Source organism: Erythrolamprus reginae, chromosome 1, assembly GCF_031021105.1.
Source record: "Erythrolamprus reginae isolate rEryReg1 chromosome 1, rEryReg1.hap1, whole genome shotgun sequence".
NCBI lineage: Eukaryota > Metazoa > Chordata > Lepidosauria > Squamata > Dipsadidae > Erythrolamprus > Erythrolamprus reginae.
In genome coordinates, this window is record NC_091950.1 from 59,203,393 (window position 1) to 59,491,750 (window position 288,358).

A 288,358-nucleotide genomic window follows, 5' to 3' on the forward strand; every position below is an offset into this window, starting at 1 on the left:
ATTGTACAAATTTGGATCCTCTTATGAATGGCTTGATGCTTTTCTTTTGATTTTTTGGCAAGACTCATGATCATCATGTTAAATTCTACCAATCTTCCAACCAATACAGTGACTACTCTTGCATGAGCAAAATCCATGACCAAACACGAGTCTTCTTCAGCTATTTCCAAATGAAGCATAAAGGGGCTAGCTCGGAAGAATAGAGGCTCAGAATAGTCAGTCTGTTGCCCTGTAGCTGATCCTATAATGGAGCAGTACACAAATCCATTAATGCTCCTTCTCTCTGAAGATTTTTATAGTGGTGAGCATGGCACAAAGAAGTTGGAGGATGAGTTTCTATTTCACATTTTTAAACCTGCATTAGTTTGCACTGCTAATTTTTTCATTTGGAACTAGACTGAAAGAGTGACAGTTGTTAGGATTTCAAGCCAATTATGAGTTCAGCAAAATGTGATCTTTGTTGTTGAAGAAACAGGGTCATCGGCAGTGCAGCATTGTAATATAGTGAATAATAAAATGATCTTGGAAATTGCTGTCATTGAGGAGAAGTACTGGAAGTAATGAAACCTGACAAATTTAAATTTAATAGACCTTCTTTGAGATTAGCCTGTTCCATTAGATTTGCACTCTGTCTTTCTCATAGCCTTGTAAAGTTAAGGGCTTTTTAAAAACCAACAAATTTAATAACAAATGGTATTAGGGCCTCCAGTTGAGGGCCCCATCTCTGTAAAATGAGAGGAAATGATCTTGATTTATCTAATTTCCAGGAAGTAAGACCAAATAGGTATAGTATGACTTGAAATTGTGCTGAGATTCCTTTTCTTGTGCCTACTCATCTCAGTTTAAATACTGGAAAAATGGAAGAAGTAGGTGCTGATACCAAAGCTAGTTCTATATCTCATTACTTGGACTATCGCTTGTGTTATTAGGTCTTTAGCTTCCTTTATTAATTAGAATTATATAAAGGAAACAAATGCACCACATCCTGACTGCCACCCCCACTCCCCTACTGTTCAGTAGGACAAAATCATAAAAAAGTGAAAGTTGGAATATTTTGAACATGTGATGTGACACCCAGAAACATACAGCATCCTTCACTTAATCCCCTAGGGAAAATTTGAAGCCAAATGAAGTCCAGACAGAAGAAGAATATCATGGCTTCAATATCTAAGGAACTGGTTTTGACAAAACTCAGCAGCACTTTTTCATGCAGCTGTTGATAATAATTGGATCACCAACTTGATCACCAACGTCAGATGACAGATATGGCACAAGAAAAAGTGCAGAAGGAAGATTGCTGTATTCATATAGATAGGTGATAATTTAGGGAAGGGAATTATAGAGACGCACATGTTGAGCAAATTTTGTGCTGCATATGGTTGCCATTTAATCCATGGGTGATGTAAGGATCATCAGTTCCAACAGAAGAGGAATGCTATGCTATCTGTGAGATGGGCAGCATATAAATTTTGTTAAATAAATAAAGGAATCCAGTCTGCAAGGGAGGTATACTTGATAAGTCCCAGGAGGTCTGCTTTTTTTGTTAATCTTATGGAAACCCTCTCCTGCCTCCCACAGAAAGTGAGAGCGACTCAATTCCTCTAAGTTTCTAGAAGTCCCTCAAAATTTGGTTATGCTATCAAGCCCAGTGGCCCCAGTGGGTGAGTGAGATACAGATGTGACTCTATGTTGTTGAAATTTGCTACCCTTTCCTAGCTTTTAAACACAGTTTTTGATTTTTAATGAATTTTCCTTTATGTATGTATGTATGTATGTATGTATGTATGTATGTATGTATGTATGTATGTATGTATTCATTCAATTTTTATGCTGCCCTTCTCTTTAGACTCAGGGCAGCTTACAACATGTTAGCAATAGCATTTTTTAGCAGAGCCAGCCTATTGCCCCCACAATCCAGGTCCTCATTTTACCCACTTCGGAAGGATGGAAGGCTGAGTCAACCTTGAGCCGGTGATGAGATTTGAACCGCTGACCTACAGATCTATAGTCCGCTTCAGTGGCCTGCAGTACAACACTCTACCTGCTGCGCCACCCTGCCTCTTCTTTCATAGTCCTGTTGTATGCTACCCAGAGTCACTTGTTTGTAAGATGGGTAGCCATATAAATTTTATGAATAAATAACTGATCACAGAAAACGGAGTTACTGACTTGGAACTTATACATGCTGTCCATTTTCACCATTGTCAAAGTAGGCCAGCAACCATGATATGTAAAGATTTTAAAAAGTCCCCTAGCATTCACACTCTAATTACCAGGGAAGTGATCTCTAGGTGTGCTTTCTATTGTACCACTTTCCATTTATTGAGCATGCCTGTCAATTTGGGTTGGAACACTTTATTTCCTTACAGGCTAACTCCAGCAGTTCATTGGCTATTTCACAGAAGAAAGAACATCTCTTAACTGATAGTTGGCCTGATCTCTAATATCTTCCAGGGTCTGCTTTTAACAGAAGTGTTAAAAATAGAATAGCAGTTATGACTTTTACTTGCCAAATAAAACTCTTACTGGTTTGAACTCTGGCAGATTTCTACTTTTTAAAAATATTAAATTCTGATATTTTTCTTTAAGTCCAGGGATGCATTGTTTCATCATTTCTCCATTGAAATACAATACAATCAACAAGATGATTTAAAAACACCAAACACCTCAAAAGTTGAGAGGTAATGGGAAATAAAATTAAATACCAAACGAGTGGTATAAGTTTTAATAAAAAGCTGCTGTTTCCTCATATCTACATTGTTGTAAAATCTAGGGATGTCAAACTGACAGCCCATGGGCTGGATGGCGCAGCAGGCGCAGCTGTATGGCAAGGCGCTGAAGCTGACTGTAGATCAAGAGTACTGAAAGAGTAGTAGATCCTTGGAACAAACTTCCAGCAGACGTGGTTGGTAAATCCACAGTAACTGAATTTAAACATGCCTGGGATAAACATATATCCATTGTAAGATAAAATACAGGAAATAGTATAAGGGCAGACTAGATGGACCATGAGGTCTTTTTCTGCCGTCAGTCTTCTATGTTTCTATGTTTCTAGATCTGTAGGTCAGCGGTTCAAATCTCATCACCGGCTCAAGGTTGACTCAGCCTTCCATCCTTCCGAGGTGGGTAAAATGAGGACCCAGATTGTGGGGGCAATAGGCTGGCTCTGTGAAAAAGTGCTATTGCTAACATGTTGTAAGCCGCCCTGAGTCTAAGGAGAAGGGCGGCATAAAAATCGAATAAATAATAATAATAATGTATCATGTGCAGGTCACATCCATCCCAGCTCCATGAATGGGGAAAATGTCATGAAACATCACATTACAGCAATGTGACAACTGTGCTGTAGATAAGTAAACATTTTGGGCTGAGAGTTGTGTTTAAACTGTTTTGGAGAACTGCAAATTGAGTAGGAGGGACAATGGTGCAAAATCAGTATGTCAAGAGAAAGATAACTTGTTGATTATTTAAAAGTTCAGCCAAGTCATCTGTAGTTATTTAATTATGTCTTGTTCACATTTGACATTATTCATATGGTGCTACAAACTGTGGAAATATTTTCTGCTGGTAAATGTTCCTGTTTTCAAAAGATACAGAAAACTACTGCTTTCTGGTTATACAGCTAATACATACATACCTTCCACCTTGATTAACTTCAAACATGCAGAACATTCCAGTGCAGGTGAACTGAAAAAATAAAGTTGATATAATTAATACTCTTTCCCCTCTTTGTACCTCAATGTAAATATTTTAGGGCAGATCTGTTGTTGGTGCAACTGCAGTTGACTTTCAGCACTTTGGATCAAGGACAGCTTTGAATCTTGGCTTTTTATTTTGACTTGGTCTAGGAATGACATAATTAAACATAGCCAGTGGTATCTAAGTTTGCAATGTAGAAAAACCAAAGCAGGAGTGAGTGTTATTCTTTACTTTCATTAAAGGGAGACCGTCTAAGTATTTATGTCTGTCTGTGCCTTTGTATATGCACATTTACCTTTACATATAATGTGTGTTTTTTTGTGTTTCTGAGGTTACTAAAATTTAAGATAAGTGCTAAACTTTATTTCATGTTGCCCAAACAACTTATTCTGTGATATGGTTGATATCAGCACATTGCCATATTTACACGGAGCTGCCCAAAGAGGTTAAACAAGCTTTTCTCTACCTTTGCACTTTACAAGAATTGCAAGTGAGATTTCATTTCCTTTGGATGTGCTACTTGCTTATTCATCAGAAATCTCTGGAAAAGAGTTGCATGACTAAATGAAACCATACTTGATAAAATTCACCAGAGAGAGACAGTGAGAGAAAAATGTTTCTTTGCCAATACCATTAACTGGAGTTTAGGAATTTTTAAAAATGCCTTCATGTATGCAAAGAGAATACTGCATTAGCAGTTAGAATGTTATTTTTTTAAAAGGTGGGTTATCCCAGGGTCCCTTGGCAGAGTTCTAGATCCAACACAAAACAGCTCAGCACCTAATTCAGCCTAAACTTAATACCTATGTTTAATTAGAGTGGTAATTGAATATAGGTTTAAATGTCAGCCATCACCTGCAGCATTTCCATGGGACTGTTTTTGCCTTCATTATGTCTGATGAAGAATTTTAGAAGAATTTCACACCTGGGCATTAGTTGAGTTGATCTATAAAAGTGATGCACAGTTATACTTTTTGCCATTTTTTATTTCTTTGGTCGGTATAATAATCTTTCCTTTAATGAAATTCAGCAATTATCCTCCAACATTAATCATAGTTGTGACTTTTTAAATTTTCTGATCCCACGTTAAAGTGATGGGGGGAGAAACACTTTATTTTTATTATTAGAATAGTGAGATGGATTCTTCCTAAGCACTCAGAATATGTTGTATTACTGTATTCTGAAATATGTATCTTTAGTTCTAGGTCTCTTTTAAAAAATATAATTTCATCGCCATTGAAGTAGCAGCAAGAGTTGCTGCTTTGTCCTCTGTTGGAATTACACAGTGTGCTATTTCATAGATGTATATAGATATATGGCCCTTCAGCATTTTTCACAATGGACCTGGCTGGCTAGATTGCTTGGAATTATAGTAGTATTATAAGGAGGATTACAGATTCAACATATGGTATATTTATGGAACAGCATGGTAACTCCTGGCCCCCTAAAAAAGGCCACTCTGGATCATTGTGGGCAACTCAGACATTTACTGGGTAATTTGGGGGTAAATTCAGGGGGAAGATTTAACTCAAGTTAAAGATATACCGTAGTAGAAAAATATATAAATAAACTGACATGAAATACCTCTGAAGTTGCAATTTATATAAACCACCTTGTGCATTGGTGTACTAATTAAGACTTATACATTATTACAGTAAACTCATGATCTATCTGTACTCAGTTAAGAGATCAAATGCTATGCGCCCTAGGAAGGGGTTTACATACTGAAACAGAAAATATGAGGGTTGCAATCCAGAATAAGAATACTGCTATTGTAAAGACAATGAGACAAATGTGCTAATTGAGAACAAAATGGTGACTGATCATATTACTTGCAGAAGTAACACATATCACTTTTGCAGATATAGAAAACCAAAAAATGGCTGGCACAAAGGAGCATCATGAATAATTGAAACTAATTTTCACCTGTTAAATAAACTAGACAAGTGCATTGAGAGATACATTATTCATGCTGCTAAGTTGTGTGCTTAGGTCTACCCTTGTAAAGTATGTCTGTAGTCTTTATTTATTTGTGTGTGTGTGTGTGTGTGTGTTTGTGTGTGTGTTTAGACTCTGTGTAGCACTTTCATCTTCCATTTTTCCCTGCAGCCAAGGAAAACAGGTTGGCTGAAAGAGAAACTGACTGGATCAAGTTCCTCCCATGAATTTCCTTGTTTTTATGATAGTCTTTATTCAACTTCAGTATATTTTGGGCAGCAAAATATACTGCATTTCTGGTAATGACAACAATTTTACTGTTGCAGCAAAATGGCAAAAATCAGTGCTCATGCTACTAAGTTCATTATTAATTAATTTTGTTGTATACATGATGTACAATTACAATAAAGGCTATTATTGTTGTTGTTGCTCTTATCTGAACTGCCTTCTTAACTTTATCAATGTAGTGGCTAGTATGCTGATGGCTGTGGTATCTCCTTCCTTACTTTCGACCAACCCTATTTGGACAGGGAATCATTGCTCACAGTTACTCATGCCCTCATCACCTCGAGGTTCGATTACTGCAACGCTCTCTACATGGGGCTACCTTTGAAAAGTGTTCGGAAACTTCAGATCATGCAGAATGCGGCCGCGAGAGCCATCGTGGGGCTTCCTAGATTCACCCACGTTTCTGCAACACTCCAAGGCCTGCACTGGCTGCCGACCGGTTTCCGGTCACAATTCAAAGTGTTGGTAATGACCTTTAAAGCCCTACATGGCATTGGGCCAGAATACATCCGGAACCGCCTTCTACCGCACAAATCCCAGTGGCCGATAAGGTCCCACAGAGTTGGCCTTCTCCAGGTCCCGTAGACCAAACAATGTCGTTTGGCGGGCCCCAGGGGAAGAGCCTTCTCTGTGGCAGCCCCGGCCCTCTGGAATCAACTCCTCCCAGAGATTAGAATGGCCCCCACCCTCCTTGTCTTTCACAAATTACTCAAGACCCACCTTTGTCGCCAGGCATGGGGGAGTTAGGATATTCCTTCCCCTAGGCCATTACAAGTTATGTATGGTATGTTTGTGTGTATGTTTGGTTTTTATAATAAGGGTTTTTAGTTGTTTTATTAAATTGGATTGTTACATGTTCTTTTTTTATCATTGTTGTTAGCCGCCCCGAGTCTGCGGAGAGGGGCAGCATACAAATCCAATAAGTAATAATAATAGTAATAATAATCTTTCCTATCCTAAACAATGAGATATGGATGCTTCTGGTCTTCAGCTCATATTGGTGGTGGTCCTTAAACTGGCAGTAATTTGAGAATATGGAGGGGGTATATTAAACAATTTAAAATTCTTTGAAATTGCAAGGATTCCGTTTGAGGATGTCAAGATACTTGTAAAGAACAACAGAGTCCTTTTGTGTGTCTCTGTGAGGGTAAAAGAATCAGTTTAAGTACAACTTAAGGGTGACTTCTGGTTTTCTTCACTGCCGGTTCCCTCAGGGACACCCTGCATAGATGTATGCACAGTGCTAAAACAAAACTTCCGCACATGGGCGGAAGCAAGAAACAAGATGGTGGTGCCTATGGCGCAGCCAAGAGAACCGTCTCAGGGGCATGCCAGGCATGGGTTGCTGCCAGTTCCAACAACCCAGGCTGCCAAGTTGCTACCAGTTCTACAGAACCAGTCCAAGCCAGGAGGAACCCACCTCTGGTACCACTGTTCTAGATAAAAATATAGCTATATGAGGTTGCAATCTGTAACCTAATTAGCATGATTTGAATAAACTCCCTATGAAGAGTATTGTGTTGAACAGGGCCGTAAATTGAATGTAGAAACTTAGATAAACAGATAGTATTCACCTTATGATCATTCATGTAATGACCTTTCAAATTATAATAGTGCTTTTAAAGAGTGACTTACAACTTGTCCTTGTGCCTAAGACCTTTGCAACCTCCCCACAATCATGTGATCAAACTTTGGGCTCTTAGCAATCAGCATGTATTTACAATGCAGTCATGTGGTTCCTGTTTACAACCTGTTAATGGGGCTTTCAACAAGGAAAGTCAAGGGGAAAAGGCAGATCTGCTTAATAATGGTATGATTCTGTTAATGTCAGTGGCAAAAAAAGTCATAAAAGCAGGCATGGCTCACTAAACGGCATTGCTTAGTGAGGGAAGTTTAGTTGTTAAGTCAAGGATTATTTATAGTAACAGATGTACTCAATTATTTGATCATGGTCAAGATGAATAATGTAATATGTATCTATATTTATACATAGACATCTCTTGTACTTTAAATGCAGAAAGTACATAAATTGCATTTAGGAAAATAGGCAGTCCTAGGAGTTACTATTACGTGTCTTGTTCTGAAATTTGGCTGCCTAGACTGATTAAGCATGATCTATTTAATATTGAATATTGAGCAATATTTTCATAGGAAGTGTCTGCACAGAACATTTCTCTTCAGAAGAAAAGTGAAAAATTCCAAGGAGTAAGGAATCGTGTCAGTGAGTAGATGTATGTGTGAAATACGAGTAGTCCTCAACTTACAACAGTTCATTTTGAGACCATTGGAAGTTACAACAGCACTGAAAAAAGTGACCTAAAACCTTTTTTCATACTTACAACCATTGCAGAATCCCCATGGTCATGTGATCAAAATTCAGAAATTTAACAGCTCACTTATATTTATGATGATTGCAATGTCCTGGTGTCATGTGATCCCCTTTTGCAACCTTCTGACAAAGTCAATAAGGAAGTCAAATTCACTTAACAATTGTGTTACTAACTTAATAACTGCAGTGATTCACTTAACAATTATGGCAAAAAAAAAGTTGTAAAATGGGGCAAAACATTCTTCTACATTTTCTTTTGTTCATATTCTGTTCATTCTTTTGAAAGATTAATCTATTTTATCATGTTTTCCATATAAGATTTTTCCTTTGCTCCTACAATTGTTGCATTGTCATTCTCATATTAATCTGCTTTTCTTCCATATCTGTTTTTAATAATTATTAGATTTGTATGTCGCTCCTCTCCTAAGACTTGGGGCGCGATTTTTCCCAAGATTTTCCCCAAGATTTACTCTTGATCCTACCAACATGGTTTGCCCCACATTCAAAATCTCTCAATATCATCATATTCTTTACTCTTCATATTCTTTTATCATTTTATCATATATCAGATCCCTATTCATTCCTTTACCACAGGGGCATATGAATATATTGGTATCTTTATCCATTTACGTAACATCCAACATTCTCATTCATTCTCGGGTTTCTGAAGGAACCAATCGCTGTTTCTGTACTCTATCATCTCATTCCCATCAGCCATTCATGTCATCTGGCAGATACATTTTCCCCACTGAACTGCATTCATTTAAAATATTGTATTTTTCCCATAAAACTCATTTCCGGTTGTTCCATTGTCAATGTTCACTGGAATATAAAATACAACCATGACCAGGCTATGATTTTTAATTTTATACAAATATACAACCTAGATGAAGCCAATTAATATTTCTAAGACATTTTAACCTTTTGATTCATAATTACTGTAAACCATGTATCCTAATTTAATTGCATCCCCACTCCAGAAGATGTAACTTCTATATATTTTCCTCCATTTTCCCATAAACACAAGATATCAAATTTTATTTCATTAATTACTTTGTTAATTTATATTATTTATAGGTTACTCCTTCTATAATCCAAATTACAATTCACCATATGTTATGGTAATCAGGAAATAGATTATGGTTTGGGTCAAATCATTTTAGCAAAATAGAGATGGTGTGGCCTAGATTACTAGACTTACAGATGCTAACACTATATGCAACATTCACAACTAAATATAAAAACAAAGCATAATTTAAATAGTGTGCATTAAACACATTGGAAAAATGAAGTTTATTCCTTTTATAGTATTGTATGCAAACTAGGATCTCTAGATTAGACTAGAGAGATTAATTGTTGTCAAGATATGAATTTTAATCATACTAGTATAATTAACTGATTAAATTTATATTAAATGTAAATGAAATCAAACCAAATTTATTTTTATCTTGACCCTACACATTACTTTTTGGACTGTGGCCCCTGGTATAGAGCTATGAGTTCCTCAACTTGAGAAGCTTTTACCCTTCTGTCCTATAGAAATTCAGAGAGAAGTTCCAATAGATTGAAGTTATTAGAAATCTAAGCTGTATCCTTCAGTTTAACACTCACAAGCCCTATTTACAATAAAAAATCTGATGATAAAACATTGTTATTCATGGCAATTAGAAACATAGAAGATTGACGGCAGAAAAATACCTCATGGTCCATCTAGTCTGCCCTTATATTATTTCCTGTATTTTATCTTAGGATGGATATATGTTTATCTCATGCATGTTTAAATTAAGTTACTGTGGATTTACCAACGAGTAAAATAATATTTTCTCATGTTACTTCTGATCTTTCCCCCAACTAACCTCAGATTGTGCCCCCTTGTTCATGTGTTCACTTTCCTATTAAAAACACTTCCCTCCTGAACCTTATTTAACCCTTTAGCATATTTAAATGTTTTGATCATGTCCCCCCTTTCCCTTCTGTCCTCCAATTGACTATTGAAATCCATTAAACACTTATAATTGACATCAGAAAAAGCAAGCCCCTTTCATTAGTCATTACGTTTTCTCTTAATGTCATCATTCAGTTGTACATGACTTAGATCTATAGTTGTGCTGTATCTACTGCTCGCAGGATTCCTAACCTTGTCATTATTCTGGAACTTATTACCTCTACATGGGGCTACCTTTGAAAAGTGTTCGGAAACTTCAGGTCGTGCAGAATGCAGCTGCAAGAGCAATCATGGGCTTTCCCAAATATGCCCATGTTACACCAACACTCCGCAGTCTGCACTGGTTGCCGATCAGTTTCCGGTCACAATTCAAAGTTTGGTTATGACCTATAAAGCCCTTCATGGCACCGGACCAGACTATCTCAGGGACCGCCTTCTGCTGCACGAATCCCAGCGACCAGTTAGGTCCCACAGAGTGGGTGTTCTCCGGGTCCCGTCAACTAAACAATGCCGCTTGGCGGGACCCAGGGGAAGAGCCTTCATGTGGCGGCCCCGACCCTCTGGAACCAACTCCCCCCCAGAGATTAGAATTGCTCCCACCCTCCTTGCCTTTCGTAAGCTTCTTAAAATCCACCTCTGCCACCAGGCATGGGGGAATTGAGATACTCTTTCCCCCTAGGCCTTTACAATTTTATGCATGGTATGTCTGTATGTATGTTGGTTTTACAATAGGGGTTTTTAACTGTTTATATTGGATTGTCATATGCTGTTTACTACTGTTGTTAGCCGCCCCAAGTCTACGGAGAGGGGCGGCATACAAATCCAATCCAATCCAATCCAATCAAATCAAATCAATGCATCTAGAAAGCCTCTTGGATTAGGATGGCCCACAAAATGGGAAGAGGAACTGACATTCTTTAGATAACATCACAATGCCTAAAATTCATAACAGGTGGCCACACCTAGCTGACTATTATGGCTCTTCAAAAGCTAAGCAGTGTTAGGTCTAGCTGGGATTTAAATGCGAGAATATCAGGGAATCCTAAACCAACCAAGGAAGCAAAACAATCCTGAAACAAGGCAAAATTAAGTAACTGTCATATTGAATCGAATGAATGTAGAGATATAATTGTGAAGTCACCAGGACTTCAGCTTATGTTGACATAGACTTTCCGTTTCCTTACAGCCCTAATGACCGTTAATTTATTTTCAGTAAATGATACCTGGCATTTATTAACCAGAGGAAAGCCTTTAAAATACTTGTCCCATTTAAAAATGAAATGTATTCAGATCAGGGGTGAAATTCAGCAGATTCTGACAAGTTCTGGAGAACCTGCAGTGGAAATTTTGAGTAATTCAGAGAATACAATGAGAAAATAATACAATGTATTATTTTCAGAAAGTGCAATCCTTACATATTCTTGCACAAGAATAAGAATACTTTCATAAGAATTTGCACAGGTCAGAGATCAACTATGTAGCCTTACACTCTCATATAATAATCTAACTTGGCAATTCAGTGCATTTACTTCCAGCTGAGCTGAACTATGGAGTTCATTTTCAGATAAAAATATTGGAAGTTGGTAGAACACGAGTGGAGGATATTTCCTCATTACTTCATTCCTTGATGTAACTTTTGGACTTTAACTGCCCTAGTAAGTTTTGTAAGGTAAAAGCTAACTTGAAAAATCTATATTTCCCCACCAATGGCCCAGATGAAGTAAACAGGGTAAAACAAAAATTCTGTGAGTTTCTCTCTTCTGTTTAATTAAGTCACTTGCAAAGCTTCAGGCTGCCTGGATATTTTCCTCTTTCTCTTTCAGTTGGCGTGGGAGATTTTTCTTTCTCCAAGATTGCAATAACTCTCTCTCTTTCTCTCCCTCCCTTCTTTCCTTCCTTCATACAGCAGAAAATACTGCATATTTTATGTAACAGAGAATTACAGGTATATATTTCCTAAAGAGTGTTTATCACTCATTAGTCCACAAATTCAATTTTATTACTTTTATCTGAAAGAAACTCATGTCACATTTGACTTGTCTCATTTTATTTTGTCCTCTGGCTTTTCAGGAAAAAATATTTGACGCAAATAAATGAATTCAGAGTCAGTGATTCTAGCAATGGCTCATCTATCTCAGGTGCTTCATCCTTATACTGAACTTTTAGGCTGTTGCAGAGCAAGTTGAGTTGTGTATCTGGTTGCATCTTCACCAGCAAAATTGAAGTGTTCTACCTCTTACCAACTTATTTTTTTGCTCACTCATGCGTTGACTATTTTGAAAAGAATACAATCCATATATACAGGCCTGCAAACACAGAAACACACATACTGTATATCCATAGTATAGAAATAGTTCTGATACAATATTAAAATATTGAATGAAAATATGCATTTGGCACTAATGTGTTTTTTTTATGATTATTCACGGTTAATATGCACATAATTTGCTTGATCCAATTCTTATTTATTTATTTATTTTGTCCAATACACAATGAGGGTTTTAGTGGGTATATGTATATGTATGTATGTATGTATGTATGTATGTATGTATGTATGTATATATATTTGTTTTCGTAGATTTTCACTGGTACAGGTATGACGGTCTTGGTATATTCGGGTTTCTTCCCATGTAGGATTTGGAAATTTCTGGCAACGTTTCGACGAGGCCCCACTCGTCATCTTCAGGCTGGTGTCTCTGTCCTTATTCTAGGGTGAACACACCCTAGAACAAGGACAGAGACACCAGCCTGAAGATGACGAGTGGGACCTCATCGAAACATCGCCAGAAATTTCCAAATCCTACACGGGAAGAAACTCGAATATACCAAGACCGTGATATATATATATCGCCTTAGAACAAGGACAGAAACACCAGCCTGAAGATGACGAGTGAGACCTCATCGAAATGTCGCCAGATATTTCCAAATCCTACATGGGAAGAAACCCGAATATACCAAGACCATCATACCTGTACCCGTGAAAATCTACGAAAACATATATATATATGTATATCACATGTTTTTTTTCCTGAATTTGAAAATTAAGGGAGACTAGGATAGATCTATTTTGGCCTTATTTTGGCCTCATCAACTAGCCATACCCACTGGGACTTGAACCTGCAAGCTATATATATATATACATACATACACATATATATATACATACACACACACGCATAGTAAAATACATGATGGAGGTTATATAGGAGATACTCATAGTAAAATAGGAATAAAACATATCAATGAAAGAATAGAAGAAGAGATATAGGAATAGAAGAAAGGTATAGGAGATATAGGAGAGCAACAGGACAGGGGACGGAAGGCACTCTAGTGCACTTGTACTCGCCCCTTACTGACCTCTTAGGAATCTGGATAGGTCAACCGTAGATAATCTAAGGGTAAAGTGTTGAGGGTTTGGGGATGACACTATGGAGTCCCGTAATGAGTTCCACACTTCGACAACTCGGTTACTGAAGTCATATTTTTTACAGTCAAGTTTGGAGCGGTTAATATTAAGTTTAAATCTGTTGTTTGCTCTTGTGTTGTTGTGGTTGAAGCTGAAGTAGTCGCCGACAGGCAGAACTTTGCAGCATATGATCTTGTGGGCAATACTTAGATCTTGTTTAAGGTGTATTAGTTCTAAGCTTTCTAGGCCCAGGATTGAAAGTCTAGTCTCGTAGGGTATTCTATTCTATCTCTTGGTTAGTACAACCATAAACTAACCATATAGACTTCACTCCAATTGCACCTACATTTTTATAAAATACATCAAGTATTGGAACGGATTCAATCTTCTCCTCACTGATCCCCTGTATGACCCCATATCTACTTTAGAGGAGCAATATATGGAAATGGGAGCAGACTTCTTCTCTGTCAGAAATATATTGAGATGTGTAACATTGGAAGGATTGGTTCTGAACTGATATTTCAGAGTATAAAATTTTAAAATAGTTTATAAAACATATAAAGATCTTTTCTCAACTATCACTGAGTGATTGTATAATTAGCATCTACTTAGTAAGTCATTAATTTTTAAATAAGGCTGTTGGTCTATCTAGAACTTTATATTTCTTACCAGAATGACCAATCAGTTGTTTCTGCACCATGTGTCTGGCAGATAATCATGTAAGCAAAAATATTAAAAGTATTAAATAGTGTTTAGCTATTAGTGGCAAAAACTGAAGTAGGTTCATTTATTTATTAAATTTATATACTATCCATCTCACTATCTGTTGTGTTTGGGCCTGGGCCAGCCGTTGCTTCCACAGATGGGAGAGACGCGGCACAAAGTGAATGTGAAAGCCAGGCTGACAGCCAGGAAGATGTGGCAGACAGCCAGGAAGATGTGGCAGACAGCCAGAAGGATTCAGCAGACAGCCCAGGGGATTTGGCCTCCAGTCCCTCAGACAGTCTGTCCTCGCTCAGTTCGTCTGCAGATCAATACATTGATTTACGTAGCCAAAGACCTTTGCAAAGAAGAGATCACTTTAAGGAGTACAGTATTACAAATCATTATAGGAGCGCCTGGGTTGGGTGTGGTTCCCTTAATGAAGGCTAAAGGGATAAAAAAAGGGAACAAGGGACAAGGCAAACTGTGGCTGTTTATCTGTGTTGTTTTGTGGTTCCTGCTTCGAAGTTTCTGTGCCGTTAGAGTTTTCAACCCAGCTTTGTCAGACAAGTGGGAGGTGAAAACTCTGGGACTTGCTGTGTGCTTCAAAGATTCAAAAGGACTCCTGAAACGTCTTTGCTCATTCCAGATTGTCTTTGTTTGTTTTTCCCTGTGTTTTTTGTATGCGGCTGGAGTAAGCCTTGCATTGTTTTCAGACATTAAGAACTGTTTTTTGAGTAAGCTATTTTTGTTTACCTAATACAAATTTGCTGATTAGCAGAGCACGTGTGTGTTTGATTTCTTTTCACTGGACTATTACGCATTGCCGAGCCAGTCAGGCAGAACACTATCAAGGAACTCTATTGCATGAATATAATCCAATATTAAATTGAAAATAATGAGACGGTACCGTACTTCAACAGGCATCAAATTTAATTGTATTAAACCTGTTTTAAATTTACACTTCAACTTTCCTGTATTTTGCTGCCTCGGGGTTCAGTGAGGGAGGCATCATGGACCCTGCCAGGAAGGTGTGACAAAATGCACTCCTGAAGTTATAGATTGCCTTTTCCTACTACAGGATTTAGGATAGTATGCATTTGTTCATTTGTTCTGGTATTATACATAGAACATTTGTCTTGGTCCTTCCTATTCCAGCAGCCTCCTAAAACATAAATATCTGACATACTTTTCTGAGGTGCTACAGCACTTTATGTTCATTTGGCTATGATAGTGATATTTCATATTCTTATATTCTTCAGGTTATCTGTTTTTCTAGGGATACTAAAATGTGCAGAGAGAAGCAAATTATATCTTCTTATATTCTTTGTATCTTGCAAAGAATGCTGATTTGGTTTGCATTATAATAAGCTGCTTCAAATAATACTTCTGGAAACAAATGCACTTAAGTAATTTGATGGGTGTGTTCTTATTTCCTATGTTTTTGTCTCCAAACATGCTCCATGTTTGGAGACAAAATATTGTCTATGTAATGTCATTGACTGTTTGATGGTCAGGTTTTGTTTTAGGTTGAAATATTAAACCCATAAATTAGTAAATAACCCTATTACCAATTTTTGTACATTATACACAATTCATAAAAGTCTAAATATCACATAAATCAATTAGGACTTGAATAGGTGTTTGCTTTATATAAAGTTTTAAAAATGCAAATGCAAAGCTTATTTCTTGGATAATACTCCAGAAAATAATGGGACTGTATTTAGAGAAAAGGGCACTCAGGGACTATGCTACAAAATAGAACACACGACCAGATTCCAAAAAGAATACCCTTTGTTTAATCTCACCCTTCTTTCCATTTTTATCAAAACAAGAACTATTTTCTTGTAGCTCTTATATTTTTCATAATTATAATTATACAATTTCATAATTATATAATTTCATAATTCTAATTTTAAACTATGATATATTATGTAACAGTATGACTTAGATGTCCAGATCTTTTAGACAACAACTCCCACAATTCTTAATCAGCAAGTTTAGGGTTAGGACCAGTGGTGGGTTCCTACTGGTTCGGCTCGGTTCAGGAGAACCAATAGCAGTGGTGGCAGGAGGCTCTGCCCGCCCAGAAGAACATCATCACAGAGCTTCTGCGCATGTGCAGAAGTGGCACACACATGAAGTCCACTGCCATTCCCGAAGTAGTAGCAAAGGTAAGTAAAACCCATCACTGGTTAGGATAGTGGTCAGGGAAGAATTAGTCTGCATTATTGTCCAACTGTTAGAGATCCAAATTATCAATTACTTGGTTACATATAGAATTTTGAACTAATATGGTCTTCCTTTCTTCTCCTGGACAGAATGGTGATAATAGACATTTCCATTATTTCCCATATAGGATTTCTCACTGTGTCCAAATGTGGATGGAATGTGGTTGTTATTAACCAAGATTTGGACAGAGAAACAAGATGCCTTAATTAACTAACGTGGCTTGTTCCTCTTAATTTATCTAAACTGGTGCAAATATTATATTATAACTCTAATTCCTGGTTTAACCAAACAAGGACAGGGGATGCATCACTCTGTACTTAATCTCATGGTGCTATGCCAAATTGAGCATTACAATGTAGTCCTTATATTGATTAGAAGGGTAATCCAACATATCTCAAAGATACCAAGCTGGGGGAGGCTGAGTGGTAGATGATTTTGTTCTTAAAGCATGCTAGGATCAGTGTAGGTGACGTTTTTTAGATTTAGCCAAACAAACCCATAAATGTAATCAGTCATATTGTTAAAATATTAAAATCCTGTCAATTTCTATGCCCTCCAGGGAAATCAACTGGAAAGAAATACTGAAAAAGCAAGTTCCTCCATTACAATATTATTTGCAGCACAGAACAAATCTCACAAACAATGATTACATTTAGTGTCCAATGGAGATAGGCTTAGTAAAGTAATGAAATCATGCCAGTATTCTCCATGTGCTTATGATAGGGGCAACTGACTTGCTGGAGTTCTGAATTCATAAAAGTTGTGGCTTTTTGCTCACTTATTTGGATTGTGTGATCCCAGATTGTGTGATGCCAATACTGGTGAGTAGGTAATTGAAATGCGGATGTTGTGGAAATGAGAATAGTATTTATTTAACTATTTAACTATGTTTAACTTGTTTAACTATAAGGTTGAGAAATTGCACTTAGATCTCTCTCCTTCATTGCTCTGTCTATCATACAGACTGCATAGTGAGAGTACAGGTGTATCACGTTTGAGCTTATACTGCTCCAGAAATAGGCAAAAAGTAAGTACAAACAAAAGAAGAGTTTTGTATAATAAGTACAGTACTAACAATGGTGACTGGTTTGAGTAATGCAGAGTTGAGTAGTCAGGAGAGACCAAATTGAAGAGTTGAAACATAGAAAAGAAGAGTTTGAAGTAAAGCAAAGAATATCAACATGAAAACATAAAAAATGATCCAGTTTTTAGTTATGCTGCTGGTGCATTTAGCTTTGCTAAATGATTGGCAACAGCTTTATTGGTTTTAGTCCAGGCACAGATTGAACTGTAGACAAGTAATGGTCTACTTATGAGCTACAGTTTTTCCCAGATTCTTTGAGGAGTACAGAAAATAGTAATTACAGTTCAATTATCCAACTAAGATAGATTTTGGAAAATGTACTATGTTGAATGAATGAATTTGCATGAATCAATTTTGTATCATAAATGCATTGAAATTACTGTACTTTTCATAGTATGAGATGCGCTGAAATTTGCAGCGCATCTTATACACCGAATGTTGCCAAAGTCCCACCCACCCACCAGATGTCTCAGATCGGTGGTAGCGAATATCTGTGATGGAAGCTTCTGGTTACAATTCAAGGTGCTGATTGTCATCTATAAGAGTTTTTGTGGTACAGGGGCAAATTATTTGCTAGACTACCTCTTCCACTCATTTTTAATCTATCTCATTAAACATGATGCAGGTCCTGACATTTTGCAGAACCCAAGAAGTCAGCCTTTTCATTTGGTGCTACTGCCTTATGGAAGGTGTTCCCCTGAGATTAGATTGGTCCCACCTGTATGTTGCATGTGATTTAAGACAAGATTTGATCCTGGGCATAGGAATTAGTGTATACTGAGAATCTGCGATGTTCATAGCCTGTTCTGAAACCAGCTTGAATGTTTTCAAGATAGTCTACTTCTTCCAGTAGCAACTGCAATGAGAAGCTACCAGCCCTTTAATCATTTTATTAATCTTGATTAATCTGTCCTATAATATTTTTGACCACCATTTCTATAATGTTGCCATTTTTAGTACATATATTTTTACTTCAATAGCTTCCTCAGCAGACAAAACCTCAGGAGCGAGGTTTTGCTCATAATTTCAACAATCCATGCTTGTCTTAAAAAATACAGATTGGGGAAAAATGACAAACCTAGATATGGAACATATTAAAGCTCCATGTCAGAATATAAAAAGTGAAGCCATGTAGAATAGGCCAGCTACAGAGACAGAAAGTTGCAGCTTCCTTATATTGTCATTTCTCAGCATCTGATTACAGAAGACTGCCTATGACACATTAAGTAATATGCAGTCATTATAAAGAATAGCCACTGGTAGCCTGACAACTCATGGAACTGTTTCAATGGGTGGCCATTATCATATCTAATGACAGTAAATTTCAGTTTAATGTTTTAATTTGCTTTACAATAGTATTTGGTTATGCTTCTTGGTGGTATAATGTTCTGTGGATGATAGATTCATAAAGTTGATGTTTTGAAAACGTGATAATTGTGGTATAGTATAAGAAAATTGAATGAGGAAATGAGATATAGAAAGCAAGGAGCTAAATATTTTCTAGATGTAGAACTGAAGTCTGATTTCTATTCTTCCCATTGAAAATTCAACTGAAGGACCTTTCTTATACCCTTCTTTTATACCATTAACTTTTAAATATTTATTTCATTGGTCTATTGCTAAATCTTCCAGCGGTTTATAATCATAAATCAATTAAAACATTGGCAGAGGCCATAGGATTAATTGCTTTTACATTGGTGCAAAATCCACAAAACCTATTTGGCAAAGGTAGAAGAATTTATATATACAAATGGTGATGCCTCCTCAAACTACCTTTAACTAAATGGCAATGTTTACGGGATTCCCATATTCATCATCAACTGAGTAGGCTTAGTTAACCAAATTTTATGGATTTGCTCAACATATTGACCCATTAATTAAGCAGACAAGCTTGGTCATGCACAACACTAGGCTTAAAATATGGTTGGCTAATTTATGTTATATTAGACAAAACACAGCCAGTGTAAAATATTATCATCTCTTCAATGAAACATGCTGCAGTTAAAAGCGTAGGACCAGAATCAGTAGAAATTAACAGCACAGTAATTAAAAAAAAGAAGAGAAATATGATACCTTGCTCTGGGGAAGTAACGTTTTCTTGTAGTGAATCTTATTTTCTTTTCTTTTAAAGGTATGCAGCACAATCTTATGCATGTCTACTCAGAAGTAAGTCCCACTATGTTAAATGGTGTTTACTCACAGGTAAGTGTGCATAGGATTGCAGCCTTAGAAAAAACAGATTTTATATGATTTTTGTCTTTATTATGTTATGGCTATATATAGTAGGCGTCCCTCAGGCCAACTCATTGGAAACCACCGGGCCACGCAAGCAGCAGGTGACTGCGTGAGCACACAAATCTCTCTTTGTACAAGCAATGGGCATGTGCACAAAACCATCCTCTCTCCTCTACCACTGCCAATTTGCAGAGCCAGAAAGATTGGGGACCACTACTACAGTATATAGGGTAAAGAAATCCCACGTTCTATTGTCATTGACCAGGCTGCCTGGGGCTGAAAGGAACCCAAACTTCTGGAGGGCCCTGGGGCAGTTGTGAAATCCATTTTTACTACCGGTTCTGTGGGCATGGCCTGGTGGGTGTGGCGGGAGAAATTTCCATTCCCACCCCACTTCAGGGAATGGATACCCAAAATCCCCATTTATTCCCCCTTCCTGGGGTAGGATATTGCAAATTCTCCATTCCCACCCACTCTGGGGCCAGCCAGAGGTGGTATTTGCTGGTTCTCCGAATTACTCAAAACATCCGTTAGCAGTTCTCCAGAACCTGTTAGAGCATGCTGTCAACCCGATGTAGAAGTTGGTGATAAATTAACCGCTTGCTACACTATCTATAGAAGGCCTGATGTTTATGGGAACCTGGGAGGGGTGATTTTCATGAGGGAACAGATGCAGCCACAAACCATTCTTTCGAGTGGTTCAAGGCCATCCTATGCCCACCTACCTGGGCAGAAGCAAAGGAAGGACTTGCCACACTGGCACAATCTGAGTGGGTAACATTACAAGTTTATAAGTGGGGGATAAGGGATGTGAACTTTCAACTGGGTGGAAAACTCAGATTCAAGTTTCCCAGTGTAGGTGCCAGGATGGCTCAGGCAATAAATTGGAACTTTGAGGAGTACTTTGACTTGACTCTGATTTAGCTTAGATGCTACCTGGAACCTTGACACCTACTGGATTTCACCCTGTCCTGGGGCTATGTACAGGGTGCATTCCAAAAGTAATACAAATATTTTTAAAAAGTAATTTATTGAACAGATTTGCACAAACACTTAAAATTCTTCAAAGGACAGTACTTTGAAGAATTTTAAGTGTTTGTGCAAATCTGTTCAATAAATTACTCTAAAAAAGAACGCACCCTGTACTGTCCTTGGGCCTCTACACATTTTTTCCAGCGGCTCTGCCATGACCAGTACTCGCCCTGGAAGGAACTTCGGGGACCTCTTGCAAGGTCTTCATCACGGCTGATTGGATCTCTTCTATGGATGAAAAACGGGTTCCTTTCAGGGCTGCCTTAATCCGAGGGAACAAAAAGAAGTCTGCTGGGGCGACGTCAGTTCTATAGGGGTGGGATGGGGCAGCGTTGGCACCTGGTGTTTGGCCAGGAACTCGCAGACTCATAGCGCGTTGTGGCAAGGTGCGTTTTTTGTCCATAGAAGAGATCCAATCAGCCGGGATGTAGACCTTGCGAGAGGTCCCCGAAGACGCCTTCCAGGGTGCGTACCAGTCATGGCAGAGTCATTGAAAAAAATGTGTAGAGGTCCAAGGACAGTACTTTGAAGAATTTTAAGTATTTGTGCAAATCTGTTCAGTAAATTACTTTTAAAAATTGCATTACTTTTGGAACGCACCTTGTATGATATATTGACAGTTCTTATCGACCTTCTATTTCTTTGTGGTATGATTTCCCTTCCCATATTACATTTAGCAGAGCAATGAAACAAACATTTTGTTTTCTTTGGGCATCCTACTTCCTGTGCCTTATTCATTGTTTTGTACATTTTTATCTATCTCATGACTTAAGGCAGTAGTGACATCATTTGCCATTAGGTAAATGAAGAAGCAGTTATGGAAAGAGGAGGGTGCTTTTCAGTTCCTCTCCCATGAACTGAGAGGTGAACTCTGCTAGTCAAACTGGTTACTGAGACAAAGAATGTGATACAGTTTCAGAGCAATTTTGCCAACACCCTTCAATACATGACTCATCAGACGGAAAGCCTTTGATAAGTTAAGACTTGTAGATACCTTCAGAGGTTGCACAATAATTGGCTGCTATTATCCTTCCTTCATCCCAGCTTTTCTCCCTTTTACCAATTGCGAGGACAGGAATCCTGTTTTTGTGCCACTCAAAAACTGAATGAATAAAATTATATTGCAAATTCTGGCCCTGTTTGGTGACCATGTCTTTAAATTTCAAGTGTGCTTCCTTTACATATTATATTTCTGCTCAGATGAGCACTATAGGATGGCTGCTTTTATAACAGCAAAATCACAATGCTACAATATTAAATTATGCAACTGGATTAACCTGCTGATTTCTTCTCATATACCAGTTACTTCTTATTTTTTAAGTGTCACTTGATGCCAAGAGTACATCAAGTACCATAGCTTTATGGCATTTGAGGATGGATTTTGATCCATTGATTCATTATTCAATTTTGCATTCTGCGCATTAACTAATACAAGGTTTTAATGGTAACTTCTAAAGGCACATAAGTTGTTTATATAAATTAGTAAAAATCACTTGAAACTGCTTTGGTTATGTAAAGCCCCAATCAAACAGCTATGTTACAATAAATGTTTCTATGTCATTTGCTACAGTTGGATGAGTTGTAAAGGATATAGACAGCTTCTTTGAGATTAACAAAGGGATCAATGTATCTGTTTGTAAATAAGGAAGTTGGAAATACTGGTTCTGGAGGAAATGGGGATATTCTCATTTATTTTTAATAGTTCTCCTTTTAGTTTTTTTTTTTTTTTTGTAAACCAGGGGTGGGTTCCTCCCAGTTTGGATCGGTTCGCCCGAACTGGTAACAACCCGTGGGTGATGTCACAATAACATTCAGTTCAGTCAGTGCTGGACTCTGGGGACCACCATTTTTTTTAAAAAAATTGTTTTCATTTTTATTAATTTTTTAAAAAATGTCTTCTGAGCATGTGCAGAGGCTGAGTTTCCAGCACTGTGCATGCAGTCGCCATCTTGTTTTTGGCTTTTTTTCTCCCTGGTTTTTTGGCACTGTTCATGTGTACGTGCGCAAAGCGCACACATGCCCACAAAGTTCGCCTAAGTGGCATGGGAGGAAGTAAACCAGCAGCAAAGTAAGTAAGAACCCACCCCTGTTGTAAATTATGAAAAACATGTCACCAGTCCAGGTAGGATGGCATTTCCATATGGTAACCTTTTCTCTTCACCAGATATTTCCAGCTGAGCTGAAGCAAATGTAAAATAGGGTAATCAAGAGTTAAAATAATTGCAAGCAACTGTCGCCTTGTCCTTTTCCTCCTAGTTGTGGTGCTTCTATTTCATGAGGTGTACATATATGATACTTTTGTGTTTCATTTTTAAGGCCACTCATGCCATTTTGCAGAACACAATTTAATGCATTTTATACAGTTTTACGGTTGCCTATAATACCTAATAGGAAGAGGAGGAAGAAGATCCATTTTTCTTTAACAGAGGAATAAATGTGCAACAGCTGGGCCTACTTTAACTTAATTAAAGACACTAAAGAAAAGGTACACATAAGAATGATTCCAGATAAAAGAGCAGAAGTGGGCTTAGAATCTGTTTTATTGAAAACTATTTTGCAAACCTAAGTTCAGTTCCTCAGAGCACCCTACTCCACCCTGATTCCTTAGTTTAAAGTTTACTTTGCAGTTTGTCTTCAGTGGGGTCAGTATTGTAGTGAATAATTTATAGGCAGGATGAATGAGCTCATTAGTCACCTTTTCAAAGTTTAAATGAGTTTGGTGCTTGTCATTACATGGGCCTTCTGTTCAGCCACATGGCAAAATGACAGTTTGGCAGTTAGCTTGTTTGTAGTAGAGTAGACTGTCTCATTTTGGAGCTGCCTTTCTTTCAGCCTTCTCCCTTCTATTTGTCTCATCCAGTGCTGGTCCAGTAATTCTAATGCTGCTTGGATTTTTTTTTAAGGAAAATAATTGGTAGCTATTGCTGACATTCTAGGGATCTGTTGTGAGCCGCCCCGAGTCTTCGGAGAGGGGCGGCATACAAATCTAATAAATTATTATTATTATTATTATTATTATTATTATTATTATTATTATTATTATCCTGAGACTTCTTTTCCATCACAAGACTCTTCTATTCTCCTTCTACATTATCTGCCATTTTCATTTACTTAGCAGGAAAAGGAACCAAGGAATATATACTGCTCAAAAAAATAAAATAAAGGGAACACTCAAATAACACATCCTAGATCCGAATGAATGAAATATTCTCATTGGATACTTTGTTCTATACAAAGTTGAATGTACACAACAGCATGTGAAATTGATTGTCAATCAGTATTGCTTCCTAAGGGGACAGTTTGATTTCACAGAAATTTGATTTACTTGGAGTTATATTGTGTTGCTTAAGTGTTTTCTTTATTTTTTTGAGCAGTATAGGAAGAGCAAATGATGTTTTTTAACATGAGTAAAAAAAAATCCTTGCACAAGATGGAAGCATCAGAAAGCTCAGGTCCACTCAAACATCTGCAAAAAATATAAATGCATTTATTAATCACATAGCCTCCCATGTCACCAAAAAGAAATATGACTGGCGTGCAACAATCAATAGAATAGCAAATAAAAATATTTAAAAATCAATTAAAATTTTTAATTTTTTAAAAAAAACTTTAAAATATACAGTACAAAACACAAACAGAGTAAAAGGATAAACTATGAAGGAGCCATCTAAAATATCTCCAGCTTCCTGGAGATAAAGTTTTCGGGGACTTTAGGAATGATTGTAGGAGTGGAGCTAACCTGATTTGGGAGCAACAGGAAGAATGTTTCATAGACAGATGCCATGGCAGAGAACGCTCTCCTCCTGGAACCCCCCAAATGTAGACTCCTGATGGTACCTGTACAACATGTCTTTTCTGCCAGATCTAATGGAATAGGCAGTTGTGATTGAGAAGAGGGGTCCCTCTGATAAGCTGGTCCCATGCTATGACATTATTTAAAGATTAAAACCATCAGCTTGAACTGAACCAGAAAGCAAACTGACAATCAATGCAGCTCACACAGCAGATATGTAACAGGTGTGCTTTTGGGAGCATATCTAATACCTGTGCTGCTGTATTCCGCATGAGCTGAAATTTCTGGATACAATTCATTCATTCATTCATTCATTCATTCATTCATTCATTCATTCGTTTGTCAAAAAGTATAGGATTGTAGTTTGTATAAGAATAGCATAAGTAGAAAATAATGATAAAAGAAGAAATTAGGACTGTAGGACAGGGACGGTAGGCACTTTGGTGCACTTATGCACGCCCTTTACACACCTCTTAGAAAAGGGTAGCGGTCAACTATAGACAATCTTGAGGTTAAAGATTTTGGGGTTTGGGGAAGAAACCACAGAGTCAAGTAATAAATTCCAAGCCGGGGTGGCCTACTGCCTGGACGGGGGGGGGGGGGGAGGGGGGGGAGGGACAGAGTGAGGTAGCAAAAATGGAGCTCCAACCCAGAGCACCCAATTTGCACTGAAGGATGTTGAAAGAAAATGCAGGGCATTCTGCATAAGCCACAGCCACAGAGTGGTAGTAAAAATTTTGGTAGCCCTTCACTGATTCTAGGCATTGATCATTCTATTGCTGAAGTCGTATTTTCTGCAAACTAGTTTGGAGCGGCTTACGTTAAGTTTGAATCTGTTACGTGCTCGTGTGTTGTGGCAGCTGAAAGTTAAGTAGTCACTAACAGGAAGGACATTTTGGTATATGCTTTTATGAAAAACTGTTCGATCAGATCGGAGGCGACGTAGTTGTATTGTCTAATTGCAGTGGAGTAAGGTATTTTGTTGCGCTATGAGGAGTGTAGGACTATTCTTGAGAAATATTTCTGGACTCTCTTGATTGTATTTATGTCTGACATGCAATGCGGGTTCCATACAGGGTAGCTGTATTCTAGAATTGGTTTAAGTTTTAAGTTTAAGAGCAGCTCTGTGTAAAACACATTATGATAGTCTAAAAACACTTTAGAAAAAAATATTTATGTATCTGACCTTAATTCTCCCAAATATAGGCTACTGTACTGGAGATTAATGTATTTTTGAAGCATGGAAAATGGGTTAACTTTTAAATGGATTCAAACCAACTAAGAGAATGGGTAAAATCTCAAACGAAAGGATAGTGTTTGCTGATTAGAATCCTGCCCAAAGCCACTTCCAATCATTATAGTCCATGAACCTTTCATAATTCTCAATAAACTTTACTATGTGGTAGCTAAAAGTTAGCATCAATTAGATCATCACCTATTTTATAACAGACCACAGACCATTACAGAATAAGAGAATATGATCTTACCATTAAATGAACATAATCTGTACCAATGATGGTGTTGAGATGGCTCCACTCAGTATTTAAGAATAGTAAAACTCAGAGTCCAATTTTGAACTTTAAAAGTTATTCAAATCAGAAATGGATGCATCAGAAGCAAAGCAAAGTCTGAAGAAAAATGCACGATAGTTGCCCATATCAAAGTATCCCACTTGCCCCCCTTTGGGAAATAGCCAATCCCCATTGGCCATCTCTGTCAAGTGGATGCATCTTCACCGTCGTGTCATGCTTATAGAATGCAGCTTCTAACGGACCTCTTTCTCACCTCTTCTCAAGGAGAATCGAAACTTATTCTGGCCTTCGCCAGAGAACCAAAAGTTATCAGGGGCCCCCCAGAACCTTCCCCTCCCAAGTCCCCCATATCCCTACCACCTCCCCCCGTTACTTATGACATCCGAAGCATAGTGGAAAGATGAAACATGGCGAGGCTGACAGATGGCGAATCTTTTTTCCCTCGGGTGCCAAAAGCATGCATGTGTACACTATTACACATGTGTGAGTGCCCACACCCATAATCCAATGCCCTTTGCCCCCTGTGCATGTTTAAGAGATCTCCTGTGCTGTCCCCATTCATGCGCACACAATCCCCCTGCTTCCTCCTTTTATGACTTTGGGTAGGCCCAGTAGGCCTATTTTTTGCCCTCCCCAGGCTCCAGAGGTTTTCTTGGAGCCTGGGGAGGGTGAAAATGACTTCCCCAGTCCCCCTGGAGGTCCTCCAGAAGACTAAAATACCCTCCCAGAGCCTCCGTGCAAGCCAAAAATCAGCTGGCTGGTGTGTACATGCACACTGGAGCTGAGTTAGGGCAATGGATTGTGTGTCGGCAGATATGGCTCCGCATGCCACCTGTTGTAAAATGGCTTTTCCTGATTGCTATGGGTTCTATGGATTGCTAACAGTTCTACCTAGAGGATTGCTAACAGCTCTACCTAGAAGATTTCTCCAAGCTGGGAGTAAATACTGAAAGTGCATGGATGATATTAAAAGTAGAATGATCCCACTGAATCAGAGCCAGAATCTGCAAGTAACAGAATCTGTCTCTTATATATAGCCTTATATACAATCTTGTGTATTGTATATGAACTCAACATTCCATTGCTCAAACTCTGTGTCTGACCACAGTGATGTCAAAATGATGAAATGTGACATCATGATGCAAGCTCTGCATTTTGGTGACATTATATGTCATTACATGTCTCATCCTGCTTCTGTAGACATCTATGTCAAAGGGTTACAATTTAAAAACTGAAACTGGAGAAAGCCTAAGAAAATGATAATGTCTTCCTTTTATTACTGAAGCATACACAGACAGAAAAACACAGATGGTGTATAACTGAACAAAGGCTCCCATTAAGGTTGAATGTACATTAAGTATAAGCTGATTAAGAAAAGATGTTATAAGCATTCTTGATTTGGACTAAACTTTTTTATAGATTAAAATTCAGTTCACTTTTTTTCCCTCTATCATCCTCAGGTTTCAACTATACTGAAGACAGGGGTTTTTTTTTTGCTAGTAATTGTACTCCTAGTTAATAAGAATTAATGTAAACAACTTCAGTGGATAGAATAACTTAAGAAACACATGTATGCATTTATTTATTTAACTAGGCTTACATGTCATTCCAATCATCAATCAATCTTTAGAGGTTTACAGCCTTGCCATATGGAAACAAGATTAGATATGGTAACCACAATACCCAACAATAAACAATTACATACTAAAACATTCCTGTGCCAAGAAATCATGCTCATATAGTTGTATATCCTGTATAGGAGGAATGTCTCTTAAATCATTGCTTTATCAAAGCCTTGTTCGAATTAATTTTTAGCTGCTTCCCAAATTTTCAGAAATGTTGAAATAGTTGTATATCCTATTGTTCTGTCGGGCTCTCTGGTAGAATCCTCCCAAAAATTCACAGGTACAAATTTCAGACATACACACATTTGAAAATTCAAAACAATGTTCTTTATAATGAAAATTCACTTAAACTAAGCCCTCTTTTGGTATAGCAAAGAGCACTGGTCTCCAAACAAACTGGTAATTTATACAAGTCCCTTATCAGTTCTGTGATACTTAGCTTGAAGCTGTGAGGCAATTCACAGTCCTTCTTTCACAAAGTGAAACACACTTTGCCCTGGTTTAGTTTCAAAGCAGGGAAAAATCAGCACACACAAAAAGTCAAAGTCAGTAAAGCAGTCACGAAACACAACGATCAGATAATCCTCCACAATGGCCAAACCCACAGGCTGCTATTTATAGCAGCCTCACTAATTACCACAGCCCACCCACCCAACCACAGGTGGACTCATTTTCTTTGATAATAATCTCTCAGTTGTTGTTGCCTATGCATCGCTCTCCGCATGCGTGGCTGTATCATTAACTCTTGTTCTGAATCCAAGGAGGAGCTAGATAATTGATCTCCTTCTGAGCTGTCTGCCACACTCTCCTCCTCCCTGTCACTCATGTCTTCTTGGTCAGAGGAGCCTTCATCAGCAGATTCCACCGGGGGGGGGCAAAACAGGCCTGCAGCATGTGGATGTCTCCCCCACATCCTCAGTCTTTGGGGCAGGAGCTGGGCCAGAGCTAACCACAACATCCTATATAGGAGGAATGTCTTTAAATAATTGCTTTTTCAAAGCTTGGTTTGAATTAATTTTTAGCTGCTTCCCAAATTTTCAGAAATGTTGAAGGAGATGGGTTGTTTTTAAATATGACAAACAAATAAATAAAGTTGAATACTCCAAGGGTATAAAAACCTAAGAAGTGTCCTGCTGGATCAGACCCAAGGACATCTAGTCTAGAATCAGCTCTCACAGTGCCGAACAACTGCAGAAAAAAGCCCACTAGACTCCCAGCAAATGACCTCCAGAGGCAGCCACACTGACATCACACTGACATCACTACAATCCTCATGACTTATATAATTTGATACAACCTTTTTTTTAAATCTAATCAGGCTGGTAGCCAACACTATTTCTCCTAAAGCATCACAATGCTGTTTCAGAGAAGGAGGCAGCAATAGAAAAGGATATTTTTCCATAGAATAATTCTTTACATGGCATTAAAGAGGGAGCCTGAAGGGAACTATCTTTTCCTGGACTAATTGCACTGTAGCAATCAAAGAAGGCCACTGTATAGATTATGTTCACTTAATGGTGAACACACATCTTATTTTAACCTTGTTCAAATAAACCAATTTTATGAGGGGTCCTTGGTGCTCTCTGAGCTTGCTTGTTTTCTTGCGGACCTTTCATTACCTTAACTAGCGCTAATGATATTACCTAGTTAGAGTAATGAAAGCCTGCAAGAAAACAAGCGCAGAACCAAGGACGCCCTCATTTCACCCCTGAGCTACAAGTATTCTGATTTATTGGAATCAGTTTTATATTCCTTCCTTTTACTTCTGAAAATATGAATCTTCAGTTCATTCAAATACTGTCAGAATATTTGATTTCTCTTCAGTTTTTCTTTGTCCTGTTGACTTTAACAGACCTCTTTTGTAAAAACAAAACAAAACAATTGTATATAACAGTGATGGTGAACCTATGGCATGGGTGCCACAGGTGGCACGTGGAGCCATTTCTTCTGGCATGCAAGCTGTTGTCCTAGCTCAGCTTCAACATGTATGTGTGTGTCCACCAGATGATTTTTGGCTGGCGTCGAGGCTCTGGGGAGAACGTTTTTGGCTTCCAGAGAGCCTCTGGGGTGATGGGGGAGGGTGGGGTTACCCTCCCTTGGCTCCAGGGAAGCCTTTGGAACCTGCGGAGGGTGAAACACGAGCCTACTGGGCCCACCAGAAATTGGGAAACAGGACCTTTCCAGCCTCCCCAGGCATTGAATTATGAGTGTGGGCACTTGCGCAGGTGCAATAGCGCATGTACACGCTCTTTTGGCACCCAAGAAAAAAAAGGTTCGCCGTCACTGGTATATAACTTCTATGGGCTGCTTTAGCAATGCAGTTGAAGTTCCCATGACTTGGGGTATAGATGAGAATAAATAGCTAAAGCTAAGCAAGATGGAATTACTCCATTTTTTTTTCAGGGAGATTCTTTGTTAGCGCCCGTTTTCTCTCTTGAAGGAACTGAACTGCTCTTAGATTGTGATGGCAAACCTATGGCACAGGTGGCACGCGGAGCCATATCTGCCAGCACGCAAGCTGTTGCACTAGCTCAGTTCCAGTGTATATATGCACACTGGCCAGCTGATTTTTGGCTCAAATGGAGGCTTTGGGAAGATGTTTTTGGCCTCCGGAGAGTCTCTGAGGGGCAGGACAAAGCATTTCGCCCTCCCTAAGCAGCAAGAAAGCCACTGGAACTGGGGAAGGTGAAAAATAGGTCCATCAGGACCACCTGAAATCGGGAAATGGGGACTGGGGGGGGGGTGTTCTGCATGCATGCATGGGGGGCATTGAATTATGGGTGTGGGCATTTTTGGCACCCAAGGAAAAAAAGGTTCGTCATCACTGCTCTAAGAAGTCCTCCCAGATTCATATCAATTGTTGGTTTGGCAGGTGGAAGCAATGACTATGAAAGCCTTGGCATAAATCTGGTATACCATCTGGTGGTGGTTCAACTCCAAGTGATGGTATACCACCTGGAGAGAGCAGACATTGTAAGAATAATTCATGTATTCATCTACTGGCTAAACTACTCCAAATGTCAGACATTCAAGGTACATTATATCAGACTGGTTTCCAGGGTCACCTAGATTAGAATTACTATTGTAAAGTTATAGTAATCTTGTGAATTTGGATGCACTTTGCTCCTCTATCTTTGTGAGGACTCGGGAGGGGCTTCTCCAAGACATTAATTTAATTTAATTTAAATCTGTTTTTAACCTTGAAGTACTATATGCCTTGATACTGAGGTACCTTCAGAACTATATGCTTCAACTAGAATTTATGAATTATCTGAATAAAAATTACTTGTCCCAAAAGGGGTGGGTTCCTCTTACTTTCGCCACCGGTTCACATGTGTGCAAGTCCCCATGTGCAATTTCTCTTCTGCGCATGCTCAGTAGCTGGAATCGGCCCAAAACAGAGCTGAGGAGCTGATCAGCTATGCTTTGGGAAAAGGAATAAAGGTCAGTTTAAACTCGGGGTGGGTGGGTGAGCCCTTTTACAAGCAGCAGAACAGGAAAGACCTTCAAAACAGTAAAATTCCCCAAAAATTCCCCCCAAAAAGATTGTGGTGCCCATGGACCAGCATTAACCGAACTGTATCTGTCTGTTGTAGTTAGCTCTGGCCCTGCTCCTGCCCCAAGGACTGTGGATGTGGGGGAGACATCCACATGCTGCAGGCCTGTTTTGCTCCCGGTGGAATCTGCTGATGAAGGCTCCTCTGACCAAGAAGACATGAGGGAGGAGGAGAGTGGGGCAGACAGCTCAGAAGGAGATCAATTATCTAGCTCCTCCTTGGATTCAGAACAAAGTTAATGATACAGCCACGCATGCGGAGAGCGATGCATAGGCAACAACAACTGAGAGATTATTATCAAAGAAAATGAGTCCACCTGTGGTTGGGTGGGGCTGTGGTAATTAGTGAGGCTGCTATAAATAGCAGCCTGTGGGTTTGGCCATTGTGGAGGATTATCTGATCGTTGTGTTTCGTGACTGCTTTATTGACTTGGACCTTTTGTGTGCTGATTTCCCCCCCGCTTTGAAACTAAACCAGGGCAAAGTGTGTTCCACTTTGTGAAAAAAGAAGGACTGTAAATTGCCTCACAGCTGCAAGCTAAGTATCCCAGAACTGATAAGGGACTTGTACAAATTACCAGTTTGTTTGGAGACAAGTGCTCTTTGCTATACCAAAAGAGGGCTTGATTTAAGTTAATTTTCATTATAAAGAACATTGCTTTGAATTTTCAAACGTGTGTGTGTCTGAAATTGTATCTGTGCATTTTTGGGAGGATTCTACCAGAGAACTCAACAGAACACTGTCGCACCATCGTCACATCACCACTGGGTCACTAACGCTTCAGGCAATCTGGTCCAAACTGAGAGGAACCCACCCCTGGTCCCAACTATCACGAAATTAGGGTGCTGAAGCCAGGAGAAAGTGGCCATTATTCTCTGGGCGGTCAGATTAAGCCTAGAGTTATTCTTCTAGAAACAACTTTAAAAAATTCTAATACAGGGCAATGTCAGCCTTCCCTGCTACACCAGCAAGGAAACCAGACTAGATGAGCTAAATTTACTTTATTGTAAAGCTACATTAACATAATCTTGCAAGTCTGAAAATACAAATTTCCTACCCTTCACTTTTAAAATCCTTGCTCCAATAGGATGGTCCTTCTTTAGTTTCCTTCTCTCGCCGTTTTGACTGCAAGTTTATGTCCCTCCTGTCTGATTGTTTTCTAGTCAGCATCTCTTTTCCCCTTTCCTCAAGGTCGTCCATGCATTCCTTTATATCTGAGACCACACCAAATTGACAGGTTTTTAAATTTTATTTTCAGCACCCAAAATCACCTAGGGTGATATAGAAATGTAATAAATAAATGAAATGCTTGTATTCCTCCAATTAGATTACTTATTCTATTTTTTTTTATTACATTGTGATGATTACGCTGATAATTTGACGTTCATGTTTGCAATCATTCTTGTATATCACTGAGTTGTACAATGGCGGTGGTTTAGAAATCTATTAATATATCACAAATTAAAGATGAGAGGGGTAATTTTTCTTTCAGGCCAGCACTTAAGTCAAGAGAGTGAATCACATGTAGTCCTTGAATCAATTTCTTGTATCCTTCAAGCTAATTTCAAAATTTCTCTGCAAAAGATCCATTTAGATCTTTCATAAGTGTCTTCTCCTTATTCCCTGCTCCTTAAAAGGAAAAGTAGTCATCTGGGGGGAGGGAGAGATGGGGGAGAGAAAGGGGGGGTGTTTCCAGGGGTGAAATACTCCCAATTCGGGCATGCCTGCCAGCTGCCATTGATCCGGAAGAGATTGCAGTGTGAAGCTTCACCCACCTGCCTGGATGCCGCCATTTGGGTTCTTTTACGCTCTGTGCATGCACAAAGCATTCTGTGCTTACGCAGAGGATAAAAGAACCCAAATGGCGATATCCAGGCAGGTGGGCAAAATCTCATGCTGCAATCGCTTCTGGCTCTATGATGATCAGCAGGCACACCCAAACCGGGAGCATTTCCCCCCCGGGCGGGGGCTCCTACCAACTTTGGCATGATGCAAGCAAGACTCTTGTGCATCTCAAGATGGTTTGCAAATATTTAAGTACAGCAAAATCTGCCTAAAATCCAAAAGTGTTAAGAGAGGTCTAGTCCTATCCCCAATAGGGAATAACCTCAAGTGCAGTAGATGTGACTGTGTGTATGTATTTTATATATTGGGGATTTTTTTCTTTTTTTTTCTTTTTAGACTTTTTAATGTAAAACTGTTTTTTTAGATTTTAATTATTAGATTTGTTACCATGTATTGTTTTTATCAGTGTTGTGAGCTGCCCCGAGTCTACGGAGAGGGGCGGCATACAAATCTAATAAATAATAATAATAATAACCTCTGATCATGACCATAATTTGTTCCATAACTTTGGTTGCAACCTAATTTGGTCATGAACTGAACCTAATTTTTGAAATTTGGCGCTTAGAAAAAAAATTGGTGTAGAAGGGAAAATCGGCTGCAGGGGGAAAGATGTGAATTTTTTGGTCGTGGTCAGAAGCATTAATGGCCAGAGGTTCTGCTGTACCCAGTTTTTTCTGTAGTCCTCCTGTGGCTCTCTCAAATACTTCCAAAAATATTGTATTTATCTGTAACAAAACGTGATGAGATTTAGTGATATGAACAAGGCTCTCGCCTCCCCGATACAGATTATCCTTTGGGGGTGACTAAATATGTTCAGATTGGGACTAAATCCTGTCTGGAAAAGATCTTTATGATAATCTTTGGGCCTACTACCTTATCCATACAGCAACCCAAATAGATTATCCCTGAGGGAAAATAGTGCTAGAGAGAAAAAAAGGTTGTTCCGTTTTGGGATGAATGTACCTGTAACACAGCTGGAGGAATTGCAAATCTGACTATTGAATAATTTATGGTCATACTGGATCACTCCCATTTCATTATTGCTTCTTACATTTCCTTTAGGCTGCCTTCCCTATATAAAGAATCACAAAGGTGATATTTTTGGCAAATGCAGCTGTTACTCAGAGACACGAGCAAATTACTGTATGCAGAATTCATACTGAAACCAAAAGCATTGTAATTCTGAAAAAAAGTAAGAGGTACTAAAAAGGTTCACAGTATGCCTTGCACATTCCTATGGCCACAGTATTGTCTCTTTACTTTTAATCCAATATTTGTCTGAGACGATATATCAATGATTTGAGATAAATAATTGTCATGTGATACAGGAAGTATGTTTGAAGATGAGCATTTCCTGCCAATTAATCTCTTCCCTTCTAAAGTGCTAAGAATGAACTTCTCCCTATCCTAGTTCACATTGACTATCTTTTTTTGGAGGGGGGGTTGTTTGTTTGTTTCAATGTGTTTGTTGGTTTCAATGTTTGTTATAATGGGAAGGTGCCCCTTTTCCATTACAGCCAGCTTCAGACACACTTTGTCGATCGTCATTTATGTGACAGAAACCACTCTTATAAGGAAATTTAAATAGATCAGGTTTTACCAGAAATGTACTAAACTCTTGATTATCTCAAATAATTGTCATAAATATATACAGCCAATGGAAAATATCATACGAATGAAATGACAGATTAGAATGTATATCAAGTGATTCCAGAAATAGATATCATAGATCTATATACTTATTCCATATTTGGAACAAATTATACAAGGCTTAAGTGCTAGTCACAGTACTTTTGCTTCAACAGGCTGTGTCAACAAAAGATTAAATTCTAATTTTTGTTAGTAAAAAATAAACAAAATATTTCATAAATCAGCTTAGGAAAGAGACTGGTTTCTGGCTGCACATTCATATATATTTATATGTGTGTTTGTGTGTGTGTGTATCATGTTTTTGCTGAATTTTTTTTTTTAAATTAAGGGAGTCTAGGATAGCGCTATTTCAGCTTTATTCTGGCCTCATCAGCTAGCCATACCCATACTGGGATTTGATCCTGGGGCCTCTGCCTTGTAAGGCAGAGAATTAACCTCTAGGCCACCAGATCTAATCCCTTCAGCTTTGTACCATGGAGGGGCTATATGTTTTTTCTGTTGGTCACCCTGGTATATTGAAGGAACGTCAGACATGTGCTTATATATATATGTGCTTATATATGCTGTATATATATTCTTATATATGTGTGAATATATGTATATTCAGCCAAACAATACGAATCCTCACTGTGTTAAAATATTCAAGTTTGCCTCCAATTGTGTTCATTCACTAGTGAATGGCAGAACAGGCTACCTCTTTTTCCCTCTACTATTCACATTTCCCAAAGCAATGCTAGAAGGTTTACACCCTAGCACTGGATTCACCAATATAGTATTCATAAGAATGCTAGAATATGCTCCTGGATGTCTTCTTAATATTCAGCTGGTTCCTTGCCTATTTGTATTTTTATAGGTAAGTAAAACTTCGTAACTAAAAAAAGAAGGAAAAAACTGTCATTCTATAAAACAAAGGAGTGGCCTCCATCACCATCATCCTTACTTCCAAGACTCAGGATATTAATTATAGTTCATAGGTTTTGCCAAACAGTGAAAGTGATCAATGGCTGCAGCACAACATCTTCATTTAGAAATGTGACCCCCATCAATAAGCTACATATGGACAGTAAGAATGACTGCCAAGTTTCCATTCAACCTGTATCTAGATCAGGTTGGGGTCAACTACCAAGGGGATGATTTTACTGGGTTATTTCATTGAATATTTTTAATATATCAGTCCAGTATTATTTTATTTGATATGGTCATTATTCTAATAATCAATTAATAGTCAATAATCACTTGAAAATGTGCTGTCCAGAAAAAAGGACAGAGTATGCTTTAGCAAGACTTTTGCAAAGATAATGGATTCCAAAATAATATATTAAGATATGATTTCATTGAAGATATGTTTATCTTGTTTATCTTTAAGATGAAAGTGTGTGTGTGTGTGTGTGTGTGTGTGTTTGCCATAGTGGAATAATATGGCTACCTGTCTGCATTAAGAAAAGAGACATTTCTCCACACAAAATAATTTATCAAAATTCAATCTAGTTTGTTTGCCAGTGCACCTGAATCAGGTGGCTGATATTCCATATGTTTCAGAGGAAATGACAAAGTGAGAACTTGTTCATAATTGAATTCTTGGCAAAATCTCCATGTAGGCAAATGTTGTGTCATAAATCTGTGTGATTTGGCTGTTATTGTTGTTGCTGTTTTGCCTTTTCCACTTTGCTACTATTTGTATTTTCCCCATCATTCACAAGTCAATATATTCTTGATTGGGTCTGTAATGTTTACTGACAGTCTGCCACAAGTATGTAATTTTAGGGCAAAGAGTAGAGCTTTTTAGTCTAAGTGGAAAGACATGTAACTAGACTAGCAATATTCATCTAAGTAGGTTGTAGGAGACCATTATAGAAAACACTTCACAGCTTCTTTACTGCATGAAAATCATTTTATAATGTACAAACTGCAGACGTATAATTTGTTTTTTATTATAGTTGGTAACCTTGTGTGTGCTAGCTAAGGATCTGCTATGATATTCCCCCCCCCTCCATAAATTTAAGTCTTTGTAAATTTTGCTTGCATTATCTTGTGTAAATGATAAATCAAATGAACCTTCAAAAAAAGCATTAAGGTGATTGAATAATTTTGGTTATATGCTATACATCAGACACTGAAGGTATAATTGCAAATAATTCTTTCTATAAAGAAAAAATGAAGTCCTGTGTGGATACAGGATTGACTGATAATGTGCCATCAAGTAATTGTAAAAACTCAGCAACCACATCCACGTTTTTTCTCCAGAACAATCTGTCCTTGAGCTGGTTTTTCAGGTTTTCCAGTGGTGCATTCATTACCACTATAAGTGACTCCATCCACCTTGTTGCTGATCATCCTTTTCTTTTCTTTCTTTCTGCTTTCCCCAATATTAGAAGCTTTTCCAGGTAGCTGGATCTTTGTACAATATGTCTGAAGTAGGATAAATTGGAGTGTGGTCATTTGTCCCTTGAGTGATAATTCTTGATTTGTTCAATGATCCATTGGTTTGTTTTCTTGGCTCTTTACAGTACTCTCAAGAATCATCAACACCAATCTTCAGAAATGTCAATAGTTTTCCTACTCTGCTTCTTGAAAGTTTTAACTTTTACTTCCATTGATTGTCACTAATCATGCCTTGCATAATTCTGACATTTGCAAATATAGATACATCACAACACTTGAATATCTTTTCCAATGACTTTATAGCTTCTCAACTAAGTGCTAGTCTGCAGCATATTTGTTGACTGCTTGTTTCTTTTCTGTTGGTGGTTGATTCTAAAAGGGAGAAGCTATCCACCATTTTTATATCTTCATTTATAATGTGTTTGGTTGTTCTTTATATTTGATTTTAGTTCCAGTTTTTTCAGTGTGCTCTGTGACTTTTAGTACTAGGGCTTATACATTCTCAGCTATCATGATATTGTAATTAGTATTTTACAGGTTATTCTCCAGTTTTAAAACCATGCTCATCTTTTTCCAATCCCCTCCTCTTAATATATATTCAGAATATATTGAATACATTGTCTCTTTTACCAACCTGGAGCTAGTTTGTTTTGCTATGTACTGTATATACTATGATTTCCTGACCTCTATATCTGTATAGTCTGGAGGACAGAAGAAAAAGCGGGGGACATAATCGAAACATTTAAATATGTTAAAGGGTTAAATAAGGTTCAGGAGGGAAGTGTTTTTAATAGGAAAGTGAACACAAGAACAAGGGGACACAATCTGAAGTTAGTTGGGGGAAAGATCAAAGGCAACATGAGAAAATATTATTTTACTGAAAGGGTAGTAGATCCTTGGAACAAACTTCCAGCAGACGTGGTTGGTAAATCCACAGTAACTGAATTTAAACATGCCTGGGATAAACATATATCCATTGTAAGATAAAATACAGGAAATAGTATAAGGGCAGACTAGATGGACCATGAGGTCTTTTTCTGCCGTCACTCTTCTATGTTTTTATGTTTCTATATCAATTCCTCATGAGGACAATGAGATTTGCCAGCATAGCTTGGTTATGTTTCTTCTTCTATTCCTGTTTCTTTCCTATTTTCTGTTCCTTTGCTGTTTCTTCTTCTATTGCTTGTCATTATTCAGTGGGTATTCCATCAGTTCCTATAATCTTCCAACTTGTTAATGATCAGAATATTGGTATAACTTCAATCTGATATGAAAAAAAAAGAATGTGAAGGTTAATATGTGTTTCATATTGCTGCTTACAGTAATGCAATTGTATATTCCAGAAATTTTGCAATCAAATTATCTTTCAGGTTCTATCCTTTATCAACTAGTGATATAAATGGCACAAAAATGCATCAATACACATCTAAGTATTTTGACAGAAAGTATTCCTGAGAAAAGTTGTGTTAAGCATCATTTAAACGAATGCTTCAATGGATTATGTAGTGTAAAAATATATATTATGTCTTCTGGGAGGAAAAAAATCTCTATTTGTATACATGAAGAAAAATTGATAAGGGCTGAAAGGACAGGATGAAATCAGATTACGATATCCAAAGACAATTGCTTTAGATCAGATTTCCAGCTTTGCAGATCAGCGAGGGGGGAGCAAGGAGGTAGTTCCATGTGAGCGGCCAGAAAGCATGTGTGCAGCTCCATTTAGGTCAGTGACATGTATGTGTACATGCCACTCATTTATGGAGCATGTGTGGACATGCATACCCTCATGGCCCTTGTAAGCTGCCCTGAGTCACCTCAAGAAGGGCAGCATAGAAATCTAATTAATAAATAATAAATAAATAAGTGAGGATGTGCATGTGGCCTTGCCAGCTGTTTCTGTGGCCCAACTGTGGCCCACAAAATGGCCCATTAGTAGGCAGTGACCCAGAGGTTGGAGAACCCTGCTTTGGATAATCAATTATGAACATGGGACTAATGTCAGCAATTGGAATACTGAGGATGTCATTCTTAATCATAATTTACTACATATGCCTTATTGAATCTAGTTCACACATAATTCTAAGCTGTGGTGTCTTTAATCATTTACCTGAATTATCCAGAATTGACTGTGCTATCAACAAATTGAAAGAAAACCAAACAAACCACAAGAGGGCTTTGCATGATATGCAAAATAATTTACTGTGACATAACTTCCAAGTAATCATTCTTAGATTCTGCACTACTGTTTGCAGTACTATTTATCTTCTCATCGTTCCCATCATCTATCTCCTCCCACTAATGACTGAATGACTGTAACTTTGTTGCTTGTATCCTTACGATTTATATTGACTGGTTCCTAATATGATTTGATTGCTTATTTGTACACGGACTATCATTAAGTGTTGTACCTTATGATTGTACACTGAGAACATATGCACCAAGACAAATTCCTTGTTTGTCCAATTACACTTGGCCAATAAAAAAATCTATTCTATTCTATTCTATTCATGTGACTCATAACTCATATAGGACTCTTTCTGCTGTTGCTTTATTTAGCTTTAGAACTTTCTTCTCATCTCATTAAAATTAAATATCAATTTTGCCTTGAACATCAAATGGTATAAAACCTTACTTACCATAAGAACATGTCACTTTTAACTCTTCAAGCTAAACCTTTTTTTAAAAAATACATCCAAACCTCCCTGAAGAGTTCCTGTTTATAGCCACTGAAAACACTGGTTGTTACATTGACCTACATGTGTGTGTGTGTGTGTGTGTGTGTGTGTGTGTTTTAGACACTTGACTTTTGACATCAGTGGCAAATAAAGGGAGAATGTCTTCTCTCTTGTTGACTTACCTACTTATCTCATTCTAAAAGACCTCTCAGAATGCTTTGAGTATATGTGATTCTTTGGATTGGGTTAGCATTTGGTAATTTGGGTTGTATTTTAAAAACAGCAAGATGGCCATGAGATAAGCATTGTTTGACTTAATAATTCAAGGTCTGCTTTAGTTTTAGATAAACAAGCATGTTTGCAGGGCAAGCAAGGGTAAAGAAACAATGGCATTTTGCTTTATAAGGGCCATAGTTTTAATTACTCATTCCTTTCATGAGTAGGTTACAAGGATTGGCTGGATATATTGACTTGGCTTTGGGTAGTTCTTATATCAATAATTCAGTTCAGCCACTGTGCTAGACATATACACCATGTGATTCATAGGCAGTTCCATCTTAACGTTGTTAGTCGTACAACTGAGAAGGAAAGCAAATGATATTTATTGTATACACACAGACCTATTCAGCCTTGTTTAAAAAGGATTCCAAAAGGAAGATACTGTCTCTGGATTACCATGATTGCTATCATATGTTACTGTTTACTTGGGTAATTTAGAAACTTAAATGCTGCAATGATTTTAAATGTGGTGATTCATTTTAACAATGAAATGTATTAGTTACATCCATTTATGCAAAAGCCTCTGAAAAATAATGATTTGCAGAAGCATGTTTGTACAAAAGTTTGTTTCTATGAAGAAACAAAAACGCATGGATCCAATGGGAAGCCTAGCTAATTCAGCAATCTATGGCACAGGGGGAAACCAGATGCCTTCTGGAAGTCTCTAAACTGGACCCGAAGAACAGCACTCTACTGATTTGTTTGCCAAGCAAATCATATCCATAAACTCATCTGATATATATAACAATCTTTGCTCCCTTAGATAAACCTTGAAAACCTTTTCAGATGTTGTCCCGGAAACATAGACTAGTTGATAAGGCATTACATTGTGTGTGCCTACTTTTGTCTTAATGCATTAGGTGAACTCAGATTATTATGGTTTATAATTGAAGTAGTATACTATAAGAAATAGCTAGTTGTATTTTAGTCAATAAAACATGATCATATGAAGCATGTATAGTTTGCAGCACTGTGTGAACACAGACATTAAGCACATGTGTGTTTAATTCAGATATATGAACCTTTGAACCAAGTAGACATATTGAAATAAGCATTCCAAGACTGCAGCCCTCCTCATTTCGTTAAATTTCAATATAATTATATTGTTTCTTATTTGCTCTGTGGTTGGCAAACTTCAGTCCATATGAGTTTCGTGAACCATTTTTCATAACCTATAAAATATTCTTTTTCCAATATGAAAACGCATTCTTAATTTGGGAGTAAAGGTGAAACTGTCTCTAAGAATCACATCAAAAGTTGTATTTTGCTCATATACTTTAGAATGGACCTCCGGATAGCATTCACCTGAAAAAAACTTTTTTCCCCCAATGACAATCTGTCACAAGATCTATTTGCCCTTGCATTTACATGAAGCCACCGTGAGTGCCTTCTTGATTTCATAGCTTTCATTTTCAGTGATGAGGGATTCTGAAAACTAAAGACCAAACCAATTTGAACCATGTGGCCATTTCTAGTTTATGGTAGCACCTGAGTTCATAAATTGTGTTGAACCCAAATGAAACAAACCATGCTACAGTCTGAAGAGATTGTGATTCTGACTTTTTGATCTTTCAACTGGTTACTTTATACACCTAATGCAGAAACTGCAGTAAAGTGCCATAGTGTCTCACACTGGCTTTGTTTAATGTGCACATGGAGCACCACCAACCAGCCAGCTACATTTTAATCCGACTGTGCAAACTTTACGATTCTCTATTTCAATCAATGTCGACATTGGGTAAATATTTTTACACCAACCAAGGGTAAGACTGTCAGACAGGCAGGCAGGCAGAGCAATTGTGTTCGGATACAGCTTGTTCCCAGTTCAATTCCTAGAATTATTGCCTGTTGTATCCCTATTACTTAATTAGGAGTGAGATCTAGTGAATTCGCGTCACTTCAGAATCGAATTGACCCTTAAGGAAGCGTTCTCTTTTAAGATCCCCCCCCCCCGCTTCTCCCTACGCGCGTCTTTTCGTTAAGCGGGGGCGAGCAGGTGCTATCTCGTAGTTGCAGTTTTTGGAAAGGCGAAACTGTCCATATTTTTTTAAATTTTTTTTAACGCGGAAGGGTGGCGCGCTCTCACTCTCTCACAGACACACACACACATCCTGGAGTGACTTTCAGGCTCTACCCACATACCACGTAGGCCGGCGGGGAGGGGAAAAGCAAAAGGGAGAAGCCAGTCAGAACAACCGGAGGAGGAGGGCATGTGCAGCGTTCGGGACTCTCCAAGTGGTGGGAAGGAAGAGGCCGAAGGAGGCGGTAGCCGGAGAATTTCTGAGGGCTCGCAGGCCTCTCTCTCGGCTGGGCAGCGGGGAGAAAGCGCGCGCGCGCGGGTGGAAACGCCAACCTAACCCTGCGCTTGTCTCGCAATTAGGGTCGGGGAGCCATAAAGCCCCTCCTCTTTTCTTCTAACCCCCCCCCCTCACTCACCCACCCACCCACCTCCGCTAGCCCTGCCTTCTCCTTCCCTCCGTGGCGGCTAGTCACTGCTGGCCCTGCCCACGTTTTCCTCTTTCCCTCCCTCCTCTCCCCCCCAGCGGTCATGTGTTGCCTTTTTTTTGTTGTTTGCAGTGGAAACAATTTCGCCTCCTTCTAGCACCTCCGACCCAAACCGCTACTCGCTCAGACTGGGGGTGGGGTGGGAGTCGGGGGTGGGTGGGAAAGGGGGACAGCGAGGAAAGGGGGGACGACGACGACGACGGCCGGGGCGTCGAGGCGAAACACAAGAGGGGCCAGCGGGGAGGCGTGAAAACTGCAGCGGGGGTCCCATGCTCGCCTCGGGTTTCCTTTTCGGCTCCGGGCTCCCCTTGGGCCACATTGTCGGCTCCAGGCTGGGGGAGGAAGCGATGCCTTGTTCAATCGGATGAAAAGTTTGCATAATGCTCCAGGGAAAGGCGGCGGGGAAGAAAATCTAGAACTCACCCAGGACAGGTAAGTTTTAGATTTTTTTGGGGAGGGGGGGAGAAGCATACGTGTGTGTGTGTTGTGCTTGTGTGTGCGTGCGCGCGCGCGTTTCGTATACGGTCAGGGCGGGTTTTTTTTTTTTTGGTCTTCTGCTTTCTTGTGTAGATTGTCTTTTTTATTTTCAAACCGTAATTCCTTCGCTGGGAAGATTGCGTAAGATTCTCTGCATTGGAATCGAAAGAAGCCCCCCCCCCCCCCCAAAAAAAAAAGCCCCACAAGGGAGACGAGAAAAAAAGGTGAACTGGGCGCAAAGACGCAGTATAAAATCAGTTCGGAATGTCTCCAAACAACTTCCTGTTCGTCTTGGACATAAGGGGATGCACATTCTCTCGGTGTTGTCAGGTGAAGCGGGTCGAGCCGAGTTTGCAGGCACGAATGTGAATTTTGTTATCGGAACTGAAGCGGCAGATAAGACCTTGGACGGAGTTGGGGTTGTATTTTAAAGTTGGGGGGGGGGAGTTTGAGGACGAACTCCACCTTTGCAACATTTGCAATTTTTTTTTTTTTTTGCGACAGTGATTGCTTCCTGTAGTTTTTTGGGGGGAGCATTTTTCTCTCTCAAGTTTTAAAATCCCATCGTTGGTTTTTTTTTTAACTAGTAAGTAGAATGAGCTTTAGCGCTAAGACAGCACGTTTTCGAAACTATTTTTTACAGAAATAGGTCGTAATCTCTTTTTTTGAGGGGGTGGGGGCGCGTATATATGATAGCGTGGTGTAGAAGAAGATAGGCCGATGCAAGGTTTAAGGTATCTGGCCAGCATTGAAGGTATGTTCTCTGCAAATGGCACTGTATAGACATAAGTGCAGTTTTCTAGTCGCCTAGCAACGCTATTGATTGATTTGAATCCCAACCAATCAGCGGCCTCCTTCTCCCCTTCAAATGTTTTTGACAAGTACAGTAGGGAGTGTAGGCAAAGTGCAGTCTCTCCCTGACTGCTCTCTTCTTCACTTAAAAAAAAAATTGGCCAGTTTTATTATTTCTTTAAATAGATATCCTTTCAAATATATGTCACTGCATAGATGTAAGTTATTTGGAGAAGCAATGGTCACTAGTAATTCTTTCTTTTTGTGCATTGTGTCAGTTTACAACTCTAAATATTAAAAAACAACAACAGTTGCTCTGTTCAGCCAGCAGTAACATTCATTTTACACACACTGGTGTCAAATTCTGAGGGCGTCTTGATAAAGTTACCTCTTTACAAAATATTTGTTGCTAATTTGTATGTACAATTGTTTTGTTAGAATTCTTCAGCCCCCATGTATTTTGTTAATTAGAAATGGCAGGCAAGTTATTCCTTTGAGCTGGAGTTCAGCTGAGGAAAACTCAGCTGTGTTTCTAAAACTTACTTTGCTGTGCGCTTTTTGTCCTTCATGCACATCTAAATTAGAATTTCTCTTTTCCATAATTCATCTTAGGTTATGAAATTGTCTGCTGTTTTTCAACTGAAATGCTGCAAACTTGTTCTCGGAACTGTACAGTTAAGTCTAGGAACACTAGAAATGCTTCAACATTTATTTTGCATCATTCTGGAAACTTATCCTTGTGCACACCAAAGAGGCGCTTCCTGTAGTTTCCAAGCTGTTGATGTTGAAATGTGCATGGTATAATGCACATTAAAAAAACCCTTTCCTTCAGCCATGCACAGCATTTCTCAGTTATTTATATTTTTCAATTATTATTATTAGAATCCATGAAACATTTGCAGTATGAGCCAAGGTCTGCCCTGTAGTATTCATGGCTTTTATTCTACATAAATATAAATAAAATCACATGCTTAAAGCATGTAGTAAAGTAGTTGTGGCTATTATTCCAAACATAAATTTCTTTGGTGGATTATAATTTTAATTAACTCAGAGCATGTTGAAAACCATGAAGTTGACCCCCGTATCTATACAATTGGAAAGAGTTGCCAGTCTAACATAAGCTCTTAGAAAGAAGTCCCTAGTTTTTGTGTGAAAATTGATGGTATTATATAGTCCTTCGGGAGAATGCTGGCAAGTAAGCAAATTAAACTGAAAGAGAGCAGCATGTTGTCATAGCAACAGAGCAATTAAATTATGTTGTCAGCCATGATATAATTTTCCTATTTAAAAGCTTGCTCATGGGATATAAGTTCTCTGTACTGAATGCATTTGGCTACATTGCTTTCAACTAAAGGCGGTGAGATTAACGTTTTAGGGATACGTTGCAGTAATCTCCCTTACTTCCTCAGTACTTCCATGTTTCAATGTACTAACAGTGCCTTCACTAGCATTTCTTCACACTGAAACAGCATTGTGAAGAAAAACAGCATTGATCAATGTTTACGGTATTCTCACTACTCCCCACTCTTTCAAATGAGGCATATGTAGTTTCCAATTTTGTCATTTTAAAGGACATCTTAGTCACATTTTTGTTCTTAATTATTGAACTTTGTTTTAAGTGTTATCAATACATTTTCTCATCAGTAGCAGTGGTATGATATAGATTGATTTCACTTTTTTCAACTATTGTACATTTTACTTCCGCCTCAGCTTCATTTTTATTCAACTTTTATCTCCAAGAGTCTTTCTTTCTTTTTCTTCAACTCACCTTAATGGCCTCTTATGTAATTATAATTTTTTAATGTTTTGAAATATCTTAACAACATCAAGCCTTTTACATAGGTTTTTGACATGTCATATTAAATTATTGTGAATTTTTTACATTGAAGATGCTTCTAATAATTTTGCATATATATATTTTAAATAAATTCAATTGCTGTGTTGTTTAAGCTCAAAATCTTCCCCAAAGAGTATCTCCTAAGAAGTTTTAGAAGTGGCATATGCTAAAGGCATTACATTGAAGAAAGCCTGGTTATATGTTTGATGAGTTTTATATTAAAATGTTGAACTGTATAGGGGCTAACCATTTAAATCTTCATGCAATGCATTAATACTACACTAATAAAATAGGCTGATCATAATTGTAATTGATATAAAGAAAAATATATTCTAGAAAAGTTCCACAAAGGTAAAACCTTTGAAACTAATTGATAACTCTTTTGTCAATAATACAGAAATGTTTTCACATTGCTTCTCTAGATTGATTTTTCCCATGTCCATATTAATATGCAACTTTAGGTTTTTTAGTTGGTCTCCTATCCAAGAACTAATCAGGATACATACTGTTTTTTTAATTTCCGTCATATGGCTAAAATGTTCATTAAACAAATATAGACTACCTCTGTAAAGAATTACATTACAGTGTATTATAATTTACAGATCCCAGTTTTATAGTGAAGTGTGAACATCCTTGAACTTTTGATTATATTTGTGGCATATTTGTCGAACTGCCAAAGGAGACTAGTGTCATGGAATTTTGCATGTGGCATAAATACAACTAACACAAGCAACTTAGCCTATACTTTCTCCATTTTACTACAAACCAGTATGTAAAAGACTTGATTGGCCAAAACCAATAACCTAGAGTGGTTGTCAGTATCTTGGGCATGACAATAACATATGGATTACTGATTGAAGATAGATAAAATAATGAATCATTATTAACTTTTTCAGATAAAGAGTAAACAGCTTAAGATGTGGCTTTGATTGCTTAATCTTGGTAGCAAAATTCAGGTTTAATTAATGTTTGTAATACTTTATCAAATATTTTCCTAACAAATATCAGGCTATTTGTTTGTACACATTTTCTAGCTTTGGTAACGTTTGCTTTTTAAAATGTAATACTGTATAGCGTAGCCCAATCCATTTTTGCATACTATTCTGTGAGCCCAGTATAGCAACAACAGTATCTACTGTGTATGACATCACTGTTCATCCTTTCTTCTAAGTCACGCTTGTCACATTCATTGTTTACTGTAATTTCAGCTAAATTTGTCATTGTGGGGCTGAATTCTCTCTCTATATATGCATATTTTCTCTGCTTCTCTAACTTGTATTTAGAGCACTAAAACTTAATTCTGAATGCATACCACAAATAGTGTTGCAATTTCTTTGGGAAATGGAGTGAATGCTTGATTCTAAATATGTGTGTCTGTGTGTGTGTGTGTAAACATGGAGTTTTGCCTGTTTGTGTGTTTAGCCAAAGTTACAGAGGCTATAATTACAATGTGGCTGTGCTCACATAAAGTGAAACAGCTGAAATGAACATGAGGCAACTGGTCCTAAGCTCTCAATTTTGTATGCTTATGACAAACAGCAACTGTTATTATGACCAGTGATACTGAAGTTCATATGATATGCTACGTAGTTCAAGAGAAAGTACAATTGATGGAATTTGCTTATTACTCAAGTTAATGGATAAAGCATTAGGGCCTTGGTTTAAGAGGATATCTATCTATTTTTGTTGTTTATAGGCAGAAAAATTAATGTATTTCAAAAAATAGTTATTGCAAAAATTAAAATTCCATTGTTGTCTTATTATCTGAATATTGCTTGTATTGTGTGTGTGAGAGAGTACATAGCCACTAGAGAAAGGGATCCACAAACTTGGCAACTTTAAGACTTGTGGACTTCAACTCCCAAAATTCTGGGAGTTGAAGTCCACAAGTGTTAAAGTTGCCAAATTTGAAGACGTCTGCACTAGACTTCATAAAAGGTGGTAATACATGCGAGGAAAAGTTGTTTGAATGTTGTTTTCTTTTATCTACCTAACCTATTTTTTGTCACACTTGGATTTATTTTATTAGGAGCCTCCGACTAAATGGGTCCAGTTATGCCTCCTAGTAAGAAGCCAGAGGGCTCGGGAATTACCATTTCCAGTGGACTGAGCCAGTGTTATACAGATGGTGACCTATCAAAAACTCTACAGGATGAGGAGGACTTAGACTTTTCTTTGCCTACTCTTCGACTGGAAAAAGATCCCATAGAAGATGAGGAACTTACCAATTTGAACTGGTTACATGAGAGTAAGAACTTGCTGAAAAGTTTTGGGGACACGGTCTTAAGAAGTGTTAGCCCAGTTCAAGACCTGGATGATGATACCCCTCCATCTCCTGCTCATGCTGACATGCCCTATGATGCCAAGCAGAACCCTAATTGTAAACCACCATATTCATTTAGCTGCCTCATATTTATGGCCATTGAGGACTCTCCAAACAAGCGGCTTCCCGTGAAGGATATATACAACTGGATTTTGGAACACTTCCCTTATTTTGCAAATGCTCCTACTGGATGGAAAAATTCTGTGAGGCATAATCTGTCATTAAATAAATGTTTTAAGAAAGTGGACAAAGACAGAAGTCAGGTGAGACTGGAATAATGTCTGTAAAATCCATTTAGTCTTCTAATCTTTATTACTACTTTGGGTTTTGGGATGTGTGTGTGTTTTTGTTGTAGTTAAAATGGATCAAGCAGTCCTATATTTTCTCTTTCCTCTCTCAGTATTGTTCCATACATTTGAAGAAATAGTATTTGATCTCAAGTGGTTCATTCATAAAACATTGCATTTTTTTTGTCTAGACAGCTGTAAGGTATTGTTTGTATTAATATGTAGTATGCATTTTAAAATTCCATATTATATATATCTCTACGATACCAATATAGGCTATTTTATTTTGCTGATGGTTTTTAGACATACAAGGTGCACGTAATCACATAGAAGAAGTTGAATACTATGCTTGGCTTCATATTTGTCTGTAGTTTTTGCTTCCCCCACTTTAACTGAGTGTGAAGAAATTGATTTCTTACATCTAGTGTTGCATGCACAGACCTTGGCAATCCTGCAGTTTTCTGTTTATTACTAAACAGTAATTTTACTGTATTTATATTAACATTTTATATTAATATTTCATTTATAATCTTCTGTAACTTTGGTTTATTTTGGGTTGCTTCCATGCAAGGAATTGGTGAGATTTGTATCATAAGTTCAGTAAAATTCACAGATAGACCCATGGGAAAAAATCTAGGAATGAAAGAATATGGTTTTGGCTTGGGTTTTTACTTGCTTAAATTTGTATAATGTATTTGAACTGAGAAGTGAAAGTCTAAGTTTTGCAACAACAAGAAAAAGCACTGTGAGTTAAGAGAAATAGATTATATACCGATTTTCCATCCAGGATTGCATTTTATAGAAGGTGCTTCCGTGTACTAAGATAAAATACAGAAAATAGTATAAGGGCAGACTAGATGGACCATGAGGTCTTTTTCTGCCGTCAGACTTCTATGTTTCTATGTTTCTAGTCTTTCCGGTCAGTATTTTATCACTGGCAGCAGATCTGCAGGTTTAAGCACCTGCTGCCTAATTGTTTGCACTAAAAATTGAATATAGGACCATCTTTATACCAAGCTTGTTCTCACTGATTGGGGAATGATCTCTTGCCATTGCTTTAGTTGTTGAATTATATCATCCAGCCTTTATTGAATCAGTTATGATGTAAATCTTGTAGCTGCTTCTGAGACAAACCAGTATTTCTATTAGATGGTATCTCTCGTTGGTAAAATGTGAAAGCTGAGATTAAGAGTGATTTTAGGAATGTTTGTATCTTGCACAGCTATGGTAGAAGAAACACATGAATGATATTTGTGCAATACACATGGTTTTGCTATGATTGATGCTTCCTTTCTATCAAATCTAATGTATTTTTGACTTTTTGTGACACACAACAGTTAAAAGTCTGAAAGTACATTGCATTAAGATAAATAACATTTGCTTGAAATCAAAAGCAGTTTATATGTGTGTGTGTGTGTGTGTGTGACACATGTTTTTTGCTGAATTTGAAAATTAAGGGAGACTAGGATAGATCTATTTCGGCCTTATTTTGGCCTCATCAGCTAGCCATACCCTCACTGGGACTTGAACCTGCAATCTTTGCCTTGTAAGGCAGAGAATTAACCTCTAGGCTACAGTATCCAATCCCTTCAGCTACACATATATATGTGTGTGTGTGTATGTGTAAAGAATTGATAAAGAAATAGAGGGAGACCAGGATCAATCTATTTGAGCTTTTTAGCTCTCGTCAGCTAGCCATACCCTCATAGGATTCAAACCTGGGTTAAAGGTTCTATTCATTTTTATCAGTTGAGCCAGGGGAAATTTATTTGGATCTGCCGGATGGCTTGACAGGAAAACATATACATACATACATACAGTACATACATACAGTACATACATACAGTACATACATAAAATTTGTACACGTTTTTCTTTCTCCAAAATGTTAGATGTAAATAACCTACTGAGTTATTTGGTAACCCTTGTTTGAGGAAAAGACATTTGATATTCAACAGGCTGAAGCAAATGTAGATTATTTTGAGCATTCTTTGGTGTTGGATTTGTGTGTGTGTGTGTGTAAATATCAGAAGAAAGGAATAATGCAAGTATAACACATTACTTTTCAGATGTTTTTTTTTCTTTCAATCATTTTGCTATTGACTTTCTGTATTTTTGTCCCACTTTCCTTTGGGATCAAGCAACCAGATACTCTTATTTCTGTTGAGTTAACATCTCTTCCAGCTGTTTGTAGTCTCCTACTGAGAGACTGAAGAAGGTTTTTAAAACGTGTTATTAAGTGGAGCCAAAAATCAAGATGATTTAGTCATGATATGAATGGTTAGGAAAAATAAAGAATACTGTACCTTTAAATCAAGATTCTAGTTTGCACTTTCAATATTTCTTTTAAAAGATTCATTGCAGTTGCTAGCTCTGATTTTGGTTACGGTATGTTAACATGTTACACTGAAGTACAGTGTTCCCTCGCTTTTCACGGGGGATGCGTTCCGAGACCGCCCGCGAAAGTTGAATTTCCGCGAAGTAGAGATGCGGAAGTAAATATGCTATTTTTGGCTATGAACAGTATCACAAGCCTCCCCTTAACACTTTAAACCCCTAAATTGCAATTTTCCATTCCCTTAGCAACCATTCAGATTGTTACTCATCATGTTTATTTATTAAAGTTTATTAAAAAAATATTTATTAAAGGCAGACGAAAGTTTGGCGATGACATATGACGTCATTGGGTGGGAAAAACCGTGGTATAGGGAAAAAACCCGCAAAGTATTTTTTAATTAATATTTTTGAAAAACCGTGGTTTAGCTTTTCCGCGAAGTTCGAACCCGCGAAAATCGAGGGAACACTGTACACTGAACCAAAAACTAATCAACCATATTTTAGCCTAATATGCAGAAATAGGACAAATTCATGTGTTTAGATGAATCCCGCATATACAATGGGTGCTTTTTGTCATTTTCTGCTAGAAAATGGCAAAAAGTCTCAAATTATATCACATGACTGTTGGATGCTGCTGTAAATGTATACCATTGCTAAGCACCTAAAATCCAGTCATGTGACTGATGTGTGTGTGTCTGATAGTCGCTTTCAAGGATAGCGATAAGTAGTTGCTTTGAAATCTAACATAACTTTGAATGGTCATGATGCAATTATAAGTTGAGGACAATCTATCCGTACAACACATTCCACATAGATAGTGTTATCTAGGCCATGAGAGGATAGGGATGATTGGACTACAAGTTCTATGATTCTCAGCAACATTGTCTATGTTAAGTGGGATGTGAGTTTGTAAAAGGTACTGGCTTGGGAACATTATGTTACACTTAAGTTATCGCAATAAAGGATGTATTCATTTTTAGGCCAAGCATCTAGATTTTCTTTCTTTATGCTATTAGTTACAACAATGCTAAGGTGCTAGTAACCCCAGTTTATCAATTGAAAACAAACAAATTGCACAGCTCAGTTAATTAGCATTCATAAAATAAGAATATATGGCCTCAGTGATACGTGCATTAATAATTTTGGGATCAAACTTGGAACTTGGTGCATTACCAATGTCTTTGTTTTCACTAAGCTTTGAAAAATACTTTCCCATACCTGGAATAAAAGAATTTTTTTTGTATTTTTTTGTACTTAACAGGTAAGTTTACAAATCTGATAATTTTAACTGCACTTTACTGTAAAATACCAAAATACTGTTGAACTTGGTTCATGGACTCCATTTGAAGAGATGATTAGGGATAGCTTTACTTCTGTCCAGAACTATCAATCTTGTTTGCTTAACTCATCAGATGGTAGACAGAATAGAAATATAGTAAATAAATTGGTTTTATGAATTTAAAATCATGTTTAAATATATATATATACAGTGATCCCTCGAGTTTCGCGTCCTCGAGCATCGCGAAAGGGCTATATCGCGAGTTTTCAACCCGGAAGTAAACTCCACCATCTGCGCATGCGTGCCCTTCCACGCATGCGTAGATGGTGGAGTTTCCCCGCCGGGCAGAGGCTTCCCTGGGTCTTCCCCCTCTTGCCCCGGTAAGACCCCAGCGGCGGCGCGAGCAACGGCGTGGGCTGGCGGGCGGCACACGCGCGGGAAACCCCAGCTCCGCTTCCCAGCTGGGAAGCGGAGCCGGCAACAGCGTGGGCGGGCGGGCAGCGCGCGCGAGCTTGGGGACACCCCACCTCCGCCTCCCAGCTGGGAAGCGGAGCTAGGGTGTCCCCACCGCGCGCGCGTTGCTGGGGAAAGCGCGCGCGCTTGGAGACACCCCACCTCCGCCTCCCAGCTGAGAAGCGGAGCTAGGGTGTCCCCACGCGCGCGCGCGTTGCTGGGGAAAGCGCGCGCGCTTGGGGACACCCCACCTCCGCCTCCCAGCTGGGAAGCGGAGCTAGGGTGTCCCCACCGCGCGCGCGTTGCTGGGGAAAGCGCGCGCGCTTGGAGACACCCCACCTCCGCCTCCCAGCTGGGAAGCGGAGCTAGGGTGTCCCCACGCGCGCGCGCGTTGCTGGGGAAAGCGCGCGCGCTTGGGGACACCCCACCTCCGCCTCCCAGCTGGGAAGCGGAGCTAGGGTGTCCCCACCGCGCGCGCGTTGCTGGGGAAAGCGCGCGCGCTTGGAGACACCCCACCTCCGCCTCCCAGCTGGGAAGCGGAGCTAGGGTGTCCCCACGCGCGCGCGCGTTGCTGGGGAAAGCGGGCGCGCTTGGGGACACCCCACCTCCGCCTCCCAGCTGGGAAGCGGAGCTAGGGTGTCCCCACCGCACGCGCGTTGCTGGGGAAAGCGCGCGCGCTTGGAGACACCCCACCTCCGCCTCCCAGCTGGGAAGCGGAGCTAGGGTGTCCCCACGCGCGCGCGCGTTGCTGGGGAAAGCGCGCGCGCTTGGGGACACCCCACCTCCGCCTCCCAGCTGGGAAGCGGAGCTAGGGTGTCCCCACCGCGCGCACGTTGCTGGGGAAAGCGCGCGCGCTTGGAGACACCCCACCTCCGCCTCCCAGCTGGGAAGCGGAGCTAGGGTGTCCCCACCGCGCGCGCGTTGCTGGGGAAAGCGTGCACGCTTGGGGACACCCCACCTCCGCCTCCCAGCTGGGAAGCGGAGCTGGGGTGTCCCCAAGCGCACGCGCACCCCAGGCGCGAGCAACGGGGTGGGCGGGCGAAGGGCGGGCGGCAGTGGAAGTAAAAACACCATCTGCGCATGCGCAGATGGTGTTTTTACTTCCGTACCGCTACTTCGCTAAAAATCGATCATCGCGTGGGGTCCTGGAACGGAACCCTCGCGATGATCGAGGGATCACTGTAATGTGGAATACCATATGGGTATCCCTCAATTTACAAAAATGCACTCCCAGAACTTCTGCGAGCCAAAAATCAGCTGGCTGGCACCCATGTGCACATTGGAGCTGAGCTAGGGCAATGGCTTGTGTGCCAGCAGATATGGCTCCGCGTGCCACCTGTGGCGCCTGTGCTATAGGTTCGCCATCACTTATGTAAGGTGTTAGGCAACCTTATGTTATGTATTTAAGTTGTCTTTGAATATCTTCCTGTTAGTCTAATGAAACAAGGTAATTGAGAAAAAATAAAAAGTAACAATTTTATGAAGTCTTTGCCTTATGAGTAAAGTTTACATGCAAGCAACAAACACCACTGGATTTTACATTGGATTTTCCTTTAGTTCTTTATATACTAGTTGACTTTTGTATAACATTTGTAGTGGTGAAATGGTTAAAAATATTTTTTCCAAAGTTAGTTCCCTAACTGCTTTGCTTTATTTTGTTACAAAATGTAATTGTAATTTGAAAAGTGGTTTAACTTTATTCAGAATTTGAGCCACGTAATTCCTAAAATAGAAGCTTATAATTTGATTTCAGCATGTCTAAAGATTTTTTTAAACATGCAACTCAAAACTTTTCTAAAAAATAAAAAGCAAAATTTAGCCAGGATTAAGTTTTACATAATACCTAAAATCTCTCTAGCATTTGAGTTAATGGTTTTTTCTTTTCTTTTTTTTTTTGTCTTAAGCTTTTTATTCTTTTGGCAGTTCAGACTCAGTTTTTTTCAGTAATTTAGTGTTCTGTTGAAATTCATTAGACCTTTCTGTTTCAGAAAGAGAGCAAATTGAGGTACGCAAAAATTAAATGGAAAACAAATCCTCATTTAATTTAGACTTCTCCGTACTGAAGGAGCGGGTCCAGCAGTCACATGGGTTGCTCATGTCCAATCCGGTGGAACTGAGCCTAGTATTAAAAAAGCTTGCCGGATCCGCCCCTTCCCCAGAATTCGCTCAGTTCGCATATCCTGCGGTTGTATTGTGATAGCTCGTTCAACATTCTAACACCTTCCCTTCGATCTTTCCTTCAAAAAAAGTAGTAAGATTTATTGTCTTTATTTAATTACTTGCACTAATTGCGCCAGCCGTTTAAAAGGAAAAAAGAAAAAAAGCGGCTCGGCTTTTTTCCTTGGGAGAAGTTGCGGTTTCGTTTTCCCCCGGCGGTTTTGCCGGTTACGATTCCTGCGGCCGCTTGTGGATTCTTCTAATCCCTTGGCCTGGAGGTTCTGGTGCAAGTATTTATTATTGAATTATTGTTTATTTATTGTATATAAGGGCTTATAAAATACCTCCTGCGGAGTGAGACGCCTTCTAGTCTCCTGGACTTAGTCGATCGCTTTTCCCTTAAGAAATTCTACGGAGCGATTTTTTCGGCGCGAAGGCATTCGCGCCCTTTTTTAAAAAATCTAGGCCTCTCGTGTTGGCCTTTTGCCAGCCGCGTAGGCCTCAGTCCACCGCGTGGATCCGGGAGCGGGCCTTGGGGGTCCCAGGCTAAATTCTCCACCGGCTAAGCCTCCAACCAGAGTGCCTTGGTTTAACTTAATTGCAAAGTTTAGGGAGGCTGGCCCCGCTGGATTTGGGGGCACGAACTCTGGGTTTGCCCAGATTGTCCTCACGTTTCAGCAGCTTCGAGGCCTCGAAGCAGGATCCATTCCTCTTGGGAAGTCCTTGAAATCTTCTCCTTATAATTTAGTTATTGGCTCAGCCTTGTCTTCTGTTAATTGTCAGACTATGGCTACTTTTCCCAAGAGAGGCACAACTAAAGGTCCCAGAGAGGCCAGGCCTACAGGCGATGAGATTACTAGTATCCCACAGGCCTCTTCCTCCTCTTCTCCAGGGGCCCGCCCCTCGACCAAGGTCACCAGGGCCGAGAAGAGAAGGGACCTAGCCCTACAAAAAATTCATGACAAATCAGCAAAACGTTTGAAAGTGCAGGCCCAAGTAATCAGTAGTCAAGACCCACCAGAGGCCTCTAGTCTGCCTCCTTCTGGGGTCCCTGTGTTATCTCTGGATGAGCCAAACCTAGACAGACCCCAACCTAACCTATGGGGCATAGGTCCAGAGGAACCAGATATTATTGAAGATTCCCCCCAGCCAGGATCCTCCCAGGCCTTTAGGGATTCTTCTGCCATTTCTGCTGATATTTCCAGTTTACCTCCTGAGTTCCAATCTATGTTTGCTGTGTTGTCCAAAGCCATTGATGCCAAACTCTCCTCCATCAATGAGCTCCCTTTACCTCTTCCTCCTTCTCGTTCCTCCCGCCCCTTGGGTTCTTCCCCAGCGGTCAGAGCTCCTATTCAGGATGATTCAGAATCCTCCCAGGATGAATATGAGGATGTAGAGGAGGATGAAGACCCTTTTCAGGGCTTATCAGAGGATGAGGAATCCCAAATAAAGGTCCCTCCTCCAATTACTATTTTTCCTTCTCAACTATTCAAATCTCTCCTCCTCAAAGCTAGAATTTCTACGGGATTAGCAGCCCAGGAGAAACAAGCCTCCACTTCCACTGATCCCCCGGAGGAGAATTTACCTTACTTCACAGAGGAACAGGAGGATAACGAGGTAATTCCTATGCCTAAATTGTTTAAAGATGCCTTACTCAAACAGTGGGATTTTCCAGCCTCTGGCCTTAATCCCTCCACCAAGGACAGAAAGTTGTATAAACTCTCCTCTTCCTATGAAGAGCTTCTATCTTTCCCCAAACCAGATGAACCTGTCAAGATTCTTCACTCGGCAGCGGCTGTGCCAGGCGAGGCGGAGGAAGTCCTCCGTCCAGAGGACAAGCGCATCGAGCAAATGCTCAAAAGAGGATTCTCCGCTGATTCCTGGGCCATTAAAGGTTCTGCAGCGGCCTCCTTCTTCTCCAGAGCCATGCTGCTGTGGCTTCGCCAACTTCAACAGCACATTCCTCCCGATGACTTGAGAGGTCAACAAGACTTCAACAAGGTCTTTGCAGCTGCCCAGTACGTGGCTGATGCCACCTTGCAATCTACTAGATTTTCTGCTAAGTCTATTGCAGCTTCTACAACGGCAAGAAGACTCCTATGGATTCGCCCTTGGCAAGCGGGAGTTCGCCAAAAGTGGCAGTTATCCCAGGGCCCCTTAAAGCGCGACCTTCTCTTCGGTGACCTTCTGGATCCACTCCTCACGGAGACCACGGATAAGAAGAAGGTTTTGGGCCCAACCACGAAAAAGGTTACCAAAACGCAGTCCTTTCGTCGCCCAGGGCGCCAGCAAGATCAAGCGGCTTCCTATCAGAGATCTCCAGGTCAGTATTCCCCCCGCTTTCGTTCCCAAGGTAGGAACTCCAGGGGTAGAGGTTTTCGTTTCCAAAGGGGAGCTTCCTCTAACAGGGCTTCAAAAAAACCTAGATGGTAATCTTTCCTCCATTCCCATAGGGGGTCGCCTAGCTCATTTCGCTTCAAATTGGCGTCTCTCCTCCAAGGACCCTTGGGTCATTGACACTGTTCAAACAGGTCTTCTTTTAGAATTTATTTCTCCTCCCCCTAAACGTTTTATTTCCTGCCCTTCTCCCAGGTCATCCTCAGATTGTAACCGTATGGAGGAGGCCATTTCTCATCTATTGTCCATTAGAGCCATTCAACCGGTCCCTTCCGGTCAGAAGGGCCTAGGTTTTTACTCCATTCTATTTATGGTTCCAAAGTCCTCCGGAGGTTGGAGAGCCATTTTGGATTTAAAGAAACTAAACCTATTCATCAAATATAGGAAGTTTAAGATGCACTCCTTGTCTTCTATTTTGGCCGCCATTCACTCGGGAGATTTCATGGTCTCCTTAGACCTCACTGAGGCCTACCTTCACATTCCTATAGCCAAATGCCACAGAAAATTTTTACGTTTTTCCTTTCAAGGCAGGCATTTCCAGTATAGGGCGATGCCATTTGGCCTTTCCTCGGCCCCTCGGGTCTTTACAAAGCTCTTGGGGTCCCTGGCGGCCTATATCCGGGCGTCTCCCATCCACATTTTATGTTATCTTGATGATATTTTAATTCATGGGAACTCCCTAGAGAGAGTGAAATCAGACCTTTCTGTCACCATGTCAGTCCTTCAGGACCATGGGTTTTCCATCAACTTTGAAAAAAGCCACCTCCAACCTTCCACTTCCATTCCGCACCTGGGATCCATTATTGATTCAAAATCTTCCCAGGTTTTTCTCTCTCCCGAGAGAAAACTCAGTATAGTGGAGTTAATTTCTAACATTTTATCTAATCCTTCAGTATCCATAGTTACTCTATCTTCCCTTTTGGGGAAGATGGTGTCATGCATAGGCATCATTCCCTGGGCTCGCCTTCATGCTAGGGAACTCCAGTGGCTTCTGTTGCCTTTTCAGAGATCGGGGCACAGCAACTCAAATCGACGCATTGTCATCCCACTGAGTGTTCGCAGATCCTTCAAGTGGTGGAAGTCTCCGGCCATGGACAAAGGATCCCCGTTCAGGTGCCCGGATCAATTTGTCATCACCACAGATGCCAGTCTATCGGGATGGGGCGCCCACGCCCAGGGGAGGATAGCCCAGGGCACGTGGTCCCCGGAGGAAGCTTCCAGGCCAATCAATTGGCTAGAGTTAAGAGCCGTTTCCCTGGCTCTGAAGCATTTCTCTCCTCGCATTCCCAACCGGCACGTTCTCATTCTCACCGACAACATTGCCACAAAAAGCCATATCTGCAGACAGGGAGGCACGAGATCCAAGGCTCTCATGAGGGAGGCCCTCAAGTTGGGCCTTTGGGCGGAAAAACATCTCCAGTCGCTCCTAGCCGATCACATCTCGGGGAGTCTCAACGTCCAGGCGGATTGGCTATCCCGAGCAACGATAGACCCAGGAGAGTGGAACCTCCATCAAGACCTGTTCCATCAAATCACCCTCAGATTCGGCCTACCAGTTCTGGATCTCTTCGCGACCAATGCGAACGCCCAACTCCCTCGCTTCTATTCCAGATTTCCATCCCCGGGAGCGGAAGCAATCAATGCCCTCCGGAGTCCATGGCCTCCAGGCCTACTCTACGCATTTCCTCCAATTCCAATCCTCCCGGACGTGATTCACAAGGTCCTCACCGAGAGGGCCCGAGTAATCTTAATCGCCCCTCATTGGCCCCGCCGGCCCTGGTTCGCGGATCTCCAACAGCTGTCCGTCCAGGACCCTTGGCGACTCCCCGTTTCGGGGGATATGCTGCGGCAGGGGGCCTCTTTCCATCCAGACCCGGAGTGGTTCCACCTCACCGCTTGGCTGTTATCAGGAGAGATTTAGAACTGCGTGGGCATGACCCCGATTCAGTGGAGGTCATTTTAAAGGCCAGAAGGGGCTCAACCAATCGAATCTACGACCACACGTGGTCCAAGTTTCACCAGTGGTGTCTTCAGGAAGGTCTCTCCCCTCTGTGCATCCCCATTCACAGAATCATTTCCTTCCTTATGCAAGGCTTCCATAAAGGACTGTCCACCAGCACCCTCCGGCGTCATCTGGCAGCCATTTCATCTGTCCTAGGGGGTCCCCGCAGACAGCCTCTCCGATCCCTCCCTGAAGTTCAGGAATTCCTCAAGGGCATAGCCAACCTCAGACCTTCCAAGGTCCACAGGTATCCATCCTGGGATTTGCCACGGGTTCTCCATTCCCTCACGCAGGCACCATACGAACCCCTAAAATCGGCGTCCCTCAGGTACCTATCCTTTAAGGTAGCCTTCCTGGTGGCTATTACCTCTGCCCGACGCATTTCGGAGCTGGCTGCCCTCTCAATCAGGCAGGACCTTTGCCAATTCCATCAGGACAAGGTAGTCTTGCGACTGGACCCCACCTTCTTACCCAAGGTCAGTTCCATGTTCCACAGATCTCAGGATATTGTCCTACCTTCCTTCTGCCTCCAACGAGACCATCCCTTGGCAATTAGATGGCACACCCTGGATCTCACCAGAGCGCTGAGAATATATATCCAACGCACAGGACCCTTTCGGAGGTCAGAAGCACTTTTTGTAGCCTATCATCCCAGAGTTATGGGGGCCAAAGTGTCTTCAACAGTAATAGGCCGTTGGATCAGAGGGACTATATCTAAGGCCTACGAGTCGGCCTCCCTCTCAGTTCCAAGGAACATCACTGCGCATTCCACCAGGAGCGCAGCCACCTCGGCCGCTTGGGCGACTCAAGCCCCGTTGGAGGAGGTCTGCAAAGCAGCCACTTGGGCCTCGCCAAATTCCTTCATCAGGCACTACAAAATTGATTCTTATGCTTCAGCGGACGCTGCCTTCGGCAGAAGGGTACTCCAATCCGTTATCTCTCACGATAGCAAGCTAATCCCACCCTAGGGACCATCTATTGGGTATGTCCCATGTGACTGCTGGACCCGCTCCTTCAGTACGGAGAATAGGCGTTGATTGCTTACCTGAACGCCTCTTCTCGTACGGTGAGCGGGTACAGCAGTCACTTCCCGCCCTTGTATGTGTCTTCTTTACCTTTCTATACCTTTCTTCCTCTAACAATGAGAGTTGAACACTACAGAGCTTCACAACTGAGCCTAGTCTATGGATTCGCGAATTCTGGGGAAGGGGCGGATCCGGCAAGCTTTTTTAATACTAGGCTCAGTTCCACCGGATTGGACATGAGCAACCCATGTGACTGCTGTACCCGCTCACCGTACGAGAAGAGGCGTTCAGGTAAGCAATCAACGCCTATTCTGTTTATAATTTGTCTTATTATTCTGAGTATCGTTTCTGTATTCCTATTGGCTTTGATAGCTATTAAACATTTGCAATGCTGCAAGAACTGGGGCAGCAAGGAGTTTCTTTTTTTAAAGCGAACTCTAGAAAATGGTTTGCATTAACTTTGATTTTCAGAGAATAGGATGTTTCTGCTTGTGTTTTTCATGTTAGATCTGTTCCAAAGAGTTTAGAGATGTTTCCAGTGGAACAGAGGTGGGAGGCAAGCTATAGCAGAAAGGAAGAAATTCTAGAAACCAAGAATACCTCCCATTTCCCTTCTTCAAGCATCTTTTATTTATCCTTTGTTAATCCTGATGTTTGATGTTTTAAGGAACTCTAAGAATATTAGGTTGCCCTTTTGATATATTTGAATGCAACAAGTTATATAAAACCCCGCTGTACGGGAATAGGCAGAATATTGTTAAAGTGAACAGACTACAAGAGTTATTAAATTGAATATAGATTCAAACAGCAAGAAAAAAATCTTACAAAACTCATCTGGAAGGGGAAAAACAGATTGAATAGAAAAAGTTACAAAAGAAAAGTAAGTGGATAAGCATATGGATAAGTTTGGTCTACTGTGAATTAAGCCAGAGATTTTTGCTACAACCAATTACACAGCTGTTGTCTCATACCTTTCTGATAGTTACCTTTAAAGAAAAGAAAGTTGCTATCATTGCTTGAAGTGTTGCTTGTTTCTCTCTAGTGGAGTTTTTCATTGGAAAACATTTCATAACTGATAGTCTGTTGCCAATTAACAGATTTGGCTTAATTGAGAATAATAGCAATATTTTGGCTTTCATGTTGGACAATTTCATTAAATGAGCAAATGTGTTTCTAAATTCTTTCAGTGTTTCTATTGAAAGCTTGGATTTTAATCTGTAGTTTTTATTACTGTCCTAAAGAAGGCTGCGTGGCCAATGACAAACAGGTAGTCCTCGATTTACAACAGTTCGTTTAGGGACTATCAGCATTACAGTGGCTCTGAAAAAGTGACTTAATGACCATTTCCCACACATATAAATATAGTATTGAATTGAATTGAATTCTTTATTGGCCAAATGTGATTGGACACACAAGGAATTTGTCTTTGGGGCGGGCATATGCTTTCAGTGTACATAAAAGAAAATATACATTTGTGAAGAATCATGAAGTACAACACTCATAGGAGTTAAATAAGCAATGAGGAAACAATCAATATTAATAAAAATCTTAAGGATACTGTCATAAGTGGGAGGAAATGGGTGATAAGAATGATGAGAAAAAACTAGTAGCAATAGTAGTGCAGACTTAGTAAATAATTTGACAGTGTTGAGGGAATTATTTGTTTAGCAAAGTGATGGCGTTCGGGAAAAAACTGTTCTTGTGTCCAGTTGTCTTGGTTAGAGGTATGCACTGTATTAAGTCATAAGACCTAGGGTTACAGAACATGCTTGGTGAAAACTTAAACTGTATCATGACTTGGTCTATTAAACAAATCTAACAAATCTCATGAAAAATGTTTCACTCAGTTTAAAACCTATATTTACTTGCTGGAAGACAACTTTTTTCGAGCTGCAACTTTCTCTAGTTTAATGCCTGTATTTTGAGGACTAATGTTTCCACTGTAATAAGAGTCTTAGGATTATTTATTTTGACAAGATAGTTTGGAAAAGTTTAAGTGGTACAATTTTAAAGGATCCCCTGTATTTAAACATTTTCAAAATGTATTTATTTAAAGCATTTTTAGTTTTCAGTTAATAAAATACATGAATTATGAAAAGCAGTAACATAATAGACCTAGTCAAAAATAAACTTAAAAACACACAGAGAGCAAGGTTGGAAAGGGATGGTAAAATGAAGAAAATTGAAGCTCAAGCGATAATTCCTAATATTAAAGCATAAGTAGAACCCATCCAGATCAGATCAAAGGCTTATCCACTTCAGCACTCTCTTCCCACATAATAGAAGTATGTGAGCTGGAATAGAGACAATTCAGGTAGCATTATGAAAGGGGGCCATTAGGTAACACTTCTTGAATGGCCAAGCTCTCGTTAATTATCAGTGGAATTGCCCAGCCTCTCTTCTTTAACTACATTATACTGTTTGGTGGAATCACTTACCTTAAAATAGTGCAGGGAATAACTGTGTTTTCAAACTATGAAAATTCTATTATGGCATTGCATATATTAGTAGCTTGCAAAAATTGACCAGTCTCCTAAGCTTAACAAAGAAAAACAAAAACAAATGCATTTTTTTTCTGCTAAGCATGAAAAAGGGACCATCTGTATCTCTGGAAAAGGGATACGGTATTCTTCCTTCTGTGTGCTTAGATGCAATTTCTGGTTGCCTGTGGCTACCACCAGTCTAGTACTTAAATATAAGGCTATGGGGAATACTCATTGACTTGTAAACTGCAGCATAGATATAGAGATGTGGGATTGTTTTTAACAACATGTTTGAGATCAGAGGTCTGAATCCCAAATGTTGCTTAAGTATCTAATGTGTTGGGTGCTGTGCACCTCTAAAGGAGAACAAGCATGTCAAAGATAAAAGTAATAGAAGAGGCGTTGACATACCTGATATGATTCTTCTCATTGGGAGGAGCCAGCAGTCAGGATGGGTGTTGTCACCCGTCAGCTTCAAGGACCAAGTCTTATTTTTTTGTAAGAACAGGATCCGCATATTGGACTCCCAGTTCTGACAGATCCAATGCGAAGACTCAATGTGGAGAAACTATTAAAAGCTCCAATGAAAAAAATTCATCCCAACTGAACCTAACCTGGTTCTCGGAGAAGTTCCATGGACCAGAAGAGTCCATGGGGCCAAATCAGTATATGAACAAGATAAGTCACACTGACCTACCAACAGGTGCATGCAGATGAGAGAAAGCTAAGGTACAATCTGCAGAACATGCCCAGAACCCACAAACCAGAGAGGGTACTGACTGCTGGCTTCTCCCAATGAGAAGAAGCGTATTATATAGGCCAACACCTCTTCTCCATCGTGGGAGGAGCCAGCAGTCAGGATGGGACATATCAAAGCTACGTTCCCAATGGGCAGGTTCTAATGACTCTCATCCACCACTCTGCAGCATTGTTGGCCAAAGGGTGCGTCTGCTGATGCATACTTGTTGATCTTATGATGGGGTTGGTCTGATGAATGGGGTTGGAGAAGCCCAAGTAGCGGCCTGGCACAGGTCTTCCAGTGGATATTGAGTTGACCAAGAGGTAGTGGGGCTGTAGGTTGATTGCACCATGATGCCATTGGGGCATGGGAGTGAGGCCAATTTGTAGGCCTTAGCAATGGTTCCCCTGATCCAACAATCCATAAGAAAGATAGAAGTTCAGACACTTAAGGTCCAGAATTGCTCCGCAACCTGCTGAAGTCTTTGGTACCATGAACAGAATGGAATAAAATCCCTGTGAATGTTGATCAGGGGGCACCTGCTGGAATGGCTCGAATGTCCAGCAGGTGCTGAACTGCCTAATACATGAGAGCCCTTGAGGCTACCCTGGGAATGGTACAAGAACTATAGAATGTTAGGAGGGGATAGAGAGAAATTCTAGGGTCAAGCCATGCCGATTGGTAGAGAAGATGAGTTATCTAAACTACCACCTCCCTCTCCTAGTGGGACATCCCCCTACTGCCTCCCAGAAGGGCCTCCAAAATTTCTTCCACCTACTGGCCCTGTCCAGATTGGCACGGGGTCAGCAGCCATACTGACTTGGGCCTCAGGGAAAGTTGGAGGCCTGGTCAGTGTGGCGAAAGGGCCACCAAAAGTATGGTGACTGATGCGGGAGTCCTTTGCAAGATAAGGATAGCAAAATCTTTTTCTTGTCTCGGGATTCTTACTAAGATAGGCTCAAGCGAGTCGCTGAAGAGATATTTGCCTTTAATTAACCCTGCGGCCAGCCTCCATTTATGGCCGGTCTCCACCAGTTACTGTTTCAATCAGTGTATGTATCTGGCTACTGTAGCCGATGCTAATGATTTGGCGGTGAATCTGGAGGCATATAAGGTAGAATTAACAGAAACTGGCAAGTGGCAAAAACCTTGTTCAGATCTTGACAAATGTATCTTTTTCTTTTATGTACGTTGAGAGCACATGTCCAATCCCACTTGGCCAATAAAATTCTATTCTATTCTACTCTACTCTATTCTATTCTGTGTTTCACCGCTGCAGCTATCCGTTGCTGGATGCAGGCTTGGTCAAATGCCAGTGAGGGGGCAGATGGAAGCCCCTGTATCTCCAAAGAGGGCCCAGGCATGGGACCAGTTTGCGGTTGATCGGTGGATGAGGGTAAAATGTATGGATTTTGTTGGGTGGCAAAACTAGGGGCAGGGTGCCCTGGTCCTGAGAAGTGCCCTTGTTACCCAAACCTGCGGGTCCCCACAAGTTGGTGGAAATGGGTAAGGGGCTTGGTGTGTCCAGAGTTAAGGGACTAAGCAGGCCTGAAAAAGAGTCTGCTTAGAGGAATGAGACTTTTCTACTTTTTGTTTTAGATCTTTTGCAGGGCTCGATCCCTGCATTTTTCCATTTTACTAGTAGCCCTAGAGCTTGTGTTGGGATCCCTGTTGGAAGGGCCTGTTAATTCATCATCAAGGGTGGGTCTGTTTGTTTTTTGTGAGCATTTACCTCCCTGGCTTGGTGGAAGGGGGATCAGCATTGTCCGCCATTTTGAGATTTGTGAAGTGCTGTTCTTGGAGAACTGAGAGGAGAGCTGAGGCTGGCAGGCAACCTTGTAAGAGTTTGTAGAGAATTGATTGAAAAATTCTACTATTAGTACCCTCTCTACTATTAGCTGGAAGAGAGGCTGACAGAAATACAAAAATGTTGGGGCCTTACCTCGAATCGACAGACTGGGCTGTCAATGTGTCAATGTCACTCTGCTAGCCAAGTTTTTGGAGAGAATGGGAGAAAGGTTGAAAGGAACTTCGCAAAGCACTCACAAATCTGGAGCAAGGTAGTTCTGAAGAAAGGAACCCGCAGTTGAAAGAGGCTACATCCTACATTCACTACATCCTACTACACTGAGGACCAAGTCAGAACTGGGAGTCCAGTCGGCGGATCCTGGTTTTATAAAAAATAATAGACTGTCCTTGAAGCTGATGGGCGACAACACCCCTCCTGACTGCTGGCTCCTCCCATGGTGGAGAATAAATAGGTGGTGAAATACAACTTTTAGGAGTACTATATAAACTACACTAAGATTCAATTGAGTATTCTCTTGAAAATTCCTAGGCTAAAACTGCCAAAGTGTGGGTGCTATCATTCATATAACAATTTGAAGAAATGTGTTTGGCCCTATTGTTTTTAATCTCAAGAATAAAAGCTTGGTGTACTGGATAGGAGGGACTGATTTTACATTATCAGTTGCCAAAAGATATTGTGCCTCCTTTCCTTCAGTATTCTTCATATTAGCACAGGTTTAGAGTGGTTTGTGTTATTAAGTTCAAAATCATGCTCCCAAAATTCAATATCTTAAGAGGATATCAATTTGGGAAAGGGTGGTGGTCCATATTTCCACATATAATATTTCTATTTCATTGAGCAGCCTAATGTCTAAGACTTATAGTTAAATCGTCCATTTTAAAATATCCATATCCTCTGTTACCAATTGTGATTGGACCAGGAACTCTGTTGCTAAATGATGCAATTATTGGGCACATAATATGAATGTACTGACTTTGGAAAACAGTTCTGACAGTTCTGGTTCCCATTGTTAGGGAAATCTTGTGTGTTTACAGTAATCAGTAGTGATGTGTAGTGATGTGATCACCATTTGCAACCTCCAGACTGCTACTCCATTGACTTTGCTTGTTGGAAACTGACAGTGAAATTTGTGAATGACAGTCATGTGATTGTAGGATACCTCAACATAATTATAAGCTTGTCACCAAATGTCCAATCGTGATTACTTGACCATAGATATACTGTGACAGCCAGAACTATGAGAATCTATCCTAAGTAATCTATTTAAGTGCTATTGTAACTTTGGATAGTTGCTGAACAAGTGGATATTAAATTAAGAATAACTGTATATATGCTTTTAGATTATATCATTAACAATTTACTGTTCCCATATTGAAAATTCTTAAAACACATGATATAAACCATAAAGAAAAAAAAATAAAGAAAGTAAAATTTAGCATTGAAATTGAGAAGAAACATATTTGATTGGAATGCTGTATAAAAGGACTACATAAATATTTGGTATCAGTTCTTTTTTACGCTATAAATTAATTATGTCAGTTTTTTCCTCTCCAACTTTCTCAAAAAGTGAAGATAATGTAATTGTAATTGATAATGTAAATGAAATATTGATGTTTTCTTATATGTGTAAATTTTGCAGCCTCAAGTCTGCAGCTTTAATGATGGTGAGAGAAGAATGCTTAATATGTTTACAAATGTAGATGGCAAAAAAGATAATAGGAGGCAACATTTTTTGATTTGCTTAATAATGCTTAGTTTGGTCATTGAATTCTCAATTCTTGCTGATAGAATGTAATTTCCAAAATTAAACTTATTCAAAGTAGTCAATTTAGCCATCTGCTTTGATTAAAGAAAAGAACACAATTAATTTTGTTTCTACTTGGAAATCGCTTCTGGACTTTGTGCTTTGAGGTGAAAAAATGAAAATTTAATTTGAGTTTTGCTGATTAGATACATTTGTTGTTATAGGATTATAGGCTAATATATATTATCATATAAAGGTAAAAAACTGGGGGTTTACCTTATTCTACTGCACCAAAAGTTCTGAAGTCAATGATTTCCTTTTCACTTTTCCCCTACGTTACTCTTCTCTATTTCTCCCTTATTTTAACATTATTTTCATTTTCCTTTGTGCTTTTGTATTTTATATTTTGATAAACTACCATATAATTTTGGAGTATAAGATGCACCAGAGTATACGACACACCTTAGTTTTGGGAGAGAAAAACAAGGAAAAAAGGCCTCTACCTCCCAGCAATTTGCCAAAGAGCAAATAGCAAACAACACAGATGATATACACTGTTTGTTGTGTATTTCTGTGCATGTGCGTCTGACCCATAGAAATAGCAAAGAATTGGAGAAATGTACATTATGGCAGTATATTAATCCCAGAAAGTTTTGTTAAATGTTAAATCACACTAACTCCTCCCAATTATTTAAATAGATCTACTCCAAACATGACTAAGTGAGGGTTTAACTCAGCTGCCTTATACTTTTACAGATCTTTAAAATTGATGTGGCTTTCTGGAAGTATTTTCTGCTATTTAAAAGAAGATACAATAGCACTGTCTGGGTCTCTTCAGATCAAGCATTTATTTTAAAAAGCTTCTTTATTTATTAAATTTATTTTATTTATTAAATTTGTATGCTGCCCCTCTTCGCAGACTTCTTCATTTTATTAAGTTAATAATAAAGCAGTCTTTAAAAAAATAAGTTATAATTTTTACATTCTATAGGCATTTATAGTTATTGACTTACCTTCTTGCAGCAAAAAACAAACAGCCAATTTCAGCACAATGTGATTCCTCCAGCAATTTGCCTCCGTGCAACTTTAGTTTCACTTTCATTTTAGCACATAGGCTTGTGGGGAATTTCAGACAATTGTCTGAGTTTCGGGAGGCAGATAATCAAATGGCTTATGCCAAACAGGCTCTGCTACTGTTTGCTGCAAGGAGGTCAATTGCTGACAGGCAGAGACCAAAGAGTGGGGGTGGATGGGTGGGACTACATCCGGTGTATAAAATGCACCCAGGTTTTCACCCTCTTTTGGGGGTGGTGGTAAAAAGGTGCATATTACACCCTGTAAAATATGGTAATAAAATACTAAAAAAAAACTTCTTACAAATCTAAATCAAGTTACAGGAAGGACATTTGTTTGCCTAAAATCTGAATGGATGATTTAGTTCTGTAACTTAAGTCTTGCAGGCATGTATTTTTTCTGTGAGTGAAAAAATGTGGGGTATTTCTTGTACCCCCGTTAACACAGGACATGTTAGATTGAGCAAGGGGTTTTTTTGGCTAACAGAACAGTCCTGCCACGCTTGTAGAAATATGTATTCCTTAATTTCTAAGCTTTTTGGGACTTATTGAGGTTGGTTTCCACTCTTTTGTGTATCTCCAATAGGAGGGAATTAAGTATTCTAGCTTTTGAACTGGCATATGTTATCTTTATGCTTTAGAAATGATTGGAATAACACAAATCTGGAAGGCTAGCAATCCTGCACTGCATATAATATACTTTTGATTGTACTCAAAGTACTCTGTTTTCATTCAGCATATCCAGCAACTGCCAGGTATTGCTTTAAGTCACTGCCTAGTTTTGCTGCTAGACTGGTAAACTCTTTACTGTATAGGTAAATTTTATATATAATTTCTTTTATTTCTTATGAAGCTGCCCAGAACATGTTATTGGGTGACTTGGGTAAGTAAGTACATATATACTTCATTTTTATTTACAGATTTTAGAATAATCTGTTTTAAATGCATGCATATTATAGTCTAAGTCTGAATCCAATAGTTAAGTGCTACTTAAAATAAACAGTAGCTATTTCTATTTAATAAGGATTTAAACGTCTCATTAATTTTTATAAGGATTTTTATCTTGCCTTTGTTTTTGATTTCCCCATAAAGTAAATGTGAAACAACTCACAGGGTTATATATTAGATAAAAACACATCCTCAACAAGTTTCTAATCATAAAATATCCTCAAAAAATAATTGAGATAGCTATTTTTATAAATGTAACAGATAATAAACAAGGAAACGAATCAATGTTTTGCCCAATGAGTGAAAGAGTCAAGAAGTGTGATATAATTTGTCCTTTCCTAAATTCCACTGTTTACAAAGGAGCTTCTAGGAAAATCACATGAATTCCTAATAACGATATTGCCTACTAACATTTTCTTCTGTTTTATGGAATAGGCTAGGAGTTGGCAAACATTGTGTATTTACTATAAAAAAAGATAGTTAAATACTGGGACTTCTCTTGATTGCTGAGCAACTCTCCCTCTTGTTGTTAAATAATGTTAGATTTATGCTGCGTGCACTGGATTTTTGTTGTAAAATGTCTTCAAAATGCACCTTCGAGTTTTCTTTATTTGGTAAAGTGTGCATTGACTATTGTGTACTAAAAAGACCGATGTTAAAGTTGTTTTAGATAGAAGTGGGGTATGGGGATGGCTGGTTAAAAACATTAGTGTCATTCCAAAGGTCTTTGTCAGTAAAATCAGCTTGTATTATGTACAAGCCTGAAGTGTTCATGATGGCATTGTAACTGTGATATGGGAGGTTTCTCCCCTTTTCTTCCTTTTTACTAATAAAATTCCATATCCATTTGCTTTTGTTTCCATCACTTGAATACACTAGGATGTTACCCGTTTAGTGTGGTCCCTTTAGTCTGTGCCTTTCCTAGCTTTACTGCCATCTGGTCTTTGGCTATAGAGAGGAATTTTTCTTGTATATGTGACTCTGTAACAATGAGCATGCGGTTGATATGGAAAGTAAGCAGTTGCCTTAGCAACAGAGTTACTGATGTGGCAGTTCCTCTGCTTGCAGGCAAAGGATCGTGTTTAGTTCAAACACATTATGCGGTTCTGCTATATTATGGTTGTGACCATTAGTGCTGTTGCAGGTAAGAAGTCTGCAAGCATCTTGGTTTGCAGCAGGTAAAATGTCCCTGTCCCCCCCAGCTAGCCTTCAGACAGTAAGGATTTGTCTGCCAACTTTATGCTGTGATGAATTTTATAAAATTTAAACCAATTTTTTATACCAAGAATATTTCATCTCAGCCCATGGTTTATAGATGGGAGCCCTCTTGTTAATGCAGAGGCCACTAATTATATATTTTACAGTGCCATTTCTAGTTGCGTCTATCTTCCTCACAACTATTTTTCCTATGGCTTCTTTGAGCTTTGAGAAGTCCTTGTCTCTGAAATGACATTCTCCATAGTAGGTGGAGCTGGCCTCCAAGAATTTAATTTAATTTAATTTAAACCTCTATTTAAGAACGCCTCTACCTAAGAACTTTTCTAGATAAGAACCAGGTGTTCAAGATTTTTTTGCCTCTTCTCAAGAACCATTTTCTACTTAAGAACCCAAAATTTCCCAGGAAATTTGAGAGCGGCACGAAGGCCCGGCCAGTTTCCTGCCATTCCCCCTTTAATCTCAGCCATCTTGGGCTTTTCTGGGCTGCCAGAGGAGCCTTTCAGTGGCGCTTAAGGAGGCTTTCGCAGTCCAGAGTGAACAAAGCATTTTCCTTTTTCTAGGCGCTTGGAGAGGGAATGCCGCACGAATACCAGCGACCGATTAGGTCCCACAGAGTGGGCCTTCTCCGGGTCCCGTCAACTAAACAATGTCGGTTGGCGGGCCCCAGGGGAAGAGCCTCTTCTGTGGTGGCCCCGACCCTCTGGAACCAACTCCCCCCGGAGATTAGAACTGCCCCTACTCTCCTTGCCTTTCGTAAGCTCCTTAAGACCCACCTTTGTCGTCAGGCATGGGGGAACTGAGACATTTTCCCCGGGCATATACAATTTATGAATGGTATGTCTGTCTGTATGTTTGTTTAGAAAATGGGGTTTTTAAAATATTTTTAAACTGTAATTTAGATTTGTTGTAAACTGTTTTCACTTGTTGTGAGCCACCCCGAGTCTGCGGAGAGGGGCGGCATACAAATCTAAATAATAAATAAATAAATAAATAAATAAACCTCTGCCAGTGCCCAGAAAAAAGAAACGCTTCCTTCTTTCTGGGAAGCAACTGTCCTCCTCCTCTTCTTCCTCCTCCCACCCAAATTCCGAGCTTTTATTTCTTTCCTAATGGATTTGCACGCATTATTTGCTTTTACATTGATTCCTATGGGAAAAATTGCTTCTACTTACAAACTGATGGGACCTGGAGAAGGTCGACCCTGTGGGCTCTAGTCGGTCGCTGGGAGGCATGTGGCAGAAGACTATCTCTGGATGGGATGACACCGCCCTTAGCCAATCAGGACTAAGTCTGAAAACGGTATAAATGGCACTGTTGTGCCTCAGTTCCCCCTCTTTTGACTCAGTCCTGAGCACCTGGAACACTCCTCTCATCTCTTTACTAGTGAGGAAGATGCATGTTAATCACCAATATATTAATCTTATACATATAAGGTACAATCTCTTCAACCTCTAAGTAATTTCCCCATTCAAAGTTCACTAACATTTAGAAACCCCCTTGCTTACTGGTACAGGACGAGGAACAAAAGTAACAGACAATAATGTCGCAAGTAAGGAGATTAACATATGGCATTAAGGTTCATTAAAGTATATTTTCCTATTTAGGACGTGATTTATTTGCATACTTTTCTTTTTTCTTTATAAGGACATGTTATCAACTATAATTTGTTATTGACAGATTGATGATACGCCTTGGCCATGCTAGCATTGTGTAAGGTATAAGACTACTGTGTTGGGTGTAACCCAAGATTCAGACTTCATCATGAGAATGCTCTGAACCTGTATGCACCATTAAACTTGTGTTGCTCCATCCCTTTGGGGTCTTCATTTTCAAAACTGGTGAACTCATTAAGCTGCAACACTAGCATATTAATTGATAACTTGTGAGTTTCTGCTCCCTGAATGAGCCCCCCCCCCAAGCTCGGCGCTTGAGTTGAAGGCACCCTCCTCGCCTTCCACAAGAGTTTGAAGCCTCTTCTATGGCACCAGGCTTGGGGATATTAGACTCTAGGCCCCTGACCGATGAATACTATGTATAATTGTTGTTTGAGTGGGAAATGACTGACTTTTAATGTAACTGGGGATTTTAGATTAGATTAGTTAGTCTAAATTAATTGGATTTAGGACCCTTGTATTGTATTGTTTTTTCTTTTATATGTTGTAAGCTGCCCCAAGTCCTCGGAGAGGGTTAGTATATAAATAAATAAGTAAGTAAGTAAGTAAGTAAGTAAGTAAATAAATAAATAAATAAATAAATGTAATTAATTAATTAATTAATTAATTAATTAATTAATTAATTAATTAAATAGACTACTGTGTTCAACAGGAACAGAAAGAATTTTCTGAGGAAAGTTGCCAAGGATTGTGTATGACTCTAGCACAGTGATGGCGAACCTTTTTTGGTTTGCATGCCAAAAGGGTGTCTGTGCGTGTGTTAGCACACACACACACGTGCCCACACCCATTCCCTCCCCCCCTATGTATGCGCACAACCCCCCTATCCCTGTGCATGCGCACAGGCCTCACTGAAACCTGGGACAGTGAAAAAAAAACACCCAATGGGAAAACCGAAAGTTTGGAAAAATGAACTTCCGGTTTGCCCGTTGTGCTGTTTTTTGCACTCTGGGGCCTCAGCAAAGCTTCCCTGAATCCTCCAGAGGACAAAACGGCCTTCCCCAAGGCCAAAAATCAGCTGGCTAGTGCGTGCATGTGTGCTGGAGCTGTCAAAAGGCAAGGCCTCGCGTATCTTCCGATATGGTTCTAAGTACTACCTTTGGCACGTGTGCCATAGGTTCACCATCACAGTTGTAGCAGGTTGCTTGCATGATTGTTAGTTGAAAGAGGTTAGATTTTTCCACTTTGATGTCTTCTTATGTATTGGAGTTACAGCTCTGATAAGGTCGAAGAGCATCAGATCAGGTAGGCTTATGTATACTGTGGTAGGTCTTAGTCTTAATTATTTAGGAACCCATAGCTTGCTTAGCTCATATTCCAATAATTTTTCTTTCCTTTTCCCAGTTCTAGGTCCAAGTCTGATGGAAAGCATAGCAGAAAGGAATGTTACTGGGTAATGGAAACTGTATAATCAATAAAAAAAGCTTTCAATAGAAATACCATATTTTAAATTTCACAGAAATTTATTTATTTGGACAGGTGCTTAAAAAAATTGAAGAATACCTATAAAAACAGTAGCCATTATTTTGTGACTATTTTCAAGTACCCAGAGCATGTATAACTTTCTAAAATCTTCTTCTAACCAGTAAATATTACATTGCACTATACAATTTAAATTAATTAAATTTTCTTTCCCAGGAAATAGAATGTAATATATGATCTCAGTGATAACTGTACTATATAGCTAAGATAATCAATACTTGATATATTCTGGTTCTTTCAGATTGCTGTTTTTCATAAAATATTCCTAAATTGATCTAACCCAAGAAACACCTTTCAAAAGATGCTAAGCAATCTAAATGAATTTATTCAGAACTTGTTTGAGTTTATTAAATAAATCCTAGGATGTCCCTAAATTTGAGGCTTTTAATCTTTAGAAGGGTCATTTAAGGTACATAAGAGTTATTAAGCTTCACAGGAGTGTATAATATCCCTGTTATTGTCTGTTACTTCTTTTGTATGTCGTGAAAAGGAAAGCACACTTAAACTTCAATTAAAACTAAGCGTTTTATGAAGTGGAACAATACTTGAAATATTTTATATCTCAGCCTTAAAGGAGGATGAAGCGTCTGTAATGAAAACAAAAGAAGTAGAAACTCAACAGTCTTGTTCTGACTAATTTTGGTTTCTACTCCGGGCAATATTTTTACACACGCAATACTCATTTTTGCTATTTTCAGCCCTTTCACACATATGTGTGTGTGCTCACTAAAAATAAATGCTCTTTTCCAACTAGAAGTGGCAAGTGCGGTTCTTTAAATAAAGCTGAATGGTTTTATCATTCTATTTTTTACCACTCAACTGCCATCACAGCTTTTTAAAAAAGAGATTCTTCTTTTTGTAAAAAGAAAAAAATGATATTTTGAAAATAGCTAATGTCTCCTTCAGTTCAAATACATACATACATACATACATACATACATACATACATACATACATACATGTTGTGGTTAGCTCTGGCCCAGCTCATGCCCCAAGGACTGTGGATGTGGAGGAGACATCCACATGCCGTAGGCCTGATTTGCTCCCGGTGGAATCTGCTGATGAAGGCTCCTCTGACCAAGAAGACATGAGTGACAGGGAGGAAGAGAGTGTGGCAAACAGCTCAGAAGGAGATCAATTATCTAGCGCCTCCTTGGATTCGGAACAAGAGTTAATAATACAGCCACGCATGCGGAGAGCGATGCATAGGCAGCAACAATTGAGGGATTATTATCAAAGAAAATGAGGCCACCTGTGGTTGGGTGGGGCTGTGGTAATTAGTGAGGCTGCTATAAATAGCAGCCTGTGGGTTTGGACATTGTGGAGGATTATCTGATCATTGTGTTTCGTGCCTGCCTTGCTGACTTCGACCTTTGTGTACTGATTTTCCCCCGCTTTGAAACTAAACCAGAGCAAAGTGTGTTTCACTTTGTGAAAGAAGAAGGACTGTGAATTGCCTCACAGCTGCAAGCTAAGTATCTCAGAACTGATAAGGGACTTGTACAAATTACCAGTTTGTTTGGAGACGAGTGCTCTTTGCTATACAAAAAGAGTGCTTAGTTTATTTGGATTTTCGGTATAAAGAACATTGTTTTGAATTTTCAAACTTGTGTGTGTCTAAAATTTGTATCTGTGAATGTTCGGGAGGATTCTACCAGAGACCTCGACAGAACACATACATATGCATATGAAGGTCTTGGCATATCCGGGTTTCTTCCCATGTAAGTTTCAGAGATTTCTGGCCAGAAATCTCTGAAACTCACACGGGAAGAAACCCGAATATACCAAGACCTTCATACCTGTACCCGTGAAAATCTACGAAAACATAGCTGTTTTTGTTCTAGCTGTTGTTCATCTGCCTTGCAAGGGTGCGATTATGATATTAATCCTTTTGGATATGAAATGTTATGTTGTGCAGTTTAAAGGTTGATATTTATTTAGCAAGTACATTTCTTAAATTTGTTTTAAATTGATTTTGGGATAATTCATTTGTGAAACAGTTAGTTATGTGTAGATTTAATAGTTCTGATTGTTTCATTATTGTTTAGTTGTTAAACAGCATTGCAAGAAGAATGACAGTGACACACAAAAAAAGTAAAGAAAGTCCTTGATTTAGGACCGTTTGAACTTAGATCCTGAAGTATGGCTATTTCAATGTCCCCGCAATCAAAATTTGGGTGCTTGCAGCTTGCCTGAATTTATGATTGCAGAGGCACTTCAGCTCCCCTAACCTCCTACCTTCTCTCCATCTATGCCTTTTGACACCCCCCCCCCCCCCCCCATTACACAGCCCTTGCCATCCTAGCTGTTGTTCACTGTCTTCTTGCTCCCATTGATGACCAGCTGCCCACCTGATCCTTCACAGGCAGTTACTGGCTGCATGGGGCTTCTTTGCAAGACCTGGAGAAAATAGCTTACATGGTCAGGATCTGCCTCACGAAGTTCCAGGACAAGCAGATCTCATTAGCAGGAAAATTGCGGAAGATGTGCTTACACTAGGAGTGCATTATGTTGAGAATGACTGTGACTGTGGCTCAGTAGGGTCTTCCTGGAGCATCGATGCTTGGCACAACTGATGGGTTGTCTTGGGCTTTGCATCACACTGTGGAGCTACTGAGCCTTCTAGAGGTGGCCATAATCTCAATCTGACATTCTTAAAGAGGGCGGCATAATTCTCTCTATATATATCACTTCCTACATTTCAATGTCTGTTGAATTATTTTCCTTAGAATGTTGTTGCAACAATATATTTTCTTATTGAAAGTAAAATACTATGGAACTAACTAATGTACATTAGTTTTTAAATTGTATTAATTGATGGATATTTATTTATTTGTGAACTTTATTCATTGGGTGAATCCTAAGGGACTGCCAGTGGTTTACAGAATTTGCAAAACAGAATACAGTAATACCTTGTCTTATGAACTTAATTGGTTCCGGGACGAGCTTTGTAAGGTGAAAAGTTCGTAAGATGAAACAATGTTTCCCATAGGAATCAATGGAAAAGTGAATAATGTGTGTAAGCCTGTTAGGAAAATCCAAAACATTAAGTCTTAAAAAAAAAAAAAGTGGGGGGGCAGATGAAGCTAAGGCAGATGGAGTGGGGGGAGGGACAGCGAGAGGTGGCAAGAGGTGGCAGTCCCAACGAAGCAAGGCGAAAAGAGCCTCTCTTGAGCTCTGTGAGTCTTTGCTTCCCATTTCTGTCCCCCCCCCCCCACTTTGGTCATCTCCCCCACACCTTTCTCCTCTCTTGAGCTCCATGAGTCTTTGCCTCCCATTTTCCCCCCCCACTGTGCTCATCTCCCCCACACCTTTCTCCTCTCTTGAGCTCCATGAGTCTTTGCCTCCCGTTTTTGTCCCCCCTACTCTGGTCATCTCCCCCACACCTTTCTCCTCTCTTGAGCTCCATGAGTCTTTGCCTCCCGTTTTTGTCCCCCCTACTCTGGTCATCTCCCCCACACCTTTCTCCTCTCTTGAGCTCCATGAGTCTTTGCCTCCCATTTTTGTCCCCCCTACTCTGCTCATCTCCCCCACACCTTTCTCCTCTCTTGAGCTCCATGAGTCTTTGCCTCCCGTTTTTGTCCCCCCCACTGTGCTCATCTCCCCCACACCTTTCTCCTCTCTTGAGCTCCATGAGTCTTTGCCTCCCATTTTTGTCCCCCCCACTGTGCTCATCTCCCCCACACCTTTCTCCTCTCTTGAGCTCCATGAGTCTTTGCCTCCCGTTTTTGTCCCCCCTACTCTGGTCATCTCCCCCACACCTTTCTCCTCTCTTGAGCTCCATGAGTCTTTGCCTCCCATTTTTGTCCCCCACCCCTCTGCTCATTTCCCCCATGCAGTTTGGAAGGGGGGAGTTTGTCGCTGGGATTCAAAGCAGCGCTGGTAAAAATGAAGGGAATCCCAGCGAGGGGAGCCTCAGGGAAATCCCAGCAATGCAAGAACGGGCACTTTGGCTGGCAACAGATGTTCGGAGGCGGGGATTCCCAGGGAAATCCCAGCATTTTGGGGCATCCCAGCGGCGGCAGCTCAGGTTCGTAAGGTGAAAATAGTTCGGAAGAAGAGGCAAAAAAATCTTAAACACCGGGTTCGTATCATGAAAAGTTCGTATGAAGAGGGGTTCGTAAGATGAGGTATCACTGTACTGTGCAAACATCAATATTATAATTAATTTAAAAAATAAAATCCAAAATTTATTTTCTCTACAACTAAGGAGTTATCATTTGCTTGGCATGGTGATACTCCTTATTTATATAATCTCTGAAGGTGTTTGAGAAGTGTGTTCGAGCCCTACATGGTATTGGACCAGATTATTTACGGGACTGTCTTCTGCCTTACATATCCCAGTGACTGGTTACAGTACATAGTCGGCCTCCTCTGGGCTTCATCAGCCAAACAATGCTGACTGGCAGGTCCACGGGGGAGAGCCTTCTCTGTTGTGGCTCCGGCCCTCTGGAACTAATTTCCCTGGAGATCCACACCGCCTCCACTCTCCATGCCTTTTGAAAAGCATTAAAAAAACACCTATGCTGGCAGGCCTGGGGACCCTGAACGAAAGCTTTGCTCGGGTCACTTGTATGAAAGAGGATTGATTGTCTGTTTTTATTATGGGTTTTTAGTATTTTTTAACGTTTTAGTAGTATTTATTGTCATTGTATCTATTTATCCTTGTGAGCAACCACCGTGAGTCCGCGAGAAGGGTGGCCTATAAATCAAATAAATACATAAATAATAAGAGGCAGATGTACATGGATCTGGAAGGACATAAGGGTGGAGGCCAGCCTTGCTTCGGGGGACATTCTACTCTAAAAAAAGACTATCTGTTATAAAGTTATCTGAAATATGTTTTAGAGTTTCATAACCAAGTATTTAATTTTTTCATTAATTTGTGGTTGACATATTGTGTGCAATGAGATACTGTGTTTCATCACTCAGTTAGCCTCACAAAGTCTTTTATCTCATTTAGTTTTCTTTCAAGGTAAAATTAGTGCAAAGGCTAGATGCTAGACGAGACCCCTGTCTATGTTTGAAAGGTGTTACTATTTGTGATGCAGATATGCATGTTGACCCTGCAATTTGCACCAATTTATTTTTTATTAATAAGTGTTTTACCTGTTGGAAAAGTTAATGCAAATTTTGTACATTCAGTTTGGTCAGGATGGTTTGATTTTAATTATATTATCAGTAGTTCTTTAAATACTGCATTTGCATTTGAGTGTTTCCTCTTTGAGTTGCAGGATAATTGGAAACTGTTGTACAGGTATTCCTTGATTCAATCAGTTGTTTAAAACTGTTCACAGTTATAACAGCCCATATGGCTCATAAAGAACTTCTGATCATCATAAAAAGTCATGCTATCACAAAAACAATTTGGGTGCTTCAGAACCTGCTCACATTTATAACGGGCTGCCAAGTGCCCTCTGATTGTGTGGTTTCCATTTGCCATCTTCACTCTGACTTTCCCAAAAAGTCAATGGGGAAGCCGCTAGGGAACATTTCAAATGGAGGGGATGTTGGACATGAGGTGTCTGAAATCCTCCCACATACTGGAAGAATGGACCTCAAATCTGGCAAAAATACTAGTGAACACCAGCATTCTGAGCCTTTCAAAACATTGGCTTTCATTAGCATTTTCTCCTCCCCTTTGTGGGGTAAAGGCTCAGAATACTGGCATTTGCTAGCATCTTTGTCACTATCCAGAAGACTCAGAAAGGCTCCTGAAGAGAGGGCAAAATGCTAGCTCAGAATGCTGATGTTTCTGTTCCTCTAGAGGGGAAATCCCTTGACACATTAGAGGAATAGACTTTAAATCTGGCAAAAAAGATGACCAAATACCAGAATTCTTATGACTGATTCCCACCATGCCATGGGAGGCCCAGCCATCTCCCCAGTGGTCCTCTTAACAACCTGCGTAATTGCTTCACAACCATACCTGCGAGAGCTGCGTTTGCAGTTGTTGAGCATGATGGCAAACCTATAGCATGTGTGCCACAGGTGGCAGACAGAGCCCTTTCTGCAGGCATGCGAGCTGTCGCCCCAGCTCTGCTCTACCACACATCTCCCATTGTGCACCTCCTACTGACCAACTAGTTTCTGGGTCTCTGCTGCATAGGAGTGGGGGGCATGCAGGAGACATGTGTGCATGTTCAGGGGTTACACATGCCCCTCTGCATGTGCGGGGGTCATGTATGCATGTGCGGGGCTGTGCATGCATGATTGGTGCTGTACAGACAAATGGGTGGAATGCATGCACATTCAAAGGTGTGTGTGGGGAGTGCGGGTGATCCTTGTGTGAATGTGCAAGGACGGGGTACAATGTGGTGGATCTCATACATGCACAGGGATTCAGAGGGTGCATCACATGCGCACTGCCTTATGGGTGTGTGCGCGTGCTTTTGGCACATGGTGACAAAAATGTTAGCCATCACTGGTCTAGCCAGTACTATCTGGTGACTGAGAACAGTGAAAGCTCACTATTCATTTCAGTGAAAGCTTTTTTCCCCTTTAGCAACCTCTTTTTTTCTCCAGAGCATAAGCTTTTTCCTCATTTTAGAAGACAGTTTGTAACTCTAAAACCCTCTGTTCTTTAAAAAAAAAAAAAGATTACCTATCCAGAATACAAAAGACAACTGAAATTAATTTTTTTATCAAGGCCCTTTGAAGACAATCTCTTCTCTTTTTTTGTCAGATTGTGCCCACACTCTTTATTTTTGGTTTTTAATCTTTTGAAATGGAAGCACCATGTGCCAGGGACTCAACCTGCAGCCTTTTACTTGTAAAATACATTCCGTGACACTTAGCAATGGTTGCTGGTCTATGTTTCCTGGCTATTTATTTGCCAAGCATGTGAAATATAGAAGTGGGTTTCTAAAATCTTCCCCTTTGTTCTCTAACCGAAAGGTTAAAATGTGGTTGTCATTTTATTATCCCTGTCTAGCAAATGACATTTAGAGGACTTGGAGGAACAGTTGGATACGCCATCACTCAGAAGGCCTGTGTGCTTTCCCCAATGGTCTAGCTGTTACTCCTTTTCTTTGCATTTTTTTCTTTTGAGGTTAGATGCAGAAAGCTGGCGCTATAGGGATTTCATTTTGCTCCAATTATTTTAGTTTCAACCCTCTCTCTTTATAGGCTTATAGTGTAGAAGGCCTGGGTATCATTGCCAGTTAGTGTTTACTAGTGTATCACTAGCACTAGATGCTAGTTTTCAATCAGTCATCTAAAACTAAGTGATAAAACTACATTTTTCACACTTCAGTAAAACAGGTCTATTGCCTGTCAGTTTAGAAACCTTGCTCCTGGCTACCAAGAAAATTTTGCCTCCAGCTACTTACATTTAAGCATTTTTTTGTCTTCAAGCTATAGTTGAGTACTTAATTTTAGTTTTTATTTATAAGGTGAAACCATTTGCAGCCTGGGCATAAGAAATCCCAAAGTGTATTTTTTAACGCCAGAAATTATTTCCCATTTTTCTTGCAAGGAGATCAAAGCTAGCCATATAAACTCTCTGTCACTTCGGCTTAGTAGTTCTAGAGTTTGGCTGGCACAAGGGATCACCCAAGTGAGCTCTCTGGTTGAATGGGAATTTAAATCTGAGCTAGTTTAGGCTTAGCTAAACTGTAATCATAGCAGCTCATTGGCTCTTCTTAGCAAACTATTTTAGACAATATCAATTTTAAATAAAGTTTTAAAATAAATTAGGAATTCCTGGGCCATGTGGCACTCTATGAATATAAAGGTATGCAAGCGTTTTGACTGTTAATTCCTGCTTTAGGTTCCCAAATATGTATGAACTAAGTCATAGTCAGTGGTGAGGGTCAACTTTTAAAAAATGTTCTTTTAATCTTAAATAGATGGCATCAAGCAGAGAAAAATAATAATATGTTGATTTCATAGCCTTGTCTCTTAAATATTATTTGAAATATTTGTATTACATAATACAGATAAACTGTCCCAGATAATCAACTACAGTATATGTGGGCCTCTATGGGACCTGCTTTATGGCCAGAGTCCAATTTGTAGTAAATCTGAGTGATTTTATTCAGCAAATAATATATACCTCAGAGTGGCCTGCAGCTGAACCGCCATCTCAACATTTCCTACAGGAGACCATGTCACTTTAAACAGAGTTGCTTGATAGCTTTCTCTATAAGCAATAAGAGTAGAGAAATATTGGCATTTACCCATTGTCTAGTACCATTTTTAATAGTGGCTGTAGCTCCTCAGTTGGGTTCATCCCTTTTTGTTCTCCATTCTTCACTCATTTTACCTCTCCCAATTCTTTAAAAAACCAAGAGAACTCTGGCAGCCATAAGGAAAGATAGAGTGCATAGGTGTGTTCCCTCTTTCCAGGTGATGCCTAAATTGGAGCATGCACTAAACTTTCAGCTCTCTCTGAAACCCAGTAGAGTTCATCAGTTGCTTGTGATAGATCAAATCAAATAAATCTTGCCTTCCTCTTACAGGGAGTAGCACCAAAGCATTCCAAAATAATCTGACCATGATACGCAGGTGATGGTAATCTCCAAATTCAGATCACATCCTGACAAACTAAATCCAGCATGTGACACAATTGTGTGTTGACCTAGATTGGGTTAATGGCTGCTACAATGGCCATAAATTCTTGAGTTACCTTAGATTTTGTTTCCAGAGAAGGGAGGTTGAACTTCTCCAAAACGATAAACTATAAATTGTCTTTGGAGCACCATCTCTGAACACCATCAGTTTACTGAAAATGGTCATGTTTCAGCTTAATATGGAACCATTTTAATATAGTTTTCCTGATAACATAGAACAAGAGTGATAAATGTGTATTCCTCTGGATATTGTTCCACTGACTCTCAGTGATGACTATATTGACTGGATAAAATGAGAGCTCGGCTTCAGTGATGACTGGAAAGCTATTTTGCAGTGAATGTAGCTGGTGTATTGCCTTTTCTATTGGAATTTTGTTATAAATCTGTACCTGATACAGCATGAGAAATGCTATATTGCCTGAAAAGTCCTGATTCACTTCCTGAGAATTTTTTGGAAAATTGTTACTGGTGTTGGAATTTACAGTAGACTTCAGTTCCTTGTTTATAAGCTTAGGTACTTTAATATTTCAGAATGACAAAGGATGAAATTCTTCTACAGGATCTCATATCATAGGGTTAGGTACAGCCTTATAAAAGCCAGAATTTAGGAGTAGAGATGATGGGCAGTGTCCATTGTGTTTCTTGCTGGTGTTCTACACTCCCCCATGCTGGTAGCTTTTTCTAGTGCTCATTAGAAGGTTAATGTTAGCTGGGCCCTTATGGATAAGTCTTGTTTCTGTTTCCATACAGTGGCATGGGTTGCATTGTTGGGGTAAAGGTTTTTAACTGCACTGCTTATAACTAGAGTGTTGCTTTAATTTAGCATATTACAGTATACAGCGTTCTAATGAGGTGTTTCATAAATTTAAGTATCTCTTCAAAATGTTAAAGCAGTGGTAGTCTTGCATGCCTACTTTGATTTCTGTCCTTGGTTGTTTGCTTATGTATATGCATACATAGACAAGTTGCTTCACTTGTGGCCTTAACAGAATTGTTGCTTATGCATACATATGTACTGGAATTTATTAAGAAAGAATTGAAAGTAAGTCATTTAACTAAAGAGTTTACTCACTAATGTTTAGAAGGCCACTTGATGTGGTTTTCTTTCTTTTATAAGATGTTGTGAATTCCTCAAAAAAGAATAGGAGAAGGCAGTATGAGGCCAATCAAACATTTTACACAAGCATTACAGCTCTGCTTGTATTTTACTAGTATCGGGAGTTATGGAATTTACTATAACAAAATGACTGAAAGGTTTGTTAATTGTGATCTATATAGCATCTACATTATGCTTTGAATAATTAGGATACTTGCAATTGTGGCTTTCTTTCTAATGATCTTTGTGATGTTTTCTGTCTTATCCATTTATATTTATCCAAATTCTGACCTGTACTTCATTAGAGGGCAAAGAAACTTTATGGATGATATAGATAAGCAAATTTGTAAATTCTAGTTATTCTCAGATTGATTTTTGTAAATGTGTCAAGTTTGCTTTTTTTCTGAATTTTTCAATTTCTGAATATATTAGTTTTGCGTGCTCACTATTTTTTAGAAACACAATTCTATTTTTTATGGATTTTCATGTACATTTCAAATGCATATATAGGTGTTGGGTTTGGGTTTTTTTGCAACATATCAAATATATTTCATTTTATAGAACAGTTTTCCCTAACATAATATAACTTTGTGCAGGTAGTCCTTGTTATAAGTTTTAGCAGTGCTGAAAAAATAACTTTACGACTCATTTATGACTTTCACAGAGTCAGTCATGTCATTGCCATTTTAGTCAGCGGGCATTGTACTATGCTGGCCTGTGTTTTTTCTTTTCTCCGTACTGAAGGAGCGGGTCCAGCAGTCACATGGGTTGCTCTTGTCCAATCCGATGGGACTGAGCCTAGTATTAAAAAAGCTTGCTGGATCCGCCCCTTCCCCAGAATTCGCTCAGTCCCGCGATCCATGCGGGTCCGTGAAAGCTCGTTCCAACTCTAAAACTCCTTCCCTTCGTTCCTTTCACCAATTCAAGTAAGATTATTCCTTTTATTCAGCTTGCCGGCTAACTCAGCCGTTCCGGCTTGGAGTGGGGGGGGAGAAGTTAGCAGCGCAGCCATTCGCGGCTTTTTTCCCCTCCGTTGCTGCTGCTGCGGCCGGATTGGAATTTTTTTCTATTCCTCTCGGCCTGGAGGTCCTGCCGGGCAAGCTATTGTATTTTCCTGACAAATCTAAAGGGCTATTTACCTCCTGCGGTGTGGGACTTGTTTGTCTCCTGGACTTAGCTCCCTTCGTTTGCAAACGGAGCGGTTGTTGTTTTTTTTTTTTTCGTGCCCAGTAAATAGGCACTTTCGGTTTCCCTTCTTGGTCAACCTTTAAGTGCTTTCCAGTCCGCCGCTTTTGACCCCGGAGTAGCTGTGAGTTTCCTCAGGTCCATTCTCCACCGGTTGGCCTCCAACCAGTGTGCCTTGGTTTACTTAAGTTAAGTTTAGTGAGGCCTACCACACTGCATTTAGGGACACGAACTCTGGTTCCGTCCAGATTGCCCCTAAGTCGCAGTCGCTCCTGGGCCTAGGAGCAGGGTCACTTCTCCTCTTGGGAAAGCTTTTCAAATCTTCTCCCCCCAAGATCTACCTTTGGCTCAAGCCTTGTCTTCTGTAATTGTTCAGACTATGGCTTCTTTTCCCAAGAGAGGCACTACCAAAGGTCCCAGAGAGGTCAGGCCTACTGGTGATGAATCCTCTAATATCCCCCAGGCCTCTGCCTCCTCTTCCTCAGAAGCCCATTCTTTGGCCAAGTCCACCAGGGCTGAGAAGAGAAGGGATCTAGCCCTGCAAAAAATACATGATAAATCTGCCAAACGTTTAAAGGTGCAGGCCCAAGTGCACGTAAACCCAGCCCCCCCAGAGGCCCTTAATCTGCCTCCCTCTGGGGCTACTGTGCTTTCTCTGGATGAGCCAAACCTAAATCCTCCCCAACCTAACCTATGGGGTTTAGGTCCAGAGGAGCCAGATATCATAGAAGATTCCTCCCAGCCAGGATCTTCGCAGGACTTCAGGAATCCTTCTAACCTTCCAGCTGATATTTCTTCCTTACCTCCGGAGTTTCAATCTATATTTTCTGTATTGTCTAAAGCCATTGATGCTAAACTTTCAGCTATCAATGTGCCTTCTCTGTCTCATCCCCCTCCATGCTCCTCCCGTCCCGTGAGCTCTCCTCCTGCCTATAGAGCCCCAGTCATGGAGGACTCAGATTCTTCTCAGGAAGAAAATGAGGACGTGGATGTAGAAGAGGATGATGACCCTTTTCAGCGTCTGTCAGAAGACGAGGAATCTCAAATTAAGATTCCAGCCCCGGCAGCCATTTTTCCATCTCAATTATTCAAATCTCTCCTCCTCAAGGCCAGAGCGTCCACGGGGCTGGCCGGGCAAGAGAAGCAGGCTACCACTTCCACAGACCCTCCGGAGGAAAATCTACCTTATTTCATGGAAGAACAGGAAGATAATGAGGTAATTCCTATGCCCAAATTGTTTAAAGATGCCTTGCTTAAACAGTGGGACCATCCAGCCTCTGGCTTCAACCCCACTTCCAAGGATAAAAAGTTGTATAAACTCTCTCCTTCTTATGAGGAGCTCCTTACCTGCCCCAAGTCAGATGAACCAGTCAAGACCCTCCACTCTGCTGCTGCCATGCCTGGCGAAGCAGAGGAGGTCCTCCGTCCAGAGGACAAGCGTCTTGAGCAAATGCTCAAGAGAGGTTTCTTCGCTGATTCATGGGCCATTAAAAGTGCGGCAGCAGCTTCCTTCTTCTCTAGAGCTATGCTCTTGTGGCTTCGTCAGCTCCAGCAACATCTGCCTCCAGATGATCTACGAGGCCAACAAGATTTCAACAAAATCTTCGCAGCCGCCCAATATGTAGCGGATGCTACTCTGCAATCCTCCAGGTTTGCTGCCAGGTCAGTAGCGGCCTCCACAACGGCCAGAAGACTATTATGGCTCCGCCCTTGGCAGGCGGGAGTAAGACAGAAGTGGCAGCTAGCCATGGGTCCACTGAAACGCAATCTCCTCTTCGGGGACCTTCTGGACCCTCTCCTCACAGAGACCACGGACAAGAAAAAAGTATTAGGGCCTACCACCAAGAAGGTTGCTAAGCCGCAGTCCTTTCGGCGCCCCGCCCGTCAACAGGATCAGGGGTTCAACTTTCAAAGGAATCCAGGTCAGTATTCTCCCCGGTTTCGATCCCAATCCAGGAACACCAGGGGCAGAGGTTCCCGCTATCAGAGGGGATCCTCATCTTCCAGGGCTTCCAAAAATCCCAGATGGTGAGTTTTCTGACTTTCCCATAGGCGGTCGCTCGGCTTGGTTCTCCACCAGTTGGCACCGCTCCTGTAGGGACCCCTGGGTCATTGACACTGTGGAAAGGGGTCTCCGTTTAGAGTTTGTTTCACCCCCCCTAAACGTTTTATTTCTTGTCCCTCTCCCAGCTCTTCTCCATCTCGTATCCGAATGGAGGAAGCTATTTCCCATCTTTTGGCTATTAAGGCCATCCAACCGGTCCCCTCTGTTCAGAGAGGCTTAGGCTTCTATTCCATCCTCTTTATGGTTCCTAAGACCTCGGGAGGCTGGAGAGCCATCCTAGACCTAAAGTATCTGAACCAATTTATTAAATACAGGAAATTTAAAATGCATTCCCTATCGTCCATCATAGCTGCCCTGCATCCTGGGGACTTCATGGTCTCTTTGGATCTCACTGAAGCCTACCTCCATATTCCCATTGCCAAAAGCCATAGGAAATTTTTACGTTTTGCTTTTCAGGGTAGACACTTCCAATATAGGGCTATGCCATTTGGGCTCTCCTCGGCTCCTAGAGTCTTTACCAAACTCTTGGGATCCCTGGCGGCTCATATCCGGGCCACGCCCATTCATATTTTATGTTATTTAGATGACATTTTAATTCATGGAAATTCTAAAGATGGAGTGGCTGCAGATCTTTCTTCCACCATGTCGATCCTACAGAACCACGGTTTTTCCATTAATTTCGGTAAGAGTCACCTTCGGCCATCCACTTCCATTTTACATCTGGGAACCATAATTAATTCAGAGATATCCCAGGTTTTCCTCTCTTCAGAGAAAATGCAGCATAGGGGATCTTATTTCACGTATTTTATCTCAACAATCAGCCGCCATAGTCACCCTATCTTCCCTACTGGGAAAGATGGTGTCATGCATTGGCATTATCCCCTGGGCTCGTCTTCATGCCAGGGAACTACAGTGGCTTCTGTTACCATTTCAGAGATCGGGGCACAGCAACTCGACTCGTCGCATCGCCATTCCCCCGGCAGTTCGCAGATCCCTCAAGTGGTGGACTTTTCCAGCCCTAGACAAGGGATCTCCCTTCAGGTGCCCAGACCAGTTCGTTGTCACCACGGATGCCAGCCTATCGGGATGGGGAGCCCATGCCCAGGGCTTAATAGCCCAGGGCACGTGGTCACCGGAGGAAGCCTCCAGGCCCATCAATTGGCTAGAATTGAGAGCTGTCTCCCTGGCCCTCAAAAAGTTCAAACCTCACATCATCAACCAGCATGTTCTGATCCTTACGGACAACATAGCCACAAAAAGCCACATTTGCAGACAGGGAGGCACCAGATCCAAGGCCCTTATGAGGGAGGCCCTAAAATTAGGCCTCTGGGCGGAGAGACATCTCCAGTCGCTCCTAGCCGACCACATCTCGGGGAGCCTCAACGTCCAAGCAGACTGGCTCTCGCGAGCGACTATAGATCCAGGAGAATGGAATCTCCATCAGGCCTTGTTCCATCAGATCTGCCTCAGGTTCGGTCAACCAGTTCTAGACCTGTTTGCGACCGAAACCAATGCCCAGCTCCCTCGCTTCATCTCCAGGTTTCCATCCCCGGGGGCAGAGGCAATCAATGCTCTCAGGAGTCCTTGGCCCCCAGGTCTACTGTATGCCTTCCCTCCAATCCCAATTCTCCCAGACGTGATCCACAAGATCATCCTAGAGAGGGCACGAGTAATCCTGATCGCCCCTCACTGGCCTCGCCGGCCCTGGTTCGCGGACCTCCAACAGCTGTCCGTCCAGGACCCCTGGCGACTCCCCGTTTCGGAGGATATGTTGCGGCAGGGAGCCTCATTCCATCCAGACCCGGAGTGGTTCCACCTCACCGCCTGGCTATTATCCGGAGAGACCTAGACCTGCGAGGGTACGACCCGGACACAGTGGAAATCATCCTGAAGGCCAGAAGAGGGTCTACCAACCGGATCTACGACCATACCCAAGTTTCATCAGTGGTGCTCGCAGGAGGGTTTATCTCCCCTGTGTCTTCCCATTCACAGGATAATCTCCTTCCTCATGAAAGGTTTCCATCAAGGCCTTTCCGCCAGCACCATCCGTCGCCACCTGGCAGCCATTTCTTCTGTCTTGGCAGGGCCTCGCAGGCAGCCTCTCCGCTCCTTTCCGGAAATCCAAGAATTTCTCAGAGGTATTGCCATCCTCAGGCCTTCTAAGGTCCACAGATATCCTTCCTGGGACTTGCCACGGGTTCTCCATTCCCTTACCCAGGCACCCTATGAACCCCTGAAATCTGCGTCCCTCAGGTACCTATCTTTTAAGGTAGCATTCCTGGTGGCGATTACATCCGCCCGACGCATATCTGAGTTGGCAGCTCTCTCAATCAGACAGGACCTCTGCCAGTTCCATCAGGACAAGGTGGTTCTGCGCCTGGACCCCACCTTTCTACCCAAGGTCAGTTCCATGTTCCACAGATCCCAGGATATTGTCTTACCTTCCTTCTGTCTCCAACGGGATCATCCCCTGGCAATTAGATGGTACACTCTGGACCTTACTAGAGCGCTGAAAATTTATATTCAACGCACAGGACCCCTTCGGAGGTCTGAAGCACTCTTCGTGGCCTATCATCCCAGATCCATGGGATCCAAAGTATCTTCAACAGTAATAGGCCGTTGGATCAGAGGGACCATCGCCAAGGCCTTTGAGTCAGCTTCCATCTCCATTCCAAAGAATATTACAGCGCACTCTACCAGAAGTGCTGCCACATCCGCCGCTTGGGCGACTCAAGCCCCGTTGGAAGAAGTCTGCAAAGCAGCCACTTGGGCCTCGCCAAACTCCTTCATAAGGCACTACATGAGCCGCCCCGAGTCTTCGGAGAGGGGCGGCATACAAATCTAAGTAATAAATAAATAAATAAATAAAGATCGATTCTTACGCCTCAGCGGACGCTGCCTTCGGCAGAAGGGTACTCCAATCCGTTATCTCTCACGATAGCGAACTAATCCCACCCTAGGGACTTATCTATTGGGTATGTCCCATGTGACTGCTGGACCCGCTCCTTCAGTACGGAGAATAGGCGTTGATTGCTTACCTGAACGCCTCTTCTCGTACGGTGAGCGGGTACAGCAGTCACTTCCCTCCCTTTATGTGCTTTCTATGCCTTCTATAACCTATCTTTCTTCTAATACATGAGAGTGGAACATTATAGAGCCTTCACATCTGAGCCTAAGTCTGCGGATTCGCGAATTCTGGGGAAGGGGCGGATCCAGCAAGCTTTTTTAATACTAGGCTCAGTCCCATCGGATTGGACAAGAGCAACCCATGTGACTGCTGTACCCGCTCACCGTACGAGAAGAGGCGTTCAGGTAAGCAATCAACGCCTATTTCCCCCCCTTGCAGAATAGAGAGATTCCAGAGAGAGATAACAGGAAAGTAAGCTATTTTGCTGTGGTACACCTAAAAAGCAATATGATTGTGCTGGCAACCTGGTGCTCAGAGCCAGAGTCATGTTGTTCAAATAGTTTACAGCACTTCCTTAAAATCTTTTTCTCATCAAAATCTCTGTTCTGAGGGGCTCAAAGTTGACTCACCCTACCATTATTCCAAGGTTGGTAAAATGAAGATCCAGATGGGGCCAATAGACTGACTCTGTAAACCGCTTAAAGTACCGTGTAAAGTACCACGGAGTGGTATATAAGTTTAAGTGCTAAGTGCTATAAATACTATCTAAAATGGGTGTCAAACCCATGGGTTGGATGCGTCCCGCACTGGCAACATCCATGTCCAGTTTAGGAAAAAAGTCACAACACGTCACTTGACAACACTGTGATGCGGGTTTGACACCACGGATCTAAAAATGTCATCTGTTCACGGATCTAAAAATGTCATCCTAAAAGAGATAGGATAAGAGATAAAGAGAAATAAAGTTAAATAAATGTCAAAAGCATTATATTCATTCCTTTATTTGTTGAAAAAAACAACTGCCCAAAGCTATATATTTATTTGTGGGAAAGCATGTGAACTGCTAGGATTATCAATTCATTTGTAGGGGAAATTAGAGTAAGGTGTTTCAGTGAGATGATCATTAGATGTGAGTGTGCAAGATCCTGCCTTATTTAAAGAACAGAATCCTGAGTGTTCATTATCTAATCTTCACAACACAGGGATTGGAAGGTATGTCATGGCTCTAACAAAGGAAATTTCTGAAGACCTCAAAAAATAAATAAATCCCAAAACAATTATTGATGGTCCCCAGGCTGGAAACCATTTTCAAAGAGGTTGGACTCCACTAGTCCACTGCCAGAGAGCTCTTATATAAATGGTGGCAATTTAGCACCAGAAATAAGTGACCAACCAAGATCACACTAAGAGCAAGGGCATGAAGAATCTCAGGCTAGTTTCTAAAGAATAACATCTCTTGCATTTGATGAATGTCAATGCTCATGAGATTACCATCAGGAGTACCTGAACAACAAAAGTGTGCATGGCAGGCTTCAAAGAAAAATACTACTCCAAAAAGAACATTGCTTCCCATCTATAGTTTGTGAAAGATCGCATGAATAAACCAGAAAATTACTGAAATAATATTTTATAGAGAGTTCAGACCAAAATAGAACTTTTGGCTTGAATAAAAAGCATTACATTTGGCAAAAGGCAGACACTGCATTCCAGGATATGGTGTTGGTTGTATCTTGGTTTGAGCAGCTTTGCTGCCTCTGGAGCAGGATGGGTTGCCATTATTGATAGAACTAAGTGTTCTAAATTGTACCAGCAAATTCTACAGGAAAATGTCAAGATATCTGTCTGTAAACTGAAGCTCAAAAGAAAGTGGGTCATGCAACAGGGCAGTGACACAAAATATACAAGTCGTATGATTAAAGAATGGTTAAAGCAGAATACAATTAATGGTTTGCAATGACTCTCACCCTAATTCTATACAAATGTTATGGAAGAACCTGAAGCAGGTATATGAAGAAGCCCATCAGCACGAGTGAAGCTGTGTTGTAAGGAGGAATGGGCTCAAATTCCTCTAAGAGATGTGCCAGACTGATTCACAGCTATCGGAAACATTTAATTGCAGTTATTTCTGCCAAAGGTGAACAATGCTAACTGAAAGCAAAGATACAATATGTACATTTGTCTCACAAATACATATGCAGCTTTGGATCATTCTCAACAAATAAATGAACATATAATTTATTTATCAAATTGATATAACCTCCCATGTCTCCTAAAGGCGACTCTGATAAATAAAAAATAATCAATATAAAACCAATAAAAATCTCAAGTCACAATAATAGCATAAAAACAAAAATATTAGGTCTGGATGAAGGGAGAACAAAAATGGCCCCAACACATGTGTCTGACTCATTTATTTAATTGGCCTCTATCTAGATTTATATGGACTTATATGGAGAATAGTTCACATTTTAGGTTACCATATTTTTTGGTGTATAAGATGCACCGGAGCATAAGACACACCTAGATTTTAGAGGTGGAAAACTGGGGAAAAAGTATTCTGAACCAAATGGTGTAGTAATATATTATTTAATAAAATACCAGTGTAACAGAATACTTTTTACATGCTAGCTCAGGAATGGGAATTGAAGTCCACAAGTCTTAAACTTGCCAAGTTTGAAGACCCTTGTACCCGTAACCCAGGGGTCTTCAGACTTGACAACTTTAAGGCCAGTGGACGTTTATTCCCAGAATTCCTCCTCTAGATGGGATATTTAGAAGGCAAAAACATCACAGTTTTTGTGAAAAACGGACTGGTTTCCACCCCCCACCCCCCGCAAAAATGGGGTAGGCAAAGGGCCTGGGAAGCCTGCAGGGGGATGGTAAAAATGCCCTCATTTTTGCAAAAAATTGACCATTTTTGGCCTTTTTTTCAACAAAAATTGGGGCATTTCCTCCAGTCCCCAGGAGCTCTCTTCCCGGACCCTATGTCCACCCCATTTTTGTGAAAATTGGGCCCATTTCTCACAAAAATGAGTCAATAGGGTGGGGCTTCAGGAGGCCTAAAATGGTTGTATTCATTGTATAAGATGCACTGACATTTCCACCCTTTCTTAAGGGGGGAAAGATGTGTCGTATACTCCAAAAATACTATATATTTATGCAGAAATATTGAAAATTCAAAAGGGTTCTGTTATGACCAGAAGGTTCCACAAGATTCTGTAACTGGGTAAAGTTTTAAGTATAAGTTGTTAAGCAGAAATGGCTGTGTTAAAATAGAAGTGTTTACCTCCTTTTCATTGGCTGCTGCGGTTTGGCGCCAATCTTGTAGAGCTGTCAGGCGTCGCTTGTTGCCGGGCGAAACTGTATAAAAGGAAAGTGCCACCGGGCTTACGCGCTTCTCTCTAGCTCGCGTCTGAGTGAAAGTATATCCGCGTCTAGTTAGTCTCCTGCTGAGAATAAACATTTAAAGTTAGCAACCGTGTTTCTCGGTTATTTCAGGTTCACAAACTTTTGAGTAACATTGAATTTTGACCATGCTGAGCCTGAGGAAGGGGTCAAATAAATCGTAAGGGTTGAGTCCCTGTGCGCCTGCAAGATATCTAAGTCCAACCCACCTTGAATACTTCTCTTATCTCCCACTTATTTCCGGTGAACAGATTCTTGTAGAGAGCTGAAGTTTGCAATATAATCTTTATACTTATTTGAACTACCTGAATCTCCTGATTTCCCTGGTCTTGACACTTCTTGAAACTTTAGAGAAGCAAAATGAAGCAACCTTCTTGAATTGTAATTGACCAAATAAGTAATTGTCATTACATATTTTGGTAAAAGCTGACATACCGGCAGATAGCAGGATCTATGTCTCTCTGCATTCACAAAGTCTGTTGTTAGCCACTAAAAATCTCCACTTGAGCAATAATAAAATAAATGACTATTTGTTAAGTCCCATTGAACTCAGTTGAATTTGACTTTTGAATAAACAGGCATAGGATTATAGGTACTTCAGACCACACTGCTATAATTAGTGGTACTTCTGAGTCTAGTAATATGGTCTAAAATGATCATAATAATTTTAAGTAACTTCAGATTTTGGCAGAGAAAATGTCTAGGTATAATATGCTTGTTTCCATATTTCTTTTTAAAATAATGGATTGAAAAATGAATAAATTTCTCTGAAGAAATTGGATATGTTAGAAAGTGTTTTTATATGGAGTCGTTTAGCTGTTCTAGCTAAATATTGTCTACAGTATTTGTTTATTGATAATAGATCTCCAAGGTTTTAGACAAAGAAATACCTGTATATGCCTTCTGAATAGAAACTCTGGCATATTCAGATAAGGTGCAGAATTTCTGTATTACTGGTTTTATGTGAAGAACTGGAAATTCCAGAATCTATCCATCATGAGACCATTCCTGATTTTATGACTGTTTTTGCAATGGACAATTTAAGCAAACACAACAGTTGTAAAGCAAACGTGGTGGTTGTTAAGTGAATCCATTGTCCACAGTGGGTTGTGTTTTTGCCAGAAACTAAAAGCAAACACTGGTTTATGGCCAAAAAAAATTACAAATCAAGACCACATGGCTGGTTGCTGAGCACCCAAAATGCAGTCACATGACAAGGGAAGGGAAGAACATCTTTGAATGCATGTCATAAGTAGCCCTGGGAAAGTCTGATGAACTTCAAACTGCTGATAAATAAGTCATCATAAGTTGAACACTACCTGAAGTTAAACAATACTGCCAAAGGGCTATTCTTGATTATTGATAAGAAAACTGAAATGTTGAATATAATTTGCATAACCCTGCAGTATTGGCAGCAATGAAGTAAAAGCGATTTTCCTATTTTCCAGCTGGAATCAGGGCCATTATTAACATGGAATATATTTTAAAAATGCCAAAAAGATAGAACAGAAATCTCAGTGTGTACTAAATGTCATTTAGGCTAATAAACCCCAGATTTGTCTTGATAGGTTTATACTTCTTTTCTAATTCATATCTTATTGTACAGACAATTCTCTACTTAGGCTTATGATCACAACTGAGCCTATTTAAAATTTAAACTTAACTAATATAAAACCCCAATTCCTTAAAAATCAATCACTCTCATTCATTCATTCAAACAAACATACATTCCATTCATCAGCCGGGGTTAATGTCTAATGGCCCCAGGCCTGTCTGCACAGGTGGGTCTTTAGGCTCTTGTGGAAGGTGGGGAGGGGGGGGCAGTACGAATTTCTGAGGGAAGCTCGTTCCAGAGGGCCGGGCTCCCCACAGAGAAGGCTCTTCCCCTAGGTCCCGCCAGGCAACATTGTCTGGTTGACAGGACTTGGAGAAGGCCAACTCTGTGGGACCTGACTGGCCGCTGGGACTCATGCGGAAGATAACCTTTCTTGTCACAGTTGTTAAGGTAGTAACCTTGCTGTTAAGTGAATCTGGTTTCCCCAATGACTTTGCTTAAAAGGGGAATCACATCATCTGGGACATTGCAACTGTCATAAATATGAATTACTTGCCAAGTGTCGAATTTTGATCATGTGACCATGGAGATGCTACAAAGATTGTAACTCTGAAAAATTGTCATAATTATCTTTTTTCAGTGCTATTGTAACTTTGAATGGTCACAAAATGAACTGTTGTAAGTAGAGGACTATCTGTATGATCCAGTGAATTTTTAATAGATTGTGTATATGAATTTCAATTGCTATTATATTATTCTGAATCAATCAACAAATACCTATGCATAAAAATGACAAAAGTTATACTGTAGAAGGTCTGATTGGAAGTAAGGTAGAAAAAGCTTATAGGACATGGCTTCTGGAATTTTCCCAACACGTTTACCAGAAGTGACTATATGCTAGTGTATGTAGGTAAGGATTACATACACTCAATGCCAAGTACCTGATGGCAAAGGGGGAGGCTTAGAATGGAGCAGCCATCAATATCTTGAGCCACTCCCCAACTGCCTTTCCTTCAAGAATGCATTTGGGATATTTTTGAGAATCTTTTCATTCAAAGCCCCTCATTTGATTTAGCCCATTCTGAACCTTAAGTTTCATTTTGTTGGCTTTTCTGGCCTCATCAAAATTCAGACTTGTTATGTTCTGTTTTCAGAGAATTATTCTGCTGAAGATGGACAGATATCTGGCCTTTTACATAATTCCTTTTCAACATTACTGAGGTTGGAAGGATTGCAAAGCCTTGTTCATAACTTATGATTGGAAGGCTTGCAACAACATTATTTTTTGGCAGAATAGCATGAAAATGGTAGGATTTGGAAGACTGTTTGTATGGAAACACTGTCTAATTTTGAATAAATTTTCCAGGGTTTTACATAATATATTTTTGAAATCTCTCCCATTTACCTCTTTTAAGCAGAGAAAAGACACCACAGCAGTTTTCAAATTGCCCATGCTGCCTCAGGTAATGGGATATTTAGAAACAAACATAGAAGACTGATGGCAGAAAAAGACCTCTTGGTCCATCTAGTCTGCCCTTATACTATTTCCTCTATTTTATCTTACAATGGATATATGTTTATCCCAGGGATGTTTAAATTCAGTTACTTTGGATTTACCAACCACGTCTGCTGGAAGTTTGTTTCAAGGATCTACTACTCTTTCAGTGAAATAATATTTTCTCACTTTGCTTTTGATCTTTCCCCCAACTAACTTCAGATTGTGTCCCCTTGTTCTTGTGTTCACTTTCCTATTAAAAACACTTCCCTCCTGAACCTTATTTAACCCTTTAACATATTTAAATGTTTTGATCATGTCCCCCCTTTTCCTTCTGTCCTCCAGACTATACAGATTGAGTTCATTAAGTCTTTCCTGATACGTTTTATGCTTAAGACCTTCCACCATTCTTGTAGCCCGTCTTTGGACCCGTTCAATTTTGTCAATAACTTTTTGTAGGTGAGGTCTCCGGAACTGAACACAGTATTCCAAATGTGGTCTCACCAGCGATCTATATAAGGGGATCACAATCTCCCTCTTCCTGCTTGTTATACCTCTAGCTATGCAACCAAGCATCCTACTTGCTTTTCCTACTGCCCGACCACACTGCTCACCCATTTTGAGACTGTCAGAAATCACTACCCCTAAATCCTTCTCTTCTGAAGTTTTTGCTAACACAGAACTGCCAATGCTTTATTTATTTATTTTGTGATGTGAGAAACGTGGCATGTTTAACTTCTGGGAAGAATTTCACTAGCTTTAGTGGGTAGACATATAGGTTAAGTTTGAACTAATATGGGCAGAACTCAGAAGAATGACTTGATTTGACTTAATGAGGTAATATAACAAAAAGGTTTGCTTAAGTAGTTGAGAAGTTTGTCTCTTCACGTGAATGCTCCCCTCATAAATGGCAGAATTCGTAATGTCAAAGTTGTGATTTGTAGTAATCTGGTAATTAATTAACAGAAGAGAAGTGGTATATTGAGATATAATGTCATAGGTGTAGGGAGAGATCAAGTCACATTTATAACCTTGGTACTTCTATTATAAGTTGTAAATATGTAGGCCAACATATGTGAGACTTGGCAGCCATTCATCATTGATGAGCATTTAAATCTGTCATGCTGAATTTGAAAATAAGGTTTGATTGAAGAATCTATACAAGACTGTTCAAACTTAAGCCCACATTAACAATGCTGAGGAATGAGTTAAACTAAAATTCAGATCATCTCTCATCACTCTGGTGTGGACAAATGCTAAAACTTGTTGGAGGCCACATTAAAAAAGCTGAGGCTGTAAAATGGAATACATCCAAAACCAGTATTAAAAATAGTGTTATGATTCATTATCTAGCTATTCACATTAATATCATAGACCCTGTCACATCACTCAGTCTTTCTCATTATTTTTATATAAAAGTTATATTGCAGTGATATTCTCTGGTGCAACTGGAGAACTGCAGCTAGCAACTCAACCCCCCAATCCATTAGATCTGGAAAATGCATTGAAATGCTATTCAAAGCCACCTATTTTGATTTACCAATTCGAAGCAGATTCCTGCTTTGTTTGCAAATCTGTTTTAATGAGATGATTGAACTGAAAATTTGTTGAATGGAAATATTACTTTATATAACTAAAGTCCAAAGCCGTAAAGTTAAAGCCTGCTTTTAGCTATAGTCACAGAATTACCAGTATTTTCAAAGATATTTATTTTAGAAATTTCTCAACTCTGAAATAGAGGAAATTCCAGAATCCTGCAGCCGAAGCCATGAGCATAATATTTTCAAAAGTTATTTTTGACATCATCAAAATAAAATTAATTTTTCTAGTTAGTGCATCCATCACCAATTACTGGGAATATTCTTTTATTCTCAAGTATTCACACATCATATATATTGTGCACGCGCGCGCGCACACACACCCCGCCCCAGTATATCCCTGAACAATTTGATATGCTTAATCTTAGATTTATTTCTGTCTTTGAGCTCTGTTTGTTTTATCTTTGCCCATCTCATTTCTCCAGGTTCTTATGAACCATCCAGATTCTTATGAGCTACAAATCTTGTAAGTTAAATTTTATGTGTTCAAGTGTTCACTTACTCTTCTCTATACTTAAGTCTTCAGAGAGGGGCGGCATGCAAATCTAATAAATAATAAAAATAATAATAATAACTCAATTGCTTTTAATTTTTTTATTAAGTTTGTATGCTGCCCATCTCACTCTAAACCAGGGGTCCATGCAAACAAGCGAAGCTCCATCCCCAGGATGGAGACAGCGCATGAAGCAATGCCCGCACTGGTCCACAGAAAAACCTCTCTCCATGAAACCGATTCCTGGTGGCTCAAAGGTTAGGGGCCACTGTTCTAAATGCAACTCTTTTTATAGTTCGTACGATTATTCTCCATGAAGAGAGGAAGCTGTGTAGCTGGGTTCCTATACCTATGTTAGAAATTTTATTGCTTGATTCTTGTCAGATTGAATACTTTGGGATTGGCTGACGAGCACAGCTAACATGTAGGATGCTATCACTTGAGTAGAGGTAATTACACAAATGTTGATTAGTGTTGGAAGAAAACCCTCCAGTGTTTTTCTTAAATTACAAAAGTATTTCATTACTCTGTCAGCTTAAGATGTGTGGACTATAACATACTAACTGGGGAGAGGCCAAGGTTAAGAAATGCTGCATTACAATATGTACCTGACCACTAAAAGAACTTTGTGGGATTTAAATTATAAAAATTATCTTAATTTTCTGAAACGTCATTTAATCTTTTCTAAAATATATGAGTCATTTTTGTTTATTAAGAATGGTTTGAAGGTCTGAAGAAATTTTACCGGGTACAAATTGTTTATATTCTGCTGAATGTTTGGGTATAGTGCATTGAAGTAGTATGTCAACAACATCTGTTTTTCTTTATGGTTTCCTCAGCAATTGAATTTATTCAGCATTAGGAAATTGTCAGAGTACTTAATTTCTGAGTTCAAATGAATACTTATTTTTTTATCAAAGAAATACTATAGCAGTTTTTCTGTAATTATTATTTATACAACACAAAGGACTAGATTCAGTTGCTTGGGAAATAGATTCAAATGAATTTGGATGCCTTAGTTTCAATTAAGCATTCTCAAGATTGCAATTGGAGATAAGACACAGTTGTCACCCTACAGTATTACATAGATAGACTACTTAGAACTGCAGATTCACTGCCTTCAGAAGAGAGAGGTGCCAAATTTTGCTTTCTTATTATGTGCTGCTTACTTTGCCAAACAAAATTTTATAACACTAGAAATTGATCTTAGCAATATTTTGAATTTTAAAAATTCAAAATATTTAAAGAATTGTTACAATATTCTAATGATTTCTTAGAAACATCCTCATATTGGTTGCAAGTGACTAGAACATCAAGTTTTTAATTTTCTTTTCAATTCTTGTGTAGTTATTGTGAATAACCAATGATGTATACTGATCTATCAAATAATGCATCCTTTATGGAAGGTATGGTAGTTTATTTCTTAACTCCCCTTCAGAAGCCGTAAAGTATCCTAGAGCTAAAGGGACTGAAGTAAAATAGAGATAGCTAGAATAAAAACAAGTAGCTTGTTTTTCATTCTCCTTCAGCACAGGTAGAACTAACATAAGAGAATTTCATCATTGTATAAGGTCCTGATTGTATATTGTAGTCTTTTTCGCAAGTGTCCACAAGAAGGGCAAATACAGATATGTGTATCATAGTATCATGCAACTGACACAAATAACAAGTCATGATCTACATGTCATTGTTTGCTATAGATAGCTTTGTTCTCTGAAACCCCTGGGCCATTGGAATCTGGTTGTTGATTCAGCTATGATCTTATTGGTTTATTTATTTATGTTTTGAATGAATTCCTCCTTAATGGCACTATTTATTTAAAGCAAGTACTGATGTGTCAACCAATTGTAAATCATGTTTGTGAAAGAAGATTAAATCCATGATGTTGGTAAATGTATTATATTTATTTTTTTATATCGTTTGGTTTGCTTAAAGGAAATCCAATCTTTAAGCCTAAATTCTTTGCACAAAGTGCATTTCTAAGAGTACAGTATTGCATGCTGAAGGTGCAATGAAAAGATCAATGTGACATTTTGTTAGGTGTTAAAGAGTCTCTTTCAAGTTACATTATCAAGGAACAGTAACTTTATACAAAAAGACCATTTTTATAAATATGGAAGTGAAATAGTCGGGGCGGGGGAGGCTTTTCCATGAACTTATTATTGGCAAAGCCTTTATAGATTGTGAAGATAAGAGGTTCAATGGAGATGTCCAGCTGTAATTCAAATGAACATTATTAGATGGAAGAGTAAATGTTGTAGTGATCACACAGCCATAATTTAATGCTGCCTTCTGCCTTCTTAAGACATCCCATTCCCTATTTGTCTTTGGGGACTTCATGTATCAACAAATTTGGTGTATATTCTTATTATAGCTGCAGTCAAGACAATACAGAAACACAAACACAAAAACTGTAACACTTAATTCCAGAAGAGAAAATGAGCTTTGCTGATTGATTTAAGCTCTGCCTTTAATGTGTTCCTATCTCCAGAAACTCGGCCAACAATTTCACATCTGAATATTTGTTTCAAGGGAAAGTTGAAGTGGTTACTAGCTCTGAATAATCCATCTTGCTCCTCTGTTTTGATGATTAAAAATGGATGTCAGTTTTGGAGATGCCCAACATGAACATTTTGCACCACTCGATTTCCAGAATGTCAATCAGAAAGCCTACTGTGGTTTTGCTTATCACAATGGCATGTGGGATTATTTCTGTATTATATAGCACTAACAATAGCACTTAGATTTATATACCACATCACAGTGCTTTACAGTCCCTTCTAAGTGGTTTATAGAGTCAACATATTGCTCTCATTTTACCAATCTCAGAAAGATGGAAGGCTGAATCAACTAATATATATTTATGTAATTCTGTAACTAAAACTAGGATTTGTAACACATTATATATGTCATACTATGCTTGGTTTACCCTGTTGTATTAATCCAGTTACTGTAGTTAGTTCAGTGTGTGCTTGCAGCCATTGTAACGTATTCATTACAAATAAACACATTGCATGAGTTGAAATCAGTATTTCTTTAATGCTAGTATAAGTTCTCTCTCTCTCTCCCCCCCCTCTCTCTGTAAAATTAGATTTCTAGTTTTCACTACCTTACATTGTATTGCATCCAAATCTATATCAGATGTCATATGAAGTGCCTTAACCACAACCAATAATGATAACTTGTTTTAAATTTAAGTGCCATTCAGATCTGAACTAATTTATGTTTAAGCTGCCAGTTGTTCTCCAGAAGATTGACATGGGATATAGAAAGTATCTAGAATGCAGGAACCTAGTTTCTTTGCTATTTTGCTATGTCTTTTTCAAACCTGTTTGGGTGCATATATATTTTTGATTAGCCTTTTCGTTTTACATACATTATGGTGCAAGTCTTGATTGGATCTCTGCAAGTTTTGGTTGATTTTTTTCAAAGTGCTCTCTCCAGAAAATTAAGATTAGGAATTGGTTTAGATTAGTTAACAGGACAGTCTGACGGTTGTCTCATGCGCTGCTAAGGAGAGTCCAAGCATGGGTTAACCATTGGTTGTCATGGAGAAGGAGTTAATTGATTGAATTAAATATGCCCTCTCTGCTCCACCCACTGTGGTGATTCAGTTTTTCTAACTCAGTCGGTGCAAGAGGGATGTAATTTTTAGCTCAGCTACCAATATTACAAATAAGGAAAAGTGACTGAAGTTATTATGCTTGGATTCTTCCTAGATGAAAAAAGATAACTTGCTTCCTGCAGGCATGTGTGCAGGTTAGCTGGTATGCCAGTGAGAACTCCACTTACTGGTACACCTGTCAAACAAATGGCTCCTGAGGTTCTGTTTCATGAGTCTCACTTCCAGTATTGAGCCCTGCCATTTGGCCTGTCATGGGCACCCAGAACCTTCACCAAACTCCGGGACATAGTGGCAGTGTATCTAAGGTCACATCTAATCCATATCAACTGCCAGGGGGCACATGTTCCAGACATCTCATGAAGGAAGTGGAGAGACTCAGTCTGTGGGCAGAGTTGCATATGGAATTGCTCCAAGCAGAGCACGTATCAGGCATCTCGAATCTCCAGTCTCTGTATTACCATCCTGCAGTCTGTGGTTTTTTGAGAGGAGCTGCTAATTTGAGGCTCCAGGTCATCCATCGATACCCTTCCTGGGATCTCTCTCTGGTCCTGCAAGCTTTCCATTTGAGCCATTGAAGACGGTATCGCTCCAGTTCCTGACATTCAAGACAGCCTTCTTGGTTGCCATCACCCCAGCCAAGAGGGATTCCAAGTTGGCAGCACTCTCCATGAGCCAAGACCTCTGTCTTTTCCATCTGCACAGGATCATCCTTGGGCTGGATCCTTCTTTTCTGCCTAAAGTAAACTCCTGGTTCTAGCATGCACAAGAGGTGATCCTTCCAGACCTCTGCCCCAACCTGTCACATTGATTGGAGCAGAGCTGGCATATGTTGGATGTCCAGAGGGCCCTCCAGATTTATATTTGACAACAGCTTCATTCGGAAAAACTGAGGTATTGTTCGTGGTCTTTTAACCAGCCTCCATTGGCCACGGCCCAGACAGTCAGTCACTAGCTGAAGGCCTGCATTTCCTGAGTCCACGAGAGCTAATCCAGGCTGGCTCCCAGCAGTTTAACAGGTTACCATTCCACCCGTACTGCAGCCACTTCCACAGCCTGGGCCACTCAGGTGTCTATTTAGAACATCTTTATTATTTATCTTTATTTATTAGACTTGTATGCCGCCCTAAGACTCTATCTATTGAGCAGCCACATGGACTACTCCATCACTGTTTGTCAAACATTACAAACTGGACATGTTTGCCTGGGCTGAGGTGGCCTTCAGAAGGAAGGTACTGCAGAAGATCTGTTCCACCTCTGCTCCACTGGAGTGGCCTGGTCCTGCCCACAAGACTTAAGCTTGGGTATATCCCATGCTTGGATTCTTTTTAGCAGCGCACAGAAGTAGTAGCATTGGCTTATCTGGACGGTCTTCTCTGTGGACTGCGGGGAGAGTCCAAACCTGCCCTGGCTTTGGGGTCCAGGTTTGCTGGATTTGTATAGAAATACATGCCTTTATTGAAAATTTTCACAGCCGGTAGAGCAGAGAGAGAAAAGGCATGTTTAGTTCAATCAGTTAACTCAGTCCCTATGACAACCGATGACATTAACCCATGCTTGGACTACCCGCAGCGTACAAAGAAGACCGTCCAGGTAAGCCAGCTCTACTTCATCAGTACACATGGTTTTTAAATTTTGGTATGGGTAGAAATCTAGTAGTAGTTATGTGTAATTGGCCACAGGAAAAACACTTTTATTCTGCGGGTTGGTGAGATAGAGGTTAACCTACTCTACAGCAGTAATGATGACGTGTTTAGCTCACTTTTAATTTTTGATCTTCCATAGGCTGTGCTGAAATCTCAATCTGGGTCAGGGATCATCAGAATACTAACCCCCCACGTTTTTTTGGCCTTGAAGAAAAGAGACAGATGGGAAAAGAGACCAAATATAGACTACAAATAAATGAATTAAAGATGGGTAAAAGCAGATTACTGCTGCAGATTTTTCACAGATGAGATTACTATTTGTGCTTTGTTTTGCATTGGTTTTGACTCTGTTATTTTGAGGGTAGATTTCTTGAGAGGGCTCCTTTTCAAAGATTTAGGGAGATATTTACGTATTGTTTTTCTTTTGTTTTGATTAAGTTTGTTTGGGAAATTATGTTTGTATTCTTTTGTTTTTTTATTTTGTTCCTGATCTTTTAAATAATACATGTTTCATATTGCTGAATTTTTGACTATAATACATGACCCTCTCCAACATGAGTTCCAGTTCATTGCTTTTATATGTATGAATGTAGATATATATATTGATAACAATAAAATGGGTTGCATGTTGAAGATAGGGATTAGATGCATAATGCAACCGAAACAGGTAACACCTTCCTGTCTCCCGGTAGAATTCCCTGTTTAGAAGCTCAGCATAAGGAGATACATTTGGGTTGTAGCTTCCTGTTGCATGGTACTGCAGTATACATAGCACGCGGCTCTACAGTTTGCATTCATTTTTAACAACTTGTATGCGAAACAGCTTTTTAGGTCATGAAAGTGATTTCAGCTATCTAATGGCATAACATTTTTTTAAAGCTTGGAAGTAGTGCAGTGAAGAGGAATGTAGTAAAAAAGATGCATTATTGATGTAAAACAGATTTTTTTTTTCTTTCAGAAGCACCATCTGGGCATTTCACATTTGTAATATTTCTGCAAGCATATGTAAACTGGCAAGTGAAATTTAAATCAGATGCCAGATCATTACATTTGCCAATTCTAAATTTCAAGAAGCAAAGAGGTGGTGTAGAATGCTGTCTTAATAAAAGAACTTGATAATCTTGTGAAATACAGACAGAGAAAATGAACTGCAACCTGAGGCTGGTCGGCCTGCAAAGGTGCACATTTCTTTAGTATCACTAAGAATCATATTATAAATCTTTTTCCCATGGATATACTTTTACTATAAAACCATTACTTTAAAAAATACATGCTGAAGTTGTATTTCCCAAATTAAACATTCTGGGTTATACTCTTTGTGAATACAGTGATACCTCGTCTTACGAACGCCCCTTCATATAAACTTTTCCTGATACGAACCTGGGGTTTATGATTTGTTTGCCTTGTCTTAATAACCATTTTCGTTTTACGAACCCGGTTGCATGGGCTCTCGTATTGCGTATGCGTTCTCATACTGCGTGTGCGCTCTCTGACTGCCACAGGGATTCCCCTGCCTTGTCACTGCCAGGATTTCCCGTTTGATTACAGCCCCTGCCGGGATTCCGCAGGGGGGGGGGAGAGCCGCGCCTGAACCTGGAGTCTGTTTAGGAGCCACCGCCTGCTCAGAGGAGGAGAAGCTGCAGCCACCACCGCCGCTGCAACCACCACTGTGGGAGGAGCTGTGCCAGGCTCTGAAGTTTGCAAAAGTTTCCGCGCCTCCTCTGTGGCCGGGAGGCTTGGTGGGGAAGGAGGCCATGTTTGGGTGTGGGAGTCCGGGCCCCCTCCCCCACCTCCAGCCTCCTTGCACCCTTGGCCTCCCGCCACTGCCCCCCGCCCACCTGATCCACCCCTCTCTCCGGCTTTCTCCTCCGCCTCCCGCCTTGAGGTGCAGCTCCTCCTGCAGTGGTGGCTGCAGCGGTGGTGGAGGCTGCAGCTTCTCCTCCTCCTCTGGCCGCTAGTGAGGATCCTGGCGGGCAGCTTCAAGCGGCCCTCTTGCAGCCCCTTTGCTGACAGCGCTCCCAGTGAAGGGACTGGGAGAGGGGCGGGGCAGGCGTTCCCGAAGAGCTCGGCGAAAGCGCTCCCAGCGAAGCGGTTGCGAGAGCGCTTTCTCCGAATGCCAGCAATAATGGGCAAAAAGGGTGAGTTTTGGGCTTGCACGCATTATTTGCTTTTCCATTGATTCCTATGGGAAACATTGTTTCATCTTACAAACTTTTCACCTTACAAACCTTGTCCCGGAACCAATTAAGTTCTTAAGATGAGGTATTACTGTATTAATATGCCATTTCTTTCCTTGGACAAGCAAAGAAGCCATACATCTGGAGGGAACCAGTTTGGGAAAGGTTGCCTGAAAGAATAACATATCCTATTCTGGATGCTTTTATTGTTGATGGAGCAGTAGGGAGAGTGTTTCACTCCTTGGTAGATGATAGTACTTAGTAAAAAACCTCTCATCTTTCTTATACCTTATTTGATTGATGTTTTCATGGGACATCCTGATTACCAAAAGTATCCATTGGTTGATGGATGTAAGAGAAGCTTCCATCAGGGAGAATTGAGATGGAATTAAAAGCTGATTTTAGATTATTAAAAACAATGAATGAGGAGTTGTCCATGTATTTTCTGTTAAAAAAATGCAAGATCAATGGTTCATTGATCCATTATATATTTATCCTCTATAAATCATACTTGGTCATTTGACAGGAATTTTTTCAGTTTCAGCCAGTCCACCAGCAAAGCAACATATAGCTAATTAAGTATACTCATTACTCAGATGGTAATGTAGGGCAGAGGTCCCCAACCTTTTTTGCACCAGGGACCGGCTTTAAGCTAGACCAGTTTTCCATGGCCCGGTTGGGGGGGGGGAGAAGTAGGACCTTCCTAACTCCCCCCCCAGCCAAAATCACAAAGCCAGGCAGCCCCCAGCCGCCAAAGGAGCCTCCTGATTCTCCCCGCCCTTCTGTCCCGCTCATTGCCCGTGTCTGGCAGAAGCTGCTGCCCGAGTGCTCTTGGCCGGCGGGATTCAAAGTGCTGGGGTGGGGGGGTGTCCCGACAGCCCCCCCACCCCAGTGCTTCGCCTCCCGCTGGGACACCCCCCACCCCAGCACTTTGAATCCCGCCAGCCAAGAGCACTCGGGCAGCAGCTTCTGCCAGGATTCAAAGTGCTCCGCCCCCCTCCCAGCCTCTGGGCCGCCGCTCAGCTGTCATTTTGTAGACTCTACAAAATGTAGAGAAGCGAGAAGCGGAGGAAGAGCTGGATGCTGGAGGTGGCGGAGGAAGGTGAATGCGGCCAGGAGGCTGGGAGGGGGGCGAAATATGGGAGGAGAGAGGCAGCCTCCACGCGAGCTCTGACCAGGCGCAGGGCCACGGAGCTAGCTGTCAGCAGCGCCGCGGACCAGCTGAAAAACCCCAACGGCCCGGTCCTGGTCCGCGGATCGGCGGTTGTGGACCTCTGATGTAGGGGATATGTACCATTATCTATTTTGGAGATGGAGTAGACTAGTTCCAGTGGCTTTTAGCTCAGAATGTGTTTTTGATATGGATAAAAAGGGAGATCAGAGCAGAACCCTACTAGTCAATATTTTTAATATAGGATAGTGTTTGGTCACTTTCCCATACTTCAAGTTATTAGTAGTTTCAAGATCTCTCATTAAAGGATGGGGGGCCATGGAGGAGTGTTATACCCAGTTTCAGTCAATAGGTTGAGAGATCAGGAAACAAGCTATGAAATGTGCTACAGATTCCTATTTGGTAGCTGGAATTATAGCCTTCAATTGTTGGTCAATCAACTGGATTTTGATTGTGAAAAATTGGTTAATCTATCAGCTTTAAGAGCTATTTTTGTAATTCTCCCCTAACAAAAATGCATTTTTGGTCCAAGTATCAGTGGACCTTCTCCTAGCCCAAGAGGGAGATTTTAGGAATGGTTGGTGCTTATAAAATCTTGATATACAACTAGAGCCTTTGTTGGCTCTAGGGTTGATAGCAGATGGCACCAGAATTTAGAGAATTCACAGGGGACCATTTAATCCGGTATCTGGTTTGAAAACCATGGATACCCTCTTGGCTCCCAATATTAGCTGAATGTGATAGTTACAGTCCAGGTGGAGCAATACATGAAGATGATCAGTCTGGCTTTTAATTTGTCTTACTAAGTAAATCATGTGATGTCAACATAAAGTTGATGATGCATAACCTCTGGGTATCCCATATGTGAATTTTCCCCCTGTAACATCATTCACAACAGCTATTTAATATGCAGAGCTGAGGGCCCCTATGTGCCATGTGCCAAGAGTTTTCAAGTCCCTAGAAACTCTTTATTGTCTTTTTATTACCTATATATCTCTCAGAGAAGAATACAGTAGTCCCTCGCTATACCGCGCTTCACCTACTGCGGCTTCACTTCATCGCGGGTTTCTGAGGAAGTCGATCGGCAGATTTAAACAGCCCACCGAACTCGATCGGCAGGTTTTAAAAAAAAGATATATATCTAAAATTGTAAATACTGTATTTAAATACTGTATCTAAAATAAATACTGTGTGGGAAGGGTTTATAAACACTTAAAACAATGAAAACTTACCAAACAATTACAATATAAATACTTAAATAAGTACTATCAGTCAATAAATTCCCCATCGCGGATTTCACCTATCGCGGCCAGGTCTGGAACGTAACACCAGCGATAGGTGAGGGACTACTGTAACAGAATAATGGGATAAGACGAGTGACGTCAAACTAACCACACCCATCCTGGGCCCCCGAAGATCAAACACAATCCTAATGCAGCCCTCAATGAAATTAAGATAGACACCAATGTCCTAGTCTAAGGAGAGGTCTAGTTTTTTATCCATTGCTTCTTGTTCTGCCTTCAGGAACTTTGTGGCAGCCCCTTAGATATTGGAATACAGTGATCCCCCGATTATCGTGAGGGTTCCGTTCCAAGACCCCTCGCAATAATCGATTTTTCGGGATGTAGTGGTGCGGAAGTAAAAACACCATCTGCGCATGCGCGCCCCTTTTTCCATGGCCGCGCATGCGCAGATGGTGTTTTTACTTCCGCACCTGGGAAGACCCAGCAGCTGAGGAGCCGCCTGCCTGCCCGCTTGTCCGCCGCTTTTCAGCTTGTCCGCCGCTTGTCCGCCGCTTTTCAGCTTGTCCGCTGCTTTTCCGCTTGTCCGGCCGCTGCTTTTCTTGTCCGCCCGCCGCTTTTCCGCCGCTTCTCCGGCCGCCGCTTGTCTGCCGCTTTTCCGCTTGTCCGGCCGCTGCTTTTCTTGTCCGCCCGCCGCTTGTCCGCCGCTTGTCCGCCGGCCGCTTGTCCGCCGCTCTGGGAGTTGAAGACCCAGGGAAGGTTCCTTCGGCCGCCCAGCAGCTGATCTGCTCGGCAGCGCAGTAGCAGCGAGGAGCCGAAGATGGGGTTTCCCCGTTGCCCACGCAAAGGGAAACCCCATCTTCGGCTCCTCGCTGCTACTGCGCTGCCGAGCAGATCAGCTGCTGGGCGGCTGAAGGAACCTTCCCTGGGTGCCGCCCGCCGCTCGAGAGCAAGAGGGGGAGAGATAGAGAAAGAGAGAGAAGGAAAGAAAGAGATGAGAGAGGGAGGAAGAGAGTGTGAGAGAGGAAGAAGCAAGATAGAGAAAGAGAGAGAGAAAGAAAGATGAGAAAGGAAGGGAGTGACGTCATCGGGTGAAAAAAATCGCGATATAGCATTTTGCAAAGATCGAGATCGCGAAACTCGGGGGATCACTGTATTGCTATCATGTTGCCCTTAGTCCAGTGATGGCGAACCAACATGCTGAGCTCCAACATGCACATGTGTGCCGGTGAGCTGATTTTTGGCTTGCACAGAGGCTCTGGGAGGGGAGGGGGTTTGGCTTTCAGACAGCCTCTGTGGGGATAGGAAAGGCATTTTTACCCTCCCCCAGCTCCAAGGAAGCGAAACATGAGCCTACTGAGCCCACTAAAAGTTGGGAAACAGGCTATTTACGGCCTCCGGGAGGCGAGGGAAGTTGTTTTCGCCCTCCCCAGGCATTGAATTATGGCTGTGGGCACTCATGCATGTGTGATAGCGCATGTCCACGCTCTTTCGGCACCCAAGGAAAAAAGGTTCGCCATCACTGCCCTAGTCCTTCTTTTTCCTCCCTAGACATAGCTCCAAGAGAAAAATCAATCTCAGATTGAATAGAAGAATAGTTTCAATGATTGAACAAGAAAAAAGATCCAAAAGATCCTGGCTAAATCTCCAAGATCAAGATATAATAATATAAAGTTGCACTATTCATTTCCATCTGGCTTAAAGTGGCTTCCATGGTGGAAGACCCTACTTTTGATAGACCCAAAAGAGCCACATTGGAAATTCCTAATAAGCATATTAACAAAACACAATCTTTCTGAGAGACTAATTTTTGGACAGACAAAATAAAATTAGAACTATTTAGTAAGTCACAGTGGATATGTTCAAAGAAGAAAAAAACAACACTTTTAAAGAAAAGAATGCCATCCTTAATGTGAAACATAGAAAGCTCCATAATGTTATGGGATTGCTTTGTTGCCTCTGGCACTGAGTGCCTTGAATCTATGCTAAGACACAATGAAATCAGAAGAATTATCAAAGCATTCTGGAGCGAAATATAATACCTAGCGTTAGAAAGCTCTGTCTCAGTTTCAGGTCATGGGCCCTCCAGCAACATAATGACCCAAAATATATATTTAAGAGAAGCCAAAATGGTTGAAAACTAACATTGGATTGTTTTAATGTGGCCTCTTATGAATTCTGATTTGGATCCAACAGACCAGAGGTAGGCAAAGTTGTCTCTTCTATGATTTGTGGACTTCAATTCCCAGAATTCTTGAGCCAATCATGCTAGCTCAGGAATACTGGGAGTTGAAGTCCACATGTCATAGAAGAGCCAACTTTGCCTACCTCTGCAATAGACCAACTATGAAAAGAGCTGACACTCACTATTGAGAGAAGGAATCTTCCGAATATAAGAAAACTGGAATAATTTGCTCAATAATGGGTCAAATTGCCAGGCGAGAAGTCTCCTTCAGAGTTGCAGAAAGCACTTGATTGTAGTTATTGCCTCAAAAGGATGTGCTACAAAATATTAGGTTAAAGGATATTAATAATTATGTGTCCATGCCATTGATGATTTATATCCCAACTTTTTACCTAGCAGGTAGTCAATAATATTTTTCCATACTACAGGAACTGTATAATAATCACATAGAAGATATTTGTTTATACATATATAAGATATATACATATATCTTTTAGCCCATTTATATGATAATATATCTTTGTATATGTGCAGTTGATAGTTAGAACTTATGGAATTTAATTTATCTTTTTCTCGAAGGTAAAGAAGCAACTTCTTGTCATCTCTATTTCTAAATTCCAATTTCACTTTGGATTTGAGGAGACCTTAGCTGGCCTTTAGAATTGAAAACAATGGTTGGAAATTACTTTGCTGCCGTTTTACCTCTAAGCTATGCTTTCTAATTCTTTGATACAGGAAAAAACAGTTTTGATTTTGTTTAAAACCAGAAAATAGAATATGTACGCGAGGGAAGCAATATAAAATTAAATAGTGTATTCACAATTGCCAAACCATAGTCTAGTTATTAGGAACTTTTGTAGGTGTGTGTGTGTGCCTTTGAATTAGTTTTTGCCTCCTAATGACCATCTGAAGAAGTCCTTGAAGTTTTCTTAGCAAGGTTTTATGAACTGATTTTCAATTGTCTCCTTCCTAGGACTCAGAGAGAATGACTCGCTCAAGATCTTTAGGCTTCATGCCTAAAGTTGGACTAGAACTTGTAATCACCTAGTTTATAGCCTGATGCCTTACCACTACACCACACTGAACCTTATTATAAACATATTATATTTGCTTTATTCAAATCTCACTGGTCTTTGTTTCCAGTCCCAGTACAAGTATTAAACAGCAATGGTTATCATGAACAGGAACCCTGATGCATATACTATATTTTCACATTCATATCCTAAGATTATATTTAGAATCATGGTTTTAGTACTGTATTGGGCTGTAGGTACAAAAAAATGACAACCCACATGCAGGCCTTACAGTTTACCTCCCTGAATTGCTAGTTAAATATAAGTGACTCTATAAATTAAATAAATAAATTACAAAATTAATATCTCTCTGGGGTATGCATAGAAGTATATTCAAAATCAATGTTTGAAAACAAGAATCACTAGTTAATATAATAATATGCTAATTATCAAATAGAAAGATACAAATATTCCAGCTGATGTTTTTGTTGATATTATATATAATATATTCCATTATTCATTTTAATAAATCTTTATTATTTTTTTATATTTTGTTTGTGTGGACGTGCATGGTGTAAGCTGCAATAGGAGCATCTAAATTAGAAGACCAGCATCCGATCGAACACTTGTAAGAGCGCATTTTAAGACTTACAAAGTGGTGCTCAAGGCGGCAAGATGCGCGTATCATGCCGCCTTGATTGCATCAGCGGAATCCCACCCGGCCATTCTGTTTAGGGTGACCTACTCCCTTCTTAATCAGGGGGGAGCTGGGGAGCCCTTACAGAGTAGTGCCGAGGATTTTAACATGTTTTTCGCTGATAAAATTGCTCGGATCCGGGCGGACCTCGACGCCGATTGGATAACAGAGTCGACTGACAATGAGTCAGTCGAGGTGACTGGGGCCCGTACTTGTCCACCTGTCTGGGAAGAGTTTGATCTAGTGACACCTAATGAAGTGGACAAGGCCATTGGAGCTGTGTGCTCCGCCACCTGTTTACTGGATCCGTGTCCCTCCAGAAGGTGACACGGAGCTGTGTCCAGGAGATTGTCAATGCTTCTTTGGGGAGGGGGTCCTTTCCGGCTCCCTACAAGGAGGCACTTGTGCGCCCCCTCGTCAAGAAGCCTTCCCTGGACCCAGCCATTCATAACAACTATCGACTAGTCTCCAACCTTCCCTTTATGGGGTAGGTTGTTGAGAAGGTGGTGGCACTCCAACTCCAGCGCTCCTTGGAAGAAGCCGATTATCTAGGCCCTCAACAGTCAGGATTCAGGCCCGGCTACAGCATGGAAACTGCTTTGGTCATGTTGATGGATGATCTCTGGTGGGCCCGGGACAGGGGCTTGTCCTCTGTCCTGGTGCTTCTCGACCTCTCAGCGGCTTTCGATACCATTGACCATGGTATCCTTCTGCGCCGGCTGGAGGGGTTGGGAGTGGGAGGCACTGTTCTTCAGTGGTTCTCCTCCTACCTCTCTGGTCGGTCGCAGTCGGTGTTAGTGGGGGGTCAGAGGTTGACCTCTAGGCTTCTCCCTTGTGGGGTGCCTCAGGGGTCGGTCCTCTCCCCCCGCTATTTAATATCTACATGAAACCGCTGGGTGAGATCATCCAAGGGCATGGGGTTAGGTGTCATCAGTACGCTGATGATACCCAGTTGTACATCTCCACCCCATGTCCAGTCAACGAAGTAGTGGAAATGATGTGCCGGTGTCTGGAGGCTGTTGGGGTCTGGATGGGTGTCAACAGACTCAAACTCAACCCTGATAAGACGGAATGGCTATGGGTCTTGCCTCCCAAGGACAATTCCATCTGTCCACCCATTACCCTGAGGGGGGAATCTTTGACCCCATCGGAGAGGGTCCGTAACCTGGGCGTCCTCCTCGATCCACAGCTCACATTAGACAACCATCTTTCAGCTATAGCGAGGAGGGCGTTTGCCCAGGTTCACCTGGTGCACCAGTTGCGGCCCTATTTGGACCGTGAGTCACTGCTCACAGTCACTCATGCCCTCATCACCTCGAGGTTCGACTACTGTAACGCTCTCTACATGGGGCTACCTTTGAAAAGTGTTCGGAAACTTCAGATCGTGCAGAATGCAGCTGCGAGAGCAATCATGGGCTTCCCTAAGTATGCCCATGTTACACCAACACTCCGCAGTCTGCATTGGTTGCCGATCAGTTTCTGGTCACAATTCAAAGTGTTGGTTATGACCTATAAAGCCCTTCATGGCATCGGACCAGAATATCTCCGGGACCGCCTTCTGCCGCACGAATCCCAGCGACCTGTTAGGTCCCACAGAGTTGGCCTTCTCCAGGTCCTGTCCACTAAACAATGTCGGCTGGCGGGACCCAGGGGAAGAGCCTTCTCTGTGGTGGCCCCGACCCTTTGGAACCAGCTTCCCTCGGAGATTAGGATTGCACCCACCCTCCTTGCCTTTCGTAAACTTCTTAAGACCCACCTTTGCCGTCAGGCATGGGGGAATTGAGACATCTCCCTCGGTCTATATATTTTATGCATGGTATGTTTGAGTGTATGTTTTATTTTAAATAAGGTTTTTTTTAGTTTTTTCAATTATTTAGTTTTTTAATTATTAGATTTGTTACCGTATATTGTTCTTGTTATTGCTGTGAGCCGCCCCGAGTCTATAGAGAGGGGGCGGCATACAAATCTAATAAATAATGATAATAATAATAATAATAATAATAATAATAATAATAATAATAATTTAAAAATAAATGTAACATTCTGGTATTTGTGGTTTGTTTACTTTTAACACTATATATACCAATGGTTTGCTCAGCAAATCATAGTTATTAGAATCACAGATTAGCATTAACTTTAAATGCAGCCAATTAGACAAACCAAAAATAAAAATATATGCTTTATGTCAGACGTTCTCAACCTCGTGGTCCGTGGTCACAAAGAATATTTAAAGAGGATCCGTGGTGAAGAAAAGATTGACAACCACTGCACTCTGTACTTTTTCTTGAATTATTATATAATATTGTAACAGTGCTATTTGTACATTGCAGTGATGAAATGCAGCATGCTGATGTTTTAAAAGCAGCTGACATAACAAGGGGAAAGGAAATAGTTCTCATGTTAAAAGGATCATCAATAAGTAACAAGTTTGTTTGTGATGATGCAATAGTGTCCCCATATCAATGGGTACCAGATCTAGGATAAAACTTATACAGTAGTGGACAAAATTGTGGAAACTTTTTGAGGAAAGTGTACAGTATTTTTGAGGTTTGATGGCTTATAATACCACTTTTTTTTTAGTACTACCACAAATTATATATGAATGGAAAGATAATTTAATAAAGAATTTAATACAATAACATTTATGAAGGATTTGCTATTAGAATAGCACTTATAAAGAAGAAAAGTGAAACACATAGAAAAATGAGATATACAAAATTTTAATATCCTTGTACTCAAGGATATAAGGTGTGACTGAGTCTCCTCATACCTCTTCAAAATCTAGAAATGCCACCTTTGTTTTAAGTTTCCACCAATTTTTCTTCTAATTTCTTTATAACTGTAGCCTTGTTCACGTAATAATACTATTTTTATACGGGTTTTATGTGCTTTTTTCATATTAGATTTGTTTTCGCTAGATTGAATATTGTTTTTATTATTGTTGTGAGCCGCCCCGAGTCTTCGGAGGGGGGTGGCATACAAATCTAATAAGTAAGTAAGTAAGTAAGTAAGTAAGTAAGTAAGTAAGTAAGTAAGTAAGTAAATAAATAAAATTTTGCATTGCTTTCTGGGTGATTGGTCAACTCTTTGCGCCATTACTTTAATTTTATTACGTTTTAAAGCTCACTAAATGAAATAACACAAAAATACATGCTTCAATACATTACATCAATAACTGAATCCTATTATGCTAAAACAAGATGATACCTGATTGGCTCTTTAAACACTCCTACTCATTGGCTACAATCTAGATGAAAGAAAGCTACCTGATAGCAACCTAACCAAATTGTGCTTCTTTTTTCTGGTTATTTGGATATAACCTTTCATAGAATACAGATAATTGAACAAACCTTGTTGCATTTCATTCTTGATTAAATTATCTTTCTATTGATATATAATTTTATGATATTACTCTAAAAGAAATAGTGTTATTAGCCATCAAATCTCAAAAATACACTTTCCCCAAAAAGGTTTCCACATTTTTGGCCACTACAATATACCATATTTTCAGACTATAAGACACACCAGCGTATAAGACTCACCAAGATTTCAAGGAGGTAAATAAGAAAAAAAGTTTTGGGTTTGGGTTTGTTTGGAAGGCCTGCAGGGGAGCTCTTGGGAGTGGGGAGAAGGCAAAAACACCCCTGTTTTTGTGAAAAATGGCCCATTTTTCACCCATTCTTTCACAAAAATGGGGTGGTCAGAAGGTCTCAGAAGCCTGCAGAAAGCTCCTGAGGGCTGGGGGAAGGCAAAAATGGGGCAAAAAACCAACACAACACATCAATATTGCAAGCCACCCAGACTGATGATAACATTCTTAAACACATTTTTCTATCCAGGTTTGTTTAGATTATTACTTTTTGGAGCTATGATAGTACTCAGAAAGTTGATAAGGTTTATGATAAAGAATGGAACTAATGCTTTCTGGCTGTATAATAAAAACTATTTTATACATGGTTGAGTGTTCAAAATGACTGTCTCCAATTTTCTTCAGAATTTCCACAATAGGAGTTTGATCTGAGAAGCTTATCCATCATGCCGGTGTCTGGAGGCTGTTGGGGCCTGGATGGGTGCCAGCAGACTCAAACTCAACCCGGATAAGACGGAGTGGCTGTGGGTTTTGCCTCCCAAGGACAATTCCATCTGTCCATCCATCACCCTTGGGGGGGAATTATTGACCCCCTTGGAGAGGGTCCGCAACTTGGGCATCCTCCTCGATCCACAGCTCACATTAGAGAACCATCTTTCAACTGTAGCGAGGGGGACGTTTGCCCAGGTTCACCTGGTGCACCAGTTGCAGCCCTATTTGGACCGGGACTCACTGCTCACAGTCACTCATGCCCTCATCACCTCGAGGTTCGACTACTGTAATGCTCTCTACATGGGGCTACCTTTGAAAAGTGTTCGGAAACTCCAGATCGTGCAGAATGCAGCTGCGAGAGCAGTCATAGGCTTCCCCAGGTATGCCCATGTTACACCAACACTCCGCAGTCTGCATTGGTTGCCGATCAATTTCCGGTCACAATTCAAAGTGTTGGTTATGACCTTTAAAGCCCTTCATGGCATTGGACCAGAATATCTGCGAGACCGCCTTCTGCCGCACAAATCCCAGCGACCGATTAGGTCCCACAGAGTGGGCCTTCTCCGGGTCCCATCAACTAAACAATGTCGGTTGGCGGGCCCCAGGGGAAGGGCCTTCTCTGTGGTGGCCCCGACTCTCTGGAACCAACTCCCCCCAGAGATTAGAACTGCCCCTACCCTCCTTGCCTTTCGTAAACTCCTTAAAACCCACCTTTATCATCAGGCATGGGGGAACTGAGACATCTCCCCCGGACCTATTCAATTCAATTTATGTATGGTATGCTTGTACGTATGTTTGCTTAAATAATGGGGTTTTTAAATATTTTAAATTGTAAATTATTAGATTTGTCATGAACTGTTTCATTGTGTTGTGAGCCGCCCCGAGTCTACGGAAAGGGGCGGCATACAAATCTAATTAATAATAATAATAATAATAATAATAATAATAATAATAATAATCCTCCACCTGGACTGTGATTCCCCCTCCCAGCTAAACAACTTGGGGAAAAGAGAATTTCCCCCCAAATTAGGGAAGAATTATTATTATTATTATTATTATTATTATTATTATATTATTATTATTATTATTATTATTATTATTATTATTATTATTATTATTATTATTATTAAAATTTGTATGCCGCCCCTCTCCGTAGACTCGGGGAATCCATTTGGTGTAGCAATTAAGGTGCTAGCCCAGAAACCAGGAGATTGTGAGTTCTAGTCCTATTTTAGGCATGCAAAAGCACCTAGTTGATTGTGCCAGCCACTGTCTCTCAACCCAACCTACTGGTGGTGGTGGTTGTAAAAATAGGAGGAGGAAGGTGTATTGGCATGTTTGCCATTTTAAGTTGCATATCTTTTTTAAAAATCAGGATAAAAATCTAAACAAGAATAGCTATTACCATTTTTTAATGGTAATGCTACTGTATTAATATTAATGGTAATACTACTGTATGCCACTCAGAGGCCGCCTAGAGTTGGGCGGCTTAAAAGTCATATAAATTAAGTAAGTTAAATTAACATCAAGTAGCTTTAGTATCTTCTAAACATTAGGAATGAAGTACAGCAGAATTGTCTCCGAAATTTATGTGAAAGAATGAGATCTGCTTTCCTTTATAGCAGGAAGAAATATTCTCGGTGTTCTGAGAAATGTGAAAAATATAATATTTTAAAATCATGATTTTTTTTATCATCCTCTGCAGAGTATTGGGAAGGGATCTCTGTGGTGTATAGACCCAGAATACAGACAAAATCTTATCCAGGCTTTGAAAAAGACACCCTATCACCCATATTCCCATGTGTTCAGCACACCTCCAGCATCTCCTCAGGCATATCAAAGGTAAGAGAACATATCTTTATGGCAAAGTTTGTAAATCAGCTGTGTACTGACTTCAGGTTGTTCATTTGGTCAAATATGTTAAATCTGGAACGAATGTATACATGCAATTTTTAAATACCGTAAGTAAAATATAAGTAATGCATGATAAGTGGCCAAATGTGAATTGATTGGCATACTACCACTACTGCAAAAGTGAAGAGCCAGATCCAATTTTTAAAAAACATTTAGCAGTTAACTTACCATATAAGCTTTAGAATGTATTTAAAAGAATAAAATAGCTATTGGCCTCACAATTCTAAGATACCTCCATACAAAAAGTAGGGGGGAAACGTGGAAAATACTGCCCTGCTTGTCTCACAGGTGCTTTTTCAAAAAACAACTGGACTTCGTTTTTCCTTGAAGACATTTTGTGTCCACATGCAAAACGAGAATGTAAAACATATTAATAGAAAAACAAACTAGTTGCCTTTAAACAAAAAAACCACCTTTGGGACCACCATGACCTAGATGACTGAGAATCTCCATAGACATAACTGCCCTGCTTATGACAACCTCTGAGACACAAATTAAAAAATACAATGTTGGGGCTCACAGTCATATCAAGGTTGTTTCCACCAATTGATTTTAAGAGTAAGGCATTTTTCTTTAAGTGTATCCAACTACTTGATTACATTGAGTGACCCTCTCAAAACTATCAACAAAAACTAGAGCCTGTTAAATTCTAGTCATGAATTGTTACACTAATTATTTAAAAAGTAGGTCCCCACCTGTTGCAGGATATTGGCATTCTTGCAGCCCTAGTTTGTACTATAGAATTTCTTACCAGTTTTGATGAAAGTCATATGTTCACCGCAATTAATTGCTCTATGTTGTACTGCTTCTTTGATTATTATCAAAAATCTCTATCCTCTGTACTCGTGTTAGAAGCTGTGAAGTATTAAGAAAAGATTCCAGGTTTTCATGTTATGCTTTCATGAGTTGATAGATTGCTGCCGAATCTTTCTCTCTAGTGCTGTGTTTGGAAGATTGCCTCATATAAACTTTGGCTTCCAGGTGATGAATGTATGTGTTTTGTTATTTTTTAACTGCTGCTGTTGTGGTTACCTGCTCTACAAAGCAAATGTGAGCAATTATGTTAGTTGCCATAGTGCTTTTCTGTTTGGTAAAAGGGTCAGTCAGGTCTGGTAACTTTAAAATGGCAGGAAATTAAAAAAAACTTCATGGATGAGTTTGCCTTTTTGTCCTACTGCAGTGCAAAAAAAGGTACGGCAGACATAAAACCTGCCATTTTTCAAATCTGCCTGAAAATATATGTTTTGTTACAGGAAGTTTGGAATCCATAATTGCTGTAGCACTTAGCATGATGTTAGATAGCTATAAATAATAAATGTTTTGTGAAATCTGTATAAAATAGAGCCCTGGCTTCATTTTTTGCTGAAGTACAGACATTGATTGCACAAATGGTTGTCTGATAGCAATTTTTAAATGCTTATTAAGATTATGATTTGGGGCATGCAGTTGCACCCTTCAGTTATAATACTCCTTTAAGAAATGGCAACTTGCAGTGCAATTTCATTCTGGTAATTCTAATAGTGCCTGAGCATCTCTGCTGAGCCGTGCGTTCCATCACATGGCCCAAACAATCAATCTTCAGGCAGAGATTGAGAAGAACAGCTGGGCTTTTGCAGGCAACGGCTGTATGTCTGCCCTTGCTAGGCGATTAGCGTGATGGTAACCATAGTAACTAGAAGGCCTCCATAGCAACGCATAGCTGAGACAGGTGCAGTTACATCACAAGGCTGTTTGTTGCCTGGCAAAAGGACAGGCCATTAGTACTAAGACATGCACTGTTGCCTTGGTAACAGATAACCTTACATAGAAACTACAGTGGGTTTGAACGTTTTATCATCCTGATTAAAAAAAGGGGGGGAGACATTTCATCTTCTTTTCCTTATTTTTAATTTAATTATTAAGAACTCTTTATGTCTGGTCATTTGAAGTTGCGAAATGTTTTGTTGTAGTAAAAAAGAGAGAAAGAATAAAGAACAGGAATTGAAAGTTTTTGATAGCTATAGCATCTTAAGAATTGATAATAACTTAAACACATTACAATTATAATCTACATTGCCTTCCTGATCAGTGAATTCTATAAGGGAAAAAACCCCTTTGGTTTATGCTTCTGTATTCTTCATGTATGAATTAGGGAGCAGAATCGTTCTCCCAAATGTGCTGGAATACAATTCAATAATTCAACTAAATCCAGAGATTCACTGGCTTGGAATTTTGGGAATTATGAGCTGCTGCATTTGGAATCAGATTGGAAAAAGCTAAATATTTTGTAACTTAGCTTGCAAGCGTACTGGGCAATATTATATGCTTTAGGAACAACTCTTCTGCAAAGCTCTTGTTATATATGCCATTCAAATATTTATTTTAATTTTCTTTCCCATTAAGAGCAGAATCCAACTGGACATTTGAGAAAGCTTCAGATAGTCTACAATGAAGGGCCATTTTGTCTTTGTCAGTGTACTGTAGATATCATACTTGGTGTAATCTCAGTTTTTGGATGCTTCATCCAGAGGTTTTCTATGTTTATTTGTCTAGGTTTGACAACATTTTTCAGAACAGCATTTTAATATTTTTCAGAATTATTGTCAATTGAGACAATTGACATAATGCATTTTACATCAAAGCAAATATAGCTTTATTTAAAAGTTTTCCTGTGATACAAATAAGCTTACCGTATTTTTCGGAGTATAAGACACATCAGACTTATAAGACGCACCTAGATTTTAGAAGTGGAAAAGAAGGAAAAAAGTATTCTGAACCAAATGGTATAGTAATATACCATAGTAAAAAGTATAGTAGTATAGTAAAAAAGTAGTTGCCCCGAGTCTCCAGAGAGGGGTGGCATACAAATCCAATAACTAAATAAATAAAATAAATAAATACACTTTTTACAAACTTCAAACTTGACAACTTTAAGACTTGTGGACTTCAACTCCTAGAATTCCTCCTCTAGTCATGCTAGCTGAGGAATAGGAGTTGAAGTCCACAAGTCTTAAACTTGCCAAGTTTAAATACCCTTTGTTCTGTCTGGGTGCCCCCAGACTTCAACACCAACTGGAAAAAGCAGCCAGACACGCTGGTAAAAGCAAAAGCACTTTATAGTTTGAAAAATAAACACAGAGAAAAACCTGTTCTTCCCAACAGGCAGGCTATGAGGCTTCACAGCAAAGTCCTGACGGCCAGACAATACAGCAGACTTCTTGCTGGCACACACACCACTGTAGAGAATAAGCCCCCACGCCTTTCCCCCAAGGTTTCAGCCTTCAAGGCCACAAGTCAGAATCAGAGACGCCAAAGATCACAGCCAGGTCCCAGGACTCCCAAAGATACTACTCCACAAGACAGGAAGGGTGGGTCTGCCTTTTCAGCCTTTCTGGGGAGAACCACACCCAAACCCAGCTGTTACCTATTTAGGACTGGAAGTACCTGGCTAATTGTCCCCTTCTTTGTTCTGCTCTTCTCTGCCTGTGATCGATGATGGCTTGAGCATTTTCATCTAAGGACTCCAGGCTGCTTGCTGGGGAGAGCTCCACCCCGGGGGACTCTGGCTGTTCTCCCTCTCCCTCGGCCTGATATTCCTCCTCCCCTTCTGCCTGGGCCTCCTGCTCCTCCTCCTATTCCTCATCCTCCCCCTCTGAGCAGGGAGCCGGCAGAGGTTCAGCCGTTCCCTGAGGAGCCTCAGACGGAATCACAACACCCTTAAACCTCTAATCCCTAACCCAGAAGTTTTGAACTTGATAGTTTTAAGACTAGTGGACTTCAACTACCAGAATTCCTCCTCCAGTCATGCTAGATGGGGTAATTAGAAGGCAAAAACAACCCCACTTTTGCAAAAAAAAAAGGGGCCATTTTCCAGCTGTTTTTGACAAAACCTGGGTGGGCAAAGGGTCTGGGGAGCCTGTAGACAGCTCTTGGGTGCTGGGGGAATAGCAAAAATGCCCCCATTTTTGTGAAAATTGATCTGGTTTTTGCCCATTTTTTCCACAAAAATGGAAGCATTTTTGCCTTCCCCAGATCCCCAAGAGCTGTCTGCAGGCTCCCCAAACCCGTTCCAACCCCATTTTTGTGAAATGTTTTTGCAAAAACAGGTATTTTTTCCTTCCCCCAGTCCCCAAGAACTCTCTGCAGGCAGGCACCGGGGCTTCGAGAAAATAAAAATGGCTGCATTTTGTCTCTAAGACATGCTGACATTTCCACCCTCTTTTAGTGGGAGAGAAGATGCATCTCATACTCCGGAAAATATGGTGCATATCAACATTCTTAGTGAAGAAAACAATGTGTTTAAAATCAGTTTAGTTAAAGGATATTTGCTGGTGCATTAACTAAAACATTAAATTATTGTTTGAGGTTTCTTGGCCAGGCAGATCTTTGGAAATGAAATGTATCAAGTCTGGGTTGATAGTTGTCCCTATTCATATCTCATAAGGTTAAATAAGAATAGAACAGTTTGTAACTGATCAGTGCAAATCTACTTCTGTGAAATACATTTTATAGAAAGACTGCTGCATACTTTGGCTGCTAAGTCCTTTGATGACCTAATGAATAGAAATTGTTTTGTTTATGAAGACAAGTGATTGAAAATAAAAGAAGATTTTGTGTCTTTGCAGATGATAGTATGATCCACATAGTTTTCTTGTAAAACCAAACACCTGTGACAACTTTCACCCAAAGCATAGAAAGGAAGTTGCGTTCCATTCTAGTCATACTCTAGACTGGAACTTGCCCTCTTCCAGGATACTCTATTTCAGGAGCAGGTTGCTCTTGCCTGCCTATTGGTGTGCTGTGCATGCATTATACCAATTCTCGCTTGCTATACTTGCATGCACATATGCATCCCCTCGCATGATTTTGCTTCTGTGCATACATAGGAAGCAAAAAAGCACAAAAATCTTTGTGAATCTTTACAAATCATCGAAATGTTGCGTGCACGAACATGCCTTCATTAGATTTTTCTTCCGTGTATGTGCAGGAAGCAAAATAAAGACTTAAAAAAAAAAAAAAAAGAGATGGTGCCACACATCAGACCGGTGAAGACAGCACCAGAGCTGTCACACGCAAATTGCGTAATCCATGAGTGCTACCGGAAGAGAGCTCCAGGGCATACCAATAGGAATCCACCATTGCTCTATTTCCTGGCTCTTTTGTAGCTTCCCAAACCCTCACAATTAAATACCAGCGATTTCATGGTTTTAGGTAGATTATTAATACTTTCCCCCCATCTCTCCAAAGTTTGGAGCTCCCCTAAATTAGTTGAGTTCATTTCGATATTTGCCATTTTGGATTTTAACAAAGAGTACAGTGGAGCTTTGACGTCACAAAGACGTCCTTCCTGGTCGGCCAAAATGTGGCCTCCAGGAAGGACATCTTCGTGACGTCAAAGCTTCTGTCCCCGTCTTTCTCTCTCTCTCTCCCTGTAGCTTGCCGTCTTCCGTCTTCAGCTCTCTCGCTCACCAGCTTCTGTCCCCGTCTCTCTCTCTCTTTGTAGCTTGCCGGCTTCCGGCTTCAGTTCTCTCGCTCACCCGCTTCTGTCCCCAGCTCTCTCTCTCTTGCCAGCTTCTGTCTTCAGCTCTCTTGAGTGTTCGAGTTCAAAATGTTTGTTCGGATTTCAGGGCAAAAGTTTCTTGAATTTCCTGGTTGAATACCGATTTGTTCGAACTGAGAAGCGTTTGAAAACCGAGGTACCGCTCTATATATTAAATTAATAGATGACATTCCACTTTGATGTTTAAATTTATAGAAAATATAGCTTTTAAAGAGCTGAAATAATAATTTATTAAGCAATTGAAATGTTTTTTTCTATAAGAAAAATGAGAATAAATGGAGATGTAGGTTTTTTTAATCTGCATCTGATTCTTCCTATGCAATATACTAAAGCAATAATTAGAGTTTTTGCATCTTTGTGTAGTTCCTATTAACTTTTGTAGTTTTCCTATTAACAGCATGCTTTTTTGTTCATTAAAAGCAACAATAATCATGTTTGTCTATAAGAAAAAAAACTAACAGCCACAATAGGGCAATATCTTTCTGAGAACTAACTAGAATGGCACAACTGCTTTCCTCACTGGGCAAGCTATTTCAAATGCAAGAGGGGGAAGAACAAGAAAATCTACAAATTAAATAAGGTGTGTAATTCAAAATATGTCTCCAGTTGGAGATTGCAACTTGAAATGTATTATTCAGTGGAAAATTTTGTTCCTGTTGGATTATAACCAGAGTGCCAGTATATACTTAAGAAAAAAATTCTTGGTACCACACCAGGCTGTTGTCCTATCTGATTTTATTTATTTATTTATAATAATGGTAGTAATGCAAATCTATATTTCTAACTATTTGTTTTGTTATCATAAAACTGTGGCATTGTGTTTTATTTGGAAATATGCCAACTCCCAATAATAAAATTCAAAGTTTAGCTGAGGAGTTAAGAGTATGAGCTAAAAATTCTGGTAGTTAGCATCTTTATCTGTTTTCCTTCTGGTAAATAGATGCTATGTGATTGACTGTTCCTGTTGTGTTAAATCATTTATGAAAGAAAGTTTCAAAATGTATCCATTGTCTCAAGAAGATTGTAGCAGTTGAATGGAAAAAATATCTGATCTTTCTACCTCTGAAAACACGAAGGCCTAGTCCCTTCTGGTTAATATTGTAATATTTCTGCTTTGTTGGAAGTATTTTGAGGAAGATAAATTGGAAAAAAGTTTTAAAAATTAAAGCCCCTCCCCTTTCAATTGGGAATATTAATTAGTTCTTATTTAAAATACCAGTAAAGTATTTGAAGTAAAGTATTTGATTAGCTCATGAATACAAAATACACATTGCTGAAACTTTTGTTATTATATAAACTTCTACTGGGAGGTCCTTACAAGGTGCTGTTTGAAGTTGAGAGCATTTCATGAAATACTACCTGCAATTTCTTAACCCTGCTGTTCTGTTCGGGTCGTACGTGACCCGAAACCAAGTTTGAGTCCCCTGTAAAACATTTTCCCTGCATATCTGAAACTTGAAATTTCATGACTTTTCATCATTTCAGGGGTTCTCTCTATGAGAATTTTTTTTGGGGGGGTGGGGGGTTTAGTTTTTGCTGGGCAAAAAAACTTCCTAATGTTATGTTCGGGTCACATATGACCCGGACCGAAAACTCTTCATTTGAAGTGCTTATGTTTGGTCAATTTGAAAACTTTTTTTACTTGGAAAGTAGTCTGAACATTTCTGCAAACAATGATATGAAAATTGAAATGAAAAAAGTAAATCTTATTGGTTTATTTTGCGGATATAATGCATGCCCCTCCCGTTTTTGTGAATTGTTTTCAATTTATGGATAGTTTTGCTTGCAAAATCCATTCTATTTTACTAAAGTTGGTGTGGGATTGGTAGCTTGAACATTTCTGAATATAAGAAAAATATAAAGGAACTGAAAAAAATGATTCTTATTGGTTTTTTAACATCAGAAATAAGGCCTCCCCCCCCCCTTCGGCTGCTTGCATCCATTTTCACTTTTTATTTTTTTATGCTCCAAATCCGAAATATTCTTTAAAATCTTAGGCATTCATTTACTCAATTTAACAATGCTGATCATCAAAAAAATATTTGTGGGGGTGGGGGCAAAATGTTTTTTCTGGGCAAAAAAAAAGTCACGTTTACTCTGTTCGGGTCATATAGACCCGGACCAAAATGATTTTTTTTTAGGTACTTGAATTTGATCTTTTTGAAAACGTTTTCAACTGGAAAACTAGTTTGAACATTTATGAACATAATGATATGAAAATTGAACTGGAAAAATTGAGACTTATATTTTTATTTTGATCAAAAAGCCCCTCCCCCCATCCTTTCTGAATTTCGTGTCAATTTCTATTTTTTAAGGCTACAAATCCCTAAGGAATTTCCCCCCCAAAAGGTTTGATATACTAAATTGAACAGTCCTGAACATAAGAAAAATATAAATGAACTGAAAAAAATGGTTCTTATTGGTTTATTTTTGCCACAAAAGGGCCACCCCCCCTCGGCCTTGCTGTGTTGCCATTATTGTCACTTTTTATACATATTTGGCTAGAAATATTTGGAATATCCTTTTGAAACAATCCTGAACATAAGAAAAATAGAAATGAACTGAAAAAAATGATTCTTATTGGTTTATTTTTGAATATAAAACCATATTGTCTTATACTCGAGTATAAGCCTACTCGAATATAAGCCTATTTGAGTATAAGCATGGGGGCCCATTTATGTGCAAAATAAACCAATATGCATCAGTTTTTCCAGTTCAATTTTCATATCATTATGTTCAGAAATGTTCAAGCTACAAATCCCACACCAACTTTAGTAAAATAGAATGTATTTTGCTAGCAAAACTATCCATAAAGTGAAGACTATTTCAAAAAAAATGGGGGGGGCATGCATTTCATCAACAAAATAAACCAATATGCATCAATTTTTCCAGTTCAATTTTCATATCATTATGTTCAGAAATGTTCAAGCTACCAATCCCACACCAACTTTAGTAAAATAGAATGGATTTTGCAAGCAAAACTATCCATAAATTGAAAAAAATTCACAAAAATGGGGGGGGCATGCAATATATCAGCAAAATAAACCAATAAGATTTACTTTTTTCATTTCAATTTTCATATCATTGTGTGCAGAAATGTTCAGACTACTTTCCAAGTGAAAAAAGTTTTCAAATTGACCAAACATAAGCACTTCAAATGAAGAGTTTTCGGTCCGGGTCGTATGTGACCCGAACATAACATTAGGAAGTTTTTTCGAACAGAACAGCAGGGTTTAGAATAGAGAATAGAGTAGAATTTTATTGGCCAAGTGTGATTGTACACACAAGGAATTTGTCTTGGTGCATATGCTCTCAGCGTACATAAAAGAAAAAGATACATAAATAATGGTTTTGCATATATGTATGTAACATTGAAACATTCATTCCATTCAAATTCTCTGTTGTTGGAAACTTGCAGAACTAGTTTTCAGAAGTGACTGAAATCTCCAAAAGAGAAAGCAGATTCTCTCTTGCAAGTCGGCATTTTGTAATAAGACACTGATTTTACGTGGACAGATGCTATCTTCAAGGAGAAATCAAATGTCAGCATTCCACAGCATTCCACTGCATTCCCCAAAATGCTGGATCTTGCTACATAGTTCAAACTACACACAGAATGGCTTTAACTCTTCCAGTAATAAAAAGCCTCCAGGGGGTTGGATTAAGAGAAGGAATTATAAGATTTATACAGCTTGTCTGGCAGGAAACCACAGAGGGAAAGTGACCCACTGTTCACGTCTTTCAAACCTTGGAAATAAATGCATTTGCCGAGTTTGACAGTGTTTTAGAGCTTATTCTGCTCAGTGCAGTTGATGTAGTGCATTTATTCTTTTTCAGTTATCTGGGATCTGGGTGTAGGATGACCCGAATATTGCAGGCTTCATCTGGTTTAATGTATGTTGTAATCAGAATGCAATGCGGCTTATGCTTGATTGCAATGGATGCCAGTATTTTATATAAGATTCCAGTGATTACCAGGACATGCCAACTTTGGCAAGCTTTTCTTTTTGTATTACTTTGCTGATTCAACATCAATTTTCTTTATCATAATAAGCACCTTTAATATACAAAATCAATAAAAAATAGATGAGCAGAAGATACTTTGTGTAGGACTTTTTTTTCTTATTTTTCCTTAAGTAGATCGTCAAAAATATAATGCCGCATTGGACTGGTTAGTGTTTGATGGGAAATCCTTAAAAAATCGTGAAAGAAAACAAAGGTAAATCAGCTTCATATTGTTGCCAAGATAATTGCTGGGGCTTTCCCTATAACTGTGACTTGAAGCATAGAACCACAAAAGCACATATTTAGAAAAAAAAATCAAAAGAACAAAATGCTTGTTTATCAATGGTACATATATAGGATTCAGGGGAAGTATTTCTCTTTTTTTGATTTTCTGAATTTTTGCTTAATTTGTGGCACTTTACTGTTATAAGAGTTTCATGGGAATTTGTTGATATCTAAAGAGAATTAGATCCTGCTGATATCTGTCCAGAATCTTAGAAACAAACCAATAAATGGTTGTTTTATTTGACTAGAGCAATCCAAATGTGGTATACTAGTGTTAAAAAAATAAAGTTCCCTGTAGATTCAGTCATTGATTGTACCATCTTTAGCAGCAAAAAATGCAACAAAATATTTCTTGTAATTGTTTATCAATCTCTCATATTTTTGTAAGAACACTGGCCAATTTATCTATAACAAACTGTTTCAACATTTGTGGGATTCCTAAAATGAACTAGTATGATTTTCCTATGAGGTTTTGGGGTATGGTTTGACTTACCTATCTCAGACAAGCACCAATGTTATACTTAGTGAGTTGTGGTTTCTGCCTTAATGTATTCCAGTTTTACTTAGCACACTTAGATGCAGTAGTTAAGTGAGCCATCATGTAACTACGTCTTGTCACTTTCTCTGCTGGCTTTGCCGTTGACTTTATGACAGTCACATAGCCAGAAGATTGCTACAGGTTACGAAGTACCCAAACTCTTGATTATGTCATTATGGGGGACACAGGCTTGGGTTTGTAAGTGGAAAATGGTTCTTGAGAAGAGGCAAAAAAATCTTAAACACCCAGTTCTTATCTAGAAAAGTTTGTAAGCAGAAGCGTTTGTAGGTAGAGGTACCACTGTACTATGGTCCCAAGTTGTTCTAATTTCAGACAATTTATTTGTTGTTTTCTACTCACTGTAGTCAAGAAACACTGGGTCATTTAACAAATAAAACACACTTGTTATTAGACTAGATTGGTGGCGCTTCAAAACTTTATAGTTTTCTAACCTTTTCCAGACTAAAGGACATTAATTATTATTTTTACTGAGATTTTCAGGAATTTCTTTTGAATATAGTATGATATAGATCTAGAATAACTTACACGTTTAATTGAACTGATTGAAGGAACAGAGCAATTAATTTTTCACACTGCAATATAACATGTTAGCCAGCTTTATTTATGAAATACAGTGGAACCTCAACATACGAGCAGCTCTACTTACGAGCTACTCGAGATAAGAGCTGGGAGGGGAGCGACATTTTTGTTCGCCTCCCGAGCTCACATTCGGGATACGAGCGCCAAGGAGCTCCGCGTTCGGCTTCAGGAGACAGCTCCTTGGCGCTCGTATCCCGCGTGTTTTAAAAGGTTGCAGCCGGCCTGGGGGGCTCGCTGGGGTGCTGGCAAGCCCCCCAGGCCGGCTGCAACCTTTTAAAACACGCGTGCCGCTTCGCAGCTGTCTCCTGAAGCCGAACGCTAACTTCCGCGTTCGGCTTCAGGAGACAGCTCCTTGGCGCTCGTATCCCGCGTGTTTTAAAAGGTTGCAGCCGGCCTGGGGGGCTCGCTGGGGTGCTGGCAAGCCCCCCAGGCCGGCTGCAACCTTTTAAAACACGCGTGCCGCTTCGCAGCTGTCTCCTGAAGCCGAACGCTAACTTCCGCATTCGGCTTCAGGAGACAGCTGCGAAGCGGCGCGGGTGTTTTAAAACGTCGAAGCCGGCCTGGGGGGCTCGGGGGGAAGCCCCCGAGCCCCCCAGGCCGGCTTCGACGTTTTAAAACACCTGCGCCGCTTCGCAGCTGTCTCCTGAAGCCAAACGCTAACTTCCGCGTTCGGCGGCAGCGGTTTTTTTCGTTGTTGCACGGATTAATTGACTTTACATTGTTTCCTATGGGAAACAATGTTTCATCATACGAGCATTCCGACTTACGAGCCTCCTTCCGGAACCAATTAGTCTCGTAAGTCGGGGTTCTACTGTAAATGAAACAACTGATTTTTGTATAGTTTATTCATTCATGTGCTTTATGCATTATAATTTTAATCGTAATTTTATAATGTTAAGTTTTATAATTTTTTATATTTAATGCTATTTATATTTTTATCCTACTGGACACAAGTTTTAGTAGCATAGACATAAAGTTGCAAACCAAGAGACAAGAGTGAAATGTGTACTTCATTTTCATGCCAGGTTCTCAGTTTTTAATATCAGGAGAAAGCTAGGATTATCTCTGAAACTGTTGGAATAAGACCAAGAAAGTAGCTCTTCCTATCACATGTAATAAACTAATGAAATTTCTAGCCAGAAATAAGGTTATGGATGTGCTCTTTGATAGCTTTCAAGAAGTGTTAGGTTAATATACGGAAGACAAACATTTTGATCCTTTTAATTTTTAATTTTGAGAGCATAACTTCTTTTGAGTCGCAGATAATATACATCTAACAAGCAAAGAAGGCAGTTGCCTCCACATCGTAATAGTGAGCTTTCCATATCGAGGAAGCTAACTGATCTATCACTCTGTCTATAGAGTTCTATTTTTTCATGTAAATGTATTTTTGTATATTCTATTCAATTCAGTTCAATTTATTAGATTTGTATGCCGCCCCTCTCCGAAGATTTGGGGCGGCTCACAACAACAATAAAAAATGGAACAATGGAACAATGGAACAAATCTAATAATAAAATTACATTAAAAACCCCCAACAATTTAAAAACCATACAACACATACATACCAAACATAAAATATAAGAAAGCCTGGGGGAGATGTCTTAATTCCCCCATGCCTGGCGATATAGGTGGGTCTTGAGTAACTTGCGAAAGACAAGGAGGGTGTGGGCCATTCTAATCTCTGGGGGGAGTTGATTCCAGAGGGCCGGGGCCGCCACAGAGAAGGCTCTTCCCCTGGGGCCCGCCAAATGACATTGCTTGGTCGACGGGACCTGGAGAAGGCCAACTCAGTGGGACCTTATCGGCCGCTGGGATTCGTGCGGTAGAAAGCAGTTCCGGAGGTATTCTTATACATCACAGCATGTGCTTTCAAAAGCTTTTCTTAACTACAATGCTCTGTATTATAATCAGTTCACCTAAAATATTTCCCTACATCCTTTTGAACATTTATTAATAATAAAGGCAGATGTTGACTTATGACCACTTACTTAATTATCATTACAAGTTAACAACAAGCTCAACAAAAGTTACTTACAACACATCCTCAAAGTTAGGCTTGCCACTATCACTATTGCCCTGTGGGTCACTTGGTCACATTATTTGGTGATTGGAAACCCAGCTCACACTTATGATTGATTAGACATGGATGTCAAACTTGCAGCTTGATGCTGCCATCATGTAATGTATCACAATGTTTTCCCTGCATGGAGCTGGGGTTGGCGTGGCCTTCATGTGACACATCTGGCCTACAGGCCACCAGTTTGACACCCATGGGTTAGACTGTCCTGTGATCATCTTATTTTGTGACTTTTTTTTGCAATTTTCCAGAAAAATATGCACCTTGGATTGATTCACTTAACCACTATGTGATGGTGACTCACAATAGCCTTTGTAAAATGGTCATAAAATCAAGTCCTGTCATGTGGTGAATCAACATGGCTGCAAAAATTTATAACCAAAATTCAAGGGTCAATTGTGATAATAAATCAAGGATTATTTGTAATGACAATTACATAGAAGATAACATTTGAACAGATTTCATTATTTATAGATTGGAAAGGATAAAGTAATTATAAGGTATACGCATAAGTTATACGCAGAGTCAAATTTGAGCCCCATCAGGATCAAGCTTTAGGCTGTGGGCAGAGTTATACACGGTATAATTATAAAGTATACACATTGTTTTTGTATTGTACCCTGTGAGCCGCCCTGAGTCAAAGAAGGGTGGCATACAAGTCTAATTAATAATAATAATAATAATAATAATAATAATAATAATAATAATATTATTATTATTTGTAGTTATCAGCAGTCATAGTTACAAATATAGTATTATTTGTGATAGTTATAATCTATAAATTTGCAGTAAACAATGAATTAGCAAATACCGGATCTCAATTTTTTAAAATGGATGACCAGATCTTGTGATCTATTTTGACCAGATTTTGTGATCTATTTTGGTTCTTACATTTCTTGTTGATCTTGTCAATTTAGCAATTTAGGGTTTTGAGTTAACCATATTAAGATCCCCATTTAGCCATGAAGCTCACTCAATATAGTATGGTGCTAGTTGCATTTTTGTAACCTAATATGTTTCTGAGATGTTTACGAGAATAGAAACAGAGGGGGATGGATTTTTTGAAGATTCTGCTGTAAGCATAGTAAAAAGTTAAAAGCCAAAAAACCATGCAAATTTCTAAAGTTTCTATAGTTTCTTTTTTACTTTATACTTTTCTAATCTTGCCAAATAGAGCATTACTTCATTATTCTCCTTCTGCTTAGCAGTGAGAAGATGTATACTTTGTTCCAGCTCCCCACACATCTATCTCTACATTTAATTTAGATCCAAAACCACTTGATAAATGCTGTTACTGTTTTGTCTTTGGAAAAGCAACAGAGGTTAAAAAGCAAATATTTGACCCATTAATAAAATTGAGTTGTGCATAGCAGCAAGTAAGTCCTTATCCCTTGTCCTCTATGCTGAAAATGCAAATAGCCAAAACATTCTTCCCTTCTTCAAGTCCTTAATTGAAGTAAAACATGTCTCTGTAAAACCTTGGTGCTCAATCAATTAAAAAAAATACTTTCTGCTGATTATTATATTACACCCACAGGGAAGCGAGGTGTTATAGATCCTGCTCTTCTCTGGGCATTCAACAGCATTGAAAAGGAAAAGAATACAAATGGCAAAGCAAAGTAGTCCTGGCACCAATTAGTCTTGAGATTGCTTAAAGTGGATTGAAATTTGAAGGCTCAAAAAGAGTAGGGAATGAAGCAGAAGGTCATGAAAAGTGGCTATGAATCTTATAAAGAGCTTTTCTTTTGTTAAGAATAATTCAACAGTTTTATTCAAACTAATGAGCCAATTCAGTTTGGAAAGCTTGTGAGATCATTGTCCTGTGAATTTGGAGGTGCAGCTGATCCTTATAAATGCTAAAAGTACTTCTATAAACAGTCTTGGTGATACAGCTTGGGCGGCAACATGATGACCCCCAGATCTATGTTTTTGTCACCTCTTGTGCATCACAATTTCTCTCATAGTATTTGTTGCCCATTAGCTGTCACAGTCTTTTAAAGTAGTATTGAGGGATGATGAATGGAAGGTAAAATCTTTAACTGAGAGATCTAATCTTAGGTACAAGACTTACCTATCTGGTCTGTGATACTTTTAGTGAGGAACTACTTCCCAACACCCATCTTCCATAATTGCTCTATACATTGTCCCTTTTATTTGAAACAATAGCATATATAAAGCAGAGGAATGCTGACAGAATTAGGTCATCTTTGTCTCTGCCTTTCCCAATGCAGACAAACAATGGGACAGACATAAAACTAGCTGGAGTTCATCTAGTCAGCACACCTGAAAGGCTACAAGAGGGATTGGGTCTCTTCATCCTGTCACGTCATTCCCTCTTCTCTTAGAACAGGGGAATGTGAGAAAAAATAACAGTGTCTAAGAGCTTATATACATTGTCCTGCTTTATCCAGTAGACATCACTGTGAGAAGATACCCATCAGACATTACTTTTCTCTCACTGCTTGACAAATATAAGGAGCAATGGGAGGAATCTGAGAAGGAAAGAATGACATTATGGAATAGTGCTTGTCACATAATATCCTTCAAGTCCTACTGTTTGACAACAATGATCCATCAAGTCAAGTAGCAGAATGAGACCAGTACTCTCAGTCAAATATGGTTGTTCCTCGCTACCACCATTAAAAATTTCTGGAGGTCATTCACTGAAGAAGGCTGACTTATCAAATATCTCCAGGGGACAGTGCTTTTCTATGTGTTGCTTATTTTCAAACAAAAATTAGTCTAGGCACCATACCAGTGGTGGGTTGCATCCGGTTCAGACCAATTTGCCCAAACTGGTGGCAGAAATTTGTTCCCATTCACCAAAATGGCAACGAGAGCCAGCTGGCCACACTCCCGAAAGGGTCCTATGGCCACCGCTTCTTGAAAGTGGCTGATAAAGAACCCTCTGTGCATGCACAGAGGGTCATTTCCCCGACACACTTCCAACATAATGTGAAACAGTAGGGAAGTTAAGTGGAACTCACCCCGCTCCATAGAAATTTATGCTTTTATAAAGTTTACACCTCATGTCTAGATTTATGTAAAAAATGTGATACCTTTCTATATGACCTTTGCATGTTCCATGTCTGAGTTCTGCAAAAATATTATTTTTACAGATATCCTTCTTTCTTTCTAATTTCATATGTGACTTTGTTAAACATTTGGAGTAAAGTTTTCAAAACAATTAGCTTTAATAAACGAGAGAGCAAAAACCAATTATCTCTTCAGAATGTGAAAAGGGAATTTATATTAATCTTATCAGGGGCTTAGACATTTTCCTGAAATAGAAGCATGCTGGAAATTGGGATGAGGAATTTGAAAAAGAGTATTTTCAAAGAAGTTGAAACATGGAAAATGAAAGTTACATTCTAAGTGAATTACTTATAGTCATGTCATTAAATTGATTTATAATTGGAGAGTTTGTGAACATAATGGAAAAAGAAACTTTATCCTGAGGATATAGCTCAATCTGAGTTTTGATGCGCTTGTCCTTCAGACATAATTATATGTAAATAATTCAGATTTCAAACAGTAGTTAAAAATCAGTATAGTTTCTTACATTGACTTTGGAGTTTTTAATATAATTAGTTCTATTTTCCCATTGAAAATTTATTTTAGACAGTTGTCTTGATTTTTGAAGACATTTAAACTTTATAAAGACTATTTTTATTATTAATATTGTGCACTAGCTTTGTATTATAAACATTGTTAGCGTACAATGGTAGAAATTATATTTATAGATGAAATAAAATCAGAACCATGGAGATAATGGTTATGATTATCCTAATGTCATGCACAATGGGACTGGAGCATACATGCAACCCTGCTGTTCTTTTGTTCTTTGATCTGGCTGATACCTTTGCACCTTTGTTTTTACAATGATAGCAAAGGAAAAATTCACAAATAAAAAAAATGGTAAAAATTAAATTGGGGGTAATAGGAAAATAGTATTGGTAGTGGAAAATAATATGTGTCACAGATGTGGAAGAGATTTTCGGTAGCTTACTTAAGCATAGCCTTATGATGCATAATAATAGTTGGAGGATGGGAGGAGGAGTAGATAAGTCCAGAAGCTTGCATGATATGCAGTATGGCCCTTTTTCTTTTTGGTATTTTAGTAGTCATCTGAAGAATTTCAAGGAACAGAGAGAAAGTTGACCTCTTGCATTCATTATTGAAAGGTCACTGCTGCTTAATGAATTACTGCATTACCTTTGTAATTAGTGTCATTTGTCTTGGAAAACACTAACACAGTGCCTTGCCTTGAATTTAGTAAGGAAATAGACTTTTAACATTCTCAGCAGGCTGACAGCAGTACTGAGTATTAGAATAAATAAAGCTGAATCTCTGTAGACAAAGGCTGGTCATTCTCCCTTTCTAGTGACATACACTGTATAATAATAATAATAATAATAATAATAATAATAATAATAATAATAATAATAATAATAATAATACTTTATTAGATTTGTATGCCACCCCTCTCCAACGACTCGGAGCAGCTCACAACAATAAAACATCATATACAAATCCAATGTTAAAACAGTCTTTAAAAACCCCCTATTAAAACAGTCATACAGCCCAAACACAGCATCCATATAATCAAAGGCAGCTAAGGATATATCAATTCCTCCATGCCTGGAGACATAGATGAGTTTTCAAATGTTTGTGAAAGGCAAGGAGGGTGGGGGCAGTCCTAATCTCCGGGGGGAGCTGATTCCAGAGTGCCGGGGCTGCCACAGAGAAGGCTCTTCCCCTGGGTCCCAACAGACAGCATTGTTTCGTCGACGAGACCTGGAGAGGGCCAACTATGTGGGACGTAATCGGTTTCTAATTTTTCAGAAAGGACCCCAGAATTTATACATGTATTCCTCAACTTACTACTATTCGTTTAGTGACTTATGATTGTTTTTCACACATCTGCTACAGCATCTCCATAGTCATGTGATCAAAATTTGGGCAGTTGGCAACTGGCATGCATTTATGATAGTTGCACTATCCTATTCATAACTTTCCCAGCTGGCTTCTGGCAAGCAAAATTAAACAGGAAAACCCAGATTTGCTTAACCACCAAATAATTCACTTAAACAGCTGGAATGATTCCCTTTACAACTGTGACAGAAAAGTCATAAAATAGGACAAAATCCATATAGTAACTGCCTTACTTAGGAATGGAAATTTTGTATTCACTTGTAATTGTAAATTGAGGATTACCTGTAAAGCAGATTTGCAACAGATCAATAGATCTAGATTAAGATAAAATATGAGTATGAAAGCACTTTGGCTTTGGATAGAAACTGGTGCTTACTTAAAAAGTGTATTCGCTGTTTTTCCAAGCTGTAATTTTTCTAAAAACAGAAGATGGATAACATTCATAATAAATTAAATAATAATAATCTATAAACTTCTGCTTAAGCAAAAAATATTTTCAATGAACAGTGTTAAATATACAGCTAAGGAGATTCCAATGTGTATGCATTCAGATTTCCTGTTCTTATTTTCAATTTCTTTTTCTGCATATTTCCTATTGATTAGCTCTTTCATTCATCTTATAATGGGACATGGGAATTGGCTGCAATAGTATCATGTGAAATTATACACGTGGTTTCAAAAATAAAGTAGATATGGCAATTTTCTAACCTCTGTAAAGCAAAAAGGAATAAAATAATTGAATAATACAAGAAACATTAAAATTAAACAGGGACTTCAATGGATATAATGTATTCCACTAAGGTATTCCTCAACTCACGGCAATAATTGGAATTGGAGTCTTGGTCATTGAATAAAACAATGAGGTGTAATGTGACTGTTTCGCTCAATGACTGTAATCCCAACACCCTCTGTTTTTGGTTACTAAATAATCTTGCATGTTGTTAAACAGGCAGCATCTCAAGTATGGAGTGTGGAGTGCCTCAGGGTGAAGAGGCTTGACACAGAGTGTTCTGCAGCCCACCAGCACATGCAAAATGTCCCACTTGCAATTGCTTTCCTGCTGCTGTCAGGATTTTCAGCAGGACTTTTAGCCCCAGAGCAGAAGGCAAGAGAAGAGAAGGAGTGCCCTCGACATTGGCAGTGGTTTGTGATCTTTCCTACTGGCTTCCTCATTGACTTTCTGAGTACTCCGCAGGAAGGATTACAAAGGGTGATCACATGATCTCGGGGCAATTTTGGCAATCCATCATAAATGCAAATGGGTTATCAAGCACCCAGATTGCAATCAAATGACCATGGGGTGCTGCAATGGCTACAGCACCAGGCACCATTCAAAAGGCGCTGAATGAATGATACCAAATCAAGAACTACCTGTGTATAAAAATAATGCTGCAAAAATATTGACAGTATTTGAAGAGAAATGTTATTCTCTTCTGTGAAAAGCACACAAGGCTATTCACATAACTGTACCATTTTTTCATTAAATAAATAAATGGTACATTCTTCTCATCTCCCTTCAGTTGATATATCTGATGCCTGAATACATACTGTGTTTGTATAGAATTGCTGCTTGATTCACAGGTTGTAAGCTGAAGTGAGACTGTGATAACACATAAGCCAGCCCCCATCAATTTAGAAAAGTTTGCTAACTGCATCCCTTGCAAAAAAAGGAATGATTTGGTCATTCATGCCTTCAAACATGATGGCGAACCTATGGCATGTGTGCAAGAGGTGGCAGAGCCCTCTCTGGTAGGTGTGCCATTGCCATCTGCTCTTCCGGGTTCCGTCGCATGCATGTGGAAGACACCAACATGCACACGACGGAATCCAGAAGAGCAGCTGGCTGCCTTGGGCATTAGCACCGGCCAGCTGTTCTCTTCCAGGTTCTAGTTGTATGGCATACACACACAGGCGTTCCAGTTTCAGCACTCAGTACTGAAAAGCTTAACCATCATTGCCTTAGTACATTCAGATTAGATTAAAATGCTCTGCATGGGTTTGTTTTTTGAAGAGTATTTTAAAATTACAGCTGGGTTGGGTTTTTTTTTTAAAGAGTAGCTGGTTAGTCTGATGTCTTCTTGATATATTGGATATGTGCATGGCTAACGAATAGTTTCTACCTAGTAATTTATTTATTTATTTTATTAGATTTATAAGCCACCCAACTGCAGAAGGACTCTGGGTGGCGTACATAAATAAAGCAATTTACTACAATTAAAATCCCAATTCAAAACATTCTTCCCATTCAAGGTCAGAACAGAATTCTATGACTCAACGGCCCCAGGCATGGGATCAAAGTATTTTGTTTCTGAAATTATATATGACACCCATATATATATGTTGGGGTATGGCTTACAAAACACAATTTTTAGTGTTTTCCAAATGGAAGAAATTACTGCACGAGTGAAAAGTAATCATATCAACTATGGTTAAATTAACTTACAAATTACAAGTACATTATATTAAATCACATTTACCCATTTCTTTTCTTTACCTGAAGTTAATTTGGGGTATATGGCCTTTGATCTCACCATTCAAAACCGTAAGGATAGCTATTTGGACTTAAATACTTAAGTGGTTCAAATATGGCAGTTTCTACTTGTAAGGTCCCCTGACTTTGCTATCTGTTTTAAGAATATTGTTTCAACTAAAGCCCTAATACCAGGCTCTGAAATGTGCCCATCAAAGACAAGAATTGTTGCTGTTGATGATAATGATGATGATCCTGAGCCTGGAGGACTTGATGGGTATGGTTCCTGATATGGAATACAATGGTCCCTTGACTTTTGCAGGTCCGACTTTCACGGAAAGGCTATACCACGGGTTTTCAAAAAATATTAATGGAAAAAGTACTCCGTGTTTTTTTTTAACATTTGAACATTTTCCCGTGGCCGCCCGATGTACAATACTGTGCGTTTTAACTCTCCTCGTTCCCCACCCCCACCCCAGCCATCCTGCTTCTTTAAATAAAAGCTCTGCTTCTGCCCCAACCTCCTGATCCCTCCCCTTTAATTCTCAGAGCCTCTTTTTCCACCATTGTTGCTTACTGCTGCCCGCCACCGCCGCCTCTTCTTCCCCCACCCACCTAAGCCGTCTCCCTTAGTGGTAGCGTCCGACCTCCCAGCTGACTGGCCTGGAATCCCGGCCTCGAGTCCTGGCCTGGATCTTTCTTGCCTTGAGCTTCCCCTTCCCCTGCCCTAAACCTGAGCACCTGTGCTGCCGCCACCACCATGGGAGACGCGCAGCAAAGCCCCCAGTTTGCTGCCCAGTTGCCCCGGGGAGTTCTGGGGGTAAGTAAAACCAGGAATGGAGGAGGGAGGGGGAGGAAGGAAGGAAGGGAACGCCTCTACTTCACGGACATTTGACTTTCACAGGCGGTCTTGGAACGTATCCCCTGCGAAAGTCAAGGGACCACTGTACTGTAATCTTTGTCTGCTGCCATTCTTATTTACATGCCAGGAATTTATATTGCCAAAAGAGTTCAGTTTTTTTGGGTTTTTTAACTGCAGTGTGAAAAAAGAACGATGCTAATGAAAGCTTAAAGCCCTCCATCCCCTAGATTTCTTCTCGGGGAAGGGGAACCAAACCCTTTCCACCACCCCTATCCCGATTTTCCAAGTAAGATGTAATTCAGACCTCACAAACCTAGCTGATTTTTTGGATTTGAGACATTGGCCTGCAAATTGTTATCTTATTACGATTTATAAGAATCTATAAAATGCAACCATAGTTACATTGTCTAACTGCCCAGTTTTCTACTACTTTTTCAGTCTTTGGAGGGTTTGTATTTTTATGAATAGCCATCTGATAATCTGTAGACAGCAGAGCTCTGGTATTTCTCTCCCACCCCCAATGCTCTTCTGCAGGAAGAAAAAAAATATGAATCAATTGCACTTGCCATACATTACCATCACCATGGTTTTAACATACCATTGCTGTAACACCATGCAAAGTATGTGTCTGTGGAACATAAACAGATTACAATTTGTTTGCCCGGTGAGCAGTTGGAAAGGTAAAAAAAAGTGAGCATTAGCAATGGAAGAAAAAAAGACTAATTACTAATTTTTTAAAAATGTGTTACTAATCTGATCTAGTGTGGTATGTATGAGTTAATTAAAGAAAACCTGAAACTCATATGCTTCCTCTGCTTTACTTTGGAAAATGTCCCAAGTTAGCCTTTGGTGGTAAGCTGCCCAATGTTTGAATTAAAATGAGCAGTCATAGAAATATTTAAAATTAAATAAACAAATTTTACTTTCATTTTAGTTCAGTGCAGTTTTTCACATTTTCCAGCATAAATCCAGCATAAATCTTGTGGTTAAAGTTTGTTTTCAAATAAGTCATAATCAATCCACTTGATTGTATCATATTGGTTAAACTGTTGGAACCTCAATATCTTCGGAAAAGGGGGCAAACAAATATTATTATTATTATTAATAATAATAATAATAATAATAATAATAATAATAATAATAATAATAATAATAATAGACAAAATATCCATCTATCAATTGCAAAAGGCCGCTTTACTGGGATCGGCAAACATAATTCGCCGCTACATCACCCAGTCCTAGGTGCTTGGGAAGCGCTCGACTGGTGATGAAATATGAAATCCAGCATAGTGATCTCATTTGCTGTGTTGTATCAAAATAATAATAATAATAATAATAATAATAATAATAATAATAATAATAATAATAATAATACTTCATCCTTCGCTCATTGGGTGATTCTGGGCCAGTTATAAGAACATAAAAGTGTTTTCCTTGATCAGACCTTTGGCCTATCACATACAGCAACCTACACTCACAATGCCACCTAATTTCATAAGGTCTCTCACCAAGTGATATGATCCTTATGAATTCCATGGATAGGTTTACCCTTCTTTGAAGCTAGCCAAGGTGTTAGCCAGCACCATTTTTCATGGTAGAAAATGCCAAAGTTTAATTACGGATGTTTAAAAAATATATATGAGCTACCTTACCTAGGCCTAAGGTATCTCACAATATTTTTGTGAGAGAAATTGGAATGCCAGACATGTCAACTTTTGCTTCTGAAAGAAAAAATCTTTAAAAAAAATCTCTTATCCTAAGTAGTCAATTTTCAAGGTAGATATAATTACAGTAAACTAAAACCAATCCTAAAGTTTCTGAGTTGTGAGGGAAGAATGAATGACAGAATCATATAAGCATAATGTTTTCTATAGTTCATTAATATCCCAGTAAATAACATTTACCCCAATGAGTAAAATGCAGCAATATGTGTGATTGTAAAAATCTATGCACTTGGGTTTCTAAAAACAATTCAGATGTTTTAGCAACTCAAAGGTAACTTTTAAAATTTTACATTGTTTGCTAATTTTTTGATAAGTAGCTTTAAGAAAAAATCGAATTAAAATAGAAGGTATATCACTTGTGTTAGGAGCACTTTCCAAAGTACTTTCCAAAGCCTACCCCTTTCTGCCTTTTCCCTGCCCCTCCAAAAAGGGTGAAAGGTATCTGTAGATTACCAAGAAATCATCAATTACACAGGTTTTTCTTTATGATTTATTAAAATAGTAACAACACATCCTAATCTAAATTCACTTAAGCCTTTTAAATGCTTTTGACATCAAGCATGTCCTTTAATCTATCCCAGTGAAAATATAAATTTTGTTCCTTCCCTAAATGTCCTGGTATAAGCACAGTAAAATATTAAAATACAATTTAATTAGTCCAGTTATTTTTATGTTTCTTCTATGCCTTAAATTGTAAATAATATTTTATTTATTTTATTTATTTATTTATTCAATTTTTATGCCGCCCTTCTCCTTAGACTCAGGGCGGCTTATAACATGTTAGCAATAGCACTTTTTAACAGAGCCAGCATATTGCCCCCACAATCCGGGTCCTCATTTTACCCACCTCGCAAGGATGGAAGTTGAGTCAACCTTGAGCCGGTGATGAGATTTGAACTGCTGACCTACAGATGTACTGTCAGTTTCAGTGGCCTGCAGTATAGCACTCTACCTGCTGCGCCACCCCGGCTGTTGCTAGGTAATACTTAATTGTGATATTAATTGCCATCATTTGTCAAAATGTATAGTACATTCTTTTATCTTCTTAATAAAAATGACTAAAGTGATTGTTATACATAAATATTCCATTTTAAATTAAAAATTATAATGCTGCAATATACTATAGTTTGACTTACTATTAGGCTTTTTTTGAAATTCTGCTAAAGGGCTTTCTCTTGGCTGAAATATTAGCAATGTTTATTACATTGTTTTGAGAACTATCTTTTGGTACTCATAATGATTAATCATGCATACACACACACACACACACACATACACACACGCATATGTATATGTAGGTCTTGGTGTATTTGGGTCTTTTCCCATGTAAGATTGATAGAATCTTGGCGACGTTTCGACAAGGTCCCACTTGTCATCTTTAGGCTGGTGCTTTTGGCTTTGTGCTAGGGTACGCAAAGAGTGGTCTGAGCTGCTGACAGGTCATGTCCCTCTATACTTAATAATCTTTTGTTGGAGGATGTTATCCATTCCTTTATCCAAGTTACTGTCACTGCCTGGTGATATAATTTCCAATCCAGTAATCCAAACCCCCCTTGCTTTCTTTTATCTTGTAATATTTTTTTTAATCTTGCCCTTTTCCCATTCCAAATAAATTTCAAAGTTGATTTGTCTAATTCTGTGTCAAATTTATTCCCAATTTTTATTGGAGCCGTTTGAAAGAGATAAAGAATTTTTAGTAGTACAGTGGTACCTCTATTTAAGAACGCCTCTACTTAAGAACTTTTCTAGGTAAGAACTGGGTGTTCAAGATTTTTTTGCCTGTTCTTAAGAACCGTTTTTTACTTAAGAACCTGAGCCCAGAAAAAATTCCCTGGAAATTTGAGAGCAGCACAAAGGCCCGGCCAGTTTCCTTCTCCTCCTCCCACCCAAATTCCGAGCTTTTATTTCTTTCCTACTGGGTTTGCAGGCATTATTTGCTTTTACATTGATTCCTATGGGAAAAATTACTTCTTCTTAAGAATAGAATAGAATAGAATTTTATTGGCCAAGTGTGATTGGACACACAAGGAATTTGTCTTGGTGCATATGTTCTCAGCGTACGTAAAAGAAAAAGATACTGTACATTTGTCAAGAATCATGTGGTACAACACTTAATGATTGTCATAGAGATCAAATAAGCAATAAAGAAACAATCAATATTAATAAAAATCTTAGGATACAAGCAACAAGTTACAGCCATACAGTCCCAAGTGGGAGGAAAAGGATGATAGGAATGATGAGAAAAACTAGTAGAAATAGAAGTGCAGATTTAGTAAAAAGTCTGACAGTGATGAGGGAATTATTTGCTTAGTAGAGTGATGGCGTTCGGGGAAAAACTGTTCTTGTGTCTAGTTGTCTTGGTGTGCAGTGCTCTGTAGCGATGTTTTGAAGGTAGGAGTTGAAACAGTTTGTGTCCAGGATGCGAAGGGTCAGTAAATATTTTCCTCGCCCTCTTTTTGACTCGTGCAGTATACAGGTCTTCAATGGAAGGCAGGTTGGCAGCAATTGTTTTTTCTGCAGTTCTGATTATCCTCTGAAGTCTGTGTTGGTGTTGTTGGGTTGCAGCACCAAACCAGACAGTTATAGAGGTGCAAATGACAGACTCAATGATTCCTCTGTAGAACTGTATCAGCAGCTCCTTGGGCAGTTTGAGCTTCCTGAGTTGGCACAGAAAGAACATTCTTTGTTGTGCTTTTTTGATGATATTTTTGATGTTAGGTGACAATTTTACGTCTTGAGACGAACCTAGAAATTTGATAAATATTAGGATACAAACATTTGAACATTGTTGAAGTAACAGGATTGCTTGTTTCTATCTGTCTGTAATTTCATAATATATTTGGGGTACTGTTCTTTATTAGGTCTAATACATATCTGCCTGAGACCCTAAAAATAAAAAATCAAGATTAATAATACCAGGGCAATCTTGCATAGGTCATTCTTAGAAAATACTGTTTGTATTGTACCAGTAGTAATTATCATTACAGTAAGTGAAGATCAGACTGCATCATCATTCTAAAGTTGGAAACTGGTGAAAAATCAGTTTTCCCATAAGACAATGATGCTTGTATGATGGCTTCTGTTACTTTACTTACAGTCAATTCATTCTTATAAACAGAGCAAGAATTTGATACATTTTATTTGTTTTAAACTTAAATATCTTCAAATCAGTCAAGGTCTGAAAATAGATGATCATAATTCCATGTATTCATTAAAACGTACATATTTCCTTGTTTGATTTCATACATATAGTCTTTTTAAAAATCTGAGACTCAGTTGCAAAACTTTGGTGTAAGTGCTTGTTTCCTGGCTACTGCATTTTTGCAACTACAGCAGCATTGTGTGATAAAATAACTGTAGGGTGCCGCATAGATGGGACTTGCAATACAGTTTAAAGGCCTATTATTTTTTCCCCTGAGTGCTCTTTGTGCTCATTCCAAATCAGATTGTGAACAAATTGTTGCCTTAATTTGATTTGGAGGCCCTGATGCAGATTTTACTGTAGGTAACTTCCTAAGTTATACCTGATTTACCACCTATGAAATTTTATTTATTTTTTATTGTGGCTTTATTCTATCTCTATTTTTCAGACCTGGAAAATATTCCAAAATCTAAATTTATGGTAAAAATATACTTCTTTCCCCAAATGTCCTTAATCTAGTTTTGGATGTCAAATATCTATCAAGGACATTTCCTGTTGTGCTACCCATAAGTCTTTATATGTTTATCTGATCTGACAATACACACAGAAATTAATAGCTTATTTATCATTTGTTAGGACTGGACACTTGCATTTAGTAGTGTATTAATATTCTACAAGTGTTTATATTTCATGAAGGTTAGAACAGCTTATCTTTTTTTTAAAGAGTAGAAGGTGTCCTAGACTAAAATAAAATAGTATTTACTTCAGAGCCAGAACAATAGTTTATATAATTCTGTTTAAAAAGGGTCTCGATGCATATGAGAATGTAAAATGGTATTTTAAAAGTAAACTTAACACATGCTTTACAGTTAATGGTTTTTAAAGAAATAATACATAGGTTAAATGTGTGTATGTTCTTTTTTTTTTGCAAACTGAATATGATGGATAAATAATTTTTATAAAGAAATAATTCTGGTATTCAAAAGATAAATATAATTTTCTTAAAACTGATGTCCAAATTTACAAAAATGTAATTGTTTCCTTATACCATTTCCCCCTTTTAAACTTTAGCACATCCAGTCCACCCATTTGGCCGGGAAGCACCTTTATCAAGAGAAATGGAGCTCTTCTGCAAGGTAGGCCAAATATTCTCTGTTGAGATAATTGCCATAACTTGCACATTGTTTCAAGAGAAAAGCTTATTGTGCTGCTTTTATCCTTTTCCAGTATCTACATTCATATGTAGTATACTCATGAGATCAATTTGTTTTACCATGAAATACTTTAATATGCTTTGAATGCATCTCTTTTCTTCCATCCATGGTTCACACAGCACGATACCTTTCAACTTGTGTTGATGAATAATATAGTTTTGCTTCTACATGTATCAGTGGAAAAATACTTCTAGTTGTGTGATAGCTGTATCTCAGAAGGCAATGTACAGTGGTTGATATGCAAGACACAGTCACTTTCTGTTAAGAGTATAATTATGAGTATTTTTCTTCAGTTTAGTACTGGAGACAAGAATTGTTGTTCGGTAGTGAAGGAATGCTTGCAAAGCATGATTTTTCTCTTTATATTTGTTGGTTTTCATTTTTCCATTTGAATGATATTGACTAGTTAGTCAATTTCCTAGCTGAACTTGGAAATTGCGTTAGATAGAATATAAAAGAGGGGTTTTTTTTATTGTTGTGTGCCAGTTTTGAATCTTTGAGGGTTATGTGATCGAAATAATCTTATTCGAATTTAATTGTCAGTAATGGAAATTGATATTCTGTATAATTTGAATGTCTTATTTAAGAGGAAATCTATTTTTTATGACTCTTGGGGAGTTAGTAAATATCCAGAATCTCTCATCCAGTTTCTACTGCTTCATTCATGTTCAAAACATAGAGTAAAGCTAATTTTCTACAGGCTTGAATATATGTTTAATTTCTGCTATAATCATGTTGATTAAAAATGTGTCATTTTTAGAGATTTGTATATTTAGATTGCAGAAGGCATCATTAGAACCATATTAGATAACTGAATGGATATGAAACTGAATGGATAAGAAACTGAAAACTGGTAACTTATTTGCCACTTACCTATATAGTACTCAGAACAAGAATATAAGTCATGAACTATTTTAGTAATTATTGTTAATATAGAATGCAAAATACTGTTATTATTTGAAGAGATATTCAGGGAATATTCAGAAATTGTAGGAAAAGAAGAAATAATGTGTTAGAATAGCAAAATAGAAAAGTGAATAAAATAGTAGTATTGGTGCTGCCTATTTATGATTATTAGGAAAAGATGCATGATAAAATATATTTCTTGTGAAATTTTGTAGGACATAGGCTTCTGAGAATAGAGAACAGCATGGAAATAACTCATAGATGAAAACGAGGAGGAGTAATTTCAGTCCTCAATAAGAATTAATAATAACTTGTATATGGTGCAGTGATATAGATTCTGGGATATACTAAAGATGACAAACGCAACCACAACTATCACTAAAAAACAGGGAAAAATAACTCCCACAACTCCTTCCCTGTCTGGTCAATATCCTATAGATAACATTGTAGGAGAAAATGTGAAAGTGGATATAAAAAAGGTAGACGACAGGATGAAAAATTTAGATGAAAGAATGGGAACAATCCAGGAAGCATTAACAACTAATGAAAAGAGAATGTGAACTATGGAGGAAAAAACAGAGCAGATGGTTGAAAGGAGCTGAGAATAGACTAGAGATGGTGAATAGGGACCTTGAGGAAGCTATCTCTCATCTCGACATTGAGAAAGCAGCATTTTTTTAAAGGCTCCAGAATGTACCGGAGCATAAGGATGAGAACCTCCCAGAAAAAAATGGCAGAAATAATATCTGAAGTAAGAAACAGGATCAAACAAGAAATATTAGATGAAATGGATGAATCTACAGGCTACACAACAATTATTCTCGTAGACACAAACTGTCCATGGAGGTACATATAAGGTTTATAAAATGAACAAAAAGAAATGAAATATACAATGCCTCAAGGGATAACCAACCTACCTACAAAGAAAAAGAAATTATCATTCTTAAATAGATCCCTCGGAGAATAAGGGATAAAAGAAAAGCATACAATTTTCTGTTCTCACAACTGATATGACAAAAGATAACGTTTAGATGATTAAAACCTGAGGGCTTGTTGATCTCATTGCCAGAAAAAAGAATTAGAATATCCTTATAATATTAGAATAGAGTATTAAAAGTAATATTTGTATAATTGGAGATTACAAGCAATAGTAGACAAAAAAAATTACAAATGCAATACTAGGAAAAAGATAAGGCAACAGCTACCAGGATCATTCAATGAAATTAGGCAGAAATTCAATTTGGTGGTTTAATGTGACATTTAAATCCAGAGGGCAGCCAATATATTTTTCCACACACAAAAAACTTGGTTTAGGATCAACATAGCCCAAATGAATCTGGAATTAATTAATGAAACAGTAGAATTAGAAATACTTCCAAATGCGTGGGCAGACCATAATCCATTTATAATAAAATGGAAAGGGCAAAATAAGAGAAAGCAAGCAAGATGGTTAATAGACCAAAGAATAGTAAAAGAAAAAAAACTATATAAAGGTGATTGAGGAAGGAGCAAACGTCGGTAGAAAAGCTATGGGACACCACTAAGAGGGTTAACAATAGCTTTGTAAAGCCTGTACTGTATCAGGGAGTTAACAATACGTTATGTAGCAAATCGTAATAAAGAAAAGAGAAACTCTACAACTTAAAGAATGAAGGAATAATTTACAGAAAGATCCAAAAGACAGTAAAACCAAAGAGGACTTGATTAAGACCAAACACAAAATTAATCTGACAAATCAAGAGGCAATGGCACGAAAAATTAAGATGTTTAAACAAAACTATTTTGAATTTGCAAATAAGCCAAGAAAGTGGCTGGCCTATGAACTTAGAAAAGGGAGGGCAGAGAGATCAATTGACCAATTATTTGATGAGAATGGAAAATTGCATAGTAGGTCCAAAGAGGAAAAAACCATCACCCAAAACTTTTTCACAGAATTATATAAGAAATAAGAGTTTAAGGGAGAAGACCTATTTAACGTTAATACTCTAAGAAGATACAGACAAATAATTAATTAAGAACTACAGACCAATTTCATTATTAAATACCAATTATAAAATATTTCTAGCAATTATTGCTGAAAAGTTTAAAAAAAAATTGAACCATTCAGACCAGAATGGCTTCTTGCCAAATGGACAGATAAGATGCAATACCAGAATCATATTAAACACTCTGGATTGTCTGGAATATTACGACCTATATATAGAAAAACAATTGGCAATAATATTGATCAATGCTCAAAAACCATTCAATAACCTAGATTGGCAATTTTTGATGATGCAATTAGAAAAGATGGGATTTGGAGGAAGATGCATCAGAATAATCAAAGCAATACATACTAAATAATTGGCAAAATGTTTTGTAAATAATGATCTAAAAAGTAAACATTAGGAAGGGGGCATGTCAAAGCTGCTCCCTTCCCCACTATTATTCATATTAGCACTAGAAACATAGTTAAGATAGTAAGAAATAACCAAAAAAATAAAAGGATTAAAAATAATAAAAAGGAGGAATACAAGGTACTGGCATATATTTGGAAGACCCATTGAGACAGGGTCAATTCTAATTAGGGAGATTGAGAAATTTGGAAAGGTGGCGGGACTTAAAATAAATTTTAAAAAATAAAAATAATATGAAAATTTTAACAGAGCATTGGGAATTTGGGGAATATAGTAGGTATTAAAATGGCTAAAAAAGTGAAATATTTAGGCCTATGGCTATCATCAAAATGTAGCTTGTTAAAAGACTTGGAGACTTGGGCAAAATTACAACCATCATTACTTGGTAAATAGTCCCATAGCTATTTGTCCCTTTCTCACAATAATTAAAATGGAAGAAACAGATGTTGAATATATAGTAGGAGATTCAATCCATTGAATAAAGAACTGGAAAAACAGTAGTGATTGTTCAAATTAAAATAGCAATACTGTAAAGTGTAAATATATTTTGAAAGGAAATAGCTGTAAAAGCGGTTAGCTTTTATGTACTTTTTGTATATCTTGTTTATATGTTGTTTTAACTAAAAAATTAAATAAAGATTATTTTAAAAAGAAAATGAGAAAAAGCTAAAATATATTTAGAATTTAGTTTAAAAATTTAATAATTTTTTAAAATTAATTCAATGTTTTAGGACATGGCAGCTTAATAAGTTAAAATTTTAAATTCAGGAATGTTTTTTTTTGTGTTAGTAAATATTAATAGAAGTACCTTTGATATATTTCTTTCTTATGTACCTAAATTTTAATAGTAAAATGTTAGTAGTTGTCTGACCATTATAAAATAAATCAATGAATAGCACATATCTCAGTAGCTGACAGACTCTTTTACAAATTACTATTAATATGTGTTTATTTGAGTAACTAAGAATATTTAGATTCAAATTTAAAGCTATATTTTTGTATGCATGAAAAATTATGTTAGTGCAAAACATGAACAAAACCACAAACATTACCCATTATAGCTAGATCATTTCTAGATCATTGAGCTAGATCTACCTCAAATAAAATCAAACCTTTATTGTCAATGCACAACGTGTGTACAGTGAAATAGAATGAGCCTCCCTTAGTGCAGCCCCTCCCCGAAAACACAGAATATATCTCAAAAACTCAATACAGTGATCCCTCGATTATCGCGAGGGTTACGTTCCAAGACCTCTCGCGATAATCGATTTTCCGCGGTATAGTGGTGCGGAAGTAAAAACACCATCTGCGCATGCACGTCCTTTTTTCCATGGCCGCGCATGCGCAGATGGTGGAGGCGGGGAGCGACGAGAGTGCGGAAGCCGACAGATTGCTTTGAATGCCGGCTGCCCCCAGCACCCGCCCGCCGTTCGCTGCTCGCCCGCCCGGCTGCTCGCTCGCCGCTCACCCATTCACCCAGCCGCTCGCTCGCCCGTTTACCCGCCCGGCCGCCGTTTGCCGCTTGCCTGTTCACCCGCCCGGCCGCCATTTGCCGCTCGCCTGTTCACCCGGCTGCCTGCCCGCCGTTTGCCGTTCGCCCGTTCGCCCGCCCGCCGTTTGCCGCTCGCCTGTTTGCCCGGCCGCTCGAGAGCAAGAGGGGGAGAGATAGAGAAAGAGAGAGAAGGAAAGAAAGAGATGAGAGAGGGAGGAAGAGAGTGTGAGAGAGGAAGAAGCAAGATAGAGAAAGAGAGAGAGAAAGAAAGATGAGAAAGGAAGGAAGAGAGTGAGAGAGAGGAAGAAAGAGAGAGAGAGAAGAGTGGAAGGAAGAGAGAGAGAAATGATAGAAAAAAGGGGAAAGAAAAAGAGAAATGAGAAAATGATTGAAGCAGAGAATGACAGGAAAGAAAGAGAAAGAGACAGAGAAGTGACTCTTGGTGATGACGTATGACGTCATCGGGTGGGAAAAACCGTGGTATAGCAAAAAAACCCGTGGAGTATTTTTTAATTAATATTTTTTGAAAAACCGTGGTATAGCGTTTCGCGATAATCGAGATCGCGAAAATCGAGGGATCACTGTAAATAAAAGAAAAACCCCTAAATCCAAATAGGTAATAACTAGGACACATTCCCATATGCATGTAGGTATATAGCATTATATCAAACCAGTATAAACATGTTGCATGTTGAGGTGGCCTTGCAAGTCTATCATATTAAACCTGATTGTGGCGTTATGTTGCATTCATGTACCTCTATTGACTACATGCATTTATTTCATTATGCTTTATCCAGGTTGATTGTAACCAGAGGGATAATATGCTAGAATATTCAGAATCTCAACAATGTTTTTAGAATAGAAATGCATTTGAAGTTTCCATGTTGATTACATAGGATTTTAATTAACAAACATGTCATCGTAATCATCATTACAAAATGATTATTCCATAGGTCCCTTTTCAAATTGGTTTTGACTGTTCCAAATAATCTATAGCTTCACTGTTTTGATTGTCGAAACTCCACTGTATATGCAATTAGATTTTTATCACCTTGTGGAATTATTTTTTGTGAAAGTAATAATAAATGTTCTTGATTACAGTGTATCTCAAAAACTTTGGTTCTGTAATTCTCATGTTTAATTGAAACTTTTTAACAAAATCCTTTGGGTGTATAATTGGTTGCTTTCTAGCTACTCCCCCCACCCCCATCGAACTCACAGAAATATCTTTCATTCCTGTTTTTATAGCAGATGTAGATTGCTTTAATTTGTTAATAATGAATTATTAATTGTGCAAACATGCTCAAGGAGAAATAAGATTATACATAAAACTATGTACAGTCCTAGTAATCCTTGAATGATTGCAGCCCAAATAATGCCAACTTTTCTGTATAGCTGGATACATTTAATTTCTGGAGTGTAATATTTTAGTGTTGTCAGAATGTCATTTGGTAAATAAGGTGGTTTTTTAAAATCAAACATGGTACATTAACAAAATGTTCAAGATTTTCAAATTGTGTCTTCAACAATACAAGCCATGAGAACTTCCTGTAATAAAATTTAGATTCAGAAGAGACAAAAGAACCTAAGATCAAATTGCTAAAATGTGATAGTTTGTAAAAAAACAACCACCAAGGATTTCAATTTTTTTTGTTTAACTGTGTTGAAAACAATAAACCATGGAGAGTCCTTAAAAACATAGTATATATTGCCTAAATATCCAGGTGTATCGGGCATTCTGAATTTAAATGGAGTCGAGAATCAACAGGTAGAATAGAATTTAGAACAATTAACTACCGTCTTTTTCAGAGTATAAAACACTCTGTACTATAAGAGGCCCCTATCTTTTGGGGGGAGGAAAACAAGAAAAAATCTGTCTCTGCCTCCCAGCAATTTGCCTTTTTGCAGCAAACAGCCCCTTTCAGCTTCAGTACTGCCTGATTAGCACAAGAAAAAAAAATCTGTCTGTGCCTCCCAGCGATTTGCCTCCTTGCAGCAAACAGAAAACAGCCCGATTCAGCACAGCCTGAATAGCACCGGGGGGGGGGGGATCTGCCTCTGTCTCCCAGCAATTTGCCTCCTTGCAGCAAATAGCAAGCTTGTTTCAGCACAGCCTGATTAGCATAAGCAAATAATTGTCGGTTGGATCAACCTCCCAACAATCAGCTGTTTCAGGCTGCAAGGTCAGAGGGTCAGTACCCAGATGTAATGTGCATGTGAGTGTAACGAGCTTCGAACACGACACATGCACTTCCAAAACGGTAGGGATAGTAAGAGAAACCCATCCCTGGTGTAGACTCCAAGGAGCTAAAAAGTCAAAGCTACTCCATCTTGCCAGGTTTGATCAGTTTGTCTCCATCCAAACCCTTAGTCTCCAGGCACTCAATCAACACCACAATAGCACTATAAATTTCCAGACCCTGTCTAGCAGGGTCTGGAAATTTATAGTTGCATATCATCAGTATACATATCTGTGGGGTTGAATGACCATCAGTTCCATGTTTTATTGTTGTGAGCCGCCCCGAGTCTGCAGAGTGGGGCGGCATACAAATCTAATAAATAATAATGTATATATCAAAGGGAGAGGTGAGAGGTCTAAGCCCCAAGGTACCTCATACTCTAGATCCTAGAGCTTCCCACCACCACCAACTGAAACTGTATCAAGAGATGCAAAACAATGTATGTTAATCCCAAACTCTATAAATGGTCCAGAAGGATCCAGATAATTCACTTCATTCAGGGTCCCCTGAAGCTGAGCATCAACCACTATCTAAATAACCTTCAAAAATGGGAGCTTCTAGACAACAGTTCTCTAATAGTTTAGATCCAAAGATGGTATCTTAAGAAGAAAGCATGCCACTGCCTACTTCAAGTCAGGCAATATCTCCCCTCCCTCAAAGAGGTATTATTATTATAATTATATTATTATTATTTATTAAATTTGTATGCCGCCCCTCTCCGTAGACTCGGGGCGGCTCACAGCAGTAATAGAAAACAATGTACAATACAAATCTAATGTTTAATGTTTAAAAACTAAAAACCCATGATTTTAAAAACATACACACAATATACCATACATAAACTATATAGGCCTGGGAAAGATATCTCAGTTCCCCCATGCCTGACAGCAGAGGTGGGTTTTAAGAAGTTTATGAAAGGCAAGGAGGGTGGGGGCAATCCTAATCTCCAGGGGGAGCTGGTTCCAGAGGGTCGGGGCTGTCACAGAGAAAGCTCTTCCCCTGGGTCCCGCCAGACGACATTGTTTAGTCGACGGGACCCGGAGAAGGCCAACTCTGTGGGACCTATCTGGTCGCTGGGATTCGTGTGGCAGAAGGTGGTCCTGGAGATATTCTGGTCCAATGCCATGAAGGGCTTTGTAGGTCATAACCAACACTTTTAACCATCGCTTGGGCCCAACCACTGGCCACCTCTTGGGAGACCTTAAAAAACAATCCAAGAGCAGCTAAGCCATTTCCTCAGGATCAATTGGCTCAAACTCCTTCCAGATAACAAGGCTCACATGTGTCTCAGTCACTTCTAAAGAGCCGAATTGGGTGTCAGGGTTCCAAGTAATACACTCATAGCAAACGGTCAGGTCAGCTTCAGGGTTGACAGGGTTTCATTCCTAAGAGAGAACTGGAACATTCTCTGTACTGAAGGAACGGGTCCAGCAGTCACATAGGTTGCTTGCTGTCCAATCCGCAGAGGACCGAGCCCAGTCTTTAAAAAGCCTGCTGGATCCGCCCCTTCCCCAGAATTCGCTCGGTCCTGCGATCCAGCAGGACATGTGGTGCCTTGCTCCTCTCCTAAACACCTTCCCTTTCTTCCTTCTGCAATCAGATAAGTAAAATTTCCAATTGCCTTTTTACTTTAAACTTGCCTGGTTTTTGCGCCAGCCTTACTGGGCTCGGCGCCAAGGCAGAAGCTGCGGTGCGGCTATTACTGCTTTCTCTAAAACGCCCTGCTTGTGCTGCTGCCGGATTGTATTTTTCTTTAACAAATCTAATCGGCCAGGAGGTTTACCGGCAAGCTAAGGAATTGTAAAAACAGAGCTTTTATCCTCCTGCGGAGTGGGACTGTTATTGTCCCCCGGACTTTAGTCTTCCCTCCGTTTTGGAAAAATGTCGGAGCGGTTTATTTTGGCGCAAAGACCCTCAGCGCCCAGTAATTCCGGCACTTGCGGATCGCCCACACGCATCCCACCTGGTGCCATTAAGTCCGCCGCTTGGCCCTGGAGTAAGCTGTGAGACACTCAGGCCTTTTCTCACTGGCTAGGCCTCCAAACCAGTGTGCCTTGGTTTACTTGTTAAGGTTAGCGAGGCCTGCCCCTCTGTACTCACTGGCACGAACTCTGGTACCAGCCAGATTGACTTTGAGTTGCAGATGCTCCTGGGCCTAGGAGCAGGGGCCCCTTCCTCTTGGGAACGTTGCCCTTTACAGTTTCTCCCATCTATTCTTGGCTCAAGTCTGGGCTCAGTCCTCTGCAGATTGGACAGCAAGCAACCCACGTGACTGCTGTACCTGCTCAGTGTACGAGAAGAGGCGTTCAGGTAAGCGATCAACACCTAATCTCTTGGGGTTTAGGCCAGCATTTTCACCAAATGAAACAAGTCCCATAGCAGATGCAACAATGGAAGAAAAATAAGTATACTTTTACACCCTTATTGCCACAAGATAAGTTCTAATATGGGTTCTAGTTTATAGTTCAGTTAACTCTATCTTCCTCATAGATAATCCATCTTTTCAATCCATATTAACCTTACAAAGCAAAGGTGTGTTACAAGACAGGGTGGTTTATAGCAGCAGCATTTTCAGCTCCCGGGATAGGTAAGACAAAAAAGTAGACTGCCATAAAACAGAGATTCTGTCTCTTTTCATGTCTCTTTTCATGCTGCAAACTAAACAATTTATTAAGGCATTTATTCCATTTTCAGCATTTGAAAATTAGTATCCAAATGTCAAATTATTGATACAATTACTTTGAATATGAGATAAATGTTTTTAGCGTGTTTCAGAAATTTAGCTACTTTTGTTTGTGTATCAAATGAATGGCTAATTCCCTGTTAAAATTCCGCAGGGCAAAGTTTACCATTTGTTTACTTAGCTTTGACAACTGATGGGAGTGGTATAATACCTCAGGGTAGGTCAGAGTACACTACGAATGTTAGGCTGGGTGTGTTTGGCTGTAATAAAACTGAATTTCTATATAATGTTCATAAAAAAAAACCCCTCTTGTCTTCCTGAAGTGTACTTTGAAAAGTAAGTTCTCCTATGCCCATCCTCTAGGATGTAGTAATCTAAAGGTGACACAGCTAACAAAAATGATATAGTGAGACCATGGAAAAGCAGTAATATATTTTGTAAAAACTGAATGTGGTATTTTTACCCAGCATATACACATAAAATGGTCGATGCTTTGTTAAGCTAATTTATCCAAACAATTCTTTTTAATATGGGGGTGTTATTGTTGGTAACTTAGAAACTAAATACAGGACAGAAATAAAAGAATATCAGTTGAATTAAAATATACAAAAATAGTAATTAGACATAAAAGCTAGCCAGCTTTAACTTTAAGGGAACAAGGGAATGCCCAGCATGTAACCATTTTACCATAAAAAATAAGTAAACTGGCCCAACTACCAAACTACTAACGATATATAACTAAGTCAATTAAAGTTAACAAATGTAGAACATTAAAAATCATAGAAGCCTGTTGCTGGCAGAAGTCCAGAAAACACAAGTTCCTAATCAGAGTATTCCTTTATTTTTCCTTTATTAGTTCCTTCATTTTTCATATGTTGTCTTTGTTTCCCTTGGAGTGGATACATTTTTTCTTTAGATGTGCATTCCAAGTGTAGTGTTGTAACTATAATTTTCCATAATGTTTTGGACTGTACTGCCTTCTGTAATTTATTTATTTACTTCTATCCCACCTTTACTAATATTGTAAATAACTCAAGGTGGCATACACTACATTCTTTCCCCTCCTATTTCCCCCACGATAATAACTCAGTGAAGTAGGTTGGACTTGCCCAAAGCCACCAGGATAACTTTCATGCCTAAGGCAGGACTAGAACTCATGGTCTCCCAGTTTCCATCCTGGCACCTTAACCATTAGACCAAACTGCTTCTCTGTAAGAGTTCACCCACTAATGAGCTAAGAACCAAAGAGGCTACTCTCACATTTTTCTAAGCCCTCAGAGCTTGTTAGGGCCAATTTTTCAGATAAAATTCAGATTGAATTTTATTTTGATGTTGACTTCATCATGATTGAACCTTTTTTTAGTTAACTTTCTCTTGTTTTGGTAAATAGTTAACACCAGTGTGGTGTCCACTTTTGAAAAATCAAAATGCTGTTAGTTGAAATTGTAGTTTGTTCTTTATTGCTGTTTCAAAAAAAGGAGGGGCAGGAAAGTTCAAGTGTTGAATATTTATGTGCATAATGTTTAATTATGGTTTAGCATTGATTTCAAATCTTGCCATTGTACTTGGAGAGCCATACAAATTAGACCTATAAAAACATTGGTCTGGGGATATTTAGGTTTCCCTTCATATATCAAGTTGCAAGTTGAAAAATCTGGCATTCTTTATCCTAAACCCATGCATGACACAAATAACTGTAACATCATATAATAATATGATTTGGTACATTTTATCTAAGTTACAGTATCAGAGTATTCTATGTTCTATTTGTATTACATTTAAGGAAACAATGTAGCATTGTATTAAATATTCATTGCTTTTTAAAAAAGTTTGTATATGTTACACCTATATTTGAAACCGTGGACAATATCAAGATCCTCTATCAAATAAGATGGATAATTTGTTGGATAATTTGTACTGCTGGGCCCCCACTGGTCCAGGATGGAATGGGACTGTTTATCTCCTCTGTTTGGCCAGGCCTGTTTGGTCCCCAGGCTTCTGCTCCATAATCACTTGGGTGCTGCCCTTTCTCTGTGGCCCCTTTGCCGAATGGGCTCAAAAGCCCTTTCACTCTAGCCTTTTGGAAGCAGGGGAAACTTTGCCGCTAGTCAATCAGAAGCAAGAATACCACCCCCTTCTTCATTTCCTGCGCATGTGTTTGGGAGCAGGCTTTTTAGGAGAAGGAGCGAGAGGGGCCTTTCTCCCTCTCCATGTATGCAGTGTGTGCAGCGGTGGGCTACGAGCTGGAACGCTAAATTGCGCTCGCCGCCGCAGTTCATAAGTTCTTGCACGGAGCCACAAGTGAAACCTCGCCGAAACACGGGCGCACCTGCTGCTCCGTGCATGAGTTTGCTACCTCCACAGGTGCAGCAGCAAAATTGCACTGGCCCCACAAGAACTTACGAGCCGCGGGGGCGAGCACAATTTAGCGTTCTGGCTCATAGCCCACCACTGTGTGTGTGCATGTGTGTGAGTGTTAGGATGGGAAGAGGAGGGTGGAGTCTCTCTCTCTCCCCCCCCACCATGCATGTGGTGTGTGGGGGAGGGTGGCAGGATGGCGCGGGGTTGTGTGGATGGGTGTATGAATATTCACAAAAGATTTTGCTCTCTTTTTTTCTTTAACTTCCTTCTTTGACAATCTTTCATATAGAAGTCACCTTCACCTAGAGAATTTCCTTGCAGCAACTCTACAGAAGTAGGTATTATATAAAGTTGGTCTCATGGCTACACACTATCATATAAGCTTTAGACAGCTAAACCGTGTGGTACAATGAGATTTCAAAAATGAAAATAGAGCCAGTGATGGGAATTTTTATTTTAAGTGAAATACAGTTACCCTATGATTTGGAAACCTAACCTTTACTAGAATTCTAAATTTGTTTTTATATTAGTTTTAATTGTTTGGCTTCCTTCACCAAAATCCAGGAATTAGGTTCTAATGAGAATGCCAAGAATTTTGTAACAGATCTACAACCGCGTCTCTAAATTACAAGTGCCCAGGGGATGCTGAGGGGAAGAAATAACTTGGTATACATTGGTAATGTGATAAATCTTGGAAACTGAAGTGGCTAAAATCCCACAGAGAGAAGTTTTCTATTGAATGATTTAGCATTTTCTCTGTTGGAAAATGAGCTATTTTTGACTCTCGGTAGCTTTTTCCCCATGTTCCCAAACTTTAGATTGGCAGTATCCACATCCATATTCAAATGCTGAATTTGATGTCTATGGAGAGGGGCGGCATACAACTCTAATTAATAATAATAATAATAATAATAATAATAATAATAATAATAATAATAATAAAGTAAAAGAGTGCAATGGGATAAATTTCTTAATCTAGGCTTTTAGGGGTAGAGTTTGTTATTTTGTTTTAAGGTCACTGCCTTGTTGAGCCTTTGTTTCTCTTTCTCGTTTCTACAACCCCTTTTTCAGATTCTCTGACTTAAACATCATGCAACACGTATAACATGTTGAAGCTTGCTGTGTTTATAAAACATAATAATGAGCTAGAAGTCTATGCAAGCATTACAAAACAAACAAACACTTTGTATACCAGAATACCAGTCTTTGATTTTGAATTATTTACATGACTTTTTAAAATAGTTCAGGTATGATGATCACATGAAAATATAACATAATATTAATAAACAGTATTAACTAACATAGTACTGTTTATTAATATTATGTATTATATTATATTTTAATTTAATTTTTAAATTAGGAGAGTTGTTCAGAGAGATTATTGCAGGGATTTTGTTGCCTGCATTTTAAAATTAACATTTTAAAGGCTGCTAAAATTGAATTGTATGGTATGAAGGTGGTCCTGTAGGTAATCTTGCCCAATGCCATGTAGGGCTTTATAGGTCATTACCAACACTTTGAATTGTGTCTGGAAACCAATCGGCAGCCAATCAGTCCGTGGAGCATAGATCCCTGTAAGCTGAGTTATTCGCCATAGCAAGCTTAGCTGCAGCTGTCAGCGCGCATTTTTTTAACCCTGCCCAGGAGCCAATCGCCTACCTTTTGCAAAAGCCTACCTTTGGCAATTGGCTCCTGGGCAGGGTTCAAAAACTGAAAGACGCAGCTAAGTGCACCATGGCTAAGTGCGCGTGGGGGGAGCTTCTCTGGCGGCGGCAGCGGCACCAGGAGTAGCCGCCTCACAGCTGACCACCTTGCCGCTGCTACCACCGGCAACCCTCCCTCCCTCCGGGCCCCAAAGCTCACACCCTGCCGCCGCCAGGGAAGCTCCAGCCGGGCGGAGCGCACCATAAAACATGAAGAAAAGGTCCCGCGGAAAGGCCCACACTTTATTTATTTATACTTATATGCTGCCCAAAGGGACTGCCGCTCAGACACTATTTTCCGCCCACCCCGAAAAAAAATTAGAGGGAACACTGCTGTGGAGTGTTGGAGAAATATGGGCATTGACAATTGTTCTGCAGATACTTGTGTGGTGTATATTTCTGCCAGAAATGGAAATTGTACAAGAATAATATCAGTGAAGAGATATGTTGAGGTAGACCTAGACCTGGAATCCTGGCTAGGTTTGGAATATCAACTCTTCTCCTTGGAGGGAGGAGTCGACAGTCAGGATGGGTTGTACTCGCTCGTTAGAGGCGTGTCCGAGTCATAGAAGTATAAAAAGGCTGGAACCGCCCACAGACCCAGTTTTTCTGACTCGCTTCTAACAGAGACACGTGGCAGCACAACCTATTTTGTCTGTGACTCCTTGTAAATGATCTTATTAGGTTAGTAATTCCAATTTATTCAGTTTAAAATTGGTCCTGAGGAAGCAGTAGGGTGCGGTGACCTCTTGGTACAGCTCTATCTGCTGGGTGGTAGGGCCCCAGGCCTTCCACACACCCCTGGCTCCTTTTTTTGTCTCCTTCTGCCGTTAGGGCTGCCTTGGAGCCACTCGCAGGCAAGCCATAAGCCTGGTGAGGGATTCTGACTGGTTACAGTCTGGTCCCCTTTGCCAACGTTTCCTCCCTAGTCAGAACGTGCGAGACCTCAGAGTGACCACTTTCCCCTGGGGCTGGCTACAGCTTTAGTGGTGATTCATTTTACCTTGATTCCCTACCAGAGAGCTGGTTTCTGACTCCGTGTCAGATTTTCCAGGAAGCTTGGGAGAGAGTAAAAAAAGGCCGATAGCTTGTGACGCAGCAGAAATTGTCTGTTTACTTAATTCCCAGGCCTCAGCTACGAGGCGTTAATTGCTTCTCCTAGTAACTCAGGGAAGTTTTTTTCAAGCCCCTGTTGATCCCTTTTTCGGGGGTTTTGTTTGTTTTTTTGGATAAGTGAGCCCTCTTAGAGAGATTTTTCCTTTCTCTCCCATCCCCCCTTAATTATCGGCGGGCTCGAAGTCAAACAGTCCCAAGAAACTCCAGCTCTTTTGGCGCCATCTGCTGGCTTAATTCTATAACGGTCTCAGTACCTTCCCATATTCTGGAGAAGTTAACTCAGACCAGGCTGTAAAGGAGGAGCAAATAGGGGCTAGGTTATTTTCTATACATTTAGATCTTCCTTGCAAGGGACATTTTCAACAATTTTTATTTATTCACCTTTGTTTTATTTGTTCCCTCACAGACCCCTGCAAGGGGACTTTGTCTTACTAACTTTTCCTCTACCTTTTATTCCCTTCTCCCTTTTTCTAGCTGTCTTGCCATGTCAGACCTAGCTAAAGCAGGAGGGAAAAGAACCAAAAAATCTGTCAGGCCTCCACAAGTGGATTCTGATCTCATTTCCCCTATTCCAGAGAACAGGGACCCTACCCCTCAACCTTCGAAAGCAGAGAGGCGTAGGGATCTTACTCTACAACGCCTCCATGAGAAAGCAGCTAGGGCTCTTTCCCCTACTCCCAGAATTCCTAATCAGGCTCCAGCTACTATTACCCCTTCTGGGTCCACTGGAACTTTGGCTGCCAGCGTTTGGGGCCCAGCTGGTTTGCCAAATCAAAATTTAAATCCAGACACTTCTAGACCCCCTGTTCCTCTTTCTCCTTCGATTCTCATTGTACCTCCAGTTCACCCTGGCCCTTCCTCAGAGGTTCCTCAACAGATACCTCAGGCGATGCCTCCTCCAGAAGCCCACCCTTCCTCTTCAACAACCTTTGATACATCAGCCATCCAGAGGTGGATTGATTCAGCAGTTCAACGCAGCATTGAATTTAAGCTTAGCTCTTTACCCACTACCATTCCTTCTAGACCAGTACCTGCGCCACCAGTGGCCCCTCTTTCCCTTGCTGCCTCTATCCTCAGACCTAACCAAGATTCTTGGTCTGATTCCTCCTGGGCAGGGTTCAAAACTGAAAGACGCAGCTAAGTGCACCATGGCTAAGTGCGCGTGGGGGGAGTTTCTCTGGCGGCGGCAGCGGCACCAGGAGTAGCCGCCTCACAGCTGACCACCTTGCCGCTGCTACCGCCGGAGGACTCGGATTCTTACGACAAGGATCCTCCAGAGGGGGGTCATGCCGGTCTGTCTGAGGACGAAGAAGCTTCTCCAGCATTGCCTATATCAGCAGCCTTATTCCCAGCAGAGTTATTTTCTACCATTTTGTTGAAGGCTCGTTCAACTGCGGGGCTCACAGCTCCGCCCACTCAAGCCCAACCTTCCGCTTCCCAAGTGGAGACCCTGTGGAATCCTTACTCGGAGGAGCAAGACATAATACCGGCCCCGCCACTCTTCGTAGAGACTATTACTAAGCAATGCCTAAATCCGGCGGCAGGTCTAGCTCCTCCTAATCTAGAGAAGAGATTTTTTAATGTAGCTCCGGAGCTCACCTCTTTCCTAGAGCCCCCCGCTATAGACTTCTCAGTTCTTGCCCTGCATTCTTCAGAGAACCTGCCGGGAAAGGAGGAGGATCTTCTAAAGGGAGAAGACCGTAAAATTGATCAGCTCCTGCAGAAGAGTCATCAATCCGCTGCTTGGGCAATCAAAGGAGCTACAACCTCTTCCTTTTTCGCCAGGTCCATGCTCATCTATATCAGACAGTTGCAGGAACAGATTCCGGCTTCTGACATTTCAGCCCAACAAAGCCTGAACAAGATGTTTGCCACCTGTCAACTACTTGCGGACACTACTCTTTATACATCGCGGTTTGCAGCCAAAACCATGGCCTCCTCAATAGCGGCCAGGAGGATGACCTGGCTGAAGAAGTGGCAAGTGGATATTAAACACAAGTGGCGTTTTGCTACAGCAGAATACAAGGGTAAGAACCTTTTCGGTGATGTCCTGGAGCCCTTCCTCATCGATTCTAAAGACAAAAAGAAGATCCTACCCTCAAGCCAGAAGAGATCTTCTCAACGTCCATCTCCTTACTATCGTCGACCTTTTCGTCAGACTGATCAATCTTTCTCCTACTACAGAAGCTCAGCTCAACAGAGCTACAAACCTCACAATTTCCAGGACAAGAACTCTAGAGGCAGAGGAACCAAACGGCCCTTTCGCGGATCTGCAGGAAGCCGTCAGGGCCGAAGAGGTAGGTGGTGATATCCCCCACCCCGATCCCCTTTCAGTTCCCATCGGTGGTCGCCTTGCTAAGTTTGCCTCCCATTGGTCTGCTATTTCCTCAGATTCCTGGGTTCTCAATACAGTGGCAAGGGGTTTACATTTGGAGTTTCTTTCCCCTCCCCCCTCTTTCTTCATTGCCTGTTCTATTCCCAAAGATCCCTCTAAGAGGGCTCTAATGGACCAGGCCATACAGCACCTGTTAGACATTCGGGCCATTCAGCCCGTCCCCCCTGAATTTCAGGGCCAAGGTTTTTATTCTATTCTCTTCCTTGTCCCCAAATCCTCGGGGGGCTGGAGACCTATTCTGGATTTGAAACGCCTTAACCTGTATATAAAATATCACAAGTTTAAGATGCACTCTCTTAAAACTATCTTAGCCTGCATCAGAAGGGGAGACTTCATGGCATCTCTGGACCTAACTGAAGCCTACTTACATATCCTCATAGCTAAGGAACACTGTAGGTTCCTTCGTTTCTCCTATGCCGGAAGGCATTTTCAGTACCGGGCCCTTCCTTTTGGTCTATCCTCAGCCCCCCGGGTTTTCACCAAGATTTTATCAGTTTTAGCTACCCATCTTAGATCTATACCCATTCGTCTTCAATTCTATTTGGATGATGTCCTGGTATTAGCGAAGTCCTTTAGCCTAGCTCAGGACCACTTGAAGACCTCTGTCGAGGTCCTTACAGCTCACGGTTTTTCTATTAATATTCAGAAAAGCCATCTCACCCCTGCTACCTCCATCCTTCAGTTGGGTACAGTTATCAACTCCTCAGTGGGTCTAGTAAGTCTCTCCCCTGAACGGATAAGTAGCATTAGGGGGTTGGCGTCCCTAATCCAGGGCGACCCTTTCCCCACCCTCTCCTCCCTTTCTTCCTTGTTAGGGAAGATGGTTTCCTGTTTTTCCATTGTTCCCTGGGCTAGACTTCACTCTCGAGATCTCCAGTGGTTTTTACTTCCCTTCCAAAAGCTTGGACAGGCCCACTTGGCAAGACGAACCCATCTTCCTCCACAGGTCCAAAGATCCCTGACGTGGTGGAAGTCCGGAGCCATCGAGGACGGTACCCTGTTCCGATCTTCCCCCACCGTAACCATCACCACGGACGCCAGTCTGTCGGGATGGGGAGCTCATTGCGGCCAGCAACAGGCTCAGGGCCTTTGGGATGCAAGCCAGTCTTCCTGCCCCATCAACTGGCTGGAGTTACACACAGTTTTCCTGGCCCTCAAGAGCTTCAGCCACCTGATTGCCGGACAGGACGTCCTCATCAGGACCGACAATATGGCCACCAAGGCACATATCAACCGTCAAGGGGGCACCAGGTCCAGGACTCTGATGCTAGAGGCCAAGAAGATCGGCCTCTGGGCAGAGAGACACTTGTCCTCTCTCCGATCGGAACACATATCGGGGACAGACAACATACAGGCGGATGCCCTCAGCCGGGCAACAGTAAAGCAAACGGAGTGGAAATTAGATCCGAGAGTTTTTCAGCAAATCTCAATGAGGTTCGGCAAACCATTAATAGATCTGTTTGCTTCCCCTCTCAACACCCAACTTCCCCGCTTCTTCTTCCCATCCCAGGGGGCGGAGAACTACAATGCCCTCCACTGTCCCTGGCCCAGGGGACTACTGTACGCCTTTCCTCCATTACCTATCCTTCCCCAAGTCATCCACAAGATATTGGAGGAGCAAGCGGAGGTAATATTGATAGCTCCCTTATGGCCCAGGCAACCCTGGTTTGCGGACTTAAAAATGTTGTCGGTGGTGGAGCCATGGCAAATACCAGTGAATCCTCAACTGCTCTCCCAGGGGTCCCTCCTACACCCGGACCCAGGCAGGTGCCGCTTGACCGCCTGGCTTTTGAGCGGAGCGTCCTGAGGAGTCAGGATTTTGACAACGATGTCATTGATTATATTCATAAGGCTCGCAAACCTTCCACGGAGCGTATTTACTCCTCAACCTGGAAAACCTTTTGCTCCTGGTATGAGTCCCAAGGATTGTCTCCAATTCGCATTCCCCTCTCAAAGGTCCTTAAATTTCTAAAACACGGCCTAGATAAGGGTCTCTCTCCGAATACCATTAAGCGGCAAACTGCAGCTCTTTCCTCCATCATCGCTTGTGACACCTGGATATCCCTTGCTCATGTTCCTTTGGTGTCCAGATTCCTCAGGGGCGTTTCCAACTCGCACCCCCCTGTAGTCCACCGTTTCCCCACTTGGGACCTCCCAAAGGTGTTGTATTCGTTAACAGAGCCTCCTTTTGAGCCTCTACAAGAGGCTTCTCTACGATATCTCTCCTTCAAGGTATCTTTCCTAATTGCCATCACAACGGCCAGACGGATATCCGAGTTAGCAGCATTATCTGTCAGAGAGGACCTATGCCTTTTTCACCAAGACAAAGTAGTCCTCCGCCTTGACCCGTCCTTTCTCCCCAAAATCAATTCGATTTTCCACCGGAGTCAGGACATTATTCTACCAACCTTCTGCTCCCGACCTTCTCACCCTTCGGAACGCAGATGGCACACGCTTGACGTGAGGAGAGCTCTTCGTGTTTACTTGAAAAGAACACGGCCCATCAGGCAATCTGAGGCCCTGTTTATTTTTTTCTCCCCTCAAAAGATCGGCCTCAAAGATTCTTCGTCCACCATTGGTCGATGGATCCGTTGGGCCATTGCCAAAGCCTATGACGTGGAGGGCGTCCAGAGGCCTCTAGGTATAACCGTGCACTCCACTAGGAGTGCGGCTTCCTTGGCGGCCTGGGCCACTCAATGCCCCCTGGAGGACTTATGCAAGGCGGCTACCTGGACCTCTCTCACTCCTTTTATCCGCCACTATAAGATCGATAAATTTGCCTCAGCACAGGCGGCCTTTGGGCGGAGGGTCCTACAACAAGTAGTGGAAGTTGCCCATCCCTCGGGACAATAACTTTGACATGTCCCATCCTGACTGTCGACTCCTCCCTCCAAGGAGAATGAGCGTTGACTCACCTGATACGCTCTTTCTCTTGGTAGAGGAGTCGACAGTCAGTTCCCTCCCCTTATCTACCTTTTTCTTCTCTCCTTGTTTTTTCCCTTCTTCAATGTAGAGCTGAAGAAGTTTCCTGTATATAGTTCAGGGTTTTTTTTCTTGAATTAGTTGAATCTAGGAGTCTGAGTTGTGCTGCCACTCCGAGTCATTGTTTTCAGTTACGTCATCAAAACTGGGTCTGTGGGCGGTTCCAGCCTTTTTATACTTTTATGACTCGGACACGCCTCTAACGAGCGAGTACAACCCATCCTGACTGTCGACTCCTCTACCAAGAGAAAGAGCGTATCAGGTGAGTCAACGCTCATTCTCTTATATACCAACAATCTGAAAAGGGTTTCCCTTCTATTAGAAAAGCAGCAGAATTGCATTTACTGGATTTTTCTGAATTCTTTCAAATAAGAGCAAGACTGATAGATTCTGCTGTGCATTTTATGTAATGATGAGTACATTAGGATTATTATGGCATCAAAGGCTGGATGCTTATCTAATAATTAAATACAGCCTAACAATGTTTGAGCTGGACATGAAGAGTAGCTTTGAAACCTTTTAAATTTAATTACAACATCTGTCACAAAAGTCAACCCCATTCTAGTCATGTGTGATTTGCCTGTTTGTATTTATCCCTGAGTTCAGCTTCACTTACTAATTAGAGTGACTTTTGTTTCCCCCCCCCCCCCCCAATACTTTTCGTCTCTTTCCCCACCAGCCGTCTTTCCCAAATTAAATTTTAGTGGACTTGACTGCATTATTGAGCTGTCTATGTCATTGTCAAAGGGACCCGGACAACAGTGGGAAATGAAATAGACCATTACATTTATTCAGCATTACTAAAATACTTGGAGCTTGGGTTGCTCTCAGCTGAAAGGAGAGCAATGCCATAATATGATAGTATGATTATGTGTGTATGTTTGTAGTGAATGGCAGAGACGTTACAGCAGGGCTAAAAACAGATTCAGTGTTCATGTGGAATTACCTCCTGATATTCCTTTGCTGCAAAATACAAGTTAAAAATATATTCTCTAAACTGTGTAGTATTGATCTAAGGACAATTTTTCGGAAAGCCAGCAGAAAGGAAATCTATAAAGCTTGTCAGTTAAACCTTTTTAAAAAAAATATGAATGATATAAAAACTATATAAAACATATTTATGTAATGTCCCCTTTTGCCTTTCTGGATATGCTATGATCTTAAGTGTGGAAATATTAAAACATAATAAAAAGAATAGCATTGTATCTACCAAGAGAAAAGAGAAAATAACAATTAGACTAACATCGGGGGACGGGGGGGGGGATGGGACACAACTCTGACTGCCAAAATAGAAGGCTAGTGATCTGATGCTAGTCTTTGTGCACCAACTTTCTCCATTGGTGCCTTTCAGCTATGTTTCAACTACAGAAATTGCCAAGCTTGCGTAGTAAGAACAGTGTGGATAGTAATGACCCTGTCCACTATGGTACAAAGTCTATCTCTGACAGTAAATACTGTGATAAGGTTTATCCAGCAAAGCAAACAGCGATCAAATGCTGGCTGAGGAAAAATTCATGACTCTGCATCATTTCTTGGAATTTGTATAGCTTTTGCTTTGCACATAACTGTAAAGTATAGCATTCATTTCCTACATTTGTATCTGCTGGTGGTTAACTGAATAAGTACTTAATGCTCCAACGTAATCACCTAAGTGTGCTTATTTGAATAGTACAGGATGGCACAAGAATACCAATGAAAAGGGACATAGTCCTCTGGTTTTCCATACAAATATCATTTTAGGGTGATACTTTGTGAGGGGATTACAGTAGCTGATCATGTAAGCAAAAGTTATAGTCACCCCTTCAGTATATCATTCCAAGAAATTCTGCAGAACAATACACAAAAGGGGCTGGAATGGCAAATTGTGTGATTTGAGCATGACAATCTCAGGAAGGCAGCAATTGAAAGTATTGTATGTATTTGGTGGGAAGTAAAGAAAAAGAAATAAAAGTACAGTATTCCCTCGATTTTCGCGGGTTCGAACTTCGCGAAAAGTCTATACCACGGTTTTTCAAAAATATTAATTAAAAAATACTTCGCGGGTTTTCCCCCCTATACCACGGGTTTTCCCACCCGATGACGTCATATGTCATCGCCAAACTTTCGTCTGCTTTTAATAAATATTTTTTTAATAAACTTTAATAAATAACTCTGGTGAGTAATAATCTAAATGGTTGCTAAGGGAATGGGAAATTGCAATTTAGGGGTTTAAAGTGTTAAGGGAAGGTTTGTGATACTGTTCATAGCCCAAAATAGTGTATTTACTTCCGCATCTCTACTTCACGGAAATTCGACTTTCGCGGGCGGTCTCAGAACGCATCCCCCGCGAAAAGCGAGGGAACACTGTATTTTGAATATCTGAAGTTAGTAGATAAACCGTAAATAGCTAGTGACTATTTACAATACATATTATACATAACATAAATATCAAATTCTTTTCGTTTTTATTTTCTTTCTCTATTCTCTCTTGAAAATTTTTACATAGATGTTTACAAATTTTTACTTATGTCTATATTCATTATATCAAAATTGACAGTTATGCATACCATATAGATGATGTAGTATAACAAAATGATTTTAATATTCTTTTTTTCTCTCTTATTATAATGATGACTTCTATTTTGAGCGGAGCGACTGTAGCTCCACTAAATGTTACATGTGGTGTTTGTTATGTGTGTCTTTCTTTTGAAAATCAATAAAATATTTTACAAAAAAAAAAAGTATTGTATGGGCCCAATAGACTGCCATACCCAGTGAGTATGTTTATTTCCTATTTATGAATCGGAACAATCTTGGGAAATGACACTAACATACCATCTACTATATTCTCTAAGTGTTGCAATTCATTTTTCATGCATAGGAATTTCTTCTTAACATTTCAGGTCATTGAATGGCTAGATACTAACTTTAAAGTTCCAGATTCATCATCTTTGTTAGCAAAACATCCATTTAAGAGGGCATTGTTCTGTGTTGATTGCAGGATATTAGATTGCTTATTTGCAAATGGAAGGTTTTCTTAATTGTCATTGGCAGTAATGAAGATTGAACATCTGTTTTAAGTTCTGCCAAGATTATAGGAAAAGTGAAAGAATTTGCTTGCCAATAAAGAGTTGTATACCTATACGCAATTCTTTCTTGGGACATTCCAAGGTAAAAACAGTACAGTACTGAGAATTTCAATTGACCCAAATTCTGCTGATTGTTACAAGAAAACCAGGGACTTTGTGGTTTAAAATAAACTTGATTGCTTAAAAAAATAAGTCAGTGGAGTATTTCATGGTTGACTTGTTTAGCAATCATCTAAAGTTTGTAATGAAACTGCAATCCTTGTCACACATTGCAAAAACAATCCAAATTAACAGAAATTAAATAGACATCCATCCTTTTCTCTACAGGACAATGATGGAATAGCACAAAGTACAAAGTGAGCTCTTTTCTGCACATACTTTCTGTGTTAAACCATGGATTACTGTTGTGTTATATAAGTGTCCTATTTGCTAACAAGCTTTTTATGGCAAACAGAACAGTAAGTTTTAGCTTACTGAACTAATAGGGGAATTCAACTTAGAATATTTTAGACAATTTACCCAAACATGGCAAAGTTGTCCCAAAATAAACTTTAGGATCTGTGGGGATTGTCTGATTGTTCTCAAATATAAAGCACTAATCAAAAGACATTTCACCTATTGCAGAAAATACAAATTTTCATGAGGCTTTTTTTCCATTGTGAAAAATGTTTGAAATAGCAGTCCTCTTGGAAATAATCTTAGTTGAAAGAAAGCTCTGTAACATTTACAGATATTGCAGCAAGATTCCCATGTGTCACATGACTATAATCTTTACTTTTCATGATAAAAATTTCCCTTGGCATCTCAATAGTAATTGAAATGAATGTTCATTTGTATCACGGAAGAGCCATGGTGGCACAGTGGTTAGAATGTACTATTGCAGACTGACTCTGCCCACTGCCAGGAGTTCGATCCTGATTGGCTCAATATTGACTCAACCCTCCATCCTTCTGAGGCCACTAAAATGAGGAACCAGATTCTTGGAGGCAATATGCTAATTTTGTAAACCGCTTAGAGGGGGGGCTGTAAAGCACTATGAAGCATGTTGTAAGCCGCTCCGAGTCCTCGGAGAGGGGTGGAATACAAATCCAAAGAAAGAAAGAAAGAAAGAAAGAAAGAAAGAAAGAAAGAAAGAAAGAAAGAAAGAAAGAAAGAAAGAAAGAAAGAAAGAAAGAAAGAATCCAATAAATAAATAAACAAACAAACAAACAAACTGCTCTGAAGTTGCCATAATAAATTCAATCTTTTGTCAAGAAAAAGACAACTGTTTTGTATGGAGTCAGATCCCCTTGTTCCTATAGCCTAGAAATGGGCAATATAACACTCTACTTCATCTTGAATTTCAAACTTTCAAGTCCCTTCACTTTTGCCAGGTGGGGCTGGAGAAATTGTGCTTCAGCAACACCATGATTTAATCCCAATTTTCTTCCAAATGGCAAACAAAAGTGTTGCCTAGTTTATTGTTCCACCTAATAATATTTTAAGATAGGGATTTACTTCATTACAAACTGGATATTTCTTACGATTCTTGCAATAAATTATGTGTCTCTGCAATTATGTATGGTAAATCTTTTAGAGTCACATCTAGGCAATATAGATTATTGGTATATTTTTAAAATTGCATAAATATGAAGCATATCAAGAAGATCAATCGATATCTGGGTGTGCACAACATAATATAAAGAAGTCCGTTTGCTGTCCAAATATATTTTGTGCTGGATTTTTCTTAATGTAATTTCTTTCAATAAAAGAATAGAAAGTATGTTCCTAGATCCTTTTGCTTGGCAGCACATTCAGAAGAGAAACGGGCTTTTTTATTACTTCTCAGCTCTTTCTCACACAAAGACATATTGTACTTTAAAAAAAAAATCTTAGTTAGAAATGTCTCCTGTCACAAATCATCAACATTCTGCTTTTTTGTCATGGTTGTATGGTTGACAATGTCATGGTTGACAATGAAGTTTTATAAAATTACTGTATCAAATATAGCGATATTTCACAAGGATGAGCAGTAGATATGTTTGTTTATTTTTGATTATGATGTTTTTTTATTGTTTCCAAATATATATTGGAGGGGAAAAAGAAATGGTATAACGGGCTTGCATGTAAGGATGTCTATTAATGATCTCTATAAATATCTCTCTTCCAATATACTTGTAGAAATCACTTACTTTTTATTTTAGTTTATTTTATTATCTTATTTATTTTATTATTTTAGTTTATTTTATCATCTTGCACATATAATCTGCATGTTCTCCATGGCATCCTCTGGAGAAGCCAGGATGGGTAGCTCTGATCCTCCAGCTGTATAGAATAGAATAGAATATAATTTTTATTGGCCAAGTGTGATTGGACACACAAGGAATTTGTCTTGGTGCATATGCTCTCAGCGTACCTAAAATAAAATATACATTTGTCAAGAATCATGTGGTACAACACTTAATGATTGTCATAGGGGTCAAATAAGCAATGAAGAAGCAATATTAATAAAAATCTTAGGATATATGCAACAGGTTACAGTCATACAGTCAACATGGGAGGAAATGGGTGAAAGGAATGATGAGAAAAACTAGTAGAATAGAAGTGCAATTTTAGTAGAAAGTCTGACAGTGTTGAGGGAATTATTTGTTTAGTAGAGTGATGGCGTTTGGAAAAAAACTGTTCTTGTGTCTAGTATGACTGAGTTGTAATTTTTTTTAGGACCGCTTCCCTGCCAACAGTCCAGTTTTTCAACAGAGTCCTAGCTTTAAGGACGCTCTGGAGATTTCTCCTTAGCTTGTCAGGTTAGGATTGTGTGTTGTGAAGAAAACTCTCTGATTTTTCATTAGAAATAACTAGCTCCGAAAACATTGGAGAAAGATGTCAGCTCGATCAGCTGTTTGGCAGTGTTCTCCGTGGCTCTGGATAGAACAGGAGTGGCTGCTCTCACTGCTTTGATCGTCGGATGACAAGGAGGCTAGCTCTGGGCTCTGGGATAGCCCGATTGGATCGTTGCAGACCTAGCATGAGTGCTGGTGGTCTGGCCGCAGCTCCTTGGCTCTCTGCTGAGGTGGATTGCAGCTTTGGGGGACGGTTGGCCATTTTGAATGACTTTGTTGATCTCAAGGAGTGGGGGAGTGGTTGTTTTAAATTTCAGGCCTCTAGTGCTTGCAATCTTCTTACCAGTATTGGGTTGCTAGCCGGAACAGGTTACACTGCGTACCGGTAGCGAAAATAGAGCTGTGTGTGCAATTTCATGTCACCAGCGTGCACGCATGCGCCCTAGCGAGATTTTGCTTCTGAGCATGCGCAGGAAGCAAAATCTTGCGAGAGAATGCGAGTGCAAGAGATTTTGGCAATTTTTTTGCTTCTGAAGAATGCGTGGGAGTAAAAAAATTGCTGAAATCTCACGTGTGCATGTGTCCTCGCAAGATTTTGCATCCTGCGCATGTGCATAAGCAAAATCTTGCTGGGGCATGTGTGCTTGCATGCCAGCAATGTGGTGCCCCATATGCATCGTTCCGGTAGCGGAGGTTAGTAGCAACCCCCAAGCAAGTAAGTAATTTCTTATTTGACAGTGCTACGATGGTTTCCTGCCTGAGTGGACACTGGTGAGCTTCTGGCCGAGTTTCCCTTGACTTCCCACTCTGGGAGGTTGGTAGCTTTGAGGGAGTGGCCAATCTTTGCCAGTTGGTTTTGATGCCAAAACTTTCTGTTGGATTCCTTCAGTTTTTCCCATGGAATTGCCTTGACTTGATCGCAGCACTGCCTAGAGGGTCCATGCATTAATTTTTGCAGACCTTGTACTAGTTTCTCCCTTAGTTCTCCCTACGGATCGAGGGGGTTGCTATTTGTGCCCAGAACTTCAATTGGCTGGAGATCAAGACGACTCGCCTCACTCTCAGGGCCACATGCTACGGCATCAGGTTGTCGCATTGTCCACAGTGTTACGCAGAGGGGATTTGGGTTTCCTCTTCCATCATCCCAGAATTTGGATCTTTCTGTGTGGGGCGTCCAGACTATACAGATTAAGTTCATTGTCTTTCTATGGAATCATTTTCCTGATCTGATCTAACTCATGGTGTTGATACTGGGCGGTGATCTGATGTGAAGAATCAATTACGTTTGAAGTTTGGTGAAAATTTTCAATCTATATGTCTCAGCAGTTTTGCCAACAGAGAAAGATGAGTTTTCTCCTTTTTACTGTCCCATGATTAGTTGTAGTTACAAAATGCAAGTAAACATTTTATAAGTAAGACTTTATGAGAGACAACACCTGTGTGGGAAGTAAAGCAAAACAACTGTTTAATTTTGGTTTTGCAAAGCTCATGCATTGGATAGTTTAAAGCACATTTTAGTTTTTGCAGATAATACATTAGCAAGCATATTGTACATAAACAGTAGTATTTTACTCTAACTGCCTAATGCATATGGGTATTTTCTTGTTCTTTTTTCCCTCCGTTAAGGTGGCTTTCTAAAGAATATTGTGCCATTTCCGTTTAGCCTGGGTTTTATATGATATAGTGCTTGTGGTATGTGAAATGCTACTCGTTGCTATGGCAATAGATAGCTGACCTAAACTGAGGAAGGAAATGATATGTCAGAAAATCTTGATCTGGGAAACGGCAAAGCATTATGTTTCTGGGTTGTAGAAGGTCCTTTGAAGGATCAGTCCAGCATATGCACTGAGCCCATTTTAATGTGTGAGTCTGGCAACTAGCACAGTAGTGGTCTATTTTTAGGTTTTGAAAAACTATGCAACTTGAAGATTACAGTTCTCCATTTTTACTGGGATAAAATTCAAGCAGAAGTTGTGGGGAACCGGCAGGGAGCAGTGGATGAGTAGATAGGTTTGTCCCCTGTGTTATCGGTGACATCTCCGTAAATCCACCTCATGAATAACTTCAGAGTAGCCCTGGGGCAGATTGGGGATTTTGGCAGACTCCAGGAAACCTATAAGGAGACTTGTGGAAAAATTATAGAAGAAGAAACACAAAAAGAACTGTTTGCCTGTTGTGGAGTCTATTAGTTTCCCCTGTCTGTTCTCCCTCCATTGGAGGAAACTAGTTCAGTATTCTGCAGGCCCTGTTGGAAAGGATATGTTTCACTGGCAAGCCACAATTATGGATCCTAATGATAATCCATATCAGGGTGGTGTCTTCTTTCTGATAATTCACTTCCCTGTAGACTATTCTCTCAAGCCACCTAGGGTTACAGTTATTATATGAATGTTATCATCTTGTCTTAATTATCCTGCTTTATCATCTTGTTTTAATGTACAGATGGGTTCTATCTTGGGTGTGCGCGCGTGTACGTATGTGTGGAAAGAGTGTCAGGTTGGATTGGGAGTGATTGAGTTTCGGGGAGAATGAGTGAGTCGGAGGCAAAGAATGGAGCCTCCTCTGCTGAGTGTGTAAACAGAACAGATGGGGACCTAGATATAACCCTCCACTTGCTATGAGTGGGGAGCTTGACCTGCCAGGAAGGGGGAGGGTGTAGGTATGGGGGAGGAAACCTCTAGGGTGTTTGAGAGCTGAAGTATTACAGTCGTAACTGGGAGAAGTAGATATGGCAAGCAAGGGGCAGGCCACTTTTGGGGAACTAGGACTCGATGTTTCAAAGCAATTGCTTGTTCCAGCCCCTGTTATATACCTGGTGACTTGGAATGTCAGGGCCGTGGACTCAGGCTGCTGTTGCTTAATGACAGGTCTGTTGGCAATCCCTCATTCAGGATTTAATTCTGGAGGACCTGGCATGCAAAACTGAGACCTGACATGAGGGGGAATATTCCCCTCACAGAGATCTGCCCGGATGAGTTTCAGGTTTTACATCAGCCACAAAGTAAGGGAAGGGGTGGTGGAGTGGCAGTCATTGTCCAGAAAAGTCTTTGTCGTCATAGGATCTCTGCCCCGGAGATAGTTGGGTGTGAGTCTCGCCTCTTGAGGCTAGACTCACAGGTTGAGTTGGGCTTGTTGTTAACATACCTGCCTCCCAGCTATGTTACAACAGCTCTACCTGCGCTGCTAGAGGCGGTAGCAGGAGTGGCGGTGGAGTTCCCCATGTTTATGTTGCCGTTATTTTCAATTCCTCAAATGCAGCTCAGGAGTTCATGGCTTCCATGACAACCATGGACCTGACCCAAGTAGTTCAGGCTCCGATTCATGGGACACACACACTTAACCTGCTGTTCCCCCCTGAGCAATGGAGAGATTATCTGGAACTAAGGGGTATAGATTTTTTTTCTCTTGTCGTGTCCAGATCATTTCCTACTGAGGTTAGACTTTAGGAGGCTACTCCCCCACCACAGGAAGGCGGAGCTGATTAAATGGTTCCGCCCCAGATGCCTAATGGATCTGAAGGGTTCCAGAAGGAGTTTGGGGTGATACTGGACACCCTTGTCCACAATCCGGCCAAACCCCTGATGGCTGCCTGGAATAGGGTGGCATCAGGGGCAAGCGATCAGATTGCGCCTTTGTGACCTTTCCATGATGATGGATCCAGGAAAGCTCCCTGGTTTACTGAGGAGCTTCGGGAGATGACGTGCCAGAAGAGATGTCTAGAGCGACACTCGAGGACCAGTAACTCCAAGTTTGACCTAACCCTTTTAAGAGCCTTTAATAGGACTTATTTAATGGCGATACAGGTGGCAAAATGCTCACATTTTTCTGCACTTATTTCATCTGCTGAATCATTCCCAGCTGAAGAGTATAAGATTAAATTTTTGTAGTATCTTAATATCTTTTTCAAGTATGAGGAAGAACCATTGATAAGTAAAAATGTTATAACCATTGATCAGTACAATTTTTGAGTAAACTGTGTATCCATTTAATTGTCAATTATTGGCTACCTGATACTTTATCAATTCTCCAGAATTTCTTAAAGTGAAATGTTTAACCAGGCCACCAACCAGGTTCTTTTCTACCTTTATCTGCGTAGTACAGATTCAAATCACTTTCCCGCAATGTTTTTTTATATTTGTAATCTCCTTTGTAATCTTCAGTTAGCTGAAACTGTACATTACAGAATATCAATTTCTGTATCTCAAATGCATAAATTTGAAGAATGAATACAAAACTCAGGAGTCATTACTTCTATGGAATTGAAATTTCAAACTTCTTAAGACGAATTGTAGTTATAAACATACGGCCTTTGCAGTGTAACTTATCAGCTCTGGTCACATAATCATGATTTCCAGTGTTGTTGGCTAGTTTCCACAAGCAAAGGAAATGGGACAGCCAATGGAAAGTTTGAAATCACTCCTGCTCACCCTTCTTTTTTGCCCGCCTGTGGTCATCTTGTTTACCTCTTTAGGGTAAGTAAATATTGACAAAGGATGACCCTAAGGATTCTTTATTAGTTAGGATCAAGTCAAGGACTGCTGATTCTATTTTCTGCCTTCTGAAGAAGAATGTTATCAGCCAAAGAAATCATGCATTTCTTGGAAGAACTTCAGTGTGGCAAAATTTGTCTTCCAACAGTAGTTTAGGTCTATAAAACCCCATTCACTGCAAATTCATTATTTCTTGAAAAATCTGCAGTTTGCTTTTGGAAGGTACCATCAACATCTTTTTGTTTAGAAAGCAATAGTAGACATTAATAATGATTTTGTTTGGTCCCTTCAAGTATTAAAAAAAATACATATTAAACTCACTATTACAAAATCAGAATTTGTAGATGACCAGGCTGAGCCTGAGAGAGAGGCCAAGCATGTCATAAGTCACAAATCCCTGCACGCCCGCAAGAGATCTTAGTTGTTAAGTATGTTTTTATCACTTGGCCAATGTTACTCACTTGATACCCCTAAAATGCTATATGATGGTAACCATCAGAAAGAAAGTGGAAGTGTGGTAGACTGCAAAACCTGGAGTCAGATGTTAAAAGATGACTTACAGACAATGGATATCAAATGGACATCAAATGTGAAGATGTCAAAGACATAGGACCAGATTACTTACGGGACTGCCTTCTGCCACACAAATCCCAGTGGCCGATAAGGTCCCACAGAGTTGGCCTTCTCCAGGTCCCGTCGACCAGACAATGTCGTCTGGTGGGACCTAGGGGAAGAGCCTTCTCTGTGGCAGCTCCGGCCCTCTGGAATAAGCTCCCTCCAGAGATTCGTACTGCTCCCACCCTCCTCGCCTTTTGCAAGATACTTAAGACCCATCTATGTCGCCAGGCATGGGGCAGCTAGATCATGCCCCCTTTTTCTCTGACCGTTAAATGTTATGTGCGGATGTGATTGAGTAGACTGACTGTTTTTAATATAATGGGATTTTAGTTTACTATTTTTAACTATTAGATTTGTATACATATTGTTTGTATTGCATGTTGTGAACTGCTCCGGGTCCTCGGAGAGGGGCAGCATACAAGTGTAATAAATAATAATAATAATCTTCATGGATAGGATTCATTAGATGAATCTTGCTGTTCTATGCACTTTGCGTGAAAGGAACCAATGGTGATAATGGTGACTTATTTCCTTGTTCTTTTTCTTCCTCTACCTTGTTCTCTTCCTCTACAGAAAGATTGCTTTATTGTGACATTTTGAATGATACAGAATTATTGCAAAATGAATTAAAATGAAATCCATTACATCATGGATTTGTATTGGTATAATCTATGTATTGTTGAGGCACACTTTGGGAGGATCTGTGCTCAAAATCTCCAGGTCTGATTCTCAATCAAATAAAATAATCTCTTTTAAGGTAGAAGTATCTATCACATCTGTGACAATAGAACAAGCTTAATTTGAAGAGATTGGCAGATTATTGAGCACTGGCAAAGCCCTGCTTGTTTTTCTGGACAAGACATGAAATACAAAGGGAAATTGGCCTATGAAATTATTCTCTCTTGAAATCCATTGAAGAGGATTATATTACAGGAACACATTTTAATTAGTTTATCAATATATATGTGTTTCTGTTTGCCTACGAGGGGTAAGTTTGATTTTACGCTAATGCGTATTTTGTTAAAATAAAGATAATTTGAAATATGGCAATCATGTCAATAGCTAATGAATGTTTTTAAATGTGGGCTAACAAGAAAGCACAAAATGTCTCTAGTATTCTAAGCAGAAAAATCCCAAGTTGGAGAAATGTAGAAAGGATGATTGCTGGTTTGCAGTAAATACAGATGTTATGTTCCTTATGTCCAACTGCTTCACATAAACACCTAGGGGAAGAGATTGTATAAGATGAAATCACAGTCATCTAATAGAATTTTAAACATGTCTGTACTGGAAAAAATGAAGTGCTGTTTATGCACAGTATAGGTGATACAGAATGACAAATGCAGTAATGATATGTAAACATAACAAATGCATTCAAAATACAAAGGGTTACCAAAATTTGGCATTGTTCAGTGGAAGAATATAGGTAGCTCAGGGTTGAAATGTGGAGTCCTTGATACTCTCTGAGCTCGATTGTTTGCAGACTTTTTATTATCAAACTAGATAACAGCTTGTAACATTGTTTGTGCTTTTATTTCACTGGCTATTTCAAGAACATTTTAATTCCATAGAATAACATTTGTAATATCTCTATATCAAAGTCTACGACTTATATAGAATATTTAGCCTACATTTTAAGAAGTGCTGACATATCTTTTTAATCCATTTTTTCAGTGGATGCAGCTATTAAAAATCAGAAACGTCATAGCTTTTCTTTGGATCATGTGCTCTGATATTAGAGCAAGTTTGATGCAGTGTTTAATATGCTGACTTAGAAACTAGGAAACACAGTTCACATTGTTATGAACATATAACAATAAGCAACATCTGCCTGTCCTTGCAAAGAACTCAATGGGTGGCTATGTGGCCAAGTGATAATCATGATGATAACAAGAGAGAATAAATGCTGTCTCTGCAAAGAATCTAAAGATATAGTGGACTACCTAGTTAGCTGCTGCAAGTAAATTGCACAGACTGACCACAAATAAAATAAACAACAATGGTACATTGGAATATCTATAAAAAAATTCAACTTACCTGCCTAACAGAACTAAATAGGTAAAATGATACAAGATGAAGAAGCTGAAGTGCTCTGGGACTTTAGAATTTAAGGAGACAGGCATGTGCCACAATAAGAATGACAACAAATCTGGATAGTAAAAATTGCAATATCAGGAGACTGGAGAATAGAAGAGAAACAACTGGAGAAAATCACAAAATATAAAGACCTGTAAATAGAAGTAAAATGATTGTAACAAAAGAAAGCAAAATAATATCAGTAATAATAGGCACCTTGTGTGCAATTCCAAAATATCTGGAGCATCTCTTGAACACCATTAGTCAATTGCAAAAAACAGCTTTACTTGGAACAACTTTTGACAGATATCTTTAATATTATTAAATAACATCTGTCTATCCAGGTCCTAAAAAGGATAGCTGGACAAAAATACCAAATTCGGTCTAAACATCTGGCCGACTTCAATCAACCAAACCAATAGTGCAGATATCATAATGGATCAATTTGAAGAGTTGCTCAGAAACATACTATATTCTACTTTAACATATTTTTATTTTAGAAATTATTTCCTATATTAATTTTTGTCTACGTAGAAAAAATATAGTCAGTTAGAGATTAGTTTCTTCTAGCCAAACATCTTTTAAATTAAAATTATATTTAAATAGCCTTTTTTTTCAGGGTGTCATTTGGCTCCAATTTCTTTACCTACATAGACAAGATATAGGTTTGCAAGAGTTTTCTTTCCTTTCAAAAGAAAACAGATTCTGGTTATGATATATAAAATTGTTTCTAGCATTTAATTAATAGAATGGTGAAAGTTCCACCAACACTTGCCATTTTTAAAGGATAGGTGGTGATGCTTTATTTAATATTATGTAAAAATATTTTATATTACACATAATATTATATTATTTTGCTAATTAATGTGTTGGATTATGTGACAGCATGCTTTTAGGATTTTTTCCCTTTTAAAAAAGGGTTAATAGACAACTTGAGTTTCAAGAGCTTAACGCACAGCCATTGGAGACCAGACAGATGCTTTTTGTATGCAAAGGATTGAATGAAGATATATAATGTCCAAAATAAATTTAATGCCACAGCATGACAGTGCTGGTTATGACCCTTGTAAAAATGAAGATTAGCTTCATTAATGCAAGTCTTGTAAAATTAATGTTTCATACAAAAACAAAACAGCCAGTTCTTTGTTTAAAAAACCAATTTAAAAGTGCTTTTAAGCATAAATCTGAATGGATTCAATGTTCCCAGTGTCTTCAAATATGATCAAGATGCGCTAAGCATGGAAAGACTGGCATTTACCTGAAAGGAAGAAAACCTTGAATTTAAAACAATCCCCTTTCAAAGAAGAGTAAGTAGAAGGAATGTTGCAGGCAAATCTTGTATTCTTCTCAGTTTCCCTATCATTAACTTAAGTTGCCATCTCCCATTGAAACTAATGCTGGTGGAGCAGGGTTTTCTTTCAACAAATATGTGCTTATGACACTTTCATATTTGTGTTACACACACTCAAAAAAGAATAAATATGGGTTAATATTTATTGAAATTATTAACCATTTAAACATCTGCATATAGGCAGATCATTCTTTCTCAGATACAGGGAAATAAATGAAATCTACACTGAACAAATGAATAGAATGAAATTACTAATGTATATTTTTCCCAGTAGCAGCTACTTTTGAAAGATGTGGAAGCATGCCATAGAAATGCTATATTAATTAGACAGACAGACAGATGCTTCGAGAAAGTGTACAATAACGTTGTACACTTTATTAAGACAAACAAGAAATATTACAAAAGCAGGGGGTAAAGATATGTTTCTCTCTGTATATTTTTAAAATATATCTTTATCACCCCATTCTGAAATGTTAGAAGTTTTTTCCGAATGATTTCCTTGATGATAATCTTCTCTAACATAATATTCTTGAAGATTCACATCTGGCTAATTCTGCAATTTGGAAGGGAGATTTGCATATTCACAGAACTGAAAAGTTTCTTATTGATACAGCCATGGGATGAAACCATCTCACAACTGCTTCTTAAATGTATAATGTTTGAGTCATCTTTCAAGATAGAAAAGATCCTTAAAATGACCATATTATTTGCATTCAAAACATAGACTAATTATGTCCCATTAAATAGATTAAAAAGGAGAAGAGAAGAAGCCAGTCCTTTGTTAAATGTAGAGATTGACTTGCGACAAGTTTGATTACAAAAATTAAATAGAAATGTGTTTTTTCTTAGCCAAGACTTGGCCTGTGTTAACACTCCAATTAACACCTGAGAAATAAATCCTGAGTCCAAACCTTGACCTTATTCAAAGTTCCAATTTATTAACAGAGCCATGTTGGTTATGAACTGTAGTCAACCTGATACTAACTTTTCCTACAATTCTCCACCCGGGTTAAGGTTCTTCGCTCATTCCCACATCCACAAGTTCATCACATGGACCACTCCAGTTCTCTCAAGGTCCACGATCCTCCACTATACTTCCGGCTGGTGCTGAACAAAGAATGACCTTGAATCTCTGAAAGAAATTTGTTATGGCTACTATCTTTCCCTCTCATGCAACCACCCCTCCCCAATTCCCACAGTACTATTGTACTTGTGGCAGGTCAAAGTCTCTAACTTAAAACGATGGCTTCGGCCTGGCAGCCTGCTTATTTCAGAAACGTCTCTGTCCAAAAAGCAGTTTGTTCCTTTTTTTTGGATCCTCCATTGCTTTCTTTCAAAAGGAAGCTGACCTCACAATTTGAAGCCTATTAAATGAACTCCAGGCACTTATTTTCTGTTTAGTTGTTGTGGGCAGTGAAAGCATAGTACAGTGATACCTCGTCTTACAAACGCCTCGTCATACAAACTTTTCGAGATACAAACCCAGGGTTTAAGATTTTTTTGCCTCTTCTTACAAACTATTTTCACCTTACAAACCCACTGCGGCCGCTGGGATGCCCCACCTCCAGACTTCCATTGCCAGCGAAGCGCCTGTTTTTGCGCCGCTGAGATTCCCCTGGGGCTCCCCTCCAGCGAGGGGAGCCTCAGTGAAATCACAGCATCGCAAAAACACAGAGGTCCGGAGGTGGTGTTTCGAGGACATCGGTGTTTTTGAGATGCTGCGATTTCACTGATGCTTCCTTCGCTGGGAAACCCCACCTCCGGACTTCCGTTGCCAGCGAAGTGCTCGTTTTTGCGATGCTGGGATTCCCCTGCAACATTGCAAAAACATGGAAGTCCAGAGGTGGGGTTTCCCATGGAGGGAAGCCTCGGGGGAATCGCAGCAGCGCAAAAACGGGCGCTTCAGCTGGCAAAAGGGGTGAATTTTGGGCTTGCACGCATTAATCGCTTTTCCATTGATTCCTATTGGAAACATTGTTTCGTCTTACAAACTTTTCACCTTAAGAACCTCATCCCGGAACCAATTAAGTTTGTAAGACAAGGTATCACTGTATGTGGAAATGAAATTACCCAAATTGAAAGATCAAAGCCCTATGCCAATGTTTCATTCAAAATTTGTACTACTTGAGATTGTCAATTAATGGTGAGGGTATGCATGTGTGCTTCTGGGTGGCTATTCTATCTTACAATATTTGTAGAAATAATGACCCTTTCATTGCACTTCAGCTATTTCAAGTTAAATTACAGTAAAAAGAATACTAAAGTTACCCTGAATTAAGTTCAATTTCCACAGTGACTCCCTGTGTAGTTTTCTTGGCAACAGTATAGATGTTGTTTTCGGCTAGCTTTTTCATTGCTCTTTCTTGAACTATTGTGGATTGGTTAGATTAAATACAATCAAAGTTTATATTGTTGAATCTCATGTTAAACTAGCTAGTTACTGTTTCAAATAGTGACTACCTTCTCTAAAACTAACTACAGTTTATTTACCACCCCATGTTCACATTAAATCAAAATCAAATCTTACTATGCTTAATATAAGTATAAACCTACCCACAAATTTGAATAGATTTTAAGCCATAGGGAGATAATGGTATCCCTAGGTCAGTGATGGCGAACCTATGGCACCGGTGCCACAGGTGGCACGCGGAGCCATATCTGCTGGCACGTGAGCTGTTGCTCTAGCTTAGCTCCAACGTGCATGTGTGTGCTGGCCAGCTGATTTTTGGTTCGCACAGATGCTCTGGGAGGCCATTTCTGGCTTCCAGAGAGCCTCTGGGGGAATGGGGGAGGACATTTTTACCCTCCCCCAGCTCCAGGGAAGTCTTTGGAGCCTGGAGAGGGCGAATCATGAGCCTACTGGGCCCACTAGAAGTTGGGAAACAGGCCGTTTCAGGCCTCCAGGGGGCCTCCAGGGAGTGGAGTCTTTGCCCTCTCCAGGTATTGAATTATCAGTGTGGACACTCGCTCATGCTCTTTCAGCACTCGAGGGAAAAAAGGTTCTCCATCACTGCCCTAGGTTGTATATATCATCTTTTTTTATATTGCAATTCTGCACTTTATTATTGGTCTGATCCTGGTTAGAGTCAGGTAACTGCCAATCATATTTTAAAACTTTAGGATTTCCTTTTTTCTTATCTTATAAATGGTATCTTGTTTTTACTTTGCAGTTATTTGAATTTCAAAAGTAGTAATTCCTGGTTACCTGTGAATTCTTATAACACCAGTATTTATACGTGAGCTGAACAATATTATGAATGATATAAGACCAACAGCAGAAAAGGCAGTAGAATGAAGATGCTAACAGGGTATTTTTGGTTCAGTCTCCTGCATAAAGTAAGGAGAAAAAAGCCCTCTGGCAGTTACCGGTATATGAAAAGCATAATTTCCAAAGAACATTGGCTGGCAAAGCAATTTTTGGGGGGGTCGGGGGGGGGGGGGGTCGGGGTCCTTGGTGATTTTGTGGCTTAGACAGACTGAAAGATATAACCTAATAATTAGTTTGTAGTATCTACGGTAATAATGTAGATAAATGCCACATAATAGAAGTATTTTAGATATTTAGCTGCAAACATACAGTATATTAAATCTATGGAAAAGAGAAAGAGAATTGCTCGTGGCAAGCAGATTTTCTGATATTCTAGGAATATCCCTCTCAGTGTTTGAAAGCCAACGGTTAGTATGTTCTCATACTTTTAGATTATAGATCCCTGCTTAGAGGCCATATTAGTGTAATCTTATGCTATTGTAGCCCAACTCTTCTGAAGGATCCCAACTTGCCCGCTCCACAGTGTTCCCTCTAATTTTTTTTTGGGGGGGGGGGGCGGAAAAGTATAGTGTCTGAGCGGCAGTCCCTTCGGGACTGGGCGGCACAGAAATAATAAATAAATAAATAAACAAACAAACAAACAAATTAAAAAACCACCCTGTTTTGCCTCAGAGAATTTCAAAATAAAATACTGTACTGTGTGTCTATAACAGTGAGCTCATAATAGGGCAACTCTATCAATATCAAAATGCCACTTAAATAGTTGAGCTACTTTCAAACTAGATTTTGATTTTCTTTCTCTCTTCCTTACTCCCATTCTTTTTCTTTTTCTTTTCCTTCCTCTCTTTTTTCTATCTGTTTCTCTCTCTTCCTTTCTTCCTCTCTCTCTCCTTCCCTCTCACTCTTTCCCTCTCAGCTTCTGGGCAGGTTTGAAAAACTCTGAGTTGATGATGATTTTTAAGTGAGCGATTGCTCACTGCTCAGCTTAGAGGGAACTATGCCACTCCAGTGTAACTACTGTCCTTTTTAAAAAATATTTTAATTTTAATTTTCATACTTTTCACCCTTAACCCTCCCCCTCCCTTCTCTCAGTTCTTTCTTATTCATAGTCCCAGCCAGGTCAGAGTTCTAGACAATTTCTTCTTTATGTCTTCATTGGCCTTATCCCTTTCCACCCATGCAAAATAAAGTTTCCATTTTTTTCTTATCCTTTCAGCTTTTTGATCCCATGAACAGTTCAGTGAGATAATATGAGTTATTTCCATTTGTACTTGTTCAAATATACAGTTTAGTTTAGTTTATTAGATTTGTATGCCGTCGTTTTAGTGTCCATTTACTTTTATCCTTCCATCCACATACTATAGTTGCATGAGCAGCTTTTATCATAGTCCTTAATACTTCTTGTTCTTCTGTCTTCATTCCTTGAGTTTTCTCCTTCTATTATGTCCAATCCTACCCACAATTCATTTTTAACTATTCAATTTATATTTTTCAGTATTAAAGTCCAGAACTTTTAAATCTCCTCACATTCCCACCAAAGATATGTGTACCATCCCACTGCACAACCACAATGCCAGCATTTAGGGCTTAGTCCTCCAATCATATATGCCAACTGGGCAGGAGTTCTATACTGTCCTGATATGCTAAATAATGGAGTCACTAGTACCTAGTATATGACGTATAGACCAAGAGGTATGATAAGGATAAGGATGTATGGTCCTACTCCCAGTTTCTATCTATTTAATATGGCAAAAATTGCCAGATTGAATCTAAATGCTCTAAGAAGATGGAAGATGTTGCTGGATCAGGCCATTAAGGGAGTTTGCTGTTCACAATGTTCACATTATGTGCAGTGAAGCAAATAGGAGAAAAATAGCTTTAAAAAAAGAAGAAGTAAAAATTGACTTTTCACAAGCAAGAATGCAAAAACAATGTTGAAAAGTCTATTTTTCTGAGACATAGCATGGCCTGTGGATGCCAGAAAAGCTTTCCCCATCAAATAAACTACAGTATTTTCTCCTTTCCAGGAAAGGAGCAGACAGCCTTTCTATTTGGAGTCTTTTAAATGGACTCTAGTCATTTATTTGCCGTTTAGTTGTTGTGGAAGCAAGACCAAAGGCTATAAAGAATTTAGCCAAACAAAAGACCAAAGTCCTATCTAGTCCAGCATTCTGGGCCATTTAGCAATCAGTCAGATGCATTCAGGAAATACACAGGCGTGGACACCAGGATGATAGGCTCTTCTACTGTTTCTCTCTAGCAGTTGATTAGTTAAGAATTCAGCCTTTGTTTTTTTGCAGATAGCATTAGTGATTGAGACTTGGTTAATACTGTATCTCTGTTCTCACTGAATTTGTCCAGTTTTTAAATAATTTAAATTAGTGGCCATCAGCTAAATAAAAGAATAATTCATTTTGTCACTCTTTGTCATGTTTTAGTGGATGACATTGTTCTTAATATTCAAAAAGGAGCAAAACTTTCCTTTGAATCACCTGTTATATACCATTTCATGATTTTATGTCCAGTATTTCAGCTGTATCTCTCATCGTTCATTTTCTTTGAAAGCCAGAAAGTCCATGGGGGAGTGTACTTGGATGCATAAACACAGCATTTTGCTTGCACTTTTTTTGCAAGTATTTTAGCTAAATTATGTAATTCCATCCAGGCTACAATCTAATCTAATCCCAGCACTCAGGAGCTCAACTCATATGTTGTAGTTTAAAAAATTGAACCTAAGTGGTGGACTGTTCAAAAAGATGACACCTAGGCCCACAATTCTGCACCATTATGTATAAAGTACAGAAGAATGGAACAGAACAGAAGCTATCTGCATGCCATGCCCACAGCTGGAAACTGATTTGAAATAGATCTAGGCACGTAGCTTCATCCAGGAACATTGTCCCATCAGAACATTCTCAGTAATTTTGGCCATGAATGGAATATTCAAAAGTAGACTGAAAATATTTTAAAATGTGAGCAGTCTAATGTTAGCGTCCTCGGGAAGAAATATATAAATGCCTCTTTTATAAGCCTTTCCCCTGCTGCGGAAGTTATTAATATTAAATACAATCTCTCTCTTATGGGTCATTCTTTATCAAGTGAACCAGGTGTCCCTTTGACTGATTTTTGCAGCCTTTTTTGAAAAGAAACCATCACAAAAACAACATGTATATGATAGGAAAAAATGTGTTCTTTCTAATGAAATAAAAATGAAGATGATTGGAGGTGAGAAAACAGAGAGCTCTGTTTCATCACCTTCAATCATCTTCATTAGAAAGAGCACTTTTTTTATTGCTCTCTGTTTTCTCACCTTCAATCATCTTCATTTTTATTTCATTGGAAAGAGCACACTTTTTTCTACCATATATATTGTTTTTGTAATGGTTTCTTTTCAAATAAAGCTTCGATTTCACCTGGTCCACTTGACAAAGAACGAGCCTTATCTGATTCCCTCCTAGCCAGTACCAATTTGGAGGTTGTGGAGATAGGTGGCTGTCATTTTCTTTCAAACCTGGTGTCTGCACATGCATGTGCGCCAGAGAACCAGGTGAACAGCGTGCACACACCTGCCAGAAACCGAAAGCTCAGCTTCCCAATGTGTACATGCACGCCAGGGAACTGCTCTTCCAGTTTCTCTCAGGCATGCGTATGCTCCATTTCGCCAACATTGTAATAAGTTATAGTCCTAGGTATAGAAGCCAGCTAGATGCCTTTGAGCATGTCACAAAGGCAGTCCAACCCTTCCTCAGACAAGCTCCTGCGTGCCTGGATTAGATTAGATTATAGTCTGGATGGAATCATATAGTTTTGCTAAAATAAAATAAGGGCAAATAAGGGCAAGCAGAATCCTCAACTTAATTCATTCACCAAGTTCATGTATTTTCTGAAGATCTGTGTTGCAGTTCATAGTAACTACATTACAAAGTACAGTAATATGAAAGTTTTCCCTCTGAAGGAGAAGAAGATATCAGGATTGCCTGTCATGCTTAGTGAATACCAAACCTCCAGTGCTTTTGCCCTATGCCCTGTGCTAAAATTGGCAAACTGCCCTTAGTCTTGGAAGGTTTCTAAATCCCTTGGAAGAATTTATTATTATTTGCTAAGTCTTTTTATTCCTAATGTTTCAAATTTTGAATTGTTTCACTTGGGGAGTGTTTAAAATTCAAAGTTAAGTGTTTTAAGGACCCAGTACCATAATAGAAAAATTAGTCACTCTGTCCAATGCAATTGGTTATTGCATTTCGGATTACACATAGCAAGGCAGATACACATTGCGGTGATTTTAACAGTTGGGTAGAAATGAAGTGGTCTGAAAGTAGCATCTTCTCTCTTTTGTGCTATATTTAGATGTGCAGTGCACTCCTGTGGCAATTTTAAAAAATGAATAGAGTTACCCAAAATAGAATCATTCTCAGCCTTCAAATGTGTGTTTGAGTCATTATTTTTAAACCTAAGCTGTAATTTTCAGCACCTCTTAAGGGATTTAATATTTATCCATGTTTCCATATTTGTTGAAAGTTTTCAGCGAAGCTCTGAGTATTCTAATCAAAATAAACTCCCAACATAGTAAAACAACAAACCCAAATTGCCTGGTGTTTGTTAATTTGAAGTTCATGAGCTGAAACTAGTATATAGCTGTGCAAGTCTGTTGTTACATTTTAATTAATGCTGTAACATGTTGGGAATGGTCAGTTTCTCAAATAATTTCTTAAAAGTACAGTAGTTCTCTCTGCCTTCTGAATGGCAGTCCATATGCGTGTAACTGCTGGTAGGGAAAAAGAACTTGCATATATTATGCCAAGTCGAGGCATCAGTTCCCTCTCTGTGGACATGCAAGCCATCGCCCCAGTTCAGCTGCACCGCGCATGCCTGCATCCCTCCTGCCAGCCAGGTGGTTTTCGGATCTCTGCAGTGCACATTTGGGAGAAGCACATGCATTCGTGGGGGGCAGGAGGGGGGCACGTAGGGTCACACACTCATATGCGGTAGTATACAAGGGGGGGTGTCCCACACGAATGTGTGTAGGTGGGGGAAGCACAGGGAGTTCATGAACAAGGGATGAGGCACATGTAGGAGCGCACACACGCATTGCGTTATTGCATTACTTCAGCACACAATGACAAAAATGTTAGCCATCATTGGCTTAAGAGGTTCTTCTCAGCCTTGCTGAAAAGATATTTAAGGTGAAATTCCATGAAATCCATTATGGCATTTTATATGTAAGTTTATATATATATACATGTATATATATACAGTATTTGATTTCATAGTTTTTCACGGGTACAGGTATGAAGGTCTTAGTGCATATTATATGCACCATCCTGAAGATGATGAGTGGGACCTCGTTGAAATATCGCCAGGAATTTCTGAAACTTACACGGGAAGAAACCAGAATATGACAAGACCTTCACACACACACAAACACACATATATATGTATATACGTACATACATACATACAAATCATTTACTTTGAAGTGATACAATGGTTTGGAGTGAAGTATCATCAATATGCTATAATATCCAACTTTATATCTCTATCCCAAGTTATCTGACTCCACTATTATCCTGTCCCAGTACCTGGAGATTATTGAAGCCTAGATGGGTACAATGGGCATAGACTCGACCCAGACAAGACTGAACTGGCTTTGGGTACTTGAGTCTTCTGGTGTCAAGGTTTTTTCTTTAATCTTGGATGGGATGGCACTGCCTCCATACAGACCCCATGCATAATCTGGAAGTCATTTTGGAGTCACTGCTCCTGCTAGAAGAGAAGGTGGTAGTTGTGTCTAGGAAAGCCTTTGTACAGCTTCGGGGTGTGCATCAGTTGCGCTCCTTCCTGGACTATGAGGCTGTGCACAGCCCCAACCCAAGTGTATTAAAAGTGATAACCAGCACCCACAACACACCGGCAACTAATGCAATTCATAATTCACTCACCAGGGTCTCTTGAAGTTTTCATCTAGCCATTTGCAGTTTGCCATACCTTCCTCAGAAGTCCTAAGCCATTTTCCTTTCTTGTAAATGGCAATGCCAGATTTCAGAAAAAGCAGAATGAAGACATTGATGGAGTGTTACAAAAATTTGATTTGAATTAATTTTACAGTTACCATATTTTTTAATATTTTTTCTTTCTATCACAAATTTTAGTTTGATAAAAAAAATTCAAAAGGCTTTGGGTTGAGAAATTGGGGTATTTGGGCTCTGGGTACAGTTGAGAATTTTACTTGCAGGATGGAGAGACATGAGACATCATCTTGTACATCCTAGCTATAGATTCTTCTACCAGGAACTCTGACACTCCACATACATAGCATGTTTGGAAACCTTTATCTTCAATGTGCCAACAAATAGCCTCAAAAGATGCTATGATTTCATAGCAGCCAGAAGCAAAGTTGTCAACTTTAATGATAATAAATATATTATTTGTATTTGCATTAGCTATGTTGCATTCTCTATAAGATTACCAGAGTTATTGGCAAATTGATGACTTTAGAAATTGAAATTATAAATATATAAGTAATCCAGTCAATTTGACATATAGTGACACGGCAGCATGGATTAATATTTTTTTATTATACAGATAACAAAAACAAGAAACCTATATGTTTCCCCAATTTATGGTGTGAGAATCAGGATCATTACAGCCTCCATTCTTGATATCTATGATTCTTCAAGCTTTCATCTTCTGCTTGCCAGGGGAACTAACCAAATACACTTGCTTATAAGCACCCATTTGTCATTTTTTTGCTAAGTTAACACATTGATATTGTCAGGGCTAGATGGAAAGCAAACATTTATAACACATGTAGCAAATAAAAAGTTACTTGCTTTTTCATACTTTGGGGAAAATATTGGGAGGGGCAGTATTCTTACGAAGAAGATTTGTAAAGTTTATAATAAATTCAGTTGCCTTAAAGTTGAACTGAAGCAATATGTTAGGATAAAGACTGTGCTTAATTTCTTATTGATAATGTTGCATAGATAGCCATAATACTATTCACTTCTGGAATAAACAATATTATGTAGAGCACAGAAATTTGATCTAGGTACTAGAGAAATCTTTCCTTTTGAATCTATAGCAACAGCTGGTTTGACAAGTAAGTGAAAAGAGTTTATTAGAGGTTATAAGATCCTTCCAAAATTATATGTGTGAAGATTATAAAAACAATCAGAATCAATATCAGAAATACAAATAACTAAGGTTCTTTATATGTAACACAGATGGAGGAAACTGGACATAGTAAGCTAGTTAGGGATAGTGAAAGAATTGGGACTGGGGAAAAACTTAATCAATGCAGAAGTAAATCTCCCAATAATACATTTGTATTATTAATCTGGAAGGGCCAGTAATTCGTGGAATGCCAAAAATTCATTACCTGCTGAGATGGCTAAAACAATAAAGATAGATACTGCAGGAATTTGTAAGACTACTGCGGAAGTGCATGGAATAAAGCAGTCAATTTGAATCAAATAATGAGATCCTTCAGGAAAACCCAGGATTCAGTCTAAAAGTTTACACCAAATACACCTGGGTTAAAAACAATTCTGTTTACAAAGATATTCAAGGACTTTTAAATTTAATAGAACAAGTGAAATACCCAGAGGATGGTTCAAATACTTCAAAGGAAAGAAGGAATGGATAGAGGCCAGTAGAGATAGTATGTTATACCTCAACATTTTGCAAGAGAAATAGACAAATTAGTCACAGGAACAAAATCCAAACTGGTTAATCAACAGAGTTGACAAAAACCTAACATGAAAACAACTACAATTACCGTATTTTTTTGAGTATAAGACTCACCTTAGTTTTGGGGTAGGAAAACAAGGGAAAAAGGCCTCTGCCTCCAAGCAATTTGCCTCTCAGCAAACAGTACAGATGATATACACTGCTTGCTGTGTATGTCTGTGCATGTGCCCTGACCATAGAAATAGCAAGGAATAGGAGAAATGTACATTATGGCAGTATATTAATGCCAGAAAGTTGTATTAAATTTACTCACACTAACTCCTTCCAATTATTTGAATAAATCTACTCCAAACATGACTAAGTCAAGGTTTAACCCAGCTGCCTTATCTTAATACTAAACAGGACACTGTTACATTTCAGATTATACTTTTTCAGGTCTTTAAAATTGATGTGGTTTTCTGGAAGTATAGTTATTCTCTGCTATTTAAAAGAAGATAAAATGCCACTGGACCTCTTCATATCAAGCAAATATTTTTAAAAGCTTCTTCATTTTGTTGTCTAGAACAATAAAAAAAGCAGTTTTTTAAAAAAATAAGTCTAATAATTTGAACATCCTACAGACATTTATAGTTATTGACTTACCTCCTTGCATCCAATTCAGCAGAAAATAAAAATATGTGTCTCTCTCCCAGCAATTTACCTCCTTGGCCTTGCAGCTAGTTTCACTTTCAGTTTAGCACTTGGTCCAGCCTTAAATTAGCTGAGGGTTGGGAAGTGATAATGAGTTGCTTGGCTTAACAGGCTATGTTCTGTTTGCTGCATGGAAGTAAATTGCTGGGAGGCAGAGGCCAAAGGTTGTGGGTGGCTAGGTGGGGCTACATTCGATGTATAAAACACACCCAAGTTTTCACCCTTTTGGGCGGGGGTAAAAAGGTGCATTTTATACTCCAAAAATACGGTAAATTTGTGGTCTTTAACATTGCTGTTTGGACAGGTATCTTATATAGGGATTGTTTTTTTCATTTTCTACAAAATTTTATTATTTTTCTCCAAGAACTTGGTTGATGGGAAGTAATGTAATAGCATCACTTGGCTCTAAGTGTTTTTATAAATGGGTCAAGAAGAATCAAAAGATAGGGTATCCTAGTCGCAGAACATCTTGATGTGATAAGAGAAGAAATTAATTTGGAAAATTACGATATAGATTAAATTAAAATATTTAGACTGAAATTTAAAGAGAGAAGGTTAATGTATGTTAACATTTATGTGCCTCTCAGACAACGGATAAATTGGGATAACCATTTAGTTGATATGTTATATCAGCTCACAATTTTAGATTTAAATTTAACTAGTTGTGAAGATTTTAATGGTAGAATCAGCCCTGGTTTGGAAATGTTGACTTTAAGACAGAAGTTTGTTTGAAATGGGGGCCGTTTTTCATTTGGGATATTTATCACACCTATTTCATGTAGAACATGAAAAATGGGTGAGGGAGAAGTAAAAACCAATACAAATAATTTAAATGGGGGAGGAAAGTAAACATTGGCCTTCTCCGGGTCCCGTCGACTAAGCAATGTCGTTTGGCGGGACCCAGGAGAAGAGCCTTCTCTGTGGCGGCCCCGACCCTCTGGAACCAGCTCCCCCCAGATATCAGAGTTGCCCCACCCTTCTTGCCTTTCGCAAGCTCCTTAAAACCCACCTCTGTCGTCAAGCATGGGGGAATTGAAATTTCTCTTCTCCCTAGGCTTATAGAATTTATACATGGTATGCTTGTATGTATGAGTGGTTTCTTAAATTGGGGTTTTTTAGATTGCTTTTAATATTAGATTTGTTTACATTGTCTTTTTATATTGTTGTTATCCGCCCCGAGTCTTCGGAGAGGGGTGGCATACAAATCTAATTAATAATAATAATAATAATAATAATAATAATAATAATAATAATAATTTAGTTGCCATTCATTGTATCTCAAAGTATCTTTATCTCTCTGCAAATTAACCTTACTTTTATATACTACTATATATATATTGCTTTCTGTAAATTTATCACCTATTTTTGAGAATCTCAACCGCATCCACCATGATTTTCTGTCTTTCCTTTCCTCTCAAGCCATTCACTCTTCCTTGGTTTCCTTGTTTGCAATTCATCCTCATTCTTTAATTAAGCTTCTTGTCAAGTTACAAGACTGACCTACTTGTTTTTGATTCTCACCAGTTGTGTTTTAAAATAGTTTGGTCGATTTCCCACAAATGCAAATGAAGGCTACTTTTACTCAAGCATTTTACATTGCGCAAGCTAGGATCATTAAACTGGAAAGCACCTTGCAAGTTATTGAAAGCATTATATTGTCTTTCAGTAGTTTTTTTTTTTTTATAAGATATATTTGCTACTAAGAACTCTAGTCTGTGAGAAACAGGATCATAGAAATGTACTTTAGTTTCTGGTTAAGCTGGGGAATGCTGGCTGGGGAATTCTGGGAGTTGAAGTCCAGATATCTTCAAGTTGCCAAGGTTGGGAAACACTGGTCTAGAGAGAGAGAGAGATGATAGCAATGCTATCTATTTTGAAAGCAGCCATGTCGCTTTAGTTGGGTTAGAATAACCCAATTCCATTGCAACTAGCTATTTTAAGAATGGTGAAAAATTGGTGATAGAGGTGCTTTTATTTTGTTCTTCCTTTTTAACTTTTTTGTCTTCTATGTCACAGCTATTTGGTGTATGACTTTGGAGTCAAATTTATTTTGATTATATGACATGAAGCTGTAAATGATTCTTAGTGACCACATCAATACATTTTCTCCATGATGATCTGACTCTAGTGTGATCTTTCATGTCTCCAATGATGCATTCATTGTCACAGTGACTGAGTCCCATTCAACCTGCTGCTGGTCATCATCCTCTTCTCTTTCCCTTCACCTTTTCCAGCATCAAAACCTTCTTCAGAGAGCTATGTCTTCACATTATATTTTATTAAGCAGAAATGAAGAACATGGAGGCATAACCTCAAACTGACAGGAGGGAAATTCAAAAGTAATGTTAAAAAATATTGCTTCATGGAAAGAGTAATAGAAGTTTGGAACCAACTTCAAGTGGAGGTAGTGTGTCAATACTGTATTTAAATTGAGTTTAAATATGCTTGAAAACTTGTGGCCATTATTCAACAACAATTAAAAATAAAATATAATAGAAAATAGAAAACGATAATAAAACAATTAATTAAAAATAAAAATAAATAAATAAACTCAAAGAGCAGACTTGATTGATCATTAGGTGTTTTTTTTCCTGCCATCACTTTTTTGTATCGAAAGTAGGTATGGACTTATCATGGTATTTGAATATCTTCTCCACGGCCTTTATGGTTGCTCTACCAAGAGCGAGCATATTTCTCGACTGCTTGTTCCTTTACAATTGGTAGTTGAAGTAGTCCACTTTGCTGTTGTTTAAACTACTTTGAAAACGTTTTAGATGGGACAGCAGGATATGATAGCAATAATCAGCATGCTGTCCCCAACAGTCTGGGTCCTCATTTTACCAATCCCAGAAGGATAGAAGGCTGAAGGACAGACAAGCTTGCCTACGGAGGTTGTGAGCGCTCCAACAGTTCAGACTTTCAAGGGAAGATTGGACTGCCATTTGTCCGAAATTGTATAGGGACTCCTGCTTGAGCAGAGGGTTGGACTACATAACCTACAAGGTCCCTTCCAACTCTAATAAATAAATAAAAACCTTGAACTGGTCAGGATCAAACTCCTGGCAATGGGCAGAATTAGCCTACAACATTGCATTCTAACCATTGCATTGCCACATCTCCTAAATGCTTTAAATGAGATAATAAACCTGATTAATGAGTGATTGGCAAATCATTCCTCTAATTTTTTTCAGATAACCTAATACGTTTTGTAAATTGCTTCTCAACAAGCATGTGTGAGAGGGAGGACTCTCTTTTCAGGATAACAATGCTTAAAATAAAAATTATTGTTATATTAAAACCAATTGTTATTATATATACTAACTCCCCAAAAAGCCACAAGCATTTAATGAGATTTTAAAAGATGAGATAACATCTAAAGCAAGTGCAATGTTTTAAGTACGATTTGGCTTTAATGTTCTGTATCCTGTTTAACCTGTTGTATTAAATCAAGGCTTTACAAATCCTATTATCTCTCATGCCCAACAATGTATTGCCATGCCTTATATTTGAATTACATAGCAACAATATTTGTTTTCTCTAAACATATTTTATAAAACATAACATTTTACCTGGTTACTCTAAACACAATTTGCAAGACCAGACACACCAACAACAGCCAAACCTCCTATAACTGAACCTATCCCATCACAGAAAAGAAAGTGCAAGATTTGTTTCACAGACAGAAGCCAGGGAAAGCACCAGGCCCAGACAAGATAAACCCTTCTTGCTTAAAAGTTTGTGCTGACCAATTGGCCCCCATCTTCACCAAAATCTTCAGCAAATCATTAGAGATGTGCTATGTTCCTTCTTGCTTCAAAAGCTCTACTATCATCCCAGTGCCAAAGAAGCCTACCATCAAGGAACTGAACAACTACAGACCTGTTGCTCTAACATCTGTAGCCATGAAAACCATTGAAAGGGTAGTGATGTCCCTCTTGAAAATCATTGCAGATCCACTGTTAGACCCCCTGCAATTTGCATACCGAGCAAATAAATCAACAGATGATGCTGTTAATATGGTTCTGCACTACATCGTACAATATCTTGAATCTTCAAAGACCTATGTAGGGTCCTCCTTGTAGACTTTAGCTCAGCATTCAACACCATCATACCGGACATTCCTCTAACTAAACTAAATCAGCTAGCGGTACCTGAGCAAACTTGTAAGTGGATCACAAGCTTCTTTACATACAGGAAGCAGCAGGTGAAGCTAGGCAAAATCACATCAGATACCTGTACAATTACCACAGCCCCCCACCCAAGGCTGAGTTGGTGAGACATGGGCAGGCCCATTACCGCTCACGCAGCTGCGTTCTGCACAATTTGCAGTTTTCAAACACTCTTCAAAGGTAGCCCCATGTAGAGGGCATTACAGTAGTCGAACTGCAGTAAAAACAATTACTGCCAACCTGCCTTCCATTGAGGACCTGTATACTGCACGAGTCAAAAAGAAGGCTATGAAAATATTTATGGACATACACACACCCCGGATCCTGGACATAAATTGTTTCAACTCCTACCCTCAAAACGTCGCTATCGAGCACTGCACAGCAAGACAACTAGAGGCAAGAACAGTTTTTACCCAAACGCCATCACTGCTAAATAAATAATTTCCTCACCACTGTCAAACTATTCACTAAGGCTGCATTACTATTACTATTAGTCTACTCATTCTTGCTATCACCCTGTCCACCCTGTCAAACTATTTACTAATTCTGCGCTACTATTACTCCTAGTCTTTTTTCCTCATCATTCCTATCACCCATTTCCTCTCACTTATGACTGTATGACTGTAACTTGTTGCTTGTATCCTTACAATTTATATTAATATTGATTGCTACCTGATTGCTTATTTGACACCTATGACAATCATTGAGTGTTGTACCTCATGATTCTTGACCAATGAATATTTTCTTTTATGTGCAGAGAGCATATGAACCAAAGGCAAATCCCTTATGTGTCCAATCACACTTGACCAATAAAGAATTCTATTCAGATTGAACTCATGGGCATTCTGTCAGAAGAGGAGTCTGCAAGAAAAACTTCTCTGCTTACTGAATAATCCAGCATTTTCTGTTTCATTTGGATTTATTTCCAATTTAATTTTCAGATTTGTCAGGCAGAAAGATTTGAGGGGGAATGAGGATGGGGGCATTTTGTCTGCACTTTTGAACATTCCTGTTCTCCTGGTATGGATAAATTTTTAGTTCCACTTAACGTGTTTTTGGGGGGGGGGCTAATTAAGCCTAACTAAGTTTTTCTTATTTTATTTCCATCTTTTAATCTTAAGCGTTATGCTATATTTTCCACATGCTTGCCATCTATTGAAATTCGATTATGCAGTCAGAGTAAAACAGTGGTCTACAAAAAAGAACTAAGGGCCATATATGGTGTTTAGTTATTGCTTTCATGAAAAAAAATCACTTGGTAAATTTCTTGGGTGTAACTGTCCAGAATACTGGAGGTAATTTAACATAAAAACTATTTAACATAAAAATACCTGAAGAAGCAGCTGTGTTAGAATGCCTGGGAAATATCTTCGATAATCTGATGTCTTTCTTTTGATCTAAAGTATCAGCTAACAGCTTAGGTTGCTATTGTTTGAAAGGAGGGGGAGAGATCTAAATGATCACTTTCAGAATTAAAGTTTTATTAAAGAAAAGAAAGAAATTAAAGAAATAAACCAGAGTTCTTTTTTATATTAGATTTTTCTACCACCTACTGGACATATAGAAAAACATGACAGTTGGGTTTTCTGTTAGATAAAGTAATTTTAAGTGTTTGCAATTTTTTAGAGCCTTAAAAGAGTCACCAGAAGTAGTGGAGTAATTTTTTGCACTGAAGCTTCCTTAATGCATTTTATGCATTTAACAGCCAGATGATTGTTAAAGATTAGCATTTATATAAGAGAGAATTAGAGAGTTAAATCAACATTCTGTTTGTTCAAGTAAATATTATTAAAAGGCTTTGGGAATAAACAAGTCTGGTTTCTATTTATTGTTTATATAACATAAAATCATATATAAAGAAAAATATAAATTGCATTTTAATTTAGTGTTTTTCTTCTTGCCCCAAAGGCTATTAGTCAGATTTAGAATTTTTATTATTATTGTAATTAATGAGTATGTCAATGCAATGTGTATTTGCATATTCTTCTGTTCTAGATCTTACCTTAAGTCTACAGAGAAATTAAGTAAAACTGTAAATTCTGGGGATGAGCATGTGGGAAAATAAGAGTTGCTCTAGAAAACTACAGAATAAGAATGCCTTCTCTTCTGGCTCTATAAAAATCTTTATGAAAAATTTACCTGCATTGATGAATAATCTGGAACTGGAACCAATATTATTCAAGCAAATTACAAATAAATTTATAGTATGTCTAAAATGGTTTTCCATGTAAAAATTTTAAACCCCTTCTTGTATATAGAATGTTTGAATTGGTTTGATAATCATTAATGTTTCAGGAAAAAAATGTGTAGGAAGGAAATATTGGAAAAGTCTACATCAACCTTCATCTTACAGATGCAAGAGTATCTTGATTAAGATACTTGCCGCCCCTCTCCGAGTCCACGGAGAAGGGCGGCATACAAATCCAATTAATAATAATAAATAAATATGAGATAATTGTTTTCAGATCTGCTTCAGAGGATTAAAAAACTTATTCCAACCCAATAACATCATTTTGTGGAGAATACTCAAACTTCTAAAAATAGCCATATGTGTTAAGTCCATACCTGATATTCTCAGGCTTCAGTAGCTAAACAGCCATATAAAAGAAAGAATTTGAAATGCTCCATTTATAAATGGGCTTTAATCTCCATCTGTATCTATAAGACTCTGTATGTCACTCTATTGTTATTTATTGAAAACTTTATCTTTCACAAGATTAAAAACTGAAGAGTTCATCGGCCTGCCTGTACAGAAAGCTATTGGGAAATGCTGTAGCTTTTTTTAAAAAAAGTATTAATAAAATATTTAAAAGTTTGGTACTTTCTGATTCAATCTCAAAGAGGACTTTTTAAAAGGTACAACGTTGTAAATTTTAATCGCTCAGCAGCATTTGATATTCACAGAGGTGCGATGGCTCGGTGCTTAAAGATGCTGAGCTTGTCAGTTGGAAAGTTGACAGCCCAGGTTCAAAACCTGGTGAACTCCCATTACTGGCTTAGGCCCACATGACAGTTTGAAAGCATGCAAATGCAAGTAGATAAATAGGTACCACTTTGTGGGAAGAAAACAGCATTCCATGCTCTTTGGCTTATCATCATGACCACAGAAGTGTCTTCTGACAACAGTGGCTTCCTTGGCCAAGAAACAGAGTTGAGCACCAGCCCCAAGAGTAAGACATTGGAAAGGAGAAACCTTTACTTTTAGCTTCATTTGATACTCATTATTAGAGTAGGGTGTGATCAAACAGACAAGATACCTTTATGCATTTGATGAAATATGGTACAGGCGGTTCCCATTTAACGACCACCTGTTTAGTGACTGAACCTATGGCAGTACCGAATGATTGGTAGTTATGACTGGTTCTCATACTTAAAAGCTGTTGAGGATTCCTATAGTTTCAATTTGCAATCTCCCCTGCCAGCTTTCTACAGGCAGCGTGAAAGGAAGTCAGAACAGGTGATCTGCCAGGTTTGCCTGAATTGCCATTGGACTTCATGAGTGTGTCACTTAACAACAGAGTTTTCAGTTCCAATTAGCATTGTAAACTAAAACTATCTGTACAAAATTATTGTAGCAATAGCTTTATTGTCTAAAATATAGCCTAAAACTTAGGAAACATTTGCCACCACCAATACCTTTGAAAGCCACAAGTCATGGCAATGAAGTGATGTAACAGAATAGTACCAAAACATTTTGTGTATAAGAGTTAACTGTATGTATGCAAATCATTGGGTTATATTTTATTTCAAACTTCAGGGAGTTATGAATTCTCAAGTTGCTGGTAGTTGGACAGCATATAAATATATCATACGCATCATCTATTGCAACCAATTTAAATAAAAATAAACGTTGTGACACTTTTATGAGTGTTAAAAACTACACTCACATTCTTATTATAATCTTTATAACTATCCTAACTATTCCTTCTGGATTACAGAGAAAGGTGACTTAATTAATACCCTTGAGTGAATTTATGTAAATATAAGATTTGAACTAGGGACTTCCTGCTCAGTCCCTGAGCAATTATATTATTGATTTTAAAATACTTGGCAAGTGTTTTTAATTCAATCATTTTCAGGAACCTTTTAATTATATCCTAGATGTTCTGAATATGTTTGCTGTAATCATGCACCGCAATTGAGTTTGAATACTTCTTGTGTTCGTAAATGAATTTTTCAAAAAGATAAGTGTCTTGGAGGATTCTGCCCTGTATTCAGTTAATCTTTTTTAAACTTCAAAATCCAAGCAGCCACCTCAAGTTGTAACCATCCATTCATTACTAGGGGGTTATATTGCGTTCAGATTTCATGTGACTGCACCAATTTATGATGAGAATCTCAGCTCTCCTCTTAGCAGTCATTAACTGAGAACTGTGGATTGTTAAGCAAATACCCACCCTAATCCAAGCCATTCCAGGCTTGGCCCCTTCCACCCTCATGCCTAAGTATGATAAGGGATTTGCTCCAACACCTGCTACCTGCAAGTATTCTCTCACCCAGTTGCCTTCTTTCCCCAGCCCAGCGGCACCAACAAGCATTCATCCATCAGTCCAGCCCAGCCTAGCCTAGCCCAGCAAGGTAGCCAGCCAGCATTTGTTCCGGGTTCAGCGTTCGGGAGAACGCCGAGAAGCCCCCCGGCTGTTTTAAAAGGTGACAGCCGGGTGGCGGCCCCCAGCGGAGCGCCATTTTGCTATTTTTTTTCTTTTTGCACGCATTAATCGCTTTTACATTGTTTCCTATGGGAAACAATGTTTCGTCTTATGAACTTTTCGCCTTACGAACCTACTTCCGGAACCAATTAAGTTCGTAAGACGAGGTATTACTGTATAAATAAAAATTTAAAAAATAATGATCTCTAGTTTGTTTGAGAGCTCTGGGGCCTGGGAGAAAATCATTCAGGCCTGTGTATTGTTGAGGAAGAGCTTTTACTGGAGTCATTCTAGAAGCATTAATACTGTATCATTTGGACCTGAGAGTTGCTTTTCTAGAAAGGATTAATATCTTATAAATTTGGTGTCTTCCCAGCAAAGTAACTTGTTTTATATATTTCTCGTCATTTAGTTGATATTATGCTGCAGGGCATAGAACCTTTTTTTTGCTCTTGGAAGCAACAATCACTAAAAAGAATACTACTTTATATTACAGTGGATATTTTGTTTCCTGATACATTGTACATTTCAAAATATTCATCTTTAAAGGTTTGGTTTTGCAACAATATCCGCTAATAATTCTGCATATAATTCTGCATACTCAAAATATCTTTAGTATCAATATTGAAAAATATTGCACACATTACTTTATTTGTATGGCTTATATATCAAACATCCTAATTTCAGTCAGTGATTCAGTAAAAACAGTTTGAATGTCAAATCTATCTTGAAACAAATAAAAGATCTTCAGCTATCACGGTGCAGAAAGTTCTGCAACTCCTGGGGAGATTTTGAACAGTTCCATATCAACCTGCTTCAGATGGGTATGTTTCAGGTTTGTTGGGATTATATTTTTCAATGAGAAGTAATATTTTGATTGGCACCACTTGGGGGGTTCTTTTATATCAATAAATATATTCATAAGCATGTGGCATTGCAGTCAGAGCTGTATTGGCAAAGATAGATAGATAGATAGATAGATAGATAGATAGATAGATAGATAGATAGATAGATAGATAGATAGATAGATAGATAGATAGATAGATAAAGATAGATAGATAGATAGATAGATAGATAGATAAAGATAGATAGATAGATAGATAGATAGATAGATAGATAGATAAAGATAGATAGAAAGAAAGAAAGAAAGAAAGAAAGATATAGGGAGAGAGACAGACAGACAGACATGCATTCACATATACATAGTATAAATAAGTAAATATCTTCACTTAATTATGTTCTTATTCAGAGCTGCAGTCAGCAGACCAAACATGCCTTATTCTGGAATGAAATGAATTATCCCTCCTTTCCTCCCTTTCAGTTTTCTGTGATACGTTTCCATCTATAACAACTTATTTTTGAAATTCTGTTAGCCTCAGGGAATTTCCCAAGCATATGAATACTTTCCTCCTCGTTTCTCAGCAGCCTTGCTTTAACTCAATTTCTGCTCTGCACAGGGCACGAGTTTACTGTTTAAAAAGGCATAATCTATAAATGAGGGTAACATGACCCTCAGAGAAATACAACCATAAAAGGTAACATGTGTGGAGGAGGGAGGGTCTCTCTCTGAGAAAGAAAACGGGGGAAGTAACCATTACAGCCTCTTACATTGTACCTCCAAGCAGATTGCAGGGTTTTATACTTTATTATATTATCGCCCTTGAAATTAAACTGCATTTATAACGTATGTGAAATATGTATTTTTAACACTGAAGTGTAATTTTCCAACATAATATCCAAAATAAAGTGCCAAGAAGCTATTAACCGCAAATTGAATTTTGTGGTATGTAATTTAGTTTAAGTAGTGACAAGTATTTTTTCTCTCTTTCTCCCCCCCCCACCTCAAGAAAGAAAGGAAAGAAAGAAACCCATTAGTCATTCAGTTTAGCAGCACAGAGGCAGCAGTCAACAAGGGTGTGCATTCTGTGTCTGCTTCAATTGCACACTTCATTTATTTGAACATGGCATAGGCGGCTTTCTCTGTCATGCAGCATCACTACACTATTAGTGAGTTTCGCCCCAGGGCAGCTGGGACGCTTTGCTGGGGCAGATGTTCTTTTCAGCTTATTCACTGGCTGTTCTTGGTTGTTTACTGTTGTCATGACAACGTCTATTTCCATAGCAGCCATGTGGCCTCTTCGCTGAGACTAAGGAATATAGTTATAAAAGAATCATATTTTGCTCTGTGTCTCTTACTTACCATCTGTCAACTAACTGCGTGTGATGGATTCAAAAACTGATTAAGGATAATGGCAAGCCCTCAGTGATAATTTATTAGAAGTAAAACTGGGTCTTATGCAAATGTCTTTGTTGCCTTCAGGGGCGGCTCTGCTTTTTTATATCCATATTTTTCAGCTCTTTATACTGATTTTTCCTTTATTAACCCTTGCTAATGGGAGGTTGGGCGGGAAGTCCCAGAATTTATATGCAAAGAGGTAAAGCCTCTTTTCTAGTGAAGATCAATCTATGGTGTAATCAGAAACACATTACTTCAGGTTTTAACAATAGTAGCATGTATATAATTGTTTAAAGCTATTTGGTTCCTACTCCACTTTTATCGCCCATCTCTAATATATTTATGGCTTGATAAGACAGCAATCAATTTAGCCTTTGTTCACTAATGAATTGCAGTACAGCACAGTGCAGCTCTTTTAACTTGCATCCAGACAAAAGCTAGGTGGCTGGAGACAAATGAATGGTTGAAGATGAATGGGGATGAAAGGTGGTTAATGATGCACATAGACTTTGTGACACAATTAGCTAGCTAATATGATAAGGTCTATATCATGACTCACAAACCTTAACATATATATTCACATATAATACCAAAAGAAAATCATTTTATGACCTAGCACAGTGTGGGAAGCAGATCAATGTTATTGGAGAAAGGAATCAGACTGGATCCCAATTGTTTTTCTTTTTAAAAAAATTCACCTGCATATTTGAGAGGATTAAAGATTGCAGAGAGTTTCCTGGCAACGGAGTTTTTAAAAATTAGCTTTTTAAGGTGTCTTAGTTCACGGTGTGAATGTGAAAATAGTAAAGCCTGACAGATAGATCCCTCTGCAAAAATTGAAAAAAAAAAACCTATAGCATAGACTCATTGATAAGCGGAATTGTGATAGTATGCCCATTTGTTTTTTACATTAGGACTTTTCTCTGGGTTTTTTTAAATTTAATCTTTTAAAATCTTTTAGCGGTTCAGTTCATTCTGTCAAGTCATGGGGATGGGAATTGGCCCATTTGTAAAGTAATGTATTTATTGGTTGATTTTTCCAGATCCTGACATTGATGCTGCCACTGCCATGATGCTTTTGAATACTCCCCCTGAGATACAAGCAGGTTGTGAGTAGATATTTCTATAGCCTATAGCATCATAGATATGTAAGCCTAACTCTCTTTCATTAGTACATAGCCTGTTAGGTTTAAAAATAAAACTAGATGAAAAAACCAGATTTCCTAGTTAGACCCTTACTAACTCTTCTACATAGTATTATCTGGGTAGATGTTCAGATGGATAAGTTTCTGTGAATACTGAACTGTCACAATCCTCGGAGAGGGGCGGCATACAAATCTAATAAATAAATAATATATCTCATTCACAGAAATAATTATCTAGATATGCAACTCTAATTCAGATAATAACAGCATGATAAGAATTTTTTTTCTTTAAGGCAGATAAGAGTTGCAGAGCCAACAAATATGCTTTGATTTTTATTTGAATTTATTTGCGGGGATGTCTGTACAAGCATCAGGTGTTTTTAGAGCTGAAAACCTGAAGCAGAAAGAAATAAAGATACATGTAGTCTACCGGAGTTACTTTTGTTTTTTAAAAATAGAAAGGTGGATTTCTCATAAGAAGAGCTAAACAGACTTAAAAAACAGCAACAGAGAAGTTCTAGTTTCCTAGTTCAGGGGTAGGCAAAGTTGGCTCTTCTGTGACTTGTGGACTTCAATTCCCAGAATTCCTGAGCCCATCATGCTAGCTCAGGAATTCTGGGAGTTGAAGTTCACATGACATAGAAGAGCCAACTTTGCCTACCCCTGTCCTAGTTTAATCTCATACTGGAATGTATTTTACACAGAGAAGGCTTCTTATCAGATTAGAATTTCATTTTTACCCATTTTTAATCATTGGTACTTGTTCTTAAAATACAGAATCAGTTTTGTAAGGGGTTAAAGATTTTAGTCAAAGAGCCAGCTTACTGACATAGGTCATTGTTTCCCTCTGAACCTTGGAAGAAGGCAATGGCAAACCACTTTTTAAAAAACTGTCTAGAAATCCTAATGAATTTTTCTGTGCAGTCCAACTTGAAATTAAAAACAAAGCAGGGAAATTCAAAAATCAAAATTTTTCCCTACAGGTTTTGTGGGTGTGGCTTGGTGGGCGTGGCAAGGGAAGGATAGTGCAAAACCCCCATTCCCTCCACACATCTGGAGGAAGGATACTGCAAAATCTTCATTCCCACCCTACTCTAGGGCCAGCCAGAGGTGGTATTTGCCAATTCTCTGAACTACTCAAAATCTCCACTACCAGTTCTCCAGAATCTGCTGAATTTCACCCCTGAAACAAAACATACCAAAAGCAAAACTTCAAAATGAGAGAGGGGGAGAGAGAGAGAGTATGTCTGTACCATATTTTTCAGAGTATAAGATGCACCTTTTTACTCCCCAAAAGAGGGTTAAAAACTGGGTGCATCTTATATTCTGAATGTAGTCCCACCCACCGGCCAGTCCCCATCTTTCAGAGGTCTTTGGCCTCCACACATCACATTTTTGGGTGGTTCCAGGCAGCAGGGATCCACCCGTGGCCAGGGGAAGGCAGGGACTTTGTTGGTGAAGTGGGCACTGTGCAGGAAGCATAAGGCAAGATGACTCGCCATTTGGCCTAGAGAGGAAAGCATTTTCAGGAGGCAGCGCCACAATCTTCTTCCCGATTCCAAAAACAGAGCATGCAGAGACCAAAAAAAGAGCAAGGTATTTCAGGTGGCAGGCAGTTCTGGTTGGTGCTGCCACATAAAAACTCTTTTCTCCTCGATTCCAAAAATGGGGCATGCAAGCAGAGCTGCCTGAACCTGAAATGCAATGCTCTGTTTTGGGAATCGGGGAGGGGGTCGTGGCACTTCCACCTGAAAACACTTTTCTTCCCAATTCCAAAAATGGAGCATGTGGAGATCAAAAAAGAGCATTGTATTTCGGGCGGCAGGCAGCACCAACTGCATGCCCCGTTTTTGGAATCGAGGAGGAAAGTGTTTTTGGACTGCAGCAACAAATCCTGAAATAGTAATCAAGATATTAAAGTAACTTGGGTCTCCTGGCAAAAACTGCCCGATAGTTCAACATGCATCACCACCAGAATCAATAAATAAAAATCTCCAGATCAAGGTTTCAAGAAACCCGATTTGAGGAATCATGGGGGAGAATCGTGAATCTCTGTGGCTCTTGTGTCACTTGGGAGTTGCTCTCTGCAGGGAGCTTGCCCAGACGCACGGCAGTATGTTTATCAGATGGCAGCGTCTAGAAGGAATGAAATGCTGCCTCTCTATCAGGCCTTGCTGCAAGAAAGCCAGGCCTTCAATGGGTAGGACTATAGGAAGGAAGATTGGGGGTGCCGGTGTCTCAGGAGTGGATCCTTTGGTGCCAAGTCCCTCTTCTGCCCCCATGAAAATCATATCCCACCGCACTCACTCCAGTTAATTGCCCAGAATTGTTTTTTCCTTGTTTTGCTCCCCCAAAATTATACATCCTATACCCCGGTGCGTCTTATACTCTGAAAAATATGGTATGTGTGTATGTACTGTATGTATGTATGCATGTATAGAATCTTGTGGTTCATTATCTACCACAGTGCTTCATAGTCTTTTTGTGGGCAATTACGAAGTTGTTACCAGCACACTCTAAAAATATACTACTAATTGCCCATCATGAATTCCTCTCATGCTATTAAATATCCATTGACATGGGAACAAGACATTTTATAATAAGTGGCCAACTAAATAGTAATTGCCACCAACAATATTCTTCACTTTGATTTTTAAGATTTATTTTGAGTATTTCATTATCTTTACTGGAACCCCTAAAATAATAGTTATTAACTATCAAGGACTATCATAATGTGTGTGCTGTAACAAATGGGCTAGTGTGCAGGTTGATTCTCCCTTTTCTAAAACGTTAGAAAGAAGCTGAAGGCAGCACAAGAAGCAGTGGATGGAAACTAATCAAGACGAGATCCAATGTAGAAATAAGGAGAAATTTCCTGACAGTGAGAGCAACTAATTAGTGGAATGATTTGTCTTCAGAAGTTGTAGGTTCTACATTACTCAAGGTTTTTAAGAGGCCACTTACCTGAAATGGTTTTGTCCTGTGAAATTGATTGGGTAAAGGACAAAGCCTGGTCCAGAGTCATCCTATAAGCTAGATTTGTTTCTTTCTACATGAGATGTTGCCCTATGTCAGCTACAGTGTGCATACGTACTCTGGCCAGCTGATTTTCAGCCTTGGGGAAGGCCATTTGCCCCCCAGAGGCTTCAGGGAAGCTTCCCTGAAGCCCCAGAGGGCGAAAAACCACACAATGGGCAAAACGGAAGTTTAGAAAAATGGATTTCCAGTTTGCCCATTGTGCTGTTTTTTTGCACTCGGAGTGGAAAAAACAGCACAACAGGCAAACCAGAAGTCTGTTTTTCTGAACTTCAGTTTTGCCTGTTTTTTCACTGTCCCAGGTTTCAGTGAGGGCTGTGCGTGTGTGGAAGGAGCAGGAAGTTGTGCACAGGGGCAGCATGGTTGGGCTGCGCATGCGTGGGGGGAAGGGAATGGGTGTGAGCATGTACATACATGTAACCACACACATACCCTTTTGGCATATGAACCAAAAAAGGTTAGCCATCACTCTCCTAGTCCATCATGACTATCTCTCACTGATTTTGTCTTAATCTATAGGTAACTTTTCAGAATGAGAAAGAATTTAGTAGAACAGAAATTAAGTTGAATACTGTATTGCCTTAATCAGCTTACAAAGGATCATGTCAGAGAATAAAAGTGTCAATAATAATAATAATATTCCATAATAAATATGCTTTTAAAATATCATTTAAAAATGATAGCACAAGCAACTCAATGCATAAAATGTTCCATAGCAGTGTTCTGAAGATAATAAATGGGTTTACTATTCTCATGTTTGAAGGTATCAGAGAATATAATCACTATATATGTGTGGCCATCCAAAATAAATAAAAAATGAACCAAATTTCTGCAATATTGCAAAGTCTTTCATTAGATAGATAGATAGATAGATAGATAGATAGATAGATAGATAGATAGATAGATAGATAGATAGATAGATTTTTATTGGCCAAGTGTGATTGGACACACAAGGAATTTGTCTTGCTGCATATGCTCTCAGCGTACATAAAATAAAATACATTTGTCAAGAATCATGTGGTACGACACTTAATGATTGTCATAGGGGTCAAATAAGCAATGAAGAAGCAATATTAATAAAAATCTTAGGATATAAGGAACAAGTTACAGTCATACAGTCAAAATTACAGAACCAAAATTAAGGTAATTAGTTCATTTAGAATATTTTTCTCTATAGCTCAACAAGTAATTATCCAACTGATACAGAACTTTATACAGCAGATATGCCTTAGTGGCTTGAACAGAGGTTTAAGTTTCACTAGAATGCTCTATTTAAGTTTATCAAAAGGATTATGAATGCATGCAGTCCAGAGATGGGTTCTTCCTGGTTCACACCAGTTCTGTAGAACCAGCTTTCTATAGAACTAGTAGTAAGCTGATGGTAACATTATGGAGCCAGTTCTGTTAGTGCCGGTCTGTGGATGCCACCATTTGGGGAGGGGGGGTGTTGGCTTTTGCTTCTGCGCATAGGCAGAAGTTGAATTTTTGGCACTGCACATGCACCATCATCTTGTTTTTTACTCTTTTTTGCTATTCAATGCTTGTTTTTTGGCACTATGTATGTGTGCGCGCAAAGTGTTTGCCCGTGCAGTGCGTACTGTATGCGCAGCCATGTGGTGCAGGAGGAAACGAACTGGGACGTAGTAAATTAGAACCAACCCCTAATGCAGTCTCATAGAAGGATTTCTGAAGATACAGGTATATGATTTGAGTTACACCACATTTTAGGTAGGCACATACCCAATTCTATATTTATTTATTTTTTTGCTTACCTTCGCTGATGGTCATATAAAGCCACTGTGTTTAATAGTGTCTTGTATCGAAATGAAATTCTGTGAATTAAATGAGTTAAATTTTTGTGGCCTAAAATCAGTCCATCATTCTACTATTTTTATTGGGCCACACTTTATTTTGATATAGTCAAAATAAGACAAGGTTTCCCTCGTCTACTTGTGTGTGTGTGTGTGTGCTTGTTTTGTTTTGTTTAATTTGATAGTAGGGCCAGTAAATCTGTAAAGTAGGTACATATTAAAAATTGAAAATCTGTGTACTTTTACCACACTTTTTAACATTAGCGGCTGGACTTATTTAATATGAACATGGCATTCTCTATTGTCAATATAATGGTTAATAGTTAACAAAAACTAAAATATGAAGTGTGACATCATTAAAAAAGACATAATTTTATGTAATGAGCTCTTCATTGTGCCTAATGACAGGGTAAAAAAGATTATTATGGAGATCTTAACATTTGTATAGATGACTGGCAGTTGAGTCCCTAAAATTAATGATAGTAAGGAAAAGGATATACCAGTGTTTTCACTTTGATGTTCTTAAAAGTAAACATATAAAGTATATTCTTTATTGGACTTTGGTTTGCCCATTAATAATATTTGCAAGGACAGATATGAGTGTGCATGTATGTTCAATAAAATATAGTATAAAAGTTGTGCTGTAATATTCAGATAAATGTTTATGGGTTTTCTGACTTATTTTTTAAATAAAGTTTTTTCAAGTAAATTTTAAATTATTGTTTAGTACAAATTACATCTCTGTCACTTTGATAAAATAATGGATTCAGAAGGTAAAAGTAAAAGAAGAACCACTTTCAACCATCTTGGTTAATTCTGGATTTCTAGTGAATTGAATAATGCAAAATCAGAGTGTGGAATACTTAAGTTTGGAAAGCTTATCCAAAACTTTAGATGCGTTCTGAATGTCTAAGTATATTTGAGGTACCTTGGTTTAAAAGATTTTGCCCTATAGGTCATATTTCATTGACCTACAAATCTTTGGCTAACTATAAAAAAGATATAAGTCTTCGGATAGGGGCGGCATACAAATCTAATAAATTATTATTATTATTATTATTATTATCATCATCATCATTATTATTATTATTGTAACAACAACGGTCTAATTAGTTTAATCTGTTTCATTCAGTTAAAGGTTACAGGAATGAGAGTTTTGAGTTAGGTAGGTAGGCAGGTAGGTAAGAGAGACAAGGCAGACTTTCTACATGCAGAATAACGCAAACAACTGAGATAGGATCCTGGTCCAGTAGACCTACAGCTATGAGAGAAAGATAATAAGAGATAGCACAAATGGAACTGACTGCCAAGGAATAAAAAGAACTTAACAAAAGCAAATAGAAATGGGTTTCCTGCTTAAATTGATTTGGAAAGTTTTCTAGCATATTCAATGTAGTTCTGTATTTCCTTACCAAAGGGATTCCTTCTGCATAAAAAAAGAATAGTAGATTTATAGGTAAGACCCAAATTCCACGGTTTTGAAAAGTATTGTACTATGAAGCTTTGCCAGAGACTTTTCCAAATTCATGTCTTTCCAGATATATTGCTATACAATTCTCCTTGATTTTGTGGTATGGCAATTGAGATTAGATTCTCTTTAATTTGTGTCCTAAAGATAAAATAACAATTATCAGGGAAATATAATGACTTAAAATGAGACAAAATCAAGTTATTTTTAAAGTAGGATTGGTCAGCCTGGAGATGTTTAGATGATTAGGGTTTCGGTTTCCATTCACTATAACGAGCTTTCCAATAGAAGTGAACTATGGAAGTTGATCTAAAATAGACTTCTACTAGCTCATTTGACTAAATGGTTAAATTGAGTCATCTACTCTGTTCCCAACATTTGTAAGCTTTTACATATATATCAGGCATTATCTTTTAAGCAACTGTCATGAAATGAATAGAGTAACTTAAATGTGTGAGAGAGCTGCTACTATTGGGAGTGTTAAAAGTGTTTGGTAGACTATTCTCTGGCTTTATATTTGTGGACCGTGGTAGTAATTTTCAGTGAAATTAGTGTTTCCATAGAAACAAGATGTTTATGCTACTTGCTCTTTTATCCACTGTGGGGAGCTGCTGTTTCATATTTGAGATATGCCAAGAATTAAATGGTATGCAAATCTCTGCTAAATTACAAAACACATATTTTGTTTATTTTAAAATTATCCTTATTTGTGCAAAATTAAGGCAAGATACTACTAAAAGCATTTATGAATTCAGATCCAACAACCTCATTTGCAAACAAATATGAAATATTATATAATATAAATATTATATAAATAATAGATCTGTAATTTATATTATATAATATAAATAATATATAAATAATAGATAGATGATATAAATATCCAGACATGCTACTGATGCAAAATTTCTTGGGATTGCAGATCACATTGCAAGTTAAACACTCAGTATTTGAAGAAGAAGTATGTTTGTTAATAGCTTTAATAACAACAAAAATTGGTATAGGAGTCAGTCTGTAATTAGGGATAATTAATTCTTAAAAAGAAAATTCTAACTTCAGATAATTCAGAGTATTAAATTTTATTCCATATTTCATTGACCTACAAATCTTTGGCTAACTATAAAACAGATATAATGATCTCATTAGTTTAATCTTCTTATGTCTAGTCAAATATTATTAACAAATAGAGAGTAAGCAATAGTGGATTTCCATTTCATAGAGGAAGGGCCATAAACCATGGAAATGGGAAGCTATACCCGCCCCGAGTCCATGGAGAGGGACGGCATACAAGTCCAATTAAAATAAATAATAAATAAATAAATATTTGTACCTAGAAGAAAAAAATCCAGTTTTATTCCATAAAATTCAGCTGCCATTCTGTATCAGTTTGACAAGCAAAATTAAAGGAGATGGAGTTTATTTTCATTATGGAACAAAAAATGAATAATTCATCAAGTTTTCCTTCTATCTTATTTTCTGTTCCCTGCAAGTAAAAACCCTAGGTATACAGTATTTGTACAATTGAAGTACTTTTGCAACATTTTGATTACTATGTATAATGATGTATACATTCTATATTATGGGTTTCCTGTAATCACAATAATAGTTGGAAGAATATTGTGATAGCTGATAGAAATAGCCAATTTTTAAAGAAAATATTGTGTGGCTTATTTTTTCCCAAGGACATATTCATACCAAATTAGAATATTTGCATTGGAAGATGTATAGTTGAGACTCAAATGTATCCTGTGCAAATAAGTACAGTATCCCTTTGCCTAAACATTTCCCAATTTAAAAAAATCTGGAAAAGCCATGGTTTAAATTTGTTGGGGATCTAGGGCTCCTACAGACCTCTCTCTCCCAAGAGGCTTATTAATGTGAACGTCTATAGCTATTTATTTTGTTATAAAATGTTTGAAAAAAGCAGGGATTGAGGTTGATACAAATGGGTAAGATATGTGTATCCTGCTCTCCATTTAGCTAAGACTGGAACTTATTAATAGACATAATATATTGCTATTGTACCTTGTCATTTAAAGTGATTGAAGGAATTAGACCATGGTTGTCCAATCTTTTGACTTCCTTGGGCCACATTGTGTCAAGGGGAATTGTCTTGGGCCGCATATAAAATAAATAATACAGTTAATAACATTTATTTTTTAATATTTTTATTATCTTGTGGAGCCACATTACTAGCAGTGAAGGGCTAACAATCATATAATAAAATACTATAACAAAATAAAATAATGTAATAAAATAACCCGACCCTGGCAACAAGACATCACATGAGCCATTTGATGTGCTCCATCCCTCTCTGCATTCCTCAGGCCCGCTGGCAAAACCAGGTCTTCAGCACCTTCCAGAAGAGTGTTAGAGTTGGGGCCATTTAATCTCTGGGATAATGATGTTCCAGAGAGAGGGAGCCACCACAGAGAAGGCCTTTATTCTGGGTCCCACCAGGTATATCCCCATAGGGCAGTGATGGCGAACCCATGGCATGGGTGCCACAGGTGGCACCTGGAGCCATATTTGTTGGCACGCGAGCTGTTGTCCTAGTTCAGTTCCAACGTGCATGTGTATTCTGGCCAGCTGATTTTTGGCTCGCACAAAGGCTCTGGGAGGGTGTTTTTTGCTTCCAAAGAGCCTTGGGGGAATGGGGGACGGCACTTTTACAGTTTCAGGGAAACCTTTGGAGCCTGAGGAGGGTGAAACATAAGCCTACTGGGCCTACCAGATGTTGAGAAACAGGATGTTTCGGGCCTCCAGAGGTTGGGGGAAGCTGTTTTCGCCCTCCCCAGGCATAGAATTATAGGTGTGGGCACTGACGCATGTGCAATAGCATGCATGCATGCTCTTTTGGCACCCAAGGGAAAAAAAGGTTCGCCATCATTGCTCTAGGGAATGGGACCTACAACATTCCTTGCTTCCCGGCTCTGGTGATATAATACAGACCTGGGTATTTTATGGTCCCATGGGCTACATCCAGTATGGAGGCTGTCCCTGTCCAGCCCACAGATTGGGGGTGAGGCTCATTGGGCAGAGCAGCATAGGGTCAGGTGGAGTCAGCAACTCTCCACAACAGTGACCCATTGGGAAAATTAGTTGCACAGCCCTGATATATTTCAAATTTAAGATGTAGCATTGTGTGATCTTCATCGTCTGTAAACTTTCTAAAGTTGTTGAAACTGCACAATTTCCTAGATATGCATATTTTCCAATACATAATAATTGTCTTTCATTTTAAATTCCTAGGCAGTATGAAATCAAATTAATGTAGCTATGCAACAAGGTAGGAGACAGGCTTAACACTCCTCCCAACTTGTAAATAAAAAAACTAAAAGACCAATGGAAAAAATGTGGGTTTATGGACACTAAAGTCATAGTTTCAGATAGAATGTATTATTATTAAGCTTATGGACATAGTTAACAAAGGCATGAAACATTTAAATAATTATATTTATGTCCTGGTTTGCTGTGGATGGGTGAATGAGTTTTAAATCTTTAGTACTTTTTAAAAATGATGATATTGGATTAAAAACTATCCTTACTGTAGTAGGAAGCATTTCTAACCACCAATATGCTATATTTTGTCAACCCATTATATTATTCGTGAGCGCATATAAAATGAAGAAGTGATCTTTCCTGAAGTTGTCAGGTCCTCCAAAACAGGGATCAGCATATGTTGGGTGTGGCATTTGAGCATGCAAATGTACTTTTGTTAGTGCAGTGCCATTATTAGATACAGGCTAAACGTCCGTGAGCTAAAAATAGAATATTAGCAATTTGCCATCGTGAGATAGGATATATCTGCTAGCTCTTCCTCCTAGAAATATCCTTCATATAGTAATTAAATATGTAGATGTTTACCAAATACAGTAATAATTCTGCTGGAGCAGATGAAAGATCTATTATTTCACAGTATATTTTCCAAGTGGCCATTCACATGCTTATCACAAGCTTGCAAGCAGGGGTGAAGGCAGTAGGACTATTCTGCCAGTTGCACATCAACAACTGATTAGAGGTAGATGTTTTGGTGAACAGCATGGTATAGATCTGTAGCCTTCCCACACTTTTGAAAGTTGTTATATAAATATTAGGATATGTTTCAAAATAATGTAACAATGGGGAGAAAGCAGTTCTGCTTTTGTAACACTGTTTAAACAGCTTTTCTTTTACTTATTACTTATATACTTTTATTTATTATTTATATACTTTACATACAATTTATTGTATTAACTGGAGTGGAAAATCACAGTAATGTATTATATACATTTGAAAGATTAAAATTTAGAAAATATTAGCACAGTTGGCATTTTAAAAGTCAAGAAATTGCACACTTTCTATAGATTGTGAATACTGATTCCTCCTTCCTTTTGTGGCCTTTGGGAAAGTTATTGCAGAGATTGCAGAATTGTCTGGAATTTCAAAAATTTAAACCTTTTAAAATATTTTTCCTGTCATGGGAGAATAATTCTGAATCTATCCCTATTTTAAGAGCCTTCAAAACGTACCTATAAGATAGACCATTACTTTTAGTCCCCATTTGAGAAAAGAATATTGCTGCCAAGAGACTGTACACTGTATACTTGAGTTGAATAAATTTATAAAATTCAGGTTCTCAACCAGATTATTGTTTTTTCCAACTAGTTTAGTAGTATCAGTTCTGGTTGTGATTTTTTTTTAAAAAAATGCTAGACAAGGGTCTTTTTCTTTTTGCAAAGATTGCTTTTTAAAATAGATTATATCTCAGACTTTGGAATATACTTTTTCTATCCCACTGTATCATGGCTTCTGCCAAAACATTTTACCTTAGATCACTTGGTAAGTATGTTACTGAAATGAGGTTTGGACCAAGAACATTTCAACTTATGTTCAGCAACCTTTCAGTGTTTATGGCTATACTTTGTGCATGGCATATAATAACTTCTTCCTTTGTATGTGAATTTAGGAAACTGGCGACTCTAATATAAAAATTGATAGTCAACATTCAATTTTAATTGTATTTTCTTTTCGTTCTCTTTCCATTTGTCCTCAGTTCCACCTGGAGTGATACAAAATGGAGCTCGCATTCTGAGTAGAGGAATTTTCCCAGGAGTTAGACCACTGCCAATAAACCCTATTGGAAACATGGCTGCAGCAGTAAGGTAAGAGTTCTCAAGAGCAAGATCAGAAGCACTGCACTTAGTCGTGCAACAAAGTCAATTGAATCTCCTCTGTAATTTCTATCATGTTCCCAAGATTATGCTGTCTGTGAAAGCCAAGAACACCAAGAATCGTCAAATAAAAACTCTAAAAGGGTTCTAATATATTTTCAATTGATTTAGCAAATTTGGAGACATATAAATGTGACTTAGACTCTTCAATTTCTTTTCAGGTGAAATCATGACAAGACATTTCCCTGTGACTTTAAATTTAAGAATCAATGTTCAGATTAATATATAATATTCACAGGCAAATCTGTTCAAATTTGTCATAGCATATCATATACAAATCTAATAAATAATAATAATAATAATAATAATAATAATAATGTGACTCTAATTCTAACTATTAGATTTGTCATTATATATTGTTTTCGTCATTGCTGTAAGCCACCCCGAGTCTGCGGAGAGGGGCGGCATACAAATCTAATTAATAATAATAATAATAATAATAATAATAATAATAATAATAATAATATCTAAGATGCTACCCTTCCGTCTGTAATGATCTATGTGACAGCAACATTAATTACTGTATTTTTCGCACTATAAGATGCTCCGGATCATAAGACATATTTAGCTTTGGGGGGAGGAAACCAAGAAGAAAAAAATCTGCCTCTCTTCTCCCCCCCCTCCCCCAGTAATTTGCCTCCTTGCAGCAAACAGCCTGATCAGCTTCAGCACAGCCTGATTTAGCACAAGTAACTGATTGGTAGTGGAATCAGCCTCCCGCTGATCAGCTGTTCTAGACTGTGAAGTGAAGGTGCCCATTGCCACCTTCATTGCTGCCACTTCTGTTACCACCTCCGTGGGTCCCATTTTTTGCCTCCACATACCCCATTTTAGGCCTCTGAGCCTCCCAGTTTTGGTCTCTACACATCCCATTTTCAGCTCATTCCAGATGGCGGGGATCCAGGCACATGGAGGCCGAAATTGGGGCATGCGGAGGCTGAAAATGGGGTGCGTAGAGGCAGCAATAGGTGGCAATGGGCGGTATCGGCAATCCCTGCATCCTGGAACAGCTGATAGATGGTATTCCTAGAGGCCAATCCTATCACCAAGCAGCTGCTAATGCTAAATCAGGTTGTGCTGAAGCTGATCAAACTGTTTGCTGCAACAAGGCAAATTGCTGGGAGACAGGTGAAGGGCAGGGGTCCTTCGGCAACATACACTCTATAGACATTTCTACCCACTTTTTTGGGGGGAGGGGTCTTATAGACTGAAAAATATGGTATGTACAAATGATTTCTTTGGTTGCAACATGTGAAAATAAAGAATTTATATTTTAACAGATATTGAAATTCTACTAAATTATACTGCATATACATGTATTTCTACTGCATTTCATTTTGCAGTTGTAACATGCTTATAGTCTGTTCGTTTTGCACATAGTATTTGAATGAATGAATTATATTCATTTTTTGTAACCATTTCATGTCTGCATTTTCAAATCAAGATATAATAAAATGAGAATTGTTTTGATAATGTGCATTACTCAAAAATACTAAAACCAAGAGAAATTTTATGACTTGACATAAAACATGATGGAGAGTATGCCATTACGTTTCTTGTTGTCTTTTAAGCTTAACTACCCAAATAAGACATGTAAAACTCAGGGCCCCATGGGCCACCCTGGAGGCAGTGAGGGCCGGCCCTTACTGCCTTGGCCCTGGCCCATCCCAGCCCGCAACCAAAGGAGAATCCAAAATCCAGCGGGCCAGGAGGCAGCCCAGCCACTGCACCCTTCTAGTTCCTTCTCGGCCTCTGGGCCCAGACACAGTTCCTGCTCCTTGCCATTGTCAGGGCTGGATTTGCAACTATATCCACCCACTTCATCCTTCAAAGCAGGGCTCACCCAACACCCTCATCCAAAGCCATGACTAAAACACCAAGAAGTGGATGTTTCAACTACTGGAAACTGAACCTTTTATATTTAATTTTGAATGGAACTGTTCTTTTATATTCAGTGCAATTGTACAATTGAAGGATTTTCCTGGATTCAGAAATAGGAATAAGCTCCCCCCCCCCAGAGAGTCGTACTGCCCCACCCTCCTCACCTTCCGTAAGAGTCTAAAGACTCATCTATGCCGCCAGGCTTGGGGCTATAAGACTCTAGCCCCCAGGTTGATGAATGATATGTATGTTGCTGTTGAGTGGGAATTATTTATTTTTAATATAATGGGGATTTTAGATTAGATAAGCGGGTTTTATAGTAATTGGACTTAGTATTTTAATTGTATTGTTCTTTTTATATTTTGTAAGCTGCCCTGAGTCTGCAGAGGGTGCGGCATATAAATTAGACAGACAGACAGACAGACAGATTGATTTTCCTTGTTGCTTGCATGTATATGTGATGATGTGGATCAATTGGATAGATTGAAGGGGTTGGTGTCAAGATGAATGAAAGACCAAGGCAAGAAACAAATCTCTCTCTGCTGAGTGTGCAAACAGAACCAGATGGGCTCGGTTATGACCCCTGGCCTGATATGGGTGGGAGAGTCTGCCTCTGGGCAATTGGAGAGCTGGGGTATTGCGCTTATTACTGGGAGAGGTAGATATGGTAGGAGCCATGGAGTTGGCCACTTCCGGAGAACTAGGAGTAACTGTTTCAAAGTGATTACTTGTTCCGGCCCCTTTGGTTCTGATTAATTGGACTCATCTCGTATACCTGGTGACTTGGGATGTCAGGGCCTTGGGCCCAAGCTGCTGTTGTTTAATGCCAGGTCTCTTTTTAACAAGGGTATAACTGAGACCTGGCTGGACCAGGAGATGGGTATCTCCTCACAGAGATGTGCCCAAATGAGTTTCAAATACTGCATCAGCCACAACCCCAGGGAAGGGGTAGAGGAGTGGCAATTATTGCCTGTGAGCATAGTTCCCTCTAAGCTGCGCCGTGCGCTATAGCACAGAGGTTTTTACCTCTCAGCCCGGGGAATTTCAAATTTAGCGCGGAGGACCGACCTCCACGCTGAAATTTGAAATGAGAACTGCTGCTGCTCTACAACATAGGGCAGCAACAGTTCCTTAAGGAAAGGCGGGAAAGAAAGGGACCGGCCAATTGCAGGCCTGCTTTCTTCCCCGCCCCTTAAATTCCGGATTTTCTCCTCCCCAGCCCAGCTCCACCCCTCGGCAGCCAAACGGTTGTTTAGCTGCCGGCCGGGTAAGGTAAGCCTCTGTGGGGGGGGGGTTGCCGACAAAGATGGTGGGGTGCGCGCGGCCCGCCACTAGGCCTAGAAGCCTCCGTGGGGTGGGGGCGTTGCCAACGAAGAGGGCTGGCTGCGCATGGCCCACTGCTAGGCCTATAAGCCTCTGTGGGGGGGGGTGCCGGCGAAGAGGGCTGGGGGGGTGCAGCCCGCTGCTAGGCCTAGAAGCCTCCGTGCGGTGGGGGGGTTGCCAACGAAGAGGGCTGACTGTGCGTGGCCCACCGCTAGGCCTATAAGCCTCCGTGGGGGGGGGGGTTGCCGACGAAGAGGGCTGGAGGGCGACGAGCAGGCCTCTTACATCTCCGCGGGGGCCCTCGTGTCAGGTGTGCCGCGAGTCCGGACCGGCGGTGGCAGCAGCCATCCACCTCCTCGCCCTCCCAGGCGTCCCCGGCGCCCGGCCATGCTCCGCCTCCCGGTAGCCCAGCCGACTTTTACCTACTGCCAGAGCCGTTTCCACTTCATGGTGCAAAGCCACACAGTCCCGGACCCGGACTCCTGGATCGCTCGCTTCTCCGGTCAGCAAAGCCATCTGCCCTGGAAAACGCCGCGCGTTGAAAAAGTGCAATGCTTTCCTGGGCAGCCGGCCTTCTGGCCGGAGAAGCGAGCAATCCGGGAGTCCGGGACTGCGTGGCTTTGCGCCATGAAGAGAAAACAGCTCCAGCAGCAGGGAAAAGTCGGCCGGCCTACCGGGAGGCAGTGCGTGGCCGGGCGCTGGGGATGCCTGGGAGGGCGAGGGGGTGGATGGCTGCTGCCTCTTAGCTGCAGAGCCGCCGGGCAGAGGCGAAGACAACAGCGCCCTCCACTCTCTCTCTCCAGCTCTCTCTCTCTTTTTCTCTCTGTTGCCAGTGTGGTGAACGAGAGAGAAAGAGAGAGAGAAAAAGGAGGGGAGAGAGAATGAGAGGGAAAGAAAGCAAGAGAGAGGGGGGAGGGAGGGAGAGGGAAAGACATAGAGGGAGGGAAGGAGGGAGAGAGAAAGAGCAAAAAAGAAAGGAAGGAAGAGAGAAAGGAAGAGGGATGGAGAGAGAGAGGGAAAGAAAGAAAGATGAAGGAAGGGAGAGAGAAAGGGGGAGGGAGAGATAGAAAGGAGGGAGAGGGGGTAGTTAGATAGGGAGAGGGAAAAGGAAGGGCTTGGAGAAAGGCAGGGGAGAGAAAGATAGAAAGGAAAGAGGGAGTGAGAGATAGAAAGGAAAAAGGGAGGAAGAGGGAGAAAGGAAAGAGGGAGGGGAGATAGAAAAGAAAGAGGGAGAAAGGAAAGAGGGAGGGAGAGATAGATAGAAAGGAAAGAGGGAGGGAGGGAGGAAAGGGAGGGAGAGATAGAAAGGAAAGAGGGAGAAAGGAAAGAGGGAGGGAGAGATACAAAGGAAAGAGGCAGGGAGAGATACAAAGGAAAGATGGAGGGAGGAAAGAGGGAAGGAGAGATACAAAGGAAAGAGGGAGAGATAGAAAGTAGGGAGAGGGGGTAGTAGGATAGGGAGAGGGAAAAGGAAGGGCTTGGAGAAAGGCAGGGGGAGAAAGATAGAAAGGAAAGAGGGAGGGAGAGATAGAAAGGAAAGAGGGAGGGAGAGATAGAAAGGAAAGAGGGAGAAAGGAAAGAGGGAGGGAGAGATAGAAAGGAAAGAGGGAGAAAGGAAAGAGGGAGGGAGAGATAGAAAGGAAAGAGGGAGGGAGAGATAGAAAGGAAAGAGGAAGGGGGGAAAGGGAGGGAGAGATAGAAAGAAAAGAGGGAGGGAGAGATAGAAAGGAAAGAGGCAGGGAGAGATACAAAGGAAAGAGGCAGGGAGAGATACAAAGGAAAGAGGGAGGGAGAGATACAAAGGAGGGAAAGGGGGGTAGTAGGATAGGGAGAGGGAAAAGGAAGGGCTTGGAGAAAGGCAGGGAGGGAGAAAGATAGAAAGGAAAGAGGGAGGGAGAGATAGAAAGAAAAGAGGGAGGGAGAGATAGAAAGGAAAGAGGCAGGGAGAGATACAAAGGAAAGAGGGAGGGAGAGATACAAAGGAAAGAGGCAGGGAGAGATACAAAGGAGGGAAAGGGGGGTAGTAGGATAGGGAGAGGGAAAAGGAAGGGCTTGGAGAAAGGCAGGGAGGGAGAAAGATACAAAGGAAAGAGGGAGGGAGAGATAGAAAGGAAAGAGGGAGGGAGAAAAGGGAGGGAGAGATAGAAAGGAAAGAGGGAGGGCGAGATAGAAAGGAAAGAGGGAGGGAGAGAGAAAGGAAAGAGGGAGGGAGGAAAGAGGGAGGGAGACATAGAAAGGATAGAATTATGGATGCAAGAACTCGCTCCTGTGTGATAGCGCACGCCCACACTTTATTTATTTATTTATTTGTTTGTTTGTTTGTTTGTTTGTTTATTTATATTTATATGCCACCCAGTCCCAAAGGGACTGCCGCTCAGACACTATACTTTTCCGCTCACCCTGAAAAAAATTAGAGGGAACACTGCCTGTGAGAGTCTTCTTCCTCGCAGCATTCCTGCTTTATTATTGGGTGTGAGTCTCTCCTCTTGAAGTTGGAGTCAGGGGTTCCGTTGGACTTATTGCTGACATACCTACCTCCCTGTTTGTTTGTTTGTTTGTTTGTTTGTTTGTTTGTTTGTTTGTTTGTTTGTTTATTTATTTATTATTTAGATTTGTATGCCGCCCCTCTCCGAGGACTGTTGCGATACAATGGTGCTGCCTGCGCTGCTAGAGGTGATATCCAGATTGGTGGTAGAGTTCCTCAGCCTTATGGTACTGGGGGACTTTAATTGCCATCACTTGGTGAATCTTCGGATGCGACTCAGGAGTTCATGACTTTCATGACAGCCATGGACCTGACCCAAGTAGTCCAGGTTCTGACTCATAGGACCCTGAACTACTTATATGTTGTAAGCCGCCCTGAGTCCTCAGAGAGGGGAGGCATATAAATCCAATAAATATATAAATAGGGACACACACACACACACACTTGACCTAGTGTTCCTCTCAGGGCACTGGAGAGATGATCTGGAATTAAGGGGTATGGTTGTTTCTCCCTTGTTGTGGTCAGATCTTTTTCTGCTGAGGTTAGATTTGGCACCACTCCCCCAATGCAAGGAGACGGAGCCGATTAAGTGGTCCCACCCCAGACAACTAATGGATCCTGAAGGGTTCCAGAAGGAGCTTGGGGAGATACCTTACTCCCTTGTCCACAAGCCAGCCGAGTCCTTAGCGGCTGCCTGGAATAAGGCGGCATCTAGGGCACTGGACCGAGGTCAAGGAGCACCAGGATAGAGGAATATCCCCTATCCTGGACCAGCCAGAGATCATCCATCAATGCGACCAAAGTAGTTTCAATGCTGTGACCGGTCCTGAAACCAGACTGAAAGGAGTCTAGATAATCAACTCCAACCAAGGACTGCTGGAGCTCGAGTGCCACCACCTTCTCAACAACCTTACCCCAAAAGGGCAGTTTGGAGACAGATCTATAGTTCTTCAATTTGGCTGGATCCAGGGACGGTTTCTTGAGGAGGAGTCATACAACCACTTTTTTCAACGGTTTCAGAAAGGACCTCTAACTCAAGGAAGCATTAATCAACGCCTGGATCCAGCTGTGTGACCTCCCGACTGCCCGAAACCAGCCAGGAGGGGCACAGTAGACAGGTGGAGGAACTCACAGCTCCTATGGCCTTGTCTCATAGCTAGATAGATAATTAATTTTAATATTAATATTAATTATTTAATTAATTGTTTAAAAATTATCTATGTTAATAATTAACATAGATAATTTTTCTAAACTTTACTCATGGAGTAGGAAATCCTGGGAAATGCTAGTGGGGGTGTCTATTGAGCACATTAATTCCCACAAGCCCAGTATTTGCATTTGAGAGTGACCTCATTAGGGAAAGCTTTTCAGCTTTTCAGCAGCTTTTCCTAAAAGTGCATTTCATGTGTTGAACACACTGGGGGTGGGGGGAGCTTCTATGCACTCAAAAAAAGGCAAGGGTGCTCTCATTGCTGATTTTTCGTGACTCTGCAAAGATCTGGATTCAAAAGACCAAATGGCATTCAGCACCTGCATGGATGCACATATAGCTCCTATTTGGGAAGATCTTAACCTCTGTGAATCTTTTTCCGAGGTCCTCCAGCAGCAGCTGCTCATAGGTATTCCCAACAGATGGTATGTGTGTCCCTTTGCATGCTTCAAATCTATTTTGCTACTAATTCAGGATGTATTATTTATTCTCCCAGAACCTTGCATAAAAGTTTATCTTCCTCAATGTGCTGTTGTTGCTGTTTTCAATTAAAATACTTGATTCTTGATCAAAAAGGGTAACAATTTGTATTTGAGGAGGTATTTTATATCCATTCAAATAAAAAAAAATGTTAAAATAAAAATATTTACCATGCCGTACAATTTCTCATCCCTTGTCCCCTGCCTCTTTAGTTGTTTTTTTTTCCTTTTGCAGCAAAACATTTATTGCTAATAGTATGCAAAGGCTCAGAGGCATCTGTTTTGCCAAGTGATCAGATGCCCAGGCAATTTGTTCTTTTGGATCCTGAGATATGCAGCATACCAGTGGATAGAGAAATGTGAAGCTTCATTATTAACTCTATAAGCAAACAGATCTAAAAGCATAATATGAAAAGGATACATAGCAAGCAGTGATAGCAATGCTCTCATCTCAAGCCTTAGAATCTGAGGGAGCACCCTTGTCAGAGATGCCAGTTTGTGGGGCCAGTTTTTCACCAGCTCCCCTACACTTGACTTCAAAAGGGCCTCCCTCTGCTATGTTCACTCCCAACTACGGAGGGCCTCCATCCTGGGGTTGACATCTGGCAACATCTCCCGCCAGAATTGCAGGACATGATAGCCAATGCCTATGCACAAGGCATTGCTACAGGCCTCCAGCAAAAGTCTCCTGACCCAGCCGTCCCTACCTCCATTTAGGAAGCTTGGTCCAATATGGGTGAGTCAGACTCCAGAACTAGGCAAGGCTTCAGTCCAGGGTAAAGGAAGTGTCTTGAATAAATAGCTGTCTGATGACAATGGTTTGGTTCTGGACCAGCCGGCCTTCATAGGGCTTTGCAAACTGGCCCTGTTTAAGACACTGCTACAGAAGGCAAAGCTCACAGTGAATTTCGGCATAGCTGCTAAGTCTTTCGAACCATCTGTGGGTATTAACCCAGCTGCCGGGCTGTTTTCTGAGCCCAATCGGGAGACAGAATTTCTTCCGTCCTCCTTCATCAACATCTGGCTTGACTTCTTCAGAATGCAAGTTTTATGGGTTTGGCCCAGAGATGGATGGGCTGTTGCAGCTTCCTCCGGTAGACACACTGGTGGCCAACTGATGTCCCTGGAGGTTTTTCCATCTGAGGTGTCAGAAGGCCGTAAGCCTGATGAATGACTTCCTTTAAGCATTTGGCATCGTTTAATCTTAGTTCTTGCACTGGTGACACTGCCTCATGGTAAATATGGCTGATTTCCTACACAATCATGAAAGACATTGCATTTGCTATTATTCACTGAAGGAGATTCACCTTTGTCTTTTTTACACACTGAGATTGCATAATTTATCATCCATAGATGTTAGGTTTACTTTATATAAACCAGGAGTTTTAGAGAAACTTTTCCTAAGATTTTAGAGTTTAGCCATTTGTAATTGAACAGGAGCTTTTTTTAAAATTGCACCAGGACGATAAATAGAACAATATTTGAAGAAGCAGTGTTTTTCCCCCTATGGCCAATTATTGTAATATTAGACAATCCATGGTCTGTTAGGTCATTGTTTCAGAGGTACCTAATACCTGCAAAACCTCACATATTGTCCTGACCCGTGTGCCATTCTTGTGCACAATCTCCCTGACCCATGTTGTGCCCTTTATGCATTGTCTTGCATCCTTCCCAATCTGCAGGATGCCTCGTCCACTCTTTCCAATCCACTTAGCATTTCTTATGTTCTCTACTTCTTATGTAACCTCCGCAACCTGCACAGTCCCTGTTGTGTGCTTCCTTGTATCAAATACATTTGGTGCCTCTCATGCACCATCCACAATCATCAAGGCACCCCTCGCACCACTTCTGATCTTATGCCTCTTATATGCACCCTGTCTAACCTGTACAGCACTTCCCTCGCTCCTCCACTTACTTGCCTACCAACCTGCGGCTTCTAACTTTCTACATGCTTCTCCATTGACTTTTCTTACGGGAAGCCAACAATTTCTACAGCAACATTAAGCCAATAATATGCGAGATAAGGAGAGGTTTCTATTTAGGGAATAATTAAGCACTTTGAACACTGCTATCCAATAATTTCTGGTCATACTTGGCCTTTTGAGTCATACGCTTGACTCAAAAATGGAGCAAGTATAGGATTTAAGAGAAATTAACTGGTAATGAATTTAGCAATTGAAATTAAATACACATCTAATAATTTTGCTTTCTGTCAGAAGTTCCTTGCAACTTTTAGATGACATTTGAAGGCTCTGCCTAAAGCAGAGGTGTCAAACTCGCAGCCTGTGGACTAGATGTATCATGTGCTGGCCATAACCCCTGCCTGGTTTAGCAAAGAGAGGGAAATTATACTTTACATGACGACAACACAAGTTTCACACCCCTGGTCTAAAGTGTTGCAAAATTATATGCAGTCCTGGTCCTTGGACTTAATACAACTATATTGGAACAAATCCTTGAATTTCAAGATTGTTCGTTCTAAATGTATAACTATATTAGGTTTTGAATGGTAGAAAATAACAACATGATTGAAATGGCTAGTCTAATGTTTATCCAGTCTTGCCCTACAGCTTAAAGCAATAGCACATATAGGATAGATGCAGCTGTGAATTACCCAATTGCTGCCTTAAGTAACACTCATAATAATAATGAAGCTTAAAGTAACTCCTCTTTAATGGAGTACCATTGAAATACCTTGTATTTTTAGCTCTACAGTGATTATGTACAGTATATAATCTACTCAGCATTAATAATCAAGTGTGGCAGACTTAAAGGCACCTGTAAATCATAGGCGGCATGTTATTAAAATGTCATAACAAGAATTTATTTTCTCCCGTGCATTACAGCAGCATTCTTCTGAATTAAAATGAAATATTCAAAATGAATTATTCTGCATTTTTAATTGTTTTGTGTAATAGTGTATTCAGTGGATGAAAAACAGATAATACTATTATCACTAATACCCATAACCATCAATAATGAAATTTGAGGAGTTGTGCTTTAACAAATTTTGCATAGAATTTTATATAGGTTTAAAGTGTAAATCGGAATTATGCAAAATTCTTGCCTCTCTGGAGTGAGGTTGGCTCCCACCTTCCTGACCTTCCAGCTTGAAGACCTGGCTCTGCCATTTGGCCTGTGGTCTAATTAATTACTTTAATATTATTTGTTTTTCTCTGATGTAGAAAATAAGTCCCATATGATTATTCAATGTGCTCTGGATGGGGCTGACACTGGCAGCATCTTCCGATGAACGATTGCAAAGTGCTCTACCCAGGGTTGCTTATAGACTGTTTGGAAGCTTCAGCTGATACAAATGCATTGCCATGGGCATTTATGGGTGCTAGTCATTCAGCACATCTGACACCTCTGTTTTGTGAGCTGCATTGGTTGTCACTGTTCTTTCAGGTTCAGTACACAGTGCTGTAATTATCTTTAAATTCCTTCATAGCTTGGGACTCGTTTACTTGCGATGCTAACTCACTCTTGTATCTGCCCATCCTGTTAGATTCAGTAGTAAAGGCATGCTCTGGGTCCCATCTGTTAGGGGGTGTCATTTGGTGGAATCCATGAAAAGAAAGTTTTATATCATGACATCTGCCCTGTTGAACAAAATTCCCCTGGTGTTTAAGGACTTGCCCCTACTCTTCTGCATTTCATAAGATCTTAAAAACCTGGTTTTGTCTTTCTATCTAGGACCTTAGATGTGTAGCTAAATTAATATCAATGTTTATGTTCCTAGTCATTGGTTGAATTTTCTCAATTGCTATATATGCAATTTAATATTTTATTATATAGTGTTTGTCTTGTTTTTGATAGGATTAGATGCTTGGGTCATGTATTTAGGACAGGTAGCTGAATAAATAAATTTAAAAATGAGCTTCTCCTTTACATCCTAACAGCCAAACAGGTTCATAAGATTATTTTTTATCTCCAGTCATTATTTCATTATGTACATGAAAATCAAAATCAATTTAAATATGATTTTGTTCTATCTTAGTCTATTCAATTAAATCTATAAACCTTCGGGGAGAGGGGCATGGGCAAATTTCATGGCAACACGGAGTTTCCTGAACTCCACAGGGGAAACCCGAATCCCTATTACCTGGGGACTGGTTCAGTCGGAACCAGGTTGGAACTGCCCTGAAGGGGCAGTGAAGAAGAGGGACATTATCGGCAATCTGTTTGGGGTCGGCAAACCCAACAGAGTCCTTGACAGGCAGCAGTAGAAGTTAGCTTGCAAAAGCCGTCCAAGCCACGGCGGCTGCAAATGGAAAGATTGATTTGTTGTTGAAGATCAGAAGACACCTGGAAAGTGGAACAAAGAAAAGTGCTGGAGAGATAAAGAAGATTAAAAGTTGTGCTGGTGGGTTATTTAGCCAAATTGAAGTTTGGGACTTTTTTTTTCTGATTTCAAACGGGAACAAAACAATTTGGAAAAAATAAAGACAAAGCAGCTACTTAGCATCGAATATTACAGTGAAAAAATATTAAAGAAGGCTGTAAAAGCTTAATGATAACTTTTATATTTGAACTTTGAATTAACTTTGAAGTGAATTATTTGACTGAATAAAATTAAAAATTAAAATTAAAATGTTAATTAAATATCAACATATCAATTAAGAGAAAATAAAATTGTGAAACTAGTGAGGAGTGCCACCTGCTGGTTGGAGGAATTACTACAGTGGAAGATTTTGTGGGTGCTTATACAACTGCTGGCCTTGGACTTTAAAAAAATAAAATAAAATTGAAATCTTATCTGTTCAGGCTGTGAACTTGGAATGAACTTCTATTTACTTGAAAGGTTAAAGGGAAAAGAGGTGATAGAAAAGGATTACTTCAGACTATAAACTGGTGAACAGTGGTTTTGGAATATGGCATTAGAAGTTGAGGATCTTACAGCGTCCTTTAAGGATTATTTTGCAGATTTACAGAAATCCCTTTTGGAATAGGAAGAAACTCTTGAGCGCAGCAAATACCTTGAAAATATGATTGCACAGAATAAAAAAACAAGAAAATAAAGAGGACTTGAAACAAGAAGGAGGGGCAGGTGGAAGAGGAGTTGGAAAATGATAAAGATACAAGGGAAGAGGACTTTGAAGATGGACAGACTAATGATTACTTTGAGTTTTATGATTATACTGAATAAGGCAAGGATATATGTATTGTCTAGGCAAGTTAGCGGGGGGAAGGGATTAAGAAAATTTTAAGAGGTATTTAGGCAATTATTATATAGAAAGAAAGGAAAGGAGAAGAAGATGGGGAGTGCATTACAAAAAAATAAAAAGAAGGGGAAGTTGAAATTAAAAAGATGGAAATTCAAAGAAAATGGTTGATTATCATCTGACTATTTGATCATTATTTGACTATGTAATGGTTTATTTCTTTTTCTTTTCTTTATATCTAATGGAATATATTTATGAATATATTACCTTATTAATCAATATTTTCATTTTGAGTTACAACTTCAGAAGAAAGGGGGGGAAAGAGAAACTTAGAAAAGTAGAATGGAAGCTTCAAGAAAATGGATGATTGTTTTATACATATAATTTAGCACACTTATGACTATATTTGACTATGATTGTTATTTGATTATTTGATTACTATTCGATGAGTAAGGAAGTAATGGAATGAATGAAGCACAAAGGCTTAAATTTATTAAACGAGAGAACAACTAGCAGAGGAAGTAAGCAATAGCATTAAAATTTAGTTGAAAAATGAAACAATTGGTGTAATCCAGGTGACAAAATTAGATAAAGGAAGTATGAGATTAATGATGTATACCAAGACTAATGGATATGAAATTAAGAAGTATTAATGAATAAATTTAGTAGATGATGCATGTTTATTAGGCTATATTGAAATATATGATAAGCTATGTATGTTTTTAGTGGGGAAAGATATATTTTTTTTAAAAATGTAATTAGAATTATCCACTCGGAAGGATTTAGAGGGTGTGAGAGGAAGTGGGAGAGAAGGAGACAAAGGAGAGTAGCGGCCCTATCTGGACCGGGACTCACTGCTCACAGTCACTCATGCCCTCATCCCCTCGAGGTTCGACTACTGTAATGCTCTCTACATGGGGCTACCTTTGAAAAGTGTTCGGAAACTTCAGATTGTGCAGAATGCCGCTGCGAGAGCAATCATGGGCTTCCCAAGGCATGCCCATGTTACTCCAACACTCCGCAGTCTGCATTGGTTGCTGATCAATTTCCGGTCTGGTTATGACCTATAAAGCCCTTCATGGCATCGGACCAGAATATCTCCGGGACCGCCTTCTGCCGCACGAATCCCAGCGACCGGTCAGGTCCCACAGAGTTGGCCTTCTCCGGGTCCCGTCGACTAAATAATGTCATTTGGCGGGACCCAGGAGAAGAGCCTTCTCTGTGGCGGCCCCGACCCTCTGGAACCAGCTTCCCCCAGATATCAGAGTTCCCCCACCCTCCTTGCCTTTCGCAAGCTCCTTAAAGCCCACCTCTGTCGTCAGGCATGGGGGAATTGAAATTTTTTTCCCTTCCCCCTAGGCTTATAGAATTTATACATGGTATGCTTGTTTGTATGATTGGTCTCTTAAATTGGAGTTTTTTAGATTATTTTTTAATATTAGATTTGTTACATTGTTTTCTTTATTGTTGTTAGCCGCCCCGAGTCTTCAGAGAGGGGCGGCATACAAATCTAATAAATAAATAAATAAATAAACAAACAAACAAATAAATAAATAGGGCATAGAGAAGGAAGGAGGAGGAGACACATGGGTAGGCTCCAGACAGAATGCTAAATTGGGCTTGCTGCTGCAGCTCGTGAGTGCTTGCGGGGCCAGCACGATTTTGCTTCTGCACCTGCACCTGCAAAATCTCACAGAGCCACAGGTGTGCCTATGTTTCTGCATGCGTGGAAGCAAAAAAATCTCACAGAAAGACGGGCACACTTGCAGCACTGTGTGCGATTTTGCTCTCTCCACAGGTGCAGAAGCAAAATCACGCTGTCCCCGCAAGCACTCACGAGCCGCAGCGGCAAGCCCAATTTAGCGTTCTGGCTAGCAGCTCACCCCTGAGGGGATGGTAGTAGAAAAGGGGAGGGAAAATATAAGGAGAGAAAGGAGAGAGAATAGAAGGGGAGGGAGAGAAAGAAGAAGGAGGAGGAGATGGTAGTAGGAAAGGAGAGGGAAAATATAAGGAGAGAAAGGAGAGATAATAGAAGGGGAGGGAGAGAAAGAAGAAGGAGGAGGAGATGGTAGTAGGAAAGGGGAGGGAAAATATAGGGAGAGAAAGGAGAGAGAATAGAAGGGGAGGGAGAGAAAGAAGAAGGAGGAGGAGAAAGGGGGAAAGAAGGTGCAAGAAAGTAGGTATTAGAGGTGGAGTAGCCACCTGATATAGAAAGAGAGGAGTGGAGAGTGAGAAGATTGAGATAGGTTGAATAATAAAATTAAAATTGGAAGGTAACTTAGGTTTTGGAATTACTGTTTTTAAGTGATAATATATACATATTAAGGTGTATGAGATGTTATGTATGTTTTTGATGGGGAGAAAAATAAAAACAATACCCAAAAATATCCATAAACCTTCAAATGATTTGACTTTTTTTGAAAAGCAAATTAAATCTTATGCGCCTAATGATAATAATTATCTACTTTGCCCTCAGCAGACCATCCAGAATTAATAGCTTACTGCTGCTGGCAGAGTTAATGATTTTGTTCTCCTTAAAGTTTTAAGATTCCAACAAATACTAAGGGAAGTGCCTAGTTTAGCCATCCCTTTCCAGCATTTTGATGTCTGCCTTACTTGCTTGTTGTCACAAAAAATACAGCTTTTCAGAAGAGTTTGACTATGCTTTTCTTTTCTCTCTCTCTCTCTCTCTTCTAGGAACGGAATAGCAAATTGCCGAATGAGGACAGATAGCGAACAGTCGTGTGGTTCTCCATTGGTGAGTGGTGACCCAAAGGAGGATCATAACTATAGCAGTGCCAAATCTTCCAACCATAGGAGCACATCACCCACTAGTGATTCTGTTTCCTCTTCTTCTGCTGATGATCATTATGAATTTGTCGCAAAAGGCAACCGGGACAGTAGTGAGGGCAGCGAGGTCAACTCCCATAGCCACGAGAGTCACAGTGAGGCAGAAGACGAGAGCAAACGGCAAAACCGGAAAGAGACCAAGGATTCTGTAGCTGATAGCGGGGTCCCCTCTCAGCATAAGAAACGCCAGCATTTATTGAAGGCGAAAAAAGTACCGAGTGACACACTGCCTCTTAAAAAAAGACGCACAGAGAAACCACCCGAGAGTGATGATGAGGAGATGAAAGAAGCTGCTGGATCACTCCTGCATTTGGCAGGGATTCGATCTTGTTTGAACAACATCACCAATCGGACGGCAAAGGGACAGAAAGAACAAAAGGACACGACGAAAAATGAGAACAAATCCATTGACTGAACTTATAAAACAATTTTGTTTCAGCACGTCAGGTGAATTCTAATGATTTGTGGCAATATCAGAAAATATTTTCTTCAGTTTTTTTTTTCTTCTCCTTTTTTTCCCCCTTTTTTTTCTTTTCCGCCCTTTTTGGAACCCAAAATGTTTGTGTTGTATTTTTTTAAAGGAGATTGAAGCCATAGAACTCATACTGATACTCATCTAATTTTACAAAAGCTTTTCATTACATGAAGACAAAAATAAGTAAAAGCCAAAATTGCCATTGCTTTCTCCAGTTCTGTCAGAAATGCATGGTTGAATACGCTGTGATACCACCAGTTAATGTGAGAATAATAAAAATTGGCACTTGAAAATACATTATATAATGAGAAATTGAATAATATGGTAGATCCAGGCCAGGCTCTTAGAAAAATAATTTAAAAGCCTTATAATTAAATGAGAGAGAGAATGTATGTATGGCTGTATGTATGTATGCGTGCCTGTATGTATATTCCATAAATTTGAGGGAAGTCAGAGGCCCATCTTCAGAATCAAGAATAAGATAGTGGCATTTGCTTGCATTTGTGCCATAGAAATCTTGGAATATCCACTAAAACAGCTGCTCATACAGTAATGAATTACTTAAGCTTCATGTACTGTATATGGCTCATAATGTGAAGACTTAATACTTAACTTTTTAAATTATGGAAACTGAACTGTGTATGCAATGAGTTTCAATAATATAAGGAGAAAAGGGTGGAGGGGGTTGGGGGGATTAGTGATATTCTTTAATCAATTAATTGTCTTCTATATTTAAATTAAAAGAATGTTTTTTAAAAAGCCATAAGCCTGAAGATTGGCACTGCCTGCAAAAATATTATGGGAAAACAAGCTATGAGTTCTTAACTGCCTGAGTGAAAAGCAATCAAATCTAAAATAAAAATATGAGTAGATATTTAAAGAGGATCAAAATGAGGAAACCTTTTTGATAGGATAAAAAAAATTGATCTCATGAGAAGAGAAAAATACATATGCTACAAAACCTGTCATTAGTATTATATTACATTAAAAAAAAACAAATATATTTGGTTGGACAAGAAATCCTAATCTTAACTAAAACTCTGTACAGTGCTCCTCAAAACGCTGTACCTGTTAAATAGCCAGGATACATTTGTGCAAAAATAACAATATATTTCCAGTTATAACCACTGTAGCCAGATTCACTGATCCTGATTCAAATTGCATGGATACATTTCCAGGAGGGGCTCAGGAGTACAAAATAAAACCCCCCTTTTTAATTCAAAGATAACAAAAGTTCTTGTAAGGTAAATAATGTATTTAGCATGAAGCATGAATTATTTTCATATAAATAGAGAAAAATAGAGAAAAGGCTATGCCTCTAATTTTTAAGCCAATAGGCTTAGTTTTGGTTTTTGGTTTTTTGGTTTGTTTTTTATTTTGTTTGGGAAGCAGGTGTTTTAAGGTTTAACCTTTTTCAGGGACAAATACTGACTGTTGGGGAACTTATTCTGCAATATTAAAAAATAAAACTTCATGCTCGGGTAGGGCTTGGATGGTTGAATTATATTGCCTTGTCTGCACATTCAGCCCCCTTCCCCTACTTATCTGTTTTTTGAAGATGTTTGTCCTTTCTTTGTCTTTACATGTATTAACATTACGCAATAATTTTGAGGGCAAAGCAAGTAGTGAGTGTGTATGATTAAGACTCCAGGAAAAAGACTCGGAATTTACTGGATAAATGGGAGAGAGGAAACAATAGACAATTCGGTTTTGAAGAGATTGTAACCCATGAGATACAAAGATATGCCAAGAAGGGATGAGTTTTGAAAGGGCTTTCATTTGTGTTCACAATTTGACTTGAGTACATGATGGAGAAGCAACTTTGCTATGGCCATACCTGTTTTCCAGTAGTAATCCTGTAAATGAATGTAGAGTTTAAAATAAGGCCAATATCCCATACCACCACCACCCTAAAAAATACTAGTATAGACAGCCATAATCTTTAGATTATTTTTAAGGCTTCTAGATTGGGTTCCATGTGACTTTTACATGAACTTATTAAGAATCCAGATTGTGCAGTTTCTAAAATTCATCTTAAAATGTGGGAGCTACAGTCAGATGAAAATTCTAGGAAGCCCTCCCAAGAATAATTTCAGGAAGGCAGCTCTTTTGATCTTAGCTGCTTTACTTTAAATAAATATCTCTTTATAATAATGGAAATACAGTGACATTACTGATGTTTTAAGGTTTACAGATTAAGATGAGTCGAAAATAGTCAGTAGCAAGAAACTGAAAAAGAATTCCAAATATCTTTAGCTGTCATTGAATTATATTCTAAGAACATGATATCCACTGAAAACTGAAGCAAACAGGTTTTTAAAACAATGTGTGCCAAATCAGGCTTGAGCTAACAAAGGTTTGAGAGCAAGTTCAAACTCTGCATTTTCTATCAAAACACTTTTTTATGTATTCAAAAATTAGAATCCCTATTTCTGCCTTTACCTTCTGAAAAAAAAGATATTTGCCTTAAAAACATCAATAATTTAAAGAGTTAGTGAAAAGAAACCACATTAGTGAATTAGGAGTTTTCTCTTCATAGAAGAGTGCCATATACATCTTGCTATGGGATCTTGATGAAATCTGAACTTATAAAATTGAAGTTATATTATCCAACAGAATTCTATCCAAAATAAAGCAGTTTGTCTCTGTGATTTGTCTACTGCAGTTCACGGAAATGTACAACATGCTTCCAACAGGACTGTATCCCACTGACTGAATATAAATAAAAGTAATGTGCTGTAAATAATTTTAGCTATTGCTATACAAAAAGTGATCACAATTGATATTTTTACAAAATAAGGCAAAATTCATTTGAGGGTAAGCAGTATGCAAGGAGCAAATTAAATATCTGGATTCTATTAGAAATTATGGAAGATTTACTAAGAGTTTATCTTCTCAGTTGTGTACCCACAGTCAATAGTTTAAACAAACTCCACAACACTATTCTGTTGTGCCAATTTATCTTTAGTGCCAAACTGAAAATAAAGCAGGTGAACCCAAGTTAAAAGCATCAGATACTACTACTATTCATGGTGAAATCCATCGACTATATGTTGAGCTCATCCTCATTCCTACATTTTGAAATAACAGGAGAGGGGAATGTTCATAACTGAGAGATGTAAGCAATAATAAACAAAACATCTGTTTGGTCTTTCTCTGCTCCCACATAGAGTACTAAAAATAATCCAGTAAATTGATTCCCATTGTCATTCAGGCATAATTCTTCAAGATTTTAGGAATTGTAGATCTCACAGCTGCATTCTTCTTCTGTGAAGGTCTTTAAGATAGCACAATTTGAAACAGTATCTCAGAAGACCTGGAGCAGAATGCAGGAAGTCTTGTGCTGTATGCATTGTGGAAAAATGGCAAGGAGAATGGGTATATTTACTTAAAGTAACATATACATCTACCTTGTTACATTGTTCTTAATGTGTTTGGGTAATTGAGGCAGCTCTTATGTTCTGCAAATAATTTTTGTAGAAATTATGGATTGTCAAAATAACGTGTAAGATTTTTTTTCCTTATAAAAATAGTGAATTGTTTACTCTATGTTTTTCCTTCCATAAATGAAAGGGCTTTCTCTGTCCACCAAAAGCTTTTGTTCTAATAGATGGTTTTAACAGAAGGGAAGAAACAACTCTTGTCAATTATCCAACCCCTCTGTAGATCCAAATATCATCTCCCACATTATGCTGAAAAGTCCTCCAATTTTCAGAGGCTGCAGCTCTGGTGTAGGAGAAATTCATTTCTGTTTCTCTAACATGTTATTGGGAACATGTCCTGAAAAGTTACCAGAGGTGGATCCCATTGGTAGGAATAAAATTTGGATTCAAGCCAGCATCAGCTTGGATTGTGGTTTAATTCTCAGTAATATTTTTTCATAGCAGATCGTTGCAGAATTTCTTATCAGCAATCTAGGTTTGCCATTAAACCATTTTAATGACAAACCTTTACAAGCGGTGCTTTAATTCTGAACCCTCCAAAGTATGCAGTTCTTTGGTGACTAAAAATGTCTTCTGAGTGCCTGTGTTGTAACTTTTAACATAGAAGAGGTAGACCATAGTTCTGTTGGAATGGAGGTCTGTATCTACAATGAAACTTAATTGAGATGTGATGTGAGGATATCCATATGCCTCTCCCTGGAAAAAAAGTAGACTTGCATCCAAATGATTTAGAAATAAAGTGGGAGTAGTAATCTACTGGGGGAAATCTGAACTTTAGATCAGCTGTTCAGAATGTGCCAGCTGCAAATCTTTCTTGGAAATTGCTCTAGGGATTGTTCCCCTAGCTAAGGGGTAGGCAAAGTTGGCTCTTCTGTGACTGGTGGACTTCAACTCCCAGAACTCCTGAGCTAATCATGCTAGCTCAGGAATTCTGGGAGTTGAAGTCCACATGTCATAGAAGAGCCAACTTTATCTTCACCTGCCTAGCTCAAGGGTCTTCAAATTTGGCAACTTTAAGACTTGTGGACTTCAACTCCCAGAATTCTCCAGCCAGCTGGCTTGAAAATTCTGGGAGTTGAAGTCCACAAGTCTTAAAGTTGCCAAGTTTGAAGACTATGCCCTAGCTGCAGCATTGGATAGATGGCAACTTAAAAAAAACTTTCATGGGTGATTATTAGTGTCTTATGTCACAGAAGAGAATCTGTTTAACTGTATAAACATGTCAGCAGTTGTTCCCACTCAGTTCAGATAATCTGTCTTGGAGAACAGAAGTGATTTGAAAGCCGTTTTTTCTATGACAAATGGAAGTACTTTTTCAACAGAAACAGTATGCTGTTTCTTTATAAAAGCAGGTTCTTGCTAGTCTGTGTCATCTTCAAAAAGGCAAAACACTGTAGAGTTGAAGTTGATTTCAGTAAGAAAATTACCATGGTGGGATTCAGTGTCTTGGCTACTAAATTATTTTCAGGCTTGTTAAATGTTCCATTCACTGACCCGAGTCATTCATTCTTTTGGTTGTGTTGTAGTTAAGTCTGTAAGTGAATTTCTTGACACTGCCTGCAATATATAAAACACTGTTATGCACATAAATGCAGCACTGTGATCTAATTTAAATAACTTTATTATTATTTAATATGTAATATATGTTAATACTTCAGTATGGAAAGAACCATGCACAACCTCTGACTGTCTGTTTTTCTACTATCACGAATTTAAAAACATAGTCAACCACATGTATTTTACAATCTATAGTCCTGGTATAGGATTTTTTTTAAGTTGCATTTTATAAGTATTTACTAAATATTCTATGCTATCACATATATGAACATTCTCATTTTCTTTTTCACATTTCTTTATACAAACCTCCCTTCTGATTGTAGTTCTAACTGGAAAATTGGGCGGAGAAACTTTGGTAAGCCAGGGAATTTTTCCAAACTCTTCCTTGAATCAAAATGCAAAATTTGTAGATGTGAAATTTTTATTGTCAATTATGTCTGTGCGATTCTTCCACAAATCTGCATGCCAGCACTACTTTGCTAACCAAAATCTACATTTGATTTCAATATCTGGTGCTGTATTTTGCTCATCAATATTCAAAATTTTAAAATAAATGTCTTTAAACCATTTTTTCATAGATCCTCTTATGCTGTTTTTTCAATCCTAGCATTTGAAACTATACTTACCTAAAACAAAAATTATTTTTCAACCTATTTGCCAATGTTAATGAGCGAATGTCTCTGGTTTTTTTCAATTCTGAATGAGAACCACCTGATACCCAGGATCAACAAAGTATACACCAAATGCCTGGGTTTAAGCTTAAAAAAAAGAATTGAAGTCATATCTACCAAGCAACTTTTTGATTATGGAAGAGCAGCTAAATCCAACCTCTCACCCAAAACAAAATTGATAAGATTAAATTAGAAAGTAAGAGTTGTGGGTTTGCACACATATTTTCCCAATATATTTCTGTGCAGAAGTTGAAAGGGGAGATTTGGGTTGTTTTGTCCTGTTGTCTATTTTGAGGAAAAGGCTGAATATACCTTACAGGTTTGGTTTTCTTCTGACTTGGCTTGACACTGATTAAGTTTTCCCTTCATTGCTACTATTAAGATGAAAACGTTGGTGCTTGGAGTTCTAATACTTTCATTAATGAATTCCAAAATCAATTGATTTAGCCTGGTTTCATTTTTGTATTATACACACTCACTACTTCAGTCTGCCTTGGGGTCAAATGTTGGAAGAGATGGGGTAGGGAATGATTTCTGTGTGTATGAAAAAGCATTATGGATTTGTACATTTTTATACTCTTCTGTAATATTTTTGAAATATTTTTGTTCTGCAGAAAAAAAAAGTGATAAAGCAATCAAAAGACCAATATATACAATATCAATGCTTTAGAGGAGGGTCGTGAGACCTTCATTGGCCAATAGGTTAATTTAGTACAGCAATAAGCCAATTATGTTCTTTTTGTTTTTGTTTCCTGATTTTATTCCTCTTTTCCCCGAAAATGCTGTACTAGTTGAATGGAACTGCCAGTTTCTTTAATGTAAGTGAGAACTGTGATGGGGGACATAAACAGTAATGTTAAGTTGTATTTGTGTTTACCTAAATGAGCAGTCAAAAGGCAAGTGCAATCAGCCAGAAATATGGAAAAATGTTGATCTAGAGGCATACTTGCATTTTATGTTTCTTGATGTGTAATCATATTGCCAAAGACAAACTCTTTCATCAGTTATTATTGTAAATAACACTCTCCCAAAACCTTCCATAAAGTTTCTGTGATGTATTGTCTTCCAGTTGCAATAAAAATTACCGAGTTGCATCAGTTGAATAACTGCAGTTATCGGTGTTGGCTGTTATTTATTTAAAACTTACAATGCAAGACTACTGAAGCAAGTATTTTACTATGATGCTCTCTGAGCTGAGCTGTGTACTGGTAGATGTTTCCTTACCGGACCAGGTAACATTTTCAGTACTAGTAAATGTGAGGATTTGCTCCTTGTTTATATACGGTAGATTGCCTTTCCAATGTTGATGAGACTGGGATTTTCTCCATAGCATTGATAATGTTACTGAACCAGGTAATGAAATGTCTAAAGCAAACTGCCAAACACAGAGAGCATCAAGAATTTCATGAATTGAACTGAATTGAACCATGAGCTACAGCTATTCTCTCCTATTGCAAGTACAGTATTCAACTTAATTAAAATTATCCCAGTATAGTTTAAATAACTTACTTAGCCATGGATTACTTGAATAGAAAGGTCAGATCCAGACTTCACTTCTTTTCTCAAGAAGGACTTCAAGGGGTCATTTTTTTCTCAAAAGCCTTAGCCAGAGGTCTTCAAACATGGCAACTTTAAGACTTCAATGGATTTCAGCTCCCAGAATTTTCCAGCCAGCTATGCTATGCTGGCTGGAGAATTTGGGGATTTGGTCCACAGTCTTAAAGTTGCCAAATTTGGGACCCCTGGCTCAGGTATAGAAAAACTAGAAGATTCAGAGATCTGGTTTATATGTGAGAGAAGAATAGGATTTTGAAAACTGGAAGAGAAAAATACAGGCATTTTTCTCACATCTAGAATCTCCAAATACTGAAAAAAATATAAACATTGATTAAACGCAAAATTATCTATATAAAGTGTGGGAAACCAACAGCAGTCCATCTGTGAGTACCAAAGCAACCTTAAGAAGATAATGTTCATGTTGGGTATCAAAATAGCCATATTTCGACAAGTACGGTTTTGGGAATTAAAATGTAAAAATAAGAAAATAGTGCATCTTTCTAATTAGAAGCAAAATGAGTTGATGATATTACCCCTTTAATGACATCATCACATCACAGGAATATTTCTTGCTGTTTGATAAGCTAAATGTGATCTCCAGCCAGTGAACATTTCATATTCCTGTTTCACATTACTAATAGTGCCTCTCTAATATTCTAAGGTTTTTCTAAACTAAATTTTCTATGTCAGGAATACAAACTTAGATCTCCATGCAAAGATAAAGCCATGTTCTAAAATAATTTTAGTTGTATACAAGATAGATAGATATATAACTTGTAGGTTAGAAAACGCCAATTGTAAAATTGCATTTTCATAAGAAGATGTCTTTTTTCAGGTAAGACTTCCTCCAGTTTTTTGGGGAGGTGGGGTCACCATTCTTTACTCTGATGGACAGTGGCTCTTGTCAAATTAACTTTTTAATTAAAGATTTTAAAGACAGACGTAGGAATGTTTAGTATATAAAAAGCATGCTATTCCCCTGAGCTACCTTCTTTCTCAAATTCAGCACATTTGCAATCCTGCCTACATACCGTATTTGTGCAGAATCTAATGTCACTAAAGTCATTGCTGGTAGGTATGAACTTGTGCAATATTTGACGCCTTTTTACTATTGGGAAGGCTTATAAGACATCCAGATATACCCTATGATTGTTCTCAGTTAATGCTGTAGATCACATCCTGACCAGCTGTACGTTGAAGGCATATACCTGTCCAGTATCTGATTTTTTTTAATATAAATGATGCTGCACTTAAATGATTGGATGGCTTAGACCAGGGGCCCCAACTTCTGGTCCATGGACCAGCACCAGTCCACGGCATGTCAGAAACTGGGCTGAGCAAACAAAAGAACCCTCATCCATGGGAAGCAGGCAGCACACAAAAACTTCTCTCCATGGAACCGGTCTCTGGTGCCCAAAAGACAAGGCTGCTGGTCTAGACAGGTATTTGAACATATATCTTTTTATATTTTTATGCTTTTCTAATCTAAGTGAAATGTGAATATATGTTGGTAGTTCATGTATGATGTGCCATATGCTAAATTAATAATACTGGTGAAGCCATACCATTGCCCTCCTTGTGACATCAGGTAAGTATATAAGTCTCTGCTAATACTGCAATCTCCTTTTTTTTAACATGGATTCTAGAATATACACAATTACCTCTTTAATAAAACAGTGGTTTCCTTGAACATGATCAATTACGGTAAATGGCTAACAAAAGGCAGAGTTTAGCAATCCCATATTAAATTTGGCTTGTTACGTGAATTACAAATCATATTGTTTAATTTTTATCTTGCCTTTTTAAATACATCTGAAGGCAGCCAACATAAAAATACTTCCGTCTGTCATGTTCCTCACAACTCTGTGAGGTGAGTTCCACTGAAGTCAAATGGGTCTCCAAAATAAAAGCTCAAGTCTGTGGGTTGCCCCAGCAATATACTGCACTTCAGGGATCTCTGACATTGGCAGCTTCACTGAGCTGAACTCTATCTAGGAGTTCACAAGTCTTAAAGTTGCCAAGATTGGGGAGCCCTGCTGTACTGTGCTTAGAATGCTGTGATTTCAAATTCTTGCATAACATATAATTTTAAAAAGGATTTTATGTTTTAAAAAAAGAGAAAGAACCTCATAAAATCAAAAATACTAAAGAAAAAATTATCCCTCCATACAATTGGATCCTGGCAATTAAGTCCATTTATTCAAAATGGGAGGAAGAATTAAGCAAGATTGCGGACTTCACATTTCCATATATTTCTCCAAAAAGGAATCTGAATGAGGTGGGCAGTTAAGAAATAGGAAATACTGTATATAAAAAGTTCACATGTAGAGGAAGGTGAATTCTTCAGAGCTTGCACGTTTGATAGAGAATGGCTATCTTGGTAAATTCAGTTCATTCATGATCACATAAAAATACAGCATCCTAACACTGATGTATACCAAGACTTGACCTCTGTTCTCCTATCTAAAGCAGCTGAAGCCAATTCAAAAATGGAGCTACTAGTAATTCCCAGCCCTAACAGGAGATCCAAGGGATACCATTGGTGCTGACATCAAAATTACTTCAAGATCCAGGAGAACAATAGGACCATGCTCTTCCATCTACTTTCCAGTATAGTCACCTGCCAAGATGATAAAGCAATTTCACTGCCAAATGCCAGCTGAAATCATAATTGAAATGGGCCACAGGTTTTTCATACATAGCAATAGCATTTAGATTTGCATACAGCTGTACTTTACAGCACTCTAAATATTTTAGAGTCAGCATATTGCCCCCAATAATCTGAGTTCTCATTTTACCAAACTTGGAAGGATAGGAGGCTGAGTTAACCTTGAACCAGTCAGGACCGAACTGGCAGTGGGCAGAGTTATGGGGTGAGCTCCCATTACTTGTCCCAGCTTCTACCAACCTAGCAGTTTGAAAGCACATTAAAAATGCAAATAGAAAAATAGGAACCACTTTTGGTAGGAAAGTAACAGTGTTCTGTGCGCCTTTGGCATTTAGTCATGCCGGTCACATGACCATGGAGACATATTTGGACAGCGCTAGCTCTTTGGCTTTGAAACGGAGATGAGCACTGCCCCCTAGCACTGGGAACAACTAGTACGTATGTGCACGGGGAACCTTTCCTTTTCCCTTTAGAGGTCACTTCTCAGGTCCCCAAATATTCACAATTCAGCATTACCAGAGTGTTGATAGAAAAGTGACCCAGAGGATGCAGTCTGTCAAAAGGGCCTGAGCAAATTATTGTGACTTGATGAAATCTGAAAAGTCACAACTCAGTGGGATGCCAAACTCATTCAATGAAATGTGAAAATTAGCACTCTCTCTGAAATCAGAGCTTTGAAGAAATGAAAGCAGGCTTAACATTCTAAAAATGAAAGTGCTGGTGTCAGAAGAAAAAATCTGGCTCGTGCTTATTAAGATGCAAACAACAAATCAAGACATGAGCTGTTTTTTTCCACAGAATTTCCAAATGATTCATCACTCAAGTCTTTCACTTTGGTCACCTTCTTTTTGAACAGATTTTTTTTCTTTGGAATGTGCCAGATTTGCAACATTCAAAATGTACTTTCAAAAATATTTTATAAGTAGACATTTAGGTTGTAAGTCTGCTCTTGGATGCGCTATAAACAAATTACAAGGATTAAGTTTCAGTTTAGAATACTTATGCAATTATATATTTTATATAAGCAAGCTATACATATGGCTAATATATATATTATTGTATTTATTCTCTCCTGAAGAATGTTCAGTCAGAAGACATGATGAAAATTCTTTGATTTCACAACAGATATGCAGATTTAGCCATAGCTTCAATTGGGAAAATGTGACAATCCTAGGTCAGGCCAAATCCAAAAATGCAAGACACGTAGATATTAATAATATTTATAGATTATGCAAAAGAGATAATCAACCAGCCCCAAAGAACAGTTCTTCACCAACAATCAGCACCCAATTCAGCATAGATTAAGTCCTAACTTCAGACCAACAATCGAGTAAACAAAACCTCAATCACAAAATGGCCAAAGAACCAACAGTAAACAACCCAACCAATGAATCTCTAAGACCACTCTCTCCATCACTGACAGGCAAGTCACTAGAATATAAACTACATCATCATGCTGGAGCATTTTTTCATTATGGTCATAGCAGTACTTTAGGGTCATCAAACCAATGTGTTTTTAATAAATTATAATGTACCATTTTTTCAGTGTGATCATGTCTTGGGAATTATTAGATGGTTCTCATCTTCCTTTTTGCATAATCTGCTGTTCTGCTGTTTCAACTTTTTTTTAATCTTTGTTTTCAGGGCATTTGTTGCTAGAACTTGTTCCTGTGTTGCAAATATTAATCCTTCTTGAAGGATAAAACCTGATTTCATTGCCAAGTTTTGTTACTGTTCACTAATATTGACTTATTTTTAATATTGACTTCTCTTTCCAATGTTTCATTTTCTGTTACTGTATAATTGCATGTTATATTTGATTCTGTCACATTTAAAATATTTTCTCTTAGGTAGTTATTGATATCTTTGCTTATTTGTATGTAATCATTTAGAACTCTGTTTTCATCCTCTACATTCTGCTTCATTTGCAACAAACCAGAATCATTTGTTTTCTTTGCAAATACAAATAATCTACTGTATATTGTTTGGGGGATGAAGTAGTGCATAACATTTCATTATAAGCTTTTGGGGGCTTTCCACTTTTTATCTAGTCAATAATACCTGCTGTGTAATGTATTGCAGGGACTGTCCAACTATTAATGGTTTGATTGTAATTCTATTTCATGATAAACATTCACTTGTGTCCTGCCCTATGAAGTCTTTATTTTAAAAGACAGCATGAGTAGTGGAGATATTTACCAAAAAAATCATTTTATGTCAAGTTGCTCTTGAAAAGCTCTAGTGGACAGATTGTGTATTTTATAACATCATAAGATAAGAAGATAGTATTTAGAACGGGATACTTTTCTCATGCTTGGGAAGATGGGATCAATACACCAACAATTAGATGAACTTGGAGGAATAAAGTGCCTAAGAATGAAAATTAAACTAAAATGGGATTTCATTGTATATGTAGAAAAATTAAATTAAACTTAAGCAAATGCATTCCTTAATCTATTGTTATTATTCCATCATAAAAGGGTTAGGAAAATCTGTCACTTAGCATTTATAACAGATTTCTAAATTGTTATGAATAACATTCATAGACAGAGAATTCCAGTGTTAAGACATTATCTTGTGCAAAATAGTTATGTTTTAAGGTTTTAGTGGAGTTTGTGCTTTCTGTTCAGCCATCAACACACCCCAATCAACATCTAAAAAGCCACATACAATGGACACTATAAATACTACACACAAACAGCACACACTCTGCTAGAAAGAAGTTCCCTCAGGATGGGCTCCTGCCCCAATTTGAAAGCTCGGAAAACAAATCCTATGATCCTGGTGACCAGCCCAGTTTGAATCCTGCAACATTATCCTGGGACATGTATATTCGCCTTAATCCATTTAAGGTTTTTGCTGATCTTTAGGAATGTTCAAGATAGTGATGTAACTTGGTGTTTGAACACCTTAAGAAATTCATGATTTTACCAATAGGCATATTGAGGAAACGTGTGCAAACACATCACATTACTAATTCTCTAGGGTTTCATTCTTGTCACTTTGGATGAAAAACCAAGTCACGATATAAAAATGACTTCTTCATATTAAAATCATGATAATATATGAATAGTGTGTAGATATAGAATTATACTGACTGTAATTTGATTGGGAGCCTCACAGAGTTCGCTAATAGTTGAGCAGCTATATAATATCCAGAGCAGACATGATAGCAGTCTACAAGTATATGAGGGGATGTCACAGAGAGGAGGGGATCACTTTATTCTTCAGGGCACCAGAGGGCCGGACGAGGAACAATGGCTGGAAGCTGACCAAGGAGAGATTCAACATGGAGATAAGGAGGAACTTCCTGACAGTCAGAGCGATGAACCAATGGAACAACCTACCAGCGGACATTGTGAACTCCATCACTCTGGACATTTTTAAGAGAAGATTGAACTGTCACTTGACTGGTGTACTATAGGGTTCCTGCTTGGGCAGGGGGTTGAACTCGATGGCCTTCATGGTCCCTTTCAACTCTAACAATAAATAAATAAATAACATAATATAAAATACACAATGGTACAAAATATACATTTTTTCTTTTACAATTTTAAGAAAGATGCAGTAATAAAGAAGCTTTAAATCAACATAAATGTTTACTGTTATTTTTTCTTCAGGGAACCAAGACTACTCAGGAAAGAGTTAATTTTATTTTCTAATATCGGCATCTTCTACTACTTGACAAAGAAAAAAGGTTTTAAGCAAAACTGCATTTGTCAAATCAAGTGTTAATCTTCAGGCATTTAGCCATTCTTCAGAAATAAGGAACCCTGAGCTGTTGACAGGTATTTCAGAGTAACTGAGAAATTAATAATTAAAGTGCCCATTTATCAGTCACCTTTGGAAAGGCGTTTTCAATAACACATTGCTTTATTCTTGGACAAAATCCAAGTTGCTTTGTGTTTGACTCATTAAGTGGTGACAGGCTATCTCAAGCCATGTGTTAGTGAATTAGCATCAAGGTTAGTTTGATTTCCTGTGTGATGTTCCTTTATAGTTCCTTGGATTTATTCAACAAGGTATTCTATGCTTCTGAACTGATTTAACAAGACAATTCATCAGGTTTCGAGAACTAAAGGGTGCACTTCATTCCTTTCCTGGCCTCCTGATGAATAGGCATCTTAATAAACAATCACAAAAATGTGTTAATTTTATATTTATAAGTTGTTCCTCTTGTCAAACCCTATCCTTGGCAGCAATTCCTATACACACATGACTGCTGGTTGAGCACTTCTGCCTGTCTCTCATATTGGCTGGCTTCTGACTCTTCGCACTGCACTCCAAATCTGGTCTGGAAGATTCAGAGGATCCTTAAGAATAATTCTGAGAATCCCCATAGACATTCAGGGACAAAGTTTGGTGGAGCACAGAGGATGTTCAAGAGAAGGGAATAAAGAGAATTCCTAACGTGCAATTAGAACTCTATTTTTGTAATTAAAAAAAGGAAGCCCAAGAATATTTATTGTAAAATTGCTAAAATTAAATACTGCAAAAATATTAGTACAGTATACTAAAATATAATTCAGTAAGAAATCAAAAATCGAATAACACCTTACACAGGACATTCTGTGCCCAATCTGCTTCTTCAGTTCCCCTCTGACGACTACCAAGTTTCCCTGAAAATATGACCTGCCACAAAAGTAAGTCATATTCTGATTTTTACACATGCACCCAAAATAAGCCCTAATTAAGACCAGAGTGTGCAGGTAAAAATTAAGCTAAAGTGGAGATGGGGTGGTGCCAGGCCTTGCACAACCCAACACCTGCTTTGCTGGCCTATTTCTTCTGCTGCCAGCAAGGCAGACAAAGCTTTCCTGCAGGGCCTCTGCAGCCGATAGCAGAACTCTGGATTGATCCAGAGCTCTGTTATCAGCTGCAGAAGGCTCCTTCAGGAAAGCCTTGCCAATCCCAGAAGACGTTCCTGAAGACCTCTGACAACAAAAAGGATGTGCAATGAGGTGAGTCGGTAGATGACACATACACCCCCCAAAAATAAGATGGTGGAAAAAAATATAAGACAGTCTTATTTTGGGGAAAACATGGTATATATGTTTAAGTTTAATCAGATTTGTATGCCGCCCCTCTCTATATAGTGAAGTTACGGTGGCACAATGGTTAGACTGCAATATTGCAGGATAATTCTGCTGACTGCCAGCAGTTCAATACACACTGGTTCAAGGTTGACTCAGCCTTCCAAGCTTCTGAGGTCAGTTAAATAAGAAATAGGTGGTTGGAGGCAGTATGCTGACTCTGTAAACTGTTTAGAGAGGGCTGTAAAGCACTGTGAAGTGTATGTACACTGTATGTATGTAAGTCTAATTGCTATTGCTATAACTGATTAAAAGAATAAAATGATAAAAAGAAGTTTGATGAAATACAAATTTTAAGTCTAATAGTCATTCAGACCATTGCAACCCAGATCTGATAGGTTGGAGGAGTTCCAAATTTCATATTTGGCATCAAAGGAGCCTGGGAATTATCTGCAGCATGAATGTGGATACGCCTGTATCAATCTAGTAACTAAATAAAATACCATACAGTAACTTTTTTGCCTTGGAGCATGTTCAGGATTTTGAGACTAAGTTATGACTACTATCTCAAGACAGCTGTGGCAGTGATTCATTTAAACAACAAAAAAGAGTGGATGAGTAGAGAAACTGACTATCACCAAGGAAAGTATCAGTGCACACATTAATTCTAGGTTGTCTATCCTTGAGTTAGGCTGTTAATTTTGGAGGTGAGAAACCAAAAGGAGTTTGCTTAGTTACAAATACAGTATTTAAGGTCATACATCCATCCCTCCTGTTTGGAAAATCTGTTATACATTCAAATGAAGATAACAGTCGTCTGCCCTCACATTTTCTGAAGGAAAGGTAGAATGGGTAACAGTAGAAAAAGGTAGAAAAAGACTTTAATGTGAAAGAGTTTTACTGGTGTAGCTGCCTTTTGGCTTTATTTATTTATCAAATATATGTGCCACCTATTTTGTCCAGAGACAATTCTTACAAACTTTAAAACTATTACACATTAAAATAATAAAGCAAAAAATAATCATAGTAATAAACTGAGAGCATATGCTGAAACAAATTCCTTGTGTGTCCAATCACACTTGGCCAATAAAATTCTATTCTATTCTATTCTATTCTAAATACTGTTAAAAGATGGGGAGAAGGGGAACATGAATTGCAAGGGAAAAGATAGGGACTTTGCTAATCCAAAAGCCACCCCCAATTTACACCTCTGTTAGTAAATATATAATTAATGCATGGTGCCCAAAATGGCTTCAAAGAATAACATGACTCTGGGATGTTTGTACACTCACACTGTTTTGGAAACAAGAGCCATGGCCAAAATCACAATCTATGGATTGAGCTTTGCTGCTATTTTGAAACAGAAATCCCCCCCCCCCCCGAAAAAATATTGTCTGCCAGAGCAATATTGTCAAATTCTAAAAACACAGTGTGTTTTTACTGCATATGCAAATAATTTTCAAACATGCAAATTAGCTAATTATATCATTTACATAAAACACCCCACATAATCATTGCAACTTGGCAGCTATGAATTAAGTGAATCTGGCTCCCTCTCTTTCCCCAGCTGTTATTTTTTGTCTCCCGCTCGCCTGCATTCCTTTCATTGCAAACACATGACATATACACACACACACAACACTGCATCTTTGCAGTTGGCTGAGTCCTTTCCCAGAAACTCCTTTTTGGGAGAAGGAACAAATGTTTAGCTCCAAAGCTGAAAGGGCAATCTCAAACTGAAAGTAATGCCTTGCTCCTGTTTGACTCCAGATTTAACTTTCTCTTTTTCTCTTCTTCCACACCCCATCCTCCCCACTTCCCAGCCTTTTGTTTTGGTGATCAGAGTGAATAGCTGCTGAGATCAAAGGGGCATTAGCATCTCTGTCAAGGTTGCAGGACACAGAAGGGGCTGCTAATAACACAGTTGTTTAAATAATTGCCCAAGGTTTTGGGGAGCAATGTGATTAATGATTGGGGAAAGATGATAGCAAAGAGGAGCATGATATGATTGATGCAGAAAGCTGCATGAGGCCAAGCTTATCCACTATGCATGGCAAATCAAAATTATTGGTTGAAAGATCTTTATTCTACATACTGATAATTAAAAGATCTTTATTCTTCATACATTCCAACATGGTAGTGTAGGGTTTACTGCCTAAGCAGGGGATTGGACTAGAAGACCTCCAAGGTGCCTTCCAACTCTGTTATTACTATTATTATACTTACTAGGAGAAGCTGAATGACAAAATATATTCTGGGCAACGAAACTTCCCATTTATTATTTGGATTTGTATGCCGCCCCTCTCCGAAGACTCATGCCGCATCTCAAGCCTCAAGTTCTTGCTGTGTAGAAAAAACTATTAAGCAAACCAAATAGGACTGCTACCAACATCACTGAACTTTCTTTTAACAGTTGGTGTTTTAGTCAATATTTATAATACTGTATGTATTTGTGTGTGTGCGTGGGGGGGGGTGACAGAGAAGAGAAATTGAGCCAAATGACATGCTTCCCTGATTTAACTTCCTTCCGGGTCAACAACTCTTTCCCCCAATGGGAACATTTGAAATTTTGCAAACGTCTTGGCATTCTGACTGCTATGGGTCTTGCCCTTTCACAAAATGGCTCTCTTAGTGGCATCCATAAACACAAATCAATCAATCAGTCAATCAATCAAGTGACACATGTTGCTTGAGGGAGAATTATAGGCACACTGGATTGGTCTAGAAGTCCCCAGTTTGAACTTAAATAAATTAGGTTCTGCAGGCCTACAGGAAACCAATCTACATACTTAGGACAAGAAGTTGCAAAATCAAATCAAGAAAAAAATCTTGACTGAACTGTAAAGGCTAAGTCAGCAGGCAGATATCTATTTACTATTTATCTATGAACTTCCATGAGTATATCTGGAGGTGATGGCTTGGCTATCCCAAAGCAACAGAGCATTTTTGGTCACTGATAGGACCAATCTTGAAAAAGGATTTCTGCCTTTTATAAGGATGCATCCAAATGGAACATGAGATATGGAAAACTTCAGCCAGCCTTAAAAATGTCAATATAAAGACAGCATACTCTATTAATAAGCTTAGAAACAGCTTATTGGGGCCCTCGAAGTCAGATGACTACATGATAGGCTGTCAGCTTATGAATCCTTACAGAAGAACAGAGTGACAATTATGCCCATCACTACATATATGCCATATTTACATAACCCCCCAAATAAGAGGATCATATTAGAATTAAGCCAGTGAATCATTCAGTAGTAGAAAAAAATTAAAATAGCATCGTAAGTTTCAAGAGATATTAAATACAACATCTATAAATGCATTGTATTACTAATACATTTGGAATTGCTTTACTAAAGAGCAAATACTAATACATTTGATATTTGGAATGCAAGTGTTGGGAAAAAGTAGGAACCTGGAATCAGAAAACGGATAAACTGCATAAATGTAATAATGTGGGACAAAAGTTAACTAAATTTTATAAAAGAAAATTTTTGTACATTGCTAACTCCTGTTTCAAGTGACTTAAATACAAACCCTACTCCAGGATGTCTATGGAGATTTTCAGTCATCCAGGTCATGGTTGTCCCAAAAAAGGTCTTTTTTTCTCCAAGAGGCAACTGGACTTTCTGATTTTTCTTTGAAGACATTTCGCTTCTAATCCAAGAAGCTTCTTCAGCTCTGACTGAAGGCTCCACTCCAATTTGCACCACTCAGGTGACCCTGATGGCCCAGATAAACCTCCAGGTGACCTTAACAACCTGCTAAAAGAATGCAAATGACCAGCTGTCTGCAAGGAGTATAAAGCCTTTCATTCCCACCATCCTATCAGAGCTGAAGAAGCTACTTGGATGAGAAGCTAAAGGTGTTCAAAGTAAAACCAGAAAGTCCAGTTGCCTTTTGGGCAGAGTGGGAAAGTGCCTTTAGGACTTACTCTGGGTGGACAACATTGGAATCAAATTGGCTGCACAAAGGGGAATAGAAAACAAGGAAGTACAATGCAGTCAGCCAGGATATTTCCATGGGCAGAATATGGAACAAGTAATGAATTATTACTGACGAATCTACTTGTCAGTTAGATTGGGAATTTGAAGAGAATAGGTGTGACCTAGAGGACACACTATCAGAATCAGTTTAAGAGACAGATTCAATATACTTAACCAAAATCAGGGGTGAAATCCAGCAGGTTCTAACAGATCCTGGAGAACCGGTAGTGGAAATTTTGAGTAGTTCAGACAATCAGCAAATACCACCTCTGGCTGGGGTGGGAAGGGAGATTTTGCAATATCTTTCACCCCTGGAGTAGGGAGGGTATGGGGATGTTGCAGTATCCTTCCCCTGCCAGGCCCACCAAGCCATACCCACTAAGTCAAAGCCACAGAACCGGCAGTAAAAATAAATAAATTGGATTTTACCACTGACCAAAATGGAAAGTGACAAACTATTGGAAGACTAAGAAATACTTTACTATGAAACCCAAAATGGGAAAACATTCCCAGGGTTTTAAATAAAATCTAACTAGAACAAGCTATGATGATAGTGAAAGAAAGATGGATAATGAATGATTTGGGCCACAAGAAAGATACATGATGACTGAATACAGATGTTCAACATCAAGAAAGATCCTTCTGTTAACTATATCAATAAAAAAGGAAAATACAAGAAAAAGAAAAGTAAATTTTTTAAATCATGGAAAAATTTACAGCCAAGAACCCTCAAGAGTAACCAGGGAAAACTCTAATGCAAGCAAAAACATTTCCAAAAATACAGAAAGCTGTAGAGGAGCCCTGTGTTAATAGGATCACAGCATGACAGAAAGAACTAGTATTCTGGCTCTGCTAAAAAGTGAAGAATGAGATATTTTTTTTTGTAATTTATTTATTTTGTCAAACAATTATAGGGTGATAATTTGTACAAATTAAACATTAGATAAGTAATGATAAAAAGTAACAAAAGAAGACAATAGGACAGGGACGGTAGGCACAGTGGTGCGCTTACGCACGATGCAATAGACCATCTCTAAAAAAGAAAGCATCAGGCTCAGATGAAATACCCACTGATCTATAATCTGCAGAAGTGGCAAAGTGCTAATAGCTCTATGTCAAAAATGAAGAACTAGAATGTACAACCTGGAGACTGGAAAGGATTGGTTTGCGTATATACTTATTCTTGGGAAGAGAGAGATGCAAGTGGTTGTGCAATTTTTCAAATCATTTAACTAATACCTCACACTAGCAAAGACATGTTTGTGGAGAAATTAGTCATGCATGGAGAAAGAAATGTCAAATGAACAGGCAGGTTTCTGAAAAGACAGAGGGATATCAACTTCAAATAGGTAAAGAGACAGTAAATAATGTGAGATGAAAAGAATATAAGTTTACCAAGTTTACCTTTGCTTCAATGACTGTCCTTGAAAGATTATTGCTAGGGACAAGTTGAGATAGTAGGCATTTCTCTACACCAGGAGTTCCCAAACTTGGCAACTTAAAGAATTGTGGAATTCAATTCCCTAGTTGAAGTCCACAAGTCTTAAAGTTGCCAAGTTTGAAGACCTTTGCTCTACATGCCAAAAGTCAGACTTGATAGAATAGAAACATAGAAACCTGACGGCAGAAAAAGACCTCATGGTCCATCTAGTCTGCCCTTATACTATTTTCTGTATTTTATCTTAGGATGGATATATGTTTATCCCAGGCATGTTTAAATTCAGTTACTGTGGATTTATCTACCACGTCTGCTGGAAGTTTGTTCCAAGGATCTACTAATCTTTCAGTAAAATAATATTTTCTCATGTTGCTTTTGATCTTTCCCCCAACTAACTTCAGATTGTGTCCCCTTGTTCTTGTGTTCACTTTCCTATTAAAAACACTTCCCTCCTGGACCTTATTTAACCCTTTAACATATTTAAATGTTTCGGTCATGTCCTACTAAACTATCTAAAATATCATGTCCTACTAAACTATCTAAAATATCTTGTATAGCAGCATTTCTTACTTAGTGTTCTACTAAAAACCAGAGCAGATTCTGTGAGCTTCAGCTCTGCTCTTCCTTGCTTTATTGTCTTTGAAACAGTGTGTTCTACTCCCATTTTGCCAGATTTCATTTTTGCTGGCATTTTAATCTCAGCAAATATCTGTACTTTTCTGTTTGTGTTCATTGCAGGGTTTATTGTTATAGGATTCATGCTCATCAGCACTTATGATGATGGCACTTTTGTTCTCCCACTGAAAGGTTTGTTTTGGTTTTTTACCTAACTTTTGTTTAAAAGCAAAATTAGAACTGAGAACATTGACAGTAGTAAAGAAAACATAGAAACGTTGTAAAGTGAAAAATAGTTTTCCAGAAGCAAAGTGTAATGCTAGATGTAGAACACTGGGAAATGATTAATATTAATTCTTAATATGAATAATTTGGGGCTTAATATTTCTTATAATCATAAAAGGCTACAGAAATCTGAGTTATGTAAAGGCATTATAATTCAGAAGAAAAACTTTTGGTGACAAGAATGCTATCAGAATATTATTTCCAGTGAAAGATAGAATCAAGATATAGGAGCTATGCTATCCTATTTTCCATAAATTTTCTGAAGTACACTATAGCTAATATGCATTTTTGGCTCCAGCCAATTTTTCTAGTTCTGTTCCATTCCCACAATCTGCTGAACTTTAGCTGCTCAAATACAGGTCAAAGTGTGTTCTGTCGCAACGGCGAGCCCACTAAGAAATATGCACACACAAATGGATTTAAACACTAACTTGCTTGGCAGTTGAGTCTTTGTAAAAGTTCAGGAAATCATAAGTCTTTTCGGTGAGCCAGCTGTTAATTACTTCTTAACAAGGTCCTAGCACAAAGCAAAACAAACACTTACAAAGGTTGGCACAAAGCCTGGAGGTCATTAGCAAAAGCAGAAATGTCATTTGGAAATCACGAGCCAAACAAAAAAGTCAGAGAGAGTAGAACAAAAATCTGGAATGGAACAGCATTGTCTTCTGCGCTGAAGAGTGGTGTGCCTAAGCCTTGAATACTCTAAGGGCATGGCCAATTAGTCTGCAGATCTATTCACAAAGAGACCTCCTCTTGCATAGCCACTCATGCCTTCTAACAGCCCTGCATGCCCTAGCATCAAGAAGAGGCTCCTCCCCTTTTCCTGAGTCACTCATGTGCACCTTGGGAGGTGCAGAAGTCCTGGGTTGACTTTCAGTCTCAGACACCAAATCCTCTCCTACATCCTCACTATTGGACTCGGGTGTCAGATGCATGGATCGAGGATATTGCACCACAAACGTCTCTTGATCCTTGAGATCCATGACCAGCTGTGCAGGATGTGGATGGGCAACAACACTATGATTCACACAATTAAAAATATGTTTAATAGATTACTTGCTAATTCATTCTTATCAACAATATGATAAATGTGATTTTAAAGGCAAATACTGTATGGATTATCAATAGAATATTAGATTCCCCCCCCCCCAGGGGTGGGTTCTACTTACCTTCTCCAGCAGTTTGCATCGCAATGGAAGTGTGTGCATGCATCACTTCCTGGAAATGACCCTCTGTACATGTACAGAAACCTTTGCATATGTGCGGAGGGATTTTTTGCAATCCACGGTGACCGGAAGACCACTTCAGGAGCATGGACCACCAGTTGTCGCTGCTGGTTTAACAAAAAGCAACACATTTCCACTACCAGTTCTAAAGAACCAGTGTGAACCGGCAGCAACCCATCTCTGCCCCTATTGTTTGGCCTTCAAGCATGGCCAATTTACAACCCTCAACAACTTTGGAGATTGTTAGCTGAAGCTCTTGTGAGCTGTAAGACAGCAATTTCTAAAGTTTCCAGATTTTCTCATGTTTATCAACAATGGAGCTGTAACCATTTTCAACCAAAACAGCCTACATGGGATAGGAACTCTGCACAGTAAAACTCCATGGTTGTGCAGAGGCCTGTGAGTTTGTTCTGAAGGGTGTGATTTCATCCTGAATTTGAACCTTTCTTGACAACGTTTAAGACCGGAATGGAAAAGAATGGAGACAGAGTCTCTTCCACAGATTTATTTTTCCTCAAGCCCTTGAAGAAAATTTGGCCTCCTCGGGTGGAGTTTTATTATTGTTGTTGTTGTTGTTGTTGTTGTTGTTGTTTTTAATTAGATTTAATGCAGGATCTGCTTTGTTTTCAGAATTTACAGTAAGACGAAACTGCCATACTTGACAGAAAAGGCCTTGACAGCTCAAAATATGCTTTGGGAAAAAAACAAATCAAAATCAAAAGATCTTTTATGATTTGAGTACTAGTGGCTCCTGAAGAGAAGTCGGGGGTGGGATTTCTATCATTCCCAAATGCAAGTCTACCTGCAACAGTTGTTTGGCAAAAAAGAGTGAGGCCTAGTAGAATGGATTTGTTACTATTATTGATGTTTACTGCCATGTGCAGTACTTATTTTGGTAAACTTGTGCATTTGGTTTTGAGGGAATTGGGAAATCATATTAAATATATACACAGAGAGACAGTATAATGGTTTTTTTTAAAAAAAAAAACCCTGAAAGTCAAGCTCCTGCTTAGAAGTAGATGCTGTTCCTCTTTCTTTTGCTACTATTTTGCAAAAGCCAGAGGGGGCCTTTTCATGAATACATCACAACACTTTTGACATCACCTGCCTCCCTAGACAGGATGGCCAAGCTGTTAATCTAGAATGCACCTTCTAATGTGTTTAATGACTTTTGCTCCAAGAGAGCTTCTCTTCTTGAAAAGATGAACACTACAGCAAAAAAGAATTGGCAAATCAATGAGTACTTAGCACATTACATTTGACACATTCGGCTGAGGTGCTCCATGTCAAAGAAAATTACCTGTTGACCTTTGACTGAAGTGCAATTCCTATTCTTACCTGGTAGAATAGAATTCTTTGTTGGCCAAGTGTGATTGGACACACAAGGAATTTGTCCTGGAGCTCAATCTGCAAAATGGAGTGAGAGAGAAAATGGAAATTGTTGTAAGCAAACATCCCCAATAGTTATTGGCTCCTGAAACCAAAGACTTTATTAACTAGGAGAGTTGGCAAGTATAGCTTATGTGCAGCTTCCTTGGACTTAGCTATTCATCACATGATACTTTGGGGTTACATTTCCTAGGATACAGACTTGGACAATGAGAAAACTGACCGGCCTGAATGAGAAAATGAGCTGAGGTGAACTTCTTAACATTTTGCACATGTGCAATTACTGACATGAGCTCCGAGGCAGATGGTTTGATAACTGTGGCCTAAATATTTGACCTATCTGCACAATATCCATCTTAACACAGCAGCACGAGAGGTCAACACGGCAGGATAAATAATCAGTTGCAAAAGAGATGCCATGATTTTAGCTTCACTGCTGATCTGTCAAGCTATTTTATAACATTTGTTGCTCAGCACTGAGAGGCATTATTCTTCCAACTAGCTGGGCTATTAATAACTAAATAATTAATATTTTGGAGGTTCATCTCATACTAGAGGGGGGAAATTATTCTTTAGGCTTGCATCTAACACCACCAGTTATTGCAAATGTGGTGCATTTTCAGAGATATTTTATTGTTCTCTCTCCCCCAAAGGAATTAAAGTACAGGTAGTCCTCAACTTACAATCACAACTGAGCCCAAAATTTCGGTTGTGAAGTGAGACATTTGTTATGTGAGTTTTGCTTCATTTTACAACCTTTCTTGCCTCAGTTAAGTGAATCACTGCAGTTAATAAGTTAGTAACCCGCTGTTACATGAACCTGGCTTCCCATTGACTTTGGTTGTTGGAAGGTCACCAAAGGGGTTACATGACCTTGGTACACAGCAATGGTCATAAGAGCCTTGGTGGCTGTTCTGTCTGGGTGCCCCCAGACTTCAACACCAACTGGAAAAAGCAGCCAGACACGCTGGTAAAAGCAAAAGCACTTTATAGTTTGAAAAATAAACACAGATAAAAACCTGTTCTTCCCAACAGGCAGGCTATGAGGCTTCACAGCAAAGTCCTGACGGCCAGACAATACAGCAGACTTCTTGCTGGCACACACACCACTGTAGAGAATAAGCCCCCACGCCTTTTCCCCCAAGGTTTCAGCCTTCAAGGCCACAAGCCAGAATCAGAGACGCCAAAGATCACAGCCAGGTCCCAGGACTCCCAAAGATAATACTCCACAATACAGGAAGGGTGGGTCTGCCTTTTCAGCCTTTCTGGGGAGAACCACACCCAAACCCAGCTGTTACCTATTTAGGACTGGAAGTACCTGGCTAATTGTCCCCTTCGTTGTGCTGCTCTTCTCTGCCTGTGATCGATGATGGCTTGAGCATTTTCATCTAAGGACTCCAGGCTGCTTGCTGGGGAGAGCTCCACCCCGGGGGATTCTGGCTGTTCTCCCTCTCCCTCGGCCTGATATTCCTCCTCCCCTTCTGCCTGGGCCTCCTCCTCCTCCTCCTGTTCCTCATCCTCCCCCTCTGAGCAGGGAGCCGGCAGAGGTTCAGCCGTTCCCTGAGGAGCCTCAGACGGAATCACAACAGTGGCACAGTGGTTAGAGTGCAGTACTGCAAGCTACTTCTGCTGATCACTGGCTGCCAACAGTTCTGCAACCCAATAAGACCAACACAGACTTCAGAGGATAATCGAAACTGCAGAAAAAACAATTGCTGCCAACCTGCCTTCCATTGAGGATTTGTATACTGCACAAGTCAAAAAGAGGACTGTGAAAATATTTACTGACCCCTCACATCCTGGACATAAATTGTTTCAACTCCTACCCTCAAAATGTCACTACAGAGCACTGCACACCAAGACAACTAGACGCAAGAACAGGTTTTTTTCCCCAAACGCCATCACTCTGCTAAACAAATAATTCCCTCAATGCTGTCAAACTGTTTACTAAGTCTGCACTTCTATTACTACTAGTTTTTTTCCTCATCATTCCTACCACCCATTTCCTCCCACTTATGACTGTATGTCTGTAACTTGTTGCTTGTATCCTTAAGATTTTTATTAATATTGTTTTCTAATTGCTTATTTGACCCCATGACAATCATTAAGTGTTGCACCTCATGATTCTTGACAAATGTATGTTTTCTTTTATGCACATTGAGAGCATATGCACCAAGACAAATTCCTTTTGTGTCCAGTCATACTTGGCCAATAAAGAATTCTATTCTATTCTATTCTATTCTATCATCTCTGCAATCTTAATCCTGTGCAGTTGGGGATGGGGGAAAGGATGGTACTGCCAAAATAAGTGCACCTAAACCATTGATTCTTGAAATGGGCAAAGCCTTTTGACTGGGGGGAAAAAGAACAAGTCTGTGTTTTAAATGGACAGTACAACCTCTCTCTGTGAAAAACCATTAAAGTGCAGGACACAAAAATCTCCACATTTTATTGGTCCCCAGTGTCCCCTTTGCTCATCCCCGAGGGCATCATTTTCCTAGGATTGAATGAAAACTGCAGGTGTGAACCCTAAAGTGGATATAATTGCAGTTCAGACTCAAGGATTTCCAGCACCCTCTCTTCAATGTTTGAATTCTGGTTAAAATATTTTTCAACCTAAATAAGTCAGGCGTTGTGGAGGTGGTGTTTGTTTGTTTGTTTTGTTTCTTTGCTAAGGAAAAAAAAGCAGCAGCGCCTGAAGATCACTTTGAAACCTTGGACTTAATGAATTTAGGCGCGCCTTCTCCTGCTTGACGTGAGGTGATGCTTCGCTTTCTGTAATCCCGCTCGACGCTGGCGAGCCAGCAACCAGGTTTGCTTGAGAGAGAGCCCTTTGGGCCGATTCCCTGAAGTCCCGTCTTGAGGAAACTCACGGCCACCGACTTTCCCGCGCAGTGCTTGCCGTGTTTCGGTGGCAAATCCCATCGGATTCGCCATCAGGATTTGAGGACAAGTGCACCATTGTCCCTTCCGGCCCTGTCCTATCCTCCCATTATCCTATTTTATCATTACTTTTTACTTACGTTATGTTATGCTTATAGAAACTACTATCTATACATGTTTGACAAATAAATAAAATAAATAAATAAACTCCTCAAGCTGCCTTGCCTCGCGCCTTTGAAACAGTACAGCGGCGTCCTCCAGTGGCCAAGTGCGGTTAATACGGCACCTCGTCGCCTTTGCCGGATAGGAAAGTCCCGGCGTCTCCTCACGGATGTCCCTAAATCACTCGGTTCCCTCCCGGGCGGTTCCTCGGCGTTCGCAAAGACAAAGGCCGGTCTAAGGCCGGCGCTGTGGTAAACTGGGTGGGTAAAAAGAAAATATCTGAATGGATGACTATTACCTGCGTCGTTCGCATTCCAGAATTCCTCGCGCGCCCCTTTTACAAAAGCCCAAAGCTGAACGGCCCGCGAGTTGACCTGATCTTTTCCCCTCCACAGGTCTCCATTGCGGCGGGCGAGTCCCTTCTGGGACAGGAAGAAAGAAAAAGTAAAATGTGGATGGAAGATATGAAGGTTGGGTTCGTAGGACAAAGAGGCTTCATAATGTCTGAGAAGGGACCGAGAGGATGGCTCTATAGGTCAGTGTTAAGAGCACGAGCGTGGTAATTCGGATTCCCTCGGGGTTGCAATGATATAAAAGGTCTGCAATGGCGAATAGAATAGGAATAGGAGTTATTAGAATTAGAAAAATAGAATAATAGAATAGTCACTTTAAATATAAACTAATTGCCATACATTAAAATGAATTTTTTTTGGCATACGGCTTTCAAAGGGTCTACACCTCAAATTTACACTACATAAACATGACATAAATATAATAAATAAATATGCATGTACCTGCATACTCACATGTATTATATGTCAGAGAGAAACAGCTCAGTCAAGTTTGGATGTATACATTGTCTTCTCATCCTTCCTATCACCCATCTCCTCCCACTTATGACTGTAAGACTGTAACTTGTTTGTATCCTTATGATTTATGTTAATATTGATTGTTTTCTGATTGCTTATTTGTACCCAGACTATTATTAAGTGTTGTACCTCATGATTCTTGATGAATGTATCTTGTCTTTTTATGTACATTGAGAGGTTATGCACCAAGACAAATTCCTTGTGTGTCCAATTATACTTGGCCAATAAAGAATTCTATTCTATCCTATCCTATCCTATCCTACATGTATGTGGCAAGAAAAAAAGAATTTACCACACTGATGGCAAAGAATTGGGTAGTCCTGCTAGAAATACTTTGAAATCTTCTTCCAGAGGGGAGTAACAAAAACAGATAATAAAATAGGTGTACAAGGCTCTGCTTCAGGGGTTTCCAACCTTGTCCACTTTAACACTTATGAACTTCAACTCCCAGAATTTCCTTGGTGAATTCTGGGAGTTGAAGTTCACAAGTGAAAAAAATGGCCAAGATTGGACACTTCTGCTCTACAACTACATTCACTGTAAAATAAGAATGGAGGAGTAGCACACTAGGTGACTTGATAGCCACCTTTGCAAGGCAAGATGTTGAAGGAGGACTCCCACATACATTGGACGGGTGGTATAAAAAGGATGGATTCGTGTAATAAGAGAGGCAAATAGTTAGACAACATGGAACTATTTCTTTCTTGATAAGAGAATTTTGGAATAATAGTAATAGTAATAATGGCAGTAATAGCAGTTACAGTACCATTCACTTCCTATAAGAGAAGAGGACCATAACCCTCACATCTTATTGTAGATATTTCTGCAATAAGAGGGATGCAGAACTAGATACGGCTCACTTTTATTGTGAGTTGATGAGAGTGTTTCCCACAGTTGAAGTCAACGTAACTTAAAGTGACTCAGATTGTATTCATATAACACTGTTTTATGAGTACAAATTGCCAAACCAACAATAATAAAATGTACTAATTGGTTATAATATTGCTTAGGTTCACTGACATTTATTCCAGGTGATTGATGGATTATATGCCACCAAGTAATTGTTGACAGTTAGCTACCACATAAACAGATTTTCTCCATTTTGATTTTCCCTAGCCTAGTCTTTCAGTCTTCCAACAAGGCACATATTACCATTCTTAAAACTCCTGAAGAGTGTATATTAAGACATGCTTATCTTTACTACTAACTGGCAGCTTTTCCTGGGATATTGTAGAAATATCTATGAGCCTGACAATCAGTTTTCTCCAGTTTCAACCCCCTGCTTGGGCACGAAACCCTACACTACTTCAGACAGATGGTTATCCAACATCTTCTTAAAAACTTCCAGTGTTGGAGCATTCACAACTTCTGGAGGCAAGCTGTTCCACTGATTAATTGTTCTAACTGTCAGGGAATTTCTTCTTAGTTCTAAGTTACTTCTCTCCTTGTTTAGTTTCCACCCATTGCTTCTTGTTCTACCCTCAGGTGCTTTGGAGAATAGGTTGGCTTAACTAAATGATATGAATGATATGCTAGCATTTTGCAAAGCAATGCACTGTGTTTTTCCACAAATATTTTCAACTTAGTAAATAAACTTTCAGTTTATTGCTTTAGTATATAGCTCTTTATTCTGATATTTGAAGTGTAAGTTATAACAGAATTAAAAGTTTGCAACCCTAACCTATAGGTTCAAGAGCATCTGTATTTCTACCCCTCCTGCCTTATTTTGTATAGTAAAGCTGAGCTAACCTCACACATATTTTGGATATTCTAATCTTTGCCAATATTAGATTGAGACTGTAGATGGTGCAACAGAGTTAATTTTTTAAAAAAGATATTCAATAGAATGCAGGTTGACACTCAAAAGTATCTTGGTGGTAAAAAACAGCAAATAGAAAAAAAATACAGTGTATTAAATATTCTGCAAAGTATTTTAAATTAATGATATGCTAAATATCTATCAGAAAAACAATGGATGATTACATCTCTATTCTCCCAGCTAAACATTCTGATATCTTTTTTTTAATTTTGTAAAAAAAAAAACCACCATAACGAAGATTACAGAGGATATGCTCATAGTAAAATATAACAATGAAAGGGTAGAATAAAAGATATAGGTATAAGGTATAAGATAGAGTCTGGTAATGAGTTCCATGCTTCAACAACACAATTTCTAAAGTCATATTTTTTACAGTCAAGTTTGGAGCGGTTAATATTAAGTTTGAATCTATTGTGTGCTCTTGTGTTGTTGTGGTTGAAGCTGAAGTAGTCTTTGACAGGCAGGATATTGCAGCATATGATCCTGTGGGCAATACTTAGATCATGTTTAAGGCAACATAGGTCCAAGCTTTCTAGATTCAGGATTGTAAGTCTTGATTTGTAGGGTATTCTGTTTCGAGTGGAGGAGTGAAGGGATCTTCTGGTGAAGTATTTTTGGACATTTTCGATGTTGTTAATGTCCGAGATGCAGTATGGGTTCCAAACAGATGAGCTGTATTCGAGGATGGGTCTAGCGAAAGTTTTGTAGGCTCTGGTAAGTAGTGTGAGATTGCCGGAGCAGAAGCTGCATAGGATTAGGTTGACAACACTTGAAGCCTTTTTGGTGATGTTGTTGCAGTGGGCTTTGGCACTTAGGTCGTTTGATATTAGTATTCCGAGGTCTTTTACTGAGTGGGGGTTATCTGCAAGATTTTGTTCGTTCAGTTTATATTTGAAGTTCTGATTCTTTTTACCGATGTGGAGGACAGAGCATTTGCTGGTTGAGATTTGGAGCTGCCAGGTGTTAGACCAATCAGAGACAGAGTCAAGGTCTTTTTGGAGAATAGCTGTGTTATCGGTGGTATTTAAGAATTTTACATTGTCGGCAAAAATGGAAAAGTTCTGGAAAATCTTTCATCTCTCTCCAAAAATTCATCAGTCATTCAAGATTTCATTTCCATTACAGATTTGGCTATGCTTTTGAAGGTTTTTTTCTCAGGTGGGTGTATTCACATTCCTTATAGAAGGGGTGTCAAACTCATGGCCTGCAGGCCAGATAAATTACACATCCCCAGTTTAGGGAAGGGAGAAAAAGTTGTAATACATCACATGAAACAATGTGTCTTCTCAAGTTTGACACCCCTGCCTTATAGTCAGAAAAAGTTATTCTTAGGTGAACAATAATCAGAAAGGCAGGATTGGCTGACGCTTCTAAGTGAACACCAACACACCAAGGCTGCTACTGTCTATTATGCTGAATGGTGCAACAGACTGGATTGGTTTTGTAGGCTGGACCTATCTCTATTATAGTTTATCATGGTAAAATTATACTAGGTGTTGTGTTTGGCTCTAGGCCAGCTCCGGGAGCTGGAGATTTTGACGTGGATTTATGGGAGACCTCTGTTTATTGGAGACCTGTCTGGTTGCCAGCTGACTCAGACAGTGAAACTGGCTCACAAGCAAAAGTAGATAGTGGGAGAAAAGAGGCAGACAGGGGGATGGATGCAGCCAGCCTACCAGCCAGTTCTCTAGCTAGGGAGTCCTCAGACTCGAAGGGGACAATATCATGGATGAGCCAATCTTGGATCCCCATGTGCGCAGGATTCTGGGACAAAGGGATCAGTTGCCCAGGTGCCAAAAGAGATAAGGGCGTGCTGCAGTTCAGGGGTTAATTATACTACAGAGACTCCGATAAATATGGGAGTTTGGGAGTACTGAGGTGTGGGCGTTTATGCATTTGTATGAGTGTTTGGAAGAAGAAAGAAGATTTAAGCAGTGTGGGGCTGCTTTCTGTTTTCAAGAACTCTTGTGAACTTTGACATACTTCAGTTCAGTGGAGCTGGGAGGAATTTGGCGTGAGAGAACTCTGTGGCATGATAGCTTCGTAATTTACTCCTTTGCTTTTGGAACGCTTCGGCATCAAAGAAACTTTGGGTGTGAATAATTTGCCACCTCTTGGGATTACTGAGCAGTAATTGGGAATTGTGTTACAAGACTCTGCATATAAAAAAGAGATTGATTTATTTGCTGTGTGTTTGAAAATTATTCTGAAATCATAGCCCAGCAGAACACTATGGCAACACCAAACTTCTTCTATGGCCTAATTATAATTGTTATTAGCTTGGCATCAGCAACAGAGTGAAATAACATTTAGAGGATATTAAGAATAGCATATGAATTTTAAATAGGAATTTCCCCCTTAAAATTAACACTGTCTGCCACAGCTTCAAGATGTGAAAAATGTGTTCTGCCTTGCAACCTATTAAGTTAGAGGTGAAGCCAAGGGATCCAATATAGGTGTGTGATAAGAGCTGTGTTGTGTGATTGTGGGGAAAAGTTTGTGGGTTTGTTCCAACTCTGGTCACTAGCAAACCATCTCAGCCATTTCTCTTCCATTGTTATCCTAATAGCACTTTGTATCCTTTTGTATCACCCACACAACACTACCTATTTTTAACTCCAACTTCCTTCTAGGCTACCAACAAGGTAGAGGAGAGTCATCCTCTATGAACATCATTACACTCCAAGAATATTCTGAAAATCTGCGTCAGGCAGACATGTATAGAATAGAATAGAATAGAATAGAATTTTTATTGGCCAAGTGTGATTAGACACACAAGGAATTTGTCTTGGTGCATATGTTCTCAGCGTACATAAAATAAAATATACATTTGTCAAGAATCATGTGGTACAACATTTAATGATTGCCATAGGGGTCAAATAAGCAATGAAGAAGCAATATTAATAAAAATCTTGGGATATAAGCAACAAGTTACAGTCATACAGTCAGCATGGGAGGAAATGGGTGAAAGGAACGATGAGAAAAACTAGTAGAATAGAAGTGCAGATTTAGTAGAAAGTCTGACAGTGTTGAGGGAATTATTTGTTTAGTAGAGTGATGGCATTCGGGAAAAAACTGTTCTTGTGTCTAGTTGTCTTGGTGTGCAGTGCTCTGTAGCGACGTTTTGAGGGTAGGAGTTGAAACAATTTGTGTCCAAGATGTGAGGGGTCAGTAAATATTTTCTCCGCCCTCTTTTTGACTCCTGCAGTATACAGGTCCTCAATGGAAGGCAGGTTGGCAGCAATTGTTTTTTCTGCAGTTCTGATTATCCTCTGAAGTCTGTGTCTGTCCTGTTGGGTTGCAGCACCAAACCAGACAGTTGTAGAGGTGCAGATGACAGACTCAATGATTCCTCTGTAGAACTGTATCAGCAGCTCCTTGGGCAGTTTGAACTTCCTGAGCTGGTGCAGAAAGAACATTCTTTGTTGTGCTTTTTTGATGATGTTTTTGATGTTAGGTGACATAGAAACATAGAAACATAGAAGTCTGACGGCAGAAAAAGACCTCCTGGTCCATCTAGTCTGCCCTTATACTATTTTCTGTATTTTATCTTAGGATGGATATGTGTTTATCCCAGGCATGTTTAAGTTCAGTTACTGTGGATTTATCTACCACGTCTGCTGGAAATTTGTTCCAAGGATCTACTACTCTTTCAGTAAAATAATATTTTCTCATGTTGCTTTTGATCTTTCCCCCAACTAACTTCAGATTGTGTCCCCTTGTTCTTGTGTTCACTTTCCTATTAAAAACACTTCCCTCCTGGACCTTATTTAACCCATTAATATATTTAAATGTTTCGATCATGTCCCCCCTTTTCCTTCTGTCCTCCAGACTATACAGATTGAGTTCATTAAGTCTTTCCTGATACGTTTTATGCTTAAGACCTTCCACCATTCTTGTAGCCCGTCTTTGGACCCGTTCAATTTTGTCAATATCTTTTTGTAGGTGAGGTATCCAGAACTGAACACAGTATTCCAAATGTGGTCTCACCAGCATTCTATATAGCGGGATCATAATCTCCCTCTTTCTGCTTGTTATACCTCTAGCTATGCAGCCAAGCATCCTACTTGCTTTCCCTACCACCTGACTGCACTGTTCACCCATTTTGAGACTGTCAGAAATCACTACCCCTAAATCCTTTTCTTCTGAAGTATTTGCTAACACAGAACTGCCAATACAATACTCAGATTGAGGATTCCTTTTCCCCAAGTGCATTATTTTACATTTGGAAACATTAAACTGCAGTTTCCATTGCTTTTACCATTTATCTAGTAAAGCTAAATCATTTACCATATTACAGACGCCTCTAGGAATATCAACCCTATTGCACACTTTAGAGTCATCGGCAAATAGGCAAACCTTCCCTACCAAACCTTCCCCTATGTCACTCACAAACAAATCTAAATAATAAATAAATAAATAAATATTAAAAAGAATAGGACCCAGAACAGACCCTTGTGGCACACCGCTTGTAACCTGACTCTGCTCAGAATACTCGCCGTTAACAATAACTCTCTGATGTCTACACTTCAGCCAGCTGCAAATCCATTGAACTATCCAGGGATTAAGTCCAATCTTCACTAATTTATCTATCAGCTCTTTATGTGGAACCATATCAAAGGCTTTGCTGAAGTCCAGGTAGGCAATATCCACGGCACCACCTTCATCCAACACCTTTGTGACATAGTCAAAGAAATCAATGAGATTAGTCTGACATGATTTGCCTTCAGTAAAGCCATGCTGATTTGGGTCCAATAAGTTATTGTTTTTTAGGTGCTGATTTATCCTCTTTTTGAGTAGAGTCTCCATCATTTTAACTACCACTGATGTCAAGCTAACTGGCCTGTAGTTACCAGCTTCTTCTCTACTGCCCTTCTTGTGGATAGGCACAACACTGGCCATTCTCCAATCCTCAGGAACTTCTCCTGTTAACAAGGATTGGTTAAACAAATCAGTCAGGGGGGTAGCAATGACAGATCTGAGTTCTTTAAGAACTCTGGGGTGGATGCCATCTGGACCCATTGCCTTATTTATCTTTAATCGTTCAAGTTCTTCTAAGACATCGGCTTCTAAGATAACTGGAGCTGAATCCGTACAGCTGGAAGCAATGCTATATCCCTCTATAGTGTTATTTTGTAAGGTGTCTTTTGAGAAAACTGAACAGAAGTAGCTATTGAAATGGTCAGCGATCTCCTTATTCCCATTAATGCATGTATTATTCCCGGTACTAAGCTTCCTGATGCCGCAGTTTTTCTTCTTCTTATCACTAATATATCTGAAGAAGGTTTTATCCCCCTTCTTTACAGATTTGGCAATTTCTTCCTCTTTTGAGGCTTTAGCAGCATATATTATCTGTTTTGCCTCCTTCTGCCTCATTTTATACACCTCCCTATCAGCTATACTTCCAGACTCTTTATACCTCCTATAGGCAGCCCTTTTTTCATTGACTATAGCCCTTACATCATTGCTAAACCATAGCGGTTTCTTCTTCCTTTTACCTTTAGTTATTTGTCTTACATACAGTCCAGTGGCTTTTAAGATGGCCTTTTTTAATACAGTCCACTGGGTTCTCGCTCCTGCCATTTTATCCCTCTCCTTTAATTCATTATCTAAATATTCCCCCATTGCATTAAAATTTGTTTTTCTGAAATCCAATACTTTGGTTGCATTATAGAATTGCTCACAATGAGTTTTTACATCAAACCACAAACATAGATGGTCACTGCAACTTAAATTTTCTCCCACCTTGACCTCTGAAACCCAATTCCCATTCGTAAAAACTAAATCTAGAATATTCTCCCCTCTAGTTGGTGTCTTAACCAGCTGTGCCAGAGCTGCTCCTGTAAAGGCCTCTACTATATTCTTAAGGCCTCTACTATATTCTTATAGTAGAGGCCTTAAATAGAGGCCTTAAATAGAGGCCTTAAATAGAGTGACCATTTTAGGTCTTGAGATATGATAGAACCTAGAAATTTGATATGATAGAACCTAGAAATTTGAATTTGTGTTGTCTAGTATTGTGAGAAGTGGAAGGGTGGAAGGGTTTCTCTTAGAGTCTACCACCATTTCTACGGTTTTGAGTGTGTTCAGTTCTAGATTGTTCTGGTCACATCACAAGGATAGTTATTCAACTTCCCGTCTGTATGCGGATTCATCATTGTCTCGAATGAGTCTGATCACTGTTGTATCATCTGCAAACTTCAGTAGTTTAACAGATGGATCGTTTGAGATGCAGTCATTAGTGTATAGAGAGAAGAGAAGTGGTGAGAGTACACAGCTTTGGGGGGCACCTGTGCTAATTGTACATGTATCTGATGTGATTTTTCCTAGCTTCACCTGCTGCTTCCTCTCTGTTAGGAATGTTTATTGCCTATCTGAATGTGCTTTTCCCTCCCCTTGATTTTATTCAAGTTATTTTCTTGCCCTGGTTTCAAGTTCCATTATCTTATCATTGCCTTGGTAGAGGCTCTTCCTCCTGTCGTTGAAGGCCATTCCTTATGCCCACTACAGGAATGTTTGTGCCACTGTTATTTTATTTGGGAAAGAATTAAAGATCTGTTTCCACTATTTACAGTTTTCACTATTTTCTCTCTGTCTCTGTCTCTCTTTCCAGGAATTCCTTGTTGCATAATCAAGTCTGGTTCTGTTTCCTAACTAACAAATCCCACTATCAACTAAGTATCAATTGTCACATTTATTTATGGAGAGTATGGAACAAGTACTATACAAGCATATTTCCTTAGCAGCTTGACAAAAAATATGCATACACATTTATCACATCAATACAAATGCAAAACTTGACTACTTCCCAATTAGATCATTTTGGTTGAAAAAATAAAGCCACCAGCTTTTAAATAAAGTCCATATGCCTCTGTCTTCTATTTTATGCAAAGATTGCCACAAGCAAATTGCAAAAAACCAGACACAAGGCAACAAAACACCCAATCAGTACTCAGAGAAACATTCTTGAATTTAAAACTGGGTCACATATGCCAGCTGTATATGATACATTCCTGACGAGGGAGAAGCCTGGTAGTAAAATATATGCCATGGCGCTCCCCTTTTCTTTCTCTCTACCCCCTTCTCTCTCTTACTTCCTCTTTCTTTCTTTTCCTTTCTCTCTCTCTCTTTTCTCTTTCTCTCTCTCCCTTCTCCACTCTTTCTTTCCTTCCCTCCCTTCCTTCCCTCCCTCCCCTCCCTTTCTCTCTCCCTCTTTCTTCCCCCCTCTCTTTCTCTTTGTCTTCCTCCCTTGCTTTCTCTCTCCCTCTCTTTCTCCCCCCTCTTTCTTTCTCCCTCTTCTTTCCTTCCCCCTCTCTCTTTTTTTTGCCTACCTTTAGTAGAAGCAACACCGGATCTTCCAACTGCACAGGCTCAGGCAGCAGGGTAGTGGAAGAGGAGGTGGTGGAGGTGAGGGGCTTGCAAGCCCCCCCCCCATGGCACAAGGTGAGCACGGTGGTTGGGGGGTTGCTGTCGGGGCAGCAGGGGCCCACTGATGTCAAGCCCGGCGGCGGCGAACAAAGTCGTTTGCCCGAGGAAATGGTGCATTTGAAAAATGTGTGTTTGAAAAGCGTGCTGCTTTCCTGGGTGGCTGGCTTTGCAGGCCAGCACAGGACTTGACATCAGCAGGTCCCTGCTACCCCGACAGCAACCTCCTGACTTCTGTGCTTGCCTTGTGCTGCGGGGGGGGGGCGCTACAAGCCCCTCACCTCCACCGCCTTCTCTTCCACCACCCCGCTGCCTGAGCCCGTTTACAAGGTGCTGGTGGAAGATCCAGTGGAAGAACCTTTTGCAAAAGATAGGCAATCTGCTTTTCCAAAAGGTAGGCCATCGTCTCCCGTGCAGGGTTGAAAAACCCTGCGCTGAAGGCCGTTGCTAAGTGCACCATGGCGCACTGCACACCTTAGGGGGAATATTGCTCCTGAGATGTGAAAAGAACAGCAAAAACTAGATTGGAGAGGCCAAGACAGAGTCTTCAAGTCAGACTATTCCCTTTCAACAACAATAGCAACAACGACAACAGAATCGGAAGGGACCTTGGAGGACTTCTAGTCCAATCCCCTGCTCAAGCAGAAAAGCCTACACCACTTCAGACAAATGGTTATCCAACATTTTCTTAAACACTTTCAATGTTGGATCATTCACAACTTCTGCAGGCAAGCTGTTCTACTGATTAATTGATTGAGTGAGATATTGGAACACTACTATTATGTCTCCCCTAGACCTTCTTTTCATTAAACTAGTCATGCCCAGTTTCTGCAATCGTTCTTTATATGTTTTAGCCTCCAGTCCTCTAATCATCTTTGTTGCTCTTCTCTGCACTCTTTCTAGAGTCTCAACATCATTTTTACATCGTGGCAGCCAAAACTGAATGCAGTATTCTACATGTGGCCTTACCAAGGCATTATCAAGTGATATTAACACTTCACATGATCTCGATTCTATCCCTCTATTTATGCAGCCTAGAACTGTGTTGGCTTTTTTTTGCAACTGCTGCACACTGCACACTTTCAGTGTCTTGATCCGTGGAGACACTTTTTGTTTCCTCCTACTGTTATATCCCTACTGCTCTTTAATATTAAAATTTGCATTAATTTCAGCAGGGCTCAGAAAGAAGGATATAGATAAAAATGTAATGCAATCAGACAATTAGTCTCTAAAAATAGCCTGGTCTGAGCGAGTCATAAATCCTCTTTAAAAGGGGGATGGCGGAAAGTGTCTAAATGTTTTTAAGTCTTCTTTCAATTTTCCTATAGTACAAGTCTTTGAATCCTTACCTAGGAATAAATCAGATTAAATAATGTGCAATGTAATCATACAAATAAGACTGTGCTGCAAATTCTCTAAGCAGTTATAGCTATTTTTTCTTTAAGCACAGAATTTACAATACACATACTGTAGGTATGCATTCATAGCAAGTAAAGACCACCCACATCAGTTAGGTGCACAAATCATGATAGCCGAAAATGCTAAACTATCATCTATTAATTGAAACCAGAAGTCAGGCAAAGTAAAAAAAAATATAATCCACACTTTAACCTGGTCTGTTTTATGAAACATTATTCAGGTCTGTTGCTGCTGCATTACTCTGCACTTTGAAAATAGGATGTGCAGAAGAGTCAAGAATATGTGCAATAGTTTTATGTGTTTGCTTTTTTTCGCCCTGTATTGCTGAAATTAGACATTGTGTCATGTTTATGTTGAAGTTGCTTATTAATTTTACCTAATAAGGTAAAAGATCTGCACAAAGATGGCATTATAGCAAGATTTATAGGGACTCAGTTGAGTCTACAGATTTTATTTTTGTATAAACATGCATAGGAAAAGATTATGTTTCTAAAAAGTCCCTTTTCAGTTAGTGCTGATCTGTTAATTCATTGTTTTGGAATTGTGCTTGTGTGTGATCAAACTTGGAAAATAATCTGATCCTTCCAGGATATAATATGAAACCAAATCATTCTGCCAATATTTTCATGATTCATTTAATTTGATTCTTTTCTTTATTTGTATCACACAACAGAAATGAGTGAATATGGTAATTATATTGTAAGAAAAAAACCTGTAGGGTAGAAGTAGTAAATGGAATGAAATGAAAATGCATAGAAAATATTGCAGGGATTGGTTCCAACTTACCTTGCTCTCGGTTCACTCCTTCCTGCACTGCATGGGTGTGCCTCGTGGCCATATTATTTATTTGTTATTTGTATTTATATGCCGCTCATTCCAAAAAGGACTCAGAGTGGATAACAGGGCTTCATAGGTCATGACCAACACTTTAAATTGCATTTGGAGACCAATCGGTAGCCAATGCAGCTTGCAGAGTGGGAGTAGAAATATGGGTATACTGTACCTTGAAACTCGCATGATGCCTGCTGCATTTTGCAATAACTGCAATCTCCGAAAATTCTTTAAAGGTAGCCTCATGGTTGCCACGGAAGCCATGAACTCCTGTGCCAATCATTACATTTATTGTCTAGTATCTCTATATCATAGGCTTACTAAGAGATGACATTCCTTGGATCTTATGTCCATGATTCATCCCATTACCCGTAGGTGAAAAGAGATTCATTTCTCCTATCTGCATGATCTGTTTGCATGGCTGTTGGAGAATATAGCACAATTACCCAGCTATATAGGTATAGCTCAATGGCCAATAAGAACACACGAATGAGGTCACATTTCATGGACTATATTAAGTCTGCCAATAAGGACACCATAGGCCAGATAACTCGTAAGGTTTATTTCACTTGTAATAACGATAACTGGTAACTGGAACTGTTAACAATAATCACCAAGATGGCCGTGCCTGGCAGCTATTTATACCCCTTCTGCCAGGCTGAGCCAACCAATCCAAACTCTGTATTTTCCATCCCGAAACATGGGGACGGGGAACCATAACAAACTGTACTCTAGACACAACACACTACATTACCTGGAGTCTAATCTCCAGCTACATTCCCCTAATGCAATCTCTTAAAGAAACAACTCCTAAACTGAGCTAAATAACCATTTAGTTCATCAGCATACTGCCCTCAGATGTGAGGAAAGTTCCCAATATCTTGACCTTCCTCCGAGAGGTCAAATCTTGGCTGTGCAGCCTTGCAAGTGGGACACAAAACCCCATACAACCATGGGACTGGCTGGCCCCGTGAGAACCCATATATTAACAATCGCTAATACCTCATCTTGGATGTTTTTTTGTTTTTGAGATTTTATAATGTTATTTCTATAATTTTGAAACTTGTTAATCTTAAATTATTCTGATTAAAGTATTAATTTTATATTATATTGTACACCACCCATAGACTCTCTGAGGGAGATAGTCAGTTAAGAAATACTGTATAAAATATAAATAAATAAGAAATTCTTAGCAACCACAAACATTTTTTTCCAGGACGATCTGTCCCTAACTTGGCCTTCAAGTCTTCCCAAAATGGTCTCATTGTCACTCTAATTGAGCCCACCCACTATGCTGATGATTCATTCCGTATTCCAGGATCTTTAGTAGGATTGTCGTCAGATAGTTGGGTAGGATAGTTTTATACATAGGGGACAGTTTTCTTTAAAGATCTATTCGTTATCTATACTTTGTGCAAAGCTTTAATACTGTATTCTGTAATTCAGAATTAAGGAGACTTAGAAGAGCTGCTTAAACCATTTGCCAGACTTCACTGTGGAGTTCGCATTTCTGCCAGGATGGATTATGGAGGCGCAGACTACTTTTCCAGTGGTTTTTCTTTGAAACTCACTAACAGTGTCTTGTCTAGAGAATTGTGCAGAATTGTACAAGACTACAATCCAATGCATTGTACACTATATGTACAGTATTTGTTTATCTGGATTCTGGACACAATAGTATTAAGTCAAAATCAAATGTCAGATACAGCTGACATATCCCAAAAGGAATGGAGCTAATAGGCTACAATGATCTTCTCAAATCATTAATGTTGAAATCAGAGGATTGAAACCAAATTAAATTCATTTACAAATGAGTACAACAGAAGATGCCAATTAATTATATTAACTGTCATTATTCATAATTAAGAAATCTGTAAAGGATATATTTTTAAGCTAAATAAGATTTTAATCCAAGAAAGTTATCAACAGATTATGGGGCCAGATACATTTGAAACATTGACTTTTACTATAAGATTTTGAAATTAACTATAAAAAATAAATAATTTCTCACGAGAAAGATTTAATTTTGACTGTCTTTGAAGAATTGTGCCAAAAATTAGTAATCAAAAGTTAGTAACTACAATATCAACACTGTCAGTATGAGCTCTGCTTCTACGGATAGACTATGCCCAAAAGATATTAATGAAGGAATGACAGATGTGGAACAAATGTTATTTGACAAGACAGAGAAAATACTGAAAATGGAAACACAACTAACAGGCCAAGAGATTGATTTGGAAAAGGATGCTTTACTGTATAACCAAATCAAATTTATTGCAGCCCTAAGGCCAGATAGAAACAAAATATCAAATAAAAGAATACATACATATATAGTCCTCTTTTTTTGCTGTTTTGCTTCTATCTGGCCTTAGGGCTGTAATAAATTTGATTTGATAATCCAGTAAAGCATCCTATTCTATAAGCAAAAAAACCAATAATGTGTAATAGGATCTAAAAATAATTAAGAACCAAAATACTAAAATACATAATTCCAGACTAAGCATCTTCTATAAATCCAATTTAGGAAAATTATCTGCATTGCTCTCTTGGTTTGTTGATGACTCTTAATTATTAGGAAATCACCCAGTTTTTTTTAATATGTCCAATGCAATATCTTGTGGCCTATCATTTTAAAATCCATTCCCAAATCAGTTTCAATCTTGCCTGGTGGAACTTGTTCTATAATATCCACAATTATAGAAAGAAACAGACATTCTTAAAATTAACCTCTGGATCTATTATTCAAAAATATCCTTTAATATGTTCACCATTTAAATATTTTGCCTCATTCTCTAATTGTAAGTCAACTTTGTCTGTTCTTTTCTTTTAATTGTAATATTGTGGTGGAATGTGGGCCACAGTGACAGGAGGGAGAAGATCTTTCCCATCAAGCAAAGAGACAAAGAAACTTGGAATCTCTGGCATGCATAAAGAGATTGTAGGTGGACTCCCACTAAGAGTTTGAAGGGTATATCTAGTAGTTATGCATGTAAGTGCTTTAGTCTGGCAAGATTTCTATCTATAGGTGAGCACAATAAACAAACTGCTCAGAAGTAACTCCTCTTCCTGTTCTTGATTCCTTGGGCCTGACAGATATTTAGTTCATTCCAGTTCCTTCTAGCATCCTTTAATATTTAATTCCAAAGTTTTATTTAAAAAATTATCTGCATCCTTAGTCTATTTATAAACTTTCTAAAATCAAAGTTTTAATCATCTTTTTACTATTTATTCCCTTTTTTAAAAAAAATATATTATATTGTGTAGTTAAAGCCTATTTTGCTAAGGCTTGAATGAAAATCCAACCTGTGCTACAAAATTTGTTGATCCAAAAGTACCTAACAGCTGAAAATCAGTTAACAAGCAACTTCCAAAAATGATTAGAAAAGGAAGTATGCAAATCCAGTGTCCTTGTGACATCTATAGTGATGAAGTGCTTCGAGACACCTGTTCTTCATCACCTCAGGTTGTGCTTCTATCAAACTTTGATCAACATAAGTTTGCTTACAGGGGAAATAGGTCGACAGGCAATAGAAACATAGAAACATAGAAGTCTGACGGCAGAAAAAGACCTCATGGTCCATCTAGTCTGCCCTTACACTATTTTCTGTATTTTATCTTAGGATGGATATATGTTTATCCCAGGCATGTTTAAATTCAGTTACTGTGGATTTATCTACCATGTCTGCTGGAAGTTTGTTCCAAGGATCTACTACTCTTTCGGTAAAATAATATTTTCTCATGTTGCTTGGTACTGCCCTACATTCTATATTGAGACATCTAGAGAAACCTGGGAATGACATCAAAATGCTTTTCATTGATTACAATTCAGCCTTCAACACCATTTTGCCAGGCACCCTCATTGAAAAGCTGACTGACTTGAAGTTCCCCTCTCTCACCTGTGATCGGATTAAAAACTTTCTGATGGACCGTCTACAAATAGTGGGGCCTGGGTCTTTCACATCCTCTTCCCTGAAGCTCATCACTGGCTCTCTTCAGGGCTGTTGCTTAGTGCCTACCTGTACCTATACTAGGTAGGCACTAAGGCACACATGACTGCATATCTTCGGATCCATCTAATATGATAATAAAGTTTTCAGATGATACCACTGTAGTGGACTTTATTAAAGGAGGAAACTGTTATGTTTGTTCTTTTAAAATGCGTTATGTTTGCAAGCTGTATAATAAAGGTGATAGCTGATTGGAGCAGGGCGACCAGTAAGCAGCCTGCTAGCACAACCAATGGGAAGCCTGGGCGCGACCAATGAGGAGCCTCCGGGCTCAGCCAATAGGAAGCTCCAGCGCCAAGTCTTGAAACATTGTCACCAATCCCTGTGCTAGTAACCATGTATATAAGGTGCGGGTTGTGCTACTTGTTTCCCAATTTTAACTTATACATCGAGCTGGTCATTTCAACTGTTCCTGAATGCTAATAAAGAGCTATTAGCCTTTTCCTGAGCCTCCAGCCTCTGATTTAACAGAAACGAATTATCATACAGGGAACAAGTCCAGAAGTTACCAACATGATGCTCAGAAAACAACTTGCATTGAAGCACCAGCAAGACGAAGGAGATGGTGCTTGACTTCTGGAGGCAGAGAGATGAACTGTGTGGTGAGAGATCTCTTCTTTCAAATTCCTGGGAGTGCACCTTAGTCAAGATCTCACCTGGAAAAATAACATGTCTCGGGTGGTCAGAAAGGCTCAACAGAGACTCCATTTCCTTAGGGTCTTGTGGAAAAATCAGGTGGAACAATGACTGATGACCTCCTTTTACCAGTCTACGATAGAAAGCGTCCTCACATATTGTGTTACAGTATGCTATGCTGGCTTGACAGCCACAGACAGAAAGGCATTACAGAGGGTGATGAGCACAGCACAAAAAATCATAGGCTGCCCCCTGACCCCACTGGATGAAATCATCAGTATCCACTGCCTCAGAAAATTGAAGAAAATCCTCAGGGATGATTCACAACTTGGTCAGCACTTCTTTACTCTCCCACCATCGAGCAGGAGATGTATAAGCATAGCTAGCCTAACAAATAGGTTGAAAGATTTTTATCCGTGGGCCATCAGATTTCTAAATGCAATGTAACACCACAATCAGGTTTAATATGATAGACTTGTAGGGCCAGCGTAACATGCAACATGTTTATACCAGTGTAATATAATATTATATACATTTATGTATGTATGTGGGAATGTTACTAGTTATTACTTATTTGGTTTAGGGATTTATTTATTGAGTTATTGACATGTATTCTATGGGATTTTGGGGGGGGGGCAGGGCGGAGACTGCAACAAGGGAGGCTCGCTCAATTTCATTGTACACACATTGTGCATTGACAATAAAGGTTTGATTTGGCTTGATTTAAACTGATTAAGCAAGATGGCTTTCCCTTATCTCTCAGAGGTCTAAGATGTCTCCTTGTGAAGAGCAACTATGTGGAATACTTGTGGGTGATCTGACGTCCTCTTCTTGTCTGGAAAGGATTTGTGGAAGAACCAGTCTACTCTCTGTCTTCATTCCCCTGTGGAGTCAGCTGTACTTTATATGGAACTGTCTTTAGTTCACCAGTTCCGCACATGCGCGGAAGCAAAAAACTTGCTGGAACACCTGCATATCTGTGCACTATTCCAGTATCTGCATGGGTGCAGCAGGGACCTCCAGAGCCGTGGAGGCAAGCCCGATTAGGCGTTTGGCTAGTAGCCCACCACTACCCTCAAAACCCTCAAAATTTAATCTTATATTGTCTACTCTCGACTTCATCTCCTTCTTAAGAGTCTAACGTGCATAAGCGCACCAGCATGCCTACCATCCCTGTCCTAATATTCCCTTTTATCCATATCTGTTTCATATACTCATCCTCATATTTATACTTATATCAGTTATCTAATACATGCTTGACAAAAGAAAGAAAGAAAGAAAGAAAGAAAGAAAGAAAGAAAGAAAGAAAGAAAGAAGGAAAGAGTAGGTGGTAGCAATTGAAACTGTCCATTTGGTCCTTCAACACAGGAGGCGAGGCCAGACTACAGAAATACAGGGCTGATGGGAGAGAAGAAATGAAACTTTCAGCTTTAAATCCTACAGGTTCAGGCATTTGGCTACAGCTGCTTGCAGCATTTCTAAATCATTCTGGTTGCTTTACAAGATAATAGTTTAGGAAACACATGCTCTGATAATACTTCACTCCCTTCCCAATAAAATCTGTGTGAAGCTACTAAAACCTTCAGCCAGTTAAATTGCCCTGCACTTTGTTTTCCATATATGGCTCTGTTGTTTTTTGTATGATTTTAAGCAAAAGTTTGTTAGCATCTCCCCCACTCCTCCTCTTCCTCCTCCTCCTCCTCTCCTTCTCTTTCTCCTTCTTTTTAAAATAATATTCTTTTGGATTCTCAGTTTGTTTTGTTTCTCCCTGGGCAAAATAAATATAGTGGTACTTCTACCTAAGAATGACTCTACTTAAGAACTTTTCTAAATAAGAACCGGGTGTTCAATATTTTTTTGCCTCTTCTTAAGAACCATTTTTTACTTAAGAACCCGAGCCCGGAAAAATTTCCCAGGAAATTTGAGAATGGCACAAAGGCCTGGCCAGTTTCCTGCCATTCCCCCTTTAATCCCGGCCATCATGGGCTTTTCTGGACTGCCAGAGGAGCCTTTCAGTGGCACTTTAATAGGCTTTGGCACTCCAGAGCGAACAGAGCGTTTTCCTTTCTCTGGACACTTGGAGAGGGAATGAACATCTGCCAGTGCCCAGAGAAAAGAAATGCTCCCTTCGCTCTGGGCAGCGACTATCCTCCTCTTCTTCCTCCTCCCACCCAAATCCCGAGCTTTTATTTCTTTCCTAATGGGTTTGCGTACATTGTTTGCTTTTACATTGATTTCTATGGGAAAAATTGTTTCTACTTACAAACGTTTCTACTTAAGAACCTGGTGACGGAACAAATTAAGCTCTTAAGTAGAGGTACCACTGTATTCTTGATTGAAATTGTTGATTTACTGCTATCTTAAGTATGCAGCTTATGTTAAATTAACGTTATGGTTCAGAAAGATTGCCAGCAGAAACAGATGTAAAAGAAGAAAATACTATCTATATATTTGTAAAGGTTCCTAGTCTTCAACAAACTGTGTTGAATGTTTGGATGTGTTTCACCTTGCATACATTTAAGCAAAATTCTGATGGCTAGAGAACATGCTTTGTTCTTTTAACACTTAGCATTCAATTCAGCATTCAGCTTTGCATTTCCAGATGGAAAGAGTTCTGCATCCACCAAATTAAACCAACCTCCTTCAATATTGTGTAGTGCTCTGCTCTCTGACCCAGATGCATTAAAATCTTGACCAGGTAAGTTAGGAGTTCTGTATTTTGCTCTCTCAACACAAATAGAATTTTGTCTATATGTTACAGGCAGTAATGGGTAGCCAAAATTTTTACTGCCACACTGTGGGTGTGACTTATTTTGTGGGTGTGGCTTGCCGGCCATGTGACCAGGTGGGAGTGGCTTGAACGATCATCATCATTCAAGTGAACTGTTAAGTCTTTGACTTACAATCTCACCAGTGTTGCTCTCTGGGGTGATAATTTGCTTTGCATTTCCCACGCTCTCCTTCCTGGGTCCCCCCCCCCTCAGGCTGGGTAGCTAGGTGAATTGGTGCTGATCAGCTGTTGAGAAAAGAGGGGGGAGGAAATAGGCCCCCTGCAATTCCTGCCGGTGCTGGTCTCCCTGCCGCTTTCCGAGGAGGAGGAAGAAGATGGGAGGGGGGGATATAGTCAGCTGAAGCAGGGCACACAGCTTAATTTCCGCTGGTGGAACTGTGTTCAACCCCGTCCTGCCTGCTGCCCAACCCTGGTTACAGGTATAGATAGAATCTATACATTGGTATAGAATAGATAAAACAGGGCTAGAGTTTGAGGTCTGAATATTTATAGTACCTGTAATTCAGTACTGAGTTCTATAAAATTTTGTTCTGATTTTTCTGAAGTTTCAGTTCTTCCCACTGCATCCTGAAGATTTTGCACAAGCTTAGTAACTAATAACTAGCACTTGTTTTGCAAGCAAAAAACCTATACTGTTTGATATTTAGAGGCATACACAGAAAAGTATAGCACTTTAATAGCTAATTACCTTTTACAATCAGTGAAATTAAGCAAATAATATGCTGGAGTGTAAGATAATTATAAAGCATCCAGAGTGCTATGTAAACAAGAGAATGAGCTGCAAATCAGTATGCTCACACATTTTTAGATGAAAAAAATCTGTTTTTCTCTCTACCAGCTCTAAGTTTAAATAATTAATTGCCTGAGATTGTGAGAGGATCAAGTCCAGAAGCATTGATCTTCATATGTATATTGGGCATCACTCAGCAATGGTAATATATTTTTTATCAATTAATAATCAGCTTTTTCCTTCTATATTTAATACTAGTAGCTGGCATAGTTCCCTCTAAGCTGAGCAGTGAGCAATCGCTCACTTAAAAATCATCATCAACTCAGAGTTTTCCAAACCTGCCCAGAAGCCGAGAGGGAAATTTTATTATTATTTCTGTGCCGCCCAGTCCCGAAGGGACTGTCGCTCAGACACTATACTTTTCCGCTCACCCCAAAAAAAATTTAGAGAGAACACTGGTAGCTGGGTTACCTGTTCTTTGCTATGAAAGTATGTGATCAGGCTTGATAAATTGACACTAAAAGCCTGAAAATTAACGAGTACTTAAGATTGGGCTTGATAAATTTCCCCAGACCTCTCCTGAGTGAAGGAGTGGAATGCCTGGCAAATTGAACTGAGGTAATGAAATACGAGGAGACAACAGGTAGTTGCAACAGGGTTCTTTTCAGGTAGGGAACTTCTAACTCCTTAGCATCAGAGAGTGTTAATAATAATATAAGAAATTATTATTATTATTAATTAGATTTGTATGCCGCCTTTCTCCAAAGACTCGGGGCGGTTCACAGGATACAATGTAAACAATAGAGCAACAAATCTAATCAATTAAGAATTACAAACTAAAAACACAATACAGTAAAATCAATTAGCCAATTTATTCACAACAACACATTTCATTTATTAAACGGGGTGGGGGGTGAGGGCTTGATCTAATTGCCCCATGCGTGGTGACAGAGTCTTAAGACTCTTCTGAAAGGGGAGGAGAGTGTGGGCAGTACGAATCTGATTCCGAGGGTTGGGGCCGCCATTGACAAGGCTCTTCCCCTAGGCTCCGCCAGACGACATTGTCTGGTCAATTCTGTGGGACCTAACCGGTCGCTGGGATTCATGTGGCAGAGGTTTTTGGTGATCTAAAATTACTCATTCCTGACTTGTGATATAATCAAATAGAAGAATACTGCTGGGTATTTGTTTTTATTCTTTGAAGAGGTCTGTTATGCGCCTTCTCACATAGACCTCCCAGCTTATTTTGTTTTGATATTTTAAATGAAAGCAATCAACTGATCACTTAAGCAAAAAGTTTGAGCTGGATTTTTTTGAGTACAAAAGTCTAACTGAAATGGAATATTGATCATCAGTCTTGAGGAACTGAGGACATGATACAACTGAGAAAGCTTTGCAAATATAGTATTAAAAATAATATATTTTTCTTATTTAGAAAAAATACTTTTCTTTGCTTTTGGAGTTTATTTTATGACAAGGTAGACACTCAAACACGAAGTGCAGATAGCTCTCAACTTACAACTTACTACTTATAATTGAGCCCATTTAACTGAGACATTTATTGAGTTTCGCTCTATTTTACTATCTTACTTGTCACAGTAGTTAAGTTAATCACTGCATATGGCAATTGCACTTAGACTTATATACTGCTTTACAGTCCTCTCTAAGCAGTTTACAGAGCTAGCCTATTGCCCCCAAGGGAGGCTGAGTCAACCTGGAACTTGGTGAGATTCAATCTGCCAAATTGCCAAATTGCTGGCAGCCAGTAGCCTGCAGTACTGCACTCTAACCACTGTGCCACTGAGGATCATAAGTTGATAAGTTAATAACTCAGTTGTTAAGTGAATCTGGCTTTTCCATCGACTTTATGAGAAGGTCACAAAAGATTATTATTATTATTATTATTATTATTATTATTATTATTATTTAATTAGATTTGTATGCCGCCCCTCTCCGAGGACTTGGAGCGGCTCACAACAACAATAGATACAATAAAATACAAATTCAATATAAACTATATTAAAAACCCCATTACTTATAAAAAACTAACAACTCTAAAACAATCAATCTCATATGTTCAGTCAGGTAAGGGGAGAAATCAATCCTCCCATGCTTGGCGGTATAGATGGGTCTTCAACATCTTATGGAAGGCAAGGAGTGTGGGGGCAATTCGAATCTCTGGGGGGAGTTGATTCCAGAGGGTTGGGGCCGCCACAGAGAAGGCTCTTCCCCTAGGTCCCGCCAGACAACATTGTTTAGTCGACGGGGCCCGGAGAAGGTCGACTCTGTGGGACCAAATCGGCTGCTGGTATTTGTGCGGCAAAAGGTGGTCCCGTAGGTAAGATGATCACAGATGACCACAGCAGCAGTCATAAATATGAACCAGTTGCCAAGCATTTTAATTTAATGATCATGGGGATGCTGCAAGGGTGGTAATTGTGAAAAAATGATCATAAGGCACATTTTTCAGTGTCATCGTAACTTTGGTCACCAAACTGTTGTAAATCAAGGACCATCTTTACATTGAAATACTTTTATAGCCTTGCATAGTCCTTTATACTGATACATTTTTCCAAGAATGCCAGTAAAGAATTTTTCCATTTAGAAAATTCTTGTAGGTATAGTCAGCACATCCTGAGAATGCACTTACTTAGGATATAACATTCACTTCCAGTTTTCTGTTTAACAAAGATATAGCACAGTGATCTAAGAGATCTTGGCATCATGCCCTGAAGTAAAATATGAAATGTCAAGATTTTGTTCTTCTTAGTACAGCAATCTTGTACATGAAAGGGAATAGTAAAAGGATGAGGGGAAATTGCAAATTGAAAAAGCAGCTTTTGCAAACCATACTGTTAATATTTCTTTAGAGTTAGAACTGATATTACTTTATATGTAGTTACTTAAAGGGATTATACACTGTGACAGTCAGTCTGTTTGATTCCAGGAGAGGTTTTTTTTAATCAACATTTAAAAAAACAACAACAACAACAGGAAATTTCTCAGTGTTGTTATTACAGATAGCAAAGCTTTTCAGTTATTGAAAGCAATTGTCAACCACTCAAAGCAAAAAACCCTGGGTCTAAATGCAGCTTATGCATCTGATGAGCCAGGAAGTACCAAGCAGTCTAGTCAATGTTACCCAGGAAAAACAAGACAACTCTTTCTTCTATTACATTTTGCTTGATCAACAATGTCATCCTAAATTATGGTAGGGTCACATATCATCCTGATTATGTCCTTAATCCTTCATCATAGATTGTTTCTTGGTTCCTTCTGGCTTAATACTTTGTGACTACAATTTAGCTTCAGGTGTAACATTATTTTGAAGGTTGGTGGTCCTTGACGCTCTCCAGTGGCGGATTAAAGCTCACTGGGCCCTAAACACTGACAAATGTTGGTGCCCCCCTCTTTTGTACATGTTTTTTTTTCTTTCTCAACTTTGTGGTGCCCACTTTGGGCCTGGTGCCCTAAGCCCATGCTTAGTCTTCTTAATGCACCACTGGTACTCTTTGAGCTTTGTTATTTTCATGTAGACATTTCATTCCCCAAATTAAGTATGATCATCAGTGAAGTTTACCTAGTTTGGATAATGAAATGTCTGCAAGAAAACAACCAAGCTCAGAGGGTAGCAAGGATCCCACATTTCAATCCTGAGCTACAAATACTCTCCTTACTTTGCCTTACCTTGTTATTTCTTAAGCATATGCTAAAAATTCAAATGCAATATAGTATATTCAGTAGCATAAGATGCAAAAGGAGCTTTTTCTTTGAGTGAGGGATTATGGTAGATGGAGGGTTTTTTTAGAACACAATATGCCTGTAGGCACAGACAAAAAATACAGCTTCATAACCACTGTGTTTATAATGGGAGCATAACTGTGGGAAAAGCAGAACATGCTAGAATGGCCATGTGTTTATGAACACCAATAGCATTGCAACGTAATCTTCAATAGTTCTCATGTATTTTCATGTTTTTTAAACCCACATTTTGGTTCCTTTGTGTTGGATTAGCTTTATGTTGGATAGCTTCCTTTATGTTGAATTAGTCATGTATTGGATGTGGTTAAAAACATACAAAATAAATCAAATGTTCAGAAATAAAGAGACTGAAGTGTGAATTTCATACTTGTATTTTTTGGCACATTATCTTCTATTTACTTGATTCCTCAATCACTTCTAGCCAATATCCCTTCTTGTTAGCTTCAATCCTTTCTAGCCAGCAGTTTCACTGTGCAATAAAAAAACTCCATGGCTGGATTTTTCTTGACTTCCTTAAGTACTGAAGAGCTTTCTCTATAACTTTATTCTGGAAATGAAACTAACTGTACCTAAATTTCAAAAATATTGCACTCAAACTTTCTTGGTGTTCTTCTAAATTCCAAATTTTGTTGAACTGAAATTTTGAGAGATGAGGTTTTTAAAAAATTGTTCATGTTTTTGCACAATAAATTATACCAGGGGCCACAAACCTTGGTAACTTGAAGCCTGGAGGACTTCAACTCCCAGAACTTTCCAGCCAGCAAAGCTAAAAAGCAAAGCTGGCTGGGGAATTCTGGGAGCTTAAGTCCTCCAGTCTTCAAGTTGCCAAAGTTGAAGACCCCAGAAGTATACTATAGGTAAGCTAGTACGTTCATTTGAAATTGCTACCTTAACTATATAGGGTAGCAATTACATATTACAAGTGCAGTTTCAGTATCTTCATGAAAGCAAAGGTGGTGGTATCGGTGGGAATACCATTGACATAAATACGCTCAGCTTCATTTATTTCTGTAAAGGTTGGAAACAAGGATAAGTTCTATATCCTAATTAAGTTGCTGTTGAAATCCTGACTAATAAAGCATAAAAGCACCCCTATCCTTTAAAAGACAGTTAACTGCTAAATTCAGAATCTGGCAAAGGTGAATAATTAATCATTGAAATTGATAGGTTTTTGTTTGGAGACCTTTATTTTTTACTTTTTAATTAGCAAAATGATGGCTACAATATATAAATATATTAAGCAACAATATCCATTAAAACATCTCCACAATAAAATTTAATCTATAAAGCAGTAGTAAAAATGAAGATTTTTTTCTCAAATAATGTCAAAGTAGATAAATTTCCCAAATAATGTCAAAGTGGATAAATTTCAAACCAGATGTCACAAAACTACCCGCAAGGCAAATCTAATATTTATCTTTTATCAAATGGCATTAATTCCAGAAGTTGATAAGTACAATTCCAACATCTCTCACTAATTTCCAACATTTGCGTCTAAATAGCAACTTGCTGCCTAGTATGCTCCTTCAAAGCTTTCTGTTGGAGCCAAAGTTTTTATTCTACTTGTTTCCACTAGGAGAAAAGAGAGAGGGCATTTTCATAAATAATTCTCTCTCTGCAATCCTTAATTCAGCATCTCCCATGTTCCAGAAAAGTAGGGGAAAATGACCACTTCTTCTGTCCATCCAGAAGTAAAGAACTGTAAAATCAAGAATTTCCAAAAATTAAAGAAGTTTCTGTTACTAAACAACCCATACAATTGTCCTGTCTTTTTCAAGGACAAGACCTGGATAAAGTAGTCACATTATCTTAAAAACATATTGAGAATAGTACTACTAATAGTAGAATAATGGATATACTCAGGTCAGAGCAAAGAGCTACACAGATATATTTGGTTTGCCTGTAACTGAGTACAGCATATGAAATAGGGTGTGTTTTGCTTTCCTATTTTTTTCTGCATACTGATATGTGGCTTTAACCCTCTTAAATTGCAATCCTAGCCCTATTTGTCTGATAATTTCACTCATTATAATTTTTACTGAACAGAAATTAATATTAATGGAACATTTAGAATTAGGATGTAGAATAACAGTTGGAAGAGACCTTAGAAGTCTTCATCCCCTGCGTAGGCAGGAAACCCTACACAACGTCAGACAAATGGTTATCCAACATCTTCTTTAAAACTTCCAGTGTTGGAGCATTCACAACTTCTGGAGGTAAGTTATTCCACTGATTAATTCTTCTATCAGGAAATTTCTCCTTAGTTCTAAGTTGCTTCTCTCCTTGATTAGTTTCCACCCATTGCTTCTTGTCTTACATTCAGGTGATTTGGAGAATAGCTTCACACACTCTTCTTTGTGGAAGCCCCTGAGATATTGGAACACTCCTTTAATGTTTCCCCTAGTCCTTCTTTTAATTTAACTAGACATATCATGTCCCTGCAACCATTCTTCATGTTTTAGCCTTCAATCTCCTAATAATCTTTGTTGCTCTTCTCTCCACTCTTTCTAGAGTCTCAACATCCTTTTTACATCATGGCGGCCAAAACTGGATGCAGTATTCCAAGTGTGGCCTTACCAAGGCATTATAAAGTGGTATTAACATTTTAAGTGATCTTCATTCTATCCCTGTTTATGTAGCCTATAACTGTGTTGGCTATTTTGCAGCTGCTGTACACTGCTGGCTCATATTTAAATGGTTGTCCACTAGGACTCCAAGTTACTATTGTTGAGCAAGGTACCACATCTACTGTACCTGTGCATCTTGTTTTTCTTTCCTAAATGTAGAACCTTACTTTTTTTAGCATTGAATTTCATTTTGTTAGATAGTGACTAATGTTCAAGTTTGTCAAGCTCCTTCAGTATCTTAAGCCTATATTCTGGAGTTTTGGTTATCCCTGCCAGTTTGGTGTCATTAGCATATTTGATGAGTTTCCCATCGTTTTTAAAAATTATTTTCATTAGGTTATTTACATTTAAAAAAGGAAATGTAATACAAAAAACAAGGGGGGGGACCACAAAAAAACAAAAGACAAAAACATTAAAAAACACACAAACAACTATACAATGTAATCTCTTTCAGGTTCCTACCGAACAGGAATATAAAAAATAATATAATAACAGTATTAAGTATCCTAGAATATTATGAAACCAACCCAGGGAAATCTGCAGCACTCATATTCCTCGATTCAGAGAAGGCTTTTGATAACTTAAATTGGGAATTTCTTATAAAAAAATTAATTAGGATTAATTTTGGAGAAAAATATATCAGAACAATTCAAACAATATACTCAAATCACAGAGCACAAATTATCATTAATGGAGAAATTTCAGACAGTTTTAAAATATAAAAAGGATTTTGACAAGGTTATCCACTATCCCGCTTGCTATTTATCTTATTATTAGAAACTTTATTACAGCAAATCTGTGAAAACAACAAAATTTAAAGTCTTAGAATTAGAGAACAAAAATTCAAGCTACAGGTATTTGAGGATGATTTGGTTTTCAATATAGAGGAACCTCTTGAAATAGGATCAATACTCCTGAAAGAAACCAACAAATTTGGAAATGTAGCAGGTTTAAAAATAAATAAACAGAAAACCAAGATAATAACAAAAAAATTAATAACAACACAAAATCAAACATTAGAAGAGAGTCTAGGAATTCAAACTGTGAGGAAAGTAAAATACTGTACATAGGGATAATGTTAACATCAAAATGTACAATAATTAAAAAAGACTATGGAACTATTTAAACAAAGAGAAAGGAAATTAGAGAAATGGAATAAACTACTTAATTGGAAGAATTTTAACAATTAAAATGTTTGTTCTATAACAAATCCTATACTTTTTATTTATTTATTGTATTTATTAATTGGATTTATATGCCGCCCCTCTCTGAACAATGCCAGTTTCCAAACAATACCTATTAAATTAGACAAAAAATATTTTGATCAATGAATTCCCCATCTATCTCCTTGTCCAAGTCATTGATGAAGATGTTGAAGAGTGGTAGGCCTAAAACAGAGCTTTGGGGTACTCCACTGTATACTTCCCTTCATGTAGATGCAGTTCCATTGAGGACTACACGTTGAGCGCAGTTGGTCAGCCAGTTATGAATCCATCTGGTGGTTTTATGTATAATACCAAGTTATAAATGCAACATTACCACTGTACCATTGAACTGAATTTATGATACTGTCATGCAAGAATTCTATATTAGTTTGAAAACAGCTCCAACACACTGGCAACATGTGCAAAGGGCATATTTAGGTCATCTCTGGCTCAATGTGTGCCTGACACCACCACAAAGCAAGACTTTAAAAATGCTGCATTTCTGTGAAGTTTGTTGATAACATGTTTCATTATTTGTAAGAACACTTGCCTGTTCTGCCCCTTGCCCTTCAGCTTCTCTAACAGTTCTTTTCAGGAGAAATTAGAGGACATGCTCAGATTTCATATAGTCTAAAAATCAAACATATATGCAATGTAAAACAAGGATATGGATTGTAGTTGAGAAGTGGGTGGAAAAGCATACAATACTAGTACAGGCAGTTCAAATCCTACTACTAGTCGCTTAATGATAATTATAATGGACCCCACCCCCTAAGCTACTTATGAACTATTTTCAAATTACGATGCCTGCACACAAATCCTGTGGTCATGTGACTGCATTTTGGGCAGTTGGCAATTGAATCACCTTTATGGACATTTGCAGCATCCTGTAGTCATGTAATCAGTTTTTTCAGGTGGTTTTTTTTTTTTGCCAGTTTCCAGCTTTTAATTCTGATTTCCAGGAAAACAAAGGCTTGGGAAATATTGAGTACAATGGGTTTGCTTAAAAACTGTGATGTTCAGTTAATAAACCCTGTAAAAATGTTGAAAATTGGGTCTCGTCAAGTGATGCTCAATTTATTTATTTATTTATTGGATTTGTATGCCGCCCCTCTCCGTAGACTTTACGAATTTAAAGGCTTAGAGTTGTACGGTAATTCCAGACTCAATTATAGTTGAATGTCAACTGTAGAGAGTTGATTAGACACTTCCTTAAAAGGAAGCCAGAGCAGAAAACTAACTATAATTGCAATAAAGCTAACTTGGAGAAAGTTAGAAGAGTTGATAGGAAAAGAAGAAAATGAGTCAATTGGCATGCATAAAAGACAGATGATTTCTGGCTCTTACAATAAACTATGAGTTGTAAATACAAGCATATCTTTTTTCCTTAGCTTTAAATAGAAGCAACCTAAATCCAGATGAACTGTTCATACAGTGTTATCTTTAAATAAATTTGTCATAGCTTTTAAACAATTTATCCTTTGGGATATATGACAAAATACATTACTCTCCCTATTTTCAAGTTCCTGCACTACCAAGAGAAGAAACAGAAAGAGACAAATTTTAAGACAGACATCTTTTGGGGATGGTGACAGATTATAAACTATATTTATTTGTTCCCAACATAAGCTGAGGAAACTCTGCCATTCAAAACATACATGATTCCGTCATAGCAGATGTAAGCAATTTATTTTCTTCTTGTGCAAAGCAGAAGTGAGGGAAGATTTCTTTATTCAGGACATATGCTAATTTGAACAGAGCGCTGATTAATTTATTCTTCATTTTCAGCTTTATGAGCACAATACAATAGTTATGAATGATCAAGGTGCTTTTGAAGAACTTAGAAATAAAATCATGTGGTGTCTTAGGTACGTCAGCATTGTTTAAAGTTTGATTAATTGCTGTTTGGCAGATCTTTTTTCAGACTAAACAGCAAACGTTTTAATAACTATCCTGTCCTTTTCAAATGTACCCTCTGTTCACCAAGTCAACCAGTAACCTATTCGATTAAATCCCAGAATTCCTGAGCCAGCTATGTTGAAGTCCACAAGTCATAAAAGGCCATGGTTCCCTACCCCTACATTAGATCATTCTGCATATTAGCTGGCATTAACATTCTTTCTTGCCTTGGTTCCTTTCACTGAACAAACCCACAGCTCATCTGTTTTTTTTTTTCTGCAAGTCTGCAGAAAACTACGGATTTATTCACAACTGACTGATCTTGACCTCTGCTTTCACCTTCTCTAATCAGCATTTTGTCCAAACTCCTTTACAACTGGCTGCACATTTGCAGGCTCTGATTCTTGAGACTTGGGTGTAACTATATGTCAAACAGCAACATACTATCCTGTCTTTATACAGGCGAAAGATAAACATGAAAATATATAAAGGAAAAGGAAGGAAAGGGAAAGAAATTCAGGAAGCAATAAAAAGAAAAGTACTTAAAAAGAAGTGACTTTGGATTTTTAACAGCAATTACATTTAGTATCTCTTCTCTTTAAAATTATATTACATGGTTTCCTTTTCTTCCATTATCAACCCTTTTTAATCATAAATACCTTTTTTTAAATTCTATTTTCAACATTTTGGGGCACACTCTT

The 288,358-nt window shown here is 39.2% G+C and overlaps 2 protein-coding genes and 1 long non-coding RNA gene across 12 annotated transcripts in view; 1 reads left to right on the plus strand and 2 right to left on the minus strand.

Annotated features, from left to right (window-relative positions):
* The first annotated feature begins 42,351 nt into the window (after positions 1–42,351).
* FOXN3 (forkhead box N3) lies at positions 42,352–237,503 on the plus strand. Of its 3 annotated transcripts, none has more exons than XM_070753696.1 (7): positions 42,352–43,165; positions 47,869–48,425; positions 117,181–117,317; positions 144,641–144,705; positions 203,224–203,289; positions 214,676–214,784; positions 230,094–237,503. In XM_070753696.1, the coding sequence occupies exons 2-7, from the start codon at positions 47,883–47,885 to the stop codon at positions 230,659–230,661; spliced, it is 1,488 nt and encodes a 495-aa protein (XP_070609797.1). In that variant the 5' UTR covers positions 42,352–43,165; positions 47,869–47,882; the 3' UTR covers positions 230,662–237,503. The 3 variants fall into 3 exon arrangements, with proteins under 3 accessions (XP_070609797.1, XP_070609807.1, XP_070609814.1); XM_070753706.1 differs by having other exon boundaries at positions 203,224–203,286; XM_070753713.1 differs by lacking the exon at positions 203,224–203,289 and having other exon boundaries at positions 42,353–43,165.
* Positions 50,189–118,363, minus strand: LOC139168210 (uncharacterized). 7 transcript variants are annotated; one of them, XR_011559252.1, is made up of 7 exons: positions 118,141–118,363; positions 109,867–110,001; positions 92,383–92,542; positions 82,915–82,972; positions 81,326–81,412; positions 72,885–73,145; positions 61,458–62,393 (listed from the first exon to the last, which is right to left on the minus strand). It is a non-coding gene; the product is annotated as an uncharacterized lncRNA (long non-coding RNA). The 7 variants fall into 7 exon arrangements; XR_011559248.1 differs by having other exon boundaries at positions 92,383–92,545; XR_011559250.1 differs by lacking the exon at positions 82,915–82,972 and having other exon boundaries at positions 92,383–92,545.
* Positions 237,504–283,097: 45,594 nt separating the features above from the next.
* TTC8 (tetratricopeptide repeat domain 8) overlaps positions 283,098–288,358 on the minus strand; it is a 38,684-nt gene continuing 33,423 nt past the window's right edge. Inside the window, exons 15-16 of one of the 2 annotated variants that reach the window (XR_011559257.1) lie at positions 286,309–286,388; positions 283,098–283,625 (exon numbers count right to left, since the gene is read on the minus strand). The gene's annotated coding sequence lies outside the window, so the exon portion shown is untranslated. The remainder of the gene's footprint in view (positions 283,626–286,308; positions 286,389–288,358) is intronic. The other variant, XR_011559256.1, reaches the window with a different exon arrangement.

Bases quoted from the DNA above. Each gene is read 5' to 3' on its own strand.
- FOXN3 (XM_070753696.1), top strand. From the start codon at position 47,883: ATGGGTCCAGTTATGCCTCCTAGTAAGAAGCCAGAGGGCTCGGGAATT. The intron at 144,706-203,223 runs GTAGGCCAAATA...TGATTTTTCCAG, and splicing joins AAATGGAGCTCTTCTGCAAG to ATCCTGACATTGATGCTGCC. The intron at 203,290-214,675 runs GTGAGTAGATAT...ATTTGTCCTCAG, and splicing joins CCCTGAGATACAAGCAGGTT to TTCCACCTGGAGTGATACAA.